This window comes from Balaenoptera musculus, chromosome 3, assembly GCF_009873245.2.
Source record: "Balaenoptera musculus isolate JJ_BM4_2016_0621 chromosome 3, mBalMus1.pri.v3, whole genome shotgun sequence".
Lineage (NCBI taxonomy): Eukaryota > Metazoa > Chordata > Mammalia > Artiodactyla > Balaenopteridae > Balaenoptera > Balaenoptera musculus.
The window spans coordinates 13591032-13879389 of NC_045787.1; the positions used below are offsets into that span (position 1 = coordinate 13591032).

Consider the following 288358-nt stretch of genomic DNA (forward strand, 5'->3'; position numbering starts at 1 on the left):
ATGTGATTACATTAAGGTTCTTGAGATGGGGAGATTATTCTGGATTATCTGGCGACACCAAGTGTAATCACAAGGGTCCTTTTAAGAAGGAGACAGGGCAGTTAAAGTAGGAGAGGAGATGTGGCAGGGAAGCAGTTACTGGAGTGATGCACTTTGAAGATGGGGGAAGGGACCACAGGTTAAGGAATGTGGGCAGCCTCTGGAAGCTAGAAAGTACAAGGAAGAAATTCTTCCCTAGAGCCTCCAGAAAGAACCAGTCTCATTGATTTTAGTTCCTTAAGATCCATTTTGGACTTGTGACTTCCAGAAATGTATGATAATAAAAATGTGTTGCTTTAAGCCATTTGTGGTAGGTGGTAATTTGTTACAGCAGCAACAGGAAACTAATACAAGAGCTTATCATGTGTTTGTTTCATGGCCATTTGTCTCAACACCCTTCTTCTCACGAATTATTCAGTCTCTTAGAGAGATGCCTAATAAGTAACATTGAGACGTGAACTGCCATAGCTTCTGGCCCTTCCTCCAGGCCCCATCCCTCTGCTCACCCCCTCTGCACACACACACACACACACACACACACACACACACGACTGTCTTCTCTAGGCACAGAAGTAGAGTCGTAGAGTCTTTTTTGTCTCTAATGGTTCCATTAAACCCCAGGAAACAGGGGCTGTTCAAACTTGGCAAGAGCCAGCTGAAAGTGAGACTATGGCAATCCACCTTTAGTTGATGAGATTTATTTGAAGCACGGCCTCAGCAAGCCACAACTGCCAATTCCAAACTTGTGATTCATATGCATTATGAGTTTGAAAGAATATTTAGGGAAAAACAGTTTAAACACTGTCTCCTACGTGCATACAGTGTCTATTCAGCTGACAGTATAAGTTCCTCCCTGGGGCTTCCCTGGTGGCACAGTGGTTAAGAATCCACCTGCCAATGCAGGGGACACGGGTTCAAGCCCTGGTCCAGGAAGATCCCACATGCCGCGGAGCAACTAAGCCCGTGCGCCACAACTACTGAGCCTGCGCTCTAGAGCCTGCGACACAATTACTGAGCCTGCGTGCTGCAACTACTGAAGCCCGCGTGCCTAGAGCCCGTGCTCTGCAACAAGAGAAGCCACCGCAATGAGAAACCCACGCACCGCAACGAAGAGTAGCCCCCGCTCACCGCAACTAGAGAAAGCCTGCGCGCAGCAATGAAGACCCAGTGCAGCCATAAATAAATAAATAAATTTATTAAAAAAAAAAATTAAGTTCCTCCCCGTTGAAGAACTTTCTGCCAAACTCCTTTTGCATCAAGTGCTTCTTTCTAAGCTGACACTGGACCACTCAACCTGGCTTTTTCTAGACCCTCACTCTTTCTGCAGGTGGGAAGAACTCTGTGTAACTAAAGAACTAATTTTATTCAACTCTGTTTGCACCAACCTGCTACAGAGGGCATTTAGACATTAATTGCATAGGCATTTTTTACATCCCATTGAGGAGTCTCTAGGAAGCTGATATAATGAAAAATCGATCATTCAATAGCTGCTAAATCAGTTCTAGATGTGCAGTGATAAGATTAATCGTAGCCCAGTACATCAAATCAGAAGCTTGTAAACAACCTGACTTATGGTGTTCCCAAAACACTAATGCCTTCTTCCTTTCAGGAGATTCTACTCCAAGCACAAATGCCCTTAAGATATTTGTGAGACTTCTCCAAAGATCCCAGCTGGCATAATAACTGTTAGAAAGATGATCTATTCAGGAAAGAGAAAACGTTTTTTTTCTAGGCTTAATATAAATTATATTCCTTTTTTTTTTTTTCTGAAATGATGACAGTCAGGAAGAGGTCTGTTGCTTCAAAAACAAGAAGTAAATTATGGATTTTGATAATGGTGGTGTTGGAGAAGAATAAGAGGAAGAAGGAAGAGGAGGAGAAGGAGGGGAAGGAGGAGGAGGAGGAAAAGGAGAAGGGAAATTGGCAAGCGTTAGAGTTAACAAGATCTTAAAGGTTATCTAATTTGACCAGGAGACGCACTGCAATCCCCTAGCAGGTCAATGATAGTGCTTTATTTTGTTTTAAAAATTGTCACATGATTTTTTAATGCAAAGGCTGTTTAGTCAGGGATGTACACAGTGGGGAGCAGGGCCTTTTCTGCACAATTTAACCCATTTTGTGCTTAAACCCTGGTGTGGCACTCACCTGGATGACCCTGTAAATCCAGTGTCTGATGTCAGCTGTCCCCTCAATATTCTAGGCAGTCCTTCTCTTTCTCAGTCCTCTCTCTTTCCCATTCTTCATGATTTTTTTAATACTTTCTCAACAATCTCCCAACATCTCCCTTCTTATTCTTAGCAGATTCATTAATTGATTTTTTTTCAGAAAATATTTGTTCAGTACCCACTCTATGCCAGCCCTGCTTCTAGGCATTAGGGAAGCAGCAGTGAACAGACATGGCTTCAGCTCTCATGGAGCTTACTCTGTATGGAGGGAGAGAGTATTGAACAAATAGGCGTGTACTCTATTGTGTGAGTAAATGTTTCACCAGGAAAATAAAACAGCGTAAGGAAACAGGGAAAGGGAGGGGGGTGCCATTCTAGAGTGGTCTAGAAGGACCTCGTGATGAGGAGAAACTGAAGTGGTGCCACAAGGATGTGAGAGCGGGGTGTTCTAGGCAGAAGGAAAAGCAAGTGCTAAAGGTCTGCAGCAGGAAGGCGCTTTACCTGCTTGAGAACCAGCATGAACCAGACTGAGCTGTGAGAAGAGTAAGAGGAGCTGACGTCAGAGGAGCATCCAGACGCAGATCACGCGGGACCTGTGAGAATGAGGATGTTGACGTCATTCTCAATGACGTCACGCGGGACGGGACCTGCTAAGAGGACACTTGAGTAGAGGAGGACAGGACCTGCTTTACATTCCACAACGATGACTCTGCTGCTCTATTGAGCTGGGGCAGTGGGGGAACAAGAAGAGAGAATTTGTATCCTGGGGCCGCCATAGCAAAGCAACCAAAACTGGGTGCCTTCAAACAACAGAAATTTATTCTCTCACAGTTCTGGAGGCCAGAAGTCCAAAATCAAGGTGTTGGCAGGGCCAACCTTTGAAGGCTTTAGGGGCACATCCTTCCTCGCCACTTCCTGGCTTCCAGTGGCTGCTGACAATCCCTGGTTTACAGCAGAACCATCCAGTCTCTGCCTCTGTCAACACGTGACATTCCTCCTTGTGTGTCTGTGTCTCTGTGTGTCTTCAGATGGCCTTCGTACAGTTGGCGATGGCAATCCACAATTGCTGGATTTGCAGATCCGGTATCGCCTCATCTTAACTAGTTATACGTGTAAAAACCCTATTTCCAAATAAGGTCACATTCTTAGGTTCCATGTGGACATGAATTTGGTGGGGAAAAAATTCAACCCAATACACCTGGGTAAGGGAGCTACTGTAACAGTCCCCACGAGCAATGATGGTGGTTTAGACCAGCAAGGGGGGTAATGACCGGTGATTAGACTCGGGGAAAATGTTAAAGGGTGAATCGACAGAATTCACTAGTGGATTTAATGTGGGAGACAAGAGAAGGAGAAGATTTAGGGATGACACCGAGATTTTTGGCCTGAACAACTAACTGCAAGTGTACAACTTCCATGTATGGTGATGGCAGGGGAGCAGGTTTTCGAGGCAAGATCCACGGTTGTGGTTTGGATAGAGTTGGAGATGCCTCGTTGCCTATTTCAAAGAGAAGACAGGCTCCTCTAGGCAGAGGCACCTTCATTTCCATCCCCAAAGCCTCAGACTCACCTGCGCCTCTCGCCTCTCTTTCATCCTTCCCCCCGGGTTGAAGTTTGAACACTGTTCATGGGCTCCAGATCCCATCCCCCGTGCCCTCCTCCGGGAACCTGTAAGGATCATCTTCTTCCCTCATTTATTGACAATCTCAGCTTCTCAATTGTACCCCATCCCCATCCCAGCTTCTTTCCAACACTATTTATACTTGCTCGTTGGAATGAAGGAGAGGAAGAAAAACAAATTTTTTTTAAGGGAGGGAGAAAAGAAAACTCTGCTCTGAGAATACAGCCGTTTTGTACTTTTCACTGTCATTCATCATTAGATCACAGTTTCTTCCCCACCAACAGCTTCACTGAAACTGCTTCTGTCAAGAGCATCACGGCCCCGTTGCTAAATGTCACTGAGACTTTGTAGTCCCGAGCTGACTTTTTAGTTGCAATTGATACACTTGACTTCCTTTTCCCTTTCGAAGCAGTCTTTCCCCTTGGCTTCTAAACACTCAACTCCTTTGTTTGTTTTCCCCACTCTGGCTGCTCCTCTTACATGTCCCCCAGGTGCCGGTCCATCTATACGCCGATCACTCCCGCACGTACGTACATCCCGCAGAGACCTTGCTCTTGAGATCTGGGCTCACACGTGCAAATGCCTTGTGGATGTCTCCATGCTGCTGTCTTACAGCCACGCAAACCCAGCGAATCCACAACAGGACCTAGAATCATTCTGCCGCCTCCTCCTGCCCTGTGCCCCCTGTTGGCGCCTTGCACCTCTGCTCTCCAGGCCCTGGGCAGCTCTCAGTTTCCGCCTCCCTCCACCCCTTACGCATGAATCTCCGAGTCTTCTCCTCACCTCCAGATGCACTGGCTTCCCGTGAACGCTCCCTGGCTTCTGCTTCTTCAGGCTCTCCGTGTGGAGGTCGCCTTCTTTAGGAAACGTTCCCTGGACCTTCCATCTGAGTCATCTGTCCTTCTTATGCATTCCTTTCTTAAATTCTTGTTTCTGGCATCGCAGCACTTCAAACCAGCTGATTGAATCTCCAATTTACTTGACCTCATCCTCCCCAAGACCACGAACTTCTTGAAATCAGCCTGTCTCTTATCCCCATCCCCAGGTGGCCTTCCCTCATTGTCGCCTCCTGGGCAGTCCCTTGGACTTGTTGCCACCGTGCCCCGCTTTTTCCTGTCCCTTCATTGTTGCTGCCTCTCCTGACCTCTTTCTGACCTCTCTAAGGGAGGCACTCTGTCCAGCCCATCTGGGAAGCTGGTCCTTCATAATGTGCCCAACAGGAGCAGCCTGTTGTGTGCCTGGGTCAGAATATTTTTAAGAATGGCCTAATGCGGATGAAGCCACCTCGTTTGCCTAAGGCAGGATTAATGAATAAGGAGGGGGAGGTACAGAAGGAAGCATCCTGAGAGCTGCAGCTAACAAAACCAATCACATTGTGAAGGGCATAGTTAAATGGCGCTGCTTTTTTCTTCTCCTGTTCTCTGAATCAAGGCTTTGGTTCCTTCTTCTTCTTAAGTCCCGACGTTCCCAAGACTATTATGGGAAGAGTGTCCAACAGAGCATCTCCAGCCTCTGTCCACATGGTCCTTGTTGCCATAGCAGCCTCTGGGCAGATCCCCTGTATTCCCAAAGCCCCTGTACCGCTGTGACGAGGAGCTAAAGGTGGCACTGTCAGAAGACATTTCTCCCTTGGCTATTACTCACCCACGGGTGATGTCCTTCTGTGGTCCAGCAGTCAGCATGAATGTTCCTGCTTGATGGCTCCATAAGGCAGGCTATAAAATGCCCGGGTCACCATTAGCCACCTACATACATTAGGCTTCATTGCCTGTGCACCTGAGAGCAAACCTCTTTTTTCTTCTTGTAGCACTAGAAAAAGATAATTTTCCCTTAAAGCCCTGAAAAATGTCTCAAAAGTATGAAAAAGTTTCAAGAAAACTAAGGGACTGCTAACTTGTCTTGGAAAATCAATGTGAAATGCTTTGGGGTAAGGTTTATTAAAAAAAAAAATACACCTTCAAAATTTTACAGGAGATCATGCATTGTTTTCATTCGCCCATGGGCTCCCAGGGGAAAATCCCTTAAAATAACTTTGTTTATTAGTCTTTGACTAATTTACTAGATAAAATCACTGTGTATAAAATAGCAACTTTATGAAGATGGTGAATAATTCTGTAGATTCCACTGAGGCCTGGAACTTTGAGCTTTGCTATAAATTATGGTACCTGTTGCAGTTCTGTACCACACACGCGATGGGAATATTTTTTTCTGAACTGATAAACTGGAACTAAACTAGTTGTGCAAAGTATCTTCTTAAGATCTTTAACCAATTATTTCTAAATATACAGAACACAAATTTATGAGTTACATCATTTATACAAACATATATATTGAAAATAAAAACCAACTTTCACCACTGAAGTTTGATAAAGGATGATCTTGGAAAGAAAATTATAGAATATCCGATATTTGTAATCTACTGTCGTTAAAATGTGTAAGTAAAAAAAAAAAAGTTTTAAAGGAAATATGGACAAATCGTGACCTCTGTTTAAAATGAACATCAATTGCTAGATGACAACAAATCAAATTCTGGATTAGCAAAGACAAATTAATTTTGCGATTTAACTCCATAGATAAAGAAGGACTGAGAATCAAATGTAATAGGCTATGTTAACATTGCTAGTCTACGGGAAAAAAAAGGAAAAGAATAGCAGACCCAGATGGAAACAGAAGCAACAGCGAGAGCATGCTTTATTTCGGCGTATTTTTAGCTGAACATATAGAATTGAAACATTTTTAAATGATGTTTAAGAAAAATCAGATGATAAAACTTATTTACTCTGGGAAATATTTGGAAGTACTTTCAATAACGGAGAAACTATATTCTACCTCACAAGAGCTACGATATGCTTTCCTCTTCTGAATTAAGGGTTTTGCTGTCTTCTGGGAGAGAGGAGGAAAGCCTATTTGATGCTCCAATATTTCTACTCTTTTAGCTAATTTATTGCAATAGCACCTGCATGTGACTGCTGCCTACTATTTCATTTTGTAGGATGTCTTCAAACTCTTTTGAGGATAGGGTCACAATTCATTACGTTTTACCCCTGACCTTGAGAACTGGGAGTGTTACCCATAGGTATAAGGTCAAGAGAGGACATCCATCCCCCAGAGATGACCTTGCCAACCCTTACCATCTGTTGCTTGAGCATCATCTTCTCATGGGTCCCTGTGGGCTTCAGTCCCGGCTACCGAGCCAACCCCATAGGGCTGTGTCACGTCTTCAGATGTGCGCTATGCTCTCCCACATGAAATCTCCCACCATTACCGGGACACGCCTCTCTTTTACCCCCAAGCTCTTCCCAGAATGTTCTTCTCCACTTACCTGATTGGCAAACTTCTACTCATGCATCAACGCCCAGGTCCCGCCAGCTCCTCAGTGATGCCTTCTCCAGTTGCCTCAGGGCAACCTGACTGCTCCTGTGGACCGTCACTGCCCTCCACTCACCTGTGGCCTGACACTTACCATGTTGGGCGGCACTTCACCCACTCTGAGTCTCCCTGTGAAGCTGGGTCATTCCGTGGCCACAGCTCATGGTGTCTGGCACACAGCAGGTACCCCATCAATGTTTGTTCTGCAGATTAGTGGTTGAAAAGAGACAGACTGGATACAGGTCTAAGTTTCTATATATTTGAAAAGATTTTAAAAGTATTTCCAACTAATTTCTTTTTTTTTTTTTTTTTTTTACCACAAATGATTTTGAGATTTAAGGCAGCCTGAGTTTGAATTACAGCATTCACAATTGAAATTTAATTGTTTATATCATAACTCATACGGCATATTAGAATTTTATTTATTTATTTATTGGTCCCCTGCCCACACTCCCGCGTGGCATGTGGGATCTTAGTTCCCCAACCAGGGATGGAAACCATGCCCCTTGCAGTGGAAGCATGGAGCCTTAATCACTGGACCATCAGGGAAGTCCCTAGAATTTTTACTTTTAAGCAGTGAATTCAATTCTCTAAATGCACCTATCCCACCCTCCACCCAGAGTGTTTGAGTCTCTATGTAATCGTATCATGGATTGAACATTTTGTTGAGTGGAAATTCTGCCAGATCCTTATTCCAATATTGATTTGTGTCACATATGGGTGTGTGAGTGTGTGTGGGCGTGTTAGGAGCTGGGGTCTATGAAGATGGTGAGGGAAGAAAATGGGTGTAGACAAAAGGGGCATCCAAAGTGCAAGGCCCTGGGAAGGAGGGGAAGCTTGGGGCACACGTTCCTTTCAGGCTGACAAACCCACTGTGCGTCTCATCTCCAGGTGTCTCTGCCTTGTGCACCCCATACAGGGGTTACAGAGAGAGGGTTTCCCATCCTCTGCCCCTCCTTGCTTTTGAGTGAGCTGATATGAATACAAAGCTGTACACTAGTTGGAATACAAACGTGTATGCTTGCTAAATACTGGAGCAGTGATAGTCTAATCTGTGTCTAAAGTCTCTTTATCTGGTATTTTTAACACAATGCTCTAAACAACAGCACCCACAATTATTCTCCATTAAATGTGGTGCCATTGATGACTTCCCTTAGTGATTAAAGTGTCCAGGACAAGTACCCACACCTGCGGGGCACAAATAATGGATTGCTGCTTTGACAGCAGGTCTGCATCCCTGGCTTCTCTATTAAACAGTCTGCCTTCCTGTCCCAGGTGGCAAAACTCGGGGCAGAGACCAGGTTGATAGGACTGATCTCCACCTCTCAGTGCCTCACCCAGGATTGTGCTCATGTGACGTCAGATTCAAACAATCAACAACACTCTGATTCCCTAGATGTGCCCCGAAAGAGTGGTTGAATTTTCCTTCTTTCGTTACTTACTGATTCTTCATATTTCTGCAAATGGTCACATCTTTAATTCATTTGTGACACAGTTTTTCAACTGGGAAAATATTATTTCAAGTTTTGGTAGAATTTGCTATGTAGGAATCATAATGCTACCTGTAAATGTTAACTATTCTATTATGAATCATTCAAAGGTTATTTTTAGAAAATATTAATAGAATGTAAAGCATTTTACTTCATATGCTTTAAAATCTAATCATCAATTACTTCAAATGACCTACATGTCCAACTCCTGTTTCTAAGGAAAGCATGACCTCCTGCCTCCTCATCTATTCTGTTGCTACCCATTAAAATATGCCATTTACCTCCATTAGAAGGAGAAAAAGGTGCAAAATCCCCAGGTATCACTATTTAGCAACCTGTTCCTGGGGAGTCAATAGCCTCATTTTTCTTTTCCTCTTTTCATTTGAAAAATACTTATCTAGTAAAAGAGAAACACTTCTCGCTGCTGGAGAATATATTTCCCAGGACTTCATTAAACCAAGTAATAGAATCAGTGTTTAGATGATTAAGTAGGTATATAAGTTTTTACAAAAAGAAAATCTAATTAACATGGTACTCATAGAAATCAAGACACGAATAATTAACAAAAATAATTGTGGCTGGTCTATGAGAGGGCTATGCAAATGTGAGGCAGTGTTATTATTACACGTGCAATGGTGCAACATTTTGGTGAGCTTTTAGGGTTATAAGTATGCAGGGTGCCCTGCCTGTGTAATATGTACTTCAGGACAGGCACACCTCGTTTTATTGCGCTTAATTTTTTTTTTTTTTTTAAATCGTGCTTCGCAGACATTGCGTTTTTTACAGATTGAAGGTTTAGGGCAGCCCTGTGTCAAGCAAGTCTATTGGCACCATTTTTCCAACAGCATTTGCTCACTTCATGTGTCTGTGTCACATTTCGGTAATTCTTGCAATATTTCAAATTTTTCCATTATTATACTTGTTATGGTGACCTGGGATCAGTGATCTTTGATGTTATTATTACAACTTGAAGGTTCAGATGATGGCTAGCATATTTTAGATTTTTAAATTAAGGTATGTACATTGTTTTTTTAAGAATTAATGCTATTGCACACTTAATAGACTGAAGTATAGTATAAACATAACTTTTATATGCTCTGGGAAACCAAAACATTTGAGTGGTTTGCTTTATTGAGATACTTTATTGCGGGTCTGGAACTGAACCCGCAATATCTTCAAAGTATGCCTGTAAGACTATTTTATTCCAATTATCTTTATCTTTTTACAAGCTCTCTGTACTGTTTCAGAAGTTAGAAAACAAGCCATAATTCCTAGAACTTGCATTCCTGGTGACCGGTTAATTCATCCCACACAAAAAGTCATGCTCAAGTTTGCCAACCAGCCTGAGGCATGAGGAAGACCAGTGCATCACAGAAGCACCTCTGTGCTTTGTCCTTGATGGGCACTTTGGAATTTGCCCACAGCATTCTAAACTCTTCCCCATTGGTAGCATGCCTGAAAAATTACAAATGGAACAAAACGTTTGATAAAAATATATTTAAAACAAGCAAGAAAAAAATAGTTTTGACCTTAAGGATAATGTTCATCATTCTTTTAACCAAGTAGAGTCAAATAATATGTATAATGATTTCAAGTACCAACTTATAAAAGATGTGATAAATCAGAAGGCAAAGAACAGGAGGACTCTTTTTTTCAGAAAAATGTATTTGCAATTCAAATGTTCATATAAAAAGCATAAATTTTAAAAAGTTCATAGATGTGTGTTTTTAGAAGTGCTATGGTTTTGCCATTCATTGCAATTACATTCCAAAATGTGCAGGGTGGTCCACACCACACCTTCTTAGCTTTGTCACACTGAAGTCACTCTCATCACAACCTCCCCCGAGCTGTTATCTTCTGACAAATCTTCATGGGCCCTCATCCGATTGAACAGATGTAATAACATGTAGCCACACTGAAACCTTGGGGAGGTCAACTGTGTTGGGTGGACCAAGTTCCTGTTTCGTAGAGCCGTCAATGGCAACCATAAAGTTCTGCTCGTGGAAGACTCTCCCCGGCTACTTTCTTCGATGTCTGTGGCTTTGTCATAATTTAATACATCCCAGTGTAAGTTGACAGCCCGCCAGCGTTTAAACACTCTGTAAACTGCAGCTCCTTCATGGACAATGAGACCTAAATTTGAGGGAAAAATGAAAAAGACTGCTCATCATCAAAAGTTGAGAATGTTATTTTGTATACAAGTATGATTAAAGAAATAGTCAATTCTCTGTTACGCATCATCATCAAAAACGTGGTATTCTCACTGCTCAAATACTATGTCTAATGGCAAGCTACTACCTGTATTACGCAGGAGTTGTCAATATTCAAAAATAAGAATCCACTGACATGCAGACAGTAAAGTCATCATGGGTATAAATTACTTGCTCCATTATGGCTCAGAACATGCTTAGGCATTTACATTGCCTTAGGAGAACCATTAGGTTCGTTTATTCATTCAGCATCTCTTTCTTGAGTGCCCACTGTGAGCCAAGCAATGTGTTAGGGACTTGGTCCCAGTTGGCAACTTGATTTGCGAAAGAGACAAATATCAAGGTCACTGCCATCTCCCCAGCTTCTAGAACAATGCCTGACACACAGGAGATACGATCGAACCTTTTGTTATTTTTCCTCTCCTCAACAATTCAACAGATATTTATTAAGCGCATACTTGAGAGCTTTATGTATATTATCTCATTTATTTCTCACCACCCCCTCACAAAGTAAGTATTAGCATGTCCCCCATTTTACAAACAAAAAGTTGCTCAAGAGCAGACAGGTGGCAGCAGTGGAGCAGGGATTCAAACCCAGGCAGGTGGGCTCCAGAGGGCTCTTTGCTGCTATACAGGGAATTGATGATTACACATATCTGAGACAAACTTTCAGGAAAGTAAACAAAATAATACGGGAACCTTGGGGACTACAAACTAGCCATCCGTAAGTCGGATATGGTGCCCTGTTGCATAGCTCCATCTCCACCATCCACCCCAGATCCCACCATACCCTGCATTTTTCACACATTTATATTTCAGTGTGTAGTCCAAAAGCTTTTGAATCTGTGACCTATCACAAAAAGGATTCCCTGGTGGGGAGGTCCCTTCAGATAGAAAAGTGAGGAGGAGCTTCTCTTAGAGGAATTTGAAATTCCATTGAAAGTTGGAGGAGAAGCCAATGAAGTCTTTCTTAAGATGGAATATGGCATGTAAGGAGGATGTGTCAGTTTTGACACAATTACTTTTAACCAAAATTTGAAAATGAGAAGATCCTATCACCTCCTAGCATTTAGAATCTTGGGAGTATGTCCTAGAGAAACTCTCATAAATATGAAAAAGGAAGCATGTTCAAAAATGTTTATTACATATTTGTTTGAGAAAAAAATCGCAAACAATCTCAATGTCCATCCTGAGAAGAATGGATAAATTGTACTGGGTGGATCCAAAGGACTACAGCAATGAAAGAGAAGGGAACAAAGTCACATGCACTAACACGGATAAATCTTAAAATAATAGTGGAAATCTCAAAGCCACATAACAAATGAAAATTTCAGGAGTATAAATGATTGGAGTAAAGAAATACTATACATTTTTATGGATACAGGTACATATGGTTAAAATGTTAAAACGTGCATAGGAATAATAACCATTAAATTCATGAGAGTTGGGGGGGTGAAATTGGAGAGAGGCTTCAAAGAGGGTTTTCTATTGTGTCTTTAATATCATGGTTTTTTTAAGCTGGGTGGTGGGGATATGAATGTTTAATGTGTTATTCTATATACTTTTCATGTACCCAAATAATTCATAATTTCAAAAATTATGGAAAATTTATCTGGAAAGTTGACCTAAGATGGGTTGAAGAACAGACAACAGAAGTCGGGGAGACAAATAAGGAGTTTACCACATTATATGTGAAAAGCAGAGTGTTAGCAGTAAGGAGAACACAGAGAAACAAAGTAATAAACTTGTCAGAGGAAAAACTGACAGAAATTGTAAATGCAAGAAGGGGAAAGAAAAATCAGAGGCTCACATTTTTAAGGCTAGAAGACTGGGTGACTGAAAGGATGATAGTAACCTTCCCAGAGGTATAATGAGTATGAGTTTTGAACCAGTTTTTATTGAGGAGATTCTTTCTTTTTTTTTTTTTTATCAACTAAAACAATGCCACATAGGTGATGGAGATACCCAATCTTTGAAAAATCACACCTACCTAATATGAGAATTTAAATTTTACATCTATCCCTTACCAGGAGATAAACTTCTGGCACACATGACTTAAGAGCATTCCAAAGATACTAACATAGGCCACTAACAAATGCATGTGCTCTAATAAATAAAAATGTCTTAAGCCCAATTATTGTACACCACCAAAATAATGAGAAGTAATGGAAACTTCTGTTAATCATAGCAATTCAATTGTTTGATTCCTTTTTCCTAAGGAATAATCAGTTGACCCAACTGACCAGATGTTTTGGGGAAACAGTCAGAATTGTAAGTCAAGACTACCAGATTTTAACTGGTAATTCTAATATTACCTTTCTGAAATCTCCTGGCTAATGATTTAACTTTTCTGGTTCTGTTTTTCCTCCTTAAAATGCAATTGCAATACCTAATCTATACATTCAGTGGGATGGTATGAATATAAACTGGAATTCATCAACTATAGAGCACTCAGATTTCTTTGGAGACGGTAACTATCTAAATACAAGACATTATTATTGATTAAAAAATCAATAGTGAATCTATGTGGTGAGGGGCATTCATTCACACTAATCATAAGACCATTACAGTCTGCGACAGGTTCATTCTTGGTAAGTGCAGTGATGGGGGGCTGACTTCACCAGGGGAAACCACTCATTTCACAGGATCCTCTTCTTTTTTTTTTAGTGATTTCCTTTCAAAGGCCAGAAATCAGATCATTTACTCAAGCTGAAAGTCATTTTCTGGGAATATATTCCTGGTAGCACTTTCTAAATATTATACATAAATCTACCCAACATGCAGAAATAAATCCCACAGGTTTTTATAGTACATTTTGAACTGAATTTAAAGAAAGAGAACTACTTGAAGTTCTCATGAAGACATAGTCCTCTTGAATTTCCAGCTCCATGTGCTGTTTCTTCATTGCATTCAGGTTATGAGTGATGTTTAGACTTTGCTTTATTCCCCATGAAAGTTTGGAATTACTCCTCATCCTCTAGAGGCTTAAATTTTACTGAAATAGGAGGAACCCCATCTCACCTTCCTTTGTAATGTACACTTTTCCCCTTTCTCCTTAAGATTTTTCTGGGGCAGAGACAAATGCCATTTGTACTAGTGGTTATGAGAAGACTTGACTACTGTGATCATTGAAATCCAGAGGTAAGGATTCATTTAACTCTAGTTCAATGTGTTGAGAATCTGGCTATTAAAAATCGTACTGCCCTCCTGTCTTACTGATGATAGGTCCCCTCTTGTTTCAAAACTGATCAGTTCACATCCTTGAGTAGCCTTCACTCTCTGTGTAATACCTCAAGTTAAGCCTTAAAATGAATCTGTCACCTTGACATTTCAGGTCATAGGAAGACAGGCTTGGATTTGCTTCATCTGAGTCACTAACTCTGAAGGGAAAAGCAATGATAATTTCTATAAAATGTAAATATTAAATATTTTATGCCAACAAGGTGTGATTCATGGGAACTTGGGGTTTTGAAACTTGAGGAGCGTGTGTGTGTAGGTGTCCCTGTGTGTGCAGTTCGTTGTTTCGTATCATTTTCTTGCCAGTAACATTAATTGGAGCATTCCCTTATTGATGTGCAAAGAAACATTTTTGTTAGGGAATAATCTTTAACGACAGAGCAGATTTAAGTATTTTCTGGTTTAATTGAAATAAAAGCACAGTGTTTTATGCAAGTAAAATATATCCCAAATTTGGAAGTGGTGCATTAGCTGAAATTCTTACAATGTAGTAGAAAATGGGCTAACTACCCACGAAATAATGGGAAGACTCTCAAGGTACACAGACTCACACATGTGCATGTGTGCGCACACACATACACACTCACCATTCGTCTATGTTTATTTCAATATAGACAAATGGTGTGTTACAATTAACAGAGACTTGCAAAATTTATGTTCAAATACAAACAAATGTTGATATTAACTACCAAACCAACAGTCTAACCATTTCACTTCTTGTGTTGCTTGTTTCAGCTTTTGTTTGAATAGATTTTGTCATTTTTCATAATTTAAAAACTAAATTTTTATCAAGGATCTGTTCTGTGCCAAGCACTTTTACATGCACAATTTTCATTTAATCTTAACTGTGACTCTACAAATATATATTATTGAATAGTTTCATTGTTAAGGAAATTGAGACCTAGAGAGATTTAGCCAATTGTCCTACATTATGAAGATATCAGCTCTGAGAAGGAAGCCCAAAATTTGTCTATATGTAAACCTTGAGTGCTACAGTGCTATTCATTCTAAATATCCAGTGGATGGCAGCCTCTCCTTGTCATAGAATGACCAACTGAAAGAGATATTGCTATGGACTGAATGTCTGTATCTCCCCCAAATTCATATGTTGAAGCCCCAATCTGCAACATGATGGTATTTGGAGGTGGAATCTTTGGGAGGTAATTCATGAGGGTGATTAATGCCCTTATAAATAGAGGAAGAGACATAAGTTTTCTGTGTGTGTGTGTGTGTGTGTATGTGTGTGTGTATGTGTGTGTGCATGCACCAAGGGAAGGCCATGTGACAATATAACAAGAAGATGGCTGTCTGCAAACCAAGAAGAGAGCCCTCACCAGACTGAATGTGCCAGCACCTTGACCTTGGACTTCCCACAGCCTTCAGAACTGTAAGAAATAAATGTTTGTTGTTTAAGCCACCCAGGCTGTGGTATTTCGTTATAGCAGCTCAAACAGGCTAAGACAGACCTGGTATATAGACTACATCATCCTCATTTAAAATATGAGTAAATTAAGCCCTGGAGACTATGATTTGGGCAAAGTTATACAATTAGTTGCCATTTTTAATATCCTTGTGTGTCACCGACACTGTTTCATCTCTAGGAGTGCCAATAAAACAGTGCCTTCCATCTGTCCCCATCCTAGGAGAGAAAAGGGTTGAGGAACCTTATATGAAGGCAACACTGCAAGTGGTGAACACTCCATCTGGTAAGCTGCACTCATCCTAAGCTTTCCCAAGAAACGTAAGATCCTGATAACACAACCTAAACGCCTGTGTGCTGTTCAATCACAGAGACCCTTGGGAAAGCTAAAGAGCTCGCAGCGGATATTTGGCCAGAAAAGGCTCTCTTGATTGTGAAAATGTCCAAGATTTCTCAGTTAAATTTAACCATTCTCCCTGGCCAAGATTCTCATTCTCATTCTCTCTCTCTCTCTCCCCCTACCTCTCTCAGTGAGTTTCCATATAACCAAACTCTATACATATAATCTGTGTCATTCTGGGAAGTCAGTGTTCACCAGCAGCAGAATGGTGACTTTGGGGCCCCTATAGTTACAGTTAAGAAGAACAGACTAGAGAAGATTAGAGTCAACCTCATAAAGTGGCTCCATTTTTTAGTCCTTAATTCCCACTGGAACTTGGGGAAGACCAGAGTGTGGTTGCACAAAAGAGGGTTAACTAAATGAGACTGTGGCCCAAGATACCCTTTGTTGGGATCATCGTTGCTAGAATGTAATCAAACGCATGAATCCTCCTGGCACATCTTCCTAAGATACTCTACATTTAAATGCCAACCATTATGGAAACTTAGATATAAGTGTAGAGGTAATTACTTTAAAAGTCATTCTTCCATTGTTGAATCTTGTTAATATGAATCTTGAAGAAATAACCACAAGTCATTTCTATATATACTGAATGGTTTTTGTTGGGACTCAACTATATATGAAGCTTAAAGTAAAACAAAAACCAGGAAAGAAAAAGAAAAGCAAAAATATAAAACTTAAAGAGAGATACAAAGATTGAAAGACAATACATATTCCATTACAGAAATCACTAAGCTCACAAAAGAAAGCTATCATCAGCTGATATCCTAAAATCTAGGCCTCTGGGAACTACAATATCCTGATTATATATGGGGATTTTTGTGAAACATATTTCCAATACTGCCCATCAGAACAAATAATGAAAAGAAATATCCTACATAAAATGTACTTATATCTCTAAAAGATGAGTTGATTTTTCTATTGTTGAATACTATATATATATATATATATAATAAGAACCAAGTTGAGAATGGCAGGCTGGTCATGAAAGTTTAAAGCTCAGTGGTTCAAACACAGATTCATCATTAGCATTGGTAGTAAAATCTTCTTTGTTAAGAAATGTGATAAGGACGACGAATTATTCAGGAACTTTCCACAACATGAAAACCCTTGACGCTAGAGGCTGGCTAGTTTCCAAATATGGGTGATCTAATCCACCTCACCCCCAAAGTAAAGAACAGCACACGTGAAGAAATGATTATGACAATGATTATGACAATAGAGCCTAAATGACGTTTCTCTGAGAGCACACAAAAGGAAATTCATGGTGTTTGTCTTACGACGCTGCTACCCTCTATGTCTTCCTCTCCACTCAATGGAATCTGCCGTCATCAGCCTGGTTGCAAAGACCACATTCGTGCTGTTCCTTCAATGCTGATGACCAACACTGTCCGGGCACAGAACAAGATGCAAAGGCAAATTTTAACATGGAGTATAACCTCTCACTAGCTGGCAGTGAGGGAAGCACCCCCTTTTCTAGAAGGTCCTGACATAGGTTGGATCTGGTTCTTAACCTACCATCTTTATTTCAGTTAATGATCATCCCCCAAGTCAGTTAAGCTGAAACCCAAGAATCACCTAGTCTATCCTCTTGCACTAAATTCTGCTAATTCTGCCTTCTTAGCAAATCTGAGATAAAACCATGAAGCAGAGAATCATCTATCTGTGACCCCAATCAGTCATGGGCTCCCTGAGGACAGGAACCCTATTCCTACTTCAATTACTGTCATGAACCCAATAGTTACAAAATGACTGTGCCCAGGCCAAAAGCCTAAGAGGCAGACATGGATTCCTCTCTTCTATTTCCAGGCAAAACAGGAGAATAAAAAAATGCTGTCCATTTATCTGACCACTTGCTCTTCTAAGAAGCCAATCCATCAATCAATTATTTTAATGATTTTTTTTCTTCCTTAGTAGAGAGGAGATTCCCCTGAACTTTCAATTACTAGCCCTGGAGCACAAATCTACCATAGGCATATTCACAGAATATTCCTCAAAAGCTGCAAACTTGTTATACATTATAAAATACATGATATGTTAATTTTTAAAAAGAAGGATTAAAAGAATTCACTGGAGAGAAGAATTGTTATACTATCTAAGTTTCCATCCAAAAGTGCTTGAGGAAAAAAAGATCTATGGACATGATTATTTCAATGAAAGAAATAAAGGAATGAGTCCAATACTTTTATAGATAATAAAGGTACCCTAGAGTTCCCCTATAACTGGGAGCATGATTTAGAATCGGTTTAATTTCAGCTGAATGCAACTCCAATTCTGTCCTTCAATTCATGGACGGATGGAACACCTGGTAGCAAAGAGTAACATCATATCACAGAGATGAGAAGTTGTCAAACATAGTCACTGAATTTCAAAATTAGGAAATATTGGGTATGATTTAACCCAACCTGTTCATATGGGGGGGATGAAGTCTCCGAAGCCCAGAGAAGTGACATGGCTGGACCAATGGGCCACAGTTAAGTGTCCAAGCCCAGAATCAGAGCCACACCCCTGATGCCTGATCCAATGCACTCCCTCTGCAAGAACTCAGATCTCAGGAGCCACCCCTGGCTGAAGCTGGTCCTCACTAGTGTCTATTTGGCCCAACGGATATTACACTGACTATGAAGTAGACAGAATCAAAATCTCTTTTCAGACTAAGATGGTCAGTTCTCCTCTGGCCTTTATTCTAAAGTGTGCATTGCAGCATCTGGATAGGAGATGGGAGTGATCCTCCCAGTTTATAAAATAAATAACTCTGCAAACCTCAAGATTACAGTATTTGGTTTAAAAGCCTATCAATGTCTATCTTCTGTGTTAATTAACGCCTCAAGGATTGGGAATCTACTTTGGTAGATTTCCACTTGTTTCCCACACTCTGGACCAAAGCCAGTTCTTAGAAGGAGTCTATTAGTGCACTTTTCCTAGTGGCAAGTCGAAATATGTACAACTAATTTTCCCTTCCATCTCCAATGGATAAACTGTCTACTCCAAACTTGCAGATTATGATTTTATTAATTTTTGGGGTAAACAATACATGTATTGATTGTTCCATTTCAGGGGTGAGAACAGCATTTTAAAAGTTTTAATTGAAATATCTAATTAAAACCTGTTTATCTTTGGACCTGACATAGGCTATTTCACATTTGTTGGCTTTGCTTTTCATTTCTCTTAAATCACACAGACTGTGGGTAAAAAATCCAAACAGAAGCTGCCATCTCAGCATAAGTACAGTTTCTAACTCTTTGAATTCATCCACATAACATCAGTAAGATTTTTTAATTGAAAAAGCAATAAAAATTTTTAACCTGAATATAAAAATGCTCAGATCTTAAGTTTCTTTAATATTCTATTCTGTGATCTAGCAAGAAAATTCAAGGTTGAGATGTGATTCTTTACATCAAGAAACTGTTTTACTCAGAATAATGCAAAGAGAGAGAAATGGCTTTTGGTATGGTATATTAAATACTTTCCATTCTCTTTACTAATGTTTCTGTATGTTTTGGTTCTATGAATTTACAATAAATAAAGGCTTCACAAATCAGCTACATTATTTTGGGTTTCTAGGGAAAATTTTTTCTCCATTTCTGATCTAAAATCAGTAGTTTAAGAAAGTATTTATTCCTGATTCCATGCCTTAGGTGTTTGAGACAGCAACTAACGAAGTAGTTTCACTTTATTGAATAGACAACATTTTGTAAATTAGCCATTTGAGTTCACCATATAAGGAGATAGATAGAATTAATCACATAAATATTTTTACAAAGGCTCTGGAGCCACAGTGTCCTGAGTCCAATCTTGGGTCCCTCTTCCAATCTGTGTGACCTCCGGAAACGGGTTAATGGCGCCTGAGTTTTCGCATCTCTGAGGTGAGGAGAACAGTACCTACACCTCACAGGGTTGTTGTGAGGACTAAGTGTGAAAATGCAGGTAAAGTGCTTAGAATGTTGCCTGGACCAGGGTAAGCACACTCTTAGCCATCACCGGAGATTTGGTTTTTAAACCTCCTTTCAACATATCTGGAAGCAGCTGAAAACATACACAGGCTCCATTTCTATGCTCCTCTCTGCTTCCTCATGAGCCAGAGACACCTTGTCAGCACACCACAGTCCCGTACCCTCCGTGTTCTAAGTAGCAGCATCATTTACAAAAATCATGTTCACACCCTCCGTAGTGAGAAAGTTCTTTGTTGCAAAATAGTGTGAAGCCAGGAGACCCCCAAAGAGGGAGGCCCCTGGAGAGGTCGGTGCCAGTTCTGAAGAACAATCTACAGGTTCTTAGGTTAAGGGAGCTGTGTCATCTTGTCATGGTTCCCATTACCAAGGTCTACTCTGCTTTCTCTTCCAAGGAAAATTTCCCATGTCCAAGTTGAATTGGCCTCTTTATTAACCTCATTTTAGAGTAGCCTAGGGATGTACTCAGATCTCTCTAAAGTTGTTGCAATTGTTCCAACTCTCATGTGTTTAGAAATCACACAACCACTCTCGTGGAAAACAGTAAAGACAAAGAAAGAGTGAAGTCGCACAAAACACACGCGCACGCGCGAATGCTCACGTACAGAGTGAAGCCACAAGGGAGGTCCCCTCCTGACGCCTCAGCTGCTCCCTACAATCTCAGATGATTTGTCCCCTGGCTCCTGGATCTCCTCAGCCCACAGACCCACACTCTTCAGGTCCATGTGGAAGACCTGACCATGACCTGACCTGCATAACCCTTGCCCTCCGCTGTCCCTCCTTCACTCCACCCCGGGCCTTTCCCTTTCAGAAACTGGTCCAACTGCAAAAGCCCTGACACTGTACCAGCACTGCTGACAACCGCCACCTCCAGTGCTTCTCACTCACCCGCTTTCTTCCTTTCAATGAGTGCACCCGTTCTACTTCCTGCAGACCTCGAGCCCCTCTACTGGGCAATCGTTCCCCAATCTGCCAGCTTCTTCCTGGCTCTGGCTCCTTCCCCAGCCACTGAGAAAGCAACCCCATCCTGGAATCACCCTCCACCACTCCAGGTGAAGGGCAAGGCTGATCTCGCTGCTGGTCTTCCAGCAGCTCTGCATATAAAACCTCAGCCTAGCCCAGTCTCACCATTTCACCGCTCTGCACTCACTCTCAGCGCTAGTGGGTAAGAATACACAGCCTCATAGCCCCGGATGTTGGGGCCACCCCCGGCCCAGCCCCGGGAGGGCAATCAATCATGCCCAGTGGTTCTGCATGTCTCCTGGCTCAGATCCCCTCCCCAAAGCCCTGCGCTGCTGATTGTCATTTTTAATTCTCTCCGCAGACTCCTGTCCCCACGCTGTGCCTTCCCTGTCTCCACAGATGACCATACTATCTGCCTGCCTGAGAAAGGGGAGATCTTTGGCAAGGAGGACCATCCGTTTACCCTCCCAGAACAGCGTATGCGGCATCTCCAGCTGCGCCCACCCTCTCCGCCCCCGCCTGCCCATCTCAGGGGTGAGGGGGCCCTTCCTGTGCAAGACACGGATCCCTCCTCTGTGTGCTGGGCTCTATCTCCGCACCTCAGGGGCATCAAGCTGTCCCCTCCCACCTGGATTTTCAATCTGCCTTCTGATTTCTTCTAGGTCTGTCTTCTCAGCATTTTGCTCAAACCTTGCTCCACCATTAAAACAAATAAACAGGAACTTTCCTCAATTCTACCCGCCCCCCCACCCCAGATTCTACCCTCTTTTAACTGTGCCCTTTTTCAGCCAAGACTTATAAACTTACATTTTGAGCCCCTTCTGCCTATCCCAGCCATTCTCAGCAATCTTGTGTCTATCCACCGAACCCCCATATTGCCAGATCCAGTGATACGTTTTGTCTTGATTTCACCTACTCTTGATAAGGTATCTGGCACTGTTGGCCACTTGCTCCTCTGCCCCCAAGTCCCTTCCGCACCTCGCCCGAGCCCACTCTCTCATTCTGTGGCCACACTCCTCTCTCCGCCTGCTCTCTCTCTGTGTCTCACTGTGCTCCTTAAACTGCCACTCATATTACCCGAATCACTTTCCCTCACAGACACTAGTTTCAACCACCAGATATAAATCCCCAGCTCAGATTTCCAACCCTAAGTATGATTAACCTTCCCCCACCTGCACTCACATATATTTCTCTCCTGGCACTTTCCACGTTGTATTTTAATTGCTTATTTCCCTGACTGTCTCTTGCCAGCAGATGGAGGGCAGGGAGGATGCTATATTCCAAAAGCTTTTCTGCAAAGGCCCAGAGAGTAAATATTGTAGGTCATGCACACATCATGGTCCCCCTTTGATGAGGCTGCAAGCACTCACTGACAACACAGCAGTGAATGGATATGACTGGGTTCCAAGAAAACTTTTTTTATGGTCACTGAAATTTATATTTGATATAAATTTCATATGCAGTGAAATGATATTCTTCTTTTAATGTTTGACCATTTCAAAATCATTCTTAGATCATGGATTATACAAAAAACAGGCAGCAGACTGTGAACTATATGTATTTCTATCCTGTACTTTATTATTGGGACACAATAAATACCCAGTGAATGTTGGCCCAATAGATGGCTAATATTTATTTGGCTAAACTGCCCCAACTGAGACAGGCTGAAAGATTCACACTATTTCCTATGGAGGAAACAAAAGTCAACAATAACAATATATTCGGTCTGCTGCTCGGCTAATCATGTCCATGTTTCTCCAAAAGGACTTGAACTGTACCAGGTCACAAGAGGGGAAGGTTTGGGGTTGGGTTTTCTCCCCCAGGAGGAGGCCTAAAGAGTTAACTCACTTTGAGAGAACATTTCAGGCACAGCCCTGAGGACAAGTAGCAAAAGCAAGCTCGTTTCTACTTTCTCTCCTGGGGTTTTAAAGGCAGCAATACCACTAATAACAAACTAGGATAATCATCTTTGGAAAAACTGGTAAACATCAGTGTGATCAAGGCATAGAATAGCCTATAATTGGTTCTTCCAGAGTAAAGAGATAATAACGGCCTGCTTCTCAAAGCATATAAAGGGTAAAGATCTAACGATGTTAAATTACAAGGGCCCATTCTGCCTCTCCCTCCAAGGGGCCTGGCTAGATTCTAAGTGAAGCTGGGGCATTTCCTGGGGCATCAAGCACACTAATACATTCTGAGATCAGGAAATAATGATCTGTGCTTGTAAAGGAATTCTGCTCTGAGAAATGATTCCAAACAAGCCAGGAGGGCATTCGAATCTGGTAACAGTCACGGCTGCAAAGATAACAGACCAACCAGCGCGGCCCACCTCACAGGCCAGTCCTCGCCTGGGAGGAAGTTTGAAGGGAAGCCCAGGGGGGCTCTGGGCCGGAGCAGAAGGTCTCTGTCCAGCGGCTGGGCAAGGGTCTCCCAAGTGGCCAAACTGAGACGCTGGAGGGACGTTGGTTCCCGATCAAATTAGAGATCAGGAAACAGAAGCAGGAAATGGAGCAGAGGTGGCTGGCAGTCCTCTCCCGTCTGGAGGGCAAACTGCGAGAGGACGATTCAAAAAGGAAACACTGGGCTCATCCGACTTCCTTAGTCATTTTGCCAGACACCGTTCGAGCCGAGCTGCGTTTTTCTCACGCCTTACGGTTCACGCAGACTCACCCACACCCGCGCTTCCTATGAAACTCGGAGCGAGACGAGGGCAACAACGCCTCCCATCACCCGCTGCAACCTAAAGCGCCAACCGGGCACTCAAGCAGCCTCTGCGTCGCCCCCCAGCCCCCCGCCTCCCCTCCGTGGCCAAATGTGGACCTACTGACGTCCGAGCTCTGTTTTCCTGAGTGATCCCGGTGGCTCAGGTCCAAAACTTGGTGGTAGTGGTGGTGACTGGGGTGGGAGGGGGTGGAGAGTGATGAAAGGTGGGCTCTGCCCACCAAAAAAATCTACTTTACATAGATTTGAAATCTTACGATCAAACTCCCTGACAATTTTAAATGGGTTGGCGCTGTACCATTTGGTGGCCCTGAGAAGAGGTGTCCCCACTTCCCAGAGAGAAAGTCTCTTCGATGCGGAGACGCCCCATGTCAGGTCACACTGGACTGACTCCGTGGTCCAGGCTGTCCCCCGGGAGGGCTGAGACGTCTGCCCGGCATCCACAACCCGCTCTGCGAAGGAGAGCACCCCACAGGCCCTCGGGAGTGTGGTGAACTTGAGTGTTCTCTTGGTAGTTTTACATTTTTCTCCTGGAACTATTTGATAACTTTTATATCTGTCCATAAATATACTGCAGCTTAAAAAAATGCTATTTCTCTATCACGACCCGGGAGCTGAACTTTTTATAAATCCCTCCAACTGCTGTCCTTTCAATCACACATCTGTATGGTAATGACCCTGTGTGACAAGGTCAGAAGCAGAAGCCCTCTGGAGGGTGCTCCCCAGCAAACCCATTTTTTTCCGCTCTAAATTATGGCATGTTTCAATTCCAATGTTAATTTCTTTCAGTAAATATGTTTTTCACCTAAAATACTTTAAGAAATATTGTCACCTTCTGAATCATGCTGGGAAATGCCAGCGAGCATGGACAATTTTAAACAGGGGATGGTTTCAATGTCATTTATATTTTGCTTGGAATGCATTAGAATTTTCTTCCCTTAGTTGATTCAGTTTCTTATGCTTTGCTTATGCTAATTGGGTAATACATGTTGAAAATGAGCCACAGGAAGGAAGATGACCTAAACGCACCATTTTAGGTGGAAATAACCCTGGCATTCAATAGACAACTGGTCATCCTCCGTGGCAAGGACTCATTTGTGGTAACCAAGACTCTGATTATCCTGAAATTCTTTGTCAAACTTCTTCACCTTTCCTCATATAATATCAAAAAAATAGAAAACGTACACTTTACATTTCACATCAATAAAATGTTAAATCATGTGTTACTGTTAGCTGCTCTATCTGGAGAAAAAATAGCAAAGTAAAGCAATACCAAAAGCAGGAGAGAATTGCTGTGTCTTTTAAAAAGTAAATATAGGTCTTATATCATCAATCCAAAACCATAGGAATAGGTTGTGTTTATGTATTTATTGTTCTAAAGTTCTATAATGAAATGTGAATAAAAGTTACCAACTGGTAACTCTAAATAGTTTTCTTACATGTGCCCAAGCAGCTTTAGCTAGATATATTACCAACTGTGAAAAACAGATTTTCAAAAGGGCCATCATGATATATATAAGAATTTATCTGAATTTTAAAAAAATTATTTAGATTTGAAACTTAGGAAAAGAAAACTTCATGTTGAAGAGTATGAGATTTCTGCAGAAGAAGCGTTCTTCAATATGGACTATAATTGATACAGAAAGAAGAAGAAACTTTGATCAGATCCTCATCCTAGTATATTTCAGGTTATTTTTGAATACCATACTGAAATACTGTATCTGCGCTATAAACACTGCACTGATTCTTTTAGAAAATAAAATCCAGCAGGGGTGATCCAGATCACTGCCTCTCAAAACCCCTGGCTTCTCCATGTTTAGGAGCTCTGGGGTCAGTTTCTTCTACCTATTATACTGTTGACACTGAGGGGATTTCACTTTTCAATCTCTTCTTTTCGTGTAGTAAATGCTCCCTGAAATTGCTTTAAGAAAAATTGCTTCCCTCTGTCGCATGGCTCTGTGGCTAAAGTACCGATTCTGTTATTGCTGGATCTCCTGATTATTCTATTTCTCAAATTCAAGTGCAAGCATGCAGAACAGAAGAGGTACACATACACACACACACACACACACACACACACACAGGAAACCAGCAGCAACCAGAAGTACCTCTCAGGGCGCTTTTGAAATAATGAGATAAAGTATAAGATGATTGTTTATGCCGTCCTGCTTTTGAAAGCTTCACGTGGCATCCCTGGTGTCCCCCAAAGATGCCAGGCAGGATGAGCTGCATAGCAGCAATGCCCACTCTTACTTTCTTAGATAAAATTGCCCAACAAACCTAAATTGTCATAGAATGGATCTTTAAGAAAACCACTAGAACGGGGTTAAATACAGTCCAAACTACAAATGACAATGTCAAAAAGCAAACTGTGAAGAGGCTGTCTTTTCTCCACTGTATATGCTTGCCTCCTTTATCAAAGATAAGGTGACCATATGTGCGTGGGTTTATCTCTGGGCTTTCTATCCTGTTCCATTGATCTATGTTTCTGTTTTTGTGCCAGTACCAAACTGTCTTGATTACTGTAGCTTTGTAGTATAGTCTGAAGTCAGGGAGCCTGATTCCTCCAGCTCCATTTTTCGTTCTCAAGATTGCTTTGGCTATTCAGGGTCTTTTGTGTTTCCATACAAATTGTGAAATTTTTTGTTCTAGTTCTGTGAAAAATGCCAGTGGTAGTTTGATAGGGATTGCATTGAATCTGTCGATTGCTTTGGGTAGTAGAGTCATTTTCACAATGTTGATTCTTCCAATCTAAGAACATGGTATATCTCTCCATCTATTTGTATCATCTTTAATTTCTTTCATCAGTGTCTTATAATTTTCTGCATACAGGTCTTTTGTCTCCTTAGGTAGGTTTATTCCTAGATATTTTATTCTTTTTGTTGCAATGGTAAATGGGAGTGTTTTCTTAATTTCACTTTCAGATTTTTCATCATTAGTGTATAGGAATGCAGCCTCTTCAATAAGTGGTGCTGGGAAAACTGGACAGGTACATGTAAAAGTATGAAATTAGAACACTCCCTAACACCATACACAAAAATAAACTCAAAATGGATTAAAGACCTAAATGGAAGGCCAGACACTATCAAACTCTTAGAGGAAAACATAGGCAGAACACTCTATGACATAAATCACAGCAAGATCCTTTTTGACCCAGCTCCTAGAGAAATGGAAATAAAAACAAAAATAAACAAATGGGACCTAATGAAACTTAAAAGCTTTTGCACAGCAAAGGAAACCATAAACAAGACCAAAAGACAACCCTCAGAATGGGAGAAAATATTTGCAAATGAAGCAACTGACAAAGGATTAATCTCCAAGATTTACAAGCAGCTCATGTAGCTCAATAACAAAAAAACAAACAACCCAATCCAAAAATGGGCAGAAGACCTCAATAGACCTTTCTCCAAAGAAGATTTACAGATTGTCAACAAACATATGAAAGAATGCTCAACAGCATTAATCATTAGAGAAATGCAAATCAAAACTACAATGAGATATCATCTCACACCGGTCAGAATGGCCATCATCAAAAAATCTAGAAACAATAAATGCTGGAGAGGGTGTGGAAAAAAGGGAACCCTCTTGCACTGTTGGTGGGAATGTAAATTGATACAGCCACTATGGAGAACAATATGGAGGTTCCTTAAAAAACTAAAAATAGAACTACCATATGACCCAGCAATCCCACTACTGGGCATATACCCTGAGAAAACCATAATTCAAAAAGAGTCATGTACCAAAATGTTCATTGCAGCTCTATTTACAATAGCCAGGACATGGAAGCAACCTAAGTGTCCATCATCAGATGAGTGGATAAAGAAGATGTGGCACATATATACCATGGAATATTACTCAGCCATAAAAAGAAACGAAATGGAGTTATTTGTAGTGAGGTGGATGGAGTTAGAGTCTGTCATACAGAGTGAAGTAAGTCAGAAAGAGAAAAACAAATACAGTATGCTAACACATATATATGGAATCTAAGGAAAAAAAAAAAAGGGTCATGAAGAACCTAGTGGCAAGATGGGAATAAAGACACAGACCTATTAGAGAATGGACTTGAGGATATGGGGAGGGGGAAGGGTAAGATGTGACAAAGAGAGAGAGTGGCATGGATATATATACACTACCAAACGTAAAGTAGATAGCTAGTGGGAAGCAACCGCATAGCACAGGGAGATCAGCTCTGTGCTTTGTGACCACCTAGAGGGGTGGGATAGGGAGGGTGGGAGGGAGGGAGATGCAAGAGGGAAGAGATATGGGAACATATGTATATGTATAACTGACTCACTTTGTTATAAAGCAGAAACTAACACACCATTGTAAAGCAATTATACTCCAATAAAGATGTTAAAAAAAAAAAGCAAACTGTGAAAAAGATCTGGAGGATACACATCAAAATGTTGAGAGGGGACATTTCTGCAAAGGAAGTGACATAACAAAAGGGCAGTGTGAGGGAAATCGTCTTTTTTAAAACTTTACATATTTCACAATTGTAAACACAAAATGTTTTTTAATTTGAATAGGCATATATTTATACTGTGCGGACGATTAAGAAAATCTTTTAAAAGAACAGAAGTAATTCAAGTTTTTAAATTTTGTAGCCATAACCAGTTCCTTCCCTTATCATCCCAGGGAAGATACAAATATTTTCCCGACGTGGTTTTGGCACTAACTTGGAGTGTTAATGAGATTAGGTATAAGCACTGCTACCTCTGTTTCGGGAATCCCATTTTTCGTTTTAGTTTGTTGCTTCTACAAAGAGACTGAACTCACCTCATGAGGTTCTACCAGACACTGACGAGACTTGGTAAACTGCCCTCACCTTCCAGAGGCAAGGTAATCAAATGACTCCCCGTCCTTATGGCCGAGTCTTACTCAGTCCCTCATTTCTGTGAGTCATTCATAAACGTATTTCTCTCGTGGCCCAAGCTTCCCTTGAGTTACACGGTGGATGGAAGTGTTTTATGTGCGAAGCGTGGAGCTGAGACCCAGGTCCTGTGCCCGGAGCCTTCGCCAGGCATTTGCTTTTCATTTCTAAGTTTGCTAATCTTTCTTTGTCCACTGTGCAAATCTTCTTAGGGAGCCAATGCAGGCCTGCTGTGATTATTACTTCTCCCTAAATTGCTGACCCTGGGCTACAACATCTTGGTGATTTAAATCCTTTATATTAGTTTTCCTGGTGCACAATCATAGTCTGAATGCCATCTATGTAAATATTTAAAAGAGCTCCACAAATATAATACAAAGTTATATCTCTTTGTACTTCATTTCCTTAAGAGGTCTCCCTCTAACAGCTCTCTGTTTATCTCTTAACCACCACCCTCTCACCTTTAATACCCTTCTCCTAATCCTCTTGAACTCATTTTCACTTTATTCATCTCTCATGGAACAGAGTTACTTTATCATTTAGGAAATACAGCCTGTTTATATAGACAAGGTAAAACTTGTTCATCAAACCCTCACACATTTACCATTCCATCATCTAGAAATCTGTCCAATATGGTAGCCACATGTGATTGAGTTAAATTTAAATTAATTTAAATAAAATTAAATTTAAGATTCAGTTTCTCATTCTCACTAACTACATTTCAAGCGCTCAACAGCTAAATGTAGCTAGTGTCCATGGTATTGGACAACACAGATATACAACATTTTCATCATTGCAGAAAGTTCTGTTGGACAGCCCTGATCTAGGTATTTGAACAATAATGGTACCTAGACCCTTGGGATAATTCAAACTTTAACAGTAAGAAGAAACTGGATCTTGGGAAAGCAGAAAATGTTTTACATAAAAATAAATGAAAGCAACAAACAAATTTACTTTGTCTGGAAATAAATAAATTTCCCCAAATAAATTTTCTACAAACCTTTACTTTTCTATTTAACAATCCAATAAAAATCTCTTCCTAAACATTACATACACTGGCTGGATTATAACATTTTTTTGATTCTGCAATAATCTTCTGTGGATTTGCAGAATTCTTTTTTAAGAAGAACATTTATGAAGCTGTCAATCTGCTCCTTTTCATTTAGGTATAAACAAGTTTGAAAAGCTTGGATGAACAGGAATACGGGCATGTTTCCAACCACTTTAAAGCCCTCTGTATGGGGAGCCAATCGTACATCCTCCAATGGTGACAGCGGGGCCATCTCCCCACTTGTCGAGCACCCCTTCATCCATCAGCCTGCTTGGCTATCACTTCCCCCATGAAATCTGCCTGAAAATGTTCCCTCCCTGCATAAAACAGCCAGCATCAATCTCCCCCTGCTTTGTCTGACTACCATCTCCTGTGCATACATCCATCACTCTGCACATCCAGCTGAATTCTAATTATTTCCACGTCTGTCCTGCTCTTGTGGCTGGGAGCTCTTAGGGGGACACGAAAGTGACCGACTCTCATTTGCATCCCCAGCACTTAGTACTGTGTTTGACACATACAAAGTTTATTGAACTGAGCTGAACAAATCGGACTCAAAGTTGAAAAGCCTGCTTTTCACTCTAACTCTGACTCTGCTCTTGCAGTCAGGGGTATCTGAGGTATAATCAGTGTAATCTACTTTGTTACTGTCTACATTTAATTAGAAGACATTTTAATTAATTCGAAATGCTAGCAGGAGCTATTACCTGCTATGATCCAGTTGGCTATTGGTAGCCTACATGTATTTGCTTTCTGACTATAGTGGTTTCTCAATTTCTTGGGGAAAAAAAAATACGATTTTCTCTGGGTCCAAACAGGCTAATTAATGAAATTGCCAAATGAAATGAGCACTGTTGTTCAACCTGAATTCTTTAATATTTTTCAAAATATACATAAACTATCATATGATGGGATTTTGATTTGATGAACAAAAAGACAATGAAAAGTATTGTCAGTATTTAAAACTTAGATAAAAATCCACTCTCCAAAGCTTATTCAGGAAAATGTCAATTGGTTTTTGTTCCTAAGAAACTTGACTTTATAAAAGGGGCAAACACCCAGATTTCAAAAGGGAGGCCCAAAGACGTCATACATTGTCAAAAAGATCATTCGTTTATACGTATGTGCTCTTAAAACCAGAATCCTAATAATCTTGATTAAAAGACTGGCATTAACAATGAAAAGTGAAGATATAATAACTTAGCATTAAATGCAGGCTGTGGAATTCAAGAAAATGATTTCCTAACCAAGAAATACATGGCCCTTTTCAGTGCTGTAATAAAGTCAACTGGAAGTTTTTTCCCTTCAGGTTGGATTGGGAGCCTAATGGCTCTTTTGCTTGTCATCTCCCCTTTTAATATCAGTGGAATACCACGTTTTATAACTTTTATGTTGAAATATAGAATAAACACTATTTCTGAATTTGCTGAGGGATTTGTAGAACAATTTTGTAATCCTTCTTAAATTAAAGCAATACCCCAGAGACTATATTTGTATAGAGATTTAGAATTTCTAAATGCTTACATATGCACTGTCACATTTAATGCAAATTGTTCATATACATGATTAGCTCAATTATTCAGGCAACATCTGTTCAGTTTATATATTATTCATGACATTTCCCTCCCTTCTGTTTTCGTTTCTGGCCTGAAATTTTATACATTTCTTTCTTATTAGTCTTATATTAGTAACAAGAGAGGAAAGAAGAAAAGGAGGTGAAATCCAAGCTGATCATATTCTTTAAATGTATAGAGTTCTTTTAGAAAAAATGAGACTATTAAAACTGCTAGTTAAATTATGGGTCTAGTGAGTAGAGGCATTAATTTAGGTGGTTTAAAGTATTTCAATGTTTGTGACTTATTTAAATACTCTTAATCTACAACTTCCAGTTAATAGCACAATTATTTTATAATAGTTATTTCCTTTATTTAAGCCTGTGTGCTAGGGATGCTTATTCCCATTTTTATAGGTGAGAGAAGAGGAATATGGAGAGACGAAGTTGATCTGTCCAAGCAGAGGCCAGCATTACAAACCAAGGCACTTGATCCCAGGTTGAGAATCCTTTCCCTGAAATCAGCTGCTCTCAAGCTTCATCGCACCTTGGCGAGCTTGTGAACACAGACTGCTGGGGAGGGGGGCACCTGGAAGTTTCTGATGCAGCGGATCTAGGGTGGGTCCTGAGAATGTGTATTTCTCAAAAAAGCACTGCAGATGCTGCTGCCATGGGTGGTCCTTGGACCATTCTTTGCAAACCACGGCTGCCTCCCTCAACTCTTTTTACATCCTTCAAGCTGTAAACCACATCAGAGCAGGGAATCTCCTGGATACGGTGCTGTCTCTCTACATCTCCATCTCCTATTGCCAACTGGTCACCACCACAATGCCTGTGGCACCTCACACACACCGGGTAGATGTTGCATGAATTGAATCAACCTCCATTTTCCCATGGTATAAGGGAAACAAGAGATTGGTTAAGTGAAACACGTATGGAACCTTTTTTGTACAGTCTATTTAAGCTAAAATGTTCTATCCTTTATTTCTCTTCTAAGCCACTGAATTTAATAAGTGAAACAAAGAGGCACAGGACAGCAAGGAAAACTGTCCCCAAGTCCTTACCCTTCCAAGGGGCCCTTTATGCCCTCAGAGTCACCACACCACCATGTAAGACCTCCAGGTTATCAGTGCTCTCCCCAGATGTACAATATCGCCTTTGGCGCTAGTCAGTGCTTTCCCAGCTTTGTGAGGGGGATTTATTTGCTCCTATCCCTTAGAAATAAATGACTATCCTTCCATCGCCCACCCCGAATAATTTCTTCAACTCCTCCTTCTTTGTATTGCAAAATAGATCACTTTAAACGGGCATTATCCTGTTCATTTTTTCAGACTACTTGAGAATAGAGATGCTATGCTTTTTGAGAAAAGTGGCGAGACTGTGACGCCCCAGATAGTCAATGAGCTGGATAACCAAGGTCACGTGAACCACAACATTCTGTGTTAGATCCAACTGATGAAAACGTAAGAGCTGCAAGAAATGGATTACTGACAGTTTGTTAACGTTGAAGGTCATGATCTTACCTATGCACACTAGATCCATAAAACCATACATTCCATAGCAGATTTGGAAAAGGATGTCCTTCCTCTGCCACACTGCATAGGGGCTGAAGGCCGACCAGAGGAGCCAGGTCACACTCGCTATTAAGAACAGGGATCCTAGGATTACAGCAATCATCTGAACTTTCTCAACCAGTGTTATAGAAATGCTTTGCCACTAAAAGAAAAACAGAGGCATGTAAGAAAAAGGTGCTGTGTATAATTGAAAAAGGAAAAAAAAACATTTTCAGCCCCATGTTTCTCTTCATGTTAGACCCTTTTCAATCTGATCGGCCCCCAAACGAATTTTTCCATTTCATCCAGGCTATAAAAAATAGACAAGCAGATAAAGATTAATGAATGGCCTCTACTTCATTATTTTCAGTAATTCACCATTCTACAAGTTTAATCTAGTTTTATTCCAGATAACCACACTGAGTGTGAATGGCTGAGGAATGTTTAGCACCTAGGAATCACATTATCATCTTTCACATGTGCATGAAATTAAATACACTTTGAAGAAATATGGTGAGGACTCTTCTATTTGGAAATTTATTTTGCTCTTAACACATTTGGCTACTGCAAAAAAAGGGAATTATCTCTTTTTTTATGAAAAAATGTAAAAAGCAAATAAATAAGCTATATAAGAACATCCGTGAAAAAGTCATTTAACACACTGAAATAATTATAAGGGAACTAGAAAATTGTATGTTATCTGTTACTGGTACATTTCATATGCTCAGATATTACTGGCCATTCATTATCTAATGAGTAATCCATGAAGCCATTCTTGTCAAGATTTAGAATTTGTACTTGAAGGAGTATCTTTGAAACTCACAAACTGTGTAAGCACACACCATTCAATGGAGAAAGTAATTTGGTGTCTGAAGCATCAACGTTTGAGAGGGTTTATAGTATAAATGATGAAAAATCTTTCAAGGGTGTTATCAACTTGAGAGAATTAATTAGTCATGTTCTCACTTTCACATCGCTGAGACAGAAACAAAACTAGAATTTCTGTTATAGTCTGCCAGTAAACAATGAAACTCAAAACAACCTGCACAATCTCCCTGTGTGTGAGAGTTACGGCTGCTGCAACATGTGGCTTGTCAGAAGAATCCCTAAACAGTTTAAATAACCTTGAAAAAACGAACTTGAACAGTCAGCATCCATTGGGTGAATCTGATATTTCCTTAACCTCTTTACTTACCTGGAGTCTGAATATGTGCATCCCCAGATAGGGGTCTATCACTACTCATAAATTCCCTCTTTCCCTCACTGCCTCTGTCTCTCATAATAAAGAATTAACATATAATGATTTTAAATATGCTTTGAACCTTGCATATTCTTAGATGCAAGGTTCTAAATTCTACACTTGTTAAAGATTAAATATCAAAATGCATTTGAAATATTTCATTCTCTCAGGTCATTTACTTCATGTTTCTCTTAAAAAAAAAAAACAGAACCAAATGACAAAGGTTGTAGATTCTATAAGAAAGGTATTTCTCACCATTTTAATACTAAGATTCATTGATTGAAAAGTGGTTCTTGGGCTTCCCTGGTGGCACAGTGGTTGAGAATCTGCCTGCTAATGCAGGGGACACGGGTTCGAGCCCTGGTCTGGGAAGATCCCACATGCCGCGGAGCAACTAGGCCCGTGAGCCACAACTACTGAGCCTGCGCGTCTGGAGCCTGTGCTCCGCAACAAGAGAGGCCGCGATAGTGAGAGGCCCGCGCACCGCGATGAAGAGTGGCCCCCGCTTGCCACAACTAGAGAAAGCCTTCGCACAGAAACGAAGACCCAACACAGCCAAAAATAAATTAATTAATTAATCAATTAAAAAAAAAATCTGTCTCTCAAATTTAAAAAAAAAAAAAAAAAAAAAGAAAAGTGGTTCTTGCTTTTACAATTTTGCATGAATAATAACTGAACTAGTCAATATAATTTTATCATTACAAATGAATCAATGTTGTATTTCAAGCACGTATTTGAAGTTTTTTTTTTTTCTTTACTAGCATCTTGACACAGTTTTAAACACATTAATTTCAAATGACTAGGCATTTGAATTTTAAACCATTTTAAATTTGGTGTCACCAGACAAGTGTGAAGTGTCAACGTCTGTGGTCTTGTTTAGTTCTGATGCTCATTAGAATCTGCATTAAATACAACAACATGGTAAATGATATAGAAAACTACTTCCAACTAATATCCATCCTAGATGGATGCTATCATGTCTGTATGCACTATGTTAGCCTTTGTCAATTTATTAATCACATCAAATAGATGAAAACAAATCATCGTTTTAAATCCATGAGGCAAAGGTGTCCAACTTGTGTGCATGTGTGTGTGTTTGATTTTCCCATGATGCGCTACATGTTTCAAAATACATATGCCTGAAACACAGAAGGCGGGTAATCAAAAATGAGTGAAGAGGATTCACCAAGAATGCGTTTTACATACTGAAATCTATTTTCCTTTTGCCAGGAATCCTTTATGTTCCAGATTCATTGTGTGATTTTAGTGGAGTTAAATTTGGACAGCTCAATATTGTATAATTAATTCTATTTAGCTTCAGTTAGGCTTATTAATTAATTAGTCGATCCAGGCTGCCTGCATGCCAGTTCAGTAACAACACGGTGGACCCTAGCAGGCACTCGGATTTGGGTGAACTGGTGGGTATGGTTTTATGGTGCTGTGGTGTGTCCTGGGACAAGGAAACTGGTGGCTTTGGTCTCAGAGTCATCATGACTGCCAGGACCGGGAGGCCATGCTCAGGTGGCAGGCTTCCCACACATGAGGCTCAGCTGTTCCTTGACAAGGAAGGTGAATGAGCAAAGGGACAGACTTACTAGGAATAAGAAACATATGATATGGCTTATATGTGGAATCTAAAAAAAAACTGATACAAATGAACTTATATACAAAGCAGAAATAGATCCATAGACACAGAAAACAAACATGGTTAGCAAAGAGGAAAGGGGGTGGGGAGGGATAAATTAGGATGTTGGGATTAACATATGCACACTACTATATATAAAATAGATAACCAACAAGGACCTACTGTATAGCACAGGGAACTCTACTCAATATTTTGTAATAACCTATAAGGGAAAAGAGTCTGAAAAAGAATATATATAATATATAATATATATTATATAACTGAATCACTTTGCTGTATACCTGAAACTAACACAACATTGTAAATCAACTATATTTCAATAAAAAAAAAAAAGAAACATCAATGCTTCAAACTTGTTTGGTGTTACCAAATTTATAATGGTTTAAAATTCAAATGCCTGGTCGTTTGAAATTAATGTGTTTAAAATTATGTCAGAAAGCTAGGAAAAAAAAAACAACTCTTGATTACAATACACTGGGAGGCTCAATTATTTACTATTATCATAGAAATTATTTTTTGTTGTGGATATAAGAAGTAATTTGGGATTTTTGAAGTTTACTTTTAAAGAAGGATAAACTGTTTAAAATCTATAATGAGCCCCTTAAAATTTTGGTTTTATGTCACTTCGCTAATAATGCAGATGTGCAAATGTGTCTGAAAGTGCATGGATATTCTTCACATACTGATGAACCCTAAAATTAATACCATTTCACTGAATAGCTAATGAGGACAAACTGTTATTGAAACAAAGTTTATTAAACCAATTATGAACTTAGGGATTTCCCTTTGAACACTGATAACATCTTGATAATTTCTTTTCTCACATATACTGCTCTCTTATTTTTACCATTATGTGTGAAAAGTGGGATTGCTCACATTCTTCCCCTAGGAAAAATAATGCTGCTTCCTACCACTAGTGTCCCCACCTAGTGTCCTTTCCCTGGAAGACACACATCATCTACCAGGCTCAGCTTAAAGGAGCTGTGTTAATGGACCATTTGCTTGGACGATGAAAACAGAAGATGAGGATCTTGGGTCTTCTCTCTCTACCCCAATGGTATGCAAGGCCTGAATTTCAGTTTGTAAAGCACTTCTGAATCTTGAACAAAATTTGTCAACTGCTGAGCACACTTTTCTCCTCTAAAACTTGATATATAAGTATGTATATATATTTTTTCACTTAAATTTCTTCCCATATTTGGAAAGTAATAGAACAATAACCAGATTGGCTTAGAGCCAATAATTGCTATTATTTTCTTTCTTTCCATAATATGTGAACATGTGTGACTCTTTTATAGCCCTGAAAAGCTGTTCACTTCTACACAACTATTGAACCTATTGTTTCTAGCAAAAATGGGCCCAATTGGTTCCTCTTTGGGAAATTCATTCTAATTTTGTGTACTAGAAGAAGTAATTAAATATTCATGGCCTGTATTTATCTAGGGCTAGTATGTGCCAGGCACTTTTCTAAGTCATAGGTACTAACTCATTCAATTCCCACAACAACCTTAGGAGGGAGGTACTATTATAATCCCATTTTACAGATACAGAAACAAGCAGAGATAAGTTAAACAATTTGCCCAAGGTTAAACACCTAGTAAGGACTGGAGTTGAGATATAAACACAGATAGTCTGACTTCTAGGTTCATGCTCTTAACCCTTATACTATTCTGTGTAGTAATTCCACTGAGCTCTGATAACAATTAATTGCATACCCCCCATCATTTCAGTGCCATGGCAATTTCCTGATAAAAGCTTCGAGTCTGTCTTCTCTGGTCTACTGAAATAGCTTTCTAGCTGGATGTCCAGCTGTGAGTCATTCGCTGATCCTCTAAGTAACTGCCCAGTCTACATTCCTAATGAAAGAAAAGCTGCCCCTGCTGGGCTGGACTCCAGGCTCCATCAAGGAGGCTAAATATTTGGTTCAGCCCGTATTCCCAGGGCCTGGCACATAACTGCTGCAGGAAGCATGAAAAAAAGGGATGTAGGAATATTACAAGGAAGAGAGGAAAGAAGAGAAGAAGAAAGTTGGAAGGACGAAGCTAAAGAAAGAAGGAAGGAAGGAAGGAAAGAAGGAAGGAAGGAAAAAAGGAAGGGAGGAAAAAAGGAAGGGAGGGAGGAGAGAGAGAGGTACACTCCTCAATTCAGCTTCATCTGATTCTTTGTATTCTCCCAAATGCCAGGTACTTTGGTCCCTCTCTGCCTTTGAGCACGTTCTCACCTGATGAAATCTCTCATCCATCCGTAACTGGCTATGATGCCAGCTCTTCTAAAAAGCTGTCCCCCTCCTGCCCCTCCTTTTCTAAGCAGAAATCCTCCTTAGGGACCCCACAATCCACTATGTATACTTCTGCTTAGTGTGTATTTCTTTCACTGGAATCCCAGATAGTTGTTTCTCTCCCTGTTGTCCACGGACTGCATACCATGATAGCAGAAGCTGAGTCTCACCTCCCCTTATGTTCACCAAACAGCTGAACACACCTAGTCAATGCTTTAAATACACCATATCCTGATTTTAGTTTCCATCACCTATCTGATTGCCAGATTAACGTTCTCTCCACATCCATCCTATCATTGCCTACAAGATAAAGTTCAGCTCTGGCTAAACCACCAGTGAGTAGAGAAGTGAGAATTTAAACTCAGATCTGTTTCCAAAGCCTAAGTTCTTTCTAAAGTGTCCTCTCTGCATAACGTCTGCCCTTCACACCTTCTCTCTGCCTACTTAAACTGACACATTTTACATCTAAAAGCAAAACCAAAAAGGACAGAGTTACACCTATCTAAAAGGTAGCTGTAGGGGTGAAAAAAAGTCAACAAATGCAAAACGCAGCTCAGCAGAGTACTGACTAAGTCTGACCTATAACTTTCCAACTGCCATCCTCACATACTTCTTGAGTCTGAAAGCTGCAGTTTATTAAATGAGTATTAACATAAAGATAACACTCTCAAGGAATTATACTTCTTTAATTTTAGTGAAGTTTAGAGGGAATTAAATAAACTCGTATTGGAAATTATTTAATATTCTCTTTATATATGACTGTTCAGAGATGCACCAAGTAAGGTCCATCAGCCCTGGAAAGATACAACATGTGTGGCCCCAAATTGGGCATCACTGTGTGTGAGGGTCCACGTTGGTGTGCCACCCTTCATGTGAAACTGGATAACTACCCCAATAATTACCACAGACTGTGCTGAAACCATGGCACTAATTGTTGCCCTTACCAATGAAATTATATCACAGGTTTACTACTGCCTTCAGACAAAAAAGGATAGAAGAAAAAGCTGGGAATTTTCTTTAAAGAAATGATGGGAGTCCAAGCCATGACAAGACCGAGTCTTCCCCTTGTATAAATCACTTCTAGCCAGTAAGATAAGAACCAGAGAAAGGAGTGCACTCCATCAGGCCTCCAGGAAGCTATTTAGAAAGACGCTCCTGTCGTTCCATTGTCTGAAAGAGTTGATGCAGCTTCTCAATTTAGAATCAATTTCCTCCCTGAAAATAACACGTGCTCAGAGGGAATGAGGTTGAACTCAGAGAAGGTAGATCTTTCAGTATGCATTAAATCACTCAGTCTGAAGCACTGTTTCATCTTTGTTTTTACAAGGTAGGCCAGATATGAATCTTAGCTAATAGGTTTGTAGTACAATGATTTATAGCGCACAGTGTGACAGGTGGGATTACTTACTAGTGTCACAGGAGAGGACACCTCCTCTTAAGAAGTGTCCTCTTCAGAAAAATGAATTTAGCTGAGACCTATTTTCAGTCTTCTTTAGATGGTGTTTAAATTGAACCACTAAGGTTGGGATTTGAAATGCTGGCAGAAAACATCTCAATGTGTAATCAATTTGACATGCGGATAAGACATTCCGTTAATTATATGCCCATTCTTCGTAGAGTTGTATTTATAGGCTGCATATTAAAAATGATTTCATGGTTTAATATGCGTCTTCTCTGCGAGAAAAGCATTTTCATAGACTTATCAGACATGAGATAAAAGTCAGACAAAAGAAATTTGCTTTGTCTGAGAAAGGTGAAATCTAAATAACCTAGAGAAAACAATTATGGAAACATGAAACTGCTTCTTTTAAATGTTAATAAAATTGATAAAACTAGCAAGACTAACCAAGAAATGAAAGAGAGGATATGATGACGGATCCTACGGATGAAAAGAGAAGTAAAAGAATATTATAAACAGCTTTATGCTAATGAATTCAATTATACAGATGAAATAGACAAGTTCTCTGAAAAACACAACTTATCAAAACTGACTCAAGAAGAAACAGAATGTATAGAAATAGAATAAGGCTATATAAAATAAATTGAATTTTTAATCAAGAGCCTTCCACAAACAAATGAACAAACACCTCCAGGACCAGATGGTTTCATTGGAGAATTTTATCAAACATTTAGAAAACACAATGTCAATTTAACATATACTCTTTCAGAAAATAAAGGAGGACAGAATATTTCCCAACTCATTTTATGAGGTCAGCATAAACCAGATACCAAAACCTGACAGAAACATTACAAGAAAAAAATAATTTCGGGCCATATTCCTTATAAGCATAAATGAAAAAAAAATCCTCTACAAAATATTAGCAAATCAAATCCATCAATATATAAAAATAATAATGCAGCACGAGTGAGTGGAGTTTATCCTAGGAATGTAAGGTTAATATAACATTCAAATATCAATCAATGTCTAAAAAAAAACGGGAATAAAGATGGAGACCTACTAGAGAATGGACTTGAGGACACGGGGAGGGGGAAGGGTAAGCTGGGGTGAAGAGAGAGAATAGCATGGACTTATATACACTACCAAATGTAAAAGAGATAGCTAGTGGGAAGCAGCTGCATAGCACAGGGAGATCAGCTCGGTGCTTTGTGACCACCGAGAGGGGTGGGATAGGGAGGGTGGGAGGGAGACGCAAGAGGGAGGGAATATGGGGATATATGTATATGTATAGCTGATTCACTTTGTTATAAAGCAGAAACTAACAAACACACCATTGTAAAGCAATTATACTCCAATAAAGATGTTAAAAAAAAAACAGATAACTCATGAGAACCTACTGTATAGCACAGGGAACTCTACCCAGTGCTCTGTGGTGACCTAAATGGGAAGGAAATCTAAAAAAGAGGGGATATATGTATACGTAAAACTGATTCACTTTGCTGTACAGCAGAGACTAACACAACATTGTAAAGCAACTGCACTCCAATAAAAATTAATTTTAAAAAATCAATCAATGTAACTGATCATAAACTAAAAACTAAAAAAGAAAAAGATCCTCTCAGTGGATGTGGTAAAACCATATGAAAAATACCCACTCACGATGAGAACTAGGAATGGAAAAAAAACTTTTTAACCTGAAAAGGGCATCTACAAAACACTTAAAGCTAGGATCATGTTTAATGGTGGGCGGGAAAAAATGCATCCCGCCTACAAAGATCAGGAATGAGACAAAGATATCTACCCCTATTATTTCTATTCAATATCGAATTGATGTCCTAGCCAATGGAATAAGGCAAAAAAAAAAAAAAGTATAAACATTGTAAAGGAAGAAGTATAAAATTGGCTCTATTTGTAGATGATATGATTATCTATGTAGAAAATCCTAGGGAATTGACAAGAAAACCTAATAGAATTAGGAAGTTAATTTAGCAAAGCCTCAAAGTACAAGGTTAATAAACAAAGATCAATTGGATTTAAACAGCAGCAGCAAGAAGTTGGAAAATAAAATTACAAAAATAATACTACATAAAAACATCATAAATCAGAAATTACTTAGGACTAAAATTTTTAAAGGACAATCTACAAATTATTGCTGAAAGAGATTAAAGAAGACCTAAATAAATGACACTTATGAATTAGAAATTCACTATTTTGCAAATAACTATTCTCTCTAAATTTAACTTTTAAAGTGAAAACAGAAGGAAAACAGTATCAGAAAAACAAATGTTTCTTGTTTACATTTTCAAAAAAGAAATCACTCATTTAGAATGATCATCAGTCAGTTGATACTATCGTTCTAATTTTAACTCACAGAGATTAAAGAAGAAAAACTTATCGCCATTTGTTAGTTGCAATTTCCATAAGAATTGGGCAGGAGAAAGCCCTGTGAACCACTTTCTTGCGGGGAACAGTCTTTACTACCACTCGCTTGGCTGTTAGCAATGCATATACTTGGAGGGACAGTGTCTTGGCCACAGATCACTGCTTTGTTTAATTACAACGACTGGAACTAGATCCTGTGACCAAGAGAAAAGCAGAAAGGCGGGTGGGCAGCTTCCCATGTGTACTAGGGAATGTTGTGAGGGGTTCTTATTATTGTACAGGACCCAGAACATCAATAAAATATCTTCTTCCAGAAACATGGAAATCCCAAGAGGTTTGATAAGCCATGCCCCAGGTCTATGGAGCTATGCTCAGCCTGGTTTGTAGCTCAGGGAGAAGAAACCGAGTGCCTTGAGGTGAGGGTCACCTTGGGGGTTCCTGGGATGAGTGTCCAGAACTGTGTGCCTGGGTCCTAAGATTATGAAGTAGGAGAGAAATTTTCTTCCCCTAGGAAGGAAACCTCAGAGAGAAGACAGTCTCTAAGAAGACTTCCCTCGGGTATTGAGAGTCTTCCCAGCTTTCCTCATGACAATTGGGCTCACCCTCATGACAGTGGGGTGGACACATGAATAGGCAAGGCTGCCCATTGACTTTAAGCCCAAGAGTGGATGAATCAGGACAAAGGTTAAACTGGCCTGAGGCCACATGGAACAGCAAAGGGACCAAGAATTCAGGGCTGGGCCAGAGTGATCAGATAAGCCTGGAAAGTTTGAAAATTCAATTCCGGGATGCGAGAAAATTCCAAAGTGAAAGGTTGGTCACTAAGTGGGAATCAAGACTAGCGGTTTAAAGTTAAAACAGAAGGAAAATAGTATCAGAAAAACAAATGGACGTGGAGTAGTGAGGGATGCTACACAGGAGAAGCGTCTGTGAACAGCCAGGGCCCAGGACACTAATTACACATGTGAGATGAGCCTTCTCAAACAATGTCTGTCCAGAAAAACCCTTCTAACAAAAGTTGTCCCTCATCCAGATCCCAAGTCTTTGGAAATAGGAGGCTGAGTCCCGGAGACTACCCTATCTGGCTGTCTCCATATTCACAGGAAGATAGCAGATCAAAGGAGTAGGAGGTGTGACGTTTTCTCATAAGGGACTCGAGTATCCTTAGTTGGAAGGTTTTGCCTCACTGAGAAAAATCTCTCAAGTGACTGAGTATCAACAGGAGCAACAGCTTTTTGAACTAATAAGCAAGCATTATTTTAGCAACTATAGGGTATGGAGTCTACACAAGGACACCATAATTCTGGATCTCACTTAAGAAAAAGCATATTTATTCCTCCAGTTTTTTCTCCTAATTCTTTCAAAACCATCCACATCTCATTTCTCAATGTAATCTCTTTGTTTGTCTTGACTGCTACAGATTTCCATACTTTTCAAGGGCATGCTGATCCAGATGGAACAGTCTAAACGTTGAAATGGAAATACACTTCAGCTCTTCAGCGTTCAAGAGCTTATACTGCGCTTTCCGTCCCTGTGTTAATTCTTTCTTGCAACAAAAGCAGGTGCTATCCATTATTTCAAATCAGGGAAATCTGCCCCAAGTGTCAACTGTCTAATACAGTTAATCTCAGTAACCAGATTTTGTCCCATATGAATTAAAAGTGTATGTCTGCATGTAATACAATTTTGTTTCAATAGTCTTCTCAGTATTTGGTATTAATGATGTTTGAACACAAGCTCCCCAGGGGATCTCTAAGTAATTAGTAGGTGGTCATAATCGTATTTATTTGTTCTCTCCACAAGGAGTTGAAAGCTACCTTTGCTAAAGGAGCTTATTAAAACTCTCAGTGGGCTGTTAACTGTTTTCAACCTTGTTTTTGGAACAGAATTTTCATGGAAAGCAACTACCTTCCCATTTGAAATACTCAGTTCATGTGGACTGATAAAATAAATTTTCACATATTGAGGTATGGGGAAGTCATTCTGGCTTACACATGAGTTAACATGAATTTTATGCTAACTAAAACATCCTGTTTGTGGCCCATCAAACATACATTGTGCACCTGCTTTAATTATTAAAGAAAAGGGTGCACTGACCAGAAGTAAAGAATGTCCAGGTTAAAAATAAAGTTTAAATGTCTCCCTTCCTGGATGCCAATGCTGGTACTTCTTTGATAATAAGACTGTCTTCCCAGGTGCCAAGGCCATACTGTCTGGCTGTGTATGTGCTGGTCTGTTTTTCTTGAAACCTTGAAGGAATGTATCCCTGACTTGTTTCACGTTTTTTCTTGTGACAAGATACAAAACTGTGCTGAAAACCACACTTCTCTGGAGCAGCTCCTTGGAGTTATATGAGAGGGTGTCTCCTGGGATATAGTCCTCAGTTTGCCTCAAATAAACTCTTTTCTATTCTTATTATAGATTGTTTATTTATTATTTTCATCAACAAGACCAAACACTGTGTATTCTCCTGGTGGTCAGAAGAGCACCCTTGGTAATTAAGGACCATACACGAGTCAAGGTCACCTCTTCTGTGTAATTTATGCAGAGTCTTTACATAGTGGTTTTCCTTGGCTATGGGGAGGCAGTATAATGTGCTGGTTCAAACAGAGAGCTGTGAATTGGCTCTTTGACCAAGTGAGTTATTCTTCTCATAAGGACCTCAGTGTTCTTCAGTATAAAGTGACATCTGACATAGTTGTCTCAGAATAACTGTGTACTGACACCTCCATACCTAGCTCTCCTTCCTTAACTGGGTTCTAGACTCTGAACCAGTGGCTGTAAGACAATGAAGCTGGTGAATCAGTAACAGGGAGGACAGAGCCCATCAAACTGAACACTGAACGTGCAGTGTCTACTGCGTGAAACTGGGCTTTGCCTCAGTTCTTGGTTAGAGAAGTCTCACTGTGGGGTGACAACACCAACGCAAAGGTGCATGGAATTCTGCCGCCTTTAAATTTCTGACATGTATATGTTGTTCATTCAACATATACTTACTTACCGGCTGCCTGGTATGTGCCGGGCCCTACAGAAGGCACTAGACTGAGGAAAATGTCTTTTTCTCATGGGATCACTCACAAATAGAAAAAGAAATACATAAGGCTTCCAGGACAAGTGAGCTGAGTTTAAAAGTTTAGGTTAAAAAAAGGGCTCGGTGGAAAGAAAGTATGCTGAAGATTTGGCAGAGAGATGGGACGGGCAGGCACAAAGAAGCATGTGCAAAGGAGCTAGCATATTTTGGAAATAGTGAGATTTTTATTGTCACTGGAGAGTAGAATTCATGTTGGCAGGCAGTGCGGGCCAGCTCATGAGGGGCTTCCAGGATTGGCTATGGAGTTGCACTGTACCCCATCAGGCAACGGCTGTTAGATAATCACAAGAGCGAGGTCTGAAGGTGACAGGATGCTTCCTAGTCCTGTCACACATACCACAGTGCCTGGGTACACAGCCGGTGCTCAGGGAGCTATAAGTATTATTCCAAAGGCAAAAGAGCCTTAATTGAAAGCTTCTCTGAGACAGGGAAACCCTGAGCCCTCCACTTTTAGATGTTTCTAGAGGAAGTCTGATGGAGAACGATCACCAGTGTGTCTGGGGACGGCTACCCCACCCAGCCTCCAGATACACCTCAAACCGTGACCCATTTCCTGACATCCTGCCACGGTTAACATAACACTTTGCTTAAGTGCAAAAAATCCTTTCCACTGACATAAGAAACTATAAATTCCTTAAGCAAGATTTGGCAACTCATTAATTGCCAGTAAGGGGGAGGTGAGTGGTGGGAAGAATAGCTATGATATCTTCTTATATTTTATTCTTTACTTTGAGCAATATTTTGAACAAAACAAACAGACGAATGCTTCCTACTAGTTCCTGGAATTCCTCACCGTCTCGTAGTTTTCCCATCATAAAGGTTTTATAGGAATAATAAAGAAGAAGCTTTTCCTCACTAAAGAGAGCTTCCCTTTGCTTAAACTTGAGGTCATTTGTTCACATTTTAATTGAGAACCTGCTATTTGCCAGGCCAGGCAGAAGTACAGGATGGGACACTACTGTGAGATATGTCAGGCCCTGTTCTGGATACCTGAGTGTCCAGTGAGGAAGAGACACATGACAGGTGCCCGCAGGGCATCTCCCAGCAACCACATCTGTGCACATAGCGTTCTCCAAGTGCAGAGCAGAGACAGCCTTCATAATAGGGAGCCACAAAAGCATAAAGAAGGAGGTAATGTGCTCTGGGGTTTGGAAGCATCAGTAGAGGTTCATTAGGCAGAAAAGAACGTGCCAGAGAGAAGACCAAGCAGCTCTCACTCTTTGGCTACAGGTTTTGCTTTAATTTCATTTTATCTTTCACTCATCTTTTCTAATAGATTTGAGTTCAATTCCCACACCTAGTTTTGCAAGCCAATAGCAGTCAAATGGTGACTTCTTAGACCATTAATGTAAATATTCCAGTATAAGACCTGGTTTCCACCTCAAATAGCCCATAATCTACTTGAGTGATGAGACCAATACATGGGAAACAGAGGGGGATCAAATAATGCAGCATGCAGTTAAGCCATAAACTGTGCAGAAGAGACTGTGAGTTTCATAATGGGAGTTTGGTGGGCAGACATCAATACAAACTCAAGCAATCTAGAATGGCTTCCTGGAGGAGACTGGCCTGCCTATGAATGGCAGGGAGAATATGGAGATGTACAAGTCTGAGATTAAGACCTTCCAGGCAGGAGCGACCTAAGCAAGGCTCCAAGGTGGGGAAATGAACAAGGGACGTTTCTGTGGTGCCCAATTTAAAGTAAGGCTGTGTCTGCAGAACCCCCGAGGAACCATTTGAGAAGTGATAAGTGATAGATAGAGAACAATCTGATAGATACAGAACATCCAGCAATATGACTAACTTTCTCCCTATTAAGTCACGCTGATACATGATTAACTGTTTACACGCCTGCTTCTCTGACCTCACTGTGAGCTCTGTGCAGGCAGGGATGGGACCTTACGGATGTCTGACTGAGTCCTTGTTACTTGGTACAGTGCCTGGCACATCAACAGAACTCACATTGGGTCAGTGAAGGAGACTTAGTTTTGCTTTTTCTCTTTATGTGAGTGATTTGTTTTGACAGCATGAAAGGACCCCAAAGGCACTGTAACTTTCTAGTCTAGTTCTCAACCAGGCCCAAAATGTCGATAGTGCCAAGGTCAAGAAACCCTAGTCTATCACACGTAAGACTAAAACAGATGCTGTGTTTGGATTGTGGCTGTTTTAGTTGTACTCTCTTCTGAACTTAAAGCATGCTTATCTTTAAAAAAAAATGAGGGGGAAAGAGCCTGATTCTTTTCAAGATAATTGCACTTAATTTCCTGGGAAACCTAACAGCAGTGATGTCCAAAGTGTGTCACGGGGCATCTCATCAGTCAGCAAACTGCATTACATGGTGACTCAGCCAGAAAATGCATGAGAAACAGTGCAGGGAGGATAATGTCAGATGGTGACTGATACGCTGACACGCTCAAGGTGCCTAATCAAACACAAATTCAAATTCCTTGTGGTCCTGCATGAAATAAGCTACAGCAATATTGTGACACAGGATGCTAATTTTTGAAATGAGTGATAGATGATTCAATGAAGCATTGATAAAGGAAGGAAAAGCATGTTGCTTAAGGAAAGATTTCTTTATAACATGGGCTAGATAGATAGGGATGCATGGAAAGAAACGAGGGAGCGATAGAGGGCGGAAGGGAGGAAGGAAGGATGGATGGGTAGATGGATGGGTGATAGGCAGATAAATGGATGGATGGATGGATAAATGGATAGATGGACAGACAGACTGAGCTACCCTCATCCAAGGCCACAGCCAAGGTCACTGTAACATCAATAACTGTATGGTCATCCTGCACTGTGTCTCCATTCACAGAAATAACCCAGATAAGTAAACGCAGCTGGCCTTTTCTGTTTTTGATTAGGAATTGGAAGAAAGCTATTCAAAAATGTTAGGATAATTCTAATATTTTGACACCAAACAGCTTCCGGATTAGGCAAATCAGAGAGGGAAACTACCTTACAAACTAAATGATTGTGCTGTTCTGCAGAATGGATAGCTCTTCAGATAAGAGAGAAAAGCAAAATCAGTCTGGTTCTGAGAGAAATGATGGGCACGGATGAAAAAAAAATGTGTCTACTGAGGAGAGACATCAGCCTATTCCAGATCTGAACATACATATCTGAAAACCTGTCCTCATAAAGACACATTTGGAAGGAGGCAGAAAGCTCTTCAGAGGCCCTTTATTTTACGGAGGGGAAAGAGTGGTCCACGTAGAGAAGTAAACTGCTGGGCGAGGCCACGAGCTGGCTGGCGGGTCAGCAACGTGACCACTGGCATTGGTCCAGCCATCCTGTTACTCTGCCATGATGCCTCTGAACTCATCCTGAAACCTCTCCCTGTCTCCAACTGGGTCATCTTCTCACTCCTATGGGCTAATGTACTATTTATTCACTCTTAATTCTTTCTTGCCAGTCCCACGGAGACAGCCCATTACTTATGATAGTGGCAGAAACCACCTGCCCCACAATGTCAGAGGCAGCTCGGGGAGGACCCTCGACCCTGGTCAGGGACCTGGTTGCAGGTCAGATGTTTCACAAAGCTGCTCCTGTACTTCTTCTTAGGAAATCTCTGTCTATGCTGAAAAACATTCCAAAATGATGCACATTACAGAAGGAATGAATATGAAATTATTCATATGACAGCTAAACTAGCTCTTAAGCCATTTTACTTATAAACAGGATTTATCTGATAGGAGATGTGAAGGCAACTTTTCTAGAGCTTTCCCTCCCCCAAGAAATGCTTAGAGTGAAAAAAATAAACTAAGTGGTTTAGAGAAAAGAGAAGGGCTTGAGGGAAGTACTATTGATTTTTTTGGAAATTAGATTACCACATTATTGCTTTTTAGGAGGTTATATCCCTATTAAACAATAATTTATTCTTCAACAAACTTCTTTGACAAAAGTTTTGTAAATGAAAGCAGGAATGAATGACTGAAACTAAGCATACTTTGCAAACAGTGAAATAAGGCAACCTGTATCCCCAAATAATTAATAAATTATTAAATAGCTACAACAATATTAAATGCGCCTCCCCACTAAAAGAAATAAAGCCTAAATCTGGGCAAGTTAGAGCTAAGAGATTGGAGAGGGAGGGCAGGCCCAGGGCTGCAGTGGCAGATGCAGAACTTGGAAGGTCCTGTCTTAACATCTATCAGGGAAGAGAAGGGGGACCTGCGGTGGCAGAACTGTCCCTATGCAGGACAAGCTCCAGAAGGAGAAAAGGAGGGGCCCAGAGGATCAGATCTGTTCACTTCCATAAGCCCCAGTGGCCTGGGGCAGGGGAGGGAGGGTGAAGAGGGGGCTGCAAAGTGAGAGATTCGGAGTTGAAGTGGCCCAAGAGAGCAGGCACCACAAAACAAGGCCCATGTATTTCCTGGTAGCTGAGGCACATGAGAAGAGTGTGCTCTGGCCTGTGTCTCTCCTGCAGCTGCAGAAACAGAACTCTGCATAAAGAGCTCTACGGAGAGAGCGTGCATGTAGTGTGTGTGTGTCTGTGTGTGTGTGTGCGTGCCCATGAAAAGGGAACACTGCCAGCCACTCCAGTAAACTGCCACTGTTGCCCACCATCAAGCCATCAGCCCCTGCAGTGGCATCCACTGGTGTGCCCTGAGGGGAATGCAGAATGAAGAAAAACAGGAAATGATCTATATTCTGGATACTGGCCCTAGATCGTTAAGATGCATATCTAAGAAACAATTTCAATGAGTCTAGACTCCTGCATCTCCCATACATAGAAAATCACTATAATCATTTTTGTGTGATTAGCAGTACTTTTGATGTTTGACAGCATGTTTTTTTCAGCAAAAACTCCTCTATACCCTGGCTCCTTCCTCACCTCTTTGGAACTGTTCCTCAGAGCTATCTGAAAGGCTGGCTCCTGGGCTATAGTCCTCAGTAAGGTCCCCAAATAAAACTTAACTCACAACTTGTATGTTGTGCGTTTTTCTTCAGTCGACACACACGTGTATACGTGTGTGTGAGTGTGTGTGTGTTTATGACCACATACCTGTGTCCTCCTCCTGGTGTTGATGATGGTTAACATCACAAGCCTCAGTGTGGTCCAGCCTCAATGAGAGTCCTAATTCTGCTATTTCCTACATAACCTTGAAAATTTGCTTGACCTTTCAGAGCCTCAGTTTCCTCATTTGCAAAACAGGATAACAATACCTACCTCATAGGATTGTTGTGAGCATCACAGGAGGTAATTTTCATAAAATGCTTAGCGGCATTCCTGGAACAGAAGTGCTCAATGAACTGCATCTAGCTATTAACTGTAAAAAAGACAGAGTTCCCAGAAATTCACCAGCTGAGCCCTGAGAGAAGGCAGGCCCAGGCATGTTTAATCCAACAGGCAAAAACAGCAACTGCCACTTTCTTTTTTCCAGGACCACTGGTATAACATACCATTGACGTTTCATTTAGGGAATATATTTTCTTCACAGATCTCGAAAAAACTAGGCAAATTATATTCATATATTTTTATTAATTTAGAAAATTTATAATATATGCAATTTTAAAGGCCTCCTTTAGAAGACAGAAATGATAAGACAAAGAATATTGTTTAGGACACTAACTGAGACCGAGACCACAGAATTCAGTTTCCATACTTTTAAGATTGTTTTGCACAAGTGCATCATTACATCCTGTCACTGGACTCAAAGGAGACCAGATGTAGTTGAAGAAAACCATATAGCCCAGCCATCTACTGCACTTTTCCACTGCTTATATGTGGGCTACTAGTTGTGGGTGAAGACCAGCATTTTTCATATATGAATGCACAATTATAATACAATAAAATAAAACTATATAATATTAAATAGATATTTATTTGAACTAGAGAATATTAGAGGTCAAAAAAAAAAAAAAGAAGCACTTAGAAAGCCTACCTCAAGAAACAAGAAAAATCTCAAATAAACAACCTAGGCTGCCATCTAAAGGAATTAGAACAAGAATAAACACAGCCCAAAGTCAGCTGAAAGAAAAAATATAATAAAGATCAGAGAGGAAATAAATAAAACAGAGGCCCCCAAAACAATAGAGAAGATCAGTGAAACCAAGAGTCACATTTTTTGAAAAGATGAACAGAAGTGATAAGCCTTGAGTCAGGCTCGTCAAGAAGGGAGAGACGACCCAAATAAACAAAATAAGAAATGAAAGAGGAGAAATAACAACTAATACCACATAGATACAAAAAAATTTTTAAAGAATAATATGAACAGTTACATGCCAACAAATTGGACAACCTAGAAGAAATGTTCAAATTTCTAGAAACAAAAACCTGCTGGAACCAAATCAGGAGGAAATAAACAACTGGAAAACTGTTCACTAGTAGTGAAATTGAATTTGTAATAAAAATTACTCTCAGTAAAAAAAAGCCCAGGACCAGACAGCTTCACAGGGGAATTATACAAAACATTTAAATAAGAGCTAATATCTATCCTTATCAAACTATTCCAAAAAGTTGAAAAGGATGGAGCACTCCCAAATTCATCCTATGAGGTCACCATTACCTTGATACCACAACCAAAGACACAGACACTACATAAAAAGAAAATTACAGGCCATTATCTCTGATGAATATAGATGCAAAAATCCTCAGCAAAATCTTAGCAAACCAAATCCAACAACATATAAATAGGATAATACACCATGATCAAGTGGAATTTATTCCAGGGATGCCAGGACGGTTTGATATTTACAAATCAATTAATGTGATATAGCACATTAACAAAAAGAAGGATAAAAATCACATGATCATCTCAATAGAAGCAGAAAAAAGCGTTTGGCAAACTTCAACATCCATTCATAATAAAAACTCTCATCAATGTTGGTATAGAGGGACCATATCTCAACACAATAAAGGCCATTTATGACAAACCCAAAGCTAACATCATACTCAGCAGTGAAAAACTGAAAGTCTTTGCTCTAAAATCAAGAATAAGACAAGAATGCCAACTCTCATCATTTCCACATAATATAGTATTGGAAAGAGAAAGCAAGAAAAAAATCATGTTTAAGATCTCACCAAGAAGAATAAAATACCTAGAATAAACTTAACCAAGGAGGTGAAAGACCTGTACTATGAAATCTATAAAACACTGATGAAGAAATTTGAATATGATACAAAGAAGTGGAAAGATATACTGTGTTCCTGTATTGGAAAAATTAATATTGTTAAAATGTCCATACTACCCAAAGCAATCTACAGATTTAACACAATTCCTATCAATATACCCATGACATTTTTCACAGAAATAGAACAAATAAACCTAAAATTTATACTGAACCACAAAAGACCCTGAATTCCCAAAGCAATCTTGAGAAAAAAGAACAAAGCTGTAGATATCATGCTTCCTGACTTCAAACTATACTACAAAAGCTACAGTAATCAAAACAGCACGGTACTGCCCCAGAAACAGACACACAGATCAATGAAGCAAATAGAGAGCCCGGAAGTACACCCACGTACTTATGGTCAATTAATCTACAACAAATGAGGCAAGAATATACAATGGAGAAAAGACAGTCTCTTCAATAAATGGTACTGGGAAAACTGGACAGCTACATGAAAAAGAATGAAATTAGAACATTTTCTCACATGGTATAAAAACATAAACTCAAAATGGCTTAAAGACCTAAATGTAAGACCAGAAACCATAAAACTCGTAGAGGAAAACATAGGCAGAACACTCTTTGACATAAATCTCAGCAATATTTTTTGGATCCCACTCTTAAAGCAAAGGAAATAAAAGCAAAAATAAACAAATGGTACCTAATTAAACTTAAAAGCTTTTGCATGGCAAAGGAAACCACCAACAATACAAAGAAAACAACCTACTGAATGGAAGAAAATATTTACAAATGATGTGACCGATAAGGGGTTCATATCCAATACATATAAACAGCTCATACAACTCAACATCAAAAAAGAAGAAACCTGATTAAAAAATGAGCAAAAGATCTGAATAGACATTTTTCCAAAGAGAACATACAGATGGCCAACAGGCACATGAAAAGATGCTCAACATCACTAATCATCAGGGAAATGCAAATTAAAACCACAATGAGATATCATCTCACACCCGTCGGAATGGCTGTCATCAAAAAGAACACAAATAACAAATATTGGAGAGGGTGTGGAGAAAAGGAAACCCTCCTACACTGTTGGTGGGAATGTAAATTGGTGCAGCCACAATGGAAAACAGTACGGAAATTCCTCAAAAAACTAATAATAGAACGACCATATAACCCAGCAATTCCACTCCTGGGTATATATCTGAAAAAAAAAATGAAAACACTATTTCAAAAAGATACATGCCCCCCAATGTTTATAGCAGCATTATTTACAATTGCCAAGACATGGGTGCAACCTAAGTGTCCATCCACAGATGAATGAATATCACAATGGAATACTACTCAGTCATAAAAAAGAATGAAATCCTGACATTTGCAACAGCATGGATGGACGTGGAGGGCATTACGCTAAGTGAAATAAGTTAGACTGAGAAAGATAAATACCATATGATATCAGTTATATGTGGACTGTAAAACATACAATAAACTAGTGAATATAACAAAATAGAAACAGACTCACACATATAGAGAACAAACTAGTAGTGACCAGTGGGGAAAGAGAAGTGGGGAAGGGGTAGTGTAGGGATAGGGAATTAAGAGGTACAAATTAATATATATAAAATAAATAAGATACAAGGATGTAATATACAGCACAAGGAATATATCCAATATTTTATAATAACTATAAATGGAGTATAACCTTTAAAAATTGTGAACCACTATATTATATACCTGTAACTTATATAATATTGCACATCAACTATACTTTAATTTTAAAAATCTCAGCACCATGATGTCTTTGAAAAAATTTTAAAAATACAATCCTCCCTCCTAATAACAATACTTTATTTCAAGAGCATATTTTTATTTTCAAAAGAAGGCTATTATCGTAGTTTTTCACAGAGCTGGTTTATAGTGTAAGAATTAAAAGTTAACAGAAATCTTGGTTTTCATATGTAAACCGAGATTTATGCAACTCAAGAAAAAAATACAGAAAGAGGCTAAAATCTGAAAAAGATTTTTTGTGTTTCATTTGTTCAGTGATTAGGTTTGTAGGTCGATTGCCAACATGCCCTTTTTTCTTACTTCCATTGGTTGTCTCCAGGAAAGCATCATTACTCTTGAGTAGTAATCTCCCTTTTTGGTCCAGAAGTGTCACATTGCCCAAACAGTAGATATGGAAGACTTTCTGGCATGTGCACAAGGGCTGACATTCTTGGAAGTCTTTTATTATCAGGAAGACATGGTTGCCATAATTATAAATATGAAAATGAAATACAACGTGTTTTCTCGTATTTTCCCTTGATTAAATCTACTTTGACTACTTGGATTGTTCTTTTAAGAAGAAAAAAAGGCCTGTGTTGTGGAATCAAAAGCCATTAGACTAAGCTTTTCTAGTTGATGGTATTTATCTATAGCATTTACCTGCACACCATGGCTTACCCCGTTGCGATTATTTCATCCTTTTGCAGTGAATAAATTCCTGTCATCAGTGAAGGTCATGAATAAGATTGTGAGTCTTGACTCTGCAGTAACATTTTTAATGGAGGCTGAGGTGGGACTTTGTAAAGGGCATTTTGCAATGAGCATAACTTGAAATGAAATATTTACTCAACCTATTTCTTATGATAAAATTTGTGAGTCGAATTTAAACCATTATTTTGTAATGAGTGCCCTCTCATTCCTTAATTCATCCATTTCCGTCATAACACTTGCATTCAGCATGCACTTAGATCCTCTTCCTGTGCTTCCCTGAATTGCGTATTTTGTGCTGCTGGCTTTCTCCTCAGCTGAGGAGCACCGTCAAGTGCAGCTTGATGTCACAGCCTCATGAGTTTAGGAGAGAAGAATGAACTCATCAGTAAATCTGAATCAAGAGCCCAGGAAGGTAGAGGAAAGGACAGAAGCAATGACAAGCAAAGAGAATACTGCTTCTTAAAAGAAGCATTTGCAGGAAGCATGCAAGTTAGGAGTCATCTGGAATTTTTAACAAATTGGGTAAGAGGGATGGAATAAAAAGAGTGATATAAAAATTTTGTTATCAGTTAAACTGAAACTTGGAGCTTGTTTAGTTTTTTAAACCTCATCTTCTTTTCTGGGAAAATTTCAGTATAAACAATTGGGTTGAGATCGGTATTGCAGGTTCCTCTGTGGGAACAGGAAGCACAGTTTGACATGCATTTTGCATGCATTTTGTGAGGCTGAGCATCATTTACAGTGAGATGGCAAAAGTTCAGTGGCATGATTCTCGCCTTCAGAAATGTACTTGTTAATGACCGCCAATAGAGACACTGCAGGCAGCAAATAAAATCATCCTCTTTATGTTTCATTATGTCAAGCCAATGAAGAGTATTCTTTACGTTAGTGTCCTCAATCTTATCTGTCTGTCAGCAATCACAAAGTTGAGTCTATCTGTAAGAAATCAAACTGACCGCACTTTGGTGCCTAGAGCCTGGGATTGATTCCCTCTCACCAGGAAATGTACTGCACTCACTACACTACCTTCATGACATGTGCCCCGTCTAACAGGGAGCTGGGATTGCCTGCTTTTCCATGCTTATGATTTCATCAAACAACTCTGAGTACCTCCAATGGCTTAGTTCCCTGTAACCTCTACCCCCAAATTGCAGAGAACTGATATTACAGGTGATTTAGAAAATCACTTCTGCTACCATATGAACTCCTCAAAGAAAGCAATACTGAACCACTGACTGTACTCTGTCTACTTTGACAGAATGAAAAGATCCTATAAGGACTTTAGAAAAATTAATCTTAGGTTACTGGAATGACAAGTAAAAGCTGCTATGCTACCGTGCACAATGATATCACATTTTGAAATATTTGGAAAGAACTCAAAGGTATCACTTCATGCAATGATGAACAGGACTTCAGCATCCCAAAACAAATAGTATTCATGAATAGCATCCTTTAACATTTTAAAATCTCAAGGCTTGTAATTTTCATGGCTCTGGAAATTTAAACAAAACTATCTAAACCTAGGGACAAATGTTTAAGAAATCGAATTTGGGTAAAATTCCCAAAAGCACTCTTATAATAGAAGTTGCTTTCTCAGAGTCCCATCACCTCATGAAGGGTCAGACAGTAGGAAGTGCTAAGACTTTTTTCAGGCACAGGGATAAAAGCTCAAGGAAAAGAGCTGACATTGTCCAGCTAGGACATTTAAGGAGGACACAGATAATGGAGAAGAACTAAACTCTAATGTAAATGTCATTCTGGTGATTAGAACCTCAAAGCAATTATTTAAATTGCAAGTCAGAATTACACTGAGAAGGACAAATGTGCAAACACTGCAGTGGCACCGGCAGTGGAGATCTTACCAGAGAGGTAATAACAGCAAGAGAGAGGATGAGTTTTACAGCTCTTCCATCTGAAAAGAACCACCTAACTTAACACACAGAGGAGGGGAAGTGGGTAAGCACCAGGATACCAGGATTGCTCTGGAAATCTCAAATTGATTTCCTTCAATCCAGAAATAAATAAAATATGACTGAATCAGCTGTGCTGTAACATGGCTCATTTGAGATGCTGTGAATTATTTATTCCTGACTGCATACCCATTTGGCATGTTGACTCACTAACCTTTTAAAGCCATCTGATAAAATGATGCAAACTTTTCTTAAACTGATTCATTTGGGTAGATATGCTTCAGGACCAGCTTCTTTCTTTGCAGTCCTGAACTAACTTCCATTTATACATCCGGAAAAAACAACATACATGTAGGAAGTGCTCTACACAAAGCAACAGAGCACAGTCACACCCACATGCGGACTTGGTCCCTCAGGAAGGTCACAGGCCCAAGGAAACTGATGACTGCTTTCTTCCAAAATAAACTAGGAAATAAAACTCACTCATTCATCCTATAACTTAGTGCTTACTAGGTGTCTGACGTGGGACGTGCGTTGGTGTAAAAACAGGCAAGATCCTGCATATGTGATGCTTACAGGCTAGCAGAAGACGCAGACATTAGAACAAAAATGGCACAAAGAAAGTGGCATGTAACTATACATTGTGACACTTACTATGGGAAAGCACAGGCTGCTCTGAAGGAGGAAAGCAGAAAGTACTCATCTGGGTTTAGGGGTTCAGGGAAGCCTCTTCAATCAAAAGGCTCTTTATCCTGAGACCCGAGGGATGGGTCTCAGGTCTCAGGATAAAGAATTCATCAGAAGAAGAGCCGGGGGACAGGTGTGCATGGCAAAGGGAAAAGCACTGAGCACCTGGGGGGATTTTGAGGAACACGTAGAACCGTAGATGAAATATGGCAGGTGAACATACAAGTAATGTGAAAGAAGCTCGAAGATGCAGGCATGGCCTGGGTCAGGCAGAGCCTGTGAGTCCTTTTAAGGATTGAGGTTTTCTTCCAAGCTCACAGGGGAACCAACCACTGAAGAGTTTTAAGGCAGGGGGTGATGTTTCCTTCACTGCCATATAGGCAGAGAATGGATCTGAACAGGAGAGAAGTAGAAAATCCATGTAAAAGGTCATTCAACTGGTCCAAATAAGAGGTGGCCATGACTCGGGCCAGATGGTGGCTTGAGAAGGCAAGTGAATGGGGGCACAGCACATGGAGATGGGGAGACTGGAGGAGGACAAGGTTTGAGGGGAAAGACCAAGAGTTCTGTTATAGACATGTAGTTTGAAATTCCCATTAAACATTCAAGTGGAGATATCAAGTCGGTAGTTAGATTTATGAGCATGAAAGAATTACCATATTCGATAGAGAAGGAAGAACCAGGATGAAAACCAAAAAAAACCAAAGCAGTCAGAGAGATAAGAATCCAGGAGAGAGGAATCAAGAGCAATAGAAGAAAGGAAGAGTGCACTGCCCACCGTGCCATGTTCTGGGATGTCTGAAGACCCCTCTTCCAGGCCATGACTGGGTTTGTCAAGAACAGTCTCAGGAAAGTAGCAGAAGAAGAATCTTGCTTATAGTGGGTTGAAGAATGACAGGGAAGTGAAGAGGTAGAAACAGTTAATCATGGGCAATACTTTTTTTTTTTTTTTTTTAAGTAGAGGGAAGGATTTTTTATTTATTTATTTATTTATTTATTTATTTATAGCTGTGTTGGGTCTTCGTTTCGTGCGAGGGCTTTCTCTAGTTGCAGCAAGCAGGGGCCGCTCTTCAGCGCAGTGTGGGGGCCACTCTTCAGCGCGGTGCGTGGGCCTTTCACTATCGCGGCCTCTCTTGTTGCGGGGCACAGGCTCCAGACGTGCAGGCTCAGTAGTTGTGGCTCACGGGCCTAGTTGCTCTGCGGCATGTGGGATCTTCCCAGACCAGGGCTCGAACCCGTGTCCCCTTCATTGGCAGGCAGACTCCCAACCACTGCACCACCAGGGAAGCCTGGGCAACACTTTTAAGGAGTGTGATGGGAAAGAAAAAGAGAGCAGTAGCTGAGTGGGTCAAAGGAAGGTTTATTTGTTAGCTTTTGCTTTTTCTGTTCTGTTTCTTAGAATGGGGGGAGGAGACTATAGAACTCTATACAACTGCTCTTGGAAATAATCTAATCGAAGAGGAGATGCTGAAGAGTCCGGAAAGAGAAGAAACAACCAGGGAACAAAAGCCTTGAGCTGTTGGGGGCTGAGGTCTGGAGCAAGAGAAGAAACATGAAGTCCTGAAGAGGCTACTATGTCCTCTCTGGTACAAGGTGGGGAGAGATCATTACATTACACACAGGGCTTGGAAAAAAATTGATTTTAATCCAAACTCCCAGAGCCATGAAGATTGGAAGCCTTGAGATTTTAAAATGTTAAAGGATGCCTACCCATGAAGACTATACGTTTTGGGATGCTGAAGTCCTATCAGCCAACAAAACAATTATGTTTACTGACTGCTGACAATACCTTTTAAGAATCCTCCAATTCTGAGTTTATTTCACCAGTTATTCCTCTAAGGCAAAGAAACCCAAGGCTCTGTGTTTTATTACTTCTATTTATAGTAATAAAAACTCAACCCACAGATTCAAATAAACATGCAGAATGAAATGAAGTAAAATGAACTAGCTTAAAATGTACTGTGTCCTAAATAACCCTTCACAAATGGATTCCCTTAGGCTTTATGTCCATACTTCTGCCACTAAGTGCTTAACTCAAGGACCATGTCCTCCCAGCAGATGGTCCGAGGACAAGAGCAGGGCCTGCACCTGAGCGGCATCCATGAGCATCCTAGAGCCAGTGGGGCCCCTGGAGGAGTTTCTGAGAACGGGGCTCCATTTCTTTCTGTAAGTTCACCTTGGAAATCTAAAGTCCAGCAGATTCATTTACTCATTCACTCGTTCAACAAGTATGTATTGAACATCCACCATGTGGCAGCCATGGTCCTAGGTGCTGAGAAAACTGTGGAAAATAAAACATTCCTTGCCCACAGGGAGCTTTCACTCAAGATGATAGAGAGTGAGAATAAGCAGGGGATGGCTTCCAACATATATCTAGAATGTGGTCAATTCTTACCACTTTCACTGCTTCCACCCTAATTCAAGTTGCCACCAAGTCTCACTTAAGATTATTGCAACAGCCTCCTAACTGGACATTCAACTTCCACTTTGCCCCTTTATGATCTCTTCTCCACAGAGCAGCCAGAGAAATACTTTTCAATTATTAATTCAGATATGTCAAAGTTCTGCTCCAAAGCCTCAGATGGCTTTCCAGCTTACATTTACAACTTACATTATGAATAAAATACAAACTTACATTTACAGCTTGCAAGGCTGCACTCCTCTCTGACCTCATGCCCTGCCACTCTCCTCAGGGTAGATTGCAAAAAAATGGCCACAGTGCTTGGCAGTTTGTCCCATCAAGACGTGGAGCCAGTTCCCCACCCGTTGAATCTGGGATTGGCCATGGGACTTGCTTTGACCAACCGAATGTGGCAGAAGTGGCCCGCCATATGAACAAGCATCCAATAACCTGTTGGAGGAATATCAATGTGGACCAGAGACTGGCCATCCTGCCTGTGGTCCCCAAGGCCAATCAGCACTCAGCTTCCTGATGGCTGCCAGAGACACATGAGTGAGCCCCGTCAAGACCAGCAGAAGAACTGCCCAGCTGAGCCCAGCCAAATGCCCACAAATAGGTTACTAAGCTAAATGAATGGTCATTGTTTTAAACCACTAAGCTTTGAGGTGGCTTATTATGCAGCAAAAGCTAACTGATACATCTCCCCTTATCTGTTCCATCCCTGCCACACCCGCTTCCTTACCATTACATGAATACAAGTAAATTTTGTACCTCTGACCCTTTGCACTTGCTACTCCCAATACTTAAGAGCACTCCTCACCCAGATATCCACATATATCACTCTCTTCAGATCTCTGTCCAACTGTGAGCCCTAAGGGAGGCCTTCCCTGCACACACTATATAGAATTGCAAACCCACCACTCCAGTCCAGCACTTCTTTGTTTCTCTGCATAGCGTTTCTCACCATCTGACATATGAAATTTACCATATATTTAACCTATTTATTTGTTTTTAATCTACCTTGCCCATTAGAATATAAGTCCCATGAGGATCAGGACTTTCTCTTGTTTTGTCATCCTTATGTCTCCAGTAACTAAGACAATGCCTGGCACATGGTAGGAATGCAATACATATTGGTTAAATGATAAGCCAATGAGTGAATGAAACAAACTAGGAAATATAGGATAGTAATAACTACTATAGGGTTATGAGGTAGTAAGTGAACAGGTGCTCACTTTAGATTCAGTGGTGACAGAAGGCATCACTGAGGTGGTGACATTTGAGTGGACACCTGAATAAATTCAAGTTCTAACTATACAAGGTTCAGTTTGCATGTAAGTGTCACACCAATAATGTCACTGTCCCCAGCTGCAGCTGAGTCTGCTACAATGGCTGAGGGACAGTGTCCATTGATAGATCCAAAAAGCAAGGAAAAGCTTTGTACCCGTCCTGAAGTAGGTAGTTTTTCCTGTCCTCTTCATCAATTACACCATCAATATCATTATAGCTACACTATCACAGCTGCCAATAATCACATGAACCTTTTCAAGTGATTGTACTGTGCCAGGTAATGTCCAAGGTACATCATGGGTTTTAACTCCTTGGTACTATCATTACCCTCATTGTCCAGACAGAAACTAGGAGACAGAGAATTTAGGTACTTTGTCCAAAGGCACAGGACTCAAAAGCAGTAGGACTGGATTTAAACACAGGCAATTTGAGCAATCCCACTCCTGGGCATATATCCAGAGAAGAACATGGTTCGAAAGGATACATGCACCCCACTGTTCATTGCAGCACTATTTACAATAGCCAAGACATGGAAGCAACCTAAATGCCCATCGACAGATGAATGGATAAAGAAGATATGGTACATATATACAATGGAATATTACTCAGCCATTAAAAAGAATGAAATAATGCCATGTGTAGCAACATGGATGGACCTGGAGATTATCATACTAAGTGATTAAGTCAGACAGAGAAAGACAAATATCATATGATGTCTCTTATATGCAGAATCTTTAAAAAATTATACAAATGAACTTATTTACAAAACAGAAACAGACTCACAGACTTAGAGAACAACTATGGTTACCTGGGGGTAAGCGGGGGGAGGGATAGATTGGGAGTCTGGGATTGACATGTACACCTACTATATTTAAAATAGATAATCAACAACGACCTACTGTATAGCACAGGGAACTCTGCTCAATATTCTGTAATAACCTAAATAGGAAAAGAATTCAAAAAAGAATAGATACATGTATATGTATAACTGAATCACTTTGCTGTACACCTGAAACTAACACAACAGTGTTAATCAACTACGTTCCAATATAAAATAAAAACATTTTTTAAAAAGTACATTGCAATAACATGGATGGACCTAGAGATTATCACACTAAGAGAAGTCAGAGAAAGACAAATATCATATGATATCACTTATACATGGAATGATACAAAAAATGATACAAATAAACTTATTTACAAGACAGAAATAGACTCACAGACATAGAAAACAAGTTTATGGTGACCACAGGGGAAACTTGGGGGAGGGATAAATTAGAAGTTTGGGATTAACAGATACACACTACTATATATAAAATAGATAAACAACAAGGACCTACTCTATGGCACAGGGAACCATATTCAATATCTTATAATATCCTGCAACGAAAATGAATCTGAAAAAGAATAGACGTATATGTATAACAATCACTTTGCTGTACACCTGAAACTAATACAACACTGTAAATCAACTACACTTCAATAAAAAGTTGCTTTGAAAAATATAAAAACTAAAAAAATAAAATACCTATTTACCTAGAAAAAAAATAAACACAGGCAATTTGGCTCTGTCGCCCACACTCTTTCTCATCCACTACACACTGCCTCACGTGGATCCCAATGCCTTGTTCAGAACTTTGACAGAAAGAAACTTCTGGGCCCTGGGACCTAAGCATCATGCTTTCCCTGGGAAGCCTTGAAGCAGGCATGGGGCATGGGTCTAGAGAGAGGGAGCAGAGTCTCCCAGGAGAGAACGGAAAAGCTTCTCCACTTTCACAGTGAAAGGTGAAAGCCAGCCTTGTGCCATCTACTGACTGTTCAAGTTCCAGAACCCACTTTTGGTCAGCAATCTGAAATACCAGTGCTCATCACGTATGTGATATTCATGTTTATTACCTCTTAAGAGCCCAGCAGAAATAAGTAATATTTAAGGGAAAAAAAATTGTCTTTTTTCTGCCAGTTTTATTGAGCTATAACTGACCTACAGCACTGTATAAGCTTAAGGTGTCCAGCATAACCATACGACTTACACACACTATGAAATAATTACAGTAAGTTTAGTGAGCATCTGTCATCTCATATTGACACAAAATTAAAGAAATAGTTTTAAAAAATCGTGTTTCCTTGTGATGAGAACTCTTAGGGTTTACTCTCAACAACTTTCATATGTAACATAGAGTGTTAACTATATTTATCGTGCTGTACATTACATCCCTGGTAATGTACAACTGCAAGTTTTTATCTTTTGACTGCCTTTGTTCAGTTCCCCCTCCTCCACCCTCTGCCTCTGGTAACCACAAATCTGGTCTCTTTTCCTATGAGTTTGCTGGTTGGTTGGTTTTTGAAGTATAATCGACCTACAACACTATGTTAGTCCCTGGTACACAACACAGTGATTCGATATTTCCATACATTTCAAAATGATCCCCATGATAAGTCTAGTTACGATATGTCACCACACAAAGATATTACACAGTTATTGAATATATTCCCCACACTGTACACTTTATACCTGTGACTCATTTAGGAAAATATTTTTAAAACAAGGAGAATTACGCAAATGCCAGAAGCTCACAAAATGGCTTTCTTCTCACTGTGCCTAATAACTGCCTCGCTTTTCTATCTTACAGTGGTGGCCACGACGATTTTGCTCCATTGAGCCTGGAACTCCGTGCAGACTTGTGGCTTTCTCCTCCTCCTCTCTAGCATTCTCTCACGACACACCTCAGTGGCCCTGGCTTCCCTCTGCCTTGGTTACCCAGCTCGTTCCTTTCTAATTGCAGATTAAACCACCTGGGCAGTAAGGCGAGGAGCCCGGTACAATGGAAGTTTGTTTGCCGCATTTCAGAATGAAGGGCACATCACCAAAACAGAGGGCCATGGAGATGTCTGAGAAAAACCAGACCACACACATCCATGTTCCCTGAAGAAAACACCACTGGTAAGACAAGCTCTGTTAAGCAGAAAGGCGAGTTTGCGCCATCTCAGTCTTGCATGTGTTACCTACAATGAGTCATTCTTTCAGCAACCGTGCTGAGAGCCTGTCAATTCAAAGGCACTTCCTCACGACCTCACCTTGTCCATCACTGTTGAAAAGCCACCACTCTTCACACTCAACTCAGAAGCCACCTCCTCCAATGCAAACCTTTCCCTCTTTCAAACTCATCACTTCTTGTTTGTTCCATTTATTTCCCACGTGTTATGGGCTGAATTGTGCCCACCCTAAAAAATTCCTATATTGAAGTCCTAACCCTCAGTATCGTATTTGGAGATAGGGTCCTTACAGGTATTACCACGTATCTTAGTCCATTCGGACTGTTATGTCAAAGTACCGTAGATTGGGTGGCTTTTAACAAAAGACTTTTTTTCTTACTGTTCTGAAGCCTGGAAGTCTGAGATCAGGGTGCCAGCATAATTGGTTCTGGTGAGGACCCTCCCCAGGGTGGCAGACTGCCTTCTTATCGTATCCTCACAAGGCAGAAAGAGAGCTAGGCATCTCTCTGGCCTCCCTCTTCTTCTAAGGGCAATGATCTCATCATGGGGCTCCACCCTCATGACCTAATCACCTCCTAAAGGGCCCACCTCCTAATACCATCACATTGGAGACTAGATTTCAACACATGAATTTGAGACGTATACATACATTCAGTCCATAACCCCAGGTAATTGACGTAAAATAAGGTCGTTAGGGTGGGCCCTGATCCAATGTAACAGGTGTTCTTATAAGAAGTGGGGATTTGAATGCAAAGACACATATAGTGGAAAGACCACGTGAACACACGGGAGAAGTCAGCCATCTACAAGCCAAGGACAGAGGCCGGGAACAGACCTTTCCCTCATGGCTCTCAGAAGGAGCCAATCCTGCTGACACCTTGATCTTGGACTTCTAGCCTCCAGAACCGTAAGACTATACATTTCTGTTGTTCAAGCCAGCCAGCGTGTGGCACTCTGTTACAGCAGCCCTAGCAAACTCATACACCATAAATGGCCTTAGGATATGTCCTGTGCTGCCTTGTCACTGAATGCCTAGGGTTTTATTTTATGACTTGATTTGGTTACCTGGTATTGTTAGAACGTGGCGAGGATGACAAGGAATTCAAAGATGAGACTCAGTAATCCAGACAAAAATGACCCCTCTTCTCCGTTAATCCAAGAGAGGACAGAACCATGAGTTGTAGGCAAACAGTTCTACACGGGATGGAGAGTTGGATCTGGAGGCCGGCATAATGGACTGAAAGTAGACGAGCAGGGAATACAGAAGCATGTTTCCTAGAAGTGGAGTCAAGAGTGGAGGCATGGCCTCTTCCTCTATACGCTCTATTAATAAAGTTCGCTACGTCCCATAGGGCAGGCTGAAACATGCTACCCTACTAAGGAACCTCACATCCATCCACTTCAGAGACAGCTACAGGGAATCTGGTGTTTGAGGCATGTCCTCAGCCTGTGTCATCTCAGTTGCATAATCAAATTAAAACCCAAGGTAAGCCATGGTTTTGGAAATTCAGTCACCAATTCAGGGTAAATAATGTCTCAAGATATGAACTGAGGTTACCTAATGCAAATTTGTAGACATGGTGAGAACTATCAGATTTCATAAGACCTTCAAAAGGTTTGAGGCACATGAATAAAAATGATCTGCTTTGTTCAAACGTGATTGGAAACTATCTTTACAGAAACAATGTAATAGATCTGTCTCTCTGTTTTGCATATTAATCTTTGAAAAGGTCTTCGTAATGATGGATTTACAGCTGAGGTTCCCAAATTTTCTCGGTTCATGAGCCCCTAGCATCACAGTAAATTTTCTCACATTGCCCCTAGGCCAAAAGAAATAGCTTACAGTTCAGTTTATGAAGTAGTCAGATCCAGACAATTTAATAAGTACTTATTTCTTAACAACGTAGCAGCCATTTGAAAAAATAATAATAATTGTCATTATTAAATGACCACAATTACTTGTAATAGAACATGTGACCCTGTTGGGCACTGCTCAGCTTCTCAAATTTTGGACTGAGAGAAGACACTGTCACCGCCATTCCCTGTTCCACATCTATCTTCACGGGTCACTTTCACTGTATCACTGCAATCCTGAAAATCTGACTTTACCAACTATGATATCATCAAAAGGAAACTTGAAACCTGAAACCATGAATTACCCTGAGCTAGTAATTCACCCAATTCCCAACAGGTGGTGCTGTATTTTCCTTGAAAATTTACAATATCCGGTGGTATCCCCGGAAGTTTCTGGGCATAAATTTCCAAGCCAGAGATTTGTACAATCATTAGTTTATATCTCAAACACAACAATACACTTAGGGGCAAGATTCATAATTAACAGTAGAAGACACAAATCCACATCTTTGGATTTCTAATAATCTGTTAACCATTTCTAAGTTTTGGGCTGACTTTTCATCAAATCTGCTAGCTTTGCACTGGTATGAGGAAGGCCAGCTGAGCCATGTTCTTATTGTTTGATTAGGTGTGTATTATTATAATTGCCTTCAATCCAAGGTTTCTTTGCCAGAATATTTTTCAGCCTCTTGTCAGTTACGTGATGGTAAAGTGGAGTTTAAACCAAGTGTTGTAATCTACAATATCAATCCCACAGGGTCCTGATAACGTGATATGTCACATTAAGCTGAAATGCAACACCAGTGAGGGTGACACTGCCAACCGCTCCTTCTTTGGAACATTGCTGATAGCATATTCATGACCATCTGACGTTTGAACTGAGCACTGGCACAAAAGCCAACCTGTATATTAAACATCAGTAAAGCTGCCTTTGTGTGGATTGAGGATAATACATGTAACTGTCCTAGAACTGGGATGGCACGTGGTTCAAGTTCAATAAATCCTATTATTATCCTAGAGCCCTCAGTGCTGTAAAGTCTCCAAAATGGACCCCTGCCATGTGGCTTTTAAAGTATGGAGTAACTCTCCAGCAATGCTGGAGCTGCCATGAAGAATCTAGCCCCAAGGCTGGCATCTAAGGATGGATTTGGAGCTTGTAAAAGTAGCCAAGACCTTAGGACTGTTTCATCCATGGACACCTCTCAGCTGGGGAACCCTGGCTACCTGTAAGTTCATACTGACCTCTGCTTCATAATATTATCTAAGGGAGCCATGTCAAGAAATCCAGAATATGTGGCCTGATTATGAGAAAATCTAACTGTATTTGCCCTGTGAGGGACAGAAAAGTTACATAAATAAGTCATAAGAAATTTAATACAAATCACTTTCAAGTTCAGCTGACAAATGTCAGGAGGCGTGTGAGGTAACCTACGTTTTCTCTATGAGAAAAAAGACACAGCAAAGACATGTTGCCCCTGAAACCTGTACATACTAAGCCAATGTGATGAGAATTTCATCATGCTGATTTGTGAACATAACTTCTTGCCTGCAAATCTTTAGAAAGTGATCAGAGTATGTGCTCACTGTAAAGAATTCAGATGACTCCCTTAACTATTTTAGTTGAGCTTGGGTTTCTTAAATAACATCACTCCAGCTAATGGTTATTGTGCAAATTAAGCATTGCAATGTGATGCAGTCAAGGAGAAATTGTTAACGAAGGAATAAAGGAGTCATCATTTTAACATAAACTATGGATGGTTGTAAGTTGGGGTGGTGGGTGGAAGGAGCACATAGGGATCACTTGACATCTGCAGAAAGGAGAATAAAGAATTAAGATAAATCACTTTCTCATCAGCACGGCGCTCACCAATTCCATGAAGTCACACGCCAAGAATGTGCCATATAAATGCCGCTAATTAACAACTAAATCTTTTACAAGAAAACGTTGGCACATAGACCAACTTTTAACACATGAATTATTTTGTACTTTATTTCAAATTATAATACTTTGCAGCTGGAATTAAACTTAAGTTCTTAATTGCAAAGCCTCTTTAGATTATTCTTATTGTTATAATAGCTACTTTTCTTTTTTTTTAATGCCCTGCAGAGACATTTTATAAGCAAGAACTAAGTGCTTATAAAAATGAAAAATATGGAGACCTTCAAGATGGTGGAGGAGTAAGACATGGAGATCACCTTCCTCCCCACAAATACATCAGAAATACATCTCATGTGGAACAACTCCTACAGAACACCTACTGAATGCTGGCAGAAGACCTCAGACCTCCCAAAAGGCAAGAAACTCCCCACGTACCTGGGTAGGGCAAAAGGAAAAAGAAAAAACACAGGCAAAAGAATAGGGATGGGACCTACACTTCTGGGAGGGAGCTGTGAAGAAGGCAAGGTTTCCACACACTAGGAAGCTCCTTCGCGGGCAGAGACTGCGGGTGCGGAGGGGGAAGCTTCGGAGCCACGGAAGAGAGCGCAGCCACAGGGGTGAGGAGGGCAAAGTGGAGAGATTCCCGCACAGAGGATGGGTGCCGACCAGCACTCACCAGCCCGAGAGGCTTGTCTGTTCACCTGCCGGGGTGGGCAGGGGCTGGGAGCTGAGGTTCGGGCTTCAGAGATCGGATCCCAGGAAGAGGACTGGGGTTAGCTGCGTGAACACAGCCTGAAGGGGCTAGTGCGCCATGGCTAGCCGGGAGGGAGTCCGGGAAAAAGTCTGGACCTGCCTAAGAGTCAAGAGACCATTGTTTTGGGGTGCGCGAGGAGAGGGGATCCAGAGCACCGCCTAAACGAGCTCCAGAGACGGGCACAAGCCGTGGCTATCAGCGCGGACCCCAGAGGTGGGCATGAAATGCTAAGGCTGCTGCTGCCGCCACCAAGAAGCCTGTGTGCGAGCACAGGTCACTCTCCACACCGCCCCTCCCGGGAGCCTGTGCAGCCTGCCACTGCCAGGGTCCCGTGATCCAGGGACAACTTCCCTGGGAGAACACAAAGCACACCTCAGGCTGGTGCAACGTCATGCCGGCCTCTGCCGCCGCAGGCTCGCCCCACATCTGTACCCTTCCCTCCCCCCGGCCTGAGTGAGCCGGAGCCCCCAAATCAGCTGCTCCTTTAACCCCGTCCTGTCTGAGTGAAGAACAGATGCCCTCAGGCGACCTACATGCAGAAGCAGGGCCACATCCAAAGCTGAACCCTGGGAGCTGTGCGAACAAAGAAGAGAAAGGGAAATCTCCCCCAGCAGCCTCAGGAGCAGTGGATGAAATCTCCACCATCAACTTGACGTACCCTGCAACTGTGGAATACCTGAATAGACAATGAATCATCCCAAAATTGCGGCAGTGGACGTTGGGGGTAATGATATATATATATTTTTCCTTTTTCTCTTTTTGTGAGTGTGTAGCTTTATGCTTCTTTGTGTGATTTTGTCTGTATAGCTTTGCTTTTACCATTTGCCCTAGGGTTCTGTCTGTCCTTTTTTTTTTTTTTGGTATAGTATTTAGCACTTGTTATCATTGGTGGATTTGTTTCTTGGTTTGCTTGCTCTCTTCTTTCCTTCCTTTTTTAATTACTTTTTAATTTTTTTATTTTTAATAATTATTTTTTATTTTAAAAACGTTTTAATTTTATTTTATTTTATTCTTTCTTTCTTTCTTTTTTGCTCCCTTTTCTTCTGAGTCATGTACCTGACAGGGTCTTGGTGCTCCGGCCGGGTGTCAGGCCTGTGCCTCTGAGGTGGGAGAGCTGAGTTCAGGACACTGGTCCACCAGAGACCTCCCAGCTCCACATAATATCAAATGGCAAAAGCTCTACCAGAGATTTCCATCTCAACTCTAAGACCCAGCTCCACTCAATGACCAACAAGCTACAGTGCTGGACACCCCATGCCAAACAACTAGCAAGACAGGAACACAACCCCACCCATTAGCAGAGAGGCTGCCTAAAATCATAATACGGTCACAAACACCCCAAAACACACCACCAGACGTGGACCTGCCCACCAGAAAGACAAGATCCAGCCTCATCCACCAGAACACAGGCACTAGTCCCCTCCACCAGGAAGACTACACAACCCACTGAACCAACCTTAGCCACTGGGGACAGACACCAAAAACAACGGGAACTACGAATCTGCAGCCTGTGAAAAGGAGACTCCAAACACAGTACGCTAAGCAAAATGAGAAGACAGAGAAACACACAGCAGATGTAGGAGCTAGGTAAAAACCCACCAGACCTAACAAATGAAGAGGAAATAGACAGTGGACCTGAAAAAGAATTCAGAAAAATGATACTAAAGATGATCCAAAATCTTGGAAATAGAATGGAGAAGATACAAGAAACGTTTAACAAGCACCTAGAAGAACTAAAGAGTAAACAAACAATGATGAACAACTCAATAAATGAAATTAAAAATTCTCTAGAAGGAATCAATAGCAGAATACCTAAGGCAGAAGAACAGATAAGTGACCTGGAAGATAAAATAGTGGAAATAACTGCCACAGAACAGAATAAAGAAAAAAGAATGAAAAGAATTGAGGACAGTCTAGAGCCCTCTGGGACAACATTAAACCCGCCAACATTCGAATTATAGGGGTCCCAGAAAAAGAGAAAAAGAAAGGGACTGAGAAAATATATGAGGAGATTATAGTTGAAAACTTCTCTAATATGGGAAAGGAAATAGTCAACCAAGTCCAGGAAGTGCAGAGAGTCCCATACAGGATACATCCAAGGAGAAACAGGCCAAGACACATATTAATCAAACTATCAAAAATTAAATGCAAAGAAAAAATATTAAAAGCAGCAAGGGAAAAACAACAAATAACATACAAGGGAATCCCCATAAGTTTAACAGCTGATCTTTAAGCAGAAACTCTGCAAGCCAGAAGGGAGTAGCAGGACATATTTAAAGTGATGAACGGGAAAAACCTACAACCAAGATTGCTCTACCCAGCAAGGATCTCATTCAGATTCGAAGGAAAATTAAAACCTTTACAGACAAGCAAAAGCTAAGAGAACTCAGCACCACCAAACCAGCTCTACAACAAATGCTAAAGGAACTTCTCTAGGCAGGAAACACATGAGAAGGAAAAGACCTGCAATAACAAACCCAAAACGATTAAGAAAATGGTAATAGGAATATACGTATTGATAATTACCTTAAATGTAAATAGATTAAATGTTCCCACCAAAAGACATAGACGGGCTGAATGGATACAAAAACAAGACACATATATATGCTGTCTACCAGAGACCCACTTCAGACCTAGGGACACATACAGACTGAAAGTGAGGGGATGGAAAAAGATATTCCATGCAAATGGAAATCAAAAGAAATCTGGAGTAGTAATTCTCATATCAGACAAAATAGACTTTAAAATCAAGACTATTACAAGAGACAAAGAAGGACACTACATAATGATCAAGGGATCAATCCAAAAAGAAGATATAACAATTGTAAATATTTATGCACCCAACATAGGAACACCTCAATACCTAAGGCAAATGCTAACAGCCATAAAAGGGGAGATTGACAGTAACACAATCATAGTAGGGGACTTTAACACCCCACTTTCACCAATGGACAGATCATCCAAAATGAAAATAAATAAGGAAACACAAGCTTTAAATGACACATTAAACAAGATGGACTTAATTGATATTTATAGGACATTCCGTCCCAGAACAACAGAATACACTTTCTTCTCAAGTGCTCATGGAACATTCTCCAGGATAGATCATATCTTGGGTCACAAATTAAGCCTTGGTAAATTTAAGAAATTGAAATCGTATCAAGTTATTTTTTCCGACTACAATGCTGTGAGACTACATACCAATTACAGGAAAAAGTCTGTAAAAAATAAAAACACATGGAGGCTAAACAATACACTACTTAATAACCAAGAGATCACTGAAGAAATCAAAGAGAAAATCAAAAAATACCTAGAAACATATGACAATGAAAACACGATGACCCAAAACCTAAGGGATGCAGTAAAAGCAGTTATAAGAGTAAAGTTTATAGCAATATAATCCTACCTCAAGAAACAAGAAACATCTCAAATAAACAACCTAACCCTACACCTAAAGCAATTAGAGAAAGAAGAACAAAAAAAAATAAAACCCCAAAGTTAGCAGAAAGAAAGAAATCATAAAGATCAGATCAGAAATAAATGAAAAAGAAATGAAAGAAACAATAGCAGAGATCAGTAAAACTAAAAGCTGGTTCTTTGAGAAGATAAACAAAATTGATAAACCATTAGCCAGAGTCATCAAGAAAAAAAGGGAGAAGACACAAATCAATAGAATTAGAAATGAAAAAGGAGAAGTAACAACTGACATTACAGAAATACAAAGGATCATGAGAAATTACTACAAGCAACTCTATGCCAATAAAATGAACAACCTGGAAGAAATGGACAAATTCTTAGAAGAGCACAAACTTCCAAGACTGAACCAGGAAGAAATAGAAAATATGAACAGACCAATCACAAGCACTGAAATTGAAACTGTGATTAAAGATCTTCCAACAAATAAAAGCCCAGGACCAGATGGCTTCACAGGCGAATTCTATCAAACATTTAGAGAAGAGCTAAGACTTATCTTTCTCAAACTCTTCCAAAATATAGCAGAGGGAGGAACACTCCCAAACTCATTCTATGAGGACACCATCACCCTGATACCAAAACCAGACAAAGATGTCACAGAGAAAGAAAACTACTGGCCAATATCACTGATGAACATAGATGCAAAAATCCTCCACAAAATACTAGCAAACAGAATCCAACAGCACATTAAAAGGATCATACACCATGATCAAATGGGGTTTATCCCAGCAATGCAAGGATTCTTCAATATATGCAAATCAATCAATGTGATACACCATATTAACAAACTGAAGGAGAAAAACCATATGATCATCTCAATAGATGCAGAAAAAGCTTCTGACTAAATTCAACATCGATTTATGATAAAAACCCTCCAGAAAGTAGGCATAGAGGGAACTTACCTCAACATAATAAAGACCATATATGAGAAACCCACAGCAAACATCATTCTCAATGGTGAAAAACTGAAACCATTTCCACTAAGATCAGGAACAAGACAAGGCTGCCCATTCTCACCACTATTATTCAACATAGTTTTGGAAGTTTTACCCACAGCAATCAGACAAGAAAAAGAAATAAAAGGAACCCAAATCGGAAAAGAAGATGTAAAGCTGTCACTGTTTGCAGATGACATGATACTATACATAGAGAATCCTAAAGACGCCACCAGGAAACTACTAGAGCTAAAGTAGCAGGATACAAAATTATGCACAGAAATCTCTTGCATTCCCATACACTAATGATGAAAAATCTGAAAGAGAAATTATGGAAACACCCCCCTTTACCACTGCAACAAAAACAATAAAACACCTAGGAATAAACCTACCTAAGGAGACAAGAAACCTACATGCAGAAACCTATAAGACACTGATGAAAGAAATTAAAGATGATACCAACAGATGGAGAGATATACCATGTTCTTGGATTGAAAGAATCAACATTGTGAAAATGACTATACTACCCAAAGCAATCTACAGATTCAGTGCAATCCCTATCAAACTACCAATGGCGTTTTTCACAGAACTAGAACAAAAAACTTCACAATTTGTATGGAAACACAAGACCCCGAATAGCCAAAGCAATCTTGAGAAAGAAAAACGGAGCTGGAGGAATCAGGCTCCCTGGCTTCAGACTATACTACAAAGCTAGAGTAATCAAGACAGTATGGTACTGGCACAAAAACAGAAATATAGATCAATGGAACAGGATAGAAAGCCCAGATATAAACCCACGCACATATGGTCACCTTATTTTTGATAAAGGAGGCAAGAATATACAATGGGGAAAAGACAGTCTCTTTAATAAGTGGTGCTGGGAAAACTGGATAGCTACATGTAAAAGAATGAAATTAGAACACTCCCTAACACCATACACAAAAATAAACTCAAAATGGATATAAGACCGAAATGTAAGGCCAGACACTATCAAACTTTTAGAGGAAAATATAGGCAGAACACTCTGACGTAAATTAGAGCAAGATTCTTTTTGACCCACCTCCTAGAGAAATGGAAATAAAAACAAAAATAAACAAATGGGACCTAATGAACTTAAAAGCTTTTGCACAGCAAAGGAAACCATAAACAAGACGAAAAGGCAACCCTCAGAATGGGAGAAAATACTTGCAAATGAAGCAACTGACAAAAGACTAATCTCCAAAATTTACAAGCAGCTCATGCAGCTCAATACCAAAAAAACAAACAACCCAATCCAAAAATGGTCAGAAGACCTAAACAGACATTTCTCCAAAGAAGATATACAGACAGTCAACAAACACATGAAAGAATGCTCAACATCATTAATCATTAGAGAAATGCAAATCAAAACTACAATGAGGTATCACCTCACACCAGTTAGAATGGCCATCATCAAAAAATCTACAAACAATACATGCTGGAGAGGGTGTGGAGAAAAGGGAACCCTCTTGCACTGTTGGTGGGAATGTAAATTGATACAGCCACTATGGAGGTTCCTTAGAAAACGAAAAATAGAACTACCATACGACCCAGCAATCCCACTACTGGGCATATACCCTGAGAATATCATAATTCAAAAAGAGTCTTGTACCACAATGTTCATTGCAGCTCTATTTACAATAGCCAGGACATGGAAGCAACTTAAGTGTCCATCGACAGATGAATGGAGAAAGAAGATGTGGCACATATATACAATGGAATATTACTCAGCCATAAAAAGAAACAAAATTGAATTATTTGTAGTGAGGTGGATGGACACAGAGTCTGTCATACAGAGTGAAGTAAGTCAGAAAGAGAAAAACAAATACCGTATGCTAACACATATACGTGGAATCTAAAAAAAAAACAATGATTATGAAGAACCTAAGGGCATAAAGCAGAAACTAACTCAGCTTTGTAAAGCAATTATACTCCAATAAAGATGTTAAAAAAAAAAAAAAGAACCTAAGGGCAGGACAGGAATAATGACACAGATGTAGAGAATGGACTTGAGGACACAGGGAGGGGGAAGGGTAAGCTGGGACGAAGTGATAGAGTGGCATGGACTAATATATACTACCAAATGTAAAATAGATAGCTAGTGGGAAGCAGCCGCATAGCACAGGGAGATCAGCTCGGTGCTTTTTGACCACCTAGAGGGGTGGGATAGGCAGGGTGGGAGGGAGACGCAAGAGGGAGGAGATATGGGGATATATGTATATGTATAGCTGATTCACTTTGTTATAAAGCAGAAACTAACACACCACTGTAAAGCAATTATACTCCAATAAAGATGTTTAAAAATAAATAAATAAAATAGTCTTAGGCAGAATTTTCCTGAAAAAAAAAAAGAAAAATATTAGCATGTATGATGGTCCTATATTTCTTAGGGCAAGAAAAGCTATATGATATATTCTTCCTCTGGACCTGTCTTTGGTCCTAAATATGTGGTTTCAAATACTTCAAGAGTCTCATGTAATGGGACATGTAGAGTTAAGATTCTAATTGCAAAGTTAAGATTCTAATAAGTGCTGACATTAAATCAATTCACCATATTAACTGCTCAGCATAATACTGTTTGTTCTAAGCTTAAGATATGACATCTTCAGAAGTCCTGCTTTGATAAGCATCTACTTTTAATGGCCATGGTCGATTTATATGGAGTTAAATTAATAACTTGATTAAAGCACTAAAAATTGGGGGCATATTTTTGAAGGGTTGTAAATCGTTAATCACAACATAAATCTACCTACTTACATCATCTCGACTCAATCAAAAAAAATAAAAATAAAAAGCATCTCCCACGGTTCTTCCAAAAATGAATGGTGGAGATAATTAAAGTCACATATAATTAAATAATTAGATAATTAAAGTAGCATATCTAGAGTAACTAGTTAAACACTCAGGTTTCACAGCGTATGGTGGAAATCCCTAGAATAACAAGAATTAATGGATATGCAGTCATGGGGGCTGAGTATTCACTTAACTTGGGCTAAGGAGTTCCACTCACTCTAAATCACATTCATGTTTGGGATTCAGGCACAGAACAGAGACTGTCAAAACTCTTCAGAATCCTGCCTTTCCTTGCATTCAGGGTGGAGCCATGTAACTCAGTGGTCAAGAGGATGTGAGTGGCGAGATGCCAGCCACACCAAGCCTGGCCATATCATCTTATGTGATCCCCCTTCTCTCTTCCTTCTTCTCTGGATCCTGGAGGCCCCGTGTTGCAAACGGTTTATCTACAGGACAGAAGGCACTTGACCCATCTTGGACTGGAACATGGGCAAGCAGTTCTCTTTGGGTTAAGTCACTGAGATTTGGGGGTTTGACCCACATCAAAACCTAACCTCATTTGATTAATACGAGGCATGTCTGGGCAGGTCTGGTGAAGTGCCTGGGTCAACGTAGGAGAAGTTTACTTGCCTGAGTAACCAGCCCCCTGGATGAGGACTCAAGCACCACAATTACAATCTTCATTGCTCTGCAGAGAAGAGGGACTATTCTGAGTGTGGCAAGGCATCTGCTTTGCAGATTTCTACTCTGACCCAGCTCCTAGGACCCATGTCTAGTGCAGTGTGGGAGAGGGGAGGGGAAGGAAAAGCTATGTGCCAAATACTCTTAGTTTGGGCCTCCACATCTCAATTCTGTCTTTTCCTGCTGAGTGAAGTCGGGGTATCTGCTCCCCCTGCTTTTCCTTACCTGACCATGAACATGGCAGTGGCTACATTCTTCTAACCTCAGCTCACCTCCTCTTCCACAGCCACACCTCTGAACAGACAGTCTCCAGGAAGCCTCCACCTGCCCCTTCACACCCTAGGTGTCCACCATCTCTTATTGGTTCTCTTAACCCTGCTCACACCATCCACAAGACACATCCAGTGATCCATCTGTTTCCTACCAGGGCTGATGCAGGCCACGTGTAATTTAAAAGGCTAAAACTATCTTTATTGAAATTTCTGTAAGATGCCAAGACACAGGCAGCATTATCAGGTGAAGTGTGACCGAACAAAGGAAGTGAGGTGCTCCCCCATTCTGACTCAGGGCACAGTGCAGCTGGGCTATTTGCAGGCTCCCAGAAACCCACGGGCACATGAGGGCCCTAGTGAGTGAGCTGGCAGCCTCACACCTCTGGTTGGAGGGACCCGCAGGGACCATGCCAGTCTGCAGGCAGCTCAAACGTGGGCCCAAGAGGTTGCTGGGTACTTCCAGGCAGCTTTGCAAATTGCTGAACAACTACTAACTGCCAAGGCATACTCAAGCCCACTGAAATGACCCCTGGGGATGCCCAGGAAAATTCAGGAAAGGGCCTGAAGCTGTTCAGGGTCCCTCTAGAGGAAGGAATGGCAAGAACCAGGGAAATAGAATTTAATGCTGTTGAAGTCACCAGCTATGTAATTCTATACTGACATGGCCTGGGGAGATAATCTTTCTTAGAGAAGGTGGTGTGGGAAAAGTCTCTGAGTGTAGAATGTGTCCTAACAAAAGAAATAACCTCCCTGGAATGAACTTTAGAGCTTACCAGTCATGTACTAAACTGTGTGTATGTGTGTGTGTGTGTGTGTGTGTGTGTGTGTGTGTAAAACCACCACTTCAAATGTGTCTTTCAAAGTCCGTAAGAAAACTGATCCAATATTCCAAAATTTAGGGGAAAAAATGTGAGTGAGCTTGACCATCTGTTCATGCAAGTAACTCATAAAACACCAATTCCAGATGGATATTTAAACCTTAGACATTCACTTACTCTGCCCTTTCGTGCCTAGTCGTTTTCATTTTCCAAAATGTCTCTTTTATTTTGTACATAAGACCACTCCCCTTTCAACATTTATGTTTATGCAAAGAAGTCCCATTAACCCTTGATTAGTAAGGGTTGATTAAAAGACGAGCTTACAGATAAATGTCTCTAATTTTAGTATCATAATTCAGTCCTTTATGTGGCAACTCAGAACTTATCAACTGTTAATCATAGTTCAGGCAATTGGCACAATTGACATGTAACTGACACGAGCTGCTAGGCTGCTGCTTACCCTGGAGTAATACTTTTTCTCATTTCTGAAAAGCCAGATGTCTTACAAATAAAACAGTATATGTTTGACCATCCAAAGACATTTATAGGTATTTAAAGCTGGGGAATGGCTGGGAATGTTTTCTATCATCTTCACACTATTATCAGTGTTTTTTGATTATATTTTCTTGGCATTGCTCAGGAAACCTTTTTCTAGCATATAGTTGTGCCCTTCATTTTTTTCTATAAAGCAATGTACTAGAACAAACAATTTTTAAAGTCACAGTTTACAATGGAAAAATTTCCTTACTTTTCAGACAAGTGTTTTATATGAAAGAGCTATGCCAAATTTAACTTTATTTAATATAAAGATGTCCAAATAGAGATATTTAAAATATTTATTTTAGGGTTATTTTACATTCCTATTATACCTTAAGTAAATTGACCTTAAGTAAATTGTTTTTCAAACAACTTGCAGACTGAGCAATACTTTATTTCTACACTGAGTTTCAGCGATTCCAGAAAAGACTGTATAAAAGATAGCTGTAAATTAAGTAAGATATTATTAATACAGTACCATTCTTGAGTTTGTTTTCAGGTATTTCAATAGAGAAATAGTAATTTTCAATTGACATTCATCCCAGTAAGTTACATAATTGTTTTGTTTGAGGTCATTTTATGCCACTTGTCCCAACTTAATTTTGTCCTTACATTGCACTGGGACTATGTTACCAGAGTGAGGAATGCCTATCAGTCAGACAAGGACCAAAAGAAAAATAAATCAAAATTAAAAAAAAGAGAATGCAGTCAAATTTGTGCTATGAAATACAAAGAGGATGAAATTTCCATGTTTTCCCTTTCTTAGCATTTCAAGATGTATTTCCTAGGAAATTAATAAAGACAAAATATTTCATCAGTTACAGAGAAAATGAGATAATTATTTATTGCCCTTAAGATTTTATCTAACTGAATTATGTAAATATAAGTAAAATCTCAATTTAGTAAATTCAATAATTATACCCAGATTCAATTTTGGAAATTTGGTCCACCTTTCAGCTAATAATTCATACTAACTGCTGTGCTGATGGAAGCACCATCAATTCTAGGTGACAAACACACACATATTATAGGTGTGTTCATATTTTTACTAACCATTTGTTAAACGTTGGTAAGTGTTTCTAACCAATGAAGATCATGAGCTCTTCAAAAAGATTGTGTGTACAGACCTTGAACTTGAAGAATTCTGCTATGCTAAATACACTCAAAAATTAGGATATTGTGACACAAAATGCTGTGCTGATGATATTTGGGTATTATAAACATAGTTTTGTTGTTTTCCAGACTTCTGTAGAGCTGTGGGATGTTACAGAACAAAATCAGTGCAGTGTGCCACTCACTGGAAGACTACTCACTCTTTGGAAAATAAAACATCCTTGGTTCTGGTAAAAAAAAAAAAAATATGGAGATTGGTTCAAGATGGCGGGGTAGGAGGACATGCTCTCACTCCTTCTTTCGAGAGCACCAGAATCACAACTAACTGCTGAACAAACATCGATAGGAAGACACTGGAACTCACCAAAAAAGATACCCCACATGCAAAGACAAAGGAGAAACTGCAATGAGATGGTAGGAGGGGCGCTATCACAATAAAATCAAATCCCATAACTTCCGGGAGGGTGACTCACAAACTGGAGAACACTTATACCACAGAAGTCCACCCACTGGAGTGAAGGTTCTAAGCCACACGACAGGCTTCCCAACCTGGGGGTCTGGAAACGGGAGGAGGAATTCCTAGAGGACCAGATTTTGAAGGCTAGCGGGATTTGACTGCAGGACTTTGGCAGGACTGGGGGAAACAGAGAATCCACTCTTGGAGGGCACACACAAAGTAGTGTGCACATCGGGACACAGGGGAAGGAGCCGTGACCCCATAGGAGACTGAACCAGACCTACCTGCTAGTGTTGGAGGGTCTCCTGCAGAGGCAGGGGGCAGCTGTGGCTCACCAAGGGACAAGGACACTGGCAGCACAAGTTCTGGGAAGTACTCCTTGGCGTGAGGCCTCCCAGAGTCTGCCATTAGCCCCACCAAAGAGCCCAGGTAGGCTCCAGTGTTGGGTTGCCTCAGGCCAAACAACCAACAGGGAGGGAACCCAGCCCCACCCATCAGCAGACAAGTGGATTAAAGTTTTACTGAGCTCTGCCCACCAGAGCAACAGCCAGCTCTACCCACCACCAGTCCCTCCCATCAGGAAACTTCCACAAGCCTCTTAGGAAGCCTCATCCACCAGAGGGCAGACAGCAGAAGCAAGAAGAACTACAATCCTGCAGCCTGTGGAACAAAAACCACATTCACAGAAAGACAGACAAGATGAAAAGGCAGAGGGCTATATACCAGATGAAGGAACAAGATAAAACCCCAGAAAAACAACTAAATGAAGTGGAGATAGGCAACCTTCCAGAAAAAGAATTCAGAATAATGACAGTGAAGATGATCCAGGACCTCAGAAAAAGAATGGAGGCAAAGATCGAGAAGATGCAAGAAATGTTTAACAAATATCTAGAAGAATTAAAGAACAAACAAACAGAGACAAACAACACAATAACTGAAATGAAAAATACACTAGAAGGAATCAATAGCAGAATAACTGAGGCAGAAGAACGGATAAGTGACATGGAAGACAGAATGGTGGAATTCACTGCTGCGGAACATAATAAAGAAAAAAGAATGAAAAGAAATGAAGACAGCCTAAGAGACCTCTGGGACAACATTAAACACAACAACATTCGCATTATAGGGGTCCCAGAAGGAGGAGAAAGAGAGAAAGGACGGGAGAAAATATTTGAAGAGATTATAGTCGAAAACTTCCCTAACATGGGAAAGGATATAGCCACCCAAGTCCAGGAAGCGCAGAGAGTCCCATACAGGATGAACCCAAGGAGAAACACGCCGAGACACATACTAATCGAATTGGCAAAAATTAAAGACAAAGAAAAATTATTGAAAGCAGCAAGGGAAAAACGACAAATAACATACAAGGGAACTCCCATAAGGTTAACAGCTGATTTCTCACCAGAAACTCTACAAGCCAGAAGGGGGTGGCATGATATACTTAAAGTGATGAAAGGGAAGAACCTACAACCAAGATTACTCTACCCAGCAAGGATCTCATTCAGATTCGATGGAGAAATCAAAAGCTTTACAGACAAGCAAAAGCTAAGAGAATTCAGCACCACCAAACCAGCTCTACAACAAATGCTAAAGGAACTTCTCTAAGTGGGAAACAAAAGAGAAGAAAAGGACTTACAAAAACAAACACCCAAAAATTAAGAATATGGTCATAGGAACATACATATTGATAATTACCTTAAATGTGAATGGATTAAATGCTCCAACCAAAAGACACAGGCTTGCTGAATGGATACAAAAACAAGACCCATATATATGCTGTCTACAAGAGACCCACTTCAGACCTAGGGACACATACAGAATGAAAGTGAGGGGATGGAAAAAGATATTCCATGCAAATGGAAATCAAAGGACAGCTGCAGTAGCAATACTCATATCAGATAAAATAGACTTGAAAATAAAGAATGTTACGAGAGACAAGGACGACACTACATAATGATAAAGGGATCAATCCAAGAAGAAGATATAACAATTATAAATATATATGCACCCAACATAGGAGCACCTCAATACATAAGGCAACTGCTAACAGCTATAAAAGAGGAAATCGACAGTAATGCAATAATACTGGGGGACTTTAACCACTCACTTACACCAATGGACAGATCATCCAAAACAGAAAATTAATAAGGAGACACAAGCTTTAAATGACACAATAGACTAGATAGATTTAATTGATATTTATAGGACATTCCATCCAAAAACAGCAGATTACACTTTTTTCTCAAGTGTGCATGGAACATTCTCCAGAATAGATCATATCCTGGGTCACAAATCAAGCCTCAGTAAATTTAAGAAAATTGAAATCATATCAAGCATCTTTTTTGACCACAACGTTATGAGACTAGAAATCAATTACAGGGAAAAAAAACGTAAAAAACACAAACACGTGGAGGCTAAACAATACGTTACTAAATAACCAAGAGATCACTAAAGAAATCAAAGAGGAAATGAAAAAACACCTAGAGATAAATGACAATAAAAACATGATGATCCAGCAAAATCACGGGATGCAGCAAAAGCAGTTCTAAGAGGGAAGTTTATAGCTATAAAAGCCTACCTCAAGAAACAAGAAAAGTCTCAAATAAACAATCTAACCTTACACGTAAAGAAACTAGAGAAAGAAGAACAAACAAAACCCAAAGTTAGCAGAAGGAAAGAATTCATAAAGATCAGAGGAGAAATAAATGAAATAGAAACAAAGAAAACAATAGCAAAGATCAATAAAACTAAAAGCTGGTTCTTTGAGGAGATAAACAAAATTGACAAACCATTAGCCAGACTCATCAAGAAAAAGAGGGAGAGGACTCAAATCAATAAAATTAGAAATGAAAAAGTAGAAGTTACAACAGACACCGCAGAAATACAAAGCATCCTAAGAGACTACTACAAGCAACTCTATGCCAACAAAATGGACAGCCTGGAAGAAATGGACACATTCTTAGAAAGGTATAACCTTCCAAGACTGAACCAGGAAGAAATAGAAAATATGAACAGACCAATCACAAGTAATGAAATTGAAACTGTGATTAAAAGTCTTCCAACAAACAAAAATCCAGGACCAGATGGCTTCACAGGTGAATTCTACGAAACATTTAGAGAAGAGCTAACACCCATCCTTCTCAAACTCTTCCAAAAAATTGCAGAGGAAGGAACACTCCCACACTCATTCTATGAGGCCACCATCACCCTGACACCAAAAGCAGACAAAGATACTACAAAAAAAGAAAATTACAGACCAATATCACTGATGAATATAGGTGCAAAAATCCTCAACAAAATACTAGCAAACAGAATCCAACAACACATTAAAAGGATCATACACCATGATCAAGTGGGATTTATCCTACAGATGCAAGGATTCTTCAATATATGCAAATCAATCAATGTGATACACCATATTAACAAATTGAAGAAGAAAAACCATATGATCATCTCAGTAGATGCAGAAAAAGCTTTTGACAAAATTCAATGCCCATTTAGGATAAAAACTCTCCAGAAAGTGGGCATAGAGGGAACCTACCTCAACATAATAAAGGCCTCTATGACAAACCCACAACCAACATCATTCTCAATGGTAAAAAACTGAAAGCATTTCCTCTAAGATCAGGAACAAGAGAAGGATGTCCACTCTCACCGCTATTATTCAACATAGTTTTGGAAGTCCTAGCCACGACAATCAGGGAAGAAAAAGAAATAAAAGGAATACAAATTGGAAAAGAAGAAGTAGGACTGTCACTGTTTGCAGATGATATACTATACATAGAGAATCCTAAAGATGCCACCAGAAAACTACTAGAGCTAATCAATGAATTTGGTAAAGTTGCAGGATACAAAATTAATGCACAGAAATCTCTTGCATTCCTATACACTAATGATGAAAAATCTGAAAGAGAAATTAAGGAAACACTCCCATTTACCACTGCAATAAAAAGAATAAAATACCTAGGAATAAACCTACCTAGGGAGACAAAAGACCTGTATGCAGAAAACTCTAAGACACTGATGAAAGAAATTAAAGATGATACCAACAGATGGAGAGATATACCATGTTCTTGGATTGGAAGAATCAACATTGTGAAAATGACTATACTACCCAAAGCAATCTACAGATTCAGTGCAATCCCTATCAAATTACCAGTGGCATTTTTTACGGAACTAGAACAAAAAATCTTAAAATGTGTATGGAGACACAAAAGACCCTGAATAGCCAAAGCAGTTTTGAGGGAAAAAAACGGAGCTGGAGGAATCAGACTCCCTAATTTCAGACTATACTACAAAACTACAGTAATCAAGACAGTATGGTACTGGCACAAAAACAGAAATATAGATCAATGGAACAGGATAGAAAGCCCAGAGATAAACCCACACACCTATGGTCAACTAATCTATGACAAGGGAGGCAAGGATATACAATGGAGAAAAGATAGTCTCTCCAATAAGTGGTGCTGGGAAAACTGGACAGCTACATGTAAAAGAATGAAATTAGAACACTCCCTAACACCATACACAAAAATAAACTCAAAATGGGTTCGAGACCTAAATGTAAGACCGGGCACTATCAAACTCTTAGAGGAAAACATAGGAAGAACACTCTTTGACATAAATCACAGCAAGATCTTTTTTGATCCACCTCCTAGAGTAATGGAAATAAAAACAAAAATAAACAAATGGGACCTAATGAAACTTCAAAGCTTTTGCACAGCAAAGGAAACAAACCATAAATAAGACTACAAGACAACCCTCAGAATGGGAGAAAATATTTGCAAATGAATCATCAGACAAAGGATTAATCTCCAAGATATATAAACAGCTCATGCAGCTCAATATTAAAAACACAAACAACCCAATCCACAAATGGGCAGAAGACCTAAATAGACATTTCTCCAAAGAAGATATACAGATGGCCAAGAAGCACATGAAAAGCTGCTCAACATCACTAATGATTAGAGAAATGCAAATCAAAACTACAATGAGTTATCACCTCACACCAGTTAGAATGGGCATCATCAGAGAATCTACAAACAACAAATGCTGGAGAGGGTGTGGAGAAAAGGGAACCCTCTTGCACGGTTGGTAGGAATGTAAATTGATACAGCCACTATGGAGAACAGTATGGACGTTCCTTAAAGAACTAAAATTAGAATTACCATATGACCCAGCAATCCCACTACTGGGCACATACCCAGAGAAAACCAGATTTCAAAAAGACACATGCACCCCAATGTTCATTGCAGCACTATTTACAATAGCCAGGTCACGGAAGCAACTTAATGCCCATCGACAGACGAATGGATAAAGATATGGTACATACATACAATGGAATATTACTCAGCCATGAAAAGGAACGAAACTGGGTCATTTGTAGTGACGTGGATGTATCTAGAGACTGTCAAACAGAGTGAAGTAAGTCAGAAAGAGAAAAACAAATATCGTATATTAACACATATGTATGTGGAACCTAGAAAATGGTACAGATGAATCCGTTTGCAGATCAGAAATTGAGACACAGATGTAGAGAACAGATGTATGGACAGCAAGGGGGGAAAGCGGCGGGGGGTGGGGGTTGTGGTGGGATGAATTGGGAGATTGGGATTGACATGTATACAATGATGTGTATAAAATTGATGACTAATAAGAAAATAAATAAATAAATAAGCATTAAGAAAAAATCTGATGATGACATACATTAAAGGGATAGACATAAAAGGGCAAAAGGCAATAACAATTTCATAGATGAAAACAACTGAGAAAGCATTATTAAACAAAGTCAGAGTGCTCAAAATATACTTCTAATTTGTCATTATTGAGGTAGAAGACAATCGTCATCACTCGCAAATCAAACCAGTAACACTGCCAGAGATCCAACCATAAGCTGACAGTCTAACTCCAGATGTGTTTATATAATAGGTACTACATTTTCCATTCTTACTGAAATTAGTTCACTTCCTAAATCTTTTTCCATCTGACAAAATTTATTGTGATCTATATGTCTGAAGGCTCATGTTAGTTTACCATGCAAATATGATCTGACAGGATCCTTCATTTTAAATAGATGAAATAATGGTGAATATTTACACATGCTTTAGATACGCATTTTAAAGCCAGCAGTAGCTTGACTCTTCCATTTAACAGAGGATAGCCTGGAAAACTAGGATAGAAGGACAGGCTCAACTAACACGGACACACATGTAATATTAAGGCAAGTGCTACCACAGTTAAACATAATTCTTTTTTAAAAAGTTCCAAATTCTAATCCTAATGGCAATAACTCCTCATTACTTTGTAAGTAAGAAACCAAACAATCATTATGAAAGAAATAGCAGGCAGTAATGTAGTTTAATTCACAAGCAGTAACATAATCCCAGTAGAATTACCTTTTGTTTCGAAATAGAAGCGGAAAATAGTAAATTACAATTTGTTACTTATGATTTTCTCAACAACCAGAAATAGATTCTGGAAATATTTTCAATTTTGAAATATAGAAAATACAGAAAATTCTAATTATACCAGGACGAAGGTGAAAAAGTTTTAGACCCTGGTAGTAGAAAGAAAAGAAAAGAAAATACAATCTAAAATAAAATATGTTATCAGCAAAGTAGTGTAAAGAGCTGGGGGGAAAATAAAGAATAAAAAGGCAGTGGATTGATGGGACCTGGATCTGATTTCTCATTCTGGAATCATGAATGAATCATTCCTACCCCTTTGGGGTTCAGTTTCTTCCAGTTAAACCTGATGATCTCTTAGATCCCTTTCAGCTCAAATATTCTGGGAACACTGCCATCTTGCAAAGAACAGCTTAAACAGAAAGATCACTTTACTTTGTGCTTAGGAACTGAAATACATGTCCTTTTTTTATCTAAATACCTACTCAGTTCTCTCTTCTGCCAACTTCTGATGTGAGGTATTAAATAGCGGTGATGTGGCATTTAAAAGGGAGACACAATAATCAAGTCACAGATGCTCTGAGGTAGGGTAAGTTTCACCCACATAGACAGAACAGAAAAGAAAAGCAGAGAGGAAGCCAATGACTTCGGCCCAAGAGTGTAGTCCAGAGCCAGCTATGGAGGATTCCTTTCATCTCTGATCCATGGCCCCAGGGCAAGAGCTCAAAGCATCCCCAGCTGTGGCAGGACAATGTGGCAAGGGCAGCACTTCCTATTACCTTTAAAGCAGAGCAGCTGCCATGTTCAGAACCAAGCGTAATGTGAGTTATTCTCAAGATGTTTAAATGGCTTAAGAGCAAAGAGGAAATAATTATCTGGCTGAGAAGGAGAAGGTATAAAGTATAATGAGCACCATTCTGAATATGTTCCTTTTGGTCTGTTCTTACCAGCCTCAGGCCAGTTGAGTGTGTCCTATCAGTCCAACTTAGTCCCTATTTCAGGGCTCCATTCCTTCCTGGTCTAGGAGCTTCCATTTTGCATCCACCTTTGGCTTCTTCCTCCCTAACATGGTCCTCATAACCCCCCTATAGTGTCTGGACTGCCAGGACCAATGATGTTTAATGATGGAAAGTTTGTATAGTCCTCCCTGGTATCTGCAGGGGATTGGTTCCAGGACCAAAATCTGTGGATGGTCAAGTTCCATAGACAGCTTTCTGTATCTGAGGTTCTGCATCTGTTCATTCAACCAAGCTCGGATGTGTAGTACTGTAATATGAAAAAAAATATCCATGTATAAGTGGATGTACACAGTTCAAACCCATGTTGTTCAAGGGTCAACAGTACATGGAAATTTAGTTGTATATGGACAGCTTTTTACAAGCAAGGTACTAAGATATGGAAAAAGTTTCAGTAACAGGCAAATAAAGGGTTGCATTTGGATTTGGGTGATTTATATTTAAAGTGTAAGAGAACAAGATGTGTGGAGTGTTAGCCTGGAGACCAAAAATAAGAGAGCTGACGTTTTATTAAAGGAACTCAAAGAACATTTTAGAAGACTTCTTGGAAGCCTCAGAAGTATGAAAGAAGCAATGCCTATAAGAACTAGAAGCAGAAAATAACAAGGAAAGAAAATCCTCAGAAGAAAAGTCAACAGGAACAGATAGAAACACAACTTACAAAGACAGAGGTAAAGATAAATAATTGCAAGGAAATAAAAAAATATAATAGGCAAATCAAAATTCACATTGGAGTAAGCAACTGACATTAACACAAGGAATAGGAATAGATACAATAATCAAAGACATACTGAAGAAAATCTTCTTGCACTTAAAAAAAAAGAGTAAAATTAATTTTAAAATGTCTCTTAGATATATCCTAGAAAAATATTTGAAACAAAAGGATGAGGAAATACCCTAAAAGAATACAGTGAAAAAACAAAAACAAAAAACAAACAAACAAAAACCCAACTAGTCACCTACTGTGGAAAATTAAAAGAATGTCCACAATTATCCCCTCCTCCCTTTATCCATGCCTTTTGCAATGCATTTTGCAATTCCTCCCGTTGAGAGGTGGAGGCTATTTCTCCATTCCTTGAATCTGGTCTGGTTCTGTGACTTGTTTTTGCCAATAAATGTATCAGAAATAGCTGTGTACCAGTTCCAAGCCTCTTTGGAACACTACCATTTGAACAAGCCAAGCTAGCTTGCTGAAGAAGAAAGAACTGAGTTGCCTTAGCTTAGGCCATCAGGATTCAGCCAGCCTGCCATTGCCCAAAATGCAAGAGATCTTGGTTAAGATCAGCAGAAACAACTCCCTACCCCACAGCTGACTGCAGAGGCATGAGACACGCCAGCCAAGACCAGAAGACCACATAGACTGCCCAAAGACTAATAAACAATGACAAAGGATTATTGTTGTAAGACACTGAGTTTGGGAAATTTTTTGTTACACAGCGCTAGCTAACTAATTTACCTAAATAGGAACAAAAAATCGTCACATGCACACCCACGCACCCACATATTCATACACATATATTTGAAAAAATATGAAAAATCTTGAAACATTTGAAATGCCTTCAAAGGAAATAAGCAAAACTCTATACATCAACAGACAACTGGGCAAAGAATCTCTTTAGACAATTTACAGAAAAAATACAAATGGCTAATAAATATCACAGTCTACACAATTCCACAGATGAAAGAAAGAAAAACTAAAGCAAAGAAATGCCAGTTTTCCATTTCCTATATTAAAGTGACAACAAAATTTAAAACTCATAAGGCTACACGCTGCGGTTGGCATGGGAAGGCAACCACTCAGAACACATTCCTGGTGAGAATGTAAAGTGGTACGGCCATTCTCATGACTCATCTCATATTTTGAGCCTGAAAAATGCTCATGCTTATGTTATCTTTCTGTACATGTAGTACTTCACAATAAAACACTTAAAAAACAAACAAGCAAATTGGCACCGAAAAAACATCCTCATGCTCTTTCACTTATTAATTCTACATCTCGGACACTATCTTAATAAAAAAGTTATAAATATGGACAAAATTTGGTAATACAAGAACTTCAACAGTAAGGGAGTGACTGACTAAATTCTGGTATAGCCTTATCATTTAAAAGTATGCAGCCATTACAAAAACTATAAATAAAGAATATTTACCAAAATGAGATAACATAGCAGTACAAAGAGGAAAACTTAATACTAAATTTCAGGTATTTAAATCACGACTAAAGTTTAATAAAATTATGTGTGTATATATATTTAAGACCAGAAGGAAACACAAAATCATGCTAAGTAATCTCTGTACCTGTAGGAGTATGATTATGGGTGATATTACACACACACACTCACATACACAGAGTTTTCAAATGCCCTACAGTAAGCATACATTAATTTTATAAATACAACCACTAAATACACTTTTTAAACAATTAGTTATATAGCAACCTAAGTGCCCATCAACAAACGAATGGATAAAGAGGTGGGGGGTGAGAGGAGGGAGAATTACATGAAGGTGGTCAAAAGGTACAAACTTCCAGTCATAAGATAAGTTAAGTAGCAGGGATGTAATGCACAGCATGATAAATATAATCAACACTGCTGTGTTATACAGGAAAGCTGTTAAGAGAGGAAATCCTAAGAGCTCTCATCACAAGGGAAAAATATTTTTTCTATTTTTCAAATTGTGTATCTATACGAGATGCTGGCTGTTCACCAAACTCACTGTGGCCATCAGTTCATGATGTATGTGAGTCAGATCATTACGCTCTACACCTTAAACTCATACAGTGCTGTATGTCAATAATAAAACTGGAAGAAAAAAACAATTGTTACAGGTTTGGATGAATTTTTGAAGTCAATTCCTGGCCCAGTACATTTTATAATCTCTTCATTGGTCACTACACAGTGGCACAGTATATAAACTTAATAACTTTGGATCTTTCACCAAACCAGAAGACTTTATGAATTCAGAATGACACTGTTACATGCTGAAGTGATCGGAAACGAACAGGATGAGATCCAAAAGGGACATCTGCTGGGTCATTTACAGAGGATGCACAAATTACACAATGCAATACAGAGAGTGAGTGCAGGTGTGTCTAATACAGATCCAGGAGTTGGTGGACCAGGAGCTGAATGGATGTGAATTAGAAAGCTGTGTATAAAATCAAGTACGTTACTGAAAACTACATCAAAACTACAATAGAACATGAGATTAATTCCTCCCCACCCTACTGGCCATATATAGTCTTTATGAGTATCATCTATAGTTTTTTGGATCCAGAGTTTAAAAAGAAAAGTTCAAAGGAAAACATTATATAATAGTATCTCTTCAGGCAGAGATCATGTAGCCCAAAGGGAACACTACTGAAAAGTTTAGAAGTCTTCGGATAGGTGAAAGCTGCCAGTGACCAGGTGGTCTCCATGTCTACTGAGAAAATGCCCCCAAAAACCTTATGAGTAAATCATGTGATAATCATGCCAGCTCCCTCTCTTCCACCCCTGCTTCCAACGACATGCACAGTTACAGCCACATTTTTATTTGGCTGTAAAAGATGCGGGAAAAGATATCAAAGACAATAAGAATGAAGGAGGGGAGGGAAGGAGAGTGAGGGATGTGTGTGGTTGGGGGAGGGTGTGGGCAGAGAAAAGGAGGGAAAGAGGAGGAACAAACTTGGAAAGGTCTTCAATAGGAAGACAGGTGCCCCTCTAAAAGGACAGAGAGAAGGTAGACCTGGGTTTGAATCCTAGCCAGTCCTGTCTCTCACTATGCCTCAGTTTCTCATCTACAAATTAAGAAGGATGATAAATGAAATATGATCTCTAAAAAGTCAGGGAGAAAGTGATAGCAGTTAGATAAGGAGATGCTATATTTGCATAAATGGTGTCCTAGAATAAGGAAAAGCAAAAGAGACAGATAAATACATACGTATGTACATACATACAGGTAAGTAATACAAGCACATGTTTGGAAATAAACAGACTGGAAGTGCACATTGGGTACCAGAAAAAAAAAATGATAAGTAACAATAAACATGAAGCTAGTGGAATTCAACGATAAAGAAAAATCCTTTGGGCATCCAGATAGGATAAAGAGATAAATATATCTTGAAGGAAAAGACATGAGCTAACCTTGGCTTCTCCCCAGAAACATTCAATATTGAGACATGGTATAAGGCCTCCAAAGTCCTTGGGCAAAGAAAGCCAAGAGACAAATAAAAAACTTCAGCAAAATGCCTAGCAGTGATCACTGACTGCATTTAATCAAGGAATGAGAATTAAAGCCACCGTGAAAACAGGAAGAGAAGCCGAGAGGTGGCAGAATGCACTGGTTGACTCATCTTTTATAGCCAGGGTAAAAACATAACATTTAAATCCGGTAAAGGAAAAGAAAAAGAAAAAGAAATTTAAGCAGATTAAAAATATAAAGGGAAATAGTAGAATAACTAAAAATACGTAGTGTAATCAACTAAAATTAGGTGGTAGAAGGAAGAAATGAAATGTAGAAATAAGTAGAATTACACATATTTCTTCATGAGTCTTAGGAGGCATAAATAGATACTGGTTAAAAGATTGTAATTAACTAAATATAACTATGAAGCTATAGTTATAAAGGTTATCACTAAAAGAGTTATGAGATAACTCAGGCAAGAATTTTCCAAATAACAGGAAAAAACCAAACAATTAAACTGAGACCATATAATTAAAAGTTAAGTAATAAAGCAAAAAAATAGCATAAAGTATAATTACAGAATTAAGACTAAATACATCTATTATAGTAAAAAACATATTTGCATTATGTGCAAAAGTCAAAACAAAAAGCCCCAGACTGGTTCCCAAAGAAAAAAACAAATTGTATTCTCTATGTCAGAAACACCTAAAATAAAGTGACTCAGAAAAGTTGAAAATAAAAGTCTGGGTAAAGGCATGCCAGGCAAGTACCAGCAAAAAATCAGAAATCCTGATCTTAGTATCAAGCACACTGAATTCAAAGCAAATAGCATCTGATAAGAAAACGTTACTTTAAAACTGCAAGAGAGTACAATCCACAATAAGCAGTTATAAATATGGCATCATCATTTATATAGCAAAACCTATATGAAATACAAAAGCATAAGAAATACAGACTATTGAAATTTATTTCTGCTGAAGAAGGATCACATGAACAAGAAATAAGAATAAAATCACAAAGCTGTTCTAACTGGTATATAAATGGAATTCCATATCTTAAAGCAGAAAATATGACTTCTTTACAAATCTCCATGGAATATTTTGACCATTTATTAGGTCAAAAATAAAGCCTCAATCAATTACAAAAATTAAAATGAAATAAAAATAATTTCTGTTCACAGTAAAAAACCAGAAAATCAAGAGATCCCACCATCTGAAAAATTTTTACTTCTCCAAGATATACTTTGTGTCAAAAATGAAATTAAAACCAAGAACACAGAATATGCAGAAAATAATAAAATGGAGTGCTCTCTATTGCAGTCTCTGGGATATAGCTACGATGTTCTGAAAGGAAAATGTACCACCTAAACTACTTATATCAATAAAAAACAAAGAGTCGTCTTTTCAAGTTAAGAACTCTAAGGCCAATAAATGAGATAAACCTCTGACTAACCAAAATAAAGAAAAAAAATAATAAAGTGAGAATATAGAAATAATCACAAATTGTTCATGAAATATATGAATTATAAAAACCTCTTGGCTGAAAAATATTATAATAAATGTAAAATCCTAAATGAATGGATGATTTTTGTACATTACCAATTACCACAAATGAAACTGTAGTACATTTTTAAAGAATGACCCCTCCCAGAGATGCAAGAGGGAGGGGATATGGGGATACATGTACCACTTTGTTATACAGCAGAAACTAACACAACATTGTAAAGCAATCATACTCCAATAAAGATGTTAATTAAAAAAAAAGAAAAGAATGATCCCTCCCAAAATGCACCAGACTTAATCAATTTCACACTTGTGAATTCTACAAATCCTTAAAGGAATGGATAATTTCAACGCTATTTACAATGCACCCAGAAAAGGAAGAGAAGCTTTTGACGATTTCGACAAAGCCAGCATAACATCAACACCAACATCTGACAGAGACAGCACACCCACACAAAAAGAAACTATGGGCAAATTTCACTTATATTCTCAATGCAAAAATTTTAAATATGTGCTGTGAGCCCCAATGAACCAATTGTGCAGCTCACTGGGGCTCACAACAGGTGTTCATGGACTGTTCAAAGTTAGAGAATTTGTCGACATAATTCTTTGTATTAGTAAGTAAAAAGAGAAAATTTATGTTTTCCACTAATTAATTAATTGGACAAAATTTGATAGAATTTAATATTTATCCACTTTTGATTTTTAAAAACTCTTAATAAAATAGGAAACGGCGACATCGCAACATCATAATAATGACTAACATTTATAAAGTGCTTCTTACGTGCCCGGTGCTGTTTTAGGTGGATGTGTACCTATTCAGAACTGCGCTTTTTTCTTCTCCTAAAGTGATGGTGAAGTAAGGCAATGGCAGTGGGAGCGAAGGATGCAGGGAAGCAGAGCCCACACTCTAGGCTCCTGATTTCTTCTGAACGTTGCAGGAATCATCTAGCTGCCAAACCAGAGGAAGAAACATCTAAAGCCTACCTCCCAGAGTTCTTTCAACCCTCCAGACAGGACACCTCAGGCACTGTGTACAAAGTGCTCTGCTTTATCCAAGAGCTGACGCATAACCCATCAGATGGCAAACACACTCATGGAACATGCGAATATTTACTGAGTGCCTGCTGGGTGCCAGGCACCGTTCTAGGTGCTGGAGGTTTACCAGTAGAATAAACTGCCCTGGTCTGTCTCACATTCTGGTCCTAAATCTAAAAGCAGGAAGAAATGAGTAGTGCAAATCCTCTTTTTGTTAGTAGCGAACAGTCCCAAAATCGTAGGCACTGAGTAAAAGGAAAACAAAATTGCGGTCCTTCCCAAGGCGCCCACAGCGCGCACAGGCCGCGCAGGTCGCGTGGAAACAGGAACTGTGACTACCTAGTCGTTTCCTATCGGCAAAATAAAAGAAGGGCGTCTTTGGAAAGTGATAAACAGAAACAGGAGAGAGATACACCCACCAGCAGCTCAACAATGGCCTGGGAACACCCGTGTCTACACAGCAGCGTCACCTTAATATTTTGAAGGAAAATGACATTTTTAAAAACCAATAAAATTTTCTTTCCATTCACCTTGAAAATGTGAATTGAAGCTCAGAGCCAAGAAGCACGTGAAAACAATATATTCTGACCTTGAGCAAAAAGAGTGGCATTGCGTTCAAAACCTCTACGCTGTGGAAAGTACTTTCCAGTACCTGAGCACTGCATGCTCATTACCTCACTGCACAGGGACCCCTCAGGGCCTTCGGCAACCAGGATGCTGCTTGATTTTTAAGAGATTTCTCTCCCTTTTTCCTGGCAAATCACTTTAATACAGAGATTTTAAAAGGCAAGTCAGAGCCTCCCCGTGGTTTCCACATGAGTCACTGCCAAAAATTTAGAGGCCAGCCTTGTGATCATTTTTAAGAGGAAAAACAGCAGATTCTGCCTTATTCGCAGAGCATCAGCTCAGGCCAGTATGACTAAAATCCTCACTGGAAGCGCTAGCATCACTGTTTCCGAAACCAAAATAGTTATCAACAAGTAGATAAAATGGAGGGGAAACTATTAAAGTGTACTCTATTTTGCAAAGGCAAGTCACTTCCGAGGTGAGATGTTTAAGAGGCAAAAGCATCCAAGAACTTGACAACCATACATGGCTTTCTGGACCACCTGGAACCTTCATCATCTCCTCTACCCACACTCACTTTCCTTGTTAAAATAACAACATGAAGAGTAATTCTGCTCTGGGACCATTGGGACAGATTTCAAAACTCCCTCTTCTGAGTCCAACAGTGTCTGAAGCCAAGTAGAGGACTCATAACTCAACCAGATAAAAAATATATCATAGAGTAAGTACCACAAGGCAGCCTGGTTTTGCCCTGAGGATTCAAACTGCCGACAAGTTCCGGAGGCCAGCGTTTCAGTGGAGCACCGTGTGCCGTGCCATCTGGTGGACCAGGGGAAGTTCACCACCATCACTGCTTCTCTTACCCCTGCCTTCCTCTCCTTTGTTAGTCCACTCAGAGGGAAAGCCCTGCTTATACTTTGTGCGTTTTACCTTCTGTTGCATAAAAGCAAAGAGTATCAGACCTTAAAAGGGGCAAAACACCCTAAGCCCGTATCTCCTCCCTCCTCCTTTCTCTGTTCTTTGCCCCCTTACCTGTCCTTGGCTCTCCACTCTGAGACTCTTCTAGCTGATTGCTTTGTTCCCTCCCTGTTTCTAAGAGAGCACAGTGAGGTGGAGAGTCAGGGAGGACCGTGAACATGCTGGAGTCGGGGAGGTAGGGTGGGATGGGAGAGGACAGCTGATGGGGAGACACATCTTGACCCGCCCTCTGTTCCTGCTTCCCAGTCATTCCCTGTCCCTCTAACAACTCAATGCCTGGCTGGCCTCCTGGGCCAAGGCAGTTCGGCTGCCCTGGTCCTCCCTGGCTGGCCTGTTCCTCCTCACTGTCTCCCAGGAGCTGGCTCACTGTGCCACTGAAGGTAGACGTTCCCCCTTCTGAAATGAACTTGTCTTCATAGAGTCCCTTTCGCCTCGCAAGCAGCTAACCTGAACGCCATTCAACAAGAACGTGTCCGTGGACGAGAGCTGTCCTGAGCAAGAGCCACGCCCTAGATAGCATTCCAGGAACAAAGGAATTTTCCCTCAACTCCAATTCACTCTTTTTACCTCAACCAGACAGACTACAGCAAGGTCAAAGAGAGGGAGGCGGACTTCCCTGGTGGCGCAGTGGTTGAGAATCTGCCTGCCAATGCAGCGGACATGGGTTCAAGCCCTGGTCTGGGAAGATCCCACATGCCACAGAGCAACTAAGCCCGTGCGCCACAACTACTGAGCCTGCGCTCTAGAGCCCGTGAGCCACAACTACTGAGCCTGCGAGCCACAACTACTGAAGCCTGTGCGCCTAGAGCCCATGCTCTGCAACAAGAGAAGCCACCGCAATGAGAAGCCTGCACACCACAACGAAGAGTAGCCCCCGCGCGCAGCAACAAAGACCCAACGCAGCCAAAAATAAAAGATTTTTAAAATAAACAAATAAAATAAAATAATTAAAAAAAAAAAAGAGAGAGGGAGGCAGGTACTGAGAGAAGTTCGTCTTTGTCTAGCAGAGGGTGAGCACGGAGTGGCAGGTGCAGTCGTAATCCTCAGACCTGCGTTTGGGTGACTGCTCCCAAAAAAGAAACCTGGCTTAGACATCCTGATAGGAAAAGCTCCTCAAAACAGAAACTGGCAGGACATCAGAAGTCGTTTGATTTAAATGGATTGCAGTGGATCCCACTGTAAGAGCCGCCGTCCAGAGACCCACGTGCAGGGCTCCCTCCCCGTTCAGCCGTCCCTAGCAGTGAAGGTCACTCACTCGTGTTAACTGAAGCCAATTGACTTGAACTGACTAACAGAAATTCCTGCTTCTTTATCTCTGAACAAGTGATCCAGAATAAATTGCTTAACCTGCCCAAGCCTCAATGGACCCAACTGTAAAATGGGACTAATGATGAAATTAACATCATATATTTTCACATGGGATTACTGAGCTAATGCATGTGAAAGCACCTTATACATAGAAAAACAAGAAGAAAATGTTAATTATTGTTTCTCAGAGAAACAGAATTAACACTGTAAAATGAGTTTAGTAAAGAAAAAAGTCAAGAATATGTTTTTGAATCCTCTTTAAATGTTCATTGAGATGACTTAATGCCCTTTAAAATAAGATTTATCAGATTGCTCCGAGACGCCCAGACCATACATCCTCTCCTGGTGTGTTATCATCTCAATCATCTGCCATCATCAGCAGGTCCTCACTTCCCTCTCCATAATGGAACACTTTCTAACAGCATCACTTACACTCTTATTCTCTCTTTTCTTCGTCCTCTAGCACTATTAAATGTGTGCTCACCGACCTTCTCCCCTCTTTATCCCATACATAATCCTTCCTCTTGTTTTACCATCAGCCCGTTTGATTGATTTGGGGGGTTTTTGCTTTTAGTTAAAGCACGCAGCACTCTGATTCTTAATCAAAGCAACATATTGCAATCTGTTTATCAAGCACACAGAGGAATGCTCAGATATGAGTCACATGGCTCCACATCCCTTGAAACTATATATAGTTTAATAGCAAAGTGAGAAATTCATGGTGCCAGAGTAAGTGTCTCACTCTGCAGCGCCAAACTCTGTGATTAAAAAATAATTTTCAGTTTGTTATCTGAATTTTTAGGCTATTAGGCAAACATTTAAATTAAGTGGAAACATGAGGATAGCTGACTAAATTTTTCAGTCTTAATCTGGATTTTAAATGCCATGTGCACACAACAGAAAAAAAGGCAAAATTAAGAGTGACAGCTGACAGAAATGAGAAAAGGAGAAAGTACATGGAGCTTGCAGGAAAATCACTAGACAGAATCTTCCCATTAGAGTTAGGATAAGGATAAGAACCGGGATTCACTTAGACGTTACAGGTTAATAGAAGAGAGTTTAATACTTTCATTTAATGAAGCCAAAAATCTTACACCCTTTGAATGTGGGATGCACTTGCCAACTTGTTTACAAAAAGCAAATTATGGAAGGAGGTGGGAGGAGGAAGGAACTGTATAGCCGAGAAACCTGACAAACACTGTCACAAACTGGGTGATCAAGGTCAACATCAATGGTTATATAAAAGTCCTGTTGGTAGCACATACCCTTAATACACTGTGTTAAGGACGGCACTTCACGCCTATGGTCTTCCTCTCCAAAAGCCATAATCATAATCCCAGTGTATCTAAGAGAGAAAAACATCAGCATACCCAAACTGAGGGACATTCTAGCAGACACCTGACCAATACTCCTCAAATCTGTCAAGGTCATCAAAAACAAGGAAGGTCTTGAAAATGTCACAGCCACGAGGAGCCTAGGGAGACACGACAACTCAACATAAAGTGGCGCCCTGGAAAGGATTCGGAAAGAGAAAAAATTTATTAGGGGGGAAATAGTGAAATTTTAGTAAAGCTTAATCAATAATAATGTGCCAGTGTTTCTTTCCTAGTTGTGAAAAGTGCACCATAGTTAATATAAGATGCTAATAATAAGGAAAACCAGGTGTAGGGTATACAAGAACGCTCTATACTAGGTGGCAGAGATGGAGATGGTCCAGCTGGAGGATGCTGAGCTCACCTCCCCTCATGAACACATCAAAACTACAACTACAGTGGAGCATCTCTCGCCGAAAGCAACCAGGAGACTGGCAGAAAGGCTCTCCTACAGGCAAGGCTGTAAAGAAAGGTCCACACAGAGTCTGGTAGGAAGGGAGGGGACCTGCACCCCTAGCAGGGGACACGGAAGAGGAGGAGGATATCACAGGCACAGTGATCCTCCCTAAGGAGCGAGGAGTCCGAGCCACATATTAGGCACCCCAGCCCTGGGGTCAGACACCAGGAAGATGAGTCCCCTTAGCTGGTTTGAACACCAGTGGGACTTACCAGAGGGCTGTAAGAAACCGACATTCCGCTCCTGAAGAGCACATGCACACTTGCTCACTCCTGGTCACAGAACGGAGGCGGCAGATAGAAACTGCCTGGTCCTGAGGTTGGCTGGTCAGGACGGCCCCGGCGTGCAGCCCAGCCTGAACCAGGCACCTGCTCCGGCCCTTCTTGCTCTGGTCCTGCTCTCCACTAGGGCAAAGTTTGCCATTGCCAAGGAGAGTGTGCATACTTAGAGGAAACAGAACCAACTCAGACCCAACCTTGCCTCTAACAAGGGTGGAGGCGGCATGTACAAGTGTGCGAGTCCCTGCCCACATGTGGGAGGAGTGAAACTAGCTCCAGGGCAGAGAACAACATTCCCTGCAGGAGCAAAGCCAGCTCAGTCGTGAGGCACCAACCCCTCTGGCCCCGACTCAGCCTCTAAACAAAGGACCCACAGTGAGGACAAAGTGAAACCAGCACAGAAGTGCAGCCCCAAGCCACTTGCCACTACCCCAACCAAGGTGGAGACTACTGTCACACACTCGGGAGAAGCCCAATCCCTCGGGGCTTCTCCTCCAGCCCCTTGGGCCCCGACCTTACCCCTGATAGGATGGTGACCACCACTGAGCACAGGAGAAGCCCTGGCTCACAACTGGTTCTGGCTCTAGCCTTCCATCTCCAGCCTTACCTCCCACCAAGGAGGTGGCTGCAGCACACCTGGGGGAAGATGTGACCTATGCTCACTCAGATCCAGCTCTCCTACCAAAGCCTCTGGGCACACACAGACTGCATAGGGATGCTCCCACACAAGAACACCCCTTCAAGACTGGGATAGGTAGCTGTTTCACCTAATTTCATAGAGACAGAGAAAGTTAAAACAAAATGAGAAGACAGAGGAACATGTTTCAAATGAAAGAACAAGGAAAAATAACCTGAAAAAAACGCCCTAATGAAATAAATAATTTACCAGATAAATAGTTCAAAGCAATAGTAATAAGAATGCTAATTGAACTTGGGGAAAGAATAGATGAACACAGTAAGAATTTTAACAAGGAACTAGAAAATATATAAAAGAACCAGTCAAAGCTAAAGAATACAGTAACTGAAATGAAAAATACACTAGAAGGAACACCGTTACGCAGACTAGGTGATACAGAAGCATGCATAAGCAATGCATAAGCAATCTGGAAGATAGAATAATGGAAAACACCCAATCAAAGAAAAACAAATTTTTAAAAAATAAGGATAGTTTAAGGGACCTGTGAGATAACATCAAGCATACTAACATTCTCATTATAGGGGTCCCAGAAGAAGAGAGAGCAAAATTGGTAGAAAACATATTTGGTGAAATTATGGCCAAAAACTTCCTGAACCTGAAGAAGGAAACAGATACCCAGGTACAGTAAGCACAGAGAGTCCCAAACAAAATGAACCCAGAAAGACTCATACCAAGACATATATATCATTATTAAAATGGCAAAAGTTAAAGAGATAATTTTAAAGGCAGCAAAAGAAAAACAGAGTCATACAAGGGAACCCCCATAAGGCTATCAGCTGCTTTTTCCACAGAAACTTTGCAGAACAGAGGCAGCGGCATGATCTATCAGCTTAAAACAAGTAGATATAGTTATATTTAACATATATGAACTCCAGGGTAACCACAAATCTAAAACCTACAACAGACCCACAAAAACTATAGAGAAAGGAACACAAGCATAACACTAAAGAAAATAATCAAACTCTTTAGGGAAGAGACAAAAGAAGAAGAAAAGAACAGAGAAGCACTATAAAAACAACCAGAAAAAAAGCAACAAAATGGTAATAAGTACAGACCTATCAATAATCACTTTAAATGTCAATGGCTTTAACGTTCCAACCAAAAGATGTAGGGTGGCCGATTGGACAAAAAGACAAGACCCATCTATGTGCTGCCTACAAGAGACTCCAGAGCTCAAGACATACACAGAATGAAAGTGAGGGAATGGAAAAAGATACTCCATACAAATGGAAACAAAAAGAAATCTGGGGTAGCAATACTCATATCAGACAAAGTAGGCTTTAAAACAAAGTCTATAACAAAAGACAAATAATGATATTATATAGGCATTACATAAGCAATATAATGATAAAGGGCTCAATAAAGAAGAGACTACAGCATTCATAAACATGTATGCACCAAATATAGGAGTAAATATATACACCAAAGATTAACAGAAATAAAGGGAGATACACACTAATAATGAACTATCAGAAAGAGAAAACAAGAACACTATCTTGTTTAAAATTGCATCAAAAAGAATCAAATACCTAGGAATAAACTTAACCACAGAAGTGAAAGACCTACACTCTGAAAACTGTAAGATACTGATGAAGGAAATTGAAGATGATACAAAGAAATGGAAAGATATCCTGTGTTCATGGACTGGAAGAATTAATATTGTTAAATGTCCATACTACCCAAAGCCATCAGCATATTTAAAGAAATCCCTATTATGATATTCATGACATTTTTCATAGAAGTAGAATAATCCTAAAATTTATATGGAATCACAAAAGACCCTGAATTGCCAAAGCAATTTTGAGAAAAAAGAACAAAGCTGGACATATCATGCTCCCTGACTTCAGACTATACTACAAAGCTACAGTAGGCAAAACAGTATGGTACTGTCACAAAAACAGACACACATAGATCAATGGAACAGAGTAGAGCCCAGAAATAAACACACACACATATGATCAATTAATCTACAACAAAGGAGGCAAAAATATACAATGGGGAAAAGACAGTTTCTTCAACAACTGGTGCTGGGAAAACTAGACAGCTACATGAAAAAGAATGAATTAGAACATTTTCTCACAGCATATACAAAAATAAACTCAAAATGTATTAAAGACCTAAATGTAAGATCTGAAACCATAAAACTCCTAGAAGAGAACATAGGCAATACACTCTTTGACATAAGTCTTAGCAATATTGTTTTGGATCTGTGTCCTCAGGCAAGGAAAACAAAAGCAAAAGTAAACAAATGGGACCTAATTAAACTTAAAAGCATTTGCACAGCAAAGGAAACCACTGACAATATGAAAAGACGACTTATGGAACAGAAGAAAATATTTGCAAATAATATCTCTGATAAAGGGTGAATATCTAAAATATATAAACAGCTCATACAACTCAATATAAAAAAAAAATTTAAAAATGGGCAGAAGACCTGAATAGACAATTTTCCCAAAGAAAACAATACAGATGGCTAACAGGCACATGAAAAACGCTCAACATCACTAATCGGCAGGAAAACGCAAATCAAAACCACGATGAGATATCACCTCACACCTGCCAGAATAGCTATCACCAAAAAGACAACAAATAACAAATGTTGGCAAGGATGTGGAGAAAAGGGAAACCTAGTACACTGTTGGTGGGAATGTAAATTGGTGCAGCCACTATGGAAAACAGTAAGGAAATTCCTCAAAAAATTAAGAATAGAACTACCATATGATCCAGCAATTTCACTCCTGGGTCTATATCTGAAGAAACTGACACCAATTCAAAAAGATACATGCACCCCAATGTTCACAGCAGCATTATTTACAATAGTCAAGATATGAAAGCAACCTAACTGTCCATCAACACATGAATGGATAAAGAAGATGTGGTACATATATACAGTGGAATATTAATTAGCCATAAAAAAGAATGAAATTTTGCCATTTGCAACAACAAGGATGGACCTGGAGGTTATTATGCTTAGTGAAATAAGTCTGACAGAGAAAGACAAATACTGTAAGTTTTTATTTATATGTGGAATCTGAAAAATAAATAAATGAATATAACAAAACAGAAACAGACTCACAGATATAGAGAACAAATGGGTGGTTACCAGTGGGGAGAGGGAAGGGGAGGGGCAAGATCGGGGCAGGGGGTTAAGAGGTACAAACTACTATGTATAAAATAAATAAGATACAAGGATGTAATGTACAGCACAGGGAATATAGTCAATATTTTATAATAACTTTAAATGGGTTATAAGCTATAAAAATGTTGAATCACTACATTGTATATCTGAAATTAATGTGATATTGTAAATGAATTATACGTCAATAAAAATAATTTAAGAAGAACACTCTATACTATCTTTGAATCTCTTCTGTAAAGTAAAACTATTCTAAAATAAAAAGTTTATCAAAATATCACAGATCATTAACTGGAAAAACTAAAATTAATTAGTTTCAATGCTAGCACTTTATAGGGCTCGGATAAATAGAAGGTAAATTTTGTTTTATTGTTGTTTCCACATCCTCAAATTCCAAATCAGGCCTCTCTTTCATCTTCTTGTCCCCCTTTCTGCCCTGGTGCTAGGTGTCTTCTGCTGCCACTAAACTGCCAAGGAGAGGCCTCCATCTCTAGCCAGCTCTCCCTCTAAAGGCCCTAAACTTAGTCTCTTTCCTGGCTCTACCCTGAACTCCACCCCCTGTTCCCTGGGAGTAACTAATCCATTCATTGATGTTAATGTATCAATAGCTCTTAAGTAATCTCCAGGTCACCTGGAGTAATTCATTTAAAGACAACAAAATGAATTTAATGTGAAAGGTCCATAAATTGGGGGGTAAAGCAAGCTTTTCTGGACTTTTCCATCATGCCCAGGGAATGTTAGAGGGCCCACTCTTCAAGGAGACAGCTGGATGGAATGTGTAAACTAAATCTCAGTGTCCTACTCAGACTTTAAAGAAAATCAACAACTAAACTGCTTTCATTTTGTAGTTATCTACTTAAGACCAAAAGTAAGTCCTTCCTGTGGACTGAATTATGTCCCCCAACAAAATCTGTAATGCTCAAGCCCTAATCCCCAATGTTACCGTATCTGGATATAGGATCTTTAGGAGGTGATGAAGATTAAATGAGGTCATAAAAGTGGGGCCCTAATCTGACAGAAGAAGAGAGTCCTCCATGTGAGGACACAGGAAGAAGATGTCCGTCTACAAGCCAGGAAGAAAGCCACACCTGGAACCGCATCAGCCAGCACCTTGATCTTGGACTTCCCAGCCTCCAGGGCTGTGAGAAATAAAGGTCTGTTGGTTAAGCCACTCGGCCTGTGCTATTTTGTTATAGCAGCACAAGCTGACTAATATAGTTCTTTATGAAAGAAAAGGTAGTTTTAGAATATGGGAGCAAACATATTTACTCTCTGTAAAATGATACTTGTTGAAAAGATCAGTTTGTCAATGTTGACAGAGTGTATTTTGGAAAAGTATAAACCCTGTCCCTTTTTTTCTCATTCCAGCACATGGTCTTATCCAATCGAATGCATAAAGGTTTTTTCTTTATGGGAAAAAAGTGATTCACTGAATCACTATCTCCATATTTCAATACGCATGTGACACATGACCCTCAGATGGGTGCCCTACACACAGTACATTTCCTTCCTTTTCTAGATAAGTTTTATCCATATTTATCCAGGGAAAAAATTAGATAAAATTTTACCATTTTTATGCACTGGATCTTAAAAGAGGGTTCTGTGTGGCAGCATTTCAAATGCCTTATGTCTAATTCAGTTAATACTCCCCCAAATTTCATAACTGGGAAGCATCATCCAGTTGCATTCAGTTCGTGAACATCTGAATGCAAAGCTCATAATAATTTTCAAGAACAGGGGAAAACTGCTTGATTTTGTAAATAATTAAAAGAATTGGGACATAAGGTCAACCTCCTCAATCATGAGCGGCTGACGATCTTGTTCATCTCCCTGTGTAATTGCCAAGACCCAATGTGTTTCTATTTTATTAAAATAAAGGGGCAGGTAGTGTCCCTATAATCTCTCACAGTGGCCTTCTTGGTATTATACCAATCATTCTAACTCACCGAAGTTGATGCCTACTACTCATCAGTTAAAATCACAACAAGGTACAGACAAGCACAAGTCTTCGATTTGCTAAAAGCATCCTATTTTTTTTCTCTTTAGCTCTGATGACTGAAATAGTTTCAAAAAGAGTATTCATGCTAAGAAAGGAAGACCTCAACTCAAGACTGCAGAATTCTCTCTGGTTCACCACCACCTGGAGAAGAGTGAAAATATCCCTGGACTGGGGGACCGGGACTTCAGGGCTCACTCCACCAGCTCTATGATCTTGAAGGTTTGGAGTACACGATGTCTAAAGTCCCTGCAGCTCGAACAACTAAAAACCTGAAACTAATTCAAGGTTCTGATTTGAAAGGCTGAGAGAAGAAGGAGAAACTGTTTGGGGTGTGTTGTTTCCAAGTTTTTAAGTTTGCGGCACAATAGCTAAACGGGAGGATAATCAGTCATCTCAGTTCAGCTTTCTGCTGTGACACATTTGAAAGCAGTCCAGCTGGTGCAGAGGCAGAAATACAGGCTGTAGCAGGCGTGCGGCTTAAGCAGTACGACTCCTGCCTTCTATTACAGTGCTTTGTAGGAGACTAGACATTAAGGGTAAAACCGGAAATTCTAGCTTAGCTATTCTGTGCTAAAAATCTTTAAAAGATGGAAACAGAGACTGACTGACAGAGACAGAGAAGATGCTGAGCTATAACAGCTTTCAGGTCAACCAGAGTGGAAACACTGGAAGCAGCTCAAGAGTTCTCAAATCAATTTTCTCAAAAGAAGGAACATTTCAAAGAACTCCCTTCATTTGCTCTCATGGTAGATGTCATGTTTGAGGTGACTGTGTTTAGAGTAGGTCGCAGCTGTGACAGCACTGGTTTTGACTGGTTAATCTACAGGTGCTGCTACGAACACCTTGAACACTTTGAATCAATACTTAGTTTCTCTTTGCCTTCAACCGTAAAGCCCTTCCTTTAGAAAAACCTTGCTAATGCCAGCTGGCATTTACTGAGTGCTTACTCCATGCACCACATGCAGCATCTCATTTAATCCTCCCCAAAACTCTGTGACACAATTACTATTATTATCATCCGCTCTTGACAACAGAGAAAACTGGGACACCGAGAGGTTAAAAAACTGGCTCAAGTTTACAAAGCAAGTAAAAGCAGACAGACTCAAAACCTGACCTGTGGGATTATTAAACCAGGCCCTCACCTGCAAAGCCACTTGGGAGAAACAGCAGACCCTAGTTCTTGACACGGCTCAACCATTAATTACCTCAGGGAGCTTGGCTACCTCATCCCTTCTTTGAGTAAAGAGGATTGGTCTAGATGATCTCTAATGTGTCCAGGGAAATCTAAAATTGGGATCACCCAGATATGTTGAAAGACCATGACTCTGTCCTAGTTATCTCAGAGAAGCCTGTCCTGGACAGTGGAGCCTACTGGATCTATTTATGCTAACTTAATATTGTGCTGCACACATAGCAATTCCTAACACTCTGCACGTTGGTTTGTAGTTATCTGGGTCCATGTCTATGTCCGACTAGAAATCCTTGAAGGCAGGAAACATAATTCATCACTGCATTCCTCTGCACTGTCTAGCCAGTGTCTTTATGATTCACGTTCAATGAGCACACCCCGATGGACTGAATCAGCTACGGAACCCAGGGAGGAACGGCTGGTTTATACAACTGTATATTCCAGGAAGTGTCTACGCCACCTGCAAGGCCACTGGGGTGCACCCTTGGTGGCACTAACATGTCATGAGGAAATTTCTATAAAGTGTGTTTTTCTTAATCTGCCTCTAAAATTTTGCACACTTTAGGAAATTTTCAGGAGAAATGGGGGGGGGGCAGTTGCATTCAACAGCATATCTACTTAATGAATGATCAGAGTACAAAGTAAGTGTGCTATTAGGAAGCAGAGGCCATGAATTTAGTTTTTGTTAAAAGAAAAACAACTTGTAAGATTAAATTTATGGGAAAATCATATATGTGTATATACGTGTGTGTGTGTATATATATATATATATATACACACACACACACACAATGAGTCAAAAAACATACACATCATAAATGTAACACTATTTCACGGTCCCAAGTTCAGATGATTTCTATACCCCTTACAAAACAATGGCTACCCAGAAATTGACCAAATTCAAGTGGCTACATGGGATTTTCCTCTCCTCTTTCCTTCTTTCCTCACTAGCCCACACAGAGCCCACCAACATTTGGCCATCTTCCCCTACCCCTGGCACCAAAGTCCAACTATAATTAGTACTGACCCTTGTCCAAATGCATGTGCACGATGGTGGGTTTGGTGATGGAGAGGGAAAGAGAGAGTAAGTCTCCCGCCTCTTCACGGCCGATTCCCCACGCCACCTATTAGCTCTCCCCCAGCCAACAACTAGGCCCCTTGTGGGCCGCCCCTTGCCCGACTCCTCTCCCAGCGTCCTACTACCCTCCCAGCACCGCTCCTGCTCTGGAGCCCTGCTCTTCCCCCAGGCCTTCACCCCAACTTCCAAGGCCTTCTCTTGAAACCTAAGTGAGGTCTTCCCAGAAAGTCATGAGTACATCTTGTTTTAAAGACCTAGCGTCTAAATGAAATGAAGAATAAGCGCAATGGAAAGCTGAGATGAGGAAAGAGTCTTTTTACACTATGGATGCTTCCTGGTTGTGGTTAGAATTAAAAGTCATAAGTACCAAAGTATTGGCAAGGATGTGGAACAGCTTGAGTTCTCTTACACTGCTGGTGGGAATATAAATTCGTACAAGCACTTAGGAAACTCTTTGGTGGAACCTACTGAAGTTATATATACATATGTCCTATAACCCAGTGTCGCTGACTATATATGGCCCAAGTTCGGCACCTTGCCCTATATCCATGTCCTTAGCAGTGTAACTTTGCAGTTTTTCCCACATCCATTGACACACTTTCTGCTCCTTGACTTTGGGCCCAGCCATGTGACTGGCTTAGGCCAATGGAACGTTAGCAGATGTTGCTTGCATGCTTTGTCATGTTCTCTTGTGCCTAAGCCACCTCCTTGAGAACAACATGTCCAGTGGTCCAAGGGGAAAGACAGCAGTATAGCTGACCAATGGATGTGCATCTCTAGCGTGGCCATATGACAGAGTACTACACAGCAATAAGAAAGAGTTAACTACTGCTGCATGCAATGATGAATCTCACAGATTTAATGATAAGCTAAAGAAGCCCAAGATAAACAGTAAATACCGTAAGATTTCATTTCTATGACGTCCATAAACAGATAAGACCAATCTAGTTTAATAGACATTAGAATCATGCTTACCTTTGAGAGACCATCTACGGGGAGGGAGCTCCAGGAAGCGTGTTGGGGACTGACCTGGATGGTGTTTACACAGGTGTGTCTACACACGTAGAAATGCATCAAGCTAGATTTGTGCACTTCATTCTCTATGAATCATTCTTCCATGAAAGAGTACATTATTACAAATAAATTACATAATTCTTAGGCTTTAGAGGGGTCGTGTGTCTGCTTCAGGAACAGCAGGAAGCTCTGAGAACCAATTCTGGCTGCACCAAGAGAAGAAGCTGCACAGCTCAGAACCAGGATAGAGTAGGAGGAGGGGGTTTGATTTCCCAGGCCCTGGATGCCTGTCACGCAGTTGGAGAGAGTAGAGATGAGGAGAAATGTGTTTCCTGCACCCTCAAATCCAGAAATCAATTCACCTGAGAAGCACAATATGTGCTGCTACTGGACATACAGGCTGACTGGCCTCCAGGGCAAGCCTGCTAAAGCTACACTGTCTCCGTGAGTGAAAAAGTACTGCTACTTCCAGACAAGTTAAATGCATTACCCGTTGGTAGGCTGAAGGCAGCCTTTTCTATCCGTGTAAACGTTCATGTTTACTTCTAGCATTGGTTACTCCCCAGCTTGCTAACTCATCCTCTGAGTTCAGCTCACACTCGCCACTCCTGGAAACTCCCCGCATGCAGCCCCTCACCCTCTCCCCCTATTCACCACACTCTAGGCTTAGGTAGTTACCCGTTTCCAGTATTCTCACAGTGCCCTGGGCACAGCTTCATAGATGCAGTTCCCACACTGGATTGTAATTTATGTGCTTTTATTCTCCGCTAGGCTATAAGCTCCTTGAGTCTGAAGGCCACAACGTATATGTGATTCTTGGTGCCTGCCTCACTGCATCACACAAACTTTGTGGACGAAGGAATGCTTTACCCCAACCTAAGATGCTGTTCCCGCCTCTCCACCCATCCAAACCCTAACTTGGATAAATGACTCAATTCAAGTGCTTCCTCCTGTGTGAGACTCTCTTTGACCTCTCTGGCTACACCGAGCTTCCCCTTCGCTGAAACCCTGAGACCTTCAAGGGTTCATTGTAAGTATCTCTCATCACTCCCCATCAGCTTCGAGTTTGCATGTATCTTCCCAGTTAGATGTTTAATTATCAACGTCAATATTTTAGCAAATGTTTTTTCTAGCTATCTCTTTACATTCATAGATATGTTTAGATATATAGATATGAACCTACATATCTATTCAACTACTAAGTAGAATTAGAGCATACATGTGTTCTGGAACCTCCTTTTTGTCCTCGAAATAGGTTGTAGAAATTCTCCCAAGTCAATACACTTCATTGGCTTCGTAGTACACCACTGTATGGTGTACTACACCCTTATGGACGAGCATTTAAGTGTTTTCCAATATTTCTCTACCACAAACAAGGCAGAAATCAATATCTTAGTACATACATCATTTCAGACTGGTATAATTATATCCTTAGAGCAAACCTCTTGAGGTGTGATTGCCAAGTCAAAGAGTCAAAGATTTTATATTTGTATAAACATTCCTAGATTACTTTCCAAAAACAGTGTCAGTTAATAGGCCCAAATCCTTTGCCCAGAACCACTCCTCCACCACATCCCACTCTTTGAGACTGATTAATTACTTTCTCTCCTAGAAGGACAAAAACCTGGCAGCTTAATTTTGCATTTTGCCTTAAGAGTGTGTGTGTGTGTGTGTGTGTGTGTGTGTGCGCGCGCGCACGCGCACTATTGAAAGGCGATGTCAATCAGAATTCTCCCTTCCCTGTCTCTAGTTATTGCCACAAGTAAACATTTCAACTCTCACTCTTAACATTGGCAATAAACGTATGAAAAGATACCCAATCTCCCCACTAATCAAAGGAATGCAAAATAAAATAATAATGACTGTTTTGGTTTTAGTTTCTTGTTGTTGTTGTCATTTGGGGGTGAAGGCAAAGAATAATATTCTCTGTTGAGGCAAGTGTGGGGAGAAGACACTTACGTTCATTGTTTGGCTCTCTTTCCTAACTGCGGTAGCTAGCACTTCCAGAACAATTTCAGACTACTGTGGTGATAGCAGCACGCTTGCTCTTATCCTGACACTAGTAGTTGTATTTCCAGCATCTCAGTCATCAAGCACAAAAAAGTTTTTAGTTGAACTTTATATTTTTATTTATATTTCACTCACAGTTCGCTTAAAATTAAATGACTTTTACCAAATGAAGTTTTTGCTTATCTTTCAAGATAAATACACACTGATCGAGATGCTTACGATGGGTGTGATATAAACCAGACAGTTTCTACCTGCCTACCCGTCTGTGTAACAAAGAACTTTTTCAGTTTCTGTCCAAACATGAGGTTTGTTCCACGTTTCTGGACTAACGTACAAAAATATAGTTAAAACACATGTCCTGAGTGTATGTACAGCATAAGAGTAATAACTATTATCAAGATCCATGTCACAAACCGTATCAAGCCCTGTTTATTAATTTCATCTTAGAGAAACTAAGCCAGTTTTTGGCAAGATACAGTCTGATGTAAAGAAATCCTGTTTGAGACAAGATAGATATAAAACCACAGGATAAGATTACCTATAAACAGCTTTCACAGCAAAATCAGACATCCATTTCTTACCCTCAGTGAGACACAAATGGAGCCCAAGATGTTTCATCACTCCTTCCCAAAGTTTATGAAATAAAGTGCCCTCTGATGAATCCAATTTCAGGAACTGGCATTGTTTCTAAATTCTGCTTCCTCTATTTGGCTAAGAATAAATCTGTTAAAATATTAAGATATGCCAGTAAGTGGTATCATGTTTTCTCTCACCACCTGCAGCTACTTATGGTATCTTTGAACTAAAAGCGTCTCTGCTTATTACTGTGATCAAGCACTGACCATGTCATTTGGACCACACAGAAAATAGATTACGTTAATGTAATGTAATACCGTAGATTTGTATAAAATAAATATTATGGCACTAAATGCACACATTTTACAAGCAATCAATCATTCACTTTATTTAACTTCCTTTATTGATGTATCATTGTCCAATGTTATACACATGGCTAAGATGGAAAAGTAACTCAGGCACCAGTTCTGCCCTCAAGTGCTTCCTGGTGTAGTGGAGAGACAAAATGTGGACACAGTTACAGAAGCACAGAAAAGATAAAGTGTCGTGGTGGTTCCAACGGGAAGATTATGCACATTTTGGAGTGATCAGAGATGTCTCAATGGACACGTGGCTTTTGGATTAGACTCAAGAAGCAAGAGGAGATTTCTCCATGTAGAAAATAGAGAAATCGCATTCCTAGATGACAAAGGAGTGTCATCGGCACAGGAACTAAGACAGGGTTCACGGTTTGTGCTGGGAAAACAAGAATAACTCTTTGGCAGGATCACAAGAAGCAGCACAGCAAGCGGGCACACATTTGGTAGCTTCAGATATGGCCAGCTCAATTAAGCCCTTGACGTCAACACCATGCTAGGGAGCATGAACGTGACTCTGTAGGCAACTGGTAGTTGCTGAAGAGGCTCTTAAGAAGGGGTACAGCTTGCTCAGAGTTGTGTTTAAGATGTGGAAAAGGTGGAGCTCTAAGTATTTTAACAAAGATTGCACACAAACTTAAGTGTGGTGTTCTTTACACTTCAGGACACTTGTATTCAATAAACTGAGTCTTAACTGATGGATGTACGTACTGATAGAACTTATAGCAGGGACTGCTAATCGTTGCCCAATACCTATTTATCCCTTTTGTTAAAGAACTCCCCAAATTAGGCTGGTCACAGGCTACCAGAATAAAGACCAAACAGTTCCTAGTTTGCCTTGCAGCTAGATGTGATCATTAGACTAAATGGTAGCCCATGGGACATAGTCTGAAGTGCTGTGCCCCACTTCTGAGAAGTGGCCTCTAGACATTTCCACACATCTCTAGAGGAGTGTTCTTTCCCTTCTTTTTTCCTTTGTCCTGGAATGTAGATGTAATGTCTGGAGCTGAAGCAGCCATTATCGGCAATAAGATGAACTTGAGATGGAGGTCACATATATCAGGACAATAAGAGGAAGAGCTTGGACTCTGACACATGGAGCACCTGCACCCCCCGGAGCACCTTACCTGACATTTTTATGAAAGAAAGAAAGAAATTCTTTTATTTTCTGAGCTTCAGACATTTTGGATATTCACCACTGGCACCTAAACCAAATCCTATCTGACATGGTTGGGAAAGGAGCTTTCTGTACCTACATGTCCAACAAATCTGTTAGCTTCACCTTAGGAACTCAAGAATTCTGTAAGGGGTGGGGCAAGTCGTACTGGACAATCCAATTAAACTTGAGAAACTGCATCCAATAGCTGAAGGAAACACATTCTTTTCAAGCACACATTACACATTTACAGAAATTAACCATATAGCTGGCCAAAATTCAAGTCTCACCAAATATTGAAAGACTGAATTCATATCAAGTATGTTTTCTAATCACAAGGCTATCAGTAACACAAAGATAATCCTCATACGTTTAAAAATTAACTGCATGATGACTTGTTAATGTCTATATCCCAATTAGATTCTAAGTTATATAAGAGAAACTGACAGATCAAGCTGGCCAAGAAAAGGGGAAAAGTTTGTAATGATGTGAACGTAAATTCTTAAACAAATAAACATGATCTCAATCAAAAATAGGCAAAGGATATGAACGTATTTGCACACACACAGAAATGCCAATGGGTAGTAAACACAGAAAGCAGTATTCCACCTCACTAATAATTAAGAAAATGCAATTTAAAATAACAAGGTATTACTTTTATAAAACATTAATAATTTAGTTTACTAGTAATTAATAATTGATGATTTCCAGTGTTGGTGAAGATACAGGAAATGGCCACTGGCTTACACTGCTGATGGGGAGTCATATTAATACAGTGCTGAGGGTGGTCAATTTGGAAGTGTCTTTCAAAAGTTTAATGGCACATACTTCATAACCCAACATTTCCACATCTGGCTCAATCCTACCGTAATGTTCCCAACATGTGTGTAGGGTTGTCTGCAGCATTTTTATAACAGTGAAAAATTATAAACTACCTAAGTGTCCCTCAACAGGAAAACTGTTAAATAAATAGATTCATTCTGAAGAATATAATTAATGCATTAGTTAAAAAAATAATAGTCATATGTGATGACATACTGTCAAGTAAAAGAAACTAAAGAATAAGGCACGAAGCGAGGGAAAAATACTATAAATACACAAACATATATGTATATACATGTAAATGCATTCTTCAAAAAGTACTAGAAGGCTACAGACCAATGTTTTAACAGTGATTACCTGGATTGGGGTGGGGCCTTGGGGGTAAAAAAAGAGAGGGATTATCCATTTTTACTGGTCTCTATATTATCTGAATTATTAAAATTTTAACATACTTTTTATTATGTTTTCCTGAGTTACTTGTGTAGTTAAAAACAGTTCAGTAAATTATTAAATTTACCCCAAATCTCACAGTGATATGTGGTGACTCATAAACTAGGATTCAGTCTCCTTAACAGATCAGAAAGTGTTTTTCCATTTTCCCAAAATGATTTAAACTTTTCTGAACGCCAGAGAGTTTGATTGATCCTGTAAATGTGGGCACAACTTATACTGAAGCACCTCCAAGTGAGATACACTTTTCTAGATGCTCGTTCTTATAGCATTTGTGAGAATTAAGTCAGGCAATGCCTCTTAAGCACATAAGAGCTCAATAAATGGCAGCTATTATTATTATTATCAGTTAGAATCTCTACAAGCAGTCCTTGTAGTGCGACACAAACTTTACAATAAATGTGCTTATTTTCCGAGCTCATCAAAGGCTCAGCCACAGTCAGCCTGAGAAAGCGTGTACAAGGCGAGATGCCCGAATATACTCTAATCCTCCTACACCAGACCGCTCTCAACCACACTTAAGAAATATTTTCAGTCCTGGAAATGACATATTGGGATTTGCTTAAAGTAAACGCTTGTCTGATCTACATCACTTTACACTGTTGCTTGCTATGCAATCAAGTTAGTTTTAATCCATAAATATCTCTAAGTATACAAAGCAATATAATTTTTGTACTGAGTTCTGAATGGATTTACTAGATCCTTAAAAGATAATAATCGTATAATTTAATCATTGTAAAGTCACTTTGCTGGCACTGTTTGGTTTTGATCAGACATGCAGAAGAAATTCCATTATCAGACTCTGATACCACATGAGAAATGAGCTCTTTTCTAAAGTGCTGGCCAAATTCTGACTCACAATTGATAAGGAGTTCTGTGTTACTTTTTATATCATAGAACTGTCATCCATATATAATTAGCACCTTATCTGAAGTATAGTTTGCCTTCAAACTATAAACTAAAACTGCCTTCAACAATGGCCAATATTCTCCTAGTTCTTTATGGAAATACTAGTCTTATGTCAATGTGGAGCTGCTGGGAAATGGTTGAATGAATATGTTTTAATACAGAACGTGTAATGCAGATACATTATTGATGTAAGAATTTCTCTCCTTACTCCCAATGAAACTTCATGCTATTTCATTGAAAACTGTCCCAATTTGCTATCAACCCTTTGCTGCAATAGCACCATAAAATGAATACGCTCTGTATTTTGCTAAAGACTTAACTGCTGAAAACATGTTATTGTCCTCGTGAAATAATTTTAATTTACTTGTGTTTATTTCATTTAGCACCTATGGTCTGCTACTCAGACAAAAAAGCATTTACTAAGTAACATAAGCCATTTTTCTCACCCTATGAAAATCTGATGAAGAACATCTTTCTAGCTGTCCAAACTAAAACATACACGATCAAGATATTCAGCTATAAATTAACCATTCAGCAATTAACCATTAATTGCTAATTTATGCAATCATTATCATGTTTAGCTTTTTAAATCTTCTCTGAAATCTATGCTGGCCTCAAAATACTTTCCAATTTTTAATAAGGCAAGAGTATTACATGTGTATCTTTATGTAAAAGGCAGTGTACTTCTTTTATATATTTATCTGTTCACTTAAAATCCGCCCCCCCCCCACTTTATCTCTATTTAAAATATATTTAATGAATGTTATGCTCCCATAGTCATCTATCGGAAGCCTCATGTACCTACAGGCCCCCACCCTGCCTGTGATGCTGGAAGCCACAGTGCTGAAATGGTTTTCCCCGACAGAGCATAACATCCTTTCCACCTTTTACCATGATTTCCTGTCCTTCTTAATAAATGAGTTACTCAGCCGAGAAGGCAGGGACAGTGTTACTAACCAAGTTCTTTGAGCTAGTTATGTATTGTTCATTTTCAGTAACTAATAGGTCACCTTTTCCAAGCATTGAACCAAGAGTAACTGTGGCCTCATTGCTCTGGAAAGGATAGTCTCATGCTTCCAGACAAATAATCTGTTTGTCTAATATCCACTACTAATGTTCTTGAAATGCTTTGTACCTCCAAAATAAAAATATAGTTCCCATTTAAAAAAAGAAAATTCTATTTATCTTTCCTTTTTCCTTCCTCTATTTCCTTTTTATCTATTCCAGTTATTTCCAGGGTATAAAGCCTTTCCTGGGGACTCAAAACCAGACAGAAACACTCATTCTTCATGGTCCCTCCCCCGAGTGATGAACCTCAGGAGATGGCCGGGACCTCAACAGTTACCGCTTAATTAAGGTTCCTCTGGTTGTTAACTAAGAACTTAACCCTCTTGGAAAAAATTTTCTCCCTCAAGCAAGATGGCCTGCCATTAGTAAAAACAATCAGTAGTAATTAAAAACCTCATTTTCACACATAGTTCCTAAGTTTTACATCATGAAAATTGCTTCTCATCTAATACTCTTTAAAAATGTTGCCCTGAGCAAAATAAAAGGCCCTCTTTGAAAAAGACTAAAGCTGAACAAAAGAAGCCAAAATATAATCAGTTTCTCTTTCAAATAATAAAACTGCCCCAATATTTGGTCAACAGTTTTCCTTAAATACATGAATCCAAATAAGGGATATTCTTTTTGTCTTATTTCAAAAATATCTAAAATACTTGATCATCAATATATTACAAATACTTTGGCAGAGACGCTAGATGTCATAATTATCTTCTGCTTAAACTTGTTGTACCCAAATATTCAATGGGCAATCAAAATGTGAATGTATTCCCTAAAATAACTTTAAATGGATTTAACATTCTGCTTGAGTTCACATGATTTATATTCTTAAACTATTTAATAAGTAGTTATTCCAAAATCTCTGAACAGACTAAAGTTTAAACCCCCAAACTTGCAAAGTAGAATAAAGAAAACAGACAATGTTTCATATAATCAAAATCTAATCAAATCGGGCGGGGGGGGGGGGGGGTGGGGGGGGGTGGGGGGAAGTGCCTTTTCTGAAACAAATTAGGTAAATAATAACAGATGTCAAAGCCTTTTAAGTAAATGGAACCTAGGCCAAATTTATTTTCAAATGAGATGGAAAAAATATATATAAATATCTCTAACCTAATGGAATTCTGGGCACCGTGGGTCAAATTTCGAGAACATGACTGTAGTTATCAGGAGACACTAGAGGGCAGAGTTGCACAGAGAAGTTCTTCTGACATCTAATTAGCAAAAGGGATACCAATAATCAGATGCTTGCTCTTTATATAAACCCTCAAGATACTGACTTATCTTGAAAGGTTTTAGACTTTTAACAGATGATCTAAACTAGTCCAGTACAATCAAACAAACACAGGAAACCCAAACTAGGGCTCCATGGAGAATACTTGTCCTAAGAATGATCTATCTTCCTTCCTACACATGTTCATGACTATAACATCTCACTCCCCATGAAACAACCATCACTTTTCTCCTGAATAAAAAATCTTACTAACCCACCTATGCTCATGCCTTCGAAAGCTAGGGGTTTTGAGTTTCAGAAGACATTTCCCATCAAATTTGGGGAATGGTTTATTCCAAGTACCATAAGCTCAAACAAAATTTGTCTCCATATTATTAAAAGTTTTCTGAAGAGGAGGAAGAAGTGTTCAACCTTCAGAACTCCTTTGTGTTCATTCTCTGTCAATGACAGAGATTCAACAAAGATGGGCTGCCCGGCATTCCACTGTACTGATTAATGGAAGCCATTTATGTCAAGTGGATTTTGGAAGCCCAAATATCAATTTCTGTAGCTCTAAGAACAACATAAAAAGTCATTTCCCCTCTTTCAGCCACTGCATGACTTTCACAGTGGCCAAGTCATGTACAAGCCACATCAATAGCTCCTAATTATAGTAACTTGAAAATTACAGCCTCAAACACTCATTCTCCAAAGAGCCAAGTTTTCTAGATGGCATTCCATGAGATGATGGAGCTTCCCTTCAAAACAATCCATCTCAGAAAATGTGTGTTTTTCAACAGAAAAAAAGTGTATTTGTCCTAGAAGAGTGTTTTACTATCACTATATTTATAAAATATACTCATAAAAATCAGTATTAAAAATAGTTATAATCCAAATAGGCTGAATTTCTCATATGTTTCTCATATATGATGATGGCTTTTAAGATCCTAACCCCTTGATAATTCTGTAGCTTGAACAGTGAATGTGACAACATAAACATATATTTTAAATAACTCAGGAAGAGCAAATTGAGCATTTGTGATTCTTAGAATCTAGAATACATTTTTCACTATTTCTCCCTATTCTTTTTCTCTTAATACCTGTCTGATGGTACCCTTTTTTCCTGGCTTTTAAAACCAATGTCTTGAATATTCACCATAATATCCAAGATATACATACAAAGGATCAAGGAAATTGGGCCCCTATTGAGGCATTTAATATATTGATGCAAATTATAAAACTATAGGCTGTAAAATATTGACCTCTCCAGTCCACTCATGGAAAACTAAAACTCAGAATGAAATGTACTTCAGCAGGAAAACTAATCATGGTAAACATTCACTAGTATATCCTATTTCTAGAAAGCCATAGATGAAGAATTTCTGTCAATCAATGTCAAAGATCATGCATTGGTGCCCTTCCCTAAACACTTCATCTAAAATTTTAACCACCCCTCTCAACATTTCATATCCCCCTTCTTTGCCCAGTGTTTTTCCCTTAGCACTTACCATTAATTAATTTACTAATTCTTTTACTTGGAATTTTTACTTGTATATCATCAATCTCCCTCTCTGGAATGTATGCCCTCTGAAGGCAGGGATTTTATTTCTTTTGTTTATTCTTTTGTTCATCTCCAGTCCCTAGAACAGTGCCTGGCACCTAGTAAAGTAATTAATAAATATTTGCTGGATTATTAAATGGATGAATAAATAAATGAATAAACAACAAATCCAAAACCTGGCAGAACTGTACGTGTTCCAACAGAATAATAGATCCTTCTAAATTGATAATTGTACAAAAAAGCAATCTCAACAACATTCGTTGAGTTTTGTAAGGCTCTATTTCAGGAATAACTATATACAGGTCCAAATAATCCAACTATACGCTGTCTGCAAGAGACACACTTTAGATTCAAAAACCAAATAGGTTGAAAGTAAAAGAAGAAAAAGATACATCATAAAACAGTAACCAAAAGAGAGCTGGAGTGGCTATATCAATATCTTAAAGATAAAAATTGTTACTAGAGACCAAGGACATTTTCTCATGATAAAAAAGTTGATCTGTCAAGAAAATTTAACACTTATAAATGTATTTGCTCTTAATAACAGAGCCCCAAAATATATAAAGCAAAAACTGACAGAATTGAAGAGAGAAAAAGACAATTCAACAATGACATTTAGAGACTTCAATACCCCACTTCCAACTAGACAGAAGATCAACAAGGAAATAAAAGACATGAACAACACTATAAACTAACTACACCAAGCACACCTTTATAGAACACACCACTCAACAACAGCAGAATACGCACTCTTCTTAAGAGCACATGGAACAATTCTACAAGATAGACCGTATGTTAGACCAAAATTCCTTACCCAAAACACTTTGGGCCATATGTGTTTCAGAATTCCAAATTGTACAGATTTTTAAAATATGATATGTACATTTTTATTGTATTATGTAATATCCCACATGCTCAGCAGGATCTAGGTCAACATCCTGTAACCAATCACAATATTTCTATGGCAAAATATATGAAAATTGACACTACCTGAGATAAAGACTATAAATAGCTTCAACTCAGTTCAGGTGTTTTGTCACAAAATAAATTACAAAAAAATTTTTTAACTCTTGCTTTTACTTTCAAAGCATTTTTCAAATGGATCCACTTTTCTTCATCTCTGCTGCCATCATCCTAATATGAGCCCCTGTTATGTCCTTCCCACCCATCAGGGAGAATTTTAACAGCACCCCTGCTCTCAGCCCAGGCTCCTTCCAATCCAGTCTTTACAAGGCATTTGTTACTTTTATTATATTACTCCTCTGCCTGAGACTCTACAGTGATATCCCATTGCTCTTAGAATGAAACACACCTTCCTCACGATGGCCTACATGGTAAGGTGCATCCCTACTTCCCCAAGATCTCCTACTTCTCCTCACTTGTGGACTTCTTCTTATTCCCTTCAACACAACAAGCTCTTTCCTACTTAGAGTCTTTAGTCTAGCTGCTCCCCCTTCCAGAATGCTCTTCAAAGAGTTTTTTCAGAGGGGAATCATCATCAATCTTTAGATCTAAGCTCGGATGTCATCTCTTCAGAAAGACTTTCCCTACCCTTTCTATCTAAATACACTTAGCCTTCCCCATACCCTTTAAAACAAACAAACAAACAAAACACTGGGGACTTTCCTGGCGGTCCAGTGGTTAAGACTGCAGTGCTTCCACTGTAGGGGATGCAGGGCTGATCACCGGTCAGGGAACTAAGATCCCACATGCTGCACAGCGCATACAAAAAATAAAAAAATTTTAAAAAATTTTTAAGAAACTGAATTTTAAAGTTGCTGTAGATGTACATAAAAGTTGCAAAGATAGTACAAAGAGTTCCCATATATGCTGCACACAGTTTCCTCTACTGTCAACCTCTTACATTGCTAAGGTACATTTATTTACAACTTAGTAAACCAACACTGGTACGTTACTATAATATTAACTAAGCTCCACACTTCACTAAGATTTCACTAGTTCTTCCCTAATGTCCTTTTTCTGTTCCAGGATTCCATCCAGGACACCACATGACATTTAGTCATCACATCTCCTTAGCTTTCTCTGCTCTGTGACAGTTTCTCAGACTTTCCTTGTTTTTTCTTAACAGTGTTGAAGAGTACCGGTCAGGTATTTTGCAGACTGTCCCCCGACTTGGTTTGATCTGCTGTTTTTCTCATGGTTAAACTAGGGCTATGGATTTTTAGGAGGAAGACCACAGAGATAAAGTAGTCTCATCACATCATACCGAAGGCATACAGTAACAACATGACTTATCACTGATAGTGTTAAACTTGGCCACCGGGCTTAGGTAGCATTTGCCAGGCTTCTCCACTGTAAAGTTACTCCCTCTCCCCCTTTCCACTCTGTAACCAATCTACTCTTTGGAAACAAGTCACTAACTACAGCCCACACTCAAGGGCCAGGGGGAGTTGAGGTCCACCTCCTGGAGGGGACGGTATATAAATAAATAATTTGGAATTCTTCTGTAAGGGAGATTGTCTATTTCCCCCATTTACTGATTCATTCAGTCATTTATTTATAACAATATGCACTCATAGATGTTCATATTAGAATTTAGGTTATAATCCAAAACTACATTATTTGTTTCATTGCTCAAATCATTCCTGGTTTAGCCACTGGGGGCTCTTTCAAGTTGGCTCTTATGTTCCTTTGCTATGCCTCATCCTTTTGTCTTTTTGAGCACTTTATTTTCTGGAACAAGATACTCCAGTCTCATCTTGTGTAAGAATAGCACCTTGTATGAAACTGGTTCCTTTTACTGGAGAATGGTTTTGGAAACCAAGATCTGGTGCTAGGTAAACTTATTGCTACTGGGGTGTTACTATTAGGCCTTCTCAATAGACAGAGCTAGGAAATGTATGTGTGTATACTAACCCATGCACAACCACAGATCTATAAATACTTATAATATTTATATAATATAGATATATATAATATATTATAATATAAATATAATATAATATATAAATATAAATATAATATATAAATATATAAAATATATAATATATAATATATAATATATATAATATATAATTTATATATATAATATTTATATATTATATAAATATATATAATATATAAATATAATATAAATATTCTATAAATATTTCCATATGTAACCATTTGTATCTATATTAAGCAAAACATGAGTTTATACTGATGTTCCTACCTCTAATCCAGAATCACATGGTTCGTTGTAGGATTCCATTTTTTTAATCACTCAGATTCTTTTCCACTGGAATTATTAACATAATCTAAAATTACCTAGTTTGTTTCCTTATTGTTTGTCCCTCATCATCAAGAATTTAAATTTAGAAGCAGAGGTCTTGCCTGTTTTAACAAATTCTGGAGCTCTAGAACCTAGAACAGTGCCTGCAACATGGTAGTGGTTTATTGATCAGTGAAAAAATAATCAATAAAGAAGTACTGATTATTTAATTTATAGTAGAAGAAAAAAGATGAAATATTTTGAGGCTACCCCTTGATACGAGTAAGATCATCTTCTAAATGAAAAATAAACACATATTCATCCAACGCTATGCCCTGTTATATTAATAATCTCCACGCATTCACCATCACTTGGCATTGAAATTTCCCCCACAAGCAATTCAAGGAATGCTTGACAATTTTCCCCTAAAGTTTACTGTAGTAGAGCTTAATCATGTCCAAAATGAAAGTAACGTATTTCTACCTCAGATTTCCTCCTATGTAACATATACTATCTTCAGTCTTAGTAGGGTGTAGGTCAGAGAGAAGAGGCAGACAGGAGGTAGGGAGATTCCTCACCCATCCTTACATGTTTCACTAAACTACCCAAGGAGGTTTCAGTGTCTTTCCCCCCCCAGTCTAAGGACCATGTGTCACTCAAAGCTACAGTTAGTTGTAATTTTGTTGGCTTAGCATTTTTCTACTTCTTTCTACTGCTCAAATTGCTGAAAAGTCTTGTCTAGATCTGAAAATGCCTTTCATAGAAGCTATTGTGGTATGAAAGGTAAAGAAAGACAGTTTGGGAGGGGACTGAAAGGGATTTTGCATTCAAGATTTTCTTTAACCTTCCAGGTTTGCACTTGGGCATGCTTGTTGGTCCTAGAGAACACAATGTGGGCAAGGGCTGTCACCCCTGTTCACTGTGTCTTTCTCTCCAAAGAACTGGAGGTTCCCCTGGAAACCTCCCATCTACTTGCTCCCACTAAAAAGATACGGGCATGTCAAGAAAAGAAAGACAGAGGTGGAAGGAGGGTAAGAGAAATACTGAACGCTCAATGTATGCCTGGCAAATCCTGTGCTCTTTACTACTCTACTCTCAAGATTACAACTAATTTTACCAAAATTTGGTAAAGTTTTAAAAATTTTCTTTATTTTTTTCCTTTAAATTAATAGAGGGGACACTTACATACATACTGATATTAAAATCTGCAAATGTAACACAGAAAAGAAGTTAATACTGGGGCGGGGGGGAGAAAAGAGCAAAAGTATTTCCCGTGGCTTCTGGAATATTCTTTCACAATAACATAAGTAAAATCCCCTAATATTTGTGATCGATGTTATCCTTCTTAAGAACTTTTTTTAAAAAAACAAGCTGGGGCTTCCCTGGTGGCGCAGTGGTTGAGAATCTGCCTACCAATGCAGGGGACACGGGTTCGAGCTCTGGTCTGGGAAGATCACACATGCCGCGGAGCAACTAGGCCTGTGAGCCGTAATTACTGAGCCTGCGCGTCTGGAGCCTGTGCTCCGCAACAAGAGGCCGCGATAGTGAGACGCCCGCGCACCGCGATGAAGAGTGGCCCCCGCTTGCCCCAACTGGAGAGAGCCCTCGCACAGAAACGAAGACCCAACACAGCCATAAATAAAAAATAAATAAATAAAATAAAATAAATTAATTAAAAAACAAGCTGAACAAACCAAGGCAAGCCTGTATACATTTCTTGAAATAGTTCCTTGTTTATTTGAACTATTTTGTACCTCGGAGCCATGACACATAAGTGTCAGTGCACAACTGCAGGTCCATATATAACAAAGGAGTGCCCAGAGGGTTCCCGAAATAAGAGCTTGATGCTCAGTTCATATGAGGAGGGCCCCCTATGCCCAAATTAAGCCTTGGCCACTTGCACATAATTAGCATACCAAAACGAGAAATGAAACCAAAAGGCACATTAGGGCAATGGAACTCTGTTACCATGTTAAGGATACACTGCCCAGGTGTCATCAGTCAAAATGAACTATGTCAAAGAGAAGAAAACCGGAGAAAAAAACAGGTTTTCAGACAGTAGCTTTCAGAGCATATATACCTAAAGGAAGGACTGAATAAGAAATATCTCCCCAATAAGTTCTCTTATTGACTTTACCTACAAAGAAATGCTTCCAGGTTTTTGTCACATCTTCCCATGGGACTGCTTCCAGCCCACCTCTACTTATGTGGGACTTCATTTGGCTGAATCATAAGAACAGCTGTTGAATTATGAGTTATGGGCACAGGCAAGAAGCTGTCAAATATCCAAGGATACAGAAAGCACAAGCCACAAGTGCAGTTTTTCTTGGCCAAGTCCTCAGTGTCTGCCATTCATTTACTTGTAATTGTAGGTGATTATCTTGTCCCCTCCCTGCCACTCTGAAGGGTCAGAAGCACTCTAGCTTTGCCCTCAGAGTCATCCCATTCTACTCTTAGAAGGTCCGAAAATAGAAGGAAGCTGAGTTTCCTTTGTTCCAATCCTTTCAGCAAACATCAGTCATATCACAGCAAAGCCACACGCCAAGACAAAGCAGGAAATGAGTAAGGGATTAAGAGTCTGTTCTCTTGCTGCCCTTCCCTGTGTTGGAGTATTGTACTCACCAGTGGAAACTCATTTTCGAAATTATGTTGCAGCTGTACAAACTGCTCATAAAAAAAAAAAAAAATCCGTCACCTTGTTTTCAGCCCAGTGGCAGATTTCACATCAAAAAAATTATACCCAGTAGACATTCTTAGCAGTTCATCTATATCCTCAATCATACAGTAAAATTTCCAACAAACTATTCAAATTCTCTGAACAAATGCTAGATGAAATCCTTCAACCAGTGACAACCTCAAGAAACCAAGTGTGTCACACATGGGTAATTTCACATTCACGGAGTCTTTTCTCATGACATTTTATTTTCTGAAAAGAGCAGATATGTCTCACTGGAAGCATTTTTTTTATTCTACGTTTTTAAAAATAGATCCTGCTCTTAAGACTTCTTCCTGTGGTCTGAACATATTTTCCCAGGCAGATTCAGAAGAGAATTATCAGATCAATTTAAGAACAAGTTGAAAATTGACAGTAGATGGCTAATGGGTGAGCGGTAAATGCAACTTGTTTCCTTAAGTCCTATTCTCACTGCAGAAATATGAACATGACCCCCATGATTCTCTCTACCTTTCTAAAACACTCACTCATGTATTCATTCACTCATTCATACCACAAATACTCACTGAATACCCATAAAGTGACCGAGAAAATGACTGTCAAGCTACATTGAGCTGTGTCACATAATTTTTTCCAAAATCTGCCCCACTCAGATCTTCCTTTCTTCTACAGGCAGCTGAGTGGAGAGGCCAAGAGAGCAAAGAAGAGAAAGGAGTCGAAAGGAAAATACATTTAAAAAGAGCTAGAAAGAATGTAGAAAAGCAAACACATGTGGAGAAGAAAGTTCTGGAGAGTTATCACCATCGGGACCACATCAACCCCAATCCTCTCTGCATAAAGGATAAAAGCAAACACCAGTCCACGATGCCCTAAATGGTCCCCATCTTTTTTTTTTTTTTTTTACTACCATCTCAGAACCATCTGGCTTTGAAACAAATTGTAAAATCACTGTACATATGGTCTATACAGTAAATAAGATGGCTATAGTAGTAGACAAAGTATAATTTACATATTTTATTCACTAGAAGATCATTAATCTGTTCTAGTGAGTAAAATGCAGATTTGAGTGTTTTGAGAATTAGTAGGCAAATGAAACAAAAATCACCTCAAAGGCCAGAGAGTTGCCTCGTGATGTGGTCTTTGTTAATTCTGACGTTTTTAATTACCTATCAAATACATCAGTACATGTATTTAAATATTACGCTTTAACATTGTTTCTTAGTTATTCAGGCATGATAATAAAAAGCTTCCCCTCTGCTCGTCATTTGCTATCAAACCTACAGAGAATGTTAATAAGAGCAACAGTTAGAGAAAAAGTAAAAGAAAAGTGGTGGCTTTACCACTTCAACCAGGCTGTATGTATGCAAACATTCTTAATCCATAAAATACAAACGCCTTGAAGTATTGCAACTGACAGCATGCAACACTGTCATGCGCTGACGTCTTCTTAATACACTTTCAAAATTGCAGTCAATTTTCAATGAGGCTTTGTCAGCTTCTTTTGGTGCATCAGCTATGTCATGAGAACAACTTAATCAGTTCTGAAGGAGGAAATACCCCTTTCATGACAGAGCCCGACTTAGGAAAATAATGATCAGAGGGCCCTCAAGAATTTCATTAAAGTTCTATAAACGCTTTACAAATAGGTTCAGAAGCTGTACCTTAGAACAGTAGCCAAGGTGAACCTACTTGGTACCAACTTCCTCTCTAATTCAAAACTATCATGATGAACCCCATCACGATAAGAATATGGATAAAAATGAAAACTACTCTCCTTCCTAGGAGTCTCTCCAGTCATTCTCACTGCTGTAAGAAGACTTGCTGCTGACAGCCCATTTTAAGAGTTTAAAGGAAAAGCAGTAAGGGGAAGACTAATACAAAAGTTAAAGGCTGGTAAAGATGGCCAGGGCTGTACTATCCGCAAAGACAGGTGGCCCATCTGCAAGTCTCAATCCCTACCCCGCAAGTCCTTTGCCAGTCCTTTTCCAGTCCTTTCCTCTGGTGCCCTGAGTAACAAAGGAGGAAAGAAAGCTGATGGACACCACGATTCACTGTGACTGATGCTGGACTACCTACCAGCCTGTGCCCTTTGCAACTGCCCCTTGCCCAGGATCTCTGGGGGTTCTTCAACCTCCTGCTTTACTCACATACACCCCAACCACCAGGGGCCTTTCCAAAGCATAAACACACACTGGTACCCAGTGATGCCGAAGAGCACTGCCCTGTGCTTGGCCACATGCAAAAGCATCTCATAACTCCGCTTATGAGCTGACTCCAGTGAAGACCCATGGGGAGGGACGACTGGAGGGTAATACGCTCCCATGTGCTGAGATCATTATAGCTCACTACATCTGATTTTTTAAATGCTGATTCCTTCTTTATTTACAATAACAAATTTGGTCAGAAACCAAGGTGGGCTCGCCTAGAAAAAGCAGGGAGTAAATATCCAGAGATAAAGAATGATATGGAAAGAAGAGTCATTAACTTCATTCTGGTGACAAGAGATTGAAGGAGACAACAGGGACCTGCGAGCACTGTTGCTGTGAGCAAATGAAGGTCCCCATCTGTTAGCTGATTGAACAAGTAAAAATCATCAGAGCCAACGTTAAAATGGCACCTACTATGTGTTAGCACTCTTCTAAGCACTCTATAGGTATATATGTATTTCATCCTCAAAATATGTGTAAAACAGGTGCCATTATTATCTTTTAAAGATGAGTTAACTGAGGCACAAATAGTTAAGTAACTCGTCCACGGTAACATAGCCATTGCCTTCCGTTAACACTCTATTTTCCTATGTTTAGACATTATAGTCCATCTCTTACAGAAAGTTAAAAGTTTCCCATACAACACTTCATCTAGTAAATGTTATCTCTTTAAACATCTCTATTTCTCGAAAAAGTACTGAAAGCATTCATAAACTTAAATATACTCGCTTAATTAGTTTAAAATATCACCATCTCAAAATAAATTTGATCTTACAGGTTCTTAGATTGCACTTATTTTATACCATACTGTGAGATTCAAAACAGAATTAGCTTTTTACTCTTAAAATATCATTAATGTATCATCTTGAATATGGTAATCAATAAAAGAGATTCTGCAAGGAAGTAGGAACGTAAATGCATGTTAATTATTTCTAATGTCTTAATTAACTCCTACTGCTAATGATACAGTAATCAAGGTTTAAATATATTGTAGAGGATACATCAGTTTTCTATTGGGTCATGTTTAAGCATTCAACGTGATTAAACAGATTAATCATCACTAAAATCTCACGAAATGGGGAGATTTAGACCCAAATTCTCAAAGAATTCTAATCTCAATGAGAAAAACAAGTAAAACTAAGGTTTTAGACACAGTGCAACATGTTTTCCTCACACACACCTGCTTCCTGGTTAGCTCTTCCTTTCCTTCTCTGTCCCCATGTCCCTCTGAGCACCCAGAGGTACATCATGGCAATAATCACTTCTGAAAGTGGTTCAGTATATGCATCAAGCACCACTGATTAAGTCAAACTCCCATACATTTTTTAACCTTCTTGATTTCTGAGCCCTGCGAGGGAAGTTATGGTGATGCCTGTTGACTGACCTGGACCTGATGAGGACCAAATGTAAAGACCAGAGTAGGTAGATAGTGCCATTTTAGAAGCTATCTCCTATTGTGGATTAAAGATGTCCACTCCCTTTAAAGAAGGGCAGACTCCAGAGGTGAAGTCTATTTTTCCTTCTCTTTAATCTGGTTGATCCTGTGACTTGCTTCAATCAAGGGAATGCAGCAGACATAAAGCCATGTCACTTCCAAGGCTGGGCCTTACGAGATCTGTGACTTCCTCTTTTATGCTCCTGGAACCCAATCATCACATTGTGAGACATCCAGATCACATGGAAAGAGAAGTGAGGCACCAGCTGACAGCCCCAACTGAGCTTCCAACCAACAGCCAGCACAAACAGCAAGTCAAATGACTGAGCCACCTTGGATGTTCCCATCCAGTCAAAACTCTAGTGATCACAGCCCCAGAATGATGCCACATGTGGAGAGGAACCTCCCAATTGATCTCAGTCAACCCGCAGACTCTTAAGAGATAATAAATGATGGTTGTTGTTTAAACCACTAAGTATATGAGGTAGTTTGACTATACAGCAATAGATAGTCAAAGCCTTTCTAGACCCTCAAAGAGACTCAGGCTGAAACCAGTTCCTGCTTGACTTAGCATAACACAGGATAAGTCATGGTGGACCCAGAAACATCAGGATGGCTACAATGAAGTTGAAAAGAACACTTTTCAACGGGGGCACAGTGGCTAAGACCATGAACCTCGGAGCCAGACTCTTTGAACCCTGGCTTTGCCTTTTACTAGATATGCACCTAGTTGAGGTTATTTAACTATTCTGTTCCTCAGTTTGCCTTCATATAAAATAGAGATAATAATATTCTCTACCTCATAGGTTTATTTTGAAGACTAAATATCAGTATCACTACGGGTAAAGCACTTAGAACAGTGCCTGGCACAAAGTAAGTGTTCGGTAAATGTTTATTATTCTCTTGTACATCCAGGGAACCACCCACTCACAGCTACCGGAGGGCTCTATACTTAGAACAAAGGGATATGGAAAGTGAAGGGGAGGGCCATACGATGGTTCCTGTCTGATCCTGTACCATGAGGAAATGGATCTCTGCCATGCCATAAAAGCATGAATATGATAAATGCTAAATCTGATTAGCCTCACACCAGCAAGGGAGAAAACCAAAAATCAGAGTAAATGCTCAGTTTCTGGGTCATCAGTAACAGAAATGTCAGACAATCAGTCACATTTTATGTGAGAATAAACTACTCCTAGGTATAATAATCCACACTTTAGATTTTATAACTGATTTCTGTTCATTAAGTGTCCTGAGCTTTATAAGCACATAATGCAGTCCTGGTAAGTTATGTTCTCAGGCATGATCTGAACTATCATCATCATACTCATATCAATTTTGTTTCTAAATATTATTTTGCAGTTCACTGGAACAAACAGATCAGGCTACAGATTATGGCAGTTTTTGCATATGTCATAATAAAATTAATCCTAAATGTATTAGTAATACCAGGTTAGTTTTTGGCTTTTGGTTATTTTTTGTTTTCTTTTGATTTTTTTGGTCATATCATATACACACTTCGGGAACTGCTTTTGTTAAAATGATTATTGAGTTTTTTAAATGAAGCAAAATACAGTAATAATTCATTTTGCTATAGGATTAGAATTAGTAAATAGTACTGTTTGCCCCAACCCTTTGTCTCTTCTCTATTTTAAAATTATATCAAGGACCTATTTATATTTACTTCAGAAGTAACCAGCCCAAGTGAATTAATATATTGTGGCCATAAGTTAAAGTTTTTGAAATATTTAGCAATCTATTTCAGCTCTTGAACATCTGACCATAGCACTTCTCATGGGACTTTTCACTGGAGCCTCAAAGCTCTCCATTTCTCATCTCCACATACTCTATTCATAAAATGATTGCAGATTCAATTATACTACTCATATTCTGGTATTTGGACAAGGTTCCCTCTGTTTTTCAAGAGAACTATGATGGATCAATAAATTGATACCAAGCAGTTCAATCAATTAGCAGTTCTGAGAAAATATGTCAGGTTTGTGCCTATCTTCACCATGATAACATCATTCATCCAAATTAGTTATTCCTCTTCTTTCCAAATTATTTATAAGCCTGAGGTCAGCTTGAGAAAATTCATACTTTCATTTCATACCTGCTAGTCATGCCTTAAATGGTGACTATCAGAGATGCAAATTAATTGCAACTGTATGAAGGCTGCACAAATTAAAAACTATGAAATTTAAATTATTAATTCAGCATCCAGATTCCTTCTGCAATCACTAACAATTTCACCTGTTTTATTGCTCAATGCAAACTAAATTTGGTAATTTAAATAGAAATAGAGAACACTAGACTTTATCACTTTGTTTCCCTCCTAACTTTAAGTCCCTCTTCCTTTTCCTTCCATTACCTCCTTCGTCTCTGTGTTTTGAACCTACTCTTTTATGTCTGCTAAACTTCAGTCCCATGTCACTGTCAGATCTCATCAATTACACACTATTCTGCTTTAATCTAAGATGTCATTCTTAATATTATTTTACATCCCACCAGTCTATTCCAAGAACCTGAATCCGTTCCACTATACCAAAAAAAACCAAAAGCCTATTTTTCCATGGGCTTTTGTCGGGTTATGGGCATTATGTTACTATGTGATTATGCACTAAAAGTTTTAAGAATATATACAGTTTCAGTAGTATTATTGAGAGTAACTGTTGGGAATACTTCTGCATCCACTATGTAGCTGAACAGAACAATGAATGAAAGTAGCCAAAATGTAACTGTGAAAAAAACTCATATGAAAAAGAAAGCTTGGTTAAGTAAAAAGACTGTTCAGATTAGAACTAATAGGTTCAACCAAAGTTTCCAGACTAGTAAAGTTTTGCTTTACGTGCGTCTATTTTCTGTAAATGGAGCCCATTTAGGGTTTCAATGCTTAAATTAACAAAATAATTTGTGTAACATTTCTAATGAATAAAATTGAGTTAACTGAGTGTAAGACATTTGTACCAACTTGCCCTTTTAGAAACAAGGATGGGTATAATTTCATCAATAAACAACAAATAAAGGAGACCATTTGAATAAAAATGGCTTTTGAGTTTCTCAGATAAAAATGTCACAGATTTCTCAAAGCACATCTCTACAATTTCTAAATCTTGGTTTTAGTGTGATTTGCATAAAATGTCTTAAGTAGCATATGCAAATATTCTCATTTCTAGCAAAATTATTTCAGGGGGAAAAAAAATGTCACAAATGTCTACCTGGCAAGGTTGCTTCATTTTAATGGCTATGACATGGTATCTGTAACAGCAGAGTTCACAGGTCCAGGAACCCCTCTCACTGATCCACTTCAGCAAGCACAGCTGATGTGTATACCGAACGGACCCATCACATCGGCAGGGGTTTAACAGCTCCCCCTGGAAAGAAAACAACTCAGTATGAATATTTATATTGTGTCTCTATTTTAAAAATCCAACACTTGCTTTCTTTTCTTTCAAAGTCATTTACCCAGAAGGATACAAGCATCAAACTCTATCCTAGAAAATGAAATTAAATGTTCATATCTCTGGTGGGAATGCAACTAAAGTCTTAAAACTATTTCAAAGATATTACTTAGAGTTATGACATAAATGTTCTACCAACATACGAAATGTCTGCAGGATACAGCTCCCAATACCCTAGGGGAAAAGCTGTACTATTAAATCTCTTTAATAACTTTTAAGTGGACGGTAAGATGCAATTCCTCTGCAGTTATTCTTAATCATTGCTAAAGAAGAAATGCATGCCGTCCCAGAAAGTAGCTTGCAATAGCATTATGCTTTTATTTTTTCTAACTGTAGCATCATAAATATTGACTTAGGGGACTATATTCTTGAAAGCCTGCATATTCTTATGCAATTTCCTTACTTTGAAAAATATTAAACCTAATGTTTTCTCAGACCACACATTTTGTAAGAGAGATGTATTATTCCTGTTGTCTCTGTGATTACTCGCATGTAAGTTTGCATGCACCTCTAATGGAGTTCATAATTTTAGAATTGTGTTTCTTTCTTTCACAAGGTCAAAGTACAGTTTTAGTTCTCTTATGAAAACTCTAACATGCTTTTCACCTCAGTGATATTGAGTCACCAAAATGGGCAATAAGGAAAGACCCTGCCCTTTTTGGTTTTGACATGACTCACCCCCTGTTTGTCCTCTAAGACTATCTGCCTCACGATACACCTGTAGAAAAGGAATATAGGTTTGTCTCTATGTATAAACCAGATCCATCAAGGAATTCACACAAGAGATACTTATGGCATTAACACTAAAACACCTGAGGAATGTGTAACTGCAAAACCAGCTGGAAAAAATAAAGTGTAGCCCAAAGCAAACACTATTCGCCACCGGGACAATTTTATCCGCCTTCACAGGAAAGGAAAAGGGAACGCGCAGGAGCCGCCGGGCGACCACTCAGCCCAGGAACCCAGAGGCGGGCGCTGTCCGTGGTGCTGAAAGGGCGCCGTCGGGAGCGGGAGCCAGCCCAGCCCTGCCGGACCCCACAGCCAGCTGCCCCGGGGCCCGCGGGCCTTACCTGCTCGGCGCCCTGGAAGCAGATCTTGCAGATGGGCTGGTGGTGCTGGTGCTGGTGCCCGGAGCGCCGGTCGCCGCCGCCGCTGCTGCTGCTGCGGCTGCTACATACCGAGCGCGTCTCGGGCTGCTCGCCGGAGCCCCGCCGCTCGCCCTCCCCGCCCGCGCCGACCTCCGGCTCCCCGGGGCCGCCCTTCCCCGCCGCCGCCTCCGGGACCGTCGTGTCCGGAAGGCGCCTCGGACCTGCCCCGGAGTCGCCAGCCGCGGCCACCTCCTGCCCTGCCGGCGGCAGCTCCTCCGCGCCGCTGCGCCGCGGGGCCACCTCCGCCGGCGGCTCGTCGGGCGCCGCGGGGCGCTCGGGGGACGCGGGCGGCGCGGGCAGCGGTGGCAGGTAGCGCGGGGGCGCGGGGGCCGAGGCTGGTTCTCCTGGCGGCGGCGGCGGCGGCGACGGGGGCGGCTCGGCGTCCCCGCTCTCCTCCCCGCGGCGCCGACTGCCGCTGGGGCCGCCCTCAAAGCTCATGGTGGTGGGGCCGCCGCCGCCGCCCTCCTGCCAGCCCGGCTAGCGCGCCCGGCTCGGGCTGCAGGCGACGGGGGAAAGGAGGGGGAGGGAGGAAGGAGGGAGCGAAGCGGGGCGGGAGGAGGGTGGGGACGGGGCCCGGGGCGCCAGGGGCCGAGGGGCGGGACGGGGACGGGACGCGGAGGGCCCGGCTGCGGCGGCGGCGGCGGCGGCGGCGGCGGCTGCTCCGCGGAGCCGCGGGCTCGGCTCTGAAGGAGGCGGTGCCGAATTCCGCGGCGCGTGAGAGCCGGGCCGCTGGGGGGCGGGGGGGCGAGGGCGGGGGCCAGGGAAACCGGGGGAGGGGCGAGGAGCGGCGCAGCGGAGGGGATGCGCCGGGGGGCGGGAGGAGTTTGGAGGGAACTGGAGCGGGGCGGTGGGTGTGGAGGCGCGGAGGGCCGTTCCCGGGAAGGGGGATGTGGAGGGGCGGGCGCGAACCCCGGGGGAGGTGCGGCGACCGCGGGCCGGCATTGGGGGCGCGGGGGAAATCCCTCAGGCGCCTCGGCCGACGCCGCCCCGGGGCCGCTCACGTGTGTTCCGGGGCGGATTACCCTCCCCAAGCCGCGCGGCGCTGCAGCTCTCGTGAGCGGGGCGGGTGGGGCGGGGGGGAAGGGTCGGAGGCCACGGGTCCAGAAACCGTTACTGGATGGGCGAGCGGGATGCCGCGGCGCCGGGCTGGAAGGGGCCGCGATGACCGAGCGCGAGGCTCGCGAGGGCGTAGGGGCTCGCGAGACTGACGCCGCGGGCGCGCCCGAGCCGGCTAAGCGGGGGGCGAGGGCAGGGGCGCGTGGGCCCCGAGGACGAACGGACGCTGCCAGGAGACCGCTTCCAGCCCTGTGCGCCCTCTCCCTCAAGGGCACGCTCACTGCCCCTCCAGAGCCCCCAGAACCGACGCCTCTGGAACCTGCATCCTCCCTCTGCCCTCCTCGCCCTCTCCCTCCTGCAGGGAGGATCTGGGTTTATTTGAAACTGTTCTGGTGACTTTGTGAATGTCGTTACCTGCAGTGGTTCCTCCTAGTGAACCCTGGTGCCATGTTCTGTGGCGGGCGGGCTCTTCCACCCTTGCCGTAGGGAAAAGGACTCAAAGGACACCTCTCGTGCAGAAGTTGCTGCAACCGTGGATTTCGGTTGTGTGCACCCCGAAGCCAGCTGGTTTCTCTATAGTTAACTCCACTCCGCAAAACCTCTACTGGGGCTTATCTTCCGGCAGGGCAACAGTGCCCTCAATTCTTTTCTGAAAATAAACTACCTTACCTGCAGGAAACTAGACGGAAAACAGTGCACAGGCAGTAGTTTCTAAATTCGAACCGTGTAAACGCATAAAGCAATAGATTTATATATAGTGCAATGTGTCTAGTCAAAGCCTTGGTGATTTTCACTAGTGTAACCCTTTGATGTCTTTGACGCAACCGACTTGCTCTTCCGGCAGTCATTTTTGGCTGCATTTCATAGCTGAAGAGCCGGGATCAGACTGGCAAAGTAACTTGTTCAAGGTCACAGAACTATTAACACAGAACTTCTGAGCTCCCTGACTGCAGATTTTCCGGCCCAAACACTGAATGATTTTTTTCCCCCCCAATTCTCTCTCCTGCCTCCTAAAACAATATGTAATACATGGTGTGTTTGGTGACACTGACTCCCATTAATAATTAGATGTTCTTAAATGGTTAAGATAAACTACCAGCTTAAGTTAATTTTTCCAGTATACATTTTGGCAGTAAGAAGTATATTTGCTTTAAAAAAAAAAAAAGGTCCAGCTCTTTTGACAGAAATTGGTCTGGTTGGAAAGCAGAGACGGAGGTAGTAAAAAAAGTCAAGAATGCTTTGTTACAAATGGTCCCAGATGAAATAGTTCCCAGAAATGTCCTCTTAACACTTAGCCCCCTCAGACCGGCTTATTTTTGGTGGCAGAGTGGCAAGCAGCAAGCACGTTTTGTTAAAAATAATAATCCCTGAATGCCCTAGGAACTTATCACACTGAAGAAATGTGGTTGTAGATAATGCTTTCATTTTCAGTCTTCACCTGTCAAAATGACATTGCACAAGATTGTGTATTGCCACAGTCATAAGATAATCATAAGCCTTGATTCTAAATTCTTGAATTAAACGGTGTCTAAATTCAATTTATGACTAATACATTTCTACCAAGTATGATAAAGTACATTATTATTTGAAGGACAGCATAAAAGCTGTGGGTTCTGGATAAACAATGCACAGTGACTCAGGCAGCAAAGTAACATGGATGGAAGAAGAGACGGCCACAATGCTAGATGTATCCTCTCAGTTGATTGTTGGAAAATAACTCTGGTAAGAGAAAATTAACCTTCCTTGATATGGTGAGTAGCCACATAAAAACATTATTTCCTAGCATCTGTGACCTCCAAAGATGACCTTTCCATGAAAAAGGGAAACTTGTTCATGATCTTCAGTTAACTCAGTGAGTCTTCAATGGATCAAGGAAAAATACCTTTGTAACTTTGCGTCCTCTGCCATAAAAATATAGAACAATGGGGAACACAAAAAGGATGAACCACTCTCAGCTGCTGGGACCCAAGTAGAAGAGCTGCTAGAGAGACACAGACATCGCATAAAGAAAAACAGGGCACCCACAGCCGCTGACAGTTATCCAATAGCCAACATGGATCCACCAATTAAAAAATGGATGAAGGGAGAGGCAATTCTATCAATTTGAGCAAATAGTGAAAGGCACATCCAACCTGCTTCAACCTATATAAATGAAGAGAAAGATATAAATACAACAAATGCTTGAAAAGTCTCCATTCTCATGTTTCTCCCTACCCACGCACCCATACATGCAGAGAGTTAAATATACCCTTTACCAAAAGAGGTCTTTCATTATGAACATGCAAACTCTTTAGACACCAGGAATCTCTTGAGTTGAATCCAAGGATGGAGGGGAGGTGGGAGGGTCCCAGGCAAGTATGTCCCAAAAATTTCTTTGGTGATATTAATGGATATCTGTAGGATATTCTCCTTGAACTTCCCAAGTGACCATGTCCTGAAGGTGTCCCCTGAAGTCACCTCAGGGATATTAGGTAGAAAACAATCCAGGCTACACTAGGTCAGAGTTGTTTCAGAATGACTTTGAAGCTATATTAGGTGTGATGACCTTGATGTGTCCTCCAATAGGAGAGTTAGCCTGAAGAGCTCTTTAAAATTGCCTTTCAGATGAACCTAGAGATTATCATACTAAGTGAAGTAGGTCAGACAGAGACAAATATTATATGACATCACTTACATGTGGAATCTTAAAAAAAAAAAGATACAAATGAGTTTATTTCCAAAACAGAAATAGACTCACAGACATAGAAAACAAACTTATGGTTACCAAAAGGGAAGGGGGGGGGGGAGTAGGAAGGGATATATTTGGAGTTTAGGATTAACAGATACAAAGTACTATATATAAAATAGATAAACAACAAGGACCTACCGTATAGCACAGGGAACTATATTCAATTATCTTGTAATAATGGAAAAGAATCTGAAAAAGAATGTATATATACATATATATACATATATATATCTGAATCACTTTGCTGTACACCTGAAACTTTGTAAACCAAGTATAGTTTCAATAAAAAATTAAAATTAAAAAATGGTCTTTCAATTCTTTTTAAGTTTAGCTTTTAGAGATGTTCCAAAATTTTGCACTTGGAACCTTTGAGGTGCATTTATTTGTCTCTGTGGTCACTGAGTATAGAACAGAGAATTCTCAACTGTCTTCAAATATCTGAGAGAAAAGAACTTGAGAACTCCAAGTATGTTATAGAGCAATAAGGTTATGTTGTGTGAGTGGGAGGGTAATTTTTAAAGAGGACAGTGAAGTGTGATCTGTGGATTGCGAGTACTTGGTGCAGAGTATAGCTTTGTCATACACCAGAAACGAAGCAGTGTCAGCCCAATGCCATGTACAGAAAAGTCCACAATTTATATCTCCTATTCTAACCTCTTGATTGAATTCCAGCCTTCTTTGTCAAATCGCCTCTATGACTGCTCTGCTTAGATACCTAAGAGCTATTCTAAACTAACCCAGTCCAAAAGCAAACAACACTCTCAAACCTGCTCATTTCCCAGTCTTCATCATGCCAGTAAACCAGTTGTTCACTCATCCAGTTACTTCAGCCTTGGAGTCATCCCTTGACTTTAATTGTTCACATCATATATTCAGTGTATCACAAAATTATTTTGCATGTACTTTCAAAATATACTTCAAATTTCACTACTATATTTCACCTCCACCCCCGCCATCCCAGTTCAAACCAACGTGATGCACCAGGATCATCAAAATAGCCTGCTGTCACCCTGCTTCTTATTCTTGAATCTGTCCCGACAGCAGCCTGGATAATCCTATTCAAATGTAAATCTAGTCATGTCATCCCACTGCTTGGTACCCAACAATGGCTCCCCAGCACACTTGGTGCAATGTCAAAAATCTTAGCACGCCCTACCAATGCTCAGTCTAGCTCCTGGCTACATCTCTGAAGACATCAATCTCCATATCCTCTTCGCCGCCCTCTCCCGGTCCCTATTATTATTCATTCCTACCCCCACTGACTTCCTTGCTGTTCCCCAAGTACATTCCCTCCTCACTCCTCCAGTTATCATGGCTCACTCCCTCACTCCCCTCAGATCTTGCTCAGAGACACTTCATCAAAAAGACCTTCCTCAACCTTCCTAACTGAAATAGAATCCTCCACTCCCATTTTTTTGAACTCTAACCTTTGCCCAGTTTTACTCTTTTTCGTATCAATTTACTATTCAACATTATATATTGATATTTACATATTGTGTGCATTTCTTTTGCTTTTTTCTTTCTCATCTAATATCTTCCACTGGAACACTGGCTCCACTGGAGACTATTTTGTTCACTGCTCTGTCCTTACTGTGCCTAGAACTGTGCCTGGTCAGAGTAGTGCTGGGCCAATACTTAGAGAACAATTATATGAAGAATTCAAGCAATCAAGCAGGTAATTATTAATCAGCTTCTGTGTTTAAGGCACTGTGCAGCTTGTTAAACCATAGTTTCCAGGTGGGAATGCAATCTGTAGGACAAGGAAGGATGTAGTCACAGCATTTTGGTGCACTCCAAGTGATGCCATTTTTTTTCATTGCTTAGCCAAATTACCTAAAAATATTCTTTCCCTTAGTAATTTATATTAGCTGCCTAATTTGTCATTTGCTACCATGTATGTGAAGTCAAAGTCTTGGTTGACCTTGATCCTCACGTTCAATGAAGATATCAGAAATTCGAAAACGCACACCATTGGTCTTAAGGGAAAGTGAAGGAGTGTGGATGGATGATCTCCATCTCTGACCAATTTCATTGATCGTGAATCATGCTCCTCTTTTGATTTTATACTACACTGCATTCTAACATTTGTCAATTCTACCTGTAGAATTTGATATCATACTCTCCTTCCATTTTTCTATCTTTGCCTCTTGTATCTCTCCACTGTTCCTTGTCCCTACCTTGGTCTCCCTTGGTCTCCCTTGTTCTCCCTTTCTCCCCTGGTCTCCCTACCTTGAAACCTGGAAATGTAGAAGGGCTTTTTACCTGACAGATTGAAAACATGGAAATATGTTGAATCACTGTGTACACTGGAAATCCTAGACCTGACTGACATCTGGAATGCAGTTGCATCAGCAGGACCTGACAGGGCCACCCAAGCTTTACAAGGATCTTGAATAAAGCTAGCCCTGATTCCCCTCAACTGAAAATCATCTATTTTTCTACCAAACTCACCTATTAAATATGATTTTTATGACCTCTATTATATTATACCTTGCCTTGTGGTTTGTTATGCACTTATCTGCGTTTTTTGTGTGTTTTTTTTTTTCCTCTTGTGCTAGATTGTAAGCTACTTGGAGTTTGAGCCTAACTGTTTAAATGAACCTTTTATCTTCATATACTCTGATGGCTGACATTAGTGGCAGCTCAATAAATGTGCACTAAGTAAATATTAACAGAAATCTTAATTCAAAAGAACTACTATTTACTTGTTAAAAGTTACTGATAGAGTTCTGCACAAATAACAACTCAAAGATAGCTATGCTTCCATGATGTTTGGATGAAGTGCAGTAAATTAGTTTATATACTAGACAGAGAACTTGCTAGACAAAGGCAAACCCTTGTATGGGTAAAGGATTCAGAGTCCCTCAGGATCAATCTGAGGCTAATAAGTACAGTGAAACACCCGGGTGTCCTTTCTCTTCTCCTTTCCCCTGCCCACTCTTCCTTAGGATACTTATCTCACTCACCTAGGATGTGATCAGTTTCACCACCAATCTGAGAAGAGTGGAAATGAAGCAGGAAACATGCAAGGATGCTATGCCAGAGCTTGGCTCCAGTAGGGTCCTGGTCTCAACCCTGGTTTCTCTACCCGTAGAATCCTGGGGTCTCTACTTTTTCCACAGGGCCTCTGCCTAGATTAGGATCACTGGTCTGTTTCCCTCTGTCTTAGAAAAGTCCTTGTTCAGACAAGAAGAGGAGGCAACTCCACACCTACACCAGGTCACAAATTTCATACCCCATCCCCAATTCTACCTCAATCCACCCCTTTTCCAGACTTTAAAGTTTTCGGGAAAGGACCATGAGTGCCTCAGTCTGGAAGATGAGCGGCTGACCAGTCGCTGAAGTCATCTTCAACAGAATTACATCGTTATGGGTAAATAGCAACTCCTCGAAGAGAAATGTTGCTTTCAGGGGAATGACTGCTTGACAGATACAACTAGATGCCAACTCTCCCCACATTGTGGAATTTGACATCTAGCGCATACAATTTACAGTACTTGTCAGCTCCTTCCTCCTGCCCAGCTGAACTCCTGAACTTAGCCCCTCCCAGCTAAGCCGACAACATCAAACTGCACTCCAAAAGCTACAGAAATGCAAAATCGAGAGTTATAAACTGCAGCTATAGCAAGGCTTCTTAAATGCAGGAAGTTTTAAATAAGTGGACCTAACAGTACAATTAAAGAAAAATAACCTTTGATATTATAAGCATGAGTTCAACATATGTGTGTGTGTGTGTGTGTGCATGTGCACATGCACGTGACCACATGTCTGTGTGGTGGGAGGATGAGTGGATGACTGGGTAGGGTATCTCACAAATGATGGGTATCATCAAAAAGAAAATGAGTGCAAGCCATAAAACACCATCTTTTTGTGCAATCAATAATCAGCAAGTGACAATTTTTGGTAATGCACTTTGAGAGATGGATGGACCTGACCTCAAAAAAGCCCTAATCCAACTAAGAAGATAGGCACATAGGTATAAACATGTTACATACATTAAAAGTTACAGTAGAAGGATTAAAAGTGTTATGGAAGTACAGATATAAACAATTCTGCATGAGAAAGATGATTCATCCTAAGAAAACATTTCTCAGAGTGGGTATTTGAGCTGGGCTCTGAAGGCTAGATAGGAGTGCGCCAGGTATGATCCATCTCAGCAACTAACTCAATAGGTTAGAGAAACTGCTGTGGACCTTAGACTTAAGTGTGAGGGCTATAGAGACAAGGAAGGATGAGAGAGGATATGATTCGAGCTCATAAAAAATGAAGATGGTGACAAGTAGGATAAAAGTGAACCTACTACATACTGAAATACTAGAAGAGAGGCACACCTTCTGTTAGAAAAATGTCACTATAAGTAGAATTTAGATCATTTAATTACCAAGAAGTCACTATCCCATCAAATGCAACCAGAGCCACCTAAGGACCAGGAAATAAGCAAATCAGCCTCCAAAAACCACTACAGTCCACCCCACACACTACCGCATAAAAATCCATTTACAAATGCTTCCACTTTCCTGTCAGGTGAGACTACTAAATCTGTTATATTTGATTTTAAATATAATCCTAATAAACATGCTTACCTAATTTCTCTGTCCACAGCAAATTACAAATAACAAACTTAGAAATGTAAGCAGAATAGCAGCTTCAGGAAACAACAGCTAATAATCCAGCCCTCTTGAAGAAGCAGATCCAGTGATTTTTAAACCTCCGCAGTTTAAGAGTTTATTTAAAAGCAAACAGCTCTATAGGCAGTGTAGTAAGCCACTGGAGGTCTGTCTGCCTTTTAGACTTGCACAATCACTGGTAGTTTTTTTTTGTTTGTTTTTTTGTTTTTTTTAATTAATTAATTTATTTATTATTTATGGCTGTGTTGGGTCTTCGTTTTTTTTTTTTCTGTGCGAGGACTTTCTCCAGTTGCGGCAAGCGGGGTCCACTCTTCATCGCGGTGCGCGGGCCTCTCACTATCGCGGCCTCTCTTGTTGCGGAGCACAGGCTCCAGACGCGCAGGCTCAGTAGTTGTGGCTCACGGGCCTAGTTGCTCCGTGGCATGTGGGATCTTCCCAGACCAGGGCTCGAACTCGTGTCCCCTGCATTGGCAGGCAGATTCTCAACCACTGCGCCACCAGGGAAGCCCTCACTGGTAGTTTTAATGAAGGGTGCAAATATCCAAGAAACATTTACGCCTGGGCATGTATGTTGATTAATCTGTAAGCATGATGAGGCATGTGTTCATAAGACCCCCTTTCAACATGGTTAATTACAAATTTTTACCACTTAAAATATCCAGATTAGAAAGTTCCCTTATCCTTCTCTGGGCAGCCCTCTGGGTCTCCCTCCACCCCCAACCCTGGGCTGTGCCCGTATTCAATCGCGCTGCGCCCTTGTGAGCATGCGTTACCAGCGCCCTCCCCTTACTCCACCAGCAGATGGCAAGTTATTTGAGGCCAGATCATTTATATACATATAAAATTTATAGTTTGTCCCCAGCGCTTAGTACAAATGCATTGGTATGTAATGGGTATTCAAAAAAGTTTAATATGATGAACAAGAGAAAAATGAAGTTTTTGTAACACTTTTAAAGAAGATTTATGTTAAAAATGAATGAGCCTCCAATTACGTGAACAATTCTTTTGCACTTACCAATGATAACTAAAATTGGTTGATCATTTACTGGGTCAGACGCTGGTCCAAGCACTTCACATGTGTTAATTTGTTCAATCCTCAGCCACAGTCTGTGAAGCAGGTACTATTACCCCCGTTACACTGATGAGGAAAGTGAAGCCAAGGAAAATGAGTTGTGACGATTCAGGCAGCTGAATTGTGAGAGACAAGGGGCTGCCTTCACAACTGGACACTCTGGCTCCCATGCCTGCACCCTTTACCACACAGTTATTTGCCTCCTGTGTCATCGAATTTATTACAGACCCGAAAAGAAACTTGTGCTACAAGAGGTGGCTAAGATCATCAACGTACCTTCACCAGCTTGAAAAAAAACTCAGTTTTTAAATCATTCCTCTGTTTTTGTAAGTTCAACTGTTTTACATTCTGTATATAAGTGAGATCATACATTATTCTTTTTTTTCTCATTTAACAAATGCTCTCAAGGTTCATCCATGTTGTTGCAAATGGCAGGATTTCTTTTTTTTTTAATTTAATTTAATTTTATTTTTATACAGCAGGTTCTTATTAGTTATCTATTTTAAACATATTAGTGTATATATGTCAATCCCAGTCTCCCAGTTCATCACACCACCACCACCCCCACTTTCCCTCCTTGGTGTCCATACATTTCTTCTCTACATCTGTGTCTCTATTTCTGCCTTGCAAACTGGTTCATCTGTACCGTTTTTCTAGATTCCACATATATGCGATAACATACAATATCTATTTTTATCTTTCTGATTTACTTCACTCTGTATGACAGTCTCTAGATCCATCCACGTCTCTTCAAATGACTCAATTTCGTTCCTTTTTATGGCCGAGTAATATTCCATTGTATATATGTGCAACATCTTCTTTATCCATTCGCCTGACGATGGACACTTAGGTTGCTTCCATGACCTGGCTATTGTAAATAGTGCTTCAATGAACATTGGGGTGCATGTGTCTTTTTGAATTATGGTTTTCTCTGGGTATATGCCCAGTAGTGGGATTGCTGGGTCATATGGTAGTGCTATTTTTAGTTTTTTAAGGAACCTCCATACTGCTCTCCATAGTGGCTGTATCAATTTACATTCCCACCAACAGTGCAAGAGGGTTCGCTTTTCTCCACACCCTCTCCAGCATTTGTTGTTTGTAGATTTTCTGATGATGCCCATTCTCACCGGTATGAGGTGATACCTCATTGTAGTTTTGATTTGCATTTCTCTAATAATAAGTGATGCTGAGCAGCTTTTCATGTGCCTCTTGGCCATCTGTGTGTCTTCTATGGAGAAATGTCTATTTAGCTCTTCTGCCCATTGTTGGATTGGGTTGTTTGTTTTTTTTAATATTGAGCTGCATGAGTGGTTTATATATTTTGGAGATTAATCCTTTGTCAGTTGTTTCATTTGCAAATATTTTCTCCCATTCTGAGGGTTGTCTTTTCGTCTTGTTTATGGTTTCCTTTGCTGTGCAAAAGCTTTTAAGTTTCATTAGGTCCCATTTGTTTATTTTTGGTTTTATTTCCATTTCTCTAGGAGGTGGGCCAAAAAAGATCTTGCAGTGATTTATGTCAAAGGGTGTGCTTCCTGTGTTTTCCTCTAAGAGTTTTATAGTATCCGGTCTTATATTTAGGTTGCTAATCCATTTTGAGTTTATTTTTGTGTATGGTGTTAGGGAGTGTTCTAATTTCATTCTTTTACATGTAGCTGTCCGGTTTTCCCAGCACCACTTATTGAAGAGGCTGTCTTTTCTCCATTGTATATCCTTGCCTCCCTTGTCATGGATTAGTTGACCATAGGTGTGTGGGTTTATCTCTGGGCTTTCTATCCTGTTCCATTGATCTATATTTCTGTTTTTGTGCCAGTACCATCTTGTCTTGATTACTGTAGCTTTGTAGTATAGTCTGAAGTCAGTGAGTCTAATTCCTCTAGCTCCGTTTTTTTTCCCCTCAAGATTGCTTTGGCTATTTGGGGTCTTTTGTGTTTCCATATAAATTTTAAGAATTTTTGTTCTAGTTCCATAAAAAATGCCATTGGTAACTTGATAGGGATTGCACTGAATGTGTGGATTGCTTTGGGGAGTAAAGTCATTTTCACAATATTGACTCTTGCAATCCAAGAACGTGGTATACTCCATCTGTTTTTGTCATCTTTGATTTCTTTCACCAGCATCTTACAGTTTTCTGAGTACAGGTTTTTTACCTCCTTAGGTAGGTTTATTCCTAGGTATTTTATTCTTTTTGTTGCAATGGTGAAGGGCATTGTTTCCTTAATTTTCTTTCTGGTCTTTTGTTGTTAGTGTATGGGAATGCAAGAGATTTCTGTGTATTAATTTTGTATCCTGCAACTTTACCAAATTCATTGATTAGCTCTAGTAGTTTTGTGGTGACATCTTTAGGATTATCTATGTATAGTATCTTGTCATCTGCAAACAGTGACAGTTTTACTTCTTCTTTTCGAATTTGGATTCCTTTTTTTTCTTTTTCTTCTCTGATTGCTGTGTCTAGGACTTCTGAAACTATGTTGAATAATAGTGGTGAGAGTGGACATCCTTGTCTTGTTCCTGATCTTAGAGGAAATGCTTTCAATTTTTCACCATTGAGAATGATGTTTGCTGTGGGTTTGTCATATATGGCCTTTATTAGGTTGAGGTAGGTTCCCTCTATGCCCACTTTCTGGAGAGTTTTTATCCTAAATGGGTGTTGAATTTTGTCAAAAGCTTTTTCTGCATCTATTTAGATGATCATATGGTTTCTATTCTTCAATTTGTTAATGTGATGTATCACATTGATTGATTTGCGTATATTCAAGAATCTTGCATCCCTGGGATAAATCCCACTTGATCACGGTGTATGATCCTTTTAATGTGTTGTTGGATTCTGTTGGCTAGTATTTTGTTGAGGATTTTTACATCTATATTCATTACTGATATTGGTCTGTAATTTTCTTTTTTTTGTAGTATCTTTGTCTGGTTTTGTTATCAGGATGATGGTGGTCTCATAGAATGAATTTGGGAGTGTTCCTTCCTCTGCAATTTTTTGGAAGAGTTTGAGAAGGATGGGTGTTAGCTCTTCTCTAAATGTTTGATAGAGTTCATCTGTGAACCCATCTGGTCCTGGACTTTTGTTTGTTGGAAGATTTTAAATCCCAGTTTCAATTTCATTACTTGTGATTGGTCTGTTCATATTTTCTATTTCTTCCTGGTTCAGTCTTGGAAGGTTATACCTTTCTAAGAATTTGTCAATTTCTTCCAGGTTGTCCATTTTGTTGGCATAGAATTGTTTGTAGTAGTCTCTTAGGATGCTTTGTATTTCTGAGTGTCCATTGTAACGTCTCCTTTTTCATTTCTAATTTTATTGATTTGAGTCCTCTCCCTCTTTTTTTGATGAGTCTGGCTAATGGTTTGTCAATTTTGTTTATCTTCTCAAAGAACCAACTTTTAGTTCTATTGATCTTTGCTATTGTTTTTTTTGTTTCTATTTCATTTATTTCTGCTCTGATCTTATGATTTCTTTCCTTCTGCTAACTTTGGGTTTTGTTTGTCCTTCTTTCTCTAGTTCCTTTAAGTGTAAGGTTAGATTGTTTATTTGAGATTTTTCTTGTTTCCTGAGGTAAGACTGTTTTGCTGTAAACTTCCCTCTTAAAACTGCTTTTGCTGCATCCCATAGGTTTTGGATCATCGTGTTTTCATTGTCATTTGTCTCTAGGTATTTTTTGATTTCCTCTTTGATTTCTTCAGTGATCTCTTGGTTATTTAGTAATGTATTGTTTAGCCTCCACGTGTTTGTGTTTTTTTACCTTTTTTTCCCCTGTAATTGATTTCTAATCTCATAGCGTTGTGGTCAGAAAAGATGCTTGATATGATTTCAGTTTTCTTAAATTACTGAGGCTTGATTCGTGACCCAAGATGTGATCTATCCTGGAGAATGTTCCATGTGCACTTGAGAAGAAAGTGGAATCTGCTGTTTTCTGATGGAATGTCCTATAAATATCAATTAAATCTTTCTGGTCTATTGTGTCATTTAAGGCTTGTGTTTCCTTATTAATTTTCTCTCTGGATGATCTGTCCATTGGTGTAAGTGAGGTGTTAAAGTCCCCCACGATTATTGTGTTACTGTCGATTTCCTGTTTTATAGCTGTTAGCAGTTGCCTTATGTATTGAGGTGCTCCTATGTTGGGTGCATATATATTTATAATTGTTATATCTTCTTCTTGGATTGATCCCTTGATCATTATGTAGTGTCCTTCCTTGTCTCTTGTAACATTCTTTATTTTAAAGTCTATTATATCTGATACGAGTATTGCTACTCCAACTTTCTTTTGATTTCCTTTTGCATGGAATATCTTTTTCCATCCCCTCACTTTCAGTCTGTATGTGTCCCTAGGTCTGAAGTGGGTCTCTTGTAGACAGCATATATATAGGTCTTGTTTTTGTATACATTCAGCGAGCCTGTGTCTTTTGGTTGGAGCATTTAATCCATTCACATTTAAGGTGATTATCAATATGTATGCTCCTATGACCATTTTCTTAATTGTTTTGGGTTTGTTTTTGTAGGTCCTTTTCTTCTCTTGTGTTTCCCACTTAGAAAAGTTCCTTTAGCATTTGCTGTAGAGCTGGTTTGGTGGTGCTGAATTCTCTTAGCTTTTGCTTATCTGTAAAGCTTTTGATTTCTCCATCGAATCTGCATGAGATCCTTGCCAGCAAGAGTAATCTTGGTTGTAGTTTCTTCCTTTTCATCACTTTAAATATATCATGCCACTCCCTTCTGGCCTGTAGAGTTTCTGCTGAGAAATCAGCTGTTAATCTTATGGGAGTTCCCTTGTATGTTATTTGTCATTTGTCCCTTGTTGCTTTTAATAATTTTTCTTTATCTTTATTTTTTGTTAATTTGATTCCTATGTGTCTCGGCATGTTTCTCCTTGGGTTTATCCTGCCTGGGACTCTCTGCACTTCCTGGACTTGGGTGGCTATTTCCTTTCCCCTGTTAGGATAGTTTTCAACTATAATCTCTTCAAATATTTTCTCGGGTCCTTTCTCTCTCTCTTCTCCTTCTGGGACCCCTATATGCGAATGTTGTTGCGTTTAATGTTGTCCCAGATGTCTCTTAGGCTGTCTTCATTTCTTTTCATTCTTTTTTCTTTATTCTGTTCCGCAGCAGTGAATTCCACCATTCTGTCTTCCAGGTCACTTATCTGTTCTTCTACCTTATTTATTGTTGTTCTGCTATTGATTCCTTCTAGTGTATTTTTCATTTCAGTTATTGTATTGTTCATTTCTGTTTGTTTGTTCTTTAATTCTTCTAGGTCTTTGTTAAACTTTTCTTGCATCTTCTCAGTCTTTGCCTCCATTCTTTTTCCGAGGTCCTGGATCATCTTCACTATCATTATTCTGAATTCTTTTTCTGGAAGGTTGCCTATCTCCACTTCACTTAATTGGTTTTTGGGGGGTTTTATCTTGTTCCTTCATCTTGTACATAGTCCTCTGCCTTTTCATTTTGTCTACTTTTCTGTGAATGTGGTTTTCGTTATACAGGCAGCAGGATTGTAGTTCTTCTTTCTTCTGCTGTCTGCCCTCTGGTGTATGAGTCTGTCTAAGAGGCTTGTGCAAGCTTCCTGATGGGAGAGACTGGTGGTGGGTCGAGCTGGGTGTTGCTCTGGTGGGCAGGGCTCAGTAAAACTTTTATCTGCTTGTCTGCTGATGGGTGGGGCTGAGTTCCCTCCGTGCTGGTTTTTTGGCCTGAGGTGATCCAGCACTGTAGGCTACAGGCTCTTTGGTGGGGCTAATGTTGGACTCTGGGAGGGCTCAGGCCAAGGAGTACTTCCTAGAATTTCTGCTGCCAGTGTCCTTGTCCCTGCGGTGAGCCACAGCCACCCCTCGCTTCTGCAGGAGACCCTCCAACACTAGCAGATGGGTCTGGTTCAGTCTCCTATGGGGTCACTTCTCCTTCCCCCTGTGTCCTGATGCACACACTACTTTGTGTGTGCCCTCCAGGAGTGGAGTCTCTGTTTCCCCCAGTCCTGTGGAAGTCCTGCAATCAAATCCTGCTAGTTTTCAAAGTCTAATTCTCTGGAAATTCCTCCTCCCATTGCCAGACCCCCAGGTTGGGAAGCCTGACGGGCTCAGAACCTTCAGTCCGGTGGGTGGACTTCTGTGGTATAAGTGTTCCCCAGTTTGTGAGTCACCCACCCAGCAGTTATGGGATTTGATTTTATTGTGAGTGCGCCCCTCCTCACCTCATTGCAGCTTCTCCTTTGTCTTTGGTTGTGGGGTATCTTTTTTGGTGAGTTCCAGTGTCTTCCTGTTGATGATTGTTCAGCAGTTCAGGATTTCTTTCTTTTTTAAGGCTAAATAATATACCACTGTATATATAAATCACATTTTCTTTGCCCATTCATCCACTGATGGACACTTAGATGGTTTCCATATTTTGGCTATTGTGACTAATGCCACAATGGACATGAGAGTGCAGTCTTAAAAGATCAACTGAGGCATATTAAAATTTTTAAGAGTTTGAGTAAAAATTTATTCATATGGGACAGCATCCAATGTGGCAGATAGAAAAGAACTTCAGAGGTCTGTACAAAATGTAAGACTTTTATAAGCAGAAGGAAGCAGGAACAAGGAAGCTATATGAGGTTAAAAAAAAAGTTGGTTAGTTATTGGAAGATTACTTTTCTTTAGGGGATGGCAGCAAGCTATCATGCAGATTACCTAACTAGTACTGATCAGGTGATTCCTGATTGACTGGTTTAAAATTTCATTTCTGGAAGAGCTGAAATTATAATTATGTCTCAGTTTGGTGACATTGGGCTTAGCATAAGTAAATCCATCTTGGGCCTGTTGTCTTGTTTTTAACAGAGGTAAACTGAACTTTCGTCTACATTTTCAGATTTTTGCTCCTGAGTAGCAGGGAAAGTTAGGGAGTGGGAGTGTTACATGCCTGACCTTTTGAGATTGATAGCATGAAGTGTCAAAACCATACCCTTTTAATTGTTTTTTGATGCTGCTGGCAGAAAGAAAATAACAGGAGTGGAGGGGCACTGAGTTGAGTAAGTAGGACATACATTTCCTGGTGTAATGTTAACTTAAAACAATAAAACAGACAGTCATTTTACCAGCATTTATTTGGGGGCAGCAAAGAATTGCAATTTAGGATGTGCAACTAAAGCAAAGGAGAGGAAGCTCTTTTATAGAGGAGAGAGGCAAACTGGGAACGACTGTTATAAACAAAAAATTCATTGGAGGAAACTGGGAATTTGAAATATAGTGGCTTTTCATTGGCTGAGTTGTGACAGTCTCTGATTGGCTGAGTTGTTGCCAGGCTAGGAGAAAATCTTTCTTCCTCCTGCGGGCAGTAGTAAAGTAGTGTCACTTCCCTCCAGAGACACAGGTATGTCTCTTCTTATTGGGATTTATGTTGATGTCCAGTGGTATGTGCATGACTGCTCTCCCTTCTAATCTCCTCACTCAGTTTTACTGAGGCTTCCCTTTATTAATTTGCACACCCTTCTCTGTGTACTGACTGAAAAAAAAAATCCTGCCATAGAAGAACTATTTACTTTAATGCTTCAGAGAATAATTCATTCATAAATCATGATTGAAAACAGAAACACAAGCCTAAAACTTACCCTAACTCTTTGTTTCTCAACAGGAAGCAACTTTGCCCCCTCTCGCTCCTATCTCCAGGTGACACTTGTCTGTGGTTGGAGGCATTTTTGATTGTCACAACTAGTGGGGTACTGCTTCTGGCCCCGAGTTGGGTAGAGGCCGGAGGTGCAGCCTAATATCCTACAATACACAGAACAGCTCCCAAAACAAAGAATTATCTGGCCCCAAATTTTAATAGTGCCGAGGTAGAGAACCCTCACCCTAGATAACAGCAGAATTTCCCCAAAGATCTGAGTAAAGGAGAAAGAGCTAAAAATTTTAAAGCAACACTAAAAAGGAAATGATAAATTATACAAAGGAGGATATTCTAATTTTTTCTTAGAATTAAAAAAAAGAAAGGTTAAAATTAGAGTTTTTTAAATCTTGAAAGAAGTAGAAACAATTAGGAAAGAAGGACAATGTCCAAAGACTAATTGAACAGGCTGTGCATAATACAAGAGCATATGCTTAAAATAAAACGCTAATTTAAAATAGATTAAAGTAATGCATGTGCATGACGTAACTCAGACTGGTGAGAGTCACTTTCTTTCAGCTTATTTTTCATCTTTTCCAATGCTCAGTGGACAGCCTTCCCACTTATTTCAAAGTATATTTTGGCTCTGAGATTAGCTTTATAGAAGCTAAAAATTAGACATTAAAAATTATAGACTCCTGGTCATTTAGATTTTGAAACTCCTAAAGTAAAAGGACATGCTACTAAACAACGTGTACTAAACAATGATAAATATTTTGATGATGGTAATGAGAATGATATCTGTATTTCTAGAAGAGGTGTTAGTGATGATATGAAAAAAAATCTGACTAGTATAAGAAAATGTTATCCTAATAAAGTGAGTTTGAAACCAAAAACACACAGAAGAAATCCTCAATCATTAAAAAGATCATGTTAGTAACTCTTAAACAGACAAAAAGAAAATATTTAATATGATATTAGTTGCTTATTTTTCAAATTTTATCACTTATATATGAAGAGGAGCAGAATATGCCACCCCAAAATATGCCTCTTTGGCATAAGGATTATTTAGAGCTGATTATTTTTAAGAAACAGCAGACTCAGGAAAAGCTCTGAAAACTAAGAAGTTGCTCTTTGTAAGGGACATTCATATTTATAAGGAAAATCTCCATTTGTAAGGTTGTATCTTTCCCTGTATTAGAAAGAGAAGAATGACTCTAAATCTCTAGAAACTCTTGTCAATGGAGAAGGCAATGACCTAAATCTGCAAAACAACCTTATCCTTGTTTACTGTGCTTTCCCCATAACTGTACCCACCGTCCCAACACACACATATCTATCTTTTGTCTTTAATTGAAGATGGTATTTAAGGTGGTGGCTTGGGCCATTTCAAGGAGTTACTCAGTTTTCCTGCATATCTTAAATGTATACAGGAGGTATACATGTCATTAAACTTCTGTTTGTTTTTCTCCTGTTAATCCATTTTACTAACAGGGGCTTCTCAGCCACGAACCTAGAAAGGTAGAGAGAAAATTATTTTTTTCTCCCCTACCTATATGTTGTTTGTTGAAATTTTGAAAAACACGGAAAACCAAATAGAAAAAGAAAACAGTGACTCCTAATTCTATCATCTGGGAATAACAAACAAGTGCATTTGTAGGGAAGGAACTTTTCTCTCCACTCTAGAAACCCCTTCCAAGGAGGAGGATCTTTGGTAAGAGGAGGAAAAGAGCCACAGTCTCCGCTGGAATAATGATGCAGCAGAGGTAGAGTCAAAGAGTGTCTGTTAGGAAGGAAAAGTTATGTTGTGCAAATGCTTTCTTTTTGTTTCATACTTTTCTCTGAAGCACCCAGAGATACCTTCCACAAGCCCCTCCATTCCACCTGGGGGTGGGGGTAAACAGGAAGGTACCAACTGACTAGGTACCAATAGCCTCCAGGGAAGACAAAGACAAAGAAACCTTAAGATGGGTTTTAATGCTAGAGTAAGAGCCAGAGGAGAGATGGACCAATTACTTTGGGAGGGGACATAAGGACCAAGAACACCCTTATCAGAATAAGAAATCTTCTCTACAAGCTAGTCTTTAGGATGCATACTTATCAGAAAGATTTCCTTTAGTTAATTAACTAAACCCTCTAGCCCTCCCAAGCATTATGGCTCAGCTAAGGGAAATCTACTCTGCAGAGAGTATATTTTGATCGTTTTTTAAATATCTTTCTAAAATATACTTTTTATTGGAGAGATGGCACCATATATTACATGAATGTCTCATTTATTTATTTCCTCCTAGGATATTTTGGTTATTGCCTATTCTTTTCTCTTTTTTCTATTTTTGGGTTTTGTTTTGTTTTGTGTTTTTTATGGGAGAAGGGCAGGCCAGGGCTATTAGCAATAATGTTTGCATATGCATCAATACAGACATTTTTCTTTTCATTTTTCTGATTATTTCCTAAAGGAAAATCACTAAAGTAGAACCCATGGGCCAAGCAGTATAAAATTGAAGCCATAATGGGATGGACACAGTACAGGTGTAAAACCAAGCTGCAGTTACTCTCTAGGTTCCAGATGGCCCTGCCTTGAACTTTGAGAATCTCAACAGTTGCTGGCTGTGCTTGTTGAGATAGGTCCTTGACCTTTGCTTCCTGCAGAACTATGTAGATATCTAAAGCTGGATCCATGTGGAACTGCTCAGTATGGCAGCTTGCTTCATCAACTGTGCAAATTAGAAGAGCCAGAGAGAGGGAATTCAGCAAGAGGGAAGTCAGTCTTTTGTAACCTACTCTTGGAAGCCATATCCCATCACTTTTATTGTATTCTGTTTGTTAGAAGCAAGTGTGGGTCCAGCCCACCCTCTAGGCTTTTTCTTTCTCTCTTTTTATTGATGTAGAGTTGATTTACAATATTAGTTTCAGGTGTACAACATAGTGATTCGATATTTTTACAGATTATACTTTGCTTATAGTTATTATAAAATATTGGCTATATTCCATGTTTGTGGATGTGAGATCCCACATCCCTCGTCATGCCCTAGGGGACCTGGGATCCTAAGGAACCTTGCATCTTGGGATGAGCTCCAGCCCGGGGCCCATTCCCAAGGCCTCCCTTATCAGAATTCCTCCTTCACAATTCCAGAGGGAGTGAGGTGGGAATCAGTTCCAGAAGCAGCCTCTCTCTAGGGGTGGGGTTGGGGAAAAAACTAATTCTTTCTCAGCTGTTGCCTTTTCAGAATCTAGCTGACCACCAGTACTCATGCTTTCTCCCAGTCCTGCGAATTTTTTGGAGCTCAAGTTACAGAGTGGTAAGGTTGTAGTTTCTCAGCTCCATTAGCATTTACTATTAATCAATTACCAACTGCTTTGTATGTCACAGAATTTTTGATTTTATTAAGCCACTGGCACCCCCCACTGGCTTTTCAATATCTTGTGGATTTATTTAGATATTCTAATTTTAATAGGGTTTGAGAAGGGAAGGTTTTAACTATGCCTCTCATTATGTAAACTGGACCAGAATTCAAATGTTCTTTATGTAATAAGATTGCCTATGTTCAAAATTAGGCTCCATCATTTACCAGCTGTTTGACTTGGACAAATTACTGTGCCTCAGTTTCCTTGTTTGCAAAATGTGAATAATAGGACATAGTGTTGCCTTAGAGAGACCCTGTTCAGGACACTCCATAAAATCTAGTTGTTGTTATTATTTTCTCTGTCATATATATTGTAAAAGTTGTCTTCTACTTGTAATTCTGTATGTTTATGTGTGTATATGTATAGGAGTGTGTGTACATACCTTTATGCTTTTCAATAATAAAGGCTAGCACTTATATAGTACTTACCATGTACCTTTTAAGCACTTCACATATATTAATCTATGGTTCAGAAGGAGAAATTACAATGGAAATTAGAAAATATTTTGAACTGATAATGAAAACACAACCTAATAAAAATTATGGGGTGTGTTTTCCATTATGTTTCCTAATTACCCATCACTGGTGTCTTAAAAATGTTTTAGTTTCTGTTCATTTATTTTGAATCTAGTTTTAATGCTGAACAAAGCCTCAGGCAGAGGGCTTATGAGCTATTAGTTTATTAGGAATTACCAGTCCCGGAAGCAGGAAAGAGGCACAAGGGGAGTGAAGAGGGGGAGATGGGCGATTCCACGTGAGCATGCGCTACGGAGATGGCTGCCTGTAGGTGTGCTCGCCCCGAGCCCAGGACCCACCCCTGAGGAGCTCTGTGAACTGCACTTCTGGTCTTGGCGGTGTGGGTGTCGGGGGATGTGAAGGGGATGGGGAATAATGGCACATTCTTTGTCAAGGAAGGGGAAATACTTTACCAGTTTCCATCCCCTTCTTTGTCTCTGGGATATTAGCTCCTCAATGCCCAGCCTTGGCAGAAATCCAACCCAATAAGCTCCTTTCTCTCCAGGAACTTGGCCCCTCAAGTCCAAGCTGCTTCAGCTGTCTCTAAGCTTTCAAACAGAATCCCTTTTTCAATATATCCAGCTTTCCTGGTAGTTCTCCTAGAAGCATTGGTCTACTACAAACCGTATCATTGAGGTCAGAAGTGAAAGTTCACCTGTATGTTTTGATTTGTGATTTTTTTCATTTCTATTTTTCCCTAAATAAGAGTTTTAGTTTTGATTAACTCTTGGCCGAAGAATCATTAAGAAGTATATTGGGTTTTGTTTTTGTCAATTAGTTTTCTATTGCTGTTGCTCTAAAACTTGGTAGGTTAAAACTACAGCATAAATTATCTCAGCATTTCTATGGGTCAAGAACCTGGGCAGGGCTCAGCTGAGTGCCCCTGGCTTAGCACCTGTCCCAGGCTGCAAGCAAGGTGCCAGCCAGGACTGAATCACCTTAAGGTTCCACTGGGAAAGGACCTGTCTCCAAGCTCACACATGGGTTTGTTGGCTCAATTCCATTTTTCCAAAGGATACTGAAGTGAGGGCCTCAGTTCCGCCCTGGCTGCTGCCCTGTGGGGTCTTCAGTTCCTTGCCAGGTGGGCAGTTCAACAGGGCAGCTGGCTTCATCAACTGAGCAAGTGAGAAGAGCCAGAGAGAGGGAATTCAGCAAGAGGGAAGTCAGTCTTTTGTAACTTACTCTTGGAAGTAATATCCCATCACTTTTATTGTATTCTATTCGTTAGAAGCAAGTCCCTGGGTCCAGCCCACCTTCTAGGCTTTTTCTTTCTTTCTTTCTTTCTTTTTTATTGAAGTATGGTTGATTTACATTATTATATTAGTTTCAGGTGTACAACATAGTGATTTGATATTTTTATAGATTATAGTCCATTTAAAGTTGTTACAAAATATTGGCTATATTCCCTGAGCTGTAGCTTATTTATTTTATACATAGAAGTTTGCGCCTCTTAATCTAGGCTTTTTCTATGTTTGAAGAATCCCCCGTTGTACTTGGAAAAGCCTATAAACCTCTACAGAAAATGAAAATGTCAGACGCCACATATTCACTACCTTCCTGGTGGCTGGCATACAGATATATGATCTATGCTTATTCACTGAGGTGTGCCACTGCAGACGTTGAAATAAAAGCATCTTATGGGAAGAAACAGGGTGGCGGCAGCAGGGCAGCGGTATCCAAGTGCCAGGCACAGCAGCGAGGTGGAAGCATTTCAGATCCAGCATTCAATACCTCTGCAGTCCAAGCTGTAATATCTTTGCCTGATTATCTGCCTACATCCTGGTTACCTAGACTCCAAGCCTGATTCTGGGACCCTCTGGGAGATTTTGTGAATTAACCAATATTTTGAAGTAAATTCCTTTTTTGTTAAATTAACCAGAATGGTTTTCTTTAGCTAGCAGTGAAGAAAGCTGAGTGCTCAAATGTCCTCATTACCACTTTACTCCATTCCTTCTAGCGTCTTCATCAAGATCGTCAGCTCTCCATCTCTGCTCTTCATCTTCCATTTTCATTTCTTTTTTCTTGCTTCTTTTGCCTCACCTTTTTGTATTTTTGTCCTTTCCTGTGTATTCTAAGATATGTGTGTGTGTGTTTCACCTAATGATTTGTTTTTCTGCAGTATCAATGGGTCTTCAAATGACAACTTGACTTCTGTAATTTTTTCTTTGCATTGTTTTCAGTCTTCCCCTTTGCAATCAGTTATTTCTTATTTCTACCTGCCTCTCAGGTGTATTCTTATTCATGTGAGACTGGGATTTTCATCTCTTCAGCAATCTCTTCTTTCCAGAATTTATCTACTCTTAAATTGTATTGAGCATAAAAGCAAATGTTTCCCCCAACTAACCTTTGTTTTCCATAGTAAAATTTTAAATGTAGACTCTTTTCCTGTATCTTAAGTGCTATGTTCTCTGTCATCTGAGGTGCAGAATCCTTTCAAAGATCCACTATTATGAGGAATATAAGTTCCTTCAGGGGACTCACTATCCACCTGGTTACTCTTAGAATTATCTCAGATTTCACCTAGAAAGCATGATGATCTGCATGGCCCTAGCAAACATTTTTTAAAAATTTAGATTAAATCTAAAGTCACAGAACAAATATGGTATATTCTTTACAGTCTTGACTTCCAAACAGGAAACTTCAAAGGTAGAATATGTTGCTTATAAAATAGGTTAACATATAAAAAAATTCCACCACAACGTGATCAAAGTAACTGACAAATAGCAAACTGCAAAACATTTAGCAATATTCATGTAAAGATGAATGTCTTTAATGCCCATAAATATATATAATGCTTACTATAAATATTATTGATTTACTATAATGTATTGATAAGAAAGAAACCAATAATCTTATAGACATGGGCAAATGTCATGAATAGATAATTCACAGAAAAGGAAATATAAATATTTTTATACTTACGAAAATATATTTACCTCAAAATAAGAGAATTGCAAATGAAATACAATATGATTGCATTTCTTACCTGTCATCTTGGCAAAATTATGTGGCACACTGAGTGGGCAAAGGTTTGGAGAAATAGGAACATCATACATTGTTATTGGTGGTGTAATTTTTGTATAATCTTTATGAAGGTTGTCAATAGCTATTAAAGTTTAAAATGTGTATACCTCTTGCCTCAGCAATTCCACTTTGGGGCTTTTATCTTACAGATGCACTTACACATATGCTTAAAGATAGTGTACTAGACTTTTTAATTGTGGCATCTTCTATAGCAGCAAAAGATTAAAACAACTTAAATTTCCATCAATAGGAAAATCATAAAATAAATTATAGGACATCATACGATGGAATACCATGCAACACTGAAAACACTGACATAACCCTGGTCATTCAAACCTAGAATAATTGCCAAGATGTGTTGGAAATAGTAGAAAAGAAAACAGAGTCCTGGATAGTATTTATATCATATTATCACCTGAGAGAAATAAAAAGGAAGCACCTACCTAAATGCTGGATGTGCATTGATTAGTTCTAAAAGGATACAAGAAACAAGTCATATTATTGACTATTAGAAAAAGCACTGTGGGACAGGTGGGCAAGGGTGGTATATAGAGTTACTTTTTACTCTGTGGCTTCTGTAGCATTTGGTATTTGACCATACACATGATTTCAAAAATACAACAATCAAAGTTTTAATGAGGTTGCATAATACAGCTGCCCATTTTTTTATGTACAAGTGTCTCAACTGTTCTGCTTGTGTATTTTTAATGGTAAAAATCAAGGCAGGAGTAATATGACTTTTGATCCTAAGATCCTCAGGCAATTTTATAAACCAAATAAAGGCTAATTTTAAAAAATAATGGAGGCAAAATTACTTGCAGAGGTATTTTGGCAGTAAATTCATTAGATAGTAAAATAGCTTTGAAGAATAATAGCCAATGCTCAAACGTTGGTCCTTTGAAATTAATATTGACCCAGAACTTGAGCAAATGACATTTAAAACACCTGTCCAATCCAAGATGTAAGCCCACGTGTCTACATATGTGTAGATCCACAGTACACATATGGTATATTCTTTAGCTTCCTTGAAAACTGTCAGGTCTTTGATCTTTGCTCTGAAATAATTTCACCTATGTTGATGATTTCATATTAAAAAAAAAAACAACTTGGTCTTAATCTTGCATTTTCTTTCATTTCTTCCTTTTTACTGGTTAAAATTATTGCATTTTTTCATCCAAGACTGCTGGATTCAGTTCATAATGTAGTTAATCTATAGCAGTCTTTAAAATAACATGCCAAGATTTTGAAAGGATTGGAGTTTTAAGAGTAAGAGTGGCTGCTTCATTTGTAATATTGTATTTAGGAAAAAAATTAAAAGGCCTTCAAGTCATTTTTCTCTCTAATAGACTAAGAATCAATTGAGTTAAAAAACAGACACATACACCTTGTATCTAATGGTGTTGGCCTATCCAGATATTTCAGAAATATTTTTGCTCAAAATTAGTGAATAATAATAACTGAAGCAGGAATTCAAGTTCAAAAGGAGTTTATTAAATCAGTTTCTCTACTTTTGTGTAGGTTGAAATTTTCCAGTGTTAAAAAAAAATTTTGAGCATTGTTGACACCTAGGTTTATAATCCCCTCACTTCTCCTAACTTCTCCTTCTTTTTCCTCTCTTTAACCTCTTCCCTGCCCTTCCCTAAAAAGGAGGAGCAGTTGAGGTCACCCCATGAGAAATGGTTCATTCATTCAACAAATATTTCCTGTGGGCTTCTGTGGGTGGCTCCCAGACCCTGTTCTAGGCTTGATGACCACAGTGTAAACAAGACAAAGTTCTTGGCTTCACAAGGCTTAAATCCTAGAAGGGAGGGCAACAAATAAGCAAGTATACTAATTTCAGATAGTGATGGGTATCTGTCTTCCATTGGTATACAGTCCCAAAATTTAGTGACTTAAAATGACACCCACTTACTTGTTCATGATTCTGTGCATTGTCTATTTGGGCAGGGTTCAGCTGGGAAGATTTACCTGCACCAGGAGATATCAGCTGGGTTCATGTATATATCTGTAGTAAGTTGGAAATGCCTGAAGGCTGGCAGTTGGCTTGGGTCGTAGGCTGGGAAACCTCAGTTCTCCACCACGTGATCTCTCCAGCAGACTAGCTCGGGCTTATTCAAATGATGGTCTCAGAATTCTAAGCTCAGCAAGTGAAGGCAAGACCTAATGCACAAGGAATTTTAAGTGTATGTGTGTGTCATATTTGTTTTTGCTCTATTAGCCAAACAAGTCACTAGGCCAAGGCCAAAGTCACTGTGGAGGGTGACTTAACAAGGGCATAGGCACAGAGAGGGAAATTATTGCAGCCATTTTTGCAAAAAAATATTCCATGTATGTCATGTACCAAGGATCCCAGATTCAGGCATTTGCATGCAGGTCTGGAGCACTGGCTTCCATGAGGTCCTGCTTACATTTTGCTTCTACATGTCTCAAAGTATATTTACTTTCTAAAAAAAAAAAAAAAAAGTTTTCTTGTCCATTGGAAAATCCTGCATTAAATAAAATTAAACAGATATTTTTATCATTATGATTAATATCAGCATTATTCAGGGCTTCTCAGGGACTTAGACATACTACCATACAATGGGAACCCCTAAAATGGGGAATTTCCCTTGTAGCATTTCACAGACCTTTTTGACAACAAGGTATCTTCCAAGGCAGATGCTACCCGAATCTATACAGTTGTTGCCATTAAGATTGTGGGTTCAATATTTCCAGATCTTCCAGGGATTCAAAACAAGCAAGAAAGGTTGTTTTTTTAAAAAATTTTATGTGAAATTGCCTAATTTGTAATAGATGTTGACAACTTGTTCAAATGTTTTTTAAAAAAATACATTATAAATAAATTTTTAAAAAGAAATACGCAAAATACAGCTACAAATCCAACATGGCTAGTTTATCCTTTATAGGACAAAAGGAGTTCCTTCCTCTTGGGAAGGAACTCATGCTAATGGAAGGCAGAGTGGAGGCTCGGAGGTTTGGTGGAAGGACAAAAGGCCCAGCTGGAAGGGAAGGGCTTGTTCTGAGCACAGCACTGAGTCTGGCACTCAGATTGTTCTCAGCCCAGTATGAAAGACCTCACAGGAGTCCCCTTAAGGAGAGGACAATACAAGATTGAATACAAACCAACAAACTGTTCTCTATAAGCTCCATGGACACCAAGGGCTCAGGGAGAGCGAATCTCTGGGGAAAACATTGGTGGCCTCAGCTCGGTACTCTCAGCATCAATGAGGACTCTAGGCCTTGGTGTCCCAAGGAATCAATCAGCAGGGCGAGAATCTAACTCTTTCTGATGAGTCCACTTTTCACTGATTTGTTGCTTGTCAATTGGAACAGAGATGGGAGAAAGGCAATTTTCCTACTCAGCTTTCCTATTGGAAGGAAACTTTTCCCATGAAGCATGTTAACTGGGTCCATTCCTTTTCCTCATCTGATATGATGTATATTCAGGACTCCAACTTCAATGGCATTGACTGCTAAACTGCCCCCCTCCCCTGCACATCCAACCCCACATATCTGTTTATGCTTCCATCTCTATTGCAGTAAATTGTATTTTTCAAAGCTGTGCCACCCACGTGCTCTAACGCAGTGTGACCTTGCCATCTCCCCCATCAACAGGTGGAGTCTCTTCCCTTCCCCTTTGAAACCAGGCTGGCTTTGTGAATCTCTCATCACGTGTACAATGGAGAGAAGTGACTCTGCCTGACCTTAGGGAGGCCTTGCAGCTGCTGCCTGTTTCTCGTGGCTCCCTGGATCTACTGCAAAGTTCCTCAGCACCAGCACTATTGATATTCTGGGCTGAATAATTATTTGTTGGGAGGAGTGGGCGGGCGTTGTCCTATGCATTGAGGATATTCAGCAGCACCCCTGACCTCTACCCATTAGATGACAGGAGTACCTTCTCCCCCAGTTGTAACGACCAAAACTAGCTCCAGATCATATCGCCGACTGTCCTCTGGGAGGGCAAACTCACCTTCCGCTGAGAGCCTCTGTTCTATAGGAAGCCAGCCAACACTGAAGAAGCTCAACTACTGAAGACCGCCGTGCTAGAGACGTTGCATGTAGGTGCTCCAGTGCACAGACCCAGCTGGAGCCCAGCCTGCCGGCCACCCTCTCCAAGGTGCTAGGTTCGTGAGAGGAGCCATTCTGGACCCTCAGACTAGTCCATCTGCCAGCTGAGTACCACTGAGTCATCTCAGTCAACTTCACTAGAGGCAGAAGAATGACCCAGCCCAGCCCTGCCTGAATTCCTTGCCTACAGAATCTATGACATTTAATTTTTAAAAAGTCTGCTTTTTTAACCCACTATGTTTTAGGACAGTTTGTTATGTAGCGCTAGTACGCTATGGAGCACCTATATAGATGAAAAGAGAGAAGTAATGATGTTTTGCTATTTAAAAAAAAAAAAGGAAATTAGTATTCATTGCTTGTCCTTGGATGTTTATTTTAATTTTCATAACTTGCTGAGGAGCAAATGAAGTTGCTGTCACTCATGTAACACGTATTCATCGAGGGCCCATCTTGGTGCCAGGAATCATGTTGGATCCCAGAGACACAGAGACAAATATGACATTTTTGAATCATTGTATCTGTATAATTCCCTTCGTGTATCCTGTTATCAAACCAACATTCTCACTTTTGTGAGTTGGTGACCTTGACATGACCTTCACTCTTGTTTTTTTGCTTGTGCTCATGCTGGTCCTCTCCCTGGAACTTACTCCTCCCTCTCCATTTTCCTAAATCATGTCCACATTAGGGCCAAATCCAATACCACTTCGTTCACAAAACCTTATCTTATCCATTAGGCAGATTACTTTCATCCCTTATTTTGACTTTCGCTCTTTTTCTCTTCCTCTTCCAAGCTTAATATTACATATTATCATCGTTACTCAGCATCTGGCCTTTCCACCTACTTCATAGAGAAAATGGAACCTGTGAGCACTGAGTTCTGTCGGCTTCCAGCTTCCCAATCCACAAACACAACCGCATCTGTGATGCAAGCAACCACCTGTATTAGGATTCTCCAGAGAAACAGAAGGAGATAGGCAGGTAGGTAGAGAGATAGATAGATAGATAGATAGATAGATAGATAGATAGATAGATAGATAGATAGATAGATAGATAGATAGATAGACAGATAGATATTGATAGATATTGATATAGACAGATAGAGATTTATTGTAGGAATTGACTCACACAGTTATGGAGGATGAGACAGCCCCTGACCTGCCCTTTGCAAGCTGGAGAACCAAGAAAACCAGTGGTGTAATTCAGTCCCAGTCTGAAGGCCTGAGAATAGGGCCAGTGTAAGCCCCAGCCCAAGTCAGAAGGCCTGAGAACCAGCAACACCGATGTCTGAGGGCAGGAGAAGAAGGATGTCTCAGTTCAAGCAAAGAGAGCGAGTTCTTCTTTCCTCGGCCTTTTGTTCTAGTTGAGGCCTCAACAAATTAAATGATGCCTGCCAGCATTGGTGAGGACCATCTTCTTTCCTCAGTCTACTGATTCAAATGTTCATCTCTTCCAGAGACACTCTCACAGCCACACCCACTTTACCAGCTCTTTGGGCATCCTTTAGCCCCATCAAGTTGACACATAAAATTAACCATCACAACTCCTTAACTCCATTTTCATAGAACAACTTGTTTTCTTCAATTGAAAGCCACGCCATCTCTGCTCTGGATACACAGTCCCCAACCTCTGGGAGCCAGGGTCCCTTTTTCTCCAAAATTTCTGTCTCTCTCTCTCTCTTTCCCCTTCATTAGCTCCAGCTTAAAATAATAACCCAAATCCTCTCACACTGATAAAGGGGAGAAGCCTTCTGGATTCTTTCTCTAAATCCACTCATTTGTCTTTTCAGAGTCAACGTTCTTGGAAGAGTTCTTTCCAATCACCGTCTCCACTGTGAATCCCTCATTGGCTCTTTAATCTTATATAATTTCTACTTCCTCATCCCTATACACAGCCCTCACCCTCATCCCCATCCCACACTCATTCTATTAAAACTTCTCTGGTTAAGGTGGCCACTCACTTCATTGTCGCTGAATTGCAGACAGTCTTCAGTCTCCATATCACAACTTTCTGTTATGATTGACGGTTGCCCACCTCCTCCTGCTTACAACCCCCTTGGCTTTCCAGGACACCATTCTCTCTTCACCCCTGCAACTCCTTCTCGTTCTTTGGGTTTGTTTTTGGGGGCGGGGAAGGGGGTGGCCTCTTTTCTCTCTCTGCACATGTGTAAATATTCTCTTCTCACACGTTCCTGCTTCTCTCCTGAGGGGCCACCTCAATGCTCTCAGACACTCCGGTAGCTTCTTCAGTCACCCAAACAGCTCCCAGTTCAATGCTTCCCAGTCCCAACCACTCTGCTGAGCCCTAAACTCATAGATTCAGCTGCCTCTTGGAGATACCCACTTAATTGTCCCTCGGATATCTCCAATGCTCCAGGTTCAAGACCAAACTCATCATCTGCCTGATTAAATATGTCCCTCCTAAGGTTTCCACCTTGGGGACTAGCACAATTCTCATGGAAGCATCTGACAGAGCCGCCGTATCCTATCAATTACCAGATCCTAAGGATTCTGCCTCTGTTAAATTAGTTCACGTCCAAAGACACTGACTCTGCCTTAGCTCAGACCCTCATCATTTCTCCCCTGGACTATTGCAGCAGTCTTTTAATTAACCCCCATCTCCAACTTTGCCCTCCCTCCAACTATTCTCCACTCCATTGCAAAATTTATCCTTCTAAAATAAACATTTGATGACCTTGGTGACATGATTAGAATCTTCCTTGAGAAAGAAGTCCAAGTTCCTCAATCTGGCAGGCTGGGCTTTATGATCTGCTCCCTGCTCACCTTTCCGATCCCACCTCTTGCTGCTTCATACCCTGCACACTGGTCACATTAAGTATGTCTGCAGTTCCTTGAGTGCATCATACTCTCTCATGTCTATGACGTGCCAATGAGACATTTTGCTCTATTATTTTTTTCTTCATCTTTTTGGTATAGCCTTCTCCCATCTTACCCCTTTCTTAATGGCTAATCTAATTAGATGAGTTAGATAAACCAAATATTAACGGATTATTGCTGTATTTAGAAGATGTGTTTGTAACTCAGTGTAATAATGAAAGTATTCGAATTTAAGTATCTGGGTTTTTTTGACTATTAAGATGATTCAGTGTTAAAATACATTTCTCAGTTTTGTCCCCATAGAACATTTTAAAGCAGTTTTAGCAGCTGATATGAGCTTATATACCTACTCACTTATTCCCTCTACCCCAGGCACCCCCCACCCGGAAAATACACTCCATGAAGCCAGAGACCTCAGCTGTGTTGTTGCTATAGATCCCATATGCTTAGAACAGTGCCCAGAAGAGGGTGGAAGTCAATCCACATGTGTCCAATGAAACAGTGAAAAAACGCTCAGTCCTAAAAAGCTCAGCCCAGTTGTCAACTCTTTGGGTAGCCTTCCCTGATGCTCCCAAAGGAGGATAGTGTACGATCATCTTCCCTGCGGCACCCCGGGTTTTCCTCTGTGATTGCACCTAGAACAGCATATTGTGACTGTCAGTAACCCTGTCTCTTCCCACTGCCCCCTGCAACTGTATCATCACCTCCTTGAGAGCAGGGACTGTTTCTCTTATGTCTGTATCCGCAGCTTTAAGCATACTACCAGCCATTTAGTAGACATTCAATAAATGTTTTAAGTAAATAACCCCACTGCACCTTCTATGACCACATTCTACATTCTTTATCTCCTTTGCTGCCTGCAAACTCTTTGAGAATCGGAACTTTTTTTCCCAAGTCTTTCTCCCACTGTCTATTACCATGCTGTTCACATTCTAGACACACAATAAATGCTGAATTAAATTATCGTTAGTGTTTCATATGTTCAGATAAACCTAAATGGAGCTCATCAAAAACGACAAGATGTTCATTTTTCCACTGCTGACCAACATGATGCTAGGATATGGAAACAGATGGTTAGTTGTGACTTTTATAATTATACGGAATACATTCTTTCAAACAACAAATTGCTATGGAACCTTTGACATCTAGTCCATACATAATAGTTTGCATACTTTCTGTTAGGATTTTGTACTAAGTTTCCCATATCTTCAATCAGGACCTCCTAGGAGGATAATTTCTATAGCCAGAGTGTCCAATCTACCACAACCTGGATAATATAGCCTGCAGAACAGTTCAACTCCCTTTGCTACCATTGTGTGCTCACCAGATCTATGCATTATTTGTCTGTTGGGTGATAAGAAGTAGAAAATTTCCTGGTCTACCTCCTGGACAGTGTTTACTTAGCCCTGGAAAATTCTGACTCTGAATCTCTTCTTGTGAGATTTTATATTTTTTGGAACATTACTCCTGACCTACTACGATTAGATGCATCAACATTTATTTTATAGTAGCTATAACTTAATTTCCTCAATACTTGATAAATACCCTTGCACCTATATTGAGATTCGGGAAGAAAAGAGGGTGTCCATATGATTTTGAAGATAGATCGCCTCAGCTGTTGGTTAATTTTATCCAAATTATGTTTAATCTTTTATAGTTTCTAATGTATATGAAAACATGTTTGCTTTTACTAATTCAAGTGTTAACATACTGATTATTTTGAGAATATAAATTTTAATCCCAGTAGAGTTGCACTGTATCCAGGTTAGATTCTAAAATCAGACTATTTGGCAAAAATCCTGTGTAGAAAATCACCCATCTGCCAAACAAAGGCAGACCTTCCTTCTCTCCCAAGTCCAAAGCGGCCTGATCTCTTCTCACATCACCATGGACTTGTTTCATCATTTCCACACCAAATGAAATTACCGGCTTGCATTTAAGGGCCATTTTGTATGAACAGCATATATGCAAACAAGAATTATTTTCAGTACTGTGACGTGATCATGAAACCAGAGGCGCCTGGGATCAACATCAGGGTTACCTCCCATTTAATTCTCACTTAAGAGCACGTGTTCTTTGGTACAATATCGGGCAGACCAACAACCATGTGGTGTCTCTCTCCCTCTGTCTCTCCAGGTTAGAGAATCCATAGAAGTTCTTTGTGCATGTTCAGTGTCTACACTAAAAGTTTTCTTAACTGTACTCAATAGTTTATTTCAAACCCACCTGAAACCAAGAGCATGTCTGTCTAACCATCTGTCCCAGCAGCTTCCCATGTCTGATCATGCAAGTCTGATTTCTGTTCTGCAGTTCTGAACTTCCCTTACTGTGGGCACTCACATAAGAACAAACTGTCTTTGTCTGTTTCTTCCATATTTTAATGAACATAGAAGAGAGTGCTGATGGCATTATGTATGGTTCTAGCTTTAGGACACTGCATTCTCTTAAATAGCTAAATAAGAAAATAAGGAGCACTCTTTCCACCATCTCGGACCCTGTGGAGGACTTCTAAAATGACAAATATGTCTGGAGGGCTGTGGTCCAAGGCCATTCTTGCTGGCTATAAGTGGGGTCTACGGAATCAGAGGGAGCACACAGCTCTCCTGCAAATTGAAGGTGTATATGCTCGAGATGAAACCAAATTCTATCTAGGCAAGAGATGTGCTTATGTGTACAAAGCAAAGAACACAGTAATTCCTGGTGGAAAACCTAACAAAACCAGAGTAATCTGCGGAAAGATAACTCACGCTCATGGAAACAGTGGCGTGGTTTGTGCCAAATTCCGAAGCAACCTTCCTGCTAAGGCCACTGGACACAGAATCCATGTGATGTTGTACACTTCAAGCATTTAAACTTATTGAAAAGTAAATAAATAAAAGTGTGGGGGAAAAAAAAAAAGACAAGAAGGCACAGCCTGCAGCAGACATGCCCCCCGCCCTGCCCTCCCCACCCCTTCCAATGGATTGCACTTCTGTGCTGGTGGCACCTGAATACGGAGTAAGGGATTCTGCAAAGCCACTCACCAAACACTCCTTGGCACTGCCTGCCAGGGCATCTTGCCCGAACTTGACCCTCCCCTACCTGTGCCCAGGGCCCTGATGGGCTGGAGGGCTGCCTTCCCCAGCTGACCCATGGGATTCCGTCCCGGGCAGAGGGCAGCAGTACTCACAGGGTAGGGCCATGGAGAGGCAGCTGACCCATGGGATTCCGTCCCGGGCAGAGGGCAGCAGTACTCACAGGGTAGGGCCACGGAGAGGCAGGCTGAGTGGGGCACAGGGGCTCAGGAGAACTGGTTCTGGGGAGGCAGGAGGGAAACCTGTCGGAAGGTGGATCCGCACCTGCTTCCGAGCCCATGGTGCATGCTTCCTCGTCCCATAGGCTCCGCTCACGCAGCACGCATTCGGATGAATTAAAACTGAAGAATTTCAGGGCGGCAATTGCAGGAAACCCCAAGCAAGGGGTCTTGCTGTGTGGGAGTTCCTGTGTGACTGTTGCGGCCACACCCCGGTTCCTCACCACCCCAGCAGCTAGCTGATTCTCAGCTGCAAGGAGCTGCTTTCTTCCTTTCTCAGAGGTGTCCATCTAGCGGCAAGAATTCTGGAGCCCAGCATCGAAAAGGGGTCACGAGGTCTAACTGTCCACGTAAAGTGTCCAGCGTTTCACTTAATGCCCTTGTTTTCAGGGTCCACATCCTCAGCCAGGAATTCCCGAGCCTGGATTTCCTGTTTCAGATTCTTCATAGACTAATTCTCAAGTCTTCTGCCAGGTAAAAAGAGCTGGAATCAGGACTGAAAGGGAAGAAGGCAGGGGATGTGGGCAGGAGGATGGTAACTGCTTATAAATACTTGGAGACAATCTGTCGTCTGCAACCCCACGCTGAATACCCCATTTTTGGAGGCCTATGGTGTTTTTCATTTCCAAAAATGTCCATTTCTGGACTTCTGTGATAAAACTTGACTTGGCTTTTCCTCTCCAATTTTTATTTCAATTTCCTCTGCATTGCTAATTCAGGTACCACTCGCTGGTTTCCTTTCTAGCTTCCAAAATTATGTTGGTATTCTCTTTACTTCTATTCTTTTTATCCTATGAGCTTTTTCCTTTTCAAAAGCTCTCTAATTATCTTAATGGGGTTTTGCAAGGGCAGAATTGTTTGTACATGTGTAATCAAATCTACACGTTTAACTGAAAGTCTCTCTTTTTTATTTCCTTCCCCATTTTGAAACAGAAGTTCTCTTTCTCTTTTCTCCTCTTCCCCGATGGTTGTATACAACGGGGATGCTGGTGGTGATTATATTTACAATTTAGGCTAAGAACGCAGGAGCCTGAGAAGCGTGGCCTCAAATATGGAGGACACGTTGACACTGTATTGTCTGGAAAAGGGGTGCTTGGCTGCTGGATGACCCAGCAATAGCCCACACCAGGTACCTAATTCCTAACTGAACAGGAGCTTGAAGGGCACAGTGATTCCTGCTTCTCTAGAAACTGCATGTGTCACGATGGTGAGGCCCCAGCAGCAGCATCTGCACCGTGGATTCCCCTGGCTCTGGACGATGGACCCAAGTTGGACCAACTGGACGATCTCCCCTCGGAGTTTGGACTTCGATCCCAGATGAGAGAATTAGGAGTTATCAGTAATCAAGGCAAATAAATGGCAGCACTCCAGAGGGAAGATCCTCCCATTCCACTGCAGAGGCCCTCAGAGCTACCATGGTCCTCACACACCAAGAGGTCCAGTGGGTCAGCTCTTCTTTGTGTTCCATGAGACACAATCTTACACCACACACATCCTATGGGTTCTTCCTTTTTTGTTGTTTTTTGGGTTTTTTGCTTCGGCTGGCTCTTGGTTATTTTAATTTCACTCAAAATAACCTAAAAGAGTGAAAAGCACTCTTAAAGATGCTGCAGTCAGTTGCCGTGAAGCATTAGGGTTCTGAGCTACTGTTGCAAGAACCAATTATGTCCATCTCTTCCAACCTCATGTCAGTGACCTCACATGGGTAGCTTGGGTCAGCCATGGTGGGAGTATTTACACCACAAGAACTGGCAAATGCTACAATTCAGGGACTTGGGGTTCCCTCCCCTCTCCCCAGGAGAGCTGGTGTTTAAACATCTAACAACACACCACTGATTGTAATCTTAGGTGTAAATTTCCCTGGCCCTCAGTTTGCCCATCCCTAAAGTGGGTATAACACGTCTGCTTCTCTGTCAGAGATGTTAAGATTTAACCGAGGTAAAAAAAAAAAACACAAAAATTTTAAACTACTCCAATATTCAGTAACTTTTGACAATATAAATTAAAGAATTTAATTTAAATTGAATAATAAATTTTAACTAATAGCATTGATTATTAGTGACATGTCAAGGAGAAAATACTTTCTGAGAGCAGGACATAGACTGGACATATACAATCTTGACGGCTTATTCATAACTTGAGGAAATAAAGATAATAAAATAATACTCGAACATATTATGAAAATAAGTGAGTAAATTCTCCACCCATTTTCTTTAGCAAGCTACGACAACCACCAGTCACAATCATAGCAGGAGAAAGCTAAGTTTGCTTAGTTTTACTGCCTTTTACCACCCTCCCCCCTCTTTTACATGGTAGGAAATTCAAAGAAGTTTTCTCTGAAAGATTAAAACAATCATCTAATCTGAAGGTGAAAAAAAAAATCAGCTGTCAGTATAACATATTATTATTTTATATTTGTACATGAATATATTTTACAAAGTGAATCTGTATCCCTTATCTTATTCATTTCTATGAACATCTATTTTTATTTTTGAGTTCCAATACAACTCTCACCTTGCCTTTTTTCCTTTTCTTACTATAAAATAGAGGTTCTCAGATAAAATATGGTCTGAATTTCAATTTCAAGTACAGAGTAAGGATGCACAGCTTCTACATTTAGATCCATATCTCGGGCTTTGTGCTGTGTGCTCTGAACACTTGAATTAACATTAGCTCTGTGTCCCTCATTGAAAACAGATGTCATATCAAGACGTTGTGGATGTTTATCATTGCGAAAAAATATGCGTAAGGTAAGCAATTCAGATAACATTAGAAAATGACCACAAAATAGAAAACAGGTGTTCTTGTTATTTATAGGGTGCTTTTGAGAACACAAAAGAAGGGACAGCCTTTGTCCACTGGGACTGCGGTTGAAGGACACAATAGGAAATAGACCAAGTAAGACAGAAGGAGGAAGGCGAGCTTTACGGATGATATGTTACTGACGTTCCGTCTCATTTCTCTTCTTCCCTGACCCACCTCGCAGGTCTTCTCCTCCAAGGGGGAGAATTTTACTAGGGGATCAGATTCAAAAGATTTGATGAAACATAATTCTGAAAACAAATTTGCAAGGGAAGGATTTTGCTGAGAAAAACCTAAGAGAAATATGTTATTCACACATAAGAAACAGACTAAAAAATTTTATAGGGCAACGGGGAATATCAAGATCTGGAGAAAATGATGAAAAGACTCTATATGGGCAAAGGAAGAATGAAATTTGACCAAAACAAGGGAAGGAAGGGATTCACAGGCAGTTATGATGCGTAACAGAGTATTATATGTTTATGTGCCAACAATTCAGAATTATAGAGCTCTCATGACCCACATTTGCACCTCTCTACCAGAATAAAAATTGCAAAGGGGGGCTTCCCTGGTTGTGTAATGGTTAAGAATCCGCCTGCCAGAAGCCATAGGCAAAAACTGACGTTCTTCAACTTTCGCGCTTAAAGGCGGTTTCCCCCATCCCCCTTTTCAGGTACCAAATAAGTGCTTGCCCACTAAGCCTCCTCCCAGGTCTTTTATCTTGAAACTTTATCTCTGATTTAGAATGTAAAACTTTGCCTCAGTAAAGGAATTTCAGGCATCATTGACCAGTCAAAGAAAGTTTTTTGCCCAATCCCATGGAATCTATTACTTGTGTATTTTACATAATTTTAATTATCTTTTTGCCCTTAAGGCAGGCAAAAACATATAACTTGGCAATGCTGATAACTTATTAGGGTTGAATACGTGAAATATTCAGAATGATGAAAGACTAAGCATGTTGCAAAACTGGATAATGTAATGGTTGTCGGCACAGCCGAGGGCTGGCTATAGGAGATCTTCTCAAAAAAAGAAAGGCGGGTTTCATTACCATTTACTGCGATATTCTTATGTGTTACTAGCCTACATAGCCCATGCTTTCTGTAATCATTCAGCTGTGAATGGAAGTTTGAATGATCCTTGGCAACCTCCATGAATACAATTGTGACAATTTCTTCCACCCTACATTTATTCACTCATATTTTTACTCAGCAACTACTCTGTGTCACACCATGTTCATACTGTTTGTATGAACAGAAACATTACCTGCTCTTGTGGATCTTACATTACAGGTAAAGCAGGAAAACAAGCAAATACACACACAAAAAATGTCAGATGGTGACAAAGTGCTCTTGAGAGACCTGATGTGATGGATCAAGATGGTGACTCCTTTTTTTTTTTCTTGAACTATAATTGATTTACAATATTGTGTTAGTTTCAGGTGTACAGCAAAGAGATTCAGTTATGTATATAATCTTTTCCAGATTCTTTTCCATTATAGATTATTACAAGATATTGAATATAGTTCCCTGTGCTATACAGTAAATCCTTATTGTTTACCCATTTTATACCTAGTGGTGTGTATCTGTTAATCCCAAATTCCTAATTTATCCCTTCCCCACCTTTCCCCTTCAGTAACCATAAGTCTGTTTCCTATGTCTGTGAGTCTATTTCTGTTTTGGAAATAAGTTCATTTGTATCATTTTTTTAGATTCCACATATAAGTGATATCGTATGATATTTGTCTTTCTCTGTCTGGCTTATTTCACTTATAGGATAACCTTTAGGTCCATCCATGTTGCTGCAAATGGCAATATTTCATTCTTTTTTATGGTTGAGCAATATTCCATTGTGTGTGTGTGTATATATATATATATAAATATATATCTCACATTTTAAATTGTGTGACTGGAGGAGGTTTCTCTAAGAAGGCGATATTTAAATTAAGCAAGTATGCGTGGCAATAGGAAGCAGGCAAGGGAAGATCTGGGAGAAAGAACACTCCAAGCAGAGGAAATATGTGTCTTGGCATGGAAGGAGGCAGATGTGGCTGGAATGTGGTGGATGAGCAGGGAGGGTGTTAGGTGACGGTGGAAATGTAAGCTGGCAGCTCATAGAAAGTGGGCATCGTGAGCGGGAAAAGAGATCGGATTTCGTCCTGATTACTATGGGAAGCCTTTGTAGGGTCTTGAGAAGGAAAGTGAGGAGATGAGATTTAAATTTTTAAAAATCGCACTGGCCACTGTGCTCAGGATGGTTCGTTAGTCATCAAGAGTGAAAGCAGAGAAACAAGAAACGATCACAAGAGCTTACATGAAAGCTGTCAGTGGCTTAGATGAGGTCAACAAGAACAGAAACAGCAAGAAGTTGTCAGATCCAGGACACATCCTAGAAAGACCCTCAGTGAGAGTTGCTGATGAATTGGATGGGAACGTGTGGAGGGAAAGAAACAAATCATGAACTTTCTGCAGTGGGCTGCCAGCAATCCTTGGCATTCCTTGGCTTGTGGCAGCATCACTGTACTTGCTGCCTCCATCTTCACAAGGCTGTCTTTACCCTCTGTGTGTCTGTCTCCCTCTCCTAATGATGGCACCACTCATGGGAATTAGGGCCCACCCTAGTCCAGTATGACCTCATCTTAACTTGATTTCACCTGCAAGAACCCTATTTCCTCTGGATGGACAAGGATTTTAGGGGACACTACACAACCCACTACAGTAGCCAAGGGGTCTGCACAGTTCTCCTCAAGGGACTGCTCTCGCTTTTTTTTTTTAATTAATTAATTAATTAATTATGGCTGTGTTGGGTCTTTGTTTCTATGTGAGGGCTTTCTCTAGTTGCAGCAAGTGGGGGCCACTCTTCATCACGGTGCGCGGGCCTCTCACTATCGTGGCCTCTCTTGTTGCGGAGCACAGGCTCCAGACGCGCAGGCTCAGTAACTGTGGCTCACGGGCCTAGTTGCTCTGCAGCATGTGGGATCTTCCCAGACCAGGGCTCGAACCCGTGTCCCCTGCATTGGCAGGCAGATTCTCAACCACTGCGCCACCAGGGAAGCCCTGCTCTCTCTTAAGTGAACAGTCAGGCAGCACAGGCTTGGACAAGGGTGTCACCCAGGCTCATGAGGCTAAGGACTGCCTCATTGTCTTCTGAAGCCTGGCCTTGCAATGAGGTGGTAAAGAGTGTTAAGTACGTGGAGACTCTACCTCTTAGCCTGGAGGGAGAGTAGGGTTGTGACTGGAGCATTAGCAACAGGTGAGTAGTAACACATGTACAGCAGATTATATCTCAACTTTGGAGGTGACAGGAAGCATCAGCAGGTGTTATGGCTTGAATTACATCCCCCCAAATTCATATGTTGAGGCCTTAACCTCCAGTGTGAGGTTTGGAGATTGGGCCTTTAGGGAAGTTATTAAGGTTAAATGAGGCCATAAGTATGGGGCCCTAATCCACTAGAATTGGTGTCCTTATAAGAAGGGGAAGAGACACCAGGGATCTCTCTCCACACACATACAGAGGAAATGCCATGTGAGGTCACAGAGAGAAGGTGGCCAACTACAAATCAGGGAGAGAGCTCTCACCGGAAACCAACCCTGACAGAACTTGGTTCTCAGACTTCCAGCCTCCAGAACTGGGAGTAAATAAATGTCTGTTGTTTAAGCCACCAAGTCTGTAGTGTTTTGTTATGGCAGCCCAGCCAATGAGGACAGCAAGTTTTCATTTCAGGTACAATAAATAGGAGGCAAATGCCCCAAAGACATCAGTTACCATATTCTAGCCACTATAGACACTGCTCCTATGTCATCTCTAGCAACAAGAACTAAAATTATTTCATCCTTTTCCTTAGGTTTTCTACTTCTTACTTCATGCTCTAGTCCAAGCTGTTTTCCATTTGATTACTGCATGGGGAATTATTTTGACCCTTGATAACAAGTTTAGAAGCTTCTTGCAATCCAGTTTCACAGTTTATATTCACTCTAAGCTCTTCCTGGATGGGTTCCCTGAAAGAGCATACAAACGGGAACCAAGGGGTCACTTTGAAGGTTCGGTCTGGTTTAACATCTTTGTTGGCAACCTAGAAGAATGTGAAAACACCACAGTAATGAAATCTGATTCTAAATTGGGAGTTGCTGCAATGACAGAGGAATAAATTGAGGAGAAAACCACAGAGTAACTGAAATTCAACTTAGCAAGTTACAATCTAATATATCTGAGAACTGAAAAAGAATTCACAACATGAACTGTCAATGGATGAGTGAAGTCAGTCAAATATTAATGTCCTAAAAGACCTGAGGGTAATGGCAAACTTAATCATGCATGTTAGAACTGAGATGGGCTAGAAAATGATCAATGCTGTTTTGTACAGCAAGTAAGGAGGTAGTGTAGGGAAGGAAAATGTAGAGGACTGGTGAGATGACATCTAGAATTTTATAATGTATTGGATGTGTTATCACTTGGAAACTCCCTCCATCACAGACCAGTTGAAGTCATATATCAAAGGAAGAATGGAAGGAGAGGATTGACATTGGGAAAAGCAAGTTGAATGGAGGATTAAAGCAGATAAATACGAACTGGCAGCATTCCCAATTACTCAAAGTTACAGAAAGCAGTGTGCTTAGTAGGTAAGAACTTCAAAATCAGACTGGTTTTGTGTCTCCCATTCAGCCTCTTATTAGTTGAGGGACATTGGGCAAGTTGTGGAATTCTAGAAGTCTCAGTTTCTTGGTCTGAAAACATGAAGAAGCAGTAATACTTGATTCTTCGGGTTGTTTGAAGGGTGAATAAGATAGTGCATGTAAGAAATTAGTGCAATCTCCAATGCATACATTCTCAAGAAGTACTAACTACAGCAAGCAATAATAATAATAATGAGCCACACATAATTGGATTTTTTATATTAACGTACACACATTTTTGTCAAACATTTTTACCCTCTGTTAGTGATAATTTTTGCAAGGGAATTTTTCTAGACATGACATTCAACTTAAAGTTTCCGCCCAACAATGTGACAGCCTCTACACCAGCAGAGTATTCATTTTAAGTAGTTCACTGTCCCCCCATCACTTTCTCCACCACATAATTCTACCATCTGTCCTCCCATATCTTCTTAATCAGAATAGCCTGATAGGCAGTCCTGGATCTAGTGACTTTTTAAAACAAGAGAATATGGAATGAGAGCCAGATGGTAAATTTGAGCATATCTAGGACAATCATTTTATTTAGCTACAAAAACAAACAAAATTAAACAGTTGCTTCTCTTTTTTATCCATTGGTTTCCCTGGCCAGATAAGTCCTTGAACTTTTTTAGATGACAAAAAATTTCCAACCACTCATCAGATACCACATATCATTTCAAACCATGGGATATCAAAGAAAGAGCATATTTTGCTTGTGCCATTTTTAAAAGTCTCAGTCTTTGTGTAGTTGCTTTCTATTGTCTGTCAGGTTGTTTCTATGACTTTTAAGCTGAAGGGCAAATGGAGATATTATTTTTAAAAAGGTAAATATTTCAAGGGAATTTCATGTGCACTAAGGGAAACAGGGAGGGACAAACTGTGATACCCGGCCCCCCCTCCAAGGTAAATGATGTAAATGACCAGGTTAAAGAATTTCCTCCTTGCTGAAGTCTGCATGCTGTTTTGCAAGCATTCCATAGAAATGAAGGTAATGAAGTGTGTTCCCTGAAAGGTCCTCTTCTGAGATTAGATCCTGGCTTGCCCCCCTATAGTCTAGAGCCTACCATATTAATTAACCAGATCAAACAAATTCCTTTTTCAATTGAAAACCTGTGGTCCAGTGGCTTGATCAATCTGATACCATAAGAATAAAACCATTCTGGTCCCAAAGATTTCCCTCTGAGAAAAGAACTGAATGACAAAATACTTCTACACCTCGTCCAGACACGTCAATTTCTTTTTTCAAATTGGACACTTTTCGAGGAGTTTGTAAAAACTATCTAGCAACCATGTGTAAACTAGATAGCTAGTGGGAACCTGCTGTATAGCACAGGGAGCTCAGCTTGGTGATCTGTGATGACCTAGATGGGTGAGATGGGGCAGGGAGGTGGGAAGGAGGTCCAAGAGAGAGGGGATACAGGTATACATATAACTGATTCACTTCATTGTACAGCAGAAACTAACACAACATCGTAAAGCAATTTTACTCCAATAAAAAAAAATTAAAAAAAAGAATTATGTTGAAACAAAATGAAAAAAAAAACTATCAAGCAGATTCTGGGGGAGACATTACTTTGAGATAATAGATCAATCATCTCAAACTATTCTGTGTCATCTTGTATTTTAATGCCATTGAAATAATGCTGGCCTTTAGGCTATTTCCACTGAGGCACCAAACTAACTTTTATAAATAATTATTAAGAAGTTTGGGGGGGTTTTCCATTTGACTAGCTCGTCAAATGTTTCCCTTCTTTTCTTTTCTTTTTTTTTTAACATCTTTATTGGAGTATAATTGCTTTACAATGGTTTGTTAGTTTCTGCTTTATAACAAAGTAAATCAGCTGTACATATACATATATCCCCATATCCCCTCTGTCTTTCGTCTCCGTCCCACTCTCCCTATCCCACCCCTCTAGGTGGTCACAAAGCACCAAGCTGATCTCCCTGTGCTATGCGGCTGCTTCCCACTAGCTATTTTACATTTGGTAGTGTATATATGTCCATGCCACTCGCTTACTTCATCCCAGCTTACCCTTCCCCCTCCCTGTGTCCTCAAGTCCATTCTCTACGTCTGCGTCTTTATTCCTGTCCTGCCCCTAGGTTCTTCATGCCCTTTTTTTTTTTTTTAGATTCCATATATATGTGTTAGCATCAGTATTTGTTTTTCTCTTTCTGACTTACTTCACTCTGTATGACAGACTCTAGGTCCATCTACCTCACTACAGATAACTCAATTCCGTTTCTTTTTATGGCTGAGTAATATTCCATTGTATATATGTGCCACATCTTCTTTATCCATTCATCTGTTGATGGACACTTAGGTTGCTTCCATGTCCTGGCTATTGTAAATAGAGCTGCAGTGAACATTGTGGTACATGATCCCTTCTTTTCTTAACACTGTGTTATGACATAACACCTGAGGAAGTGATATTTTCACATTAATAATACTTTTTATCAGACATTAATTTTGGCCTGAAGGAAATGTCTTCCTCAAGAAAGGGAAGAAGTAGTGATCTCCTTTTCTGTAGGTATAAACGTCAAAAGATTCCATATTCTACTTTGGAATTCAGTCACATTTAGAAGATTTTATTATTGATATTTAGGGAACTACTTTTCCCCACATAAAATTTGCTAATATATTCCAGATGTGTATCAATTAACCATGCAGTTTTTGGCCTGCAACTATAGATGACATGTTTTAATTCTGTTTCAGATGAATGTTATTCTAGCTTACTGAAACAGAAATGACAGAACACCAATTTGATTTCCACTTGTATGCTGTGTGTAGCAATCAAATAAGCAATTACACAAGGCATGTTGAATTCTTTTCAGCTTAGGACATGCAGTTCACATGTCTCCCTGTCTGAGGCCCAGGGGTGTGGAACAAAAGACTGGGTACCTCAGGTGCTTTTATAACATACCCCACCTGCTCTCCAGGTGTGGCAAGCACCATATTTTGGTGAGTTGTCTTATGTCAACCTGGCCTCAGTTTGGGGTGAATACATTTTCTTTGAGAACTTGTCTGCATTGACTGGCAGTGTCTTTGGACTTAGGAAAACAATCATTAAGAGAAGAAAAATTTATTTTTCACTCATACATGGTGCTTTTCTGAGGTCCACGTTTCTCTTTTTATCAAGTGCTTTGACTAGATAGAACTAATTCTTGATTTTTTTTCTACACAAATTTTGTTAGAAAAATATTTTGTTCTTCAAGAGTCATTTGGACTTCTTTTTGTGGAAAAAAAACAAAAACAAAAGCTGTTTCCTTGGAAGAAAAGAATAGACTTCTTATAACACCCACGTTTTGCTTCTGTCTCCATCAATGACCTGAATGATTCCATGCCCTCATCAGCATCAAGGAGATAATGTCTCCCCCGATCTGCCTCTGTATGATCTTGTCTGGGACAGTTTGGAACATTTACGAACTTTAGTCTGTACCAATATGCATCATTATGCCCACGTATGATTGAATCATATATTTCTTGCTGCGTCAGGGTTATCCAGATACCTGGAGCGAATTCCATTTTGTTGTAGGTAAAAAAGCAAGCTGTCCTTCATTTACCATTTATTGCCTATGACTCGGAACTCGATTCTCCTAAAATGTCTTTGGTTATGGGAGGGAAAGGTTGGAGACTGTGTTTCTGTTATTTCCTAAAGAAAATGCGTCCTTTATTTATATCACTAAACCACTTCTGTCTCTAAATTGTTCTGCTTGTAATTGATACATTGTCCTTTAAATGCTTTTACACCGTGAGCACGGCATTGCTTTAAAAACAGTTTAAAAGTACTTATGCACCTGGAATTCTGTTCTGTGGGGAGGGAAATTAAAAAGAGAGACAAAGAAAGAGGAGGGAAAAAAGCTAGTCCTCAAAGTGCTTAAAGCTCCAGGGGTGAAATAAAAAATGAGGTGAAAAAATAGAATACAGTGAAATAAAATGTTTAATAAGTGTTGACATGCAGAGTGCAGAGTTCACTGGACATCTGAGAAAACCAAAATTGCAGGGAAGTGGAGACCCTTTCAGAGCAAGGATTCAGGGTTTTTCAGGATCCCTGAACCACCTGCATGAGACCCTGATGCTCTTAATAATGCAGGTTCCAGGGCCCCGTGCTGGCCCTGCTGAGTGAGAAGAGCTCAAATGAGACCCAGGAATCTGCATATCAACCACCTCTCACGTGATTCATATGCACAATAGATTCTGAGAGCCGCTTATATGTTCAGTCCAAAGCACTGAAAAATAACACCGGGCTAATCCCCACCTGTCTAGATGGCCTTTAATTGATCAAATAACAAAACCAAATATACCTCTCACTTACCTCTCCCAGGTATCAAAGTGCTTTGAAGGATGAAACTCTCTGTGGTGGAACATTCTTCTGGATGTCTCTCATCTCTCCCCTCCACACCTCCGACGGCCTCCCCACAGGTCTCCAGCCCCCTCCCACCCAATTCCCCAGAGAGCAGCCAGTCTTCTGAAAAATAACTTCCTCTTACTTTCCTGCCTAGAACCCTCCAGTGGCTTTCGGAAACGCTCAGAACACTTAGAATGAAATCCAGATACGTCTCCAGGGCCACCAAGGAACACAGGACCCAACCTCTGTCCTCTTCCCCCTCCAACCTCATTTCACACCATCGTCCCCCTTGATTTCTGCTCATGATTTCCCCACCACAGATGCCTTCTTTCAGGTCCCCAGTAAACCTACTTCTCTTTAAGGGCCCTTGAACTTGTAACTGAATGGGCTAAACTTGGGAGAGAGGGTCCAATCAGAAAGGAGCTTTATTCTTCTCCTGACACTGGGCTGAAAAATACCCTGTTGAACTTCCCTTCCCGTGAAAACGATGCCCAACGGTTCTCTTAGCTTTCTGCTCATTTTCTAAATAAAAAATGTGTTCCCACCCCCAGTGTGAAGCTAGCCCTCCGCTCGGGAAGCAGCACAGGTTCCCAAGGAGCGGGATTTGTGGGAAAGATGCGACGGCTGGTTCACAGATCTGTGCTGTCTTAACTTGATTTGTCTCTGGCTTTCAAATGCCCTCAGTCCGGGCTGACACCCAAGTGTTAGCTCTTCCCTGCAAGGCTCACCATACATTCTTCAGAGACACCAGCACCGCTGCCGACCACGGGGGCCTTGGTACAGCGCTCTTCCCTGATGTGAGACATGCGTTCTTGGAGCGGTTATTCAGACCTACATCCCCAGCTCCCCCATCCTATGCACACCCTTGGAATCCTCTCCCTTGCAGTCAGTCAGCCTGTGGGTCGCGGTCCTTCCAGGCCGTGCTGCCTTCTGCAGAGCCTACAGGGCTGGTGGGCACTGTCCCACGCTGGGGCCCCACGGAGCCCTGGAGCCGTCAGTGTCTCCCTGCTGCCCTCTCCTTTGGCTCTACCATGGCCGGTTTCCCCAGCCAGCTTCCTATCTTCAGACTTTTCCAGCCAAAACCTGGGCAACCGACTTCTTGCCACTCAAATCCCAGATTCTCCAAGAACTGCCCCTCACTTTTCTTTGGTGGGAGGCTGGTCTCTGAGCTTCTGTAAGCAAGTCCTGAGAGACGGAATAGAATTCCAGTTTTCCCTTCTTGCAAACACCCCCGTCCCCCGTCTCCCCACCCCCAAAGAATGTTCATTTGCTGCCTCTTGCCAATGACTTAGAGGAAGGACCAGAACTGATTCCTTTCTACCCATGGAGAAAGATAAGGAACTGCTGCCGCGTTTTCTTCCCTGCAAACGCACTTCAGAGCATGTTGCGCTCAGTGACTCTAGCTTTTCTTATACACCCTCCGTGTATGAGCGCCACGTGCACCTCCCAGCAAGTCCTGTAGGGGATGTTTCTAGCATCTCTCTTTAGAACTTGGGGAGATTTTATCACCCACTGCTCTGCGTTTCGGGAATTTAGTCACCCTAAAAAGAAAAACCCTGTTCCTTAAGTTGTTCTCTTCTAATTGCTTTCGTTATCCATCCGTGCATAACAAACTATCCCCAGAAGCAGTGACTTAAAACAACACGTTATTCTTTTTTACAATTCTGTGGGTTGACTGGCCTCAGCTGGGTGGTTCTTCTCTTCTGTGTCGTTTGTGTTCACTCACTTGGTGGCATTCAGTTGGGTTGGGCTGGAAAGCTGATGAAGTCTTCACCCAGATGGTGCTCGGTGTAGCCTCTCTTTATAGCTTGGGCTTCTTGACAGCATGGCAGTTTCAGAGCAGTTGAACTTTTTAAAAGGCAGCTGGCTTCAAAGAGGGAAAGCAGAAGTTACCAGGCTTAAAAGATAGGCTTGGAACAGGCATGTCTCTGCATCTGCCAGTGAAAGAAAAAAAGACTGCCTCTGGATAGTAGGAGTGGCATGCCCGTATAGAAAGGGAAGGAATTGACAGAAGCCATCTTTGGAGACTGTGTATCATACTGACCCCTCTGCCTGGAATGTTCTTTCCAAAGATCTTAACATGGCCACTGGCCTCCTTCTCAGCATTCAGGTCTCAGCTCAAATGTCATCACTGACCTGCATCACCAAGGTCCTTGCCAACTCCACCCATCTCACATAACCCTACAGTCACTCTGAGTTTACTGTCTTCATTTCATTGCATTGTTTTGTTTATTGTATATTGACCTTGTTTATTTTTATTTGTATATTGTCTCTACTTAGCCTCCCACTCCCTATGGGAATGTAAGCTCCCGGATAGAAAGGAACTTGGCTTCCTTATTCTCTGCAGTCTCTACATCATCCAGAAAAGAGAAATGACTCACTAACTCTTTGTGAAGAAATTAACACTTAGCTCAGTTCTACCATGTTCAAAGCCAGCTCTCAATAATAGTGGTTGATGATATGACCCAGCAGTCCCACTACTGAGCATATGCCCTGAGAAAACCATAATTCAAAAAGAGTCATGTACCACAATGTTCATTGCAGCCCTATTTACAACAGCCAGGACATGGAAGCAACCTAAGTGTCCATCAACAAATGAATGGATAAAGAAGATGTGGCACATATATACAATGGAGTATTACTCAGCCATAAAAAGAAACGAAATTGAGTTATTTGTAGTGAGGTGGATGGACCTAGAGTCTGTCATACAGAGTGAAGTAAGTCAGAAAGAGAAAAAAATACCATATGCTAACACATATATATATGGAATCTAAAAAAAAAAAAAATGGTTCTGAAGAACCTAGGGACAGGACAGGAATAAAGACACAGACGTAAAGAATGGACTTGAGGACACAGGGTGAGGAGGGTAAGCTGGGATGAAGTGAGAGAGTGGCATGGACATATATACACTACCAAATGTAAAATAGATAGCTAGTGGGAAGCAGCCGCATAGCACAGGGAGATCAGCTCAGTGCTTTGTGACCACCTAAAGGGGTGGGATTGGGAGGGTGGGAGGGAGACGCAAGAGGGAGGGGATATGAGGATATATGTATATGTATAGCTGATTCACTTTGTTATAAAGCAGAAACTAACACAACATTGTAAAGCAATTATACTCCAATAAAGATGTTAAAAAAAACAATAGTAGTGGTTGATGGACACAAATGTCTTTATATCTACCCAAGATTTCATGGGAGAGTAACATTTTTACAATATTTTTAAAAAATCTCCAGAGCAGTAAAGACAATTTCTCAGTCAAAGTTTGACTCCAATCACACTTTGGATTTCTCCCGGATAAAATGCCCTCAGGTTTAATGAAACTTCTTAATGTTAATAAATGGTTAAACAGAATTTTGTTTTCTGTTTAGTCAAGGGAGGATATTAATGTTACACCCTTGATTTTCCTTCTCATAATATGTTAATGCTGTAGTAAATCAACATCATTAAGGGGACCATACCTTAAGGTGGGAACGGACAACCTGCAGTTTTTATGCCATTATTTTTATTGGGATAATAATGATCATAGCTAAGTATCTCAAGCACTTAGCCTGAGTGCCTGGTCCTGTGCTAAGTGCTTCACGTGGACCAACTCTTGGGTTAGTCTAAGCATAATGACCAGAAGGGTCTTTTGCTGCCTTTGTGGCAAGTGTCTATAACCTCTAGGAATATGCCCTTAACGAATATCACCATTTGAACAACTTCTTTCCTGATCCTCTGCAAACTCTACAAGAAGAGAGAGAGATACTTTGATATATTACCTTTTTTTATTAAATATAGTTGCTGTACAATATTGTATGTGACAGGCATACAATATAGTGATTCACAATTTTTAAAGGTTATCCTCCATTTGTAGTTATAAAATATTGGCTATATTCCCCATGTTGTACAGTATTTTATATCTAATAGCTTGCACCTCTTACTCCCCCACCCTTATCTTTCCTCTTCCCTTTCCCCACTGGTAACCACTGGTTTTTTCTCTGTGTCTGTGAGTCTGCTTCTTTTTTGTTGTATTCACTAGTTTGTTGTATTTTTTAGATTCCACATGTAAGTGATATCACATGGAATTTGTCTTTCTCTGTCTGACTTATTTCACTTAGCATAATGCCTTCCAAGTCCATTCTTGCTGCTGCAAATGGCAAAACTTTGTTCTTTTTTGTGGCTGAGGACTATTCCATTGTATATATACACACCACATCTTCTTTACCTATTCATCAGTTGATAGACACAGGTTTCTTCCATATCTTGGCAATTGTAAATAATGTTGCTATGAACATTGGGGTGCATGTATCTTCTTGAATTGGTGTTTTTGTTTTTTTCAGATATATACCCAGGAGTGGAATTGCTGGGTCATATGGTAGTTCTATTTTTAGTGTTTTGAGGAACCTCCATACTGTTCTCCACAGTGGCTGCACTAATTTACATTCCCACCAACAGTGCACAAGCGCTCCCTTTTCTCCACACCCTCAGCAACATTTGTTATTTGTGTTCTTTTTGATGATGGCCATTCTGACAGGTGTGAGGTGAGTCCTACTGTGGTTTTAATTTGCATTTTCCTGACGATTAGTGATGTTGAGCATCTTTTCATGTGCCTGTTGGCCATCTGCGTTTCCTCTTTGGAAAAATGTCTATTCAGTTCTTCTGTCCATTTTTTAATCTGGTTAGTTAGGTTTTTTGTTTGTTTGTTTGTTTTTTGATGTTGACTTATATGAGCTGTTTATATATATTGGATATTAGTCCCTTATCAGTCATACCATTTGCAAATATTTTCTCTCATTCAGTAAGTTGTTTTTCATTTTGTCAAAGGTTTCCTTTGCTGTGCAAAAGCTTTTAAGCTTAAATAGGTTCCATTTGTTTATTTTTGCTTTTATACCTTTTAACAGTGGTTACCCCAGCCCTAGAGTAACCATGTTATAATACACTTTACTTAAACATAGACTCGTAAGCATTTCTTTCTTATTTTCATATGTTAGTAGACTCTTGTCTCCAAAATAGTGTCTGTCTACTTCATCAAGAAATACTAACTGTATGAGTTTTAGCTGTCTCTATAAAATTGCATTTCTATTTAATGGCATCTTTCTATAAATAAGTAAGAACAATTGCAAGCTCAATAATTTATAAGTCTTATTATGTACCTCTGTTTATACCTTAAATAACAACTTTTGAACGTGAATCTGTAATTATATGATATGTTAAATGCTATTCTAAAACTCAGTTTTTATTAAAATCCTCCCAAACAATTTAAATGTGTTTTGACTTTCCAAATTGACCAGTTTTCATAGGCTTTTCACAAATACTATCTCATAAGGCATAAAACTAAGGAATGCTTGGAAATACGCCCATTCAGTTGTTGCCTCTCAGTGCCCATAACATAGCTGACTATTCCCTGCTGAAAACTCTGGTCTCAAGATCACTGTTCATTTTATTGATGGCTAATGTCTTCATTACACAGCTGTTGGTCCATCAAGAAGATAGTTAATGAACTTGGTAATATACATTGCATTAACTTTTTGCCCTAAGGTTAATCATGGGATTATTTTCAAATGCGCTTTTGATGTGCTAAGCTTCCCTAATAAATATGATTAAGTAAAATAAGTTGAGAGGAAGAACATCAATTCAATGAAAATTGCTTAACAGTAGGCAGTAGGTTTATACTTGAGTAAAGGGAAATTTAGTGTCTGTACTTTATGGCTCTGAAAGAATATTTGGCTGTGACCCAGATGCTAAGCTTTACATGCACTGAGTTATACCAGGAACACTGATTTATACACCAATATGATGTTCTTCAACTGAGTACTATTCAGGGTCTTATTTTTGCATATAATATGCTCTTTTCCTCTTTCTTTACATCAGAATAAGCATTATACTTCTTAGCTAGAATAATAATAGAGGATATTCTAAGACTCAATCAATGAAGGGAATAAACAATGTTGAAATAGTAGACTCCTAAGAACAAAATGTGTTTTATTAAAGAAACATTCTCCCAAGCATTGTAAGTAAATTTACATTAAATATTAAAGCTTTCTAAAGAAAAATCTATTTACTCACTTAAAAAAAAAAAAGAACAATGCAAAGTGCCCTTGCTATTGCTACTGAAACTACTTTTGCCAAGACTATCCCTCTAATATCCATCCTTCTGAGTGCTATAATTTTAGCCCTTACTGACTCATTCAATATTAGACTAAACTCTAGGAATAACAATAAACTGTTCAGCATTTAGAACAACAAAGACAGTAGAAACACATTTTGTGATATAATTCTCCTTATTTTATTACGAAAAATAGTCTTGGATTTAAAGTTTCTATCATTTGTCCAGGTCTAAAATGATGTTTTCTAAAAACATTTTAATACAATCAATTAAGTCACTTTCTTCTGTGCCAAAGTCCCAGAGAGACTATAATGATGACCTCAGTTTGGGAATGATGGCAACCACCATTGAAGAGAGGAAATTAGTTTATATTTGAATGGGATCCTTTTTTTTTCAAGTACAAAATTAGTACTCTCTCCCCTTAGCACAAAATGTACTTGCTAGGATAGATTCAAGCTTCCTTTACTCAGCCTTCCATCTGGCTTAATCTCGGCTGAAGGGGAGAATCACAAAGCAGGTGTCAAGTCAAGGAGGATGGTCTGACCTCTTGGTTTAGAAGGCGGGGTGGGCAGTAGCTTCTACTTCTCCACTGGCTTCTTCCTCCAGACATAATCTCCATTTAGCCCGTTGCTTTAAGAACATGGGTTCCATTTCTTTTGTTGTTGTTGTCCGAGGTTTACTGAAAATATTACAGCACAGCAGAAAGATTCAAACGGCTCCACGTGGTGTTTTGAAATTCATCCCTCCTGTAGGCTGAGTGACCTGCAGTTTGGACAGACTGCCAAAGTCCAAGAGCTTCAGGATTTCCTTAGTGTCAGGATCTACTTCAGTGATTTCCTGATCCCGGGCTGAGACCTCAGGCTCGTAATTATCTCTCCTCTCCCTCGCCTCCTCCTGCAGCTTGATGGAGATACGTCTCACTGGACCACTCTGAATCCGCTTCATCAGATGTGTGACATAGCCTGCGATCTTGCTGTGGAGCTTCTTGCTGGGAATGATGGCGATCTCCTCGCACACGCGCTTGTTGGTGTGGAAGTCGTTGCCCGGGTGCTTGTAGTACTTCTCAACGATGACCCGGGCCGCCTTCTTCACGGTTTTGGTGCGGACGTGGCCCGTGTTGGCGGTCCTTGGTAAAAGAGGTCCATGTCTTTATTAGATGACAGACTTCAGGTCTCTGGAGTATTTTTCAGAGAAGAATGTTTGCTTTTCAAGAACAGCTACACAAAATAATCTTGAGCCAAAGTATTCTTTCTTTAGATTTCTACCAGAAGGGGAATAGAACTACAAAGTTTTATTTTCAAAACTCTCATGTTCAAGTCAATAAATATTTAAAGTCTATAAAGCACTGTACTAATGAGAAGACAGGGATTAGAAGAGTTGGTAAGATCGAACTGAAAAATGAAGACAAACAAAACGCCATATTTCTGCCTTCCAGTTGCTGATATCTTGTTGAAGAGACGAGGACATGTCCTAATAATCTGGTACAAACTGAGTTGTACCAAGTTATGCAAAGGAAGCTCAGACTCATTGGGGGTGGTAGGGATGTGATTATCAGGGAAAGCCTTTTGAGTGTTGACCATTGAGTTGAAGCTCCGAGGTCTTCAGCAAAGTGGAAGAGCGTTACAGACCCAAGAAGGAACTTGCACCAAGTCCCAGCAGCTTGAGGGCTCAGATTCCATTCTAGGAAAAAGGCTACAATGAGGGATGTATAGAGGATGTGATGGGATGAAGTGGGAGATGAAACTGTAAAAAGATGGAATGTCTTACTTATCCTTTTGTAATTTTTTTTGTCATTATTGGAAGTACATAAACATATATTCCCTTTCCAGAATGTGTCGTACTACCATAACACTATCCAGAATCCAGAAAATGATGCCAAACAGTTCATGCGTTTCCCCTTGACAACACTTCATCCTGTGATGAGTCCATCTCAGGGGGTCCCAAGTCAGTCTCCCCTCTTTAGCTTCTGGTACCTTTTCTCTTCACCTCTTCATCATGGCTTTCTAGATCAGAGGCCAGCAAACATTTTCTGAAAAAGGCCAGAGGGTAAATATTTTAAGTTTCACAGGTCAAACATTCTTTTTTACAGCTACTCAACGCTGCTGTTAAAGAATGAAAGCACCCATAGACAATAGGTAGATGAATGGGGTGGCTGTGTTCTGATAAAACTTTATTTAAAAAGCAAATGGCAGACCAGATTTGGACCACTGGTTATAGTTTATGGACCCCTGTTCTAGGACTATCAACTCCTTTGTCTTCTCCAAAGGATCTTAGTTGTTCCTACTCTCTGCCTTCAGTCAAGACTGCTAGTTATTTGACATCATCAGATTTCCAGTCTTGGTGAATCTGGGGTAGGACCTGATTTTGGAGGCAAGGATAAAAAGGATGGTCTTTTCTTGTCTGAACTTCAAGATGAAGGATCTAGAAGACAAAACTTTTAGCACAACTCTAGGGTGTTACTGTGCTTGAAGTGTCTCTCTTTTTTCTAGTTTTGCCAAAGACATCTTTCTGCTAATTTAGCTCATTTGGGCCAGGGCTTGAGAATGGAACTAGGTGTGTAATATATTCCAAGAAAGAGGTCAGCCAGAAGTGGAAAGATGGGAGATGAAGAAAAATACCATTTTGCTATATTTGTAATACCCAAACCTAGTTTTTGAGTGCCCACTATTTGTCAATCCACTAATTTTCCTTTAATTTAACTATTGTAACATGGGATCCAAAAAAATGAAGCATTTCAACTTAATCTATACACAGTGGAAAAATCCATTGGAGATTGTTGATCAGGAGAATAAGTGTTCAGAATTTTTTATAGAAAATATAATTCTGATAACAGTGTACAGTATAGAAGAACCAGTGGGCTTTAGTTAAAAAGTCTCAGTGGTTGTCAAGGGTTGGAGGGAGTGAGGGATGAATAGGCAAAACTAGGATTTTTAAGGCACTGAAACTGTTCTGTATGGTATTATAATGGTGGATACATTTGATACATTAGTTCAAACCCATAGAATGTGCAATACCAAGAGTGAACCCTAATGTAAACTATGAATTTTGGGTGATTATGGTGTATCAATGTATGTTCATCAATTGTAACAAAAGTACCACTCTGATGCAGAATTTGATAAAGAGGGGAGATATACTTGTGTGAGGGCAGAGGGTATATGAGAAATCTCTGTACCACCACTCAATTTTGCAGTGAACCTGAAACTGCTCTAAAAATTAAATTCTACTTAAAAGAAGTCTCCGACAAGGAATAATCCCAGAATTAACTTGTGAGATGGCATACATAGGTGCCATTTATGGCCCTCGAAGACACCCTTAGTAAGCGCACAAAGACAAAATTTCCAAAGGGCAGAGTAGGGTTGGAAGAGATGCAAGGCGTTTGCCTTAAGACTGTAGTCTAGACAGAGTGCTGCTCTGTCAGTCAAGCAGTATGCAGGTTGTACTTTCCAAAATGACTGCAACAAAAGCTCCCATCCCACATTTCACATCCTATGTGATGCTGTAGCTCCTCCCATAGACGTGTAGGGGCTTTGTTTCTCCCCTTGAATCTGACGAGAGTAGAACTGATGCTATGGAACTTCCAAGGTTAGGACATGAAAGTCTATATGGATTTCACCTGGAGCTCCTGGGACACTGTTCTGGAACTTAGCCACCATGCTATGAGGAAGTGGCAAGACCACACAGAGGTCAGGTCTAACTTTCTGGCTAAAGCTCCTTTTGAGGTCCTAGCCAGTAGCCAGCATCAACCTCCTGACATGTGAGTAGGTGAGTCACAAGGTGACTCTAGCCCCAAACACCATCTGCTGCAATAGCATGAGAGACCCCACCCCCAAGCAAACACTGCCTAACTGAACCTAGTCAACACCCAGAACAATGAGAGAAAATAATAAAGCGATTTTTGTCGCTTTGATGTGATTCTTTACACAGCAATAGATAATCAAATAAGTACAAGGGGTACTAAAAGAGAGGCCCAGCTGGGTAGTTGCTGCTGTTTAATAAATCAGTAGAAAATAATAGTTAATAATATCATGTCTAGTTCTTATGTTCATTTTTTAATATTCTGATAAAGTGGCCCAAGATTCCTTTTAAGGACCACTATATTCCCCATCTTTCCTAAGAGTGCTAACAGGATTGACAAGATCTGGCTTCTCCAATGCAAATGGTCTGCAGGAGCCAGAAGCCTGGGAACATACACATCATGCTTAAACGACTAACCATGTATTTAATTTAAAAATAAAAAAACATTGCTCATCACTCAATAGGTACTAGACTGATACACTCAAGTCACAAGATATCAAACCCTAGAGATACAGTGCATTTTTTAATTTTGCAAAAATTGCCTTTTTATCCTTAACGCATTAATTCATCTTTTACTTTTTTTGTTTTGTTTTGCTGATGCAGTCACATATCTCCTGGGATCACTACAAATCTTGATAAGGCCCTGTGGCATGTACTTTAACCTAATTATAGCAGCAACTCCAATGGCCTCTCATTCACTTGGATGTGAAGAGATGCATGACTTAACAGGGTCACATTCTTGGGCTAATTCCACTCTTCAGTCAGCCAAGAGGCAGCTGCTTGAGCGTGTCCAAGGATGTAGAATGTGGCCACTCCTGCTTCCATGCCAACACCCGCCCCCTTCATTCTCTACAAACAAAATTCTCTCCCACTTAAGGGCAAAGGATAATATCACCTCCCTGGCTTCTGTTGCCCATTCCTTCCTCTAATTTGTCTAACCACATTCCTCACTTCTTCTCTGCATGACCTGAGATAATGTGTCTTTTCTACTTCAAGTCAAAATCTTCATCTTTTTTCTGAAGCCTACCACTTCCCATCCTCTCAGAGACTTTCTCCATAAATAATTCTCTCTTTTCTGTATCTTCAACCTCTTCCTCTTTCCTGACACTTGACCCTCTGCCTATAATTTTTTTAAAATTTTCCCATTCTAAAGATTAACTCTTCCTTGTCCTTGTATCTCTTTAGATACCTCCCTATCTTCCTTTTCAACCAAACTTTTTGAAAATGTTGTCAATATTTGATTTCCCTTGCTCAATTCCTATTCATTCTTTGTTCTAGCATCATCTCAATATTGCCTACATCATTTGAATGGTTGGGGTCACCAATGATCTTCGGAAATTATTCCAAGACATATTGACTTGCTCTTTGTAAATCTTTAGAGATTCTCAACCATTTCATCCTTTGGAAATAACCTATCTTCCCTGTTTTCCACATCACTATCTCCTAATTTGACTTGACTTCCCTCTTCCTTCCCTCCCTCCTTCCTTCCTTATTTTTTCTTTTCTCTCTCTCTCTCTCTCAACAATATATAGGGTCTTGTATTAGTCAGCTCAGGCTGCCATAGCAAAATATTATAGATTGGGTCACTTATAACAGAAATTTATTTTCTCAAAGTTCTGGAGACTAGCAGTCCCAGATCAGGGTGCCAGCCAATTCAGTTCCTGGTGAAGTCTCTTTTCCTATCTTGCATATGGTCACCTTCTCGCTATATTCTCACATGGAGTTTCCTCTGTGCATGCACAGAGAGTAAACAAGAGATCTCTCTCTCCTCCTCTTATAAGACCAACAGTCTATGGAATTCGGGCCCCACCCTTAACTCTTTTAACCTTAATTTCCTCCTAAAGATCTTATCTCCAAATACCGTCATGTTGAAAGTTAGAGCTTCTACAAATGAATTTGGAGAGGGGACATACTTTAGCCCATAGCAGGTATAGTTTGTCACATAAAAAGTAGGCAGAGGCACACAGTTCCACGTTTGCTTGCAGGTTGGGCACCTCTCTCTTTCCCCTCTGATGCCCTTAGTGAGTTGTTGGCATTTACTTTCACACCTGTTACTTCAGAATCCCAAGATGGTTGCTACATCCTCAGAGGTTTTCCTTGAGAGGCTGAAACCAGGCAAACCTATGAGCCAAGTTCCTTTTTTTAGGAGCAAGAAAAATAATAGCGGCCCTCAGACTCCCTTTATTTCTTCCTAACCAGAACTGCCTCACATGCTCATGGATTGTCATATCAATGGCAAGGGGGATTTCCACAATTGATTTAGTCTAATCAACATCCACTTTCCCTGGGATAATGGAGGGGTGATTCTCCAGCACACAGGGTTCTGTCAGTCATGCAGGCAGGAGGACGTGGACATGGCTGACGTCTATCTTTCTGACTGCCCTCTCTCAGTCTTCTTCATAAAGGCCTCTTACTTCAACTGGCCCCTTAAATTTTAGTCTCCAGGATTCTTTACTTGGACTAATATTCTCTCGATACTCTTTTCCCAGGTAACCTCATTTATGCCCACTGTTTGCATTATGCCTTAAACATTATAAACCCCCAAATCACTTTCTCTAGTCTAGATATCTTCTATTGGCTAAGCTTATATATATATCTAAAGGTCTTCCTGGCATTTCTACCAGGATTTTTCGCAGACATCTCGAAGTCAGCATGTTGAAAAATGAAACTCGTTTCCATTTCCAATGCCACACATTCTCCATCTCTTTAGTACTCTCTCTGTTGTTTGGTGGAAACTTCTCATAACGATTTACCCAAGCAAACAAACCACTATTATCTTAGGTGCCTTCCACTCCCTTACCTACCACATCCATTTAGTTACCAATATCTCACAAATTTCTACACTTTTTTTCATCCCTACTACCACGCCTTCCTCCTTCAGCTTCATTTCCTACTATTTCCTTTCTGTCATATTACAGTATTTATCAATCTAGGACCTGCTTCTAATAATGCGCACCTTTGTTTGCATACCTTTCATGACTGCCAAACTTTAAGGTACAAGAGAGCAGAGACCTTCTCTTTTACATTCTTTTTTTTTCTTAACATCTTTATTGGCATATAATTGCTTTACAATGGTATGTTAGTTTCTGCTTTATAACAAAGTGAATCAGCTATACATATACATATATCCCCATATCTCTTCCCTCTTGCCTCTTTTACATTCTTGTACCCATTGCAACCTGGTACATGGTAAGCCGTCATGAAACTAAAAGTTCAAGTCAACCACCAAAACTCATATATATAGAAATGACAATGTAATGTCCTTGCACTGGGCTTTCTTGGTCTTCTCAGCATAAGATACTTGAGGGAAGAATCTTTGTTGTTCCCTTCCTTTGTAACTTTCCAAAATACTGAGTGCAGTGCTTTTTTACTACTGATGACAAACACATTCAAAAATATCAATAGATTAACTCCAAAAAACAAAGCAATATGCTCTATAGTTGTGGATGGACATGGCATTGATATATTTTTCCATGTTGTATGTAGTGCTTTCCTGTCTGCATTACACTTGGACTCCCTGGAGTTGGTCACCATCAGAGTGTGTAATTCCGTAAAATGGAATCTTGGCTCAGATCAGGTCTGTAGTGTCTTCTCGATCTCATGTCTTGTGATTCCATGATTATAAGATTACTGAGAAAAGCAAGTTCATTTTGACGTAAATAAGCCCATGAACTGGGGAAGGAAGAGTGTTGTCCCTGATGATGTTCTGCAGTAACCGTTTGGCTCAAAAAAAAAAGAAAATAGTTTATTTTTAACACTATGGGATAAATCTTAATCTTCGAAGTTCTCAAAGGTATGATTTTCTTTTTGCAAAACACTATTTAAGAACATCAATATACCCCTTTGAATTTGGGTCAAAATTTGATGACATAGCATTAATGATTATGTCAGAACTACTGGAACAAATCATAGGTATTGAGATAGTCTTTCTTCAATGAAATTTTATCAGTGTAATAGCTATTTCCAGAATACACCCCCATAATTAAAACTAAGATAGGATATGGGATTAAAATACCAAAAACAATTGATCATATTGAAACGGAGCAGGACCCTATGGTCCTTGCCCCCCATGTCCTCAGCCTGCCTTTTGTCTGTGAAAAAGTTTAGCCAAAGAACAAGTTTAATCAGAAAACGATTAAATGAGAAAATGCAGAAACAAAGGAAAACAAGAAGACTAAATAATAATAGTTTAGTCATTAAGCAGAGTCAAGGACCTTTAGTTCCTCCTCAAGGGCTATAGATAATATTCTGAGCCCTATCCTGTGAGCTGTCTTATAGGTGCTGAGACCCCCAACAGGTGGAAGAAGTTAACTACAGGACAACCAGGCTGTAGCCATGACATAAGCTGCCACAGTTCCGAGAACTGGCCTCAGAGAAATGGGGACAAACTGACCCTGGAACTAAAGACTAACTGTACTTAAAACAATCAAGATGTTGCTGATCAGACCACCAATGACCAATCTCAAGATGACGGTCAGAGCTGACTGCTGTTTCTGCATGAGCCCCCTTCCTCTATCCATAAAGCTCTTGCCCCATGATTGTCAGTGTGGGGCGGAGTCGGCCTTTGGACAGGCATCTGCCCTCCTCATCCCCCTCCACCCACTGCTGGCATCTGAAATAAAGCAAACTTTCCTTTCCACCAACCCGGCCTCTTTACTGGCTTTTGAGCGGCGAGCAGCCGGACCCCACTTTAGGTTACAATATCACATTTAAACTTATTTTGACTAAGTTGAGTGAAATTTGCTTTCCTTCTAAGAACACGTGATTTTCAATTAAATTACTAGAAATAAAAAATAAATTAGTTATCCTCTCTAAGTTATTTTCATTCCATTATTGACCTCCTCCTTGCTTTGAAAGTTTTGCACTTGAGGGCTTCCCTGGTGGTGCAGTGGTTAAGAATCCACCTGCCGATGCAGAGGACACGGGTTCGAGCCCTGGTCCGGGAAGATCCCACATGCCTCAGAGCAGCTAAGCCCGTGCACTGCAACTACTGAGCCTGTGCTCTAGAGCCCGCGAGCCGCAATTACTGAGCCAGCGTGCCACAATTGCTGAAGCCCACGGACCTAGAGCCTGTGCTCTGCAACAAGAGAAGCCACTGCAATGAGAAGTCTGCGCACCACAACAAAGAGTAGCCCCCGCTCGTTGCAACTAGAGAAAGTCCGCATGCAGCAACGAAGACCCAATGCAGCCAAAAATAAATAAATTAAATAAATAAATTTTTTAAAAAAAGAAAGTTTTGCACTTGAAATTACCCTCTTTACTCATAAATTTATCTCATCTTTCTGAAAGTATGAGGAGCAATACACTTTATTTATACAGTGTTTTACCATCTGCAATGTCCTTTTTGATTTATTTAACCACATCTAAACCACATGTTAATCTCATGAAGCAGACAAACCAGATATAATTTCACAGATGAGAAACCTGTCACCTTTACCCAAGATTACATGATTAGAAAGTGATAAAACCAAGAGAAGACTCAATATCATTTGATATTTAGTCTATTGCTCTTTGCAACTTGGCAACCATTCCAAACTCAAAAAATATATCTCCCTCTGCCTTTTATAAAACAGCATTAAGATCGCACTGAGATGCACAGAGTATAAAATTGCTTGTACACTTTTGATCTTTTCTTTCTTCTTGCCATTTCAGTTTTGAAATGGCAAACCTTGGGAAGGTATCTCAGGTTTATACAGTGAAAACTTTACTTCTCAGGACTTGGGAAAGTCTAGTCAATATTGCTGAAATAGAAAAAAAAAACTGTTCTTCATGGAATATTCATAAGACAAATGTATTTTTAAAACTTGCAAAGCTGGCTGAGCTATAACCTCACAAGTGATATTTCAAAACATGTTAGAGGTCCTCTGCTTGTGGCCATAACAGAGTAACTTTACCAGACTAATCCTCTCACCAGAGACAACTATAAAACTGAACAAAATATAGGAAATGATTATTTTTAGATGTTAGACAATAGGCAACACAGATCTGTGATCCCCAAGGGGAACAGGGGAGGCTTAAGATAAGCATCACAGTTATACAAGCTTCTACCTGGAGGCAAATGGTAGGGCGGGGGCAGGGCGGGGAGCCCCAGCAGGGTGCAGGTGTCTCACTGGGCAGAGAAGGCAGATGTCATAGCTCTGGGCTACGAGGGTGGCTGGAAATTGTGGGGCAGGAATGAAGAGAAGGGAGTCATACAGAAATGAAGCTCCAGAATTCTGCACGTGGTTCCCCTTACTCTTTGGTGCAATACAAAAGTGTGTATGCATAGGGCAGAATCCATAAGGCAGGGCAAAAACAGCTATCAAATAAAGAAAAATTACTGGGGAAATTTGAGTTGGAAAACTATTAGAACTCACCTAGTCTGGAAGACACTTGAGTACTGACCAGAGTAGAGACAACTCATTAAATATCCCTGACATTCAATGGAGATGCAGGGAAGGTCATGCTACTCTAGTTCCACAGTAAAAACTACTCTGAAGTGTCCCTAACAAAGCATAAAAATTATCCTTGAATGAGTTCAGCTTAAGTAAATGAATTACCTATCTGCTGGAACAAAATTCAATATTCTGTTAAGGAAGAATGTAAAAGCCAGCTCTTTAGCAACATAGCTAAACATAGTATCCAGTATATAACAAAACATTACTAGACATTGTGAAGAAACAGCAAAATGTGATGCAGAACCAAAAGAAAAGTCAGTCAATAGAAATGTAAATTGTTTATTTTTAGCAAAATGAGGTAGATCTCAAAAAACTTTGAATGTTTTGAAGTATGTTAGCTTTTTTGGAAAAGATTTTTTCCAAAATAGATAAAGGCACAAAGAGAAAAAATTTTAAAGGAGTCAGAAAGAAAATAAATAAAAAGAGCAACCACTAACCTCATTAGAAACAGTGTAAGCCAGACTACATTAGACTGACATCTTTAAAGTACCGAAAGGAAAAACTAAACCTAAAATCTTGTAAATATCCTCCAAACATGAAGGAAAAATAAAGACATCTTTAGGCAAACAAATACAGAAAGAATCTGTCATCAGTAGGCAAGCACTACAAGATATATTAAGAGAAGTTCTTCAGACTAAACGAAAAATGTTTCCAGATGGAAATTCAGTCTACACAAAGAATGGAGAGTTCCAAAAAAAGTAAATATGTAAATAAATATAAATTACTTTCTCTTGTGGCTTAATTCCAGAGAAAAATGGAAGTATGCTGTTACAAGTATACTTGTATACAGTATATATATATATGACAGTATATATATATATATATATATATATATATATATATAGGTCAGTAAAGAATGAATATTGTAAACTGAAGAGCAACCAATGTAAAGAAGAAAGAAAAGAGAAGAGGCATAGCTGAAAAACCAGTAGAGGACATAAAATGGTATCTTTAAAAATATTTAATCCAAAAGCAGGCAAGAAAGGAAGAAAAAGAGAAAAAAGATCTAATGGGACAAAAACATAGTGAATACAAAATGGTATATTTAAACACAATCAATTATTTGGTAATTGCATCAAATGACACTAGACTTTAATTAAAAGGAAAGGATTATCAGACTGAATTTTTTAAAAAGCAATATGCTGTTTATAAGAGAGAAAAGGATGGAAGAAGGTATACCTCTTAAATATTCATCAGATGAATGTTGGGCTGGCTATATTACCATCAGACAAATTAGGCTTCAGGACAAAAGAATATTTTGAGAGGTAAAGAGGGACATTCTGTAATAAAAACTTGCTCAACAAGAAGACATTAAAATCATAAATGTGTATACACCTAATCACAGAAATTCAAAATACAAGAAAAAAACTAATGGAGCAGAATGGAGAAATAGGATATTCCACAACTAAAGTTTTAGATATCAATACTCTTTCCTCAATGATAGAATAAGTATACAAAATGCTCTGTGTGGATACAGAAGACTTGAACAGCACTATCAATAACTTAACTAACACAATACACATTTTTTCCCAAGTGATCATGGAGAATTCATCAATATAGGCCATACACCATGTCACAAAACAAATTACAAAAAATTTAAAGAACTGAAATCATGAAGGGTACATTCTCTGACAACAAAGAAATTAAATTAAAAATGATTGAATAATAGATATCAGAAAATTCCCAAATATTTGGAAATTAAGAAATCTATGTCTTAACCCCTTGCTCAAAGAAGAAATTAGAACATATTCTTAAGTGAATGACAATAAAAATATCACTATCAAAATTTGTGGGATGTAGTGTTTGAGGGAAATTATATACCTCTACTTGCCTATATGAAAAAGAGGAAAGGATTAAAATCAACAGTTACTGATTTCACCTTAGAAATCTAGGGAATGAAGTCTAAACCCAAAATAAGCAGAAGGAAGGAAACAGTACTGGTAAGAGTGGATATCAGTGAAGTAGAAAACTGATGAATAAAGAAAATCATGAAATCAAAATTTGGTTCCTTGAAATGTTAACAAAATTGATAACACCCTACCTTAACTGATTAAGATAAAGACAGAGAAGGCACAAATTATCAATACCAAGAAAGAAAGAAAGAACATCAGTAATGATCCATAGACATTAAAGGAATAATAAAGTTTATGAATCACTTTATATCAATAAATTCAACAATTTAGATTAAAGGGCAAATTCCTTGAAAGAGACAAATTACTAAAACTGGTGTAAGAGGAAACAGAAAATCTAAGTAGCCCTACAATAATTAAAGACATGTATTTTTATTCAAAAACCTTCCCAAAGTAAACTCCAGATAATTTCATTCATGAATTCTACCAAACAATTAAGGAAAAAATAATATCAATTTTACAAAATGTATTAGAGTTCAAAGCATGGTTTTGTCTTTATTCTTTGATTTTAAGAGTAGCTCACTAGTTTTAGAGATTGGCCCAATCTCTAAATGATATGACAATCATGAAAATCTTAAAAACTGTGTTGAGGAAATAGATAAAACTAAATGAGAACAAGAATCTAATTCAAAACACTGATATTTGTCATTCTTTCCTAAGCTAGGCAGGAAGCTGAGGGCACTGAGAGTTCAGATAGGTTTTACCATGCTGTCACAGGTATCCTATGCTGAGTTGAAACTGTATGATCCTAGTATCCTGCCTCATTTTTCTTGTCTCTTTCATATGAGTCATTTAAATGTGCTGTATCTTCTTTCTCTTCTCCCATTCCCAGCAAAGAAGCTGCTACCTCAGCCTGGATGTGGAGAGAGGCCAGGGAAGCTTCTATGAAGAAGTGATTTCTATGCTGAGCCCAGAAGTATGCACATGTGTGTATGCAGAAGAAGCAGCCAAAGAAGCCAGGAAAGCAGCATGGCCAAAGGCACAGAAACGAGAAAGCTTGCATTTCAAGAACTGTAAGAGACTCCTCTATATTGGACCAAAGAGCAATTCAGTGGTGGGGGAACGGGGCAGAGGGGTCAGGGTAGATCACAGATCACATCTGAATGTGGCATCCTCCTGAGGATTTTATTTTCAAAAACCGGAAGTTACTGAAGGATTGCAAACATGATCAAATTTGCAATGGGCAAAGAATACCCTGATCATGCATTTGAGGGAGGGTGGACCTGTTCATCAGATATCGCAGTAGTTTAGTGCAAGACGATGAGGTCCTGATCAAAATTAGAGACAGTGGAGAACAGAGAAAGGGATACATATGGATACAGGGGCAGAGTCCATAGGACACAGTGACTGATCCAACATCAGGGGTGAGGAAGAGGAAGGAGTCTAGCTGGTTCCAAGTCTTCCTGCTCAGATGGCTGTGTGGATAGTACGTCCTTCACTAAGATGAGGTCCCACTAGGGGACTAGAAAGTTACTATGCTTGCACTTGTGAATTGATGAGGTGTGAGGTGAAAGGTGAGGTCTGATAGACATTTGTATGTATACTGCACTCAAGAGAGAGGACTAGAGACCGATATTTGGGTTTCATCAGCACATAAAATGAATGTGCAACCGAGGTGTTCATAAAATGAGAAAAAAAGATATATGCGGCTGACGTACCCATGTGAATAGAAGAGATTCTCCAAGATACAGAAAGAGGACGTTACGTAAGTAGCGTCAGAGGGGGTTTTCATGTTATATTTGTAAATATACCATTTCTATGTAAGCAAGAAACTTTCCTCGTTCCAGATCTAAGTTGTACATTCCTAACTCTGAGAGCGATTTCAAGGATGACATCTTTTAGTCCTAAAGGAAGCTACTGGAACAACAATAGAAAAGCTAACCGTCAGTGATTATCTCTTGATTATAAAATATTAGGGAAAAAACATTCAATGTATATGTACTAATGATGGTGGCACCACACGTTCAGCAAAAGTCAATTCTCCTCTAGCCTATAAATTTTACAATAAACTCCATCTCCTCTACAAAGGTCATGACCAACACCTCCTCCTTCTGGTCTTCTATTGTCACAGTAATACCCCACAGAGTTCTGTAAAGCTGTAATGCAATCTTTTTTTTTTTTAACATCTTTATTGGAGTATAACTGCTTTACAATGGTGTGTTAGCTTCTGCTTTATGACAAAGTGAATCAGCTATACATATACATATATCCCCATATCTCTTCCCTCTTGCGTCTCCCTCCCTCCCACTCTCCCTATCCCACCCCTCTAGGTGATCACAAAGCACCGAGCTGATCTCCCTGTGCTATGAGGCTGCTTCCCACTAGCTATCTATTTTACACTTGGTAGTGTATATATGTCCACGCCACTCTCTCACTTTGTCCTAACTTACCCTTCCCCCTTCCCATGTCCTCAAGTCCATTCTCTAGTAGGTCTGTGTCTTTATTCCCGTCTTGCCCCTAGGTTCTTCATGACCATTTTTTGTTTTTAGATTCCATATATATGTGTTAGCATACGGTATTTGTGTTTCTCTTTCTGACTTACTTCACTCTGTATGACAGACTCTAGGTCCATCCACCTCACTACAAATAATTCAATTTCATTTCTTTTTATGGCTGAGTAATATTCCATGGTATATATGTGCCACATCTTCTTTATTCATTCATATGTCGATGGACACTTAGGTTGCTTGCATGTCCTGGCTATTGTAAATAGTGCTGCAATGAACATTGTGGTACATGACTCTTTTTGAATTATGGTTTTCTCGGGGTATATGCCTAGTAGTGGGATTGCTGGGTCATATGGTAGTTCTATTTTTAGTTTTTTAAGGAACCTCCATACTGTTCTCCATAGTGGCTGTATCAATTACATTCCCACCAACAGTGCAAGAGGGTTCCCTTTCCTCCTCACCCTCTCCAGCATTTATTGTTTGTAGATTTTTTGATGATGTCCATTCTGACAGGTGTGAGATGATGTCTCATTGTAGTTTTGATTTGCATTTCTCTAATGATTAATGATGTTGAGCATTCTTTCATGTGTTTGTAGGCAATCTGTATATCTTCTTTGGAGAAATGTCTATTTATGTCTTCTGCCCATTTTTGGATTGGGTTGTTTGTTTTTTTGACATTGAGCTGCATGAGCTGCTTGTAAATTTTGGAGATTAATCCTTTGTCAGTTGCTTCATTTGCAACTACTTTCTCCCACTCTGAGGGTTGTCTCTTCATCTTGTTTATGGTTTCCTTTGTTGTGCAAAAGCTTTTAAGTTTCATTAGGTCCCATTTGTTTATTTGTGTTTTTATTTCCATTTCTCTAGGAGCTGGGTCAGAAAGAATCTTGCTGTGATTTATGTCATAGAGTGTTCTGCCTATGTTTTCCTCTAAGAGTTTGATAGTGTCTGGCCTTACATTTAGGTCTTTAATCCACTTCGAGTTTATTTTTGTGTATGGTGTTAGGGAGTGTTCTAATTTCATTCTTTTACATGTAGGTGTCCAGTTTTCCCAGCACCACTTATTGAAGAGGCTGTCTTTTCTCCACTGTATATTCTTGCCTCCTCTATCAAAGATAAGGTGACCATATGTGTGTGGGTTTATCTCTGGGCTTTCTATCCTGTTCCATTGATCTATATTTCTGGTTTTGCACCAGTACCAGACTGTCTTCATTACTGTAGCTTTGTAGTAGAGTCTGAAATTAGGGAGCCTGATTCCTCCAGCTCCGTTTTTCTTTCTCAAGGTTGCTTTGGCTATTCAGGGCCTTTTGTGTTTCCATACGAATTGTGAAATTTTTTGTTCTAGTTCTGTGAAAAATGTCAGTGGTAGTTTGATAGGGATTGCATTGAATCTGTAGATTGCTTTGGGTAGTATAGTCATTTTCACAATGTTGATTCTTCTAATCCAAGAACATAGTATATCTCTCCATCTGTTGGTATCATCTTTAATTTCTTTCATCAGTATCTTATAGTTTTCTACATAAAGGTCTTTTGTCTCCCTAGGTAGGTTTATTCCTAGGTATTTTATTCTTTTTTGTTGCAATGGTAAATAGGAGGGTTTTCTTAATTTCACTTTCAGATTTTTCATCATTAGTGTACAGGAATGCAAGAGATTTCTGTACATTAATTTTGTATCCTGCTACTTTACCAAATTCATTTTTTTTTTTTTTTTATGGCTGTGTTGGGTCTTCGTTTCTGTGCGAGGGCTTTCTCTAGTTGCAGCAAGAGGGGGCCACTCTTCATTGGGGTGCACGGGCCTCTCACTATCGCAGCCTCTCTTGTTGTGGAGCACAGGCTCCAGACACGCAGGCTCAGCAGTTGTGGTGCACGGGCTTAGTTGCTCCGCGACATGTGGGATCTTCCCAGACCAGGGCTCAAACCCGTGTCTCCTGCACTGGCAGGCAGACCCTCAACCACTGCGCCACCAGGGAAGCCCTACCAAATTCATTGATTAGCTCTAGTAGTTTTCTGGTAGCATCGTTAGGATTCTGTATGTATAGTATCATGTCATCTGCAAACAGTGACAGTTTTACTTCTTCTTTTCCGATTTGGGTTCCTTTTATTTCCTTTTCTTGTCCGATTGCTGTGGCTAAAACTTCCAAAACTATGTTGAATGGTAGTGGTGAGAATGGGCAACCTTGTCTTGTTCCTGATCTTAGTGGAAATGGTTTCAGTTTTTCACCATTGAGGACAATGTTGGCTGTGGGTTTGTCATATATGGCCTTTATTATGTTGAGGTAAGTTCCTTCTATGCCTATTTTCTGGAGGGTTTTTATCATAAATGAGTGTTGAATTTTGTCGAAAGCTTTTTCTGCATCCATTGAGATGATCATATGGTTTTTATTCTTCAATTTGTTAATATAGTGTATCGCATTGATTGATTTGCATATATTGAAGAATCCTTGCATTCCTGGGATAAACCCCACTTGATCATGATGTATGATTGATTCTTTTAATGTGCTGTAGGATTCTGTTTGCTAGTATTTTGTTGAAGATTTTTGCATCTATATTTATCAGTGATATTGGCCTGTAGTATTCTTTCTTTGTGACATCTTTGTCTGGTTTTGGTATCAGGGTGATGGTGGCCTCGTAGAATGAGTTTGGGAGTGTTCCTCCCTCTGCTATATTTTGGAAGAGTTTGAGAAGGATAGGTGTTAGCTCGTCTCTAAATGTTTGATAGAATTCGCCTGTGAAGCCATCTGGTCCTGGGCTTTTGTTTGCTGGAAGATTTTTAATCACAGTTTCAATTTCAGTGCTTGTGATTGGTCTGTTCATATTTTCTATTTCTTCCTGGTTCAGTCTTGGAAGGTTGTGCTCTTCTAAGAATTTGTCCATTTTTTCCAGGTTGTCCATTTAATTGGCATAAATTTGCTTGTGGTAATCTCTCATGATCCGTTGTATTTCTGCAATGTCAGTTGTTACTTCTCCTTTTTCATTTCTAATTCTATTGATTTGAGTCTTCTCCCTTTTTTTCTTGATGAGTCTGGCTAATGGTTTATCAATTTTGTTTATCTTCTCAAAGAACCAGCTTTTAGTTTTATTGATCTTTGCTATTGTCTCTTTCATTGCTTTTTCATTTATTTCTGATCTGATCTTTATGGTTCCTTTCCTTCTGCTAACTTTGGGGTTTTTTTGTGCTTCTTTCTCTAATTGCTTTAGGTGTAAGGTTAGCTTGTTTATTTGAGATGTTTCTTGTTTCTTAAGGTAGGATTGTATTGCTATAAACTTCCCTCTTAGAACTGCTTTTGCTGCATCCAATAGGTTTTGGGTCATCGTGTTTTCATTGTCATTTGTTTCTAGCTATTTTTAAATTTCCTCTTGACTTCTTCAGTGATCTCTTGGTTATTAAGTAGTGTATTGTTTAGCCTCCATGTGTTTGTATTTTTTACAGATTTTTTTTTTTTACTGTAATTGATATCTAGTCTCATAACATTGTGGTCAGAAAAGATGCTTGATATGATTTCAATTTTCTTAAATTTACCAAGGTTTGATTTGTGACCCAAGATATGGTCCATCCTGGAGAATGTTCCATGAGCACTTGAGAAGAAAGTATATTCTGTTGTTTTTGGATGGAATGTCCTATAAGTATCAATTAAGTCCATCTTGTTTAATGTATCATTTAAAGCTTGTGTTTCCTTATTTATTTTCATTTTGGATCATCTGTCCATTGGGGAAAGTGGGGTGTTAAATTCCCCTACTATGATTTTGTTACTGTCGATTTCCCCTTTTATAGCTGTTAGTATTTGCCTTATGTATTGAAGTGTTCCTATGTTGGGTGCATAAATATTTACAATTGTTATATCTTCTTCTTGGATTGATTCCTTGATCATTACGTAGTGTCCTTCTTTGTCTGTTATAATAGTCTTTGTTTTAAAGTCTATTTTGTCTGATAGAAAATTGCTACTCCAGCTTTCTTTTGATTTCCATTTGCATGGAATATCTTTTTCCATCCCCTCACTTTCAGTCTGTATGTGTCCCTAGGTCTGAAGCGGGTCTCTTGTAGACAGCATATATATGTGTCTTGTTTTTGTATACATTCAGCCAGTCTATGTCTTTTGGTGGTAACATTTAATGCTTTTGCATTTAAGGTAATTATCGATATGTATGTTCTTACTACCATTTTCTTAATTGTTTTGAGTTTGTTTTTGTAGGTCTTTTCCTTCTCTTGTGTTTCCTGCCTAGAGAAGTTCCTTTAGCATTTGTTGTAAAGCTGGTTTGGTGGTGCTGAACTCTCTCAGCTTTTGCTTGTCTGTAAAGCTTTTAATTTCTCCGTCAAATCTGAATGAGATCCTTGCTGGGTAGAGTAATCTTTGTTGTAGATTTTCCCCTTTCATCACTTTAAATATGTCCTGCCACTCCCTTCTGGCTTGCAGAGTTTCTGCTGAAAGATCAACTGTTAGCCTTATGGGGATTCCCTTGTATGTTATTTGTTGTCTTTCCCTTGCTACTTTTAATATTTTTTCTTTGTATTTAATTTTTGATAGCTTGATTAATACATGTCTTGCCATGTTTCTCCTTGCATTTATCCTGTACGTGACTCTCTGTGCTTCCTGGACTTGATTAACTATTTCCTTTCCCATATTAGGGAAGTTTTCAACTATAATCTCTTCAAATATTTTTTCAGTCCCTTTCTTTTTTTCTTCTTCTGGAACCCCGATAATTCAAAAGTTGTTGCGTTTAATGTTGTCCCAGTGGTCTCTGAGACTGTCCTCAATTCTTTTCATTCTTTTTTCTTTATTCTGCTCTGCAGTAGTTATTTCCACTACTTTATCTTCCAGGTCACTTCTCCATTCTTCTGCCTTAGGTATTCTGCTATTGATTCCTTCTAGAGAATTTTTAATTTCATTTATTGTGTGTTCATCATTGTTTGTTTGCTCTTTAGTTGTTCTAGGTCCTTGTTAAACGTTTCTTGTATTTTCTCCATTCTATTTCCAAGATTTTGGATCATCTTTACTATCATTATTCTGAATTCTTTCTCAGGTAGACTGCCTATTTCCTCTTCATTTGTTAGGTCTGGTGGGTTTTTACCTTGTTCCTGCATCTGCTGTGTGTTCCTCTGTCTTCTCATTTTGCTTAACATACTGTGTTTGGGGTCTCCTTTTTGCAGGCTGCAGGTTCATAGTTTCCATTGTTTTTGGTGTCTGACCCTAGTGGCTAAGGTTGGTTCAGTGGGTTGTGTAGGCTTACTGGTGGAGGGGACTAGTGCCTGTGTTCTGGTGGATGAGGCTGGATCTTGTCTTTCTGGTGGGCAGGTCTGCATCTGGTGGTGTGTTTTGGGGTGTCTGTGACCTTATTATGATTTTAGGTAGCCTCTCTGCTAATGGGTGGGGTTGTGTTCCTGTCTTGCTAGTTGTTTGGCATAAGGTGTCCAGCACTGTAGCTTGCTGGTCGTTGAGTGGAGCTGGGTCTTGGCGTTGAGATGGAGATCTCTCGGAGATTTTCGCCATTTGATATTATGTGGAGCTGGGAGGTCTCTGGTGGACCAATTTCCTGAACTTGGCTCTCCCACCTCAGAGGCACAGCCTTGATGCCCGGCTGGAGCACCAAGACCGTGTCATCCACACGGCTCAGAATAAAAGGGAGAAATAAATAAATAAATAAATAAATAAATAAATAAATAAATAAATAAAATTTAAAAATGAAATAAAATAAAATAAAGTTATTAAAGGAAAAAAGAAAAAATAATTATTTAAAAAAATTGTTTAATGTAATAAAAAAAAGGGAAAGAAAGAAAGAAGAGTGCAACCAAACCAAAAAACAAATCCACCAATGATAATGAGTGCTAAAAACTATATTAAAAAAAAAAAAACAGACAGGCAGAACCTTAGGACAAATGGTAAAAGCAAAGCTATACAGACAAAATCACACAAAGAAGCATACACATGCACACTCACAAAAAGAGGACAAGGGAAAAAAATGTATATATCATTGCTCCCAAAGTCCACCTCCTGAATTTGGGATGATTCGTTGTCTATTCAGGTATTCAACAGATGCAGGTACATCACGTTGATTGTGGAGCTTTAATCCGCTGCTTCTGAGGCTGCTGGGAGAGATTTCCCTTTCTCTTCTTTGTTCGCACAGCTCCCGGGGTTCAGCTTTGGATTTGGACCCGCCTCTGCATGTAGGTCGTCTGAGGGCGTCTGTTCTTCGCTCAGACAGGACGGGGTTAAAGGAGCGGCTGATTCGGGGGCTCTGGCTCACTCAGGCCGGGGGGAGGGAAGGGTACGGATGTGGGGCGAGCCTGCGGCGGCAGAGGCCGGCGTGACGTTGCAGCAGCCCGAGGCGTGCCACGCGTTCTCCTGGGGAAGTTGTCCCTGGATCACGGGACCCTGGCGGTGGGGGGCAGCACAGGCTCCCGGGAGGGGCGGTGTGGAGAGTGACCTGTGCTCACACACAGGCTTCCTGGTGGCGGCAGCAGCAGCCTTAGCGTCTCATGCCCATCTCTGGGGTCCGCGCTGATAGCCGCGGCTCGCGCCCGTCTCTGGAGCTCGTTTAGGCGGTGCTCTGAATCCCCTCTCCTCGCGCACCAGGAAACAAAGAGGCAAGAAAAAGTCTCTTGCCTCTTCGGCAGCTGCAGACTTTTTCCCGGACTCCCTCCCGGCTAGCTGTGGTGCACTAACCCCTTCAGGCTGTGTTCACGCCGCCAACCCCAGGCCTCTCCCTGCGATCCGACCAAAGCTGAGCCTCAGCTCCCAGCCCCGCCCGCCCCGGCGGGTGAGCAGACAAGCCTCTCGGGCTGGTGAGCACTGCTTGGCACCGAGCCTCCGTGCGGGAATCTCTCCGCTTTGCCCTCCGCACCCCTGTGGCTGCACTCTCCTCCGTGGCTCCGAAGCTTCCCCCCTCCGCCACCCGCAGTCTCCGCCCGCGAAGGGGCTCCTAGTGTGTGGACACCTTTCCTCCTTCACGGCTCCCTCCCACTGGTGCAGGTCCCGTCCCTATTCTTTTGTCTCTGTTGTTTCTTTTTTCTTTTGCTCTACCCAGGTGTGTGGGGGAGTTTCTTGCCTTTTGGGAGGTCTGAGGTCTTCTGCCAGCGTTCAGTAGGTGTTCTGTAGGAGTTGTTCCACATGGAGATGTATCTCTGATGTATTTGTGGGGAGAATGGTGACCTCCACGTCTTACTCTTCTGCCATCTTGAAGCTCCCCCCCCATAATGTAATCTTATAGCCACTCTTCAACAAGACACCGTCAATAACTTGATAGTAAAGTCGGAATGACATTTACTGTGAAGGTATTGACATTTAGCCTTGTGTTCATTTGGGTGTACAGTTTTCTAGTATTTGCAAAGGTAATTTATTTTTATATTCTTTTTCTCAAAGAGGTCCCCCAAATTACATGAGCTGCAGCATACCTGTACCACCCCCGGGTATGGACTATAATTCAAATGTTATAGACAATAGATTAGTAAGATGAATCTAGTGTTTTTTCCTTCATTACTTTAAATGAATATATTTGAGAACTGGTTTTCACACTCAACTCTTCTGACTTTAGGGTCCATGACCTTCTAACTACAACTGGAGTTCTCCACCCTGTCTGTACACTTGAATTGCCCAATGGACATCCGGGGTTGAGAATCACTGCCTTACACTCCTTTTGTTAACACTTCTTATAGTTAAATACAGATTAACAATTTGAAAAAACTACATTCTCAAGGAAATTTCCCAAAAGGCAAAATAGTGGAACAAAGAAATGAAGTCTTTGCATTTATTTTTCAAGTAATCGGTTCGCTGATGATTCAACTGTGCCGAGTGTTAATGAACATTTAATCATACAAAGATAAGTTGTTTCTTCTTATCTGGAGAAATTCTAATATGGCAAACAGACTATATTTGTTCTGCAATCAGTCATTGGTATTTTTTCTGACTTGGAATACATAATTAAATATCTAGTAACTCTCTGTGTTCTAATCTACATACGTTTGAATCAAATTATTTTTATTCAGGTTTTATTCAGTTGCCCTTTGAGCCTTCCATCAAGGACCACCGTCCCCACTGGCATCTTCACTTCACTGATGTGTTGTCTCTTGCTCTGCATTCTAGGTATGGAGCTGAAAAGCATTTCCCTCAACAGTTGAGCTTTTATTAGCTTACATTGTCTAATTCAAGCATTAACTTTGCTTATAAAAGCTATTTATTCAACCTATCTTTTCAACAGTTAACTTCCATTTCTAATAAGGACTAGAGAAACAAGAGCAATTATATGTGAGAGAAATTATTTGCATAGTTCCAAATTCCCCTGGATCCCTTGGATAAACAGTCTGCTTTTGCTTTGTTACTCCCTTTATCCATTTACGGTGGCACTTCTTACCCTCCATAAATGATTATTTTCCTCCTTTTAGGCAACTCAAAGAACCTGTGATGTAATGAATAGAGTAACTGACTAAAAGACTTAGATCCTGATCCATCTGAAGTGCTGTGTAAAATTGGCAAAGGTGATTAAACTCTCTGAAACTCAGTTTTTAAAAAAACTGTAAAGTTAGAATATAAATATGACTTCAGTCTAACTCACAGAGTTGGTCAATAACCAAATGTGATATTTGTATCATCTTTTATTTGACAGGAAGATATGTGCTCTTGGAGGGTCTTTGACTGCAAAATCTTTGACTGAATGCATGCAAATTTAGAAAGCTGTACTATGAAGTATACTCCAAATAAACAATTTATCCACCTAAGCTTTTCACCTGAGTGTGGTAAACCACAAGAGGCCAGATGTCTTTCTTCACTAATTGGAAAATATTATAGATATTCAATATTTCCTTTCACTTAGAAATGTCTCCTAGGAAGATATGGATTACCATATTTTGAGAATATGAAGTTTCTGAACGGTTTAAAATCTGATTGGCTTTGAGTAATTCAGGGGCCACTATTGATTGTTACACATGGGTATCTGTAAAATTAATTCCTTGTACAACATTATTTCTCAAAGTAACTTAAGCCAGTATCTCCAAATATGTGATGGTAAAAATCACAGCAAGGGCTAAATGTTCATTTAAATGTTACAGCCCAAACTGATACTCACTTGAGTCATTGAATGGGACAGGAAACACAGACATTGTTGAGTAAACTGAACCTCTCATTTGACAGATACTGAAACAGATTAAGTGGTTCTGTCAAGCAGCCGTTTTGTTGTAGAATTGGAATTAGAACCCTTAAATCAAAATGTAGGGCTCGGGAAGATGGCGTGGCGAGGCTTGGCGCAGAGAGGCTGGGGCTGTGGTCAGGCGTGGGCTCCGCCGGCGGGCGGCCGCAGCTGCGAGGAACTCACTGCGGCCCTGGCTCAGCCGCGGCTGCTCGGGCGCAGGTTTAACTTCTTTATTCAGCAAAAATGTGGATTCAGAAAAGCACCCAGGAAGGTTGAACCTCGAAGATCAGACACAGGAACGAGTAGTGAAGCATACAAGAGAAGTGCTTTGATTCCTCCTGTAGAAGAAACAGCCTTTTATCCTTCTCCCTATCCTATAAGGACTCTTGTAAAGCCTTTGTTTTTTACTGTTGGGTTTACAGGCTGTGCATTTGGATCAGCTGCCATTTGGCAATATGAATCACTGAAATCCAGGGTCCAGAGTTATTTTGGTATAAAAGCTGATTGGTTGGATAGCATAAGACCGCAGAAGGAAGGAGACTTCAGAAAGGAGATTAACAAGTGGTGGAATAACCTAAGTGATGGCCAGCAGACTGTGACAGATATCATAGCTGCAAATGTTTTTGTATTTTGTTTGTGGAGAGTACCTTCTCTACAGCGGACGATGATCAGATATTTCACATCCAGTCCAGCCTCAAAGGTCCTTTGTTCTCCAATGTTGCTGTCAACATTCAGTCATTTCTCCTTGTTTCACATGGCAGCAAATATGTATGTCTTGTGGAGCTTCTCCTCCAGCATAGTGAACGTTCTCGGGCAAGAGCAGTTCATGGCAGTGTACTCATCTGCAGGTGTTATTTCCAATTTTGTTAGTTATGTGTGTAAAGTTGCCACAGGAAGATATGGACCATCACTTGGTGCATCGGGCGCAATCATGACTGTCCTTGCAGCTGTCTGCACTAAGATCCCAGAAGGGAGGCTCGCCATTATCTTCCTTCCAGTGTTCACGTTCACAGCAGGGAATGCCCTAAAAGCCATTATTGCCATGGATACAGCAGGAATGATCCTGGGATGGAAATTTTTTGGTCATGCAGCACATCTTGAGGGAGCTCTTTTTGGAATACAGTATATGACTTGTGGTCATGAACTCATTTGGAAGAACAGGGAGCCTCTAGTGAAAATTTGGCATGAAATGAGGACTAACGGCCCCAAAAAAGGAGGTGGCTCTAAGTAAAACTGGGGTTGGACAATACTGGTACGACTGGTCCATGCTGCCTGAAACCCTAGGAATGCATCGGCCCTGGAGTGACCACATCTTTGCTCCTGCCTGGAAGACACTGAGCATCTAGCTTTCCCAGTATTTTAAACTATGTCCCCAGTACATGTCTCATTAGAAAATGAATTATGACAAAGTTGTGAAATAAAGGTTTATATCTCTAGTTTGTAAAAAAAAAAAAACAAAAACGTAGGGCTCTTTTAACTACTCCATACTAACTATGGAGGTATTCCCCTGAATTTTCTCACTAAAATAGCAAATATTTAAAATTGCAGGGGTTAGGGAATGAATATGTTTAAAAAGTAAGAAGGCAAAATATTTAGATTTTTATCAAAGCTTTAACAGGGATTTCCATTTTATAGTTTGATATCATAGGAGAGATGTTTCATTGATATACTATCTGAGTTCTTGGTTCCAGCATAGATTTTCCTCGTAGACTATTAAAGCCTAGTTAAAACATATTTAATTTAGTTGCTTACTCATATTTGCAGCACTGGTCTTAAGTTGAGATTTAATTGTAGAAAGCATTATAACTAACTTAATCTCATTGGAGTTCATTTTATTATTCTTATGTAGCAAATTGCAAAAAATTCACTTAAAAAAAAAAAAGAGCAGAACAATTTCATATAAACTCTTTCCCAGTGGATCAATCACTTTGAAATCCACTAAACAGCCTAATGAGGCAAACATTTTCCCTTGCTCAAGGCCAGCATTTAGGTGCACATTTTCAAAGTAATGATTACCAAGATGTTAGCAGTGTTAAATATTGTCAGTTCTGCAAAATTGCATGTGGGGTATTCTGGACATTTTTAATCTGGACAAAATGTAAAGCAGGGGAAATCACCTAGAAAATTTAGCAAACATAGTCTTGGCTTTGCCACTGGAGTGGGAGAGAAGACACCTTACACTGTTGCTTATGCTACAGCTGTTCCCAAATTCTTGTGTGGCAATTGCAAAGAGGAATGCTTTCCTCATAAATGTGTAACTCCAAGGTTATGGCCTTTTCTTTAAGAAGTAGGCTTCATCCCAGTTGTTCACTCTGAAGTGGGGATCGCAGGAGCTGGATGAATACTTCCATACCTAAATAGAACTTGTTTTTTCTGATAAAGAAAAGAGTTCCCAAACATTACGACGGTAAAAGGGCCTGAAGCTGCTTGAGCCCCAGCTCTATCATTGATGCTGGAGAATCCCTCTACCCTCTCTGGGACTCGGTTTCTTCTTGTGTAATATGATGATTCCTATGACCCATTCTGTGCCAACTTTGAATCCTCCCAAGTGTCCAACTTCACTGTTCAAAGCAGGCTGCTTCTTCACCAGAGACTAAGATTACACCAGAAGTCAATGTTTTATTTTGTTAAATTCAGTGCTACAACCCTTTCTCTGTGAATGAATGAATGAATGGAATATGAATAATGACACATATAGGAGACAAGGGAATTAGAAGGCTGCATATGTGGTCATTCATTGTAGAGTGGCTAAGAACCTCAATTACTACAAGGTGTGTCAGATTCAAAGGAGTGAACAAAAAGCGTGTCTTCTAAAAAAAAAAGAAAAGCCCATTTGAAGTAAATTATTTTTGTGAGGTATATTGTTTGCTGCTCTCTTTCTGTTTCATATACACAGAAAGAGCATATTATACTTTCACATAAAATCCACTCAGAAAACAAAAGTGTGGCAGGAGGAGTTCACTTTCTGCAGTAGGATGTATCTGGTGAAACATTCCGTCCAGTTTTTAGAAACAAATCATCCATTGCAATCACTATGCTGTAGTCTAGAAAGAACAGAGCACCAGGAGATGGGAAAACCTGGATCTGTACCCCCCGAAGGAAGGGGTCACATTTTTCTTGGTTTATTTTACCTTCCTAGAACTTAGCTTGGTGCATGGCACATAGAGAGTACTCAAAATGAGGACTTCCGCTACAAACTCTGCTGCTTCCTAGGTAAGTGTCCTGCTCCAGGACACTTTTGGAAACAGAAGTTGAGGCAGAGGTGTGTGCTACGGCTTCCTTGGGAGGTCCCACCCCAAGGCAGTAGGAATAAGGGAGAAACAAATTGAAGGTGGTACGTATGCTGCAGGAGACAGCTAGTTCCCAGCACAGGATGCCATCCAAATATGCCATGTAGAAACCCTGAGCCTCAGATCCATCCACCAGGGGAGAGGAATTTATTTTTTCAGCTCCTACTTGTGTCCTATCCCTCACTTTACCCCCGACAACACTGACTGTCACACACCTGAGCGGTGTGACCCGGCTGTGCTGGGCAGCTGCTGGAGCGGCCACATTGCGTTGCCTACCGTACAGCGCCTCATCTGGGCCCAGGGGTGATGGCAGGAAGCAGGACCACGGCTAAGCCAGACTGACCTCCGACTCAGGGGCGGCTCTTCCTTCAGAGGCATCATGGAGGCCGTGCCCAAGGCCAGCATCCCCAGTGCACCCACCCCACCAGTAATGGAGGCTCCCTGGGTCTCTCCACTGAGCCGGTGGCCAAGTCCCAGGAAGCAGGCAAAGCTAAGCGTAGCCAGGGGGCTTGCGGGTTGTTGAAGGGGGTCAGGAACAGTGTGGCATTTTAGAAAATTCTCTGACCCAGGTCTCGGTTTCTTCAGCTCTAAAATGCTGATCACATACATGTCCTCCCATGTCGTAAGAGTATCATGAGGATAAAAATGAGAGTCACGGGACTTTAATCTTCTCATCCTTCTCCTCCCTCTCTTGCATGCATCCTGTAAACCTCCAGCACAGGAAGAATGCCCCCACCGACAGGCTCTCTGTCTATCACCGGGAGATGCTAAAAAAATATCACACAGCCCATTAAACTGGTGTGCCGGCCTCAAGTAGGCCTTCCTCACCGACACGCAGCCTTGCTGCTTTTCCCCACTAAGTTTGCTCTCTTTTCTGCACCTTCCCCTCCGGTCTCTATTCTCAACGCATGTGCTTGTCCAGGGACAGACACAAGTTCTGGAAGCCCTGGGGGTTATACGGTATTGGGAATCCCTTTCAAGAAAAAAAATTACAAATATAAAATTTGGTCTGAAAGTGAATATTTATTTTAAATGAGCAAAGAAAACACACCAAATACTAGAGACTCTGGAATCCAGGTCCTTTTCTTCTGAGATCTCTTTAGACAATCTACCAGAAATGCTTACTGATTTCAATTTGGTTTACCTTCCTAACACAGAATACCCGAGAGTAGCATTTCTCAAACCTCAAAGTACCTCTGAATTTCTGGGGAACTTGTGAAAATGCTGATCTTGATTCAGTAGGTCTGGATGGTCTCTGAGGGTCTACATTTTTTTTTTCTATCCTTCTCTTTCCAACTGACATATCTGTATGAAGCCAAATTCTCTCTATAAACTTCAATTAAAACAACATATCTTTTTTTTTTTAACATCTGTATTGGAGTATAATTGCTTTACAATGGTGTGTTAATTTCTGCTGTATAGCAAAGTGAATCAGCTATACATAAACATACATCCCCATATCTCCTCCCTCTTACTTCGCTCTCCCACCCTCCCTATCCCACCCGTCTAGGTGGACACAAAGCACCGAGCTGAGATGCTAAAAAAAAAAAAAAATCGTTTGTATTCAGAACAAAAGAAATATTGTATGCAAAGAAAAACCAAAAATGCAAATTAAGGAAAACATCCATTGTGTTGGCTTTTTCTGATAATCCACTTGCACATGTTAAAAAAAAAAAACAAACCTATGGAAAAAGAGAAAGCCAACAGAATATTTCAGGGAAATAAAATTTTCAAGTGAAGAAACCAAAGAAAAACAGGTTTTAAATGTGTATTTGCATTTGGACTTGAAAGATCTCAGTGTCAGGAATAATAGGGTGCAGCTTCTTTTTTTTTATTGAAGTATAGTTGATTTACCATAGTATATTAGTTTCATAACTTCTTTTTAAATATGGGAAAACCCACCAGGAAATCCAATGTGAGGTGATAGATCCCCATCTTACTAATTCTAAAGGGGAACCGTATGGCACCCCAAAGGCATGGAAATACCCCAGAAGTGCTCACATGCACACACACCGTCATACTAGTCACACTTTACTAGAGAGATTTTCCTAGAATATATGTGTTTTGTAGAAATCGCCTTGTTTGCCTTTCATTAACTCGGGCTGTAGGAATGAAGGGTGAAGCTAGTGTAATGTCATGATGCATTTGTTCGTAGCCTTCTTATACCCCAATCTTATGGAAAAATGGTCTGAGAAGGGAAAGAAAATCATTAATTTTTTTGTTTCCATTTATAATTTATGCCCCCAACTGTTTCTCAAATGGGTGCGAACTCACAATGATCCTGGTTACTTGACCAGCTGGGAACAGAATTATTAAATTATCCTTTGAAAATTGAAAAACAAAACAGAAACATATCACAACAGATTGAATGTAGAAGAATGTAGGAGAATCCAACTATATTTTATTAAGCCAGAAATGAAAAAGATTTGCAAAGATGTAAAACAATGCCATTATCAGTAATTTTTAAAATACTGCTTTACAAAAATTATGTTATTTATGTGAACATGAATTGGCTTATTACTCATTTCTAAATGGATTAATAAACGGCTATTTTAAATGTTTCATGGTTTTAATTTCTAACAGGGTAAACATCACTAGATATAACTCACGTTAACAAAAGCTCTTTGGGCTTCTCATCAGTTTTTTAAGTTTGGGGTCCTAAGACCAAAAGATGTGAGAACTGCTAAGTTAGTTGATCTGGAAGGTTTATTCCACTTCAAAAACTTCATTATACTCTTGTGTTCAGAGTTCCAGGCAAAACAATAAAAAATTAGATTTGTTCTATCTTTTCATTCTAAGACATAGCCTAACAATTTAGTATAAAAATTGAATTTTACCTACATTTCTTTTATTTATTTATTTTTAATTTTTAAATTTTATTTCATTTATTTTTTTATACAGCAGGTTCTTATTAGTCATCAATTTTATACACATCAGTGTATACATGTCAATCCCAATCTCCCAATTCATCCCACCACCACCCACACGCCCCAGCCACTTTCCCCTCTTGGTGTCCAGACGTTAGTTCTCTGCATCTGTTACTCAATTTCTGCCCTGCAAACCGGTTCATCTGTACCATTTTTCTAGGTTCCACATATATGCGTTAATATACGATAATTGTTTTTCTCTTTCTGACTTACTTCACTTTGTATGACAGTCTCTAGATCCATCCACGTCTCAACAAATGACCCAATTTCGTTCCTTTTTATGACTGAGTAATATTCCATTGTATATATGTACCACCACATCTTCTTTATCCATTCATCTGTTGATGGGCATTTAGGTTGCTTCCATGTCCCAGCTATTGTAAACAGTGCTGCAATGAACATTGGGGTACATGTGTCTTTTGGAATTATCGTTTTCTCTGGGTATATGCCCAGTAGTGGGATTGCTGGATCATATAGTAATTCTATTTTTAGTTTTTTAAGGAAACTCCATACTGTTCTCCATAGTGGCTGTATCAACTTACATTCCCACCAACAGTGCAAGAGGGTTTCCTTTTCTCCACACTCTCTCCAGCATTTGTTGTTTGTAGATTTTCTGATGATGCCCATTCTTACTGGTGCGAGGTGATACCTCATTGTAGTTTTGATTTGCATTTCTCTAATCATTAGTTATGTTGAGCAACTTTTCATGTGCTTCTTGGCCATCTGTATGTCTTCTTTGGAGAAATGTCTAGTTAGGTCTTCTGCCCATTTTTGGATTGGGTTGGTTTTTTTTTAATATTGAGCTGCATGAGCGGTTTATATATTTTGGAGATTAATCCTTTGTCCATTGATTCATTTGCAAATATTTTTCTCCCATTCTGAGGGTTGTCTTTTTCTCTTGTTTATGGTTTCCTTTGCTGTGCAAAAGCTTTTAAGTCTCATTAGGTACCATTTGTTTATTTTTCTTTTATTTCCATTACTCTAGGAGGTGGGCCAAAAAAGATCTTGCTGTGATTTATGTCAAAGAGTGTTCTTCCTATGTTTTCCTCTAGGAGTTTTATAGTGTCCAGTCTTACACTTCGGTCTATAATACATTTTGAGTTTATTTTTGTATATGGTGTTAGGGAGTGTTCTAATTTCATTCTTTTACATGTAGCTGTCCAGTTTTCCCAGCACCACTTACTGAAGAGACTGTCTTTTCTCCATTGTATATCCTTGCCTCCTTTGTCATAGATTAGTTGACCATAAGTGCATGGGTTTATCTCTGGGCTTTCTATCCTGTTGCATTGATCTATGTTTCTGTTTTTGTGTCAGTGCTATATTGTCTTGATTACTGTAGCTTTGTAGTATAGTCTGAAGTCAGGGAGTCTGATTCCTCCAGCCCCATTTTTTTCCCTCAAGACTACTTTGGCTATTCAGGGTCTTTTGTGTCTCCATACAAATTTTAAGATTTTTTGTTCTAGTTCCGTAAAAAATGCCACTGGTAGTTTGATAGGGATTGCATTGAATCTCTAGATTGCTTTGGGTAGTATAGTCATTTTCACAATATTTATTCTTCCAATCCAAGAACATGGTATATATCTCTATCTGTTGGTATCATCTTTAATTTCTTTCATCAGTGTCTGTTTTATAGTTTTGTGCATACAGGTCTTTTGTCTCCCTAGGTAGGTTTATTCCCAGGTATTTTATTCTTTTTGTTGCAGTGGTAAATGGGAGTGTTTCCTCAATTTCTCTTTCAGATTTTTCATCATTAGGGTATAGGAATGCAAGAGATTTCTGTGCATTAATTCTGTATCCTGCAAATTTAGCAGATTCATTGATTAGCTCTAGTAGTTTTCTGGTGACATCTTTAGGATTATCTATGTATAGTATCAGGTCATCTGCAAACAGTGACAGTTTTACTTCTTCTTTTCCAATTTGGATTCCTTTCATTTCTTTTTCTTCTCTGATTGCCATGGCTAGGACTTCCAAAGCTATGTTGAATAACAGTGGTGAGAGTGGACATCCTTGTCTTGTTCCTGATCTTAGAGGAAATGCTTTCAGTTTTTCACCATTGAGAATGATGTTTGCTGTGAGTTTGTTGTATACGGCCTTTATTATGTTGAGGTAGGTTCCCTCTATGCCTACTTCCTGGAGAGTTTTTATCCTAAATGGGTGTTGAATTTTGTCAAAAGCTTTTTCTGCATCTATTGAGATGATCATATGGTTTTTATTCTTCAGTTTGTTAATATGGTGTATCACATTGATTGATTTGCGTATATTGAAGACTCCTTGGATCCCTGGGATAAATCCAACTTGATCATGGTGTACGATCCTTTTAATATGTTGTTGGATTTTGTTTGCTAGTATTTTGTTGAGGATTTTTGCATCTATATTCACCATTGATATTGGTCTGTAAGTTTCTTTTTTAGTAGTATCTTTGTCTGGTTTTGGTATCAGGGTAATGATGGCCTCATAGAATGAGTTTGGGAGTGTTCCTTCCTCTGCAATTTTTTGGAAGAGTTTGAGAAGCATGAGTGTTAACTCTTTTCTAAATGTTTGATAGAATTCACCTGTGAAGCCATCTGGTCCTGGACTTTTGTTTGTTGGAAGATTTTTAATCACAGTTTCAATTTCATTACTTTTGATTGGTCTGTTCATATTTTCTATTTCTTCCTGGTTCAGTCTTGGAAGGTTATACCTTTCTAAGAATGTGTCCATTTCTTCCAGGTTGTCCATTTTATTGGCATAGAGTTGCTTGTAGCAGTCTCTTAGGATGCTTTGTATTTCTGTGGTGTCTGTTGTAACTTCTTTTTCATTTCTAATTTTATTGATTTGAGTCCTCTCTTTCTTTTTCTTGATGAGTCTGGCTAATGGTTTATCAATTTTGTTTATCTTCTCAAAGAACCAGCTTTTAGTTTTATTGATCTTTGCTATTGTTTTCTTTGTTTCTATTTCATTTATTTCTGCTCTGATCTTTATGATTTCTTTCCTTCTGCTAACTTTGGGTTTTGTTTGTTCTTCTTTCTAAAGTTCCTTTAGGTGTAACGTTAGATTGTTTATTTGAGATTTTTCTTGTTTCTTGAGGTAGGCTTGTATAGCTATAAACTTCCCTCTTAGAACTGCTTTTGCTGCATCCCATAGGTTTTGGATCATCGTGTTTTCATTGTCATTTGTCTCTAGGTATTTTCTGATTTCCTCTTTGATTTCTTCAGTGATCTCTTGGTTATTTAGTAACGTATTGTTTAGGCTCCGTGTGTTTTTGTTTTTTACTTTTTTTTCCCCTGTAATTCATTTCTAATCTCATAGTGTTGTGATCAGAAAAGATGCTTGATATGATTTCAATTTTCTTAAATTTACTGAGGCTTGATTTGTGACCCAGGATGTGATCTATCCTGGAGAATATTTTGTGTGCACTTGAGAAGAAAGTATAATCTGCTGTTTTTGGATGGAATGTCCTATAAATATCAATTAAATCTTTCTGGTCTATTGTGTCATTTAAAGCTTCTGTTTCCTTATATATTTTCATTTTGGATGATCTGTCCATTGGTGTAAGTGAGGTGTTAAAGTCCCCCAGTATTATTGTGTTACTGTCGATTTCCTCTTTTATAGCTGTTAGCAGTTGCCTTATGTATTGAGGTGCTCCTATGTTGGGTGCATATATATTTATAATTGTTATATCTTCTTCTTGGATTGATCCCTTGATCATTATGTAGTGTCTTTCCTTGTCTCTCGTAACATTCTTTATTTTCAAGTCTATTTTATCTGATATGAGTATTGCTACTGCAGCTGTCCTTTGATTTCCATTTGCATGGAATATCTTTTTCCATCCCCTCACTTTCAGTCTGTATGTGTCCCTAGGTCTGAAGTGGGTCTCTTGTAGACAGCATATATATGGGTCTTGTTTTTGTATCCATTCAGCAAGCCTGTGTCTTTTGGTTGGAGCATTTAATCCATTCACGTTTAAGGTAATTATCAATATGTATGTTCCTATGACCATTTTCTTAATTGTTTTGGGTTTGTTTTTGTAGGTCCTTTTCTTCTCTTGTGTTTCCCACTTAGAGAAGTTCCTTTAGCATTTGTTGTAGAGCTGGTTTGGTGGTGCTGAATTCTCTTAGCTTTTGCTTGTCTGTAAAGCTTTTGATTTCTCCATCGAATCTGAATGAGATCCTTGCCGGGTAGAGTAATCTTGGTTGTAGGTTCTTCCCTTTCACCACTTTAAGTATATCATGCCACTCCCTTCTGGCTTGTAGAGTTTCTGCTGAGAAATCAGCTGTTAACCTTATGGGAGTTCCTTTGTATATTATTTGTCATTTTTCCCTTGCTGCATTCAATAATTTTTCTTTGTCTTTAATTTTTGCCAGTTTGATTACTGTGTGTCTCAGCGTGTTTCTCCTTGGATTTATCCTGTATGGGACTCGCTGCGCTTTCTGGACTTGGGTGGCTATTTCCTTTCCCATGTTAGGGAAGTTTTCGACTATAATCTCTTCAAATATTTTCTCAGGTCCTTTCTCTCTCTCTTCTCCTTCTGGGACCCCTACAATGTGAATGTTGTTGCATTTAATGTTGTCCCAGAGGTCTCTTAGGCTGTCTTCATTTCCTTTCATTCTTTTTTCTTTATTCTGTTCTGCGGCAGTGAATTCCACCATTCTGTCTTCCACGTCACTTATCTGTTCTTCTGCCTCAGTTATTCTGCTATTGATTCCTTCTAGTGTAGTTTTCATTTCAGTTATTGTATTGTTCATCTCTGTTTGTTTGTTCTTTAATTCTTCTAGGTCTTTGTTCAACATTTCTTGCATCTTCTTGATCTTTGCCTCCATTCTTTTTCCAAGGTCCTGGATCATAGTCATTATCATTATTCTGAATTCTTTTTCTGGAAGGTTGCCTATCTCCACTTCATTTAGTTGTTTTTCTGGGGTTTTATCTTGTTCCTTCATCTTGTACATAGCCCTCTGCCTTTTCATCTTGTCTATCTTTCTGTGAATGTGGTTTTTGTTCCACAGGCTGCAGGATTGTAGTTCTTCTTGCTTCTGCTGTCTGCTCTCTGGTGGATGAGTCTATCTCGAAGGTCTACATATTTGACAATGCCCAGGGCATGCCCGGGTGACAGTGGTGTTGCCCAGCCACAAACCACACTTCAAGTAGCGAGACTAACTCACAGCATTTGCTGGGGCGTGTGCATTTTTTAATATATAATTTATTTTTTATTGAAGTATAGTTGAATTACAATGTGTTAATTACTGCTGTACAGGAAAGTGACTCAATTATACATATATACATATATACTCTTTTTCATATTCTTTTCCATTATGGTTTATCACAGGATATTGAATATAGTTCCCTGTGCTATACAGTAGGACCTTGTTATTTATCCATTCTATATATACCAGTTTGCATCTGCTAACCCCAAATTCCCAAACCAACCCTCCCCCATCCCCCTCCCCCTTGGCAACCACCAGTCTATTCTCTATGTCTCTGATTCTGTTTCAATTTCATAGATAGGTTCATTTGTGTCATATTTTAGATTCCACATATAAGTGATATCGTATGGTATTTTTCTTTCTCTTTCTGACTTCACTTAGTATGATATCTCTAGTTGCATCCACATTGCTGCAAATAGCATTATCATTCTTTTTTTATGGCTGAATGGTATTCCATTGTATATATGTACCACATCTTCTTTTTCCATTCATCTGTCGATGGACACGTAGGTTGTTTCCATGTCTCGGCTATTGTGAATAGTGCTGCTATGAACATAGAGGTGCATGTATCTTTTTGAATTATAGTTTTGTCTGAGGGATCAAGAAGCTTAAACTTCTTGAATTTCATTGCCTTCAGGTATCAACCACCCTACCCTTCTGATGCCTAACAAAGGGGCAATTCAAAATGTTGGTATAGATGTTGAGAAAATGAATAATTGTAGCAACTGGGTAAAAGATCTTTTTCTAATTCTTACTTTCAACCTAACTGAAGGAAAACCGCATCCTTTTGTCAACCAATAGGCTATTTAAAATGATTTTTGATATATACTCTCTGATTTTTGCCATAAACCTCAGAAGGCATTTAAAGAAATGAATGGCACTGCTAGAACAAAAGTCCTTCTGTTCTTGTCTACTTAATTCTGTGAAAAGGTTTCTCAGGGAATATATTAATAAAAGTAAAAAATAGGAAAAGTATTGATGCAGAACTCTGTCTCATTTTCACAAAAAATAATATTGAACCTTGGATACTTAAATTACTTGAAGAAAAACCTCCATTTATCTCTTTAACAGGCACATTTCTAGTAACTTTTATATGTTTAACAATAACTTATCAAATTGTATAATGCATCCTATTGTCTTGACTTGTATGCAAATATTAATTGTAAGAAATATTTAACCCAGAAGAAAAATATTTAATACTTAGAAGATTATGGTTATGGGACTTTTTAAAAATTTAATTTCAGTGTCTATAATTTGTTGCAAACATCGCTCAAAAAATGATTTCCAAGCATAAAGATATAATATGATAAAATTCTGTAGAAGAAATCAAATGGAAATAAGACTATAAGGGAAAAAGAGTGACATAAAATTTCCAACTCATTCATGGATATTTTAAGTAAAATTTCTGAATATCAAATTGTGATTGTATGTGGATTTCCTAAGTAAAATTTAAAAGACCATACAATAGTTTTATCTTAAAATTTCAACATGCCTGTGATATTTTGATTTATAATAACGAGTATATATAGACCCTTTGTCTTCATCTCCATTTCTAGCACAGAGCTCCTAAAACCATTGGAATTTGTAAAAGAGTGATGGAGGTGTCTTTTATTATGTTAATAAGGTGGCTTTGGGACTCTCCCTAAGGATGGGCTCTAATAATCAGAAGAACCTTGTGATTAGAGGGTTGGAACTTTAGTCCCACACCCTGACCTCCAGGAAGGGGAGAGGAACTGGAAAATGAGTTCAATCACCAATAGCCAATGAGTTAATCAATCATGAACATGTAATGAAGCCTCCATAAAACTGAAAAGAATGGGGTTCAAAAAGCTTCCAGGTTAGCAAATACATGGAGATTTGAGGAGAATGGTGTGCTCTCAAAGGGCACGGAAGCTCTGAGCCCTTTCCCACATACCTTGGTCTCTGTATCTCTTCCATCTGGATGTTCCTGAATTATATCCTTTTCTAATACACCAGTGATCTAGTAATAAAATGTTTCTCTGAGTTCTGTGAGCCCCTCTAGCAAAATTAATCAAACACAGGGAGGGGGATTGGGTCACTGGAACCCCCAATCTAAAGCACAGAAATACAGGTGACAACCTGGACTTGTGATTGGCGTTGGAAGGGAATGCAGGGTGCTGTCTGTAGGACTGAGCCCTCAACCTGTGGAATCTAATGCTAGCTCCAGATAAAGAGTGTCAGAATCGAGTTGAATTGTAGGACACCCTGCTGGTGTCCGAAAATTTCTTGTTGGTGGTGATGCTGAAAGCTCGGCATCTGTGCACTGGTGCCAAATCAAATCTCAGAGACAGAGTTTTGGGTGAAGTAGAAAAGAATAGCTTTATTGCTTTGTCAGGCAAAGGGGGACACAGCAGGCTCCTGCCCTCAAAAACTATGTGTTCCAACCCAGGGGAGTTTGATAAGGAGTTTTATGGCAATGGTTCAAGGGTGGAGTTGCTGATAAGATTAGGGTGTGTGCAGGGCCTGCACTCCTCTAATCTGGTCTCAGGTAATCTTTTTTTTTTTTTAACTTTTTTGGGGTTTATTTATTTTATTTATTTATTTATGGCTGTGTTGCATCTTCATTTCTGTGCGAGGGCTTTCTCTAGTTGCGGCAAGCGGGGGCCACTCTTCATCGCGGTGCGCGGGCCTCTCATTATCGCGGCCTCTCTTTTTGCAGAGCACAGGCTCCAGACGTGCAGGCTCAGTAATTGTGGCTCACGGACCTAGTTGCTCCGCGGCACGTGGGATCTTCCCAGACCAGGGCTCGAACCCGTGTTCCCTGCATTGGCAGGCAGATTCTCAACCACTGCGCCACCAGGGAAGCCCCGGGTCTCAGGTAATCTTGATGAGCTTCTCTGGTATGAAGAATGCTGACATCTTCCATTTGTTGGGTTTTAATTCTATAAAGAGTTTAAAGACATTGTTACGTGTCTCCCTTGAGGAGGAACCAGGACCCTGCCCCCAGGCTGCACTACTGTTTCTTGGCTGCCCCTCCCTTGTCTTTGTATCCCTTCCCTTACTGGATTAGCAACTGTTCGAATCTGCCCTTTGGAACTCAGGAAATGTCATGGAGGTTGGAGTCTGTTTCCTACAAGAAATGGGGGACAGAAAGGCTTCCATGCCCAGGACCCCCACAGGGTCCTACTCAGTTTCAGTGGGAGGCACACACACACACACACACACACACACACACACACGTTGAAACTGGGTACAGAACCCAAAAGAATGCTGAAACATATATATTTTTAAACATATATATTTTGAAATTACTTAAAATTATGATGAACATTGTCCACGTACCACTGTGCTGGGGGTACACAGTTTTCCTAAACTTCTTAGAGCTTCTATGAGCCAATGAAGTCTGGGGATCATAGCTCTGTGCAAGCTGTCTCCACGTGTCCATGGCTTACTCCACCATCCACTCGAGTATGGCTCTGCCTCACCCTTTAGCAAGGCCACTCTAGCTCAAGTCATGAATGTTCAGCACTTGTATGACTTCATCTCAACTAATTATTGCTGCAAGGACCCTATTTCCAAATACACTCATATTCTGAGGTACTAGGGATTAGGACTTCAACATATGTTTTTGGGGAGACACAATCCAACCCATAAGAGTGACCAAGTCTCAGAGTTTTCTTTGATAAACACTCAAAACCCACTCTCTTCTCTTCACTCCCCAGGTTCTCCGATTTCAATGGCCCCTCATCTTGTCTCCTTTGTGTGGACTCCTCCTCTCTTACCTGACCTCTCAAGTTTGGAGTACCAGAGCCTCCATTCCGAGCACATTTCTCACTCTGAGTCTCCCCTCCTTGAGGTCATCCATGCCCTCACTTTCCCATCCCCAAATTGTCAATTATCTCTTATCCTGACCTCTCCTCTGAGCCCCAGACCCAAATGTCCAACTGTCTACTTAAAATAACCTCTTAGTTATTTCACAAACATCTCCCACCTACTGCTTCCCAAATTAAATTTCCCATCCCCCTCTCCATCTGCTCCCCTTCCAGTTCTATCTCAGTAAATGACACCCAAATACCCCCAGTTGCTCATGTCAGTAATCTGACCATCATCCTGGATATCTTCCTCCTTAAAATATATCTAGAATCCACAGAGCATTCTCGGTTTCCCTTGCCAATACCCTAAGCCACACCACCATCGTCACTATCCTGAAAACACTGCACTTTGGGTAAAATCCAAAGTCTATTCAAAGCCTTCAAGGTCCCCACATGTCATAATTAATTATTTAGGCAAATGTACCTGTGTGAGACGTCACTGTTTATTTGATCAAAGCATAGACATTATGAAGTTAGAAGTCTACTTGTAGATTTCAGTCTGGTAGAAATAACAACTCCAATTATTATACTTGTATGGTCCCATAAGACACTAACTAATTTTTTATCTATTAGAAAATCTGTTTCTGCATTCCTTTGGCTTTCTGATTATACACATCTTTGTTCCACGAATTCTTTGAATCAGCCTTGTGATCCTGCTGGTTCCCTCATTAACTAACAAGAATACAATTTTTGACATGTGCTCCTTCTATAATTGAATAAGGACAATGTTTTTAACTTTCCAAAAATTAGACTTTGTTTTGGAGATGGTTAAACATGTCCAAGTGGACTTCCGAGCCAGAACCAATTAAAGTGTTTTTCCAAGAAGTATTCCGCATGGACTCGTCTTTTCTAGGCCTCCAGGGTAATTTTCCAGCAGTACTGGAACTTCACTGTTTCTTCTCTTTTTTCTTTAACCTGATGCCAAACCCTTCCTTTTCCTTTCAAATCTTGGCCAAATTTGGTTCTGGTTCTGGTTTGTGTGGAAGTCTGCAAGCTCTCTTTGTGTCTGTGCGCTTATGTGTTTGCACGTAGCTGGTAAGTTATTGTTGTGATTGCTGTTGTCGTTGTTATTAGAATGATGGCTAGGAATCTGGTTTAATGGTTTGCCCATTTAATAAGTTGTGTTGATTGAGCTGGTGAAGGGCAGCAGTTTCCAGTTGGTTAGTCTTTTCTCTTTTCTTGCTTACATGTGATCACAAATCAATTCAGAGAGAATAAGCTTTTTGAGAGCTAGACTGGTGAGGCTTTGTGTTTCTGTGTTCTCTCTGACCTGTGAGATCTGTGACTGAAACTACAAGCTCTTTGGATACCTTGGTGTCAGTAACCAGAAAAGACCTTTACCACTCAAATATTCTCCTATCTCCAGAGGTTGTTATTAAATTAGATTATAACACCTCTTAAGTTAAAAACTTCTCTTCTGATTGTTTTACAGAAATAAATGTGTGCTTATATAAATCAATTATTTGCCAAAATTTCCAGAAAATAAAAAGAGTTTCTAATATTTTATTATGCTAGCCTTTTAAGTAAAACAAAAACCAAAATGAACTTGTATCAGAAACTACTGGCTCAGAAGCTCTTTTATTTTTATTTTTTATTTTTTTTGTCCACACTGCAAGGCTTGCAGGATCTTAGTTCCCCAACCAGGGATCACCGGGGGCCCCGGCAGTCACAGCCCAAGTCCTAACCATTGGACTGCCAGGGAATTCCCAGAAGCTTCTTTTAAATAGGAACTTGGGTTCCCATATTTAAGGTGAATCTTTGGACAAGTCAGACTTGTTTTAATAATTTTGATTTACAAAACACAAGTAACACCTAACAACTATATGTCTTTTCCCTGAGGTTATCAGTGAAGCATGTAACACAAGCACAAAATTCCACTTTGTTTTCGCATGAAGACACTAGTTCATCTGATATCTTAAATGACTTATACTGGTATATTGACCAGAAAACTAACATTCTACATAATGTGTAGGCATGTAAAAATATAAACTTATGTGTTCAAGTAGATTGAAACATGAGTCTAACATTTTTAGAACAGTAATTATGTTTTGTAGTATATCAGCTTGAACAGAATTTCTAAGGTTCTTAGATAACATTACACCTTAGACAATAATTAAAATGAGTTAGTTGATGGAGAGTCTTTGAATATCAAGATAATTTCTGTGTAAGATAGAATACTGAAACACAGGTAACTAAGCGTTGTATACACACACACACATATACCAAATATACACATCCCATTACGTATACATGTATAGCAGAAGTATAGCATTCTAAGCATTCTATAGCTTAGAAAAATAAGGAGCAAAAGTGTCCTGAGTCAGGATTCTCTTTAGTACAGAAGGAGAAAACTTCATAAAACAGAGCGCTAATCCAAGATCCTCAGAATAAGACTTATTATGTAGGGCTGAATGAATTGATGAGTGAATAGTTTGTATTGATTTTAATTTTCTATTTTCTCATGGATTTATAATAGATCTGTTCTCTTTCTTCTTATGCTGTCCAAGGTCGGGGAAAAATTATTCCTTCCCCTGAGCCCTTCTATCTCCAAAACACTTTCCCTTGCTTTCCTCACAGCCAATTCACAATGCCAATGGCCAAGAGATATTGACCAAGACACAGACTGGCTTGAAAAGAATCCAAGTTTGGGTTTTCAACTGATGAGGTTCTCTCCAGACCCTTGCTATCTGGGCTGGCTTATTTCCAAAGACCACTGCCCTCACTGTATGCTGGTTATTATCTAAATGACCTTCTCGTGCAAAAGACAGAATATATTTTGGAATTTTTTTTTCATTTTTCTGTAACTTCGACACAGAAACAAAATTTATTTCAAATGAAATAATTTATAGAAAACCCTTCTTTTGATGAATATTCAAGCTTATTATCATGGCAAAGCAGAAAATCTAGGCTTCCTATATGAGTATTCCAGTCTCACAGTAATTTTTTAACTCTTCTCCCCTTCCTATCAGCCCCTTCCCATCCCATACACACATCCAAGAATCTGCCCTGCCTTTTGGGATTTACTACTGAAATAACATACCTGTTTTCCCTTTATTCTCCGTCCTACTGCCATAACCTAGCTAAGACCAGAGTTACATCTAACCTAAACTGTGCCCACATCGCCCTAACCCATCTGCCTGACTCCAGCCTCATCCGTCCTTCAGCCTAACTTCACTCATCCCATTCCCAACAATCTGCAGCCTTAATTACCCACGCAAAACCCACTTGTAATCATATAGTCACTCTGCTCGCAGATTAAAACTCAAATCCTACCACGGAATTTCAAGACCTTCTACCATCTGGTCCCACCTTAATTTCCCTTTTTTAAAAGTTTTATAGATTCCTCACACCTTCTGTTCACAGAGGTCCCTCTGCTTAGAAAGCCTTTCTTTTCTCCTTACCCGCACCCTATCTGCATTTGCAACTTTAAATTACAATTATAATTGTCAACAGTTTTCTCTAAGAGTGTTTTCTGATCCTTCTTCTTACGCCTGTTAAGAAAAATTGTCTAAAACTTTCCTGGTCCCTAGTAACATTGAGCATAACCTTCTTCTCTGTGTAAGATCATTTATTGCTCTTGCTTTCAAGTAGGTGTCAGTGGATTCCTTTGAACCAATAATGCCTCTACATCGATTGTTAAGCTTTAATTCTTGTAGAAGAATTAGAATACTTCTTCCTGTTTTCTATTATCTCAGGTGATTTTTCTTGGGATTCAGGATTTTGAATGACATCCCCAAGAAATGTCATATAGGAATTTCCGCATGAAAACACTACTTTCAATGTCATGTATAAAATAGGCTCATATAAAGATTATTTAATTATCTCAGGAAAGGCCCCATTTGACTTTGCTATTTACTATTAATTAAGGGCTTATACTCTGTGAAATTATGTTTACTTGTACATTTTATTCTGGTAGAAAACATAATCCTCAAGGTTATGATTTTACTGCCCTTTAGACCTTTACCAATTTTGTATCTAACCTACCCATCCTATTCTAACATTCTTTTCTCAAAGTGCCAATAAAGACCCAGTTCCTCAAAATGCTCTTTGGAGCAGCTTTATCATTTTAGTGTTTCCCTCATTAATGAGTTAATAAAACTCTGACTCATGTCATGCTATATTGGCATGAGAATCATATTTTAACTTTTTTTAGAAATCATATTTTAACACTATCATTTGGAAATGCTTTATATGACTCCTCTTAATTTCCACAAAATCTACCTCACTCATGGTTTTCTGTGCTATCCATTTTATTAAACTATCAGCTCCTGGAGATCAGGGCACTGGAAAAACTAATATTTGAAATTGCTAGAGACTTTATACAGTGTCTTACAAGTTGTAGATGCCCAATAAATATCTGATAAATGAAAGGGAAAGTATAAATGAAAAATTGACTCTTTTTTATATAAAGTATCTTAAGAAATCACTTTAATTGGCAAAATTGTTTTTAAATATCTATTGAAAAACATAGATTCCTCCTGCATATTTTACTAGAACAAGACTCCAGTAGCCCTCAATGAGCATGCTAGTTTTGATATATTCTTTTAATTAAAAAAAGTTGTCTAAAGTAGCTATAATTATCACTAAGGGAAAAGGCCGAGTATCTTCAATACCATACCCTTAATATTTGTTCTTATAAATAACAAATCATGTCACTCAAAGTAAATGATCATAATAAATTAAATAATCATTGAAAGCAAATTGGAAAATTTCCAACATAATTTTGGTATAATAAAACAAATCTCTCTGATTAATACATAAAACAATTAAGGCAATGATTTATGTCTTTGTTTTTTAAAATTTCACTTCACTTGAAGTTCTTGAAGCCTGAGACCACCTGAGTCAACCAACATAACTTGGCATTGAGACTGAGAACTGAGACCACCTATGTTAATGTGACCTGATTGTTCCAGGTAATTCATGCTCCAGAAGATAAGACTGTAAACCAATAATTAACTATACCATTTGCTTCAGGAAATCTTTGCAAGCCAGTTTATCAAGGCAAACAATTTGCTCATCTGGGCAAATAGCTCTCTCATCAGAATGATTTGCTCACCTTGTGCCAACAGCTTGCTCATCAGAACCTTGCTTTGCTATGTTCGCCAAACCTGTATTTTCAAGCCATGGGTCTTAGGGTTAGGGTTAGGGTTAGGGTTGGGGTCAGTCCCTGTTTGAAAGACCCATCTTAAGCACTTGGCCTAAACCTCAAAACTTTATTAATAATAATAATAATAATAATAAACTCCTTCCCTAACTTCCTCCTTTTAAGATAAGGTGATGATCTCCTTTACTGCAGGAAATTTAGTGAACTTGGCTTTGCTTAGTCAGCTGGTCTTGGGCTAGAGTCAATCAGCATGCTAAAATCAAAGATCGCAAAAGAATTACCCAGTACTTAAAAAGCTTGAGTAGTAGTAAATTTTATGATAGTGTTCAATTATTCTGTTGTAAGTCATTGGCTGAAAATGAATACTGCAGTGTAAAGGATAGAGTTAGACCATTAAAGGATACTTGGAGTTTATAGCTAACAATGTCATAGAAATATAATCTGAACTAGGCAAGTGGTACATCTGTCTTATTCATCTATATGACTATGCAATGCCTCCCATTAGGAAGATGGAAACATGAAAGAGTTTTGAAGTGCTTGTAATCCATCTTACCCACTCAATATTTACTGCTCAGAATTGGCTCCAGGCAAAATTCTGGAACTGACATGGTTTGTCATTGAAATTCCCATTTTCTCTTCTTTCTAGTTTTTCTTCTCTCCACCCTTTCAGAAAACCAAAACCTTCCTGTGAGCTTCTTGCTTCTATTGCCCACCGGCCCGGACCTTATCTGTAATTCACCCGGTGTATGATTGGGTTTCCCACTATGCTTTATCCTCCTTACTTCCCCTCATCCCCTGCCTGAAAATCCAGCTATTTGTCTGTGCTGTCTCCTCCATTCTTCTTTCTCCTGAGGCATTTTCATTTGAAATCATTTTTTCTATTGAGATAATAAAAAGACTTATCCCAAGTTAAAGGAATTTCAGAAAAAAACTAAGAAAAATTTGGCAGGACCAGGGAATTCCCTACATTCATTCGTTTTCATGTGTCCTTTTAGTGTGTATGAAACCCCAGTCATACTGACACTAAGGTAATTGAGACTATTGTAGTGCGTGGGCAAAAATAGCCAGTAAGAAGAATAACTAAGATATTATAAGAAGCAACCAGATAAATCCAGAGGGTGTGACGTTCTGGAGGATAACACATCCAGACACATCAACAATTTAGTGTCGTGAAAAAGAAGACTTTTCTAGATCAAGGGTGAGCACATCTTTTTCTGTAAAGGGCCAGATAATAAATATTTTAGACTTTGTGGCCCATATGGCCTCTTTCACAACTACTAAATTCTGTCTTTATAGAGTGAAAACAGCCATGGACAACACTTAAATACATGAGAGTGTCTGTATTCCCATTTATTTACAAAAACAGGGAACCTGATGGCTTTGCCCTCAGCTCTTCTAGATTACAGACTTAAGACAAGTTACAATACACAGTACTGATTTAGATTCTTCTTGGAAAAACCAGCTATAAAGACATTTTGGGTATAATTGGGGCAATTTAATATGATTTGGATACCAGATGGGATAGTTTTAGTTACATGGAAAAATAAAAAATATTAACTGACAAAAGAAGATCACTCCCTACACATTATATATCATACTATTTCATGTGGTAAAAGATTTATATGTATAAAAATATAAAGCCATCTTTATTAAAGTGCTTTTTGTGTTGGGAACATAGTGTCTTAATTTTCTTTATTTTTAACTTTTTTACAATTTACATTCACTGATTTTGTACTAGTAAAGTTTGTTTTTAATTTTAAAAAATACAGAAGAAAATTATTTATTCAAAATCTTAAATAAATGGGTATATTACTCCAGTGATTAAAATGAAGAAAGCCTTAAAATTGCATCTTTTAATTTTTGTATAATTTTTATGATAGGAATATAAATAAGCTAATTTCATTTTAAAATATATTTTGTAGGATGAACTAAAACAAAGATTATTCCACAAAGAAATAAGTCTCCAATTGTTTTAGACTGTATTTCTAATTTTTGATGGTTTTTGGAAGTGTTCTCCAGAGAATAAGAAATAGACTTCACACAAACTTGTGACTTATAAATCACATTTATTATTGCCCACAGGAAATTTCATACTTAATGTATGCAATGAATTATGTGTGGCAATAAATGTGTGTCATTAAAATATATATATAGCTATTAACTTTGGATTTTACATTTTATTAAAGGAATTCTGTAATGCATTTCTAAGTGGTTGTCATTTAACATATCTGAGACTAAATATACACAAGGTGAGTATTTCTGAGTAAAGTATCATTTGACTCAGTTTTTGACGTTTTTTTACTTTATTTTGATCTTCCTATAATAAATTTGAGACTATAATGGCAATACTTGAGGAGGCGTATTTGCTTGCATTTCATATAAATATGTAGTAGAGAGTTAAAAGAAGTCCCCAGGTCAGATGATGACAACTTCCTGAACACGTGCTGCTCAGGGTCCTGTTCCCACACCATTGGAATAGTGGTTTCCACACAAATGTAATGAGCCTTCTTAGATAACACGTTAGACCTCTATGGACTTCTATTTCCTCTTTAAAATGAGGCAGTTCGGATGAATTCTTCTCTAAAGACTCACTTAGAGCTGATATGCTATGGCTTACTAATTGTGTATCTCATTCATTCTTTCATTTTCCATTGTTTCTTTATGCATGAAAGAATAAACACAGGGTAGCTGGCTCCTTCTCTCCCAGTCCCAATGCCCTCATGTCATCTTCTATTTGTCCAAAGCCACCCTTCCCAACCCTGCTATCCCTCTGCCTTGAGCAGCCAGGATCCGCTTAGCACTTGCCAGCTCTCCAGGGCCCACCTGGCCTCTATAGTTGCACCCTGACGTGCACAGCAACTAAAAAGTGATTGCAAGTTTCCCTTCTTGCATTCTCTTCTGAATAATCTCTGTACTTGGTGAACTCATACTAAGGTCAGATATCATTGTATCATTTATCATTAAATAAATAAAAATAATGGCCAGAATAGCAACAGAGACAGTGAAATTTTTCTTTATAAAGCTTTGCATGTAAAATCATGCCAAAAAATTAAAATAATAAAATAAGTATTGCAGTACACAACAGAAAAAAATGTTACTTTATTGGATTGAGTTGTGTCTCCCCAAAAGATACCAGGGTCTTTGAAGATGTAAATAAGTGAAGGATCTCAAGATGAGATCATTCTGGATTAAGTGGGTGATCCCTAAATCCAAGTATAAGTGTCCTTACAAGAAGAAAGAAAAACACAGACACAGCGGGAAGGTGTGAGAAGCCGGAGGCAGACCTTGGAAGGCTTGCCAGCAGTCACAGGAATCTAGGAGAGAGGCATGAGATTTGCCCTCAGAGCCCCCAAGAGCAATCAGCCCTGCCATCAGCTTGATTTCAGATTTCTGGTCCCAAGAAACGTGAGAAAATAAATTTCTGTTGTTTTAAGCCATCCGGTTTGTGGTAAGAAACTGACACCATAACGAATTAGTACTTTTTATTACCAAAACTGTATATATATATTTTTTTAATTGTTTCATTTTTTTTTAATTAATTAATTTATTTATTTATGGCTGTGTTGAGTCTTCGTTTCTGTGAGAGGGCTTCCTCTAGTTGCGGCAAGTGGGGACCACTCTTCATCGCGGTGCGCGGGCCTCTCACTGTCGCGGCCTCTCTTGTTGCGGAGCACAGGCTCCAGACGCGCAGGCTCAGTAGTTGTGGCTCACGGGCCCAGTTGCTCCGCGGCATGTGGGATCTTCCCAGACCAGGGCTCGCACCCGTGTCCCCTGCATTGGCAGGCAGATTCTCAACCACTGCGCCACCAGGGAAGCCCCAAAAGTGTATATTTTTTAAAAGGGCAAAAGATTTATGCCTACATATTGATTTAGCACCATAATGAATAATAGCATAACAGTTTCTATTTTCAAACCTTAACTTTGCACATTTGTCAATGACTTCATCAACATTGATCTTCACCCATCCATGTTCCAAACACAGCATAATAAGATTTGTCCATCTATTCCCAATCATAGTTGATTGAATCACCCTTTATATTTATTTCCTTTTAGAAGAGTGTCTTTCATGTTAAGCCACAGACCTATAAGTAGTTAGAAAAAGTCTTAAAGGCAAGAATAAGTTTGGTAGAGATTCATCAAAATCCTATTTCACAAGAAATTCCAGAAACCACAGTGTTATCCAGGTCTTTGCTATCCTTTCTATCAACTTTTAAATTTCTCCCCCATCAAAAATAAATTTTCTAAACACCAATAAAAAATCCAAATGGTCACATAGGGAGGCAGAGTTAAACTATCTCAAGTTTCACCTTGACAATCAGGGCTATCACTGTTTACTTTGGATCCACGCTTTACAAGCAGGAATACGCAGTACCAGAGGTATAGAAGACACCAACCTTACAGAGAGCTTGAGCAATTCTGAAGCTTTACTCCAAAAGGAATGTGAGCGGCTGACCCCTGTCTGTGGTGCAGACTGACTGTGTAACTGAATTCTCCAAATTAACTTTCACACAGAATACATTTGTCGTTCAAGGACAGCATTTAAGTGTGCTAATCTGAAGCTCATTTTAACAATGAGAAGTGCAGCAAATGTTTAGATCTGACACCAGGACCACATTTGTGGGGAGGCATAATTGATGATCACTGACATGGATTGGAATTGGTGATGCACGGTGATGATAACAGACCAACTTTTAGTCCAGTGTAATTACTGTTTACAAGTTCTCTACAAACCGTGCACCCCCTTATTCCCTGCACCCTGGGTGGACCTCTCCCAAGACCCCACCTTCGGTACTCCGCCATCATGAAGGACAAGAAAAAAGTTGTATTCATTTCCTAGGGCTGCTGTAACAAGGCGTCACAAACTGGGTGCTTAAAACAATAGAAATTTATCCTGTCACAGTTCTGAGGCTCTGGGTAACATCCTTCTTTGCCTCTTCCTTGCTTCTGACAGTTGCCAGCAATCCTTGTCATTCATTGGCTCGCAGTGGCATCCCTCCAAACTCTCCTCTGTCCTCACATGGCGTTCTCCCTGTGTGTCTGTGCCTGTGTCCAAATGTCCCTCTTTTTACAAGGACACCTGTCATTTTGGATTAAGGCCCACTGTATGACCTCATCTTAACTCAATTACATCTGCAAAGACCCTGTTGCCAAATAAGGTCACAGTCATAGGTACCAGGGGTTAGGACTTCAACATATTGTTTTGGGGGGACATAATTGAACACAAAGCAGAAGTTTACAATTTCTTAGTGCTTACTAACTGAAACATTTTGCTTTTTATTTGGTGGAGAGATCTCTTGGGGTAACTCCTTCCTGATCCCACAGATGATTCATTAAGATAGTAACAATTCTTTTTTAGTGGCAATATACTCAAGAGCATATATCTTTTCGTATATATATGACAGATGTTAAAAAACAAAACAAAACTTTGAATTTGATTTCTTCAAGCCATTTACAAAAAAGTCATGAAATTTTGTCTCATTCATTAACATATGTGCTTTTTTCTGGAGGTTCTCTTTTTTATTCCTATATTACTGGAAATGTAATCGTTTCAACCACTTGGCTTATGCTGGAATTCTGATTTTTTTACCACATATATATACCCTTTTCCCTCTAAACTTTAATTTCTTGGATAATTTCTAGTCTTTTAACAGCTACCAATAATTTGTCCTTTTTTACTTAATCAAACTTTCTCGTACATATTCAGCTTCTCCATAAAGCCTTAGATAATTTAAAAAATTTTTTTCACATCTAGCTTGTCGAAAGGTTGGGAGGCCATCTTAAATTAGGAGATCTTGTAAAATTCTGCCCTTCCCTCATATATAAAAATTTTTGTCCATTTATACGTTGCTTCTCAATTTTCTTAAAAACTCTGAGAATCCTTATCTCTCTTTTCCCTCTTCCTCTTATTTTTTTAATACTGAAACATTTTCCGTGCTGTGTTGGGTTCAGTATTGTATAGGTATTTATGTCCCTCAACTTTCCTTACTATTTCATCATTTTAGTCCCTATCTCCTTAACACTAAAAACTGGAGGGTCCACTAGCCAGAGAGAAGGCAATCTCTTCCTGCCTGCCAAAAGACCTCTGACTTCATCACATAATAAAAACAAAAGTAATGTCATTTTATGTGTGTGTAATTTATACCGTGACTACTGCCTAAAATGCTTTGGGAAGTTTATAGAGAAATTAGATATTCAATAATCACAGTTATTGACACCAGAAAAAAAAAGTTGTTTTCATGGTGGAGAAGTTTATTGTGTGGATTCTTATCTAAATGACTTCAGAGATTTGCTTAGATAACAATTTTAAAGAAGATAAAATGTTTTTCATGCCTGTACTTAGCATTCAACCCCACCCTCACCCCCAAATTGAGGTGAACATATAGAACTATAATTAACTGAAGGCATTTCTAGCAGGAACAGTCAGATTGAGCCCAGAGATGAAGCTTTTTCATGATCTAACATGGTGCAGGGTCTGAGAAGAGGAGGCCAGGAATCTGGATATCTCCTACCTAGACTTATGGTAAATTGAAGGCACTAAGAGTTAAGATAAGGATCCCAGCAGGAAAGAGAATCCACCCTGAATGATTCAAACACAGAGGCTCTAATGAAGGGACTTCTCCCAGAGTTATGGGTTAGGGTTAAGAGAGAGTGGCAGGAGAGGAAGTCTTTTCAATCCTAAGACTGCAGGGGCAAGGACGGGAATTAGAGTCACAGGCGCCCAGTGAGACTTGGAACCTTAGGGCAGGGACCATGGCTGTAGTTTCCAAGGGAATCGGCCACTGAGAAAGAAAGACTCCTGAGGATTGGAGGAGGGAATACCTGCCCCCGCTCTCCTCCCATCCTCTGAGGCTCTGCCATTGCTTCTCTTTGGCCAACCCCAACTGGAAGGACAAAGGAGCTCCGGGGATGTAGCCCACAGGTACCAACCTTCCACGGCAAAGAGCAGGATAGAGAAGGCTAAAGGGCACAACCAGGGGAACAGACAGAGACCAGCCAGCACGACACTGAATCAGCAGAAACTAATAAGCCCAAAGGCTTCCATTTTATTGTCTGAATAAAGTGTTATAATTTTGAGTCAAGTTTAATTTCACACCATGAAATTCACATCATTCAGGATTACTGAAAAATAGAAAATAAGAGTGAATAAAATACACATAAGGACTTGATCCACATCTGAATCACTTTCAAAGGTCACTGGGCTGGGGTGTGTATTTTTTTTTAACTTAACTATTGTCATCACTAATGGTTGTTTGATCAAAATGTACTTCTGACTATGCATTCCACCACTGAACACCATGTGAGCTCTATCAGGCAATTTTCAAAGTGAGTTCTCTCATTTTATCTAACCAGACCCTCACACAAGGGGTGGAAGGTAGGTAGGACAAGAAAGCAGAGAAATATAAACCTCTGGTTGGAGGCTGACCCTTCAAGCGTCTGGCTTCGTGCGTTGTGCCCAAATCCTAAGAAGAGGAGGTAAGCCGCTCAAGGTCACACAGTTAGCAATAGACAAACCAAAATTAGAACCCAAGTCGGCCTACCTTTAAGTTCTTTCCATTACACTACACCCACTTGAAAGATAAGTACACACGTTCCGAGATGCCACCAAGCTTATCAAAATCGACATAGGAAGAGTTAGAGCCCAGAGAAGAAGCCTTACCTAGCGCAGCTTAGTACATTGCATCCAGAGAAAGTGGCCATCAGGAAAGGCATGTCCTGGATGTGCAGAAAGAGGGAAGCCAGCCCAGAAGACGAGCAAGAAGGTTCTAAATGGGAGGGTCCCTTTCCCCTTAATTCCTGACCTTGGGTACCACATGCAACGTGGCCAGTGGGGTTATCTTTGGCCTCAGACACAATGTGCCCTTCTCCAGAATTCCCTCTTTGGGGGAAGGCCATCTAGGTTACTCTAAGGTCATGGCTCAGTGGAAATAAAACAGGAGATGGAGAAATTATGGCCCCATTTACGCTGCTGTGATGAACTGTGAGATAAATTGCACTAAAGACGATGCTGTGATGTCCAAAATGAAAAAAAGAAATGAAGGAAAAATAATGGGATTTTCCACGCCAATGAAAAGATAGCATAAAGATATGCAAAAGTAGGAAGAGAAATAATAACGTTAATATGAAGACCTAAAGTAAATAAAAACCAGAGACCCTGAAGAATGCTTGCCATAGTGTAAATGTCATGCCCTTTAATACAACTGTTGACTTCAGAACAGATTGTTATTGAAAGGCCAGTGTGGTGAGCAATTGTATTTTCTCCTTTAGAGGTGTTCCATCTGGCAGTGAGAGGGGACATTTGTCACTGTGTGTGTGAGACCTGATTAGGCTGACACCACAAACAAATACATTATACATTGGAAGGTGCTTTAAAATGATACTATATTGTATGTTATTTAAATTCGGTGGTCTCCATGTTTAGTATATGTTTATTTCAAATTCTATATGACCAGTGAAGAAACTTGAACTGGTATTTTAAACAAAGAAGAAGTATTATCAAACACATTAATAAGGATCTAATTTCACTTTTCTTCCCAATGGTCATCAATATTTTTAAACCAAGGGGCCCTTCAGCTTTTACAGTCACTGTTGCCTCATAGAAAGAGGAAATACAGTTGAATTTTGCAAACATATCAATTTCACACATACTGCATTTTCGTAAGTGGAATTTATCTAGAAATCAGTTTATATTCACAGAATAGAAGAAAAATTAGAGAGCTAGGAGATCTGAATGGTTTTCTATCACAATAGAACTGGAAGGGAAAGTTAAACAATACATGTGTTAATTAGGAAATGACAAGAGAGACTTGGAAGTGGAAGGGGCAACTTCCGACACCTCTGTGAGCTAAGGAGGTACATTGCAGCAGCTGGAGGGAGAGAGTGAAGCTGAGTGTTTGTAAATGCAATCAAAGGAAAGCACTACACACGCATAAAACACTAATTTTCATCAGTGGGAGCCCACGTGCTGTGTGCGTATGTGTAGACAATTTATTATTATCATCACTATATATAACTCCAGTCAGCCTGAGCTAGGAAAGAACAGCTGTCTCGCATGAGACAATGTGCCTCTGAGGAGTCTCTAAGCAACTCTTGGAGCAAAGCGGAGCAATCAAGACTGATTAAAAGGATAACATTTAACAGCAGTCGAGGCAAAGTGAAGCGGGAGAGGGAGGGAGAGACCATTACGCCTAAAATCAGGTTTGCATCATCCACAGGTATTACTACACCCTGTAATCATACTGATAGCTGTTTACCGTCATGATTACTTATTCTAATGAGGAAATTAAGAAGTCCTTCGTTAGACCACATATCTGGTTATGCAGGAATCAATCATCTCATGTTCCTAATACACAGAATATGAGGCTCATCCTCATGCATGTGTATAAAGTACAAACACAGCAGGCATGAAAACTCAAATTATTGATGTTCTCACCAGAGGCATTACCCTGGGAGGATATAGATTTATTCCAATGATGCCCTCCAAAACTTCTGAACTCCTCTTTGGGAGAGTTTATCAGTCTTTCAAGAGTTTATCTCTCTCTCACACACACACAAATACACATGCACACACACATGCAAATACACACACATACATGTGAACACAAGAGTCAGCTGATTAGAATATGGTGATTCTAGAATTCGGGGGGCATCACTTTTTACCAAATGTACATTATCCAAGTTTGCCCCTCATCACCCAATAGTAGTTCACCCTTTTTTCTGTAATAATAACTCCCCTGACATTTAGCTGGTATGTAATACATGAGCACAGAGAATAAGGACAAATTTCTCTGCTTTCCACACAGCTAGGTAGGCATGGTCGAATGACCAGGTTCTGGCCAACTGTGTATTAGTGTAGATAATGTGTGCAACTTTGGGGTTATTGCCTTAAAGGGAAGGGGTGTGCTCTACCTTCCCCCCCTCCTCCTTCCTTCCTGGATGATGAGGCATCTTGAAACAACCAAAGGGTAGAATTATAGTGATGACAGATCAACAAGACAGAAGGTACTGGGCCCCTGGAGACTCTGCAGAGCAGAGCCATGACACCAGCTCAGACTCTCAGTGAGAGAAAAATAAACTATCTTGTCTAAGATTTGCTATTTTGGATTTGAGTCACTTAAGGACAAATGGAACTCCTGACTGATAGAGTTGTTTGAAAAAAATTGGATCTATCTATCAACCTGCCACTATGATCACAAGTATTCCAAAGGATCTATGTGAACAATTCTCAAAGAGATGTTGCAGAAAATGGCTCAGCCATTGAATTCTGTTCTCTGGCATCCGTGTGAGAAGAACAGTGGTCATGTGGAAAGGAACATGTCAGTGTGGGTTTAAAAAGTATCAGTCACATCACTTTTTTATTGAAGTATAGCTGATTTACAATATTGTGTTAGTTTCAGGTGTACAGCAAAGTGATTCAGTTATATCTGTATTCAGATTATATTCCATTATAGGTTATTATAAGATACTAAATATAGTTCCCTGTGCTATACAGTAAATCCTTGTTGCTTATCTATTTTACATACAGTAGTTTGTATCTGTTAATTACTTTTTAACTATATAAGTATTATTATATAATTATGTAAGTACACCCCGGAACAAATGTAGATCAACAACCTAATGCATGTCTGATCATACTTGCATTAGCATGCCTGTCATCACCAAATAAGGTAGGTAGGAATTCAAGTCATCTCCTTTAAATTGGTAAGGAAGCCCAAGAAATTTCAGGACTTCCTTTATAATCACATAAATCTCTTAAAAGTTCCATTAGAATATATCAAGCTTCCATAGGATAGTAAGGCTACTAGAAAGTGTGCAATCTTTGTCTTTCCATAAATGATTATGGTTGTTAATGTTGTTTTCTGCTCATCTGTGGAATTCCAACTTCCAGGAGGGATTTACTATTTGAAAATCTGGAGAGCTCCGGGAGCAGGGCTGACATTGAGGGGGTCTGTGGTGGTGAGACCTGGCCAGGTGTTGACAGTCAGCTCTGGGTCGGTATCAGGTATTGATTGGTGCCCTTGCCCCACCAGTTGCTAGGTATTTTGAGCATCTCCCATACCTACTGGTGTCCAAAGGGCTTCACTCCTGTCCCGGCTGCTGGAAACACAGAGTGAATGACAAAGAGCCCTGGGGTGAATAGTCCCCTTCTACTCTAAGTAACAAATATGGGAGAGAAGCCAGCTAGAGAAGGTGATAGAGGCCAAGTCCGTGGAGGAATCGTCTGTCAAACCAGGAGTAGATCAGAGCCTTAACAGAAAGGAAGTAAACTTTCAAGGCAGAAATAACCTTAGAGGAAAAGGTGGAGGTTCGCAGTAGAGAAAAAGACTGGATGAGGAAGAGAGAGAGCAAATCAGAAGCCGGCATGCAGAGATAAACTGGAGAGTTGCCTAAAAAAAAATCTCCAGATCAGGTTTTCAGGATCCAGTGGAGAGCATTCAGAGGCCACCCAGTGATGGCGCCAAAATTGCATCTGGGCAGGAGGGATACTTAGACCTTGAACAGGGTCTAAGGCCCCCTTCTCCTACACCTTCTCCTCAATTAATGTTGGAGTTCCTTCCTTTCTCCTGAGCTGCTCAGACATTGATTGACCTCCTCTGGTGGTATCACAGAGGTAAGAGGAGTTGGGGGAGGTTTGTTTGTTTGTTTGTTTAATTTTAAAGATTTTATTTACTTTCATTTATTTGGGGTATTAAGAAAACTCAGTCTAAGTCTTAAATATTTTTTATTATTGTTGTTTATCATTTTTAGTGTTTAGGGAACTTTCAAACATATGCAAAAGTGGGGGGAAAAAAGCATGATAAATTCTCAGGTCTAACAATATTGTTTATCCATAATCACCGCAACCACCATTCCACTCCTGGATTATTTTAAAGCAAATTTTCGGCAATCACATAATTTCATGCAGAAATATTTCTGTCTATAAAAGCTAGAACATGAATTTTAACTTACACTGAAGAGACCATTTCTCCTGTTCTTTGCAAAAAAAGACAGTTTTGATCTTATTCGATCAAAAGGACGAATTATTAATGTACTTCTCTCCCTTGCTCAGTGTTTTCTGCCTCAGAATAAATTCAAGCATGATAAATTACTTAACTCTCCTCCTGTCGACCCTGGAAATTCTACCAGTTGCTCAAGGTAGTTAGGAAGGAACAGTGCTATATCAGTTCCTTTGAAAAATCTAAGAACTTATCTTTCACACTGGTTTAAACAAACAAACAAAAAAGAGATTGCTAAGGGGAAGGGGTGGGGGGAGGGATAGATTGGGAGTTTGGGATTAGCAGATGCAAACTATTATATATAGCAGGGATAAACAACAAGGTCCTACTGTATAGAGCAGGGAACTATATTCAATATCCTGTAATAAACCATAATGGAAAAGAATATGAAAAAGATTATATATATATATATATATATATGTAACAGAATCACTTTGCTGTACAGCAGAAATTAACACAACATTGTAAATCAACTATACTTCAATAAAATAAATTTTTTAGAAAAAGGTATACTCTCACACTATATAGATGTCCAAAATTTCACTTCAGCCAGAGTAGTTCAGTACACTGCCATTATCCAGACCCCTTTACATGATCCATATAGGTCCCAACATGAATCTCCAAGTTTATTCCCTGTCCATTAGTCCTTCCTGCACATAGCCTTCAGGGGCATGTGTTGTAAATGCTGTGCTCATCGTGTCACTGTTCTCCCTCAAGAACCCATATAGCTCCCTATTACCAAATAATCTTCTACTTGACTGCTTTTATGAAAGAATCTCCACCTGTTGTGATTCTATTCTTATCCATTTATGTCTCTGCCTCTCCTTTCCAACCACATCAAGCTCTTAAATACAATAGTCACACAGTTTGCTCTTCCTTGGCATTAAGTAACTTTTCCCCTGTGATACAGTTTTTCTCTTTGGTACAATTTACCATGCTTGGATGTCATTGGACCCACTTGGGTGCCATTTTTCCCTTTTGAATGAGATCAAATAGCAAACCAAAAAACTTTACCATAATTATTTTTTCATAATGAATATCACAGGTCAGTTGTTCTTTTGGGTACCAAAACATGGCTACTGTCGAATTAAAAGCACTAATGAGTGGAATTCAGATTCTTTGGTTGGACTGAAGCTAAGAGTAATGCCTACTTTACTTGCTAACCTTATTATAGCAAGCATTTGCCTTATAGAATTACAGTTTTGTGAAACATGATTTGACATAAAGTGACAATGTACAGTGATAATTTATGAAATAATGGAGTGTTATGTGAAAATATGTCTTAGACTCATCTATTCACTCAGTAAATTCTTACTGAGCACCTATTATGTTCCAAGCATTGAGCCCTCATTCTACGTCCTAAGGATATATCAGTAAACAAAATAGACTACATCCATATATTCACATAATTAAAATTCTAGAGGAGGATACTGAACATGAACAATTAAACAAATAAGTATATCATGTAATCTCAGGTGAAAATAAGTGCTATGAATCAAAATAATCCAAGATTAAAAGAAAGAGATCAATGTGTGAGGAGGCTATTTTAGCTAAGGTGTTCAAGAAGGTGACATTGGAGAAGAGACCTGGAAAAACTTATAAGAACAAGCTCCTTAAATCTCTTTTAGAAGAGTGTTTCCAGAAGCAAGAATAACTACAATCCTGCAGCCTGTGGAACAAAAACCACATTCACAGAAAGATAGACAAGATGAAAAGGCAGAGGGCTATGTACCAGATGAAGGAACAAGATAAAACCCCAGGAAAACAACTAAAGGAAGTGGAGATAGGCAACCTTCCAGAAAAAGAATTCAGAATAATGATAGTGAAGATGATCCAGGACCTCAGAAAAAGAATGGAGGCAAAGATTGAGAAGATGTAAGAAATGTTTAACAAATATCTAGAAGAAATAAAGAACAAACAGAGACAAACAATACAATAACTGAAATGAAAACTACACTAGAAGGAATCAGTAGCAGAATAACTGAGGCAGAAGAACGGATAAGTGACCTGGAAGACAGAATGGTGGAATTCACTGCTGCAGAACAGAATAAAGAAAAAAGAATGAAAAGAAATGAAGACAGCCTAAGAGACCTCTGGGACAACATTAAATGCACCAACATTCGCATATAGGGGTCCCAGAAGGAGAAGAGAGAGAGAAAGTACCTGAGAAAATATTTGAAGAGATTATAGTCGAAAACTTCCCTAACATGGGAAAGGAAATAGCCACCCAAGTCCAGGAAGTGCAGAGAGTCCCATACAGGATGAACCCAAGGAGAAACACGCCGAGACACATACTAATCAAATTGGTAAAAATTAAAGACAAAGAAAAATTATTGAAAGCAGCAAGGGAAAAATGACAAATAACATACAAGGGAACTCCCATAAGGTTAACAGCTGATTTCTCAGCAGAAACTCTACAGCCAGAAGGGAGTGGCATGATATACTTAAAGTGATGAAAGGGAAGAACCTACAACCAAGATTACTCTACCCGGGAAGAATCTCATTCAGATTCGATGGAGAAATCAAAAGCTTTACAGACAAGCAAAAGCTAAGAGAATTCAGCACCACCAAACCAGCTCTACAACAAATGCTAAAGGAACTTCTCTAAGTGGGAAACACAAGAGAAGAAAAGGACCTACAAAAACAAACCCAAAACAATTAAGAAAATGGTCATAGGAACATACATATTGATAATTACCTTAAACGTGAATGGATTAAATGCTCCAACCAAAAGACACAGGCTTGCTGAATGGATACAAAAACAAGACCCATATATATGGGTCTACAAGAGACCCACTTCAGACCTAGGGACACATACAGAATGAAAGTGAGGGGATGGAAAAAGATATTCCATGCAAATTGAAATCCAAAGAAAGCTGGAGTAGCAATACTTATATCAGATAAAATAGACTTGAAAATAAATAATGTTACAAGAGACAAGGAAAGACACTACATAATGATCAAGGGATCAATCCAAGAAGAAGATATAACAATTATAAACATATATGCACCCAACATAGGAGCACTTCAATACATAAGGCAACTGCTAACAGCTATAAAAGAGGAAATCAACAGTAACACAATAATACTGGGGAACTTTAACACCTCACTTACACCAATGGACAGATCATCCAAAATGAAAATAAATAAGGAAACAGAAGCTTTAAATGACACAATAGACCAGATAAATTTAATTGATATTTATAGGACATTCCATCCAAAAATAGCAGATTACACTTTCTTCTCAAGTGCACACAAAACATTCTCCAGAATAGATCACATCTTGGGTCACAAATCAAGCCTCAGTAAATTTAAGAAAATTGAAATCATATCAAGCATCTTTTCTGACCACAACACTAAGAGATTAGAAATGAATTAGAGGCAAAAAAAATGTAAAAAACACAAACACATGGAGCCTAAACAATACGTTACTAAATAACCAAGAGATCACTGAAGAAATCAAAGAGGAAATCAGAAAATACCTAGAGACAAGTGACAATGAAAGCATGACGATCCAAAACCTATGGGATGTAGCAAAAGCAGTTCTAAGAGGGAAGTTTATAGCTATACAAGCCTACCTCAAGAAACAAGAAAAATCTCAAATAAACAATCTAATGTTACACCTAAAGGAACTTTAGAAAGAAGAACAAGCAAAACCCAAAGTTAGCAGAAGGAAAGAAATCATAAAGATCAGAGGAGAAATAAATCAAATAGAAACAAAGAAAACAATAGCTAAGATCAATAAAACTAAAAGCTGGTTCTTTGAGAAGATAAACAAAATTGACAAACCATTAGCCAGACTCATCAAGAAAAAGAGGGAGAGGACTCAAATCAATAAAATTAGAAATGAAAAAGAAGTTACAACAGACACCGCAGAAATACAAAGCATCCTAAGAGACTACTACAAGCAACTCTATGCCAGTAAAATGGACAACCTGGAAGAAATGGACAAATTCTTAGAAAGGTATAAACTTCCAAGACTGAACCAGGAAGAAATAGAAAATATGAACAGACCAATCACAAGCACTGAAATTGAAACTGTGATTAAAAATCTTCCAACAAACAAAAGTCCAGGACCAGATGGCTTCACAGGTGAATTCTATCAAACATTTAGAGAAGAGCTAACACCCATCCTTCTCAAACTCTTCCAAAAAATTGCAGAGGAAGGAACACTCCCACACTCATTCTATGAGGCCACCATCATCCTGATACCAAAACCAGACAAAGATACTACTAAAAAAGAAAATTACAGACCAATATCAATGGTGAATATACATGCAAAAATCCTCAACAAAATACTAGCAAACAAAATCCAACAACACATTAAAAGGATCATACACCATGATCAAGTTGGATTTATCCCAGGGATCCAAGGAGTCTTCAATATACGCAAATCAATCAATGTGATACACCATATTAACAAACTGAAGAATAAAAACCATATGATCATCTCAATAGATGCAGAAAAAGCTTTTGACAAAATTCAACACCCATTTAGGATAAAAACTCTCCAGGAAGTAGGCATAGAGAGAACCTACCTCAACATAATAAAGGCCATATACAACAAACCCACAGCAAACATCATTCTCAATGGTGAAAAACTGAAAGCATTTCCTCTAAGATCAGGAACAAGACAAGGATGTCCACTCTCACCACTATTATTCAACATAGTTTTGGAAGTCCTAGCCATGGCAATCAGAGAAGAGAAAGAAATAAAAGGAATACAAATTGGAAAAGAAGAAGTAAAATTGTCACTGTTTGCAGATGACCTGATACTATACATAGATAATCCTAAAGATGTCACCAGAAAACTACTAGAGCTAATCAATGAATCTGGTATATTTGCAGGATACAAAATTAATGCACAGAAATCTCTTGCATTCCTATACCCTAATGATGAAAAATCTGAAAGAGAAATTGAGGAAACACTCCCTTTTACCACTGCAACAAAAGAATAAAATACCTAGGAATAAACCTACCTAGGGGGACAAAAGACCCGTATGCAGAAAACTATAAGACACTGATGAAAGAAATTAAAGATGATACCAACAGATGGAGATATATACCATGTTCTTGGATTGGAAGAATAAATATTGTGAAAATGACTATACTACCCAAAGCAATCTACAGATTCAATGCAATCTCTATCAAATTACCAGTGGCATTTTTTACAGAACTAGAACAAAAAATCTAAAAATTTGTATGGAGACACAAAAGACCCTGAATAGCCAAAAGAGTCTTGAGGGAAAAAAACAGAGCTGGAGGAATCAGACTCCCTGACTTCAGACTATACTACAAAGCTACAGTAATCAAAACAATACGGTACTGGCACAAAAACAGAAACATAGATCAATGAACAAAACAGCAAACCCAGAGATAAACCCATGCACCTATGGTCAGCTAACCTATGACAAAGGAGGCAAGGATATACAATGGAGAAAACACAGTCTCTTCAATAAGTGGTGCTGGGAAAACTGGACAGCTACATGTAAAAAGAATGAAACTAGAACACTCCCTAACCCCATGCACAAAAATAAACTCAAGGGGCTTCCCTGGTGGCACAGTGGTTGAGAATCTGCCTGCCAATGCAGGGGACACGGGTTCGAGTCCTGGTCTGGGAGGATCCCACTTGCTGCGGAGCAACTAGGCCCATGAGCCACAATTACTGAGCCTGCACATCTGGAGCCTGTGCTCCGCAACAAGAGAGGCCGCGATAGTGAGAGGCCCACGCACCACGATGAAGAGTGGCCCCCGCTTGTTGCAACTAGAGAAAGCCCTCGCACAGAAATGAAGACCCAACACAGCTAAAAATAAATAAATAAATAAATAAGTAAGTAAAATTAAAAAAAAAAAAAGAGTGTTCTTCCTATGTTTTCCTCTAAGAGTTTTATAGTGTCTCATCTTACTACTGACGCGCAAGCTCAGTAGTTGTGGCTCACGGGCCTAGTTGCTCCGCGGCATGTGGGATCTTCCCAGACCAGGGCTCGAACCCGTGTCCCCTGCATTGGCAGGCAGATTCTCAACCACTGTGCCACCAGGGAAGCCCCAGGAAGAACACTCTTTGACATAAATCACAGCAAGATCTTTTTTGATCCATCTCCTAGAGTAGTGGAAATAAAAACAAAAATAAACAAATGGGACCTAATGAAACTTCAAAGCTTTTGCACAGCAAAGGAAACCATAATTAAGACCAAAAGACAACCCTCAGAATGGGAGAAAATATTTGAAAACTAATCAACAGACAAAGGATTTATTTCCAAAATATATAAACAGCTCATGCAGCTCAATATTAAAAAAACAAACAACTCAATCTAAAAATGGGCAGAAGACCTAAATAGATATTTCTCCTAAAAAGACATACAGATGGCCAAGAAGCACATGAAAAGCTGCTCAACATCACTAATTATTAGAGAAATAGAAATCAAAACTACAATGAGGTATCACCTCACACCAGTTAGAATGGGCATCATCAGAAAATCTACAAACAATAAATGCTGGAGAGGGTGTGGAGAAAAGGGAACCCTCTTGTACTCTTGGTGGGAATGTAAGCCACTATGGAGAACAGTATGAAGGTTCCTTAAAAAACTAAAAATAGAATTACCATATGATCCAGCAATCCCACTACTGGGAATATACCCAGAGAAAACCATAATTCCAAAAGACACATGTACCCCAATGTTCATTGCAGCACTGTTTACAATAGCCAGGTCATGGAAGCAACCTAAATGCCCATCGACAGATGAATGGATAAAGAAGATGTGGTACATATATACAGTGGAATATTACTCAGCCATTAAAAAAACGAAATTGAGTCATTTGTTGAGACGTGGGTGGATCTAGAGACTGTCACACAGAGTGAAGTAAGTCAGAAAGAGAAAAACAAATATCGTATATTAAAACATATATGTGGAACCTAGAAAAATGGTACAGATGAACCAGTTTGCAGGGCAGAAATTGAGACAGAGATGTAGAGAACAAACATATGGACACCAAGGGGGAAAGCAGTGGGGGAGTGGGGGTGGTGGTGTGATGAATTGGGTGAATGGGATTGACATGTATACACTGATGTGTATAAAATTGATGACTAATAAGAACCTGCTGTATAAAAAATTTTTTTTTAAATTTTTTAAAAAAGCCCTGAAAACCCTAAAAAAAAAAAAGAAAAAGAGTGTTCCCATGAAAAGAGTAGAAAGTAAAAATCCCTGGGCCAGAAATGATCTTGGTGTACGTAGAAATCATCAAGAAATCCAGTGCAGACAGACTGGAATAAACAAAGAGGAAAAATGGCAGGCGGTCCCTGAGATAGGCAGAGGCCAAATCATGTAGGAGTTTATAGACCATATTAAGGTGTTTGGATTTTGTTCTATGTGTGATAGAATGCCGTAGATTAGGTTGGAAATACACTGACTTACATATTAAACGTTCATTCTTTGGGAGTTATGGTAAAGGAGCAAGGAGATGATGGTGACTTGGACCAGGGTGGTAGAGGGTGAAGTGATAAGGATTAGGGTTGGATTCATATATATTTTAAAAGTAGACCCAACAGACCTTGCTGATGAACTAGAAATGGCATATGGAGAAAAATAAGGAATCAGGAATCAAATCCTAGATTTCTGACCTGAATAACTGGAGGAAGAGTAGTTTGGGGAAGGTGAAATCAGTTTTGAGTTGGAAATGTTAAATCTAAGATACCTATCAGACCTCAATGAGAAGATGTTGATGAAGCAGTTAGTTATGAGTCTGGAGCTCAAGAGAGAGCTCAGAGAAAGAGGCATAGATATTGAGAACATCCTCATGTACAGAGATTTAAAACCCTGAGATCAGAGAGAAGAACTTTGAGAACTGAGTTGTGTGACATTCCAACACTAAGAGAAGGGGAAAGAGAATGGATTCATCAAGAGAGTGGAAGGGAAGAAGCCAATGAGATAAACAGAAAACAAGTAGAAAGTCATAGAAGGCAAATAAAGTAAGTGTTTCAAGAAGGACAGAGTGGCTGTGTCAATGTGCTGTAGTTCAACTAAAATCAGTCTCGAGAATTTTACGTTGGATCTGATGAGATGGAAGACGTTAGTGACTTGGACAAGAGAGTTTTGAGTGGGTGGGGTGAGTGAATAAGGACAAAAGCCTACATAGCGGGGATTGGAAAATATAGACAAGTCCTTAAAGGAATTTTGCTTAAAAGGTAATCAGAGAAGCGGGGAGTTCCTGAAGGAGATTCTAAGGTCAAGGGAGGATATTTTTTAACATATGATACCTTGTAGCCTTTTTTGTATCAGGATGAGATGAATGCAGTGGAGAGGTAGCAATTGATGGTGTAAGAGAAGCAGTAACTACAGGAGCCAAGTCCCTGAGTCAGTGAAGTAGGATAGGATCCAAGCACAGGAAGAAATGTCAGCCTGAGATAGGAGAAGGCACTCTCCATCATGTCAACAGGGCAACAGGCAGAATAGAAGGACTTAGATGCCATAGTTGATAGATTTGCTGGAACAGAAAAAGGTTGTTCTCCTCTGATTGCTTCTTCTTTCTAAAGAGATGAGGAGTGAGATCATCAGTTCAGGAAGCGAAGAGAAAATGTCAAACAACTGTCTCAGAGAATTGAAAATTCATTGATTAAGGAAATGTAGCATATTTCTGAGGTCCCACTTGAGATTCTTGTGGTCACGTGTTTTCTCCAGCCACAGTCAGCTGTTCTGGTGCAGGTGTGGAACAAGTGTCAAGAGCTCAACTTAACTAGAGTTGGGATCTTACTAGTCAAGTACAAAGGAGGGAGCAAGTGCTTGAGGGTATTTGTAAGGGAGTCATAATAGTCGATAGAACAGAGAATCTAAGTTGGATAAGGAGGAACGTATGGACATTAGAAAGATAAAGGACAGTTAAAAAAAAAGAGGCAGGTCAGTTGATTGGAGGTCTTCATAGAGTGGAAGAATTCTTGGAATGGGATTTTCTAGGGTCAGTGAGCTAGGAAGTGAGGAGATAGTGTCAGGGTCAGGGTATGAGACCCTCAAAATTAAGATAATGTTGGTTGTTCAGAGACTAGTTATGACAAGACCTAGAGTATAACCATTCTCTAGAGCAGAGCTACATAATATGGTAGCCACCAGCCATGTGTCTACTGAAATACAGCTAGTTCAAATTGAGATATGCTGCATGTGTAAAATACACATTAAATTTCAAAGACTTGGTGTGAAAAAAAATGTTTAAAAAATCATTAGTATTTTATATTTATCATTTGTTGAAATGATAATATTTTGTATATATTGGGTTAAATAAAATATACCACTAAAATTGATTTCACCTGTTTCTTTTCACTTTTTTAACGTGGCTCCTGTAACATTTAAAATTGCACATATGGCTCACATTTGTGACTCACATTTTATTTCCAGTGGACTCTACTGTTCTGGAGGAGGGGTTGTGGTGGGGTGGGGGAAAAGAGCTCTGGAAGTAAGGTAAAGGTAGTGAGATGCCAAGGGTTGGGAAGATCACGTAAATGAATGTCAAGATCACCAGGAACAGCGCTGGGGAAAAAGGCGATGAACCAGGGAATGAAAACCTCAATGACTGAGGATGCAACCAGGATGTCGATCAATAAACTACAACCAGGAAAAATAGCAGATGATGGATTCTGATGAGGGGCTTATAGGGGTTCTTGAGGGAGAAGAGGAGACATTGTCTAGAAGTAGCAATGAGGAACAGAAGGCTTCCTACCCCACTTCCAAGCCATGTGGTACATACATGCTGTGTGTTTTTTTTTTTAAGCATCATATGAGTAGTTTATAGGAGAATCAGAGTCCTTAGGGAATGAGTTTTAGTTGGAACTAAAAGCTCAAAGTTTGTGCAGAGAAGAGGTTAAAAATATGGGATTTTGCTGCTGGCAGATTATTATGCCAGTGGCAGAAGATTCAGAGAACTGTGTGACTGGTTGGATTTGGAAATGTATAGAATTAGTGCCCTGCTAAGGATGAATGACCTGGGAAAGTTGGATCTCTGGTGACTTGGAAAGCAGGGTAATTAAACCTGATGCTCCCACAAAGAATATAGATGACCTGGTCTATTTCTCAGCTCCGCCTTAGGCTTGCTCTCTTGGCATTCATAGGAGTGACAGAGTGGTATCACTGAATAGAGGGCATCCTTCTGTGTTCCTACCATGAACACAAGCAATTGGAGGTGTGGTGGTGGCCAAAAGCATAGAGAATTTTTATGATCTACAACTGGCCTCCAGGCTGCATTTTAAGATGTGCTATTCAGGTTGTTTTTTTATATATTTGCTTGGTATAATGGGTTGAATAGTGCCCCCTGCCAAAATTCATGCCCATGCTCAGAATGTAACCTTATTTGGAAAGAGGGTATTTGCAGGTGTAGTTAGTTAAGGATCTTGAGATTAAGTCATCCTAGATTTTTGGGTAGGCCCTAAATTCAAAGATTGGTATCCTTATAAGAAGGAGAGGGGACGCAAGGACACAAAGAGAAGAAGGTAGTGTGGAGTCATGCATCTACAATCTAAGGTGCACCAAAGATTGCCAGCAGCCGTCAGAGGCTAGGAGAGAAGCATGGGATGGTTTCTCCCTCCAGAAGGACCCAATTCTGCCGACATCTTGATTTTGGACTCTGGCTTCCTGAGCTGTGAAAGAATAAACTTCTGTTGTTCTAAGCCGCCCAGTTTTGCTAACTTGTTACTACAGCCCTAGGAACCTAACACACTTGATAATACGCTTACTGGGGAAAGGGACTAGGGTTTCAGAGTTATACTCTATCTGAGAGTCACCCATGTTGCTAGGCATGTCATCAGCATTAATAAAAATATTTTGAGTTAGCCCAACCTCGTCTCAAGTCCATGGGTATAAAATTTCTCAGACCCTTATACTATCCATATGAAGAAAAATTCAAGGAGCTATTGAAAGCCATTTCCCTACTCTAATGCGCCTTATGTGAGTGACATAAAAGGTGAGCAACATTGTTTCAACCACCTGGACACACGAAGATGAATCCCTTAATTTACCCCATTTCTCCCAATTAGTGTTTGTAGAGCCAGGAGGACTGCATGTATTTTTCTAAATGGCTGTTCTATTGAGGTCAAGTCACCTTATTACTTGCAGAAAGGCAAGTTCAGGAATTCCATTAAAGTTCTGAAAAATGCTAACCTCTATCCAACCAAGCATTTTTACAAAGTCCATTTGTGCTTTAGGAGAGTAGAACACAGACATAGCAGTGGCATTAAGCTGTGTATCGACAAAGCCATTTTCTACCAAATGACCTCCTGAATTTCACTTTCTAGATTGGGAAGTGGCAGCAGTTGTAAGTTGACAGCTGGCTGTGTTCTTTTGAGTTAAATGATGCTTTTTCCCAAAATGACACTGTTCGCTCATAGAACTTTAATGTTATGGACAAATTATTTAGAAGATTTTTTTTTTTATCATTTGTCTAACAGGTTCTCTCCCCACTGCAGAAAGGCACAGAAGGAAATGTAATATACTCCTGTAGGTGGGAGGAGAGACCTGGAAAGCATCAGTCACTGCTTAACCCAAAAGGCTTTGGGAAAAATAAGGCTGAAAGATTTAAAAGGAGTGAAACAAAGAACGTTTCAGCCCTTGAGATGATGGAAAATCCTATATCCTCCCCCTGAGCCCCATCCAAGCATGAGCATGGACATTTTCTCGCCATCCTAGCACGTTCCTACCTGCCATCGTATATCTGGTATTTTTTACTTTGAGGACAGAGGGGAAAAATGAAAAGAAGGGAATGGTGATATACTCAGGAAATAGCAAGAGTGGGAAATGGGGGTGGGGCTAGAAAGAGGAAGGGGTAAGATTTACTTTTGCTTGAAGTAAAGCAGTGTAAAAGTTACAAAAGAAAGCAGTGCAGAGTTTTCTTTATTCTGCCCTCCCTGTCTTCACCTCAAAGATTGATGGATGGGCAACAGGAGGGGGTTGGGGACAGGGTAGGCGGAGGCAATACAGCCTGACCAGAATGATGAGTGCCTTGTGTTGACAACCCTCCCAAGAATGATCCCAATAAACCGGGCTCTAATTTAAACAGCAGGAATCCTGTTTTTCCACTTTCAGGGTTATGATCTCTGGGGTAGAACGAAGGATCCACAGGTGATGCTGACTAAACTGATTTTACAGTATTATTCATCTCTCTTAACTGTTCCAAGCTTTTTTTGGTGCTTTTCTCTACTAATATTTCTTTATTTTTAAATAAATGATACATTTACACATTAACATGAGAAATAGCTCTGCAGAGTTGTAAGCTGTGGGAGATATATACTTATTTCAATGATGATACTATTGCTTAAAATATTTGAGGGGCTCCTTTCACGAAATTGCTTTCAGACCTATGTCAAATCCTTTAGAAACTGCTCAGTGGCATAGAAGTTTAACCTGTGAGTATGGGTGGGCTTTCTGGATACAGTCAGAAGTCACTCAGAAAGAATAACAATAGTTGGAGGTGAGTGATTAGATTTGGTGATAACATTTTTGTAAAAAAAATGTTCGTAGAAAATATGCCATGATCTAATGAAAAATGCTCATTATTGGCATAACTACGTCAGAGAATAATCAGTTGATTTCTAGTAAAGTTGAAGAAACATAGACCTACTCCCAGGCAGCAATCCCAGAGAATTCTCAGCTGTACACACAAGGAGATACAGACAAGGACTAACGTGTACAGAAGTGTTTATAATGGTGAAGAGGTATATTTACACAATGTAATACTACAGTAGCCAAAGCCACATGTATCAACATGGATGAATCTGAAAAACATAATTTTTAACAACAGAAAAATATTTCAAATGGATATATACAGTAGGATGCAATTTATATAAAGTTTTTTAAAATATGCAAAGCAATATAAATTGTTTATGATTACATACATATTAATGAAAGTATAAAAACATGCATGGGAATGATAAAGAACAAATTTTAGGACGGTACTTAACTGGAGAGGGAGGAAGGATCATGGGAATGAGGAGGCATATATAATCTACCATATCCAACAGATTTTATTTCTTAGGAAAAAAGGCAAGGAAAATTTGAGCAAATATGGAGAAGTAGCGCAAGTTGACAAATTGGTGAGAATCTGAGTGTTCACTATATTACAACCTAACACTTTTCTAATTCTTTGAAATATTTCATTTTGGAGGAAAAAACAAAGACAATGGGACATCTCAGGGTTTTTTGGGTTTTTTTTTTTTTTTTTTTTTTGAGTCAACAGACTCAGAGACTTTCAAGTTTCTGACTAAGATATGTGATATTTTGCCTACACTGGGTAAATTCTACAAAATCAAAGGTACCAACAGCCACAAAATAAGTCAATATTTTCCTCACTTGCTATTAATTAAGCATACTTTTTCAGGTTTCAGGTATCTTGGGATTTTATAGCATAGATGATTTTGGCATAGATAATTTTATAGCATAGATGATTTTATAGCATAGATGAAGTTGTTTTGAGAGCATCCTGTTCGGGTGCTGTTTTCTTGCAGACGATCAGGAAAAATGCAGATCATATATATACATATATTTTATATATATATATACACATACACCCACATAGAGAGAGATATATAAATTTAATATATAAATATATTAAATATATATTAAATTAATTAAATTATTTAATTAAGTAGATTAAACTAATTAATTAAAAATATAAATGTATATTAAATTAATGACCATGTTCAATATCATTTTGCAGAAACTTTCCTTAATTTCAATTAGTCTTTCAGACTGAGTCTATTCTACTTCTTATACAATTTACAGTTTATGTGTATCTGAATCAAAGAAATCTGTGACCCTTTCAAGACTTTCAGTGGATCTTTGAGTGGTTAAACCATTCCTTCATTCATTCGACAAATATTTGCTGAGCAACTACTATGCAGCAGGCATTGACCAAGATAAAAACAAAAAAACTCTCCCTTCAGGGAAATTACAATCTAGTAGAGGAAGTCATATGAGTCATGGAGATTTTTAAAAAGAGAGAGAGCACAACAGGCAATTTGGAAACTGCAGGAAAGGGAAAACAGATTCTACGTTAGATACTGTGGCCCTGATAGATCTTTCAGAGAAAATGCTGTTTATGTGAAGAACTGAGGGAGCTGAGGAACCAAGCTGTGTGTTTTTCTGGGGTAAAAGCATTTCAGGAGGAAGAGATTCCAGTGCAAAATCCTAACGGAGGAGACGTCTAGAATGTTCTAGGGAGCTGTGACTGGAGCAGAGAGACAAGGAGAAACAGGAAGGAGATGGGGTCTGAGCGGTGACAGACATTCAGCCCTTACGCCAGGGTGAGGCAATTCAGGCAGCCATCTTCCAGCACAAAATTAAGAAGTTCCCAAAACTCAGCACTCAAAAAAATAATACTTTATGGCAATATCCTTTAAAAGTCAAATGAATGCAAAAAATCCATGATGGACGAAATATCAAAATCTAAATGAAGACATGATCAGTATCTGATTCAATTGACTGATTTTTCCTTGGCCTCAGCACCCACTATAGGTCAACCTGGCACTGATACTGGTCCTGTCTTTATTTAAAATTTCGATATTTGATTCATTGTGGATTGTTTGCATTAATTTTGCTTCTCAAAAATATTTCAGTGAAATGCTATTTATGTCAGTGTCCCTTAAATTTTACACTTGAGACTATTGCTTCATGTGCCTCACTCTAGTCTCAGCCTTGAAATCATTTTGAAATTTAACCAACACCACCCCTGCCTTCTTAAACAGGCTTTATTTTTTAGAACAGTTTTAGATTCATAGGCAAATTGAGAAGACAGCACAGAGGGTTCTCATATACACCACACCCAGATTTCCCTATTATTAACATCTCACATTAGCATGGTACACTTAACTGCAGTCAATGAACCAATATTGATATGTTCTCGTTAAAGTTGATTCAGCGTTCCTTAGTTTTCACCTCGTGTCCTTCTTCCGTTCCAGGATCCCACCCAGGACACCACATTACATTTAGTCATCAGGTCTCCTTAGGCTCCTCCTGGCTGTGGCTGGTTCTCAGATTTTCTTTGTTTTTGATGACCTTGACAGTTTTGAGGAGTATTGGTCAGGTATTTTGTAGAATGCTCCCTACTGGAATTTCTCTGATGTTTTTCTCATGATAAGACTGGGGTTATAGGTTATCAGGAGGAAGACGACAAAGGTAAACAGCCATTTTCATCATATCATATCATGGGTATTTACCATCCACATGACTTATGACTGTTGGTATTGACCTTGGCCACCTGGCTAAAGTGGTGTCTGTCAAATTTCTCCACCGTAAACTGACTCTTTTATTGCCTCTTCCTTTCCATACTGGAATGCAGTCACTATTTGCAGCCCACAGCTACAGAATGGGGAGCTGTGCTCTCCCACCTTGAGGGTGGAATATCTGAGTAAATTATTTGGAATTTTTCTGCACAGGAGATTTGTCTCTTCTCCTGTACTTGTTAACTTAATCATTTATTTATATCAGTATGGGCTCGTGAATACTTTTTTCATACTTTGGGTTATAATCCAATACTAGTTTGTTTTGTTACTCAAATTCTTCTAGTTTGGGCCATTGGGAGCTCTTTCAGTTGGCTCCTGTGCTCCTTTGACACACCCTATCATTGTATGGATATTTTTTTGGAGGGAAAGGTGGGGTAACAGGCACTTCTTTACTTTCTGATGTTACCAGATGCTCTGATCTTGTATATGTCCTGCCTCAGTTCTAGAATAAGCCATTTCTCCAAAGTCCTGGTTCCTTTTATTTGAGACTGTTATAGAAAACCAAAATCAGGTGTTTGATGTGCTTATTGCTGCTGGGGTGCTCTCCTGCCTTCTAAAAACCCAATATGACAGCAAAAAAAAATAAATTCCTGATCGTAACATTACTCCATCTCTTAATTGACTATAATGGATATGTCCAATAATTTATCCTTGGTTTATGGAAATGCGTGGAAAATTTGGCATGAAATCTTTGCTCTCTGAGCCAGAACTCTTGTACGGACGAAGAAAAACATTCCCTTAAGTTCAGCAGACTGAGCATCCACGGAGCCACATGCTGCCCTGTTCAGCGTAAGTGGAAGTGGCCTTGGCAATCACTCTGCCCTACTTCCTTAAATCACAAGAAAAATTCAGCCTCATTATTCTTTAGACATGTCACATTCAAGCAAAACCAAAACGTGTCATGGAGATGCCGGGTCCTTTCATGATCCCACTGATCATATAAAGGGAGAGGCATTTGATGGGGACAAATGTTTTCAACTCCCCCCCAAAAGAGACCCAGTTGGAGCCAGTTTCCCCCAGTCTCCCATAAGCCCTTGCTGGCATCAATCTCATGTTACTAGATCACTTTGTTACCTCTAAGACCATGTTGTCCCTTAATTATGGTTCTTCTTACATTACTTATTTCATCCTACCTCATTAGCACAATATTGAAGTCTCTTCCCAGTGATGTGGCAGTAATCAGGCATTTATTCAAATTGTTTTAAGATGAGGAATCATCAGTATACCTTTATTCACTGAGGTAGAGGAAGTAAATTCCAAAGCTCTTCTGGAACATAAAGAAAGACAAACTTGTTCAGATGTCTTCTAAAATTACAAACATTAAGTATTATCACCAATTATGACTAATTAGCATTAAAAAGGATTTTTTAGAAATTAAAGGCTACATTCAATAGGGCATAATAATAATCCCTAAAGTTTAGTTTCCATTGTTACAGACACACTGTGACAACTTTTACAGCTATTACATACAGATCAGCATTTTATTCTCCTAAATGATTTTTAGCCTGCAACTAAACAGTTCCTTTTAAGTGGTTATGCCATTTAGAATTTCCACATCTGCAGCTCAGCTGTCCCAGTATATTTTTGATAGTAAGATAACTAGTCAGAAGAACTGAAGCTCTCAGCTCTCACTTTTTAATGAGAAAATGGTTACAACAGTTTTGGGCAGAAAAGAGATGATTGAAACTGAATCTGCCCTTCAGAGATGATGAATATGTTTATTTCCCAGATTGTGGTGATGGCAACACAAGTGTATACACATGCCCAAACTCAACAAATTGTCTACATTAATTGCGTGTGTGTGTTTGTGAACTAATTATACATCAGTAAAGCTGGAAAAATAATACTTTATCTACCTTGAAAGTGTGTGCCCTCTTGATCCAGTTGGGAGATAGCCAAAGCCGCCAGGTGGTCGGAAATTTTCAACTTCATGGAAAATAAGCATGTGCAATGGTTTGAATGGTTGTATCTCCCCAAAATTCATGTGTTGAACTCCTAACCGCCCCCAAGTCAATGGTATTAGGAGGTGGGCCTGTGAAAATTGTTTCAGTCATGAGAGTGGAGCCCTCATGAATAGAATTAGTGCTCTTATAAAAGAGGATCCAAAGAGATCCCAACCCCTTCCACCATGTGAGGACACAGTTGAGAAGGTGCCCACTGTGAACCAGGAAGAGGACTCTCATCAGAACGTGACCTTGGTGGCACCTTGAACTTGAACTTCCAGCCTCCAAAACTGTGAGAATAAATTTCTGTTGTTTATAAGCTACTCAATCTGTGGTATTTTGTTACAGCAGCCCAACTGGACTAAGACAGCATGCAGATTAAACATGAAAATCTCTTCTCCACATAGAAGGCAGTTCCCTTTGAGATTTCCTTGAGCATCTTCAGTATATACGACAGAAACCATTGGTGGGAGATTTGAACAGTGGTTGGCCAATTGAAACTTGGGTTGGATTTTATTTATGCACCAGCCGTGGTTAAAATAGAAGTTCTAAGATTTGGAAGCAAATCATCTCAAAGCTCCCAAGAAGTCCTGTGGACATTCACCACCTTTCTGGAGCTCAGTCAGACGCTTCTATTTTCAGTCCCGTGTCTAAAAGAAAAAGAGAAATTAGCAATAATATATATTTTGAAAAGTTGTGGCCAATGTCTTCTTATAGTGACAGACGTGGATGAGACTGGGAGAACTTGCTCATGACAGCAACATTAGTAGTTATTGATAAGTGATGTCTTTGATGAACCTTGTTGTGAATTCAGACTCTGCTTTATCTTTTATGCCAAGTTCAGTGAGTGAGGCTTCTTGTACCTGTGAATGAAATACTTCATCACATATTTTCAGTGCTTTGCAATAATTACATTAGTTACATTAATAATCTAGTTGACCACTGGGGAGTAATAAGATATCTCATAGGCCTTCCTGTAAACATTTCTTATGGGGAGATACCCAGTTTTAGATTACTTATTGCTGCTGCTTATTCTCTGCTCTCCCTGAAAGAGGCTAATACAATCCTGCCTGTTGCTATGTGACTTTTAGTGCTTCCCTGTGGGGGTTAGTCCTCTGCCCTGTGCTACTTGGTCACATGGCTTGCTTTGGCCAGTGTTACATCAATAGAAGTGATACGTATCACATCAGAGAAAGCATCTTAAATGTCATCATATGATTCCACTCTTGCTCTCTTCCCTCTGCCACGAGAATGGAATGTCTAATTAGAGGCTGTTCCTTCAGTCTAGAAGCCCAAGGAAAAAGCTATTGTTCTTTTAAGTGATTTGGGGGCTATTTGTTACTGTAGCACACCTACTGAAAACTTACTAATATAGCCTGTATCAGGTACTTGTTCACTATCCACTTGGCACTATCTTATTCCAGCCTCCACTCTGGCTGCCAGTTCTGTGCATGTTTCTGCCAGCTTCCTGCAAGGTCAGTCTGATAGCCACCTTGCTTGAACCTGTGTGTGCATCTCTTGATTTCTGCCACAGGCTTCTCTGTCTCTGCAGCATGGAATGTCCATGAGAACACATTTGACATTTTCACACGTAATACTTAAAAAGTATGAGGGGTACAAAGCTACCCTTAATAAATGGTAGAGTGGAGTCAATGGAAAAACTCTTCCTACTTTTGTCCCTCACGTAGTCAGTTCTGAGGCATTTTTCATGAGGCGCATCAGAAGTTCCAGCAGAATAGAGCACTGGCTGCCCAGAGGATTGGCCAACTCGATAACACATCTCTGTAGGCTTTGCTTTCTTCTCTGTTTCATTCCTTACATCCTGCATTCCTGCTCCCTGGAATCACATTCCCCAGTAAACTATCTGGACACGAGGAGTCGTAGACTCAGGCTCTGCTTTCAAGGAACCCATCCCACTTTTCCATTTGCTATAGATTTTGTGAGAAGTGGGTAGAGCACCCGGCCATTTTGGCCCATTTTCTGCCCAAACCTTGGCTACTTTACGGTTTGAAGTTTCTTTGTAATGTTTTGCTACCCCTGTTGATTCTAGATGATGTGAACATTGAAAGCATTTTTGAGTCTATAGGTGCTTCACCATTTCTTCTACAACGTGATCTGTGGAATATGTGTCCTTACTGCTCTAATAGACAGAATAATCCAAATTTGGAAATAAAGTATTTTTGAACTCCTAAGTTAGTGTTAGAGTGAGGAACTCACTGGGCTTTCCTCCCTGTCTGAATCATTAGGTAGCTGCTGGATCACTCTATTGCAAAACCCTGATCTTATCTTTGAAATAAATGAGTCATGCCACCTTTGCACATGTGTACACTTCTGTCATCCTAAGAATAGATATACTATCACTAGAATATATTCTTATGGACAGCATTCCTTCCATATAAATAAAATCAACCTGAATACTCAGAATATTCAGGCCCCCAATGGGAAGGATAAGCTTCTCTCTCTGTTGTCACAGCTTTGCTCAAATCCGCACCCAATGTAGAGGATAACTTTGGTGGTAGTTCGAGCCACACTGAAAGCTAGAGCATTCAAATCATGGTGTTATTTCCATCACCCACCCACCCCCTTATTTGTGTGTGCCAGGCCATAAGCACAAGAGTAAGGGGAGAGTATTGCCAAGTAGCTGTCTGGAGAGCCCCCAAATAATTCAGTGATTTGAAGCATTTCCTGCAAGTCTCCAAAACTTGTGTGTCTGTGCGTGGGTGTGCATGGGTGTGTATATGCACACTCGTGGGTCTGTATTTGTGTGTGTATGTGTGTATGTATGGGTGTGTCTGAGTGTGCATATGTGCATACCTTTTAAATGTCTGTGTGCACACGTGTGAACATGCATGCTCACACACACACGTACAAATCATGAAGGATTGATTGTGAAGAAGGGCGGCACCTGAAAGATCTTCAGAGGAGACGGACCAATTGAAAGAGACAAGAGCAAAGGTGCAGTTTAAGAAAGAGGATTACCACAGTCTTGGCCAAGCTTTCAGCCAGAATAGCTACTTAATGATCGCTACACCAATGAGAATCATTTCTACAATCGTCTACCATTGATATAAATGTTAACAAATTTTGGAGAAGTAGCCCGCACACAAGAGTGAGGGCAACAAGTTTTACTACTTGGGCAGAACACACAGAAGGCAAAGAACTTTTCCTTTCCTGGTGCTGACAACAGACAGGGATCAGGTCTTCTTGTGAGTCCTGTTGACAGGACCCGCTTATTGCAGAGGTGAGGTCAGGGTTCTGGAACAGGCTGATGCTGGGCTCCACAGTGATCAGAGGGGAGGCATGCCCCATGGCGCCCTCATTCTGGTGAAGGAGCCAGGGTTTCCTCTTCTGTGGTTTATTGCAAAACAACTTTACCCCTTTTTTCCTCCTCTATCCTAAGCTTCTGGGTCTTTTCCCCTCCTCTGTTGAGCATGAGTTTTTATTTTTAAAATGAATATATTTAATAATACATCAGTCATAATTATCTTATGGTACTTAATTATCTTTTATCACTAGCAGTTATTTGGTGCCTTTTAATTCCTTAAAAAACTTTAAGTAAATATAGAATATTAACTTCTTAAGTATTGAATTGATTGAAAGTTCCAAGATTTCATTAGGAACTTTAGAAAAATACATTAAATTAACTTTAAAGAAAAATCCTTTTCCTTGATATTAAGAATCTTCTTAAAAAATGACACTTGAAACATTTTCCCAGATAATTTAAGTAGACAATTTTTATAGGGACATATAATTTGTGATATTGTTTGGCTATGACAGGAAACATTTTTTTAAAATGAGAGTTATTTACATTATAATTTAACTTAGCCGTACTCCCAGGTTGACATTTATATACTCTTAAATATTTGCATAGGTAATAATAATGTATTTGACTTATAAAACAAATGTAAGAAAGTTTATTTAATTTAGTCTTTGTACAAAAAAATCCAAAATGTTCTGTTTTTATTTTTATTTATTAGAATATGGCAGTAACTTGCTCTATCACAAAAATAAGACATATAGTCTTATTTAAAACCAAAACTCACAGCGTAACTTGTCAAATGATTTGCCTTGAGTGGGTATATTAAGTGAATCTTAAAATTTAAGTGTTACCGTTTATTTTACCATGGACAGTTGCAACCTTCTAATTCTTGGTTTGAAAGTCTTAAAACAAAATATTACCAAATACAACTTTTCCAACTTACTGTTGTCTCAGACAGGCTGTGTCCTTTCTCAGGCTCCCTCAAGAGAGATACTGCTGTCAAAGTTAGAAAAGTGGCAAACTCTGACCCATCTTTTAGATCCAGTCAAGATGTGGCCCAGAGGTGTGACTCACACAGGCTCTCAGAGCTGACTGTGCACATCACTTTGTGGCTCCGTGGTCAGTGACGTCATATTAGTAGCCTAAAATCAGCCCTGGTGGGAATATTCATACCACAGAAATCAGCAACTCTACAAATCAGGGTGTGTGTTTTTCTTGTTACTGAGAGCTGGTTGTTACCATTTATCAGCACATCGCTGATACAACCTCATTTGTGAAGACCCAAGTGAACCAGGCAGAGCCTGGGTACTAATGGACAGAGACTGGGTTAGCCTGTGGAACCCAACAATCCTAAAATCTCAGGGTCTTATCAGAAGAGAGGTTTATTCTCACTCGAGCGGGGCCTGCTGCCCATCTGAGTGATAACTGTGTTCCACGTGGAGACTCCGAGAGTTAGGCTTACAGAGACCCATCCTGTAGCTGCAGCATCTGGAATACATGATCTCCATGGTCAATGCCGCAGGGCGATGGAGCATTAGAGATGCTCACCTGGAAATAAAATGCTTTGGTGTATTAGTTTCCTGCTGCTGCTATAACAAATTACCACAAACTCAGTGGCTTCAAACAATATGAATTTATTATTGTATAGTTCTGGAGGATCTTACTGGGTTAATATAAAGGGATTGGCAGGACTCTGTTCTTTCTGGAGGGTCTAAGGAAGAATCCACACCTTTTCTAGTTTCTAGTCGCTGCCTACATTCCTTGGCTTATGGCACGTTCCTACATCTTCAAAGCCATCAACATAGATTCTTCAATCTATGCACTCTGGTCCCTGCTTCTGTTGTCACTTCTCCTCTTTCTCTTCTGCCTCCTTCCATCTTTTAAGAACCTTGTGATTACACAGCCCACCCTGATAATCAATCAGGATAACCTGCCATAAGACTCTTACCTTAATTTCATCTGAAAAATCCCTTCTTCCCTATAAGGTAACATATTCATAGGCTCCAGAGATAAGAATGTGTACATCTTCAGGGGCCCACTATCCTGCCTGATTTAATGGGGCTGAACATAGTAGAGTGGTCCAACTTTTTCAAGAAAAATAAACATCTTCAGTCTTTGGAAAGGTTGGAATTTCCATTATTAACTCAGCCTCCATCCCATGTTTTAAAATATTTGTGTGTGTGTGTGTGTGTGTGTGTGTGTGTGCACGCGCCCGCACATATACACATATACGTACAATACAGATACATACTATTCAATTCCTTTTCACGTTTGCTTCTTCAAAAACCATTTTCAGATGATACAAATTTGGGGGCAAATCCTTCAACTTCCTGATAGGAGTAAAGAGGAGGTGGATTCCCCACACATTTCTATCAAAGAACTGTGCCTCTCTTGTGATCCTTTATGGTTCAGTTTTATAAGGGATGCACATTGGAACTTAAGTCCAAGAGTTAAGTATTGTCATAAATCCTGTGCACTGTCCAACAGTTTGCAAGCCCTCCTTTTCTTAGTTAGGGACTCCTATGATCACTAATAATCAATCCCTCACATAAGTTTTCACATCGGTAGTTCAGAGACCTAGAGTACCCACCATAGCTCTATGTTGCCCTTTAAAAGAATTTAATTTTATAAAAAGAACTATTTCTTCCCTTCCTTCCTTTCTTCCTTCCTACCTTCATTCCTTCCTGCCTTCCTTTCTTCCTTCTTTCCTTTCTCTCTTTCTAATGATAAATAGGATTACAAGTCTCCAGAATTTTAAAGCCCTATACTAAAAAATCCAATTTTAAAAAAGTAAATATATTTTGACACAATTTGGTTCATAAAACAGGAAAATTTGCCTTTAAATCATAACCTTTAGATATGATTTTTCTTTTGTTCAAAAGATACAAATTAAAAACAAATGGAAAATCTTGCAAGGTAAATATGTTGACCAATAAAATTCCTGATGATTCATAAATATTCAAAAAACATTGCATTTGATGTATTAGAGTTGAACAATACACTACCTAATCTGATATCCTGTTGATTAGAAGAAATGTGCTTCAAAACCTCTGTGTTTGCACTTGGCCAATTATAGACATCTATTTGGGTGAAAATATGTATACTAAGCCATTTCCCCAGACAATTGTATTATATGGTCCAAAACTTGGTGGTTACTTTCCTCTGCCATCAATTTTACTTCTACTGAAGGCTCTTTCTTTTCCCACCTACTGTCTTCAGAGAAAGAAGAATGCACACCATTTAATCTGCCTAAAAATCCAGAATCAAAGAATAAAAAATCTTTTTGTTTTTAAGGTTCAGAGTGATCAACTCTCTTTGGCAATCACACAGGTTACTACAATGGGAAATGCAAAAATCTCAGGGCCAGGTATGGGAAAGTGCCCTGGAGCTGGTCTGGAAGATACCTTTAGTCCTGGCATTCTCTTCAGTCCTTCCAGCAGACACTAACTGAGCATCTGTGATGGAAAGGCTCTGGACTGAGGATACAGTAGTGAACAAGACAGATATGATTTTGTGGAATCTATATTTCAGCCACCTGGAGATATTCCCTGGCCCACATTAGACTGAAGAATCTGGAAAATGGTAAAAAGAATCACATAGTTCTATGTCCATCATCAAGGTTGAGTTTCAAATACATTACAAAGGTTTGGATGTGTAGCTACTCATATAATTTTAAAAGCATAAAACAGTACTATAGATTGTCTCTTAATACATATATACGTCTTGTATTATGGGAAAAAACTCAGTAGTCTTCCACATGAATCAGGAAAAACCTAGGCCTCCCTCCTGGGTTTCTCTTTTACTACCCATACAGAACACTTCACTTCTGATACTTCTGGGCACCATATGTGTGGGGATTTTTCCCCCATCAAACAATTCTGTGACATCAGCTGGGTGTCCTACAATTTAACTCAATTCTGACACTATTTACCTGGAGGTAGCATCAAATCCCATAGGTTAAGGGCTCAGTCACACGTGACCATCCCCCACTTCAGATACCAATCACAAGCAGTAGATCCCCAGGTTACCTACAACTTCTGTCTGAGTTGGCTAAAAATCATAGGTTCCCATGACTTCCACCCCCTTGGATTAGGTTATTTGCTAGAACAGCTCCCAGAACTCAGGGAAACACTTACTTACATATACTAGTTTATTAAAGGATACGATAAATGATACAAAATGAGCAGCCAGATGAAGAGACGCACAGGACACGTTCTAGGAGGGTCCCCAGCAAAGGAGCTTCTGTCCTGGTGGAGGTCAGGTGTGTCACCTTCCCAGTACGTGGATGTGCTCGCCAACCTGGAAGCTTCCTGATCCTCATACTATTGGGATTTTTTGGAGGCTTCCTCCTGTAAGCACTGCCACGGAGGGAGAAATTTCTCCCTCTACGCCTCTTGAGTTCTTGTGGCTGGACTAACAATAAAATTGACCCAAGACAGATTGAGAGAAGAAAAAGAAACACATTTCAATTTGTGGGCACAGAGGTCTCATAGAAATGGGACCTACAAAGCATCCAAAGCAGGCAGCTTTTATACTTTTCGGACAAAGAAGCAATAAATATATGAGGAATTGACAGGACAAAGAAACTTAGGCTTTGGGTGCTTAATTAGTGAAGAATCTAAATAGTTTGGGCATGGAGTAGTAGATTAGAGAAGTGACAGGGTTTGTTTATATAGCCTTCTTGGCCTCAAGTTCCCCATCTCTGGTTATAAGGGTGACCTTCTACCTCCAGATGCAGGGGGGGCACCTTTCACGTAGGAGATTTAGTTCCTGCTTTCAGAGAGACAGAGAGGAGGGTCAGAGTGTCCCTCTTGCCTTGGTCCTTTCTTAAGTAACTTTAATTCAAAATAATCAATATGTCATTGAGGCATATCTGGGGACAGCCTGACATGGACCCCAGCAGTTACCTCCTCTGAAACTTCCTTGCAAGTTTTTGCGTATTAAAAGTTGAGCTGGCAGATGGTTTCATTTCACTGAACCAGTCTTGACAATAGGTCAGTTCATTTAAGCACATTTCAGGAGGTGGTGATGCGGCTCAGCTCCCAAAGTCAGGCCTACCTTATGCAAGCAATCAGGTATTTAATAAGAGGCGTGTCTATGGAAACATAAGGGGAAACAAAGGTTAATGATTGGAGCAGATTATAAACCAGTTTCTGAGCCCAAGGGCAGTCAGTCAAGATTTCTAGATGTCAGAGGTGAAGGATCTTTTGCAGTTTGATATGTTTCTGATGATGTCATCAGATGTTCAGGTAAACTTCCTGAGTGGCTCAAGCAGCGACAGGCATGAAGCTCGTTTAAATATGAACTGCTGTGGCAATTTCTCTGAAGTTTATGTCAAGTTGTCCAGCTTCAGTTTGCAGGGCTTCAGGAAAAAGGGCAGTTTTAGTTCTCAGTGATTCCAGGTTAAAAGGGTGGGAGAAAATTGAAAATATTAGTTTGGAGAGTTGTGGCCAGAGATTGGAGGAAACTAGAAAAATTCATGATCCAGGTTAGTTTTTAGGTAAATAACTAAACCTCAAGGAAAATTAATAATATTAAAATCGAATACCTAATATAATAACTATTATTTATTATAGTTTCTACTGAAACATAATTTTTCTATCTAAAATCACCCTCATTTCTACCAAAGATAGCCAAATTAAGAATAATTTGTTGGCAAAATAAGTCTAGTTTCAATAAACTTGGCCTGATTATTTACATAGATTTAACAAGAATAGTGCTTGATCATATAGGCTCTTTTTAGTCTGTTTTGCTGAAACTTGTCATAAGGAATCTCCAGATTGAGCTTTTAATAGCTTCTTGAGGCTAAGAAGCCAAGCCAAATATTTGCCATCAGACTTTGCCTGCAACACCTATAGATTTGGGTGAATTCCTTTCTTCTTGGGGTCTCTAAAATATCCTGAGGTCCCTGTGGCTGCCAGGAAGTGACCTCCTTACTCACCTGGTAAGGCTTCTAGGGACCCTGTAAGCAAGGTACCAGACTGTTTTTTCCAAGGGACTTTATTGGCTCTGTACAGTCAACTCTGTACAGGAACATTTTTAGTTCCTTAAAGCTGTCTGGTCATATCTGAGTCTATGATGTATGTCTCTCTCAAATATGACATTGCAGTCAAAGCTTTGGTAATAAAATCAGTGTTTCCATTTGTGTCCTTTATAAGGAGAATAGATTCTTACTGAACTTATGAAAATAACTCTATTACCAAGAAAATAAGAACACTCATTGATAGTTTCTGAATTCTGAAGGGATCAGGTAGGGAGAAAAAGAAAAATGTTTCAATTTTGGTTACAAAGCTATAATTTACCAAATTGCTCTAAGGTATACTTAGCTTAAGGGAAAAGAGGAAAAATTTTCCTTAAATCTGGAGAAACAAAACATTTTTAAAAAATCAGTACTGTCTTTCAAAAAATTAATTAATCATCTTCCTCAGTTCATTTAGCCCCATATAATTAATTCTTGTTCTGCTTGATCTTTTGTTAGAAGTTTTATGAAGCCATCAGTTTTCTTTTAATTACAGATCTGTAAACTCTTACCCAGTTCAGTGGTATGATTTGAAAGTTATCAGAAATTTGTATTCTAGAGTACTTGTCAGATTCCTTTCCATAAATTTCTCTGAAGATAAAACACATTTGCAGGAAGCTTTTGTAAAAGCATCTGAGTAAAATAACAACAGTCTGTAAATGATAAAAGACTTAAAATGTACATTAAAGATCTGATTTATTATAATGGATTTGACAAGAAAATTTGGTTATTTCTGTGACACATTTTAAGATAATAACTAGAATTATGACTAACACTTAAGACACATCCAAATTTTAGGAATTTCATATAATTTCTAGAATACTTATATTAATAACATTTACTCATACAATATAACCTGAGAAGGTTTATCATAATTTGACAATGCTTCACATGTAATTTAATTTACCAAATAAGTTTAATTCATTAAATAGCTCTCTTTTATAAGGAGAGAAAACAAATCTTTTGAGGTACTCCAGGGGCCCTCTGAAAAACTTTGACATTATTTCTAGGTCAATAAGATTTCATTTAGAATTTGATTTTGGGTAAGTTTGTCAAAAATATCAAAATGGTTTTAAAACACATGGTCAAATAGGATCATACATCATTGTGAACCAATACTTAGGTATCCATTTAATCAAAGACTTCGCAGGCAAATACAGAAAATTAAACAGTTGTTAAAAGCCTTACCTCTTTTAATATTGAAAAGACTCAAGGTTTTTTTTTTCTTCTATGTAATTAAATACCTGATGAAAACAAAATATAGAATCTTTGTTTTTCTAGACAGATTACATTAAAGGTAAAAAAAAATCTTTATTTACAATTTCTCATTAAGAGCATACCTAAGTGTTCATCAACAGATGAATGGATAAAGAAGATGTGAGATATACATACACACACACACACACACACACACACACACACACTCACTGGAATACTGCTCAGCCATAAAAAAGAATGAAATCGTAACATGTGCAACAATTGTGCCATGGATGGGCCTGGAGGGTGTTATGCTTAGTCAAATAAGTCAAATAGAGAAAGACAGATACTGTCTGTTATCACTTATATGTGGAATCTAAAAAATAAAACAAATGAATATAACAGAACAGAAACAGACTCACAGATATGGAGAACAAACTAGTGGTTACTAGTAGGGAGAGGGAAGGGCAGAGGGGCAAGATAGATGTAAGGGATTAAAAGGTACAAAAATAATACGTATAAGATAAATAGCCTAGAAGGACATACAGCACAGGGAATATAGCCAATATTTTATAATAACTTTAAATGGAGTATAACTTACAAGTATTTTGAATCACTATGTTGTATACCTGAAAATAATAAAATATAAATCAACTATACTTCAGTAAAAAAAAAAAAGCAGAACAAATAAAGAACAAATAAATAAAATTAATTGCACTCATTAAAAATAAATAATTTTTTAAATTAAAACTTTGCCCTTTTAATGGAAAGAAAAAACAAATTTTAATTTTGTTCCAGCTTATTTTTGATATTAAAACTCATTTACATTATTAAATTTATTCCAATGAAATTCCTTTGCAAATATTTCCTTTTTTACAAATTTTCTACAACTCTCTGTGTCTATTTTAGTTTGTCCCTTGTTCTCTTTCCCATTTAGAAATAAAGAGCTTTAGGACAAAATCACTTTCTTTTTCCTTAACAAAAATCTCCATTCCTTATGCATTTTTTTCAAACCTTTTTTCATATCTTACATTTCGTATTATTTCTAGTAGCTTTAACCACACGTATTAATTAGATTTCTTAATCCTTTGAAACCTTAATTTTGGGGGAAAAAATAAAGAAAATTGCAAACTGTGTTAGTGTTTTGTGTGTTGGCAAATTTATAAATACATTTCATAATTTCTAGAAACATACGCTACTTCATAGTACATTCTTTCAATAATGCACAAGATATACATATTTACTAATAGACCCAAAAATATTTATTCTCTCTGTAACAAAAGGTCAAAAAGTAGGTAAACTTAGAGCTGTTTAGCACTTAATGTTTCAGTATTTTATATCATTTGAAAATGATCTAGACATTCAATGAATTCCTATTATTTAATTTAATTTAGCACAACTCTAAGGGTGTAAATTACCTAAGAGATTTAGGAAACTATTTAAGTAGACATATCATAAAACAATTATCGTTTGAAAGTTCACCTAAAAACTCTTACTTACATCGATTTAATACATTTGTTCTTAACAATCAGACTACTCATGATAATTTCATGAGACATTAAAGCAGTTAGTCATTGTCTTAAATTTTGTGGGTTTTGTTTGTTTTTTGCGACAAACTTTGCAACAGAGACAACGTGAGCCCATCTGACTAGTAAACAGAGGTAGAACAAAATTTGTTTATCTGCATTATATTTAATGCTAATAACTCTGAAGACATACCTGTATTAATTAAACCAACAAGCTTTAAATGAGCTTTTATTTACCAAAGATTATCCTAGATCACATGAACTTGAAATACATTTGGGTGTATTTTTATTATAGTTTTGAGATTTTTTTGTGTGTAAGTGTATAAGCCAATTAAATAGAGCTCTTTTACAAATTACTTTTGGCAATACCATTTGAAGGTAAAAAATACCATATCTATAATGTACACATATAGATAGACACAACCAGAAATCTCATAATTTTCATTTTAAAACTTTAATCATGAATCAGGTACAACAGAAAACTCACCAGTTTATAAATAACTGTTGGAATAAATCATTTACTCACTCCAATGGCTTAAGTTTTTATGATTTGTGAAGAGCACTTTTAAGATCTGTATTTGCCCTTGACAAGCAATTTTTAAGGAGACTGCAATTTAGAGTTTGGGCAAGAGACTTCTTCTAGCAGTTTGTATTTTAAAAGCCCTCTTTCCCTCTGTTTTTAGTTTCAGATTCTAGTGACTGAGTTAATCCAGGCCCAGCCTCAGGTGATTGTGGGCTGTGTTTATCTTTCAAAGGTATGATAAAATTCATAACTTTAAGGGACAAAGAAAATTTTTTTCCTAGGGGTTTTGGAGTATATTTGTCTACTATCATAAGTCTTAGGTTGATGATTATTTAAAATTTTTTCTTTTTAAGTACAGAATACATTTGCTCCAATATCCTGATTTTTTATATCTACAAGCATCTGAGAGGAATAGGTGTCATTTGGGGATTGGTAAAGGTAAGTGGGCATTGACTTGTTTTTAGAGGTGTAGTTCTGATTTTGTAGAGATTAGCAAGACAAAGACAGTTGCTTTTATTAGTCCTTAAATACTGGCTTCCAGCTGATCAATTTCCTGATTATTTGTAGGAGGGTCTGGGGAATTGCTGAGGAGATGGGGCAATTTTTCTTTTTTTTTTTTAAGAAGAGGAATTTACGTTGGATCTTTGTTTTAAGTCTAATTTCTGTTCTTTCACCTGAATAAGGGTTCCCTAAGGTTAGCCACTATTACTTTTCTTTTCCTTTCAATTTGATTCTCTCATTAGTACCAATATGACAGCTGTTTATTAATTATGAGAGCTCTCAAAAATTTCCATTCAAATATAGCCAATTTAAAGGATCCGTCATCTGGTTATCGACAAGTAGGATCTCATATTAATCTCAGATAGTGACTCAGGGAATTCCCTGGAAGTCCAGTTGTTAGGACTCTGCGCTATCACTGCTGAGGGCATGGGTTCAGTTCCTGGTGGGGGAACTAAGATCCCACAAGCTGTGTAGCAAAAAAACAAACAAACAAAAAAATCGAATCAAATAGTTACTCAAACCAATAAGGCTTTTTTATGGCTTAGCTAAAGACACAAGAGGCATCTCACAAGAGACTATGTAGCTGTCATGAGATCTAGAAAGTTTATTCCCAGAGTTAGTCTAATAAGGTGCCTTTCATTGCTGCAGGTGGTAAGAATGGTGCAGTGAAAATGGTGTCTCCAGTTTCCTGTGAAAACATTGGATGCCTCTAGTGACAGACCCACTAATCTGTGACACCAGGTAGGCACTCCAGGAATGGGACTTTTCCAACACTAACAAGGCAACAAAGGTTGAGACAACAAAGGTCCCTTACGGACTGGAACACCTTTTGACAAAGTCTCCTGAGAGCTGGCACGGCCAGACAAAGAGAGTGTTTTGCTTGTGACTTTGTGTCTCGGAATTCCAGTCTATTTGGCCACCAGATTCACCTGGTAAATGTACCTTCCAGATGGCAGAGACTAGTGCAAATACTCTCAATAGACACAAAACCAAGCTCTCAGGACACAGAACAAGATGGAATGAAAACCCCATCTGGTTTTTTACATATAGGACCCATGGCAAAGGTTGTCTATATAGATGTTGGTCTGGGGAGAACCATTAGCTCACCAGCTGGCTCAAAGAGCAAGCTTATAGGCCCTATGCCTGGCATTCTGCCCTATGGTTCTTCCTCCTTATGACAAATGACACAATAGACAAAGACAAACATCTCTGGGAGGAAAGAATCCATACAAATGGAGAGTACTCATTTACAAACACCAGAGTTGCTATATTGCCAGAAACTAGCTCCACAAATATTTTCTCCTGCTAATCTAAATTTAGAGAGAGAGCAAAGGACTCTTACCACTTTCCCTTCCACCAGACCTCACAGGTAGAAATCTGGAAGGCAGCTGTGGTAAGAAACCTTACCTTCTGTTGGTCTCTGTCAGAATTCCTTCTTCTCTGGGAAACATCAGTTTTTACTCTTAAGATCTTCAACTGATTGGATGAGGCCCACCTGCGTTATAAAGGATGATCTGCTTTACTTAAAGGTATTTCATGATGTTGCTGAAATACCTTCCAGCAACATCATGACTAGTGTCTGACCAAACAGCTGGGCACAATAGTACAGCCAAAATGACATATAAAACTAACCATCACAGGCAACCAGTATGATGGTAGCATTAAGTTCAGTAACACAGGAAGGAAAATGTTAGAGCAGAAAAATGAGTTTGGTTTCAGACATGTAGAGTTGGAAATGCCTGTGGAACCACTGAACAAGCTCTGAAACTAACAGAAGTGTGGTTGGACTGTGCCAGTGAGAAGGGAAAGAAGGGATATATATAGAAGAAGATGAGTTAGCAATTTCAAACACTAGAGAGAAAAACAGACACCATCAAATTTGCTGATGTGGAGGTCGATCATAAGACTAGTGAGAGTGTTGAGTGGAAGCTGAGAAGTGGAAATAGAAAATGGAAGTAGTTGAGTACAAACCACTGTTTAAGAACTCTTCCCTGACAGCCCACTTATTTCCAGGAATATCAGATACAGCAAAATAATATTTAACAAGAATTTAGACAGCTCTTTGGAGAGTCATTAACTGGAGTCCAAGACACACTCAGAGGAAGGGGCTGAACTAGGCAAGGGACATATTGTACTCCACAACTACCTCATCCTGTGTGCCTTCTGGAAAACCACTTAACAATTCTGATGCTTAATCTCCTTTTCTACAAAACTGGAATAATTATACTTGGCTTACAGAAATAGTGTGAGGATTAAGTTATATTTATATATGTAAAAGTAACAGTAAATTGAAAACAGAGATGCAATTATTAGTAGCTATTATAAATTGTTATTCCCATTAAGCATTTATCCAATAATAAAAGGATCTTAACATCTAAGAATTTGGTCAACCTTCCTTTAAAGCCTATTTTATGCTCTTTTAGAGAAAACCATTTAGATTTATTTCCTAATTTTATAGAGCATAGACATAGATCTTAGAAAATTGAACCTCAGAAAACATTTTAAACATTTAACTATTACTTGAATTATTTGAAGCATTAAAAACCATGTGGTTAGCCTTTCTGCTTTTCATATTTATGAACTCAGGGCTATGGTAGAAAAATTTCAACATGAAGCTGTACTGGTATTCTTAGCTAATTAGAGTTAGCAGTCTTTTGGATTATTTGAGCCTTTTGTTAGCTAGGCAAAAAGACAGCTAAGTTTTCATTAGGCAGAGTTAAAGACAATCCATTTTTTAAAATAATTTTTCGTCAATTATTTCCTTCCCACTGAAGCAAGTTACTGTGAATTCATTACAAAGGAAAAAGAAATTTGTTAAAAAAAGAATTGGTGACTGACAAGCATGAGTTCCTGCTCTCTGAAGATAAAACACTGATGAGCCATAGGGGTAGAACAAAGACATGATGGGCTGTTCCTTGATGTGTCCATGTTTACAACAGGATGACAATAAGATAACATCTGTACTCTGATTCCTGATGTGAACAATGCATATTTATAGCATTTAACAAAGCTCTCAGCTCCTTCATTGTCGTCATACTATTCCTATTACGTAGGTGAGATTCATTCATAAACATTTATTGACCTATTAGATCTACTAGATTTATTGATCTATTAGAATGTTCAAAATTCAGAACACTGACAACACCCAATGCTGGCAAGAATGTGGAGCAACAAGAACTCTCATGCCTTGCTGGCGGGAATGCAAAATGGTACAGCCACTTTGGAAGACAGTTTGTGGTTTCTTGCAAAACAAATATACTCTTACCATAAGATCCGGTAATCATGTTCATTGGTATTTACCCAAAAGAGTTGAAAACTTATATCCACACAAAATCCTGCACACAGATGTTTGTTGCAGCTTTCTTTATAATTGACAAAACTTGGAAGCAACCAAGATGTCTTTCAACAGGTGAATGGATTCATAAACTGTGGTACATCCAGACAGTGGAATATTATTCAGGGCTAAAAAGAAATCAGCTCTCAAGCCATGAAAAGATATGGATGAAACTTAAACATATATTACTGAGTGAAAGAGCCAGTTTGAAAAGACTACATACTGTATGATTCCAACTATGTAAAGTTCTGGAAAAGGCAAAACTATGGAGACAGTAAAAAGATCAGTGGTTGCCAAGTGCTGGTGGGGTTGGAGGTTGTTTGGGGAAGGATAAATAGGTTGAGTACTGAGGATTTTTAGGGCAGCGAAAATACTCTTCTGATACTATAATGATGGATACATGTCATTATACTTTTGTCCAAACCTACAGAAGATACAGTACCAAAAGTGAACCCTAATACCAACTATGGAGTTTGGGGAGATTATGACGTGTCAATGTAGGTTCATCAGTAACAACTGTACCACTCTGGTGTAGGGTGTTGATAATGGGGCGGGGGTTAGACGGGAAATCTCTGTACTTTTCTCTTAATTTTGCTGAACCTAAAACTGCTCTTTAAAAAGGAGTCTTTAAAAAAAAAGCAAGAAACCATTTTATATATATACAGCACTTCCTACATGCCAGGCATTGTCACAGGTGCTTGGGAATATCCCCATGAACTGAACAAAAGGACAAACGTCCCTGCTCCCATGGAGCTTCTATGGAACAAGGATGTATTCTGTGCCTTTGGGATGCTTCATTCTCTCCTGGACTATGTAGGAGAGAGAGCACCAAGCATTTAAGAAAGTGAAAAACATTCATGAAGGTAGAGCTTAGCGTGTGAAGTGATGGGCAATGGGCAGACGGAAATAAGCCTGGAGGAATAAAATTTGAGCAAGGCAGTTCTTTGTGGGCAGAGCCTCTAAGTGGAGAGAAATCAAGGCCAATTCAATATGTTTTTCCTTAGTTTACCAGTGTATCAAGAAGATTAAAAAAAAAAAAAAAAAAAAAAAGAAGATAAAGAAATGTCAAAAAGGGGTTGTAAAAATTAGGTATTTTAAATCTTTGCACTTTAATGCTTCAACACAAATATGTAAACATCAATGATTATGTAAATAATCTCATTTGGAGATAAAACAAGAAATATAAATTTGTGATCTTCCATTAGTGTGAGGCTGCCTCTCCCAAAACACTTGTGCACACACACACACACACGCACACACTGCCCAGTGCCCACACAACACCCACTTAAGAAGTCGTCCTTGTAAGGAGTGATAAGGATTGTGAATTTTATCATAAGAGCAACGGGAGTCCTTGAAAAGAACTGAAGCAGGAGAGTGACATCATCTCATTTGCAGTGTTATCAATTTTGGGAAATGGATTAAAGAGAGGCAGAATTGGAGACAGGAGAAGTTGGGACCTGTTGCTGTGATCCACACTAGAAATGGGGGGTGGTCTAGACCAGCACAGTGGTTCTGACACGAGGTTTGAATCAGAAAAATATTTGGATGGATGGTAGAATCAGCAGGACCTGATGTCTGACTGAATCAGGGACATGAGGGAGACAGAGGAAATGGTTTGCCAGTCAAAATAGTCAAGCTACTTTCAGCTATATTAGGGACTGAATGTTTACGTCCTCTCAAAACCCATATGTTGAAGACCTAACCCCCAGTGTAATGGTATTTGGAGGTAGGGCCTTAGGGTGGTAATTAGGTTTAGATAAAGTCATAAGGATGGGGCTCCCATGCCGGGATACGTGTCCTCATAAGAAGAGAAAGAGGGACTTCCCTCGTGGTGCAGTGGTTAAGAATCCACCTGCAAATGCAGGGGACACAGGTTCGAGCCCTGGTCCCAGAAGACCCCACATCTGCAGAGCAACTAAGCCCGTGCACCACAACTACTGAGCCTGTGCTCTAGAGCCCACGAGCCACAACTATTCAGCCCACGCGCCTAGAGCCCGTGCTCCGCAACAAGAGAAGCCACCGCAATGAGAAGCTCGCGTGCCACAACTAGAGAAAGACTGCATGCAGCAACGAAGACCCAATGAAGCCAAAAATAAATAAAATAAATAAATTTATTTTTTAAAAAAAGAAGAAGAGAAAGAGACCAGAGCACTTTCTTTCTCTACCATGTGAAGGCACAGCAAGAAGCCAGCCATCTGCAAGCTAGGAAGAAATCCTCTCTAGGAACAGAATCTACAGGTCCAACCTTGATTTTGGACTCCCCAGCCTCCAAAAATGTGAGAAATATATGTCTGTTGTGTAAGCCACCCATTCCACAGTATTTAGTTATATCAGCCCAAGCAAGCTAACAGTTTAGAATATAACATCCATTTCCATAGCATCTTCACTTCCTTGAATAGCTTTTCATCCATACAACCTCCACTGGTTTTAAATCATTAATATTACAATGTAATTGAGTGTTTCATTTTCAAAGTAGTTTGCAAGAATATGTTGACTGAAAAGAATTTGCTTTTCAAAAATAATGCCTTCATGGATCTCCTTCCACTCTCTAACCTTTCTATGAAGCTCCCACTTTGAGTAGCTTTCTGACATTTGTGATCTAATTCTAAAATGTTATTCCCTCCCACATATGAATAAACATAAATTCAGATGTGGCTCAAGCATGCCTTTACTATTAAAAAGAAGTTATTGAAAGCAATTGTCACAGATGAATGACATATTCATAAACACCATTCAAAAATAAATACCTAGTGTTATAGAAACACTAAATTTTATTTCAAGATTCAATAATATTTCTACCTTTATTAAATTTGAAAAATAAATTTCAGTGAAAGATAGCTGCAAAATATTCTGCAGTATATGCCTCTAGAGAAAGGCCACACTCTTCCGTGGAGACGTGTCAAGGCTAATGGATATATTCAAAGGTTAAATTGCAGGACACTAGACCAGGATTGATTCATGCTGCTTTATAATTGCATGCCCGGGTCTACCCTAGTTGGTTAGCACACCGTACTAATGAGGCCAGTGGCAACAGTTCAAATCCCCAGGCAGGCAATTTGCTTTTCTCTGCTTGTGGTGATGGTTGTAATACCTATCCCAAGTCAGGCATCAGGAATGTGTGTCAGTCATCGCTGTGTCAAGAGACAGTGCCAATGGCTTAATGAAAATCTGTCCTTTCCATTAGAAAAATATCTCAAAACACATGTGCAACTATGAGGTGTCACCTTCAAATACAATGAGTAGAACATTCCTCGTATTAATACAACAAACAAAATTCCTGCCAGAAGCAAGTCATAACTGTCACCAAGAATGATGATCTTAAATTAGAGTCCACATGAATAATTTCTTCATTTTTCTTCTTTGACCAAACAGCACTAAATTTACCATTAAGTAAAAACTATGTGAAATGCACATTTACCTGCTTCCTTCCTGCCTCCCAAAATTGTTATGAGAATGAATCAGATAGTATCTTAGAGGCATTTAAAATAATAAAATATTAATCTCAATTGTCCCCTTCTGACTCAGTGGGGGAGTAGATGTATTGAGTTTTCACAATATGAAAGCAAAGGGTGATGTGCAATTCAACCTCCAACAACAGTTTATTCAGAAAAGGAAAACAGAATTTCAAGCCTGCTCTTTGAGGAGAAGAGTTGAGTGAGTTAATGATAAATTGGTCACATGATGTAGACAGAGCCATGGAGACTTCTGACATAATCATTCTCAGATGTTCGGTTCAGCAATATTCACTGTTGAACAGAATTCAGAAGATGGTCAGCTCACCTTAAAAACTATGTAGGCTTTGTATAACTGATTCACTTTGCTGTACGCCTGAAGCTAACACAACACTGTAAATCAACTATATTCCAATAAGAATTAAAAACTATGTAGGCTTTATTAACAATAGGTGTCACTGGAACACAGTCCCACCTGTGACATGGGGCATCTCCTTGGCATGAAGACCTGCAAGAGATGCTTGGCTAGCTGACTAACTGAATATACAATAGGCCCTTAAATAAAGGAAGAGAAACAGAGGGATGGAAAATTACACAGGTCCAGGGTCTGGCCTTTAGATTTGTAGCTGACTGAGTCCAGAATCCGCAACTCTAGAAGTCACCCTTAAATTGTTCTCATGCGTATGTGATCATTCATTTAAATTGTTCTTCTCATTCATGCCTAATCATTCTACTTCTTAAATGTTACTCAAATCCATCCTTTTCACTCCATCTCCTCTGCCACCTCTCTGGTTCTGATCACCACCTTCCCCTACCTGGATTATGTCAATCGTCTTGTAACTCCTTTAGTCTAGTTTTGCTTCCTTCCATTCTCTTAGCCATATTGCTGCAAGAGTGATCCTTAGAATAAAGGCAAATATGTCTTAAAACCCTCAGTGGCTCCCTAGTGCCCTTCAAATATAAGACAGTCTCCTTAAAATGGTTTGCAAAGCCCTCAACAATGGAACCTCATTTCAAAACTCCCATCACACATTCTCTGCTCCAGCTGTACCAACCTTTTTCCAGTATTCCAATATGCTGTTTTTTTCCCTCAGCTTTAAAACTCACCAGTGTTTTTCCTTTTGATGACGTATCTCTTTCCCAAGCCTCCAGTCCACTCAACTCCCACCCACCCTTTAGACATCAGCTTAGGTGTCTCTGTCTACCTTTCTTGAGGAGCCTCCTTTGACCCCGGACTTGGTTCCAACACTTTGTTTTCTGCTCACTTAATACCTTATACCTCCTGGTACCCTTGTAATGTATAGTCATACTAAGTGTAGCAATCAATTTAAATATTTTCTTTCCTGTTAAGCTCCAAGCTCAGGGAGGCAAGGGGAGGGTGTATCTTGCCTACCTGTGTCTGTAATGAGAACAAAAGCTCCATGAGCATAGGAATTTCTTTTATTTTAACTATATCTCTATCACCTAGAGCAGTTCTGATAATAGCAGACATGAAATAAATTCTTGTTGAATAAATAAATTGGCAATGGACCCTCAATACATGTTTGTTAAAAAAGAACCCATGGCCCTTCTACCACATGAACACACAGCGAGAAGGTGCTGAGTATGAATAAGGACGGGGGCCTTCACCAGCATGGAACCATGCTGGTGCCTTGATCTTGGACTTCCCAGCTTCCAGACTGTGAGCAACACATTTCTGTTGTTTGTAAGGTGTTTTTTTAAAAAAATTTATTTATTTATTTATTTTTGGCTGTGTTGGGTCTTCGTTCCTGTGCAAGGGCTTTCTCTAGTTGTGGCAAGCGGGGGCCACTCTTCATCGCGGTGCACGTGCCTCTCGCTATCGCGGCCTCTCTTGTTGCGGAGCACAGGCTCCAGACGCGCAGGCTCAGTAATTGTGGCTCACGGGCCCAGTTGCTCCGCGGCATGTGGGATCTTCCCAGACCAGGGCTCGAACCCGTGTCCCCTGCATTGGCAGGCAGATTCTCAACCACTGCGCCACCAGGGAAGCCCGTAAGGTTTTTTTTAAAAAGAAAAATAATCCATGAAGGAAACTCAAGTCCACACAGAGCTTTTAAAAAACAGGACCTCAAAACAATCAAACTCATAGGAAATATTTAAAAATCAGAATGATGATTTATTTATTATTTTATATCAGGACAATGATCTACATCCATTCTTTGCTCAGAGCACTCCCTCCTAGCAAGAAAGTGTGATCAGAGATCAAGAGGTTATTGCATGAACAGAGAATTAATTTTAGAAGGGTTAGAGGTCCTAGGGGATACCGCCACCAAGCCAGGGACGCCGGATGCATTGTATTCCTTCTTTGTACATATTTCTTTTTTTAATTTATTTTTTTGAAGTATAGTTGAATTACACTGTTGTGTTAATTACTGTTGTACAGCAGAGTGTCTCAGTTATATATACATTCTTTTTCATATTCTTTTCCATTATGGTTTATCACAGGATATTGAATAAAATTCCCCGTGCTATACAGTAGGACCTTGTTGTTTATCCATTCCATATATAATAGTTTGCATCTGCTAATCCCAAACTCACAATCCAACCCTCTCCCACCCCCCTCCACCTTGGCAACCACAAGTCTGTTCTCTATGTCCCTGATTCTGTTTCTGTTTCATAGACAGGTTCATCTGTGTCATATTTTAGATTCCACATATAAGTGATAGCATATGGTATTTGTCTTTCTCTTTCTGACTTATTTCACTTAGTGTGATCATCTCTAGGTCTATCCATGTTGCTGCAAATGCCATTATTTCTTTTTTTTTTTTTTTTTTTGTACCACATCTTCTTTATCCATTCATCCATCGATGGACATTTTAAGTTCTTTCCATGTCTTAGCTATTGTGAACAGTGCTGCTACGAACATAGGGGTGCACACATCTTTTTGAATTATAGTCTTGTCTGGATATATGCCCGGTAGTGGGATTGCTGCGTCATATGGTAATTCTATTTTTAGTTTTCTGAGGAATCTCCATACTGTTTTCCACAGTGGCTGCATCAACTTACATTCCCACCAACAGTACGGGAGGGTTATTTCTAACTGATGGGGGCCATGACTGTGGGGTGGCAGGAGATAGATCTTATCCAGATATATCCAAAGAGGCCAATACCGCTGTGCAATACTGATCAATACTGTTCCTCAATGCTCAGTCCTTTGTTTATGGTCAATGCATGAGCAACAATTTCCTCTTCTGCAAAACAGAGGGTTAACCTATTGAATCTCTAAAGTCTCTTTCAGACTTAGTATCCTTTCAAAATCATAGAAACTAGGACTTCTCTGGCAGTCCAGGGGTTAAGACTCTGCAGTTCCACTGCAGGGGACACGGGTTCGATCCCTGGTCAGAGAACTAAGATCCCACATGCCGCACAGCAGGGCCAAAACAAACAAACAAAAAATCATAGAAACTAAAAGTCAAATAAAATCATGGGTTTTGTCATTAAAGAATCCATTGATACATGACCAGAACTAAAAGCCCTAGAGCTAGGAGTCTCATGATAAAACTTCTTTCTGTGCTTTCCTGGTTATACTCTGGGAAGGTCAGTGAAGGTATCTTAATTGGCCTAATTAAGAGTTAGAAGATCAATCTCAAAAGACAAAATACATAATTCTAACTTTTAGATTTGAGCATAGACTGTAACAAATAGCTTTTCTAGAAAATTTGAAGAAAAAAAAAACAAAAAACCACTTTCCCCTACTTGTTTACAGTGTCAGCCTTTTTCATCTCTCTGAATATCCAAAGCTGAAATATGACCTGGTTTACAAAAATAGTTGGCCTCACTTGCTGTAACAAAATGAATAGCACTTTTTTAACTTTTTAATATAATCAGATCTCTAGAATGATAAAGGAAAATGCTCTCCATTACTATGTGGGGATATAAATTTGGTAATAAATAGAGTTCTCTATAACACCAGACTCCTATAATACATGTCTGACCTTTCTTTCTTCTGCCGCTGCCCTGTCAACACCAACAATGACCTGGGAATGGAGACAGAGGAAGGACATCCACCCGGAGCACTGAAGAAGAAGAAATTAGCTTAAATGAAAGGTAGAGAGATTTCTTTTGGGTATAAGGGGAGACTCTTCATCTTTGCTATGATAAAATACTGAAATAGGCCAATCAGAAGCCATGAAATTTCTATCCTTGTGGAATTTTCTATAAAGGCTAAAAAGAATTTTCTGCCTGGGGTCCTTCATTTGTTCATTCATTCATTCATTCATCCATCCATTCATTCATTCATTCCTTTGCTAGAAATGACTGATTACCTGATGACTGATTACCTAAATATGTACAAAACATATTTCTCATCCAAAAGGCAGGACTCGGGACCATGTGGTCTCTTCAGGTTTATGATATTTCTCAAATGTTGTGACACATGCTTGAATATGCACATGGAGAGAATGGCTAAGAGAAGATGATCTGGAGAAGCATTTTTATGTAGAGAGAGCCTAAGCCAATTGTTGACTATCAGATATGGCTCTTTGTGATTGAGACGTTTCTGAGAAATGAGGGCAGGTGGTCCTGTGTGAATTACTTCAGAGGGGAAAATGGATAGTGATCTCCCCATTACCAAAGTTATCCAAAAACTGATGACAATCTGTCAGGTACTAGAAGAAAGTCCCATATATTGTTTAAAGAGAAGACCTCTAAAGGGTCTCTTCTATGAAAACAGAACAGTTGGCCAAATTGTTGAATAGTAATGTTAACTGTAGTCACCCCGAGAGATAGAAAATGGGTCAGGGTCATTGCTATGCATGCACGTGCACACACACACACACACACACACACACACACAAACTCAGGAAAGAATTAAGCTTAATTCCAGACTACTAGTTTGATTTCTATTTTTTAAATTGTGATAAGTTATGCCAAATTCATGTTTCAGCACCTTAAAGAGGAGATACAGGAAAACAACCCAGGGTAGTATTCAACAACCTATATAGCATAGGCACCAGCTAATCAGAATGGGTTAGAGCAAGGTCCCAGTAGCCCCTTGCTATGCAAGGTGTTGTCCCTTATTTACTGGGTCTGGAGACATCCAGGGGTACCTGAGGGGAGAGTCAGGAAAACTGGGGACAGGACAACTTAAAGGGAGACTTTGAAACAGTGGTTATTTATCAACTGGTTTAGAAATATTTTCCTATTTTAACAAGCAGTACCAACATAGAAGGGGCCTACGGATTGGCTATCAGTCCTGAAACAACCACCAGTGTGAATCTAGATACTGCCAATCCCACCACATCCACCCTCCTCCTTGACAGAGAAGCCTGAGGGAAGGAAAAGAGAGAGGCAATCCATCTTGATTTATCTAGGCTCGTCGTTCTCTTCTGTGTGACACAGCCACTAATAAATGGGGGAAAGACTGGCTGAGTTTCACAACATACAAGGGAAGATCAGGCTGGAGGGTCAAATACAAAGAGGATTTCAATGACTCCACGTCAGATAGGAGAAACCGGGAAACAATGCCCCACAAGAGTTTGTTTTGAGACCAGTGATGTTCACCCACTTACCAGTTTTATTTCACTTTATACAATAATGCCTGTGATAATTAGCACCTTGATGGAAGCTGGAAATAAAGAGATCAAATTAGAGGTTAAGAAAAGTATGAATTAGCAGTTGTGGGGAATGCCTACACTTTTGAAAGACCAGCACAATTTCAAGTATCATTGGCCACCAAGAAAAAGGCAAGAAAGAAATTTCACACAATAAAGTCATCAGGCTAGGTAGGAACAAATGTACACAAGCATAAGATTATGTTGACAATTTATGTGTAACTAATATATTGATGCCTGCCATACCTATTACTCCAGCTTTACCTATTCATTCATCTACTCAAAATATTGAACCCCTCCCCATTCAACCCTTTAAATAGACTTATTAAAGTGTTCTGTGGGTTGAAAAGCACCATATCAATGCTTGCTTTAATATTATAATAATCAGTTGGTTCTCCTCGAAGCAGAAATCATGTCATAGCCTTCCATAAAACTAATTTTAATTACACAAGTAACAATAAATCCATTCCTGTTTTAAGATGAAAAAATACTAAACATTAAAGAAAAAGTTGAGTGACCATATAATTTATTATCTGAACCAAGACACTCTTGAGGCTGAATGGAAGTGCATTTAATTGTTATACCAGGACATCAGGTATAAACTGAGATCCATCAGACAAATCGGGACTTTAGGTCACCATACAAATAAGAACCCTAATTAAAGCACCTTGAGAAGATCCTGTTGGGTCTTCCCCCTAAAAGGCTGGGTCTTCCACCTTCCCCAAAGGTAACTACTGCTGTTATTTGAGAAGGTTGACAATCTGAGAGTGTTTAAAGTTTATAAAATATTTGCTAGAAAGTCAGAAAACTTTTTGTAGAGTCAAGGAAGGTAAAGTGAGATAAGGAAAACAGAAGTGAAATGCCCTCCCAGCACACTTTAGCTCTGCTCAACAATGTTTAACTCTCATCAGTTGGCTTGAGAAGTATTGGCAAAAGAGATCCACCTTACTATGGACAGGCTCTCAGAAACCTCTGATCAATTCTTTTCCTGATTTACATGGCCTTGAAGGACTCTTACTTTCATTTTTGGAAATAAGTCACTCAAGATATCTCCCCACAAATACTGTATTTCGATCTGCAGTTGATGCAGAGATGCACTTAAATTGGGGAGGTGGGGTGGGGGGAATTATTGCTAACTTGTGATGTTCTAAAGAGAGCAGATAATGTGCATCCAATACCCCAGAGGTGAAAGTTATTGGGGAAAACTATTCTCCTCCTTTCATTCATTGCTCCTATTGGCAGGAGAGATGTATCAGACTGGTGAGGTCAGGAGACAGAGCTGAGCAGTACCAGATTCAGTCCCTTTAGAGAGACATGGCCTTCTGCAGATCAGACATTCTCTTCAGCTAAAAGAACAGAGCTCACCTGTTGTCTGAGCTGGGCCAGGAACAGCTGGAATAAGTTCTCCGAATTCAGCAGGAGTATTATGATGTCTATTTGGCCCACATTTAAAGCCATGTTTCCTCACCAACTTAATCAATAATAAAGCCAACTTCTTTTTTACTCCCCATCTGTCTTTATTCTCTGGCCTGTCTCTCTCCTGGCTATAAAATCTGGAGAAAAAGATGAATGTCATTTATTGTTCTTCCAAAATTCCACATGTAGCTCTGATTGATGAAGTTTCATTACAACTCTTCATCATCTGAGACCACCATGTTGAGTAGAAGCAATGGGGCTACTGACCCACATGTGCTGTTTTCCCTAGTACCTCTGTGACTAATAGCACATATATCTGTGTAGTTCCCCAGGGTCAGTTGTGAGGTGTAGGGTTACAGGATAGAGTCTCCTCTATTAATAGCCATAGAGAGTAGAAGCTTGAGGAGCTTCAAGATGGCGGAAGAGTAAGACGTGGAGATCACCTTCCTCCCCACAAATACATCAGAGAGTAGAAGCTTGTCATTCTGAAATTATTAGCATCACACCCTATTGCGGTAGATCTTAACTGTTTTAAAAGCACAGACTATTAAATTATCATATAGATATGAAATGTCACCCTAGGAAAATGCACATATTCAAAAAGCTTGGCATCCAATTTTACCAACTTCCTGAACCCCCTGAAATAAATGGTTACAAATCCTGCAGCCTACTCAGATGAGCGCATGACCCAACTCCCTCACCTCTAACTGGCTGGCAGAAAAGGACAGAATCTTAGGCTCTCAGGTACAAAGCAACTTGCACGCTCATCAGAACAAACTTCTCATTTTAGACTCCAGGAAACAGACCTAGAATAAGGTTGTTTTAGGTTGTGACAGGTAAATCCCTTTAAGCTCCTTAGGATTGTTAATATTTCAAGAGCATGAGGCCTATTTTTCCTTGTGCAGAATCCCTGAAAGACTTTCCATCCCAAAATTGTACTTCCTCTGTACTAAATTACTCTACATATGGAAAAGCAAAGGACCCAAAAGAAGTTCCTTCTGTTTCTGGAACAATTAAACTATCTTCATGAGAATAGTTGATGTAGGTTGCTCTTTGGAAACAAAAAGAAACCAAATGCAAATAGCTTGAAAAAATATACTGAACACAGTTCCAAAGCCCAAGAGAACCTCAATAAATGATCATTATCTAGCAATGGAAGAGATACATTTAAAAACAAAAACAAAAACAAAAAAAACACCCACTGCTGTTTTATGTAACTCTCACTACATATTTTCTGTAAACATATCATTATATGAAAATCTGTGACAGCCCCGAGGTTCTGGGCAAGTAGCCAAAGTGATTCTAGGCCACACCGTCCAGACACCTCTGTCATGGAAATCCATGTACCTGCAAGAGCATTACATCACCTGGTCATGTCTTTTCTTTCTTTAGTCAGCATGGCTTAAGGTCTTTCTAATTTTTTTATTACTTCTTCCTTCTTCCATGACCACACAAATTTGTCATTCCTTCCAGGGTTTCTCAGCCTTGTCACTCCACATTTGGGGCCGAATCCATCTTTGTTAGGGTGGGGGGATGGGGTGGGCGGTGGCAGTCACGTGCCTTCTAGCATATTTAGCAGCACCCCTGGCCTCTACTCCCCCCTCCCCAGCTGTGACAACCAAAATGTCTCTAGATCCCACCTAATGTCCCCTGAGAGGCAAAATCACCCTCGCTCCAGGTTGAGAACCACTGCTTTAAAGGAACTGCTTGAAATCAAGAAGGCAAGTCAAATTTAAATTTGGGAAAGAGTCGAGAGCTGAAGGGCCCTTAAGAGGACTCCTCCCTCATGGTAGGAGGCTGCTTGTTTTCTTCCCAATGATTTTCTTAACGCAGGAGGCCTCTCCATATGCCATCCACTGGAAATTCTTCCTTATGACCCAATAGCCTCCTCTGCTTCAGGACCATTTCCTCTTGTGGTTTACTGTGCCACCCTTGCTAGTTCTAAACTGTCCTGTAATAGAAGCACTCTATGTTTGTGGGGAACACCAGATTTATTTCATTCAGACAAATCATCAATGCCGCATTTTCTTAACGAAAGGAGATGGGGCGACTGGAAAGACAGTGGGGAAGAGGCTTAGGGAAATGCACCTGGTCAGTGTAAATTTACCTGATGAGCACAGTGTCTGACCCACTGATTCTAGAAAGTACTTTGCAAAGTTGGATATTTTTGAGATAGCCCTCAGGATGCCAACCGTTTATCCCTGGAATCAGAATCTAGCCAAATGGAATATGGGGAAGAGGTTTCCAGTATACCTGCCTGTGCAGTACCCTCATTCAAATTCCCTTCAGCTCGCTAATTTATGGCACAACTCCATCCAACTCCAGAGCCAAAACACAATAATGCAGCTCATTAAGAGTCACCAGGGAGTATTTAGGAAACATGCAGAAGGAACAGTTCCTCTCTTTCCTCTCCCTAGAGTCTTATTTCCACTCTAAGATTTTCTCCAGTTCTTCTAGTTTGAACAACTAAAAATTGGCTTGAAAAATAACTTACCACTATAATTCATCTCTGAGCTAGTTTTTTTTTAACTTTTATGTTTCCTGAAGGGCATGTGATTCAGTTCCAATTCCAAATTCCAAATGAGCAAAATGAACTCATATTATTCATCTCCAGTTACATAATTCATGTCTCTAATTCTAAAGCACCCAATTCAAATAATAAATAAACAGGAACTCTTCTGGAGCATTCATTAGAAATTCACCATTCTTTCTCCCTCTTCCCTTATGCTGTCGACTTCACAATTTTGGTAGTTGTTTTAGAGCCTGTTGAGCAGCAAAATCAATACCTCATTAAGTCATTTCAAATCTGTGAACTACAGCTGTTTCAGCCCATGAGCATGAAATAAGGTTTCATCAATAGAATCCCAGGCTCTGTCTACAAGAAGACAAAACAATTGGGTAATTTAGTCAATTCTGTTTTAAAAAAAAAAAAAGTCAAATGGGTTGTTTGGTATTGGGTAGGCCAAACAATAACTTGCCTGTTATTTTTATCACATACACAGGCCACAGAACTGATAGAGATTGTCATGATTTTCCTAGTTCATTTCCCTGAGTTTCTGTAAGACTATAAGCAGAAGAATGCCTATTCTATCCTTCAGTGTTGCCAAGAAAAATCCCCTGCCAATCGCCCATGAGCATGCTCCTCCCTTACCTGAAATGACCTAAGCATGACAGTGACCAGCAATTATTCAATGAAAGCTCAGCACTTACTATGAAGAAAGCCCAAGGTTAGAGAAATTTTTAAAAGATTATAAGACATGGATCCTACCTTCAAATGGCTTATGGTTGAGGTAGGGAGCCAAGACTAGCCTACATGGAAGAAAATCCAAAACCTGCCAACAGTCTAAGGCAGAATATAACTCATTGGTCAACAGCAAGAACTAGTGGCTAAAGTTAGAGAAATTCCAAAGAGAAGCAAATCATCAGTCAAGGTCTTGCAACATTAAAAAAAAATAATAAATTGTTAGTTAATGAAGTCTTTACCTAAATTCCAAATTGATTATATATGCCATATCCAAAGCAGTATTCTTCTGTATTAGGAGAATATATTGACTTTGTTAGCAAATTATTCTACGTATTACAAATTAAATGTATGCATCTAAAAGCAGGTACTTAACCAAGGGATAGAAATGGACTCATAACTATGAAATCATCCAAGAACCAGAATAGCAAGATCTGACCACTTCTGGCAGATGAATAGCTCCAGGTAGTGAATTCTAAGTTTTTAGAAGAAATCGAAGACCCTGGAAGCCTTTAATCTACAGAGCCCTCGCACAGCCTTGCTGAGGATTACAGGTGCCCTTGGCAAGCACTGCCTTTCTGGACCCGTTTCTCTTTATACTCCTCACCTATTTTCCATTCCTTTTTCTTTTTTTTTTAATATATTTATTTATTTATTTTAGCTGTGTTGGGTCTTCATTTCTGTGCGAGGGCTTTCTCCAGTTGCGGCAAGCGGGGGTCACTCTTCATTGCGGTGCGCGGGCCTCTCACTATCGCGGCCTCTCCTGTTGCGGAGCACAGGCTCCAGACGCGCAGGCTCAGTAGTTGTGGCGCACGGGCTTAGTTGCTCCGTGGCATGTGGGAATTTCCCGGACCAGGGCTCGAACCCGTGTCCCCTGCATTGGCAGGCAGATTCTCAACCACTGCGCCACCAGGGAAGCCCCTCCATTCCTTTTTCAATGCTAATATTTCTTCTTACCTTATTTTTCTTCCCTTTCAATTATTTTTAAATCTTTTTATTGACACAAACATACATCCAGAAAAGTATGCAGATATTAACACATAACTCAATTTTCATATGTAAAGTCAACATAACATGGAATCAAAACCTATATGAAGGGCTTCCCTGGTGGCGCAGTGGTTGAGAATCTGCCTGCCAATGCAGGGGACACGGGTTCCAGCCCTGGTCTGGGAAGATCCCACATGCCAAGGAGCAACTGGGCCCGTGAGCCACAATTACTGAGCCTGCGCGTCTGGAGCCTGTGCTCCGCAACAAGAGAGGCCGCGATGGTGAGAGGCCCGCGCACCGCGATGAAGAGTGGTCCCCACTTGCCGCAACTAGAGAAAGCCCTCACACAGAAACGAAGACTCAACACAGTCATAAATAAATAAATAAATAAAATAAAAGAACGTGAATTTCTTAAAAAAAAAAAAAAAAAAAAACCTATATGAAGAAATAGAGCATTGCCAGCAGCAGAAAAACCCTTTTGGTTCCCCTTCCAGT

The 288358-nt window shown here is 39.5% G+C and overlaps 4 protein-coding genes across 4 annotated transcripts; 2 read left to right on the top strand and 2 right to left on the bottom strand.

The window, feature by feature from the left end:
• Positions 1–10287: 10287 nt before the first annotated feature.
• On the bottom strand, positions 10288–131955 carry MARCHF11 (membrane associated ring-CH-type finger 11). The gene is made up of 4 exons (XM_036848167.1): positions 131440–131955; positions 130127–130282; positions 32585–32777; positions 10288–10817 (listed from the first exon to the last, which is right to left on the bottom strand). The coding sequence occupies exons 1-4, from the start codon at positions 131953–131955 to the stop codon at positions 10495–10497; spliced, it is 1188 nt and encodes a 395-aa protein (XP_036704062.1). The 3' UTR covers positions 10288–10494.
• A 32981-nt stretch (positions 131956–164936) lies between these two features.
• On the top strand, positions 164937–165266 carry LOC118893269 (60S ribosomal protein L35a-like). The gene has a single exon (XM_036848630.1). The coding sequence runs from the start codon at positions 164937–164939 to the stop codon at positions 165264–165266; it is 330 nt and encodes a 109-aa protein (XP_036704525.1).
• A 19032-nt stretch (positions 165267–184298) lies between these two features.
• LOC118892016 (40S ribosomal protein S17-like) lies at positions 184299–185606 on the bottom strand. Its single transcript, XM_036846026.1, has 2 exons — positions 185599–185606; positions 184299–184738 (listed from the first exon to the last, which is right to left on the bottom strand). The coding sequence occupies exons 1-2, from the start codon at positions 185604–185606 to the stop codon at positions 184321–184323; spliced, it is 426 nt and encodes a 141-aa protein (XP_036701921.1). The 3' UTR covers positions 184299–184320.
• Positions 185607–207409: 21803 nt separating this feature from the next.
• Positions 207410–208746, top strand: LOC118892835 (presenilins-associated rhomboid-like protein, mitochondrial). The gene has a single exon (XM_036847813.1). It carries the CDS (start codon positions 207410–207412, stop codon positions 208544–208546), a length of 1137 nt encoding a protein of 378 aa, XP_036703708.1. The 3' UTR covers positions 208547–208746.
• Positions 208747–288358: the final 79612 nt, after the last annotated feature.

Excerpts from the sequence above, each read along its gene's own strand:
- MARCHF11 (XM_036848167.1), bottom strand. The coding sequence starts at position 131,955 with ATGAGCTTTGAGGGCGGCCCCAGCGGCAGTCGGCGCCGCGGGGAGGAG. Across the intron at positions 32,778-130,126 it reads AAATGAAGCAACCTTGCCAG|TGGCAAAGCATTTCTATAAC; the intron begins GTAGACATTTGT and ends TTTTTCTTTTAG. Across the intron at positions 10,818-32,584 it reads TATGGATCTAGTGTGCATAG|GTCTCATTGTCCATGAAGGA; the intron begins GTAAGATCATGA and ends CCTCAAATTTAG.
- LOC118893269 (XM_036848630.1), top strand. The coding sequence starts at position 164,937 with ATGTCTGGAGGGCTGTGGTCCAAGGCCATTCTTGCTGGCTATAAGTGG.
- LOC118892835 (XM_036847813.1), top strand. The coding sequence starts at position 207,410 with ATGGCGTGGCGAGGCTTGGCGCAGAGAGGCTGGGGCTGTGGTCAGGCG.